This window comes from Rhamphochromis sp. 'chilingali' (genome assembly GCF_963969265.1).
Source record: "Rhamphochromis sp. 'chilingali' genome assembly, chromosome: 3".
Taxonomy (NCBI): Eukaryota; Metazoa; Chordata; class Actinopteri; order Cichliformes; family Cichlidae; genus Rhamphochromis; species Rhamphochromis sp. 'chilingali'.
The window spans coordinates 27,271,167-27,557,339 of NC_137931.1; the positions used below are offsets into that span (position 1 = coordinate 27,271,167).

Below are 286,173 nucleotides of genomic sequence, written 5' to 3' on the forward strand. Positions count from 1 at the left end.
CATTTTCAGGGTTTATCTCAGCTGTCTCAGCAGCTTCGATGGTCTTCCCTATTGTGGATAGGGCCTCCCGCAACACTTCTTCGAAATCCTTCCCACTTAACTTGGCTAAACCCTTCAGGTTGCTAATGTAAGCTTCAGTAAAACCGCCCCCTACGGTCTTAGTATAGATGTCAGTTAAGGCTCGAATGCGGTAACTGACATCTGGATTGTCAGTAGACTGTAAGAGGTAAGGCAGCTTAGTTGCTAATATTTCAACGGCTGCACCAGACTCGAACTCTACAATCTGACTTTTGTGGAATGCAGAAGAGTCATCATCGACAGCGAGCACTCTACGAATAGTACCATGTTGCTCCAGAAACTCAAATACCTCTTTGTCTTTATCTCTATCTGTAACACCGCTAACAATAATGGCATTTGGTACTTTAACGGCATACTTCTCGACAAAATCCATTTTCACAGTATGTGAGCGTTTGATCAAAGGTCAGAGAGGATTCCAATGTTGTCACACAACACTCTAGGCTCCTGGCTGGCTCGCCACTTTTTTACTTATGTAACACTGGTGGTGCAATACTAGGCCTGTTAGTGCTACTTCTTGCCTTCTTTGCCTGTAGTACGCCAGTATAGTTACCTTTAACCACAGTATGGGGACAGAAGGGAAATATGGACCAGATCAGACAGGTTCTAGATTCGTAGGAGCCAAGGGTGTATGACAACAGAGGACTTGTACACAGTAGGTGTAGAAAACACAATTGCATTTATTAACAATTATTAAACTTGTGCACATTTAACAAAAGTAGAGCGCGCTTCTTGAAAACAAAATAAAATAAACCCCACAAATGGTCGACCTAAGGATATATTGTCTTTTGTGTCTTTTTTAAAGTCAATTTCAGTCTTTCAATGTTCAATAGTCACTCAGTGTGTGTGTAACCAGTCGGGTTACAATCTACCAGTTCATCCGGCTCTTTGGGCTGGGCTCGCCATCCAGTACTGGAAAAGGGATCCTCGATTCTTCTCAGGTCCTCAAAACCAATCCAATCCAAATAAGCAAAGGGAAAAACCTGACCATGCGAAGCAACAAATGCTACACGGGGCTTCACAGTGCTCACGTTGGCTCACGGCCTCTGGAATACAGTATCACTCTTATTATTCTCGCCGAAAAAAGGACTTTCACTATCCAGCTAGCTTCTTCGCCGCACGGGTAAACTGATCTTTCACCGTCTGTGTCTCTGGCGTATCTGACTGGCACACGAAGGCACACACAGGTGTCTGAGCAGCGCACAGACTGGGGGAGGGTCAGACCGGCCAATGATTGGTCGCTCAGTGGATCTGACAAACACACTCTAAAGGACTAAGTCCTGCCCCCACACCATTTATACATTACATATACATATGTACATATTAATTAAACTTATGTTTACATGCTTTTTATCAGTATTTATTATAATTAACTTTGTTTTTATCAATATTTATTCCCATCGTGAGAGTATGAATATTTATACTTTTAATCCCGTTTTTAACACTGGGTTACAAACAGGCAAAGCTTTTTGCTTTAAAATCCTCCTAATATGGCTGCTGCTTTATCTTTAGGTGTAGGACTAAATAGTAATGGCAGTGTGTGAGGACTGTCTAGGTATCACTCTGTCCTTCTAGAGAGTGTCGCCTGATTTCCTCATCCACATTCAGGCCATGAGTATCACAATAGCTGAGCCTCATTAGTTTGGTTTTAGAAATAAGAACCACGCCTCAGTGTATTCAAAAGATTTTAACATGTTTTTAATGGATGGATCAACTGTGAGTGCCAGCATATCCAATGAACAGTACTCGCTTTTTGTTATGTCCTTGCTGTGTTTATTCATTTATTTGTTTATTTATAAGGAACCCCATTAACTTCAACAACAGTGGTTGCTAGTCTCCCTTGGGCCCAAGCCATCAAATACAATCAAATAAAATATTATCCAATAAAGTGGAAGCAAAACACCCACATAATATGGCTCTTACATCCAGAGTGAGGTTTTACAATTGTAAAATGTAAGCATATAAATATCAATAACACTGAGACAAAATACACAAATTTCCATTACAAATCACATTGCCCTTTTACAATATTTACAATAATTAAAATCGTTTTTTGAAATTATGAATAGATGATAATTCTCTAATTGCATAAGGAAATTTATTCCACTTAGAAGATGCTCTAAATATAACAGAGTTTTTCAATAATTTGCTTTGAACTTGAGGAATTACTACACTGCTGTTTGTTGAAAATCGTGTAGGAAAAAATGTGATTGTATTTATGAAGAAAGTATTGCTTTCTTCATAAATACAAGTAAGCCATAGTATAATTTAGCTTGTACAGGAAGCCAAGAAAGTTTATTGTGCATTTTTTCAATATTTCTATAGTATGAACACCTTAACACTAATCTTGCTGCCTTATTCTGGACTAACTGCAGCCTGTTAAGATCTGTGTTATTAGCTGCTTAGCAAATGATTGAACAATACTCTGGATAAGACGAGTGCATTAATGACATCTTTCATAATTGAAGAAGTAATATATATCCCGTGTCCAATTTTCTTAATAACAGAGTCTATGTGCTGAGACCATGAAAGGTGGTGATTTATGGTAACTCCAAGTAATTTAATCTGGGTGACCTGTTCTAATACCAGCTTTAGAAAGATTCAGTTGTGGGCTTTTGAATAAGCATAATCTCCTTGCAATTAACATAGATTTGGATTTAGATATGTTTAAAATCATGTGGTTTTTACTTATCCAGTCAAAAATCTTGTTGTAATACGCTGGTCAATTCAGAGTTGTCTCTGGCTGAATAAAACATGGTGGAATCATCAGCATACATTACAAGACGAGATTTATCCAAAACATACAGCAGATCATTTGTGAAAACTGAATAGAGAAGTGGACTGAGGCAGCTGCCTTGGGGCAGACCACAGTTCATTTTGCAGCCCTCGGAAAATTACCATTATAATAAACCTTTTGCCTTCTTCCAGACAAATAACTTTTCATCCAGCACAAAGCAGCTGGTGAAAATCCATAACGTTTTAGTTTATCGATCAAAAGATCATAATTTATATATCAAATGCAGGACTAAAGTCCAAGAATACCACCCCAACCAAATCCCTATTATCTAGATGTTTATACCAGTTATCTGTCATGTTAATGAGAGTTGAGCTAAAGTAAAAAGACAACCAGCGCCTTTATTGTTGACCAATAATTTTAGAGCTGTTTTATAATGAAAGTCAGTTGTTGGTATTTTTTAAAAATACATGAAGGAATGTGTTCATTCATTCAGTAAAAGGACTAGATGTTACAATCTCTGCTAATGCATTGCCTCAAATGGAGAAAGCCTTGAGGGATGGCTGTTACAAGGAAAGGCAGAAACTTTACCAGCGGGACACATCGTTGTGTGCCTCAACTTCACAGGGTGTTTCGGACTTTTATCCCAACCTAATCTGCCATTTTGTTTTTACCTTTCTTGCCTTTGAGATTTGATCTAGATTATCATATTAAAATTTGGGACATATTTGGATTCATCGGGTGTTTCAGCCGTTATCACTAGACACCCTCATTAAGGAGGCCCTGCCAGGGTTGATCAGACCCCAGACTAGTTTTTTAGAATTTATTTTCTTCTATCAGTTCACTACAACTGAGAAGTAATACTTACCTCTTTAATATTTAAGGAGCCTCACTTCTTCAAAGGGATAGAAAAGGTGATACCGAGAAGTAAGACCTCGGCTTGTCCCCCTCCCGGACAAATGCTGATCAATACTGAGACTCCTCTTGGTTCGTGAAAGGTTGAGCACTGATGGATTTTCTCTTTCACTCAACTTTCTCAGCTAGACAGCTGAGGACCTGGTTGTGTTTCCATGGCTGTATCCCAATTCAGGGTCTGCAGCCTTAAAGGCCGCATTTTAAGGCCGATTACGTCACAGCGACGCGACGAAGGCTGTCCCAATTCGAAGGCTGCTCGAAATGCGGCCCTCAAATGCATCCTTTATTTCCCTGAATTTTAAGGACGTGGCAGTGTAGACTTCGTGGTCCAACATATCCCAGAATGCATAGTGGGTGGTGGGTGTGGATAATTTTGCCGATGGTTAGCACTGTTGCCGCACAGCAAGAAGGTCGTGAGTTCAATTCCACCATCAGGCTGGGGTCTTTCTGTGTGGAGTTTGCATGTTCTCCCCGTGTTTGTGTGGGTTCCCTCCGGGTACTCCGGCTTCCTCCCACCGTCCAAAGACATGCAGCTTGTGAGGATAGGTTAATTGGATAATCCAAATTGTGAGTGTGAATGGTTGTCTGTCCCTGTGTGTTGGCCCTGCGACAGACTGGCGACCTGTCCAGGGTGTACCCCGCCTCTTACCCTATGACAGCTGGGATAGGCTCCAGCGCCCCCCGCGACCCTGAAAAGGATAAGCGGAAGCGAATGGATGGATTAAAACATTACTGTTGGCCACATGTTGGCAAAGATATGTGACATTACAGGGAGTGCAGAATTATTAGGCAAGTTGTATTTTTGAGGAATAACTTTATTATTGAACAACAACCATGTTCTCAATGAACCCAAAAAAACTCATTAATATCAAAGCTGAATGTTTTTGGAAGTAGTTTTTAGTTTGTTTTTAGTTTTAGATATTTTAGGGGGATATCTGTGTGTGCAGGTGACTATTACTGTGCATAATTATTAGGCAACTTAACAAAAAACAAATATATACCCATTTCAATTATTTAGTTTTTCCAGTGACACCAATATAACATCTCCACATTCACAAATATACATTTCTGACATTCAAAAACAAAACAAAAACAAATCAGCGACCAATATAGCCACCTTTCTTTGCAAGGACACTCAAAAGCCTGCCATCCATGGATTCTGTCAGTGTTTTGATCTGTTCACCATCAACATTGCGTGCAGCAGCAACCACAGCCTCCCAGACACTGTTCAGAGAGGTGTACTGTTTTCCCTGCTTGTAAATCTCACATTTGATGATGGACCACAGGTTCTCAATGGAGTTCAGATCAGGTGAACAAGGAGGCCATGTCATTAGTTTTTCTTCTTTTATACCCTTTCTTGCCAGCCACGCTGTGGAGTGTGATGGAGCATTGTCCTGCATGAAAATCATGTTTTTCTTGAAGGATGCAGACTTCTTCCTGTACCACTGCTTGAAGAAGGTGTCTTCCAGAAACTGGCAGTAGGACTGGGAATTGAGCTTGACTCCATCCTCAACCCGAAAAGGCCCCACAAGCTCATCTTTGATGATACCAGCCCAAACCAGTACTCCACCTCCACCTTGCTGGCGTCTGAGTCGGACTGGAGCTCTCTGCCCTTTATGCTTCCAAGATGGCGCAGCCACGCCCAGACGCCTTCCTGACCACTCCGCTCCGACTATCTACTTTTCTTGTTTTTTACCAATTTTTTGCTCTGGTTTTCATCCCAAAATCCTCTAGTCTTATAGTTTACGACAGTGGATCACTTATAAACATCGGTGCCAAGGTTGCACATCTAATCTTGGACACTTTTAAACCCGACCCTTCCTGGCCGCCAGAGATTCTACGCGGCGCGGAGAACAACAAAGAACGGGCCGCTCATCCGAGGCGCAGAACAAAGAAGCGCCGGGGGAAACGCGCTGGTATTAGGAACAGACTGAGACAGCAGGCGCATCACGCACCACTGCCCAGTATCCTACTGGCCAATGTACAATCCATGGAGAACAAGCTCGACGACCTAAGAGTAAGGGTCACCTTCCAACGTGACATGAGGGACTGCAACATTCTGTGCTTCACGGAGACATGGCTGACCCCCACCGTGCCGGACCAGGCCGTAACTCCGTCGGATTCATTCTTTATGCTCCGCGCGGACAGAACGGCAGAGTCAAACAAAACCAAAGGTGGGGGAGTGTGTTTCATGGTAAACAGAAAGTGGTGTGATGCCAGGAGCATTTCTACTCTCTCCAGCCGCTGCTCGCCACATCTGGAGTTCCTGAGCATTAAGTGCCGCCCTTTCTATCTGCCCCGTGAGTTCACCTCGGTCATCGCCACGGCGGTCTACATCCCACCCCAAGCGGACACAGGTATGGCTTTGTCCGAATTACATGATGTGCTGAGCTCGCTTCAAAACAAGGACCCGGGCGCAGCCCTCATTGTAGCAGGAGACTTTAACAAAGCGAACCTCAGACAAGTCATGCCAAACTTTTACCAGCATGTCTCGTGTCCAACGAGAGAGGATCGAATTTTGGATCACTGCTACACGCCATACAAGCAGGGCTACAAAGCTGTCTCACACCCGGCTTTTGGGAAGTCTGACCACAACGGCATCTTCCTCATCCCCCAGTATAAACAAAGCATACGGAGGGAAGAAGTAACCACGAGGGAGGTAAAACGGTGGACTGCCCAATCAGAAGCTACGCTACAGGACGCACTCAACGACGTCGACTGGGACATGTTCAGAGCATGCACAGTCGACATCAACAAGTTTACGGAAGTAGCAGTATGCTTCGTCAATATGCTAGCGGAGGAGATTATCCCCACTGCGAGAGTCACCACATTCCCAAACCAGAAACCGTGGATGGACAGATCGATCCGCACTGCAGTAAACGCCAGGACCGCCTCCTACAACGCGGGTCTCGCCACTGGCGATATGAGCGCCTACAAAGCGGCCTCATACGGCGTGCGGCGCGCGGTGAGAGATGCCAAACGCCGGTACCGGGAACGTGTGGAGTCCCACTTCCACCAGGGGGACACACGGAGTATGTGGCACGGACTACGCACCATTACGGACTACAAAGCCAGGGACACTGCGCTGATCAACGCTGACTCTGCATTCACCAACGAGCTGAATCAGTTCTACGCCCGTTTCGAGGTTAGCCAGGCGGCTAATGCTATCTACCGCCTGACTACCGAGGACAGTGACGTCATCAGCGAGAGACCGGTGACCAGCATCGCGGAGCATGACGTCCGAGCGGCACTGAGGAGAGTGAACACAAGGAAAGGGGCGGGGCCAGACAGCATCACCGGCCGTCTGCTGCGCTGCTGTGCTGACCAGCTAGCAGGTGTGTTCACTTACATCTTCAACGAGTCCCTGGCGAAGTCTGTGGTCCCCACATGCTTCAAAAGATCCACCATCATCCCTGTGCCCAAGAACAGAAAACCCTCATCCCTGAACGATTACCGGCCAGTTGCACTGACCTCGGTAGTAATGGTAAATGGACTAGTTCTTATATAGCGCTTTTCTACTCTTCTGAGCACTCAAAGCGCTTTACACAACTTGTGCATTCACCCATTCACACCCATTCGCACAAGCACAACTGACATTCACACACATTCATACTCCGATGAATGCATCGGAGAGCAATTTCGGGTTAGTATCTTGCCCAAGGATATTTGGCATGCAGACTAGGGGGAAGCCGGGAATCGAACCACCAACCTTCCGATCAGTAGATGACCTGCTCTACCCCCTGAGCTACAGCCACCCATGAAGGTGTTTGAGAGGCTGCTGAAGAACATCATCTCCTCCTCCATCCCAGACACCACAGATCCGCTGCAGTTCGCCTACAGATCCAACAGATCCACAGAGGATGCCATCGCCCACGTCCTACACACCACTCTCAGCCATGTGGACAAGAAACAGGGTAACTATGTGCGAATGCTGTTTGTTGATTACAGTTCAGCGTTTAACACAATAGTGCCCTGCAGACTGTTCACAAAGCTGAGGGATCTGGGACTTAACAGCCATCTGTGTGCATGGGTGTTGGACTTCCTCACTGGCAGAACTCAGGTGGTGAGGGTGGGCAGGTGCTTCTCCAACAGCATCACCATCAACACAGGAGCACCTCAGGGATGTGTCCTCTCGCCACTGCTCTACTCCCTCTACACTTCAGACTGTGTGGCCACCCATGGCTCCAACACCATTGTGAAGTTTGCTGACGACACAGTGGTGTTGGGTGCCATCTCCAACAACGATGAGACGGCCTACATGGATGAAGTGAAGAATCTGGCATCGTGGTGCCAGGACAACCACCTCCAGCTGAACGTCAGCAAGACCAAGGAGCTGGTGGTGGACTTCAGAAGGGGTCAGCACAGAGACTACAAGCCCATTATCATCAATGGAGCTCCAGTGGAGAGGGTGCAGTCCTTCAAGTATCTTGGTGTCCACATCTCCTCAGACCTGACATGGGCTGCCCACATTCAGGTCCAGACCAAAAAGGCTAGGCAGCGCCTGTATCACCTACGACAACTGAGGAAGTTCAGGGTCTCTCCAAAGATCCTCAGGATTTTCTATACAGGCGCTGTGGAGAGCATCCTCACACAGAACATGACATCGTGGTTTGGGAACAGCTGTGTGAAGGACCAAAAAGCTCTCCAGAGAGTGATCCGTACAGCAGAACGCTGCTGCAGGATTGCTCTCCCCCCGCTTCAGGACACCTACACCGGGAGATGCCGGACTAGAGCAGCGCAGATACTGAAGGACCCGTCCCATCCTGGCAACAAACTGTTCCAACTTCTGCAATCTGGTAGAAGGTTCTGCATCATCCGGGCAAGGACAGAGAGACTCAAGAGGAGCTTCTATCCCCAAGCCATCCGTGCCCTAAACACACACACCCGCCCTCTCACATCATCTATAATTGACTGAGTCAGGACTCTTCCAGACACTAAACCAAGGCACAATGTACATTTCAATTCATTTAATTTTAAATATGTTTATATTGTCTATCCTGTAAAATAGTCAGATGTCTATTCATATTAATGTACAGAATTCACCTGCTTGCTGCTACTACTGCACATTCACCCAATGTATATACTACATATATATATATATATATATATATATATATATATATATATATATATATATATATATATATATATATATATATATATATATACCCATCAAGACTCACTCTCATTTCATCAGTCCATAAAACCTTTGAAAAACCAGTGTGGAGATATTTCTTGGCCCAGTCTTGACGTTTCAGCTTGTGGGTCTTGTTCAGTGGTGGTCGTCTTTCAGCCTTTCTTACCTTGGCCATGTCTCTGAGTATTGCACACCTTGTGCTTTTGGGCACTCCAGTGATGTTGCAGCTCTGAAATATGGCCAAACTGGTGGCAAGTGGCATCTTGGCAGCTGCACGCTTGACTTTTCTCAGTTCATGGGCAGTTATTTTGCGCCTTGGTTTTTCCACACGCTTCTTGCGACCCCGTTGACTATTTTGAATGAAACGCTTGATTGTTCGATGATCACGCTTCAGAAGCTTTGCAATTTTGAGACTGCTGCATCCCTCTGCAAGATATCTCACTATTTTTTGACTTTTCTGAGCCTGTCAAGTCCTTCTTTTGACCCATTTTGCCAAAGGAAAGGACGTTGCCTAATAATTATGCACACCTGATATAGGGTGTTGATGTCATTAGACCACACCCCTTCTCATTACAGAGATGCACATCACCTAATATGCTTAATTGGTAGTAGGCTTTCGAGTCTATACAGCTTGGAGTAAGACAACATGCATGAAGAGGATGATGTGGACAAAATACTCATTTGCCTAATAATTCTGCACTCCCTGCAGTGACGTTTGTACTAACTTGGTTTTAAAGCCTTTACTTTAAAATATACGCCGTTCAATAGCTGACCTTAATCTTACAGAGAATGATCAAAGCTCATGTAGAAACAAACAAACAAATGAACAAAAGATTTTCTCCTTCATTTCTGTCAAACAAAGCTGTATGACATGTTTCCAGCTGTTAGTATCATGGTTGCTAGGCAACCTGGGCAGCGCAACGGAGGCTATACCGTCCCATTTCACAAGCCTCGCACTTCCGGCCTTAGCGGTCTTTAAATACGCGGCCCTTGAGGATCGTTGAGGCTGCGTACTTTAAGGCTGCAGACCCTGAATTGGGATACAGCCCATGTGTCCATGTGCCCGAAGTAAGGCTCGTCCTGCGACCAACCAAGATGTGCTTGAGTGTTGCTGGGACTGTACACAGGGGGCAAGATGGGTACTTTTCTAAACCACACCTGCAGATTTCTTGGGGAAAGCAGCACATCATATGTTGCTCGGATGATGAAACATAGCTATTAGACTCCATTCCCCAGATTTCACTCCATGAGAGTTTCCTCTTTTCAACACTCTTGCAATTCATCCAGCGACCCTGCTTGGCAAGCGCTACAGCTCTGGCATGTCTTACTGTTTTCTCCTGTCGACGCGCCTCCTCCACCATCATTTTCAATGTTCAGATACAGATGCCTGTTGCCATTGAGGTGTTACTGCTCCAAGACCAAATCCTCCTCTGCCCTGTTGGACGTGACCCACCACGTCATGATTGCGAAGATCAGATGCAGATGCCAACAGACTTAATAAACTGATCTGTAAGGCCAGCAATGTTGTGGGGATGGAGCTGGACTCCCTCAAGGTGGTGTCGGAGAGGCGGATGCTGTCCAAGATAAAGACAATGTTGGATAACACCTCCCACCCACTCCATGACATGTTGGTCAGTCACAGGAGCTCGTTCAGTGAGAGACTGAGATTACCGAAAAGCACCACTGAACGACACAGGAAATCATTCCTGCCTGTGGCCATCTCCCTGTACAACGCATCCACTTAACACACTGTTTGCTGCTACAGCTACACATGTTTCTTTTCCAAATATTTATTTATAAGTGACTTATGTATGTATGTATGTATGTATATATATGTATATATTGTACTATTCTTAGTTAGCGTATTGTCTGTCTTGTCTTAATGTTGGTTTAAAATGGAGCACTGTAACAAAAAATAATTTCCCCCAGGGATCAATAAAGTATTCTGATTCTGATTCTGATTCTGATTTGGCCTGTAGCACAGATGTGGCTTGGGTACACTTTCTCCCCGTTGCTAGGGTGGGAGCAGTGCCAATCACTATGGGTCCCTGGAGTCTGTGAGTGACATCTCAAGCCTCACTTTTGCACATTTAAACTCCTCTACCAGGCTAGGGATAGGCACACCAGTATCCCGTTGCAGTAGAGTCCAACGCTACTGAGGCATTTGGGAAGTCCGAGCCACTTCTCAACATAGGAGCTCACTAGCCTCTGTGGTTGATTGGCATGATTGAGCGAGACCTCGTACATTGTCAACGGCCACAGTAGTCTGGGTAACAACACAAACTGGAAGCACGAGAACTTCAGTTTCCCTGGGAGTGCAATGTTGTTAATCCGCCTGAGGTCAATAGCCAAGATCTGCCTTAGTTGTACATAAATTGTCAAAGCATGGGACAAAAACAAGTTTCAACTGATTTTTTTATTTTTATTTTAGTGGTGAAAACAGAGTACATCACACCATCTGACTCATCAGAAAATGGAGAGGAACTTAAAACCCATTTAATTTTTCAGATACGGTTACTTAAAAACTCGCCAAAGCAACAGTGAACCAGTGTCTGATGAAGTTTGGAACTCTAAATTTACTCAAAAATAAATAAATTCCAGTTTATTAACCAAAATTCACAGAAACTCAGTGGATGAAGTTCTGAAACAATCGAGCTGCACTAGTTCGCCTAAGCAAAATATCCCAGATTTGTTAGAATAAAAATGAAGTATAGTAAACTGTACCTTTCAATGGCTGAATCATGGGTCACTCTGGTGTAACGCCACAAAAAGCTCATTTTTGTCTTAAAGACTTGTATCATATCTTGCAGTAATAAATGTTAATTATTTCCAATATGCTGCTTGCTATATGAGTTCATGACATGCTCAGTGAGACAAGGTAAAGTATCAGATTCGGTACATAACTTCTGACCTCAGTAGTGGCCTTTATTTACACAAATGACATATGTCTGACAGGCTTAGTAACAGTAAAAGTGCACCTGACTTCACCGACCTCTGAGTCAAATAAATAAATAAATAAATAAATAACTGGTGCAAACCACAAATGTAATATTGTTGAGTTTAGTACCAACAGCAGACAGAAATCGTGTAGTGAACAAATAACATTTTGAGCTGAACGTCAAAGATGATTAGAGCATGACATTTACTTACAGTTCAACTTTTCATTTCCACACATTATCTGGACAACAGTGATATATACTAATAATGTAAAATATCAAAAACTACAAAAAGTAGTTCATGTCAAATTTGTTTGCATATGTTTTTGTTCATGTTTTAAAAGTTTCTTTATAAACTCCAAGCTGTAGTTTCACACAGAATATAAGAGCAAATCTTTGACAGCAGTAAAACTGCACCCTCTGATTGGATCATGGAATTACACGAATTCCTTCTAAATCACTGTTACTGCAAACTGAACGTCCAGCCATTTTCTTAACTGCTTGACATATTGAGGTTCTGAGAAGGGTTGGAGACTGTCCCTGTTGGTGAGAGATATGCCCTTCGACTGATCTCCAGTCACAAATCATCAGACGTTGAAAACAATTGATTGTGGTCTTTTCTTGATGTCCTGCTATGGTTGAAAAATTGACTTACTGGAGGTGAAAGAGCTAAGGACCATATTCACACCCAAATGAAAGTCTGATGTCAAAATTTGAGTATTTATTTAAAATGTAACATCTAGTTTCTGGAGCATTGCTTATTGAGCACATGGCCAAAACAAAAACCCATTGAAGCCCTAACACATTGGTGCATATTAACTGTGGGTGGTGATGCCTAACTCCATACTTGTATTTTAGAGAAAACCAAAACAGCCCATAGGGGTAGGGTTGGTGTCATCTCCAATAATGAACTTGACCTAACATTTAAAATTTTTTTATTTTAAATGTTGAATCATTTTTGTGTATAATGGGTTTGGACAGAACGATGGATCGTTTTGCTGACTTCAGGAACCCAAGACTATGATAACTGAATCTATCTACTGCCAGGTGATAGCTTTCACCTGTAATGAAAGACCAGAACAACTGGTTTTATTATTACTTTCAAAAACACTGCAGGTGTTCGAATGTAAGAAATGTCCCAAAGATGATACAGGCCAAATCAAGACATTTTAAGATTTTTTAGGGACTTGTTATTTTGTAAATTGTGACTTGTCATATGAATCTCATATGTTTTAATACCAAACAATAATTCATGTATAGTTTCAGAGCCGTTGTGTTAAACTACAGCAGTATTAACTCACAGTAGGACTCGAGTTCTTGAGAAAAAGTAAACATGTAGGTTTAAACATAACTGACTTATCAGTCTGGCTCAAACTTTGACCCTTTGGTCAATAATCCCCCCCCTCCAGAGGACAGGCAGAGAGACATAGACGGACAAACAAAGAAGGACACACTGAGTACTGCTGGATCTGGTTCTGAGGTTCTGCTCAGAGTTCTGGATCATGGTGGAACCAACATCAAAACCTGCTGCTGTTCTGCTGCTGTTTCTCCTGCACAGCTGTGTGGCAGACCATGGTAATGAACTCCTTTCCTCTTTAAAGTAGGATCAAGGGTATTTGCAATGTGTACAATAACAGTAATATGAATAATCTAGATCAAAATTGTACTTTGGTTTGAATATATGTATGTATGTAGCAATGCATATTGTGTCATTTGAATATGATAAAATCTTCACTGATACTAGAAAGAAAAAAAAAGTAGAAAAATGCATTTTGTAGGACCACATAATGCATTTTTGTGTAAATCCAATCCCAAAAAGTTTATATTAATCATTTTATATTAATCATCCGTGGTCCGGTGGTGTGGCCCAAGTGATGGATATTGTTGGTCACCTGGTCAGCCCAGGCAACCCAGCCACGCGGGCTTACCTGCATTTCCAAAAAGATGCCTGGCTGACAAGTGTATAAAACAAAAACTACACATAATATTCGAAGCACATAGTGCACACTGTGGGAATTTACGACTGTGCGTAAATCTCCCCTAATATTGGTATGATCCGAGCTCAGACACTAAGTGGGGCGGGGCAGCTGCTGCCTGCCAGTGCGCTGTTAGAGAAACGCAGCCAGGCAGACAGAGGAGAACTGAAGTTTGACCAGGTACCAAAGAAAATCATTCGTACTGTACAAATAATGTCAATATGACGGTGTATCACGAAAGATTGATATCAAATTGATCACTTGACCCATATTACGTTATTTGCTCTTCGAGTGAATCAACAAATGGCGAAATGAAAAGCCGAACAACAACAATGCTGTTTCTTTAGAGAGTCTTAGCTTACATGTGTGTTTTTTTCATATTTTCAGTTGTTACCCTCCACGGCTAAATAAATCGGTTTCAGTAATGTACTGAAATACAAGAATGGACATAAGGGGCTTCTTTCAAAGAAAACACTCTGGTAGATGTTATTTTATATATTATGCTTTGTATGTTGTTCAGTATATTTCTGTGCAAAACAAGAGGAATTTCAATACACAGCAGTATATTCACAGTTGAAACCAGATATTTACACTTTATGGAAAACACAAGAACAGTTTTTTACTGTACAACATCAATTTAGAGTAAACTTGTTTTGTTTTGGTTAAATAAATATTGAAATATCTTTTGAATTAGTTAAATGTCAGAATAAAGAGAGACGGAGCTGTCTATTTTTTATCACTTTCATCAAATTTAGGGCCACATATACACTAAGTTTATTGTTAATTAATAAGAAAACTCCAGACGATTCCATTCTGAGCTGAAGAAGCTTCTGATAGGTTAGTAGAGTCCATGTGAGTAAATTGGTGGCACAGCTGTGGATGCATATAAGGCAAAACACAGAGCCTGTTTTTTTGACATGGGAAAATCAAGAGATATCAACCAAAACACCAGAAAAAGAATTGTGGAGCTCCATAAGTGTGGCTCAGTTTGAATACAATTTGGTGCCATTTGCAATTAAGAAATACAGACAGTTTCTCTCTTTACTCTTAAAGTTAACAAATATGTTTTTTATATTTATCAATCTAAAAAAAAATAAACATTTAGTCTGATTTGATGTTACAATTAAAAAAGTGTTTGTGTTTTGATCTGAAGAGTTTGTAAATATCTGGTTTCAACTGTATATTTGATGATTGTCAGCACAAAGAGGGAGAGAGAGGAGCAGAGAGGGCGAGAGAGGACAGAACAGAGAGGGAACAAGAGCAGGTGAGACACACATGTTAGTCAAATGGTTGTTTACCAAAAGTATCACCGTATCATAGGTCCTCATGTATCTCGTACCTAGTGTTTCTTTTTAGGTTTGTTATTTTTCAAATTATTAAGTTATGCAGGCTTCAAATTCAAATTCAAATTTTATTTGTCACGTACACAGTCATACACAGTACAATATGTAGTGAAATGCTTGGACAACTGCTCGTGACCTAAAGAAAACAAAAAAAGGAAAAGGCTATGAATAAGATAGGAAATAAATATGAAAAATTAAAAAGGGTAAATTTAACTAGGAAGGAATAAAATATAAATTAAGGTTAAAAATGAAATAACTGTACAACACAAATTAGAATGAAGGGTAAATTTAACTGGGAAGAATAAGATAAAATATATAATATATAAATTAAAGTTGGCTTGTTTGCACAACAAGGTTAAATATTTATATAAACTTTTCTCAATCTAAATAGTGGACTTTGGTAGAATTAAAAAATAAGTGTAGTGCAGGTCTATGATGATTTTTAGTGCTACTATCATCTAGTTCTGATTCTGGTTCTGTCTTGGTTAAGTCCTAAGTAGTCCTGATTTTGAACTGTTGTAGTCCTGTTTTAATTCCAGATCAGTTCTGGGTCTGGTTGAATTGGGGTTTAGTCCGTGTGTCTTGATGCAGCCCCGACTTTGTTCTGCCTTGCTGCTTAATTAAAAAACTAGTTTAAGGTGTCCTGCATATGTGATATATTTTTTTCCTATATGAAGTCATTCTTTTTTGAACGAAACTCAAAACAGAGCCTATTAATCTTTCAGTCATTTCTACATCCCCCCCCCCCCCCCCCCCCCCCCCCCAAAAAAAAATAAATAAAATAAAATAAAAATCCCACGTGCATACTACTCTTTAGGGCTAGTCCCAGGTGTTTCAAATGTCTGGCTCCGCCTCTGGTTTGAACGTATTCGTATAGACCTCATCAGGCCATTTTACCGGAGTGCATGCGGCTATCAATTCGTATCTGTCCTGGTGGATTATTTGACGTGATACCCGGAAGCGCTGCTGCTGTGTACCATCTCCGTGAGGAGCGTGGCACAAGCACTGTTTCAGGTCATCTCCCTAGTCGGTATTCCTAAGGAAATACTGACTGACCAGGGCAGATTGTTCATGTCTCGCACACTAAAGGAACTATACGGATTCCCCAAAAGTTGACTCTGTTCATCTGGATGTAGCGTTTTCTTTTTTTCTTTTTTTCTTTTTTTTTCTTTTTTTTTTTTTCTAAATGACATCAGAAACAGCAGTATGCGACATTACGTGATGGCAGAGCTTCAGTTCATCCTTTGTCCTTTTTTTTTTTTTTTTTTTTTTTTTTAATAAATAGGACAGGGGGAATGAATGAGAGAAAGAGGGGGAGAGAAAGAAAGAAAACCAAAGGGGAGAAGAGACGGTGAGAAGGGGGGGGAAGAGAGAGAAAAAAAAAAAAGAACTCCTGGGTCACCTGTATGGAGAAAAAAAAACAAACAAACAAAAAAAACAAACAGAGGAGACAGCAAACAACAAAGAGCAACATAATAATAGAGAAAACAAAGCACCATCACAATAAACTAGCTAGTCATAGATATCAATATTTACTAAATAGTAAACGATATTGTGCAGCACGCAAGATAGACAGCGCACAGTGTGCTTTGAGGTAGCAGCCAAGAAAGCTTTAGTCCGCGTCTGTGAATACCCATGTGTGCATACCTGTGTGGATCAGCATGCTTGCATTCCAAAGGTTTCTCCATGTAATGATCTGCTAGGGAGTGTGGGGGGGCCACAGCCCCGTCCTCCAGGGTGTGAAGCGGGTATGGAGGAGATCAAAACTCCAGACATCCAGAGGCCCCCAGAACACAAGAGACCATGGAAGACCAACAGAGGGGCAGCCGCGCCACTGTTCCAGTAAGAGCTGAGGAGAGTCCCAGATGAGGGCTCGCCCAGCAGCCGCGGAGCAGAAGTCAGGGGGAGTTGCAGTGACGCGCCCGTGAGCTCCGCCGGCCCCCAGCTGTGCCTGAGTGACCGAGCCCCAGGCCGAGAGGCCGGGGGCACCCCACCTCCAAAGGATGTAGCGTTTTCTGTGGAAGAAGTGTTTCTTCACTCATCCAAGTGACTGCTTCAGTCTCAGCTGAAGAAACTACATGGATTATTGGGCAAATCTATTCGCATTAGCATCTACCACCCTGGGGCGATCGTGGCTCAAAAGTTGGCAGTTCATCTTGTAATTGGAAGGTTGCCAGTTCGAGCCCCGGCTCCGAGAGTCTCAGTCGTTGTGTCCTTGGGCAAGACGCTTCACCCGTTGCCTACTGGTGGTGGTCAGAGGGCCTGGTGGTGCCAGTGTCTGGCAGCCTCACCTCTGTCAGTGCGCCCCAGGGTGGCTGTGGCTACAATGTAGCTTGTGAATGTGTATGTGGATGGGTGGATGACTGAACGTCTAAAGCGCTTTGGGGTCCTTAGGGACTAAGTAAAGTGCTATACAAATACAGGCCATTTACCATTTACCCTCAGAGTGATGGGTTGGTGGATCAGCTGAATAAGACGTTAAAATCGTTAAAAACGTTAAAATCCATGATATGATCCATAAGTTAATTCACAAGGATAAATGCAATTGGGATTGCTGGTTAGACCCTCTGTTGTTCACAGTGCTGGAGGTGTGCCAGGCCACCACGGGATTTTCTCCCTTTGAGTTGCTGTGGCACCCCCCGTGGCAGGTAGCCACGGCAGGCAACCACAGGGAGTGCTCGACGTGATTAAAGAAAACTGGCAGGAAGATCCGAGCCCTGCAAAAAATGAAACTCAATACATGCTGGACCTGAGATTAAAGCTTTACTCTTTGGGGTGGCTCTCACGAGAAAATTTACTCCAGACCCAGCAGCATCAACAGAGCTTGTACAACAGAGCGGCTAGACTCAGGCAATTTTCATCGGGGGGATAAGTGCTTGTATTGCTCCCTTCTTCCAGCTCCTATTTTAAGTTGAATGAAGTGTCACGGTTTGATGTGCATCCAATGCCCCGGGTCAACGAACTCTTTGTTGGGCATTGCCCAATTTTTTACACTGGCACTGGAGAAACTTAAGAACTGGCAGATTCACGTGTCTGTCCTGGGAAAAAAAACTGCCTTCTTCACTTTGTACGGTTTGTACCAATTCGTGGGTTGTACCAATCCGTTTGGCTTGTTCAGAGCCCTGGCCACATTCTAGTGCCTCATTGACCGGGTATTGCGGCCACACACTGAATATTCCGACGCCTTCCTGGATGATGTTATCATCTATAGTGACACCTGGGCGGAGCATGTGCAGCGGGTGGCCGCTCTCCTGGAGTCCCTGAGGCAGGCGGGGCTCACGGCCAACCCGAAGAAGTGTGCGGTTGGGCGGAGAGAGGTACAGTATCTGGGGTACCACTTGGGGGGCCAGCAGATGCGCCCTCAGGTAGAGAAGACAGCGACGATAACATCATGCCCGTGCCCCAAGACCAAAAAGGAGGTGCGATGGTTTCTGGTTTCAGTGAGCTCGTAGGGCGGCACAGAGGCGGGAAGAACAGGTGTACCTCGCAGGTTAATTGACTGTGTGTCTGCTCTTTTTGATAGTGACAGTCTGGCAGGAGAGGAGTGTGTGGCAACAAGTAAGGAGTGTCTGTGTCCTGAGCTGATCAAGGCTAAAAACCACAGTTGCATTGCCACAAATAAAATGATTGTTAATCCACCCTTGTTAATCCAACCAGGCGGATCGGCACGCTGTGGTGCTGGAGCAGCTGATAGGGGCTGCGGAGGAGTTGGCGCCATGGTTGTTGCATTGCCACAAATAAAAAGGACTGTTAATCCAACCTGACGCCAGTGCGTGCATATGTATGTTCACGGGGTCCTGTGTCACAAATGATAATAATTAATATTCTTGCACCATTTTAGGCTAGTTGACACTCTTGTGCTAGTAATGTTGGAAAGCCATGTCAACACCTAAAATGAGCTGCTCACAAGTCACTGAATTTCTTCCACAGTCTCTGGTTTCCACATCACTGCTGAACTCTTCTTACATCCTGGAGTGTTTCAGGGCTCATATACAATCTAGGATTAAATTTCTCTGCAATATGCACTCCTTGTTCTGCCAGCTGATCTGTCTTTTTTTATTTATTTATTTATTTTTGTTGAAGGTGAAGACTTTGTCCCACCCACTGTGGCAACGAAACCACACAAACCTATAGTGTGCTTGCCCAATTATGGTATAGAATATAATGGGGACCTAAGTGTTACCATAGGAGGTCACACCTGCCTGCCATGGTCATTACCGGAGGTAAAAACCCTCAGTCGGGACAAAGAGTTCATCCCTGAAGTTCAGCTACAGACCAACAAGTGCCGAAATCCTGACGGTGACTCTGAGGGCCCCTGGTGCTATGTCAGGATTGCTGGAAATATAACAATGGACTACTGTGATCTGCAGCTATGTGGTAGAGTACAAACCTACAATCCACTATTAAATAAATCCTCCTGTTTACCTGCCCCTTACCTTTTCAATTGTCCACCTGTTTCCTGCAGATGACCCACTATTAGGGCCTGAGCAAACAACTGTGACCGAAGGCAGGGAGCGCTCCGTCTTAGGTCAGGCCAGGAAAAACCTTTTCAGTCCTCGCACGTTTGGACAAGGAGAGGATGGTGAGTGCACTTAATGGGCAGTGACAGCAAGCATCAGGTATTCACTGTACCCCAAAAAGCTGAAAGAGAACAATTCAAGAAGCAGGTGATCCATCTAGCCTGTTAATAGTTTTGTTGTGTTTGACCATCTATCAAAGTTTTTATTTACTTCTTGTGCTGTAGATTGTGGACAGCGTCCCCTGTTTGAAAAGAAGAACAAAACAGATGCAAACGAAGCATGCATGCTTTTCAGCAGATGGTGTCGTATCGTTGGGGGTGATGACGCTGAAGTGGGCTCAGCTCCATGGTAATGACACTAGATAAACATGACTTTAAGGATGATTGACAAAATTGTTCTGGATGTCTGTCAAAACAGACCAGACTCCCATCAGGAGATTATCAAAGTAACATAAGATATACTTAATTTATCCCAAAATTCAGGAGACTGCAGTGCTATAGCACCTAAAACATAAAAACAGTAACATATGCTAGGGGCTCACACACACAGTGTATCCATGCCCAGTATACTGCTAGCCAATCGTCAGTCCATCAAGAACAAGGGTGATGACCTCAGGGCCAGAGTCAAGTTTCAGAGAGACATTCGGGACTGCATCATCCTCTGCTTCACCGAGCAGTGTTGGGGAGTAATGGAATACATGTACCGCCGTTACATATTTAAAATACAAAATATGAGTAACTGTATTCCGTTACAGTTACCGTTTAAAAAGGTGGTATTCAGAATACAGTTACTTTGCTGAAATAAAGGGATTACACAGCGGTATTTTCCTGTTTCATATGTTCGGCTATGCCCTCTCTATTCTAATGCCTGTGTTTCAATCTCGCGGCCCATGTCACCTCTACTTGCGGCCCGCATAATGACGTGAAGAAATATTTTAAAAAAATATTCACAAAAATGATTTAATATGAAGGCAATTGTCACGGCGGGGCGCGCCGGCGTGAGGAATGAGGTAGACCCAAGAGCAGACACGGTGGAGACAGAACTAGGTTTCCAAAATAAGGCAAGCCTTTATTGTGGCTGCAGGCATAACAAAAACACTAGGGGACACTGAAACTGGGAAAACTAAGAAGACAGAGAACACTGTGTAAACTAAGAAGGCTAAGGCACTCTGTGAAGGAACTATGGAAAAAACTATAAACACAGAGTAACTAAGCAGGCTATGAACACAGTGTCACAATAAGGGAAAATACGAGGTGAGGATAACAGACGATCTGACACTGACACAATGACACACTGGGCTTAAATACACTGAGGCAGTCATCAAGAAATTAGAGACAGAAGGGGAACACAGCTGGGAGGAATAAGACCTGATAAGACAGAAGGAACAAAGCTAGAAACACTGACATAAGACGGGAACATGAGCCTTCAGAGTAAAACAGGAAACAAGACACCACTAAACAAACACGCAGACACGACACAGAGAGATAGACTAGACACTGAACTAAACCTGCAATAAACATGAGAACACAAAAACCTACGAACTAATCCTTAAACAAGAATAACCGAAACATAGAATCATAATCATCATTATCATCATAATAAGAAAAGAATCCAAAATGCAAAACACACCAAAAGCATAACTCAAAATACTGGGTCAAACTGACCCAGAACCGTGACAGCAATAGGCAGAGTGTTACAGGCATCGCCCTAAAGATTGTAGCCTCATGGGCAGTGTAGTCCGTGCTGCTGGGAGAATGGACTGCCATATACGTTATGTGTCTGTGAGCGAGGGAGGGAGAAAAAGGAAAAGTACGAGCTGTCATTGAGCAGAAACGGGAGCTGGAACCATGCAAATATAATAATAACCACTGCAGCCAAAAAGAGTGCCTGACGAGCCCAGTTGTAATTAAGCTATTAAGACTGGACTGTACGCTGTGTTCGTGTTTTTCTCCGAAACAATAAGCTCCGTTGGAGCAGCCTTTCGACGCCTTTCTCTGTCTCTCGCTAGCAAAGTTGACCCACACAACAAAGTAAAGCTATTTTTCGGCTATGAGCCCGACACGAACCCGACACATTAGCCAGAGGTCCCTTTACTACGGTTTAGAGCCGCGGACCTGTTTTATATACGTGCAGAATAGTTTTCTATACGAGATCGCTGCAAAATGTGCAGCCTTACCTAATGTCCACGCTACTGTTACTCATTTTATATTAAGATTTAAAAATCTAGTCGGTATTGGTATGGCGAGTAACCTTCAGTAAAAGTAATAAATCACACAGTAATAGTACATTCATGTAGTTGTAAAAAGCACGATAATATAATAGGTAATCCAAAGTATTCAGAATACGTTACTGTCATTGAGTAACGTAACGGAATATGTTACAAAATACATTTTGGGGCATGTATTCTGTAATCTGTAGTGGAATACATTTTAAAAGTAACCTTCCCAACACTGTCACCGAGACATTGCTGAACCTAGCGATACTTTCTCGGTCTACCGAAGAAAAGAAATAAACAAAACAATGGCACCGAGGAAGAAAAGAGATGATGCGATAGCACAAGCATTTTTCCACTCACAAGCTCTTGCTCACCCAATCTGGAACTTTTGATCGTTAAATGTCACCCTTTCTGTCTTCCTCAGGAATTCACTGCGGTCATTGCCTGCACTGTTTATATTCTGTCACACACGGACTCAGACTCTGCCTTATGTGAACTACATGAGGCTCTCACACAAAAACAAACACTTCACTAGGATGCTGCTCTCATAGTTATGGGAGCTATTAACAGAGTAAATCTCAAATGCACATTTCATAACCTTCACCAACACATCCCCTTCCCCACCAGGGGCACAAGGACATTAGACCAATCCATTCAAAGACTGCTACAAAGCACAGTCTCTGCCGGCATTTGGAAAAGTGGACCACACCATCATCTTCCTCGTGTCTGTTTACAAAGACTAAAGCAGGAAGCACCAATCAGGAGAGAGATCGCACGCTGGATGGATGCACTGGATGACGCAGACTGGAACATGTTTCGGTGCAGCTCTGATGGCATCAACATGTTTACGTAAGTGGTTGTGGGATATATCAGGAAACTAGTGGATGAAGCCGTGGGTGGATAAAAACATCCACGACGCTCTGAGATCGCACACCACTGCCTACAAAGCGGGTCGCGTCTCCAGTAATATGGACCAATACAAGGCTGCTTACAATGTGCGCAGCGTGGTTGCAAAGGCAAAGCGGAGCTACGGGGAAAAACTAGAGTCACAGCTACAACAGTGCGACTCTAGGAGCCAATGGAAGGGACTGCAGACAATAACAGACTATAAACAGACAGCTTCTTCAGTGATGAATGCCAACGCTTCACTGGCTGATAAGCTGAACACATTTTATATTCGCTTTGACGCTGCAGCAAATAACACAACAAATGGCTGCATGTGTGTGGAGAGGACCAGTAAGGAACAATGCTTTCAACGCTGTTCAGGAGAGTGAACAGCAGCAGGAGAAGATGCAATCCCTGGTTGGGTCCTGAAAGCCTGCACTGACCAGCTAGTACCGGTGTTCACAGTGATCTTAAACCTCTCCCTGGCCCAAGCAGTGGTTCCCATGTACTTCAAACAGTCCATCGTTGTCCCTGTTTTTATGAAACAACAGCCCGCTTGCCACAATGATTATCGTCCAGTAGCACTTAGGGCTGTTCGATTGTCAAGGACCAAGCAGTAAAGCATAAAGGACACAGGTGGTTTTAATTCAAAAAAGGGGTTTTATTGACCCAAAAATATGAAAATATATTTAACAAAGCCAAAACTTAAACAGGCAGACCAATAAAAGAGGTCAACTCAATAGACTAAACTCAAGATAATAATTAACAAAAACCTCAAACAAACATATGATAAACTGACCTGCTGAAATGACACATGGGGAAACTTAAATACTGACTTAGCTAAACCAAATGACACACACGGGGGAAAACAAGATGGCTGCCATATAACCAACTAATACAAAACAATTAAACAAACATGAAACACCCCCCAGGCAATGAAGCATGTGGTGCTATCCAATTAGGCTGTCTCCCAGCCCTTTGCCACACCTTTTACCAGACAGGAGGAGAAGCCAAACCCCAGGTAACTCAAACAAAGAAAGATGTATTAATATAACATAAAACAGAACTTTGACCTTGCAAGGTTAATATGTGTGCACGCCATATAAACATTGGAAGGTGTGATTGAAAAATAAATACATTTAATAAAGAAACAATATTGAACAATAAGTAGAATATATTAAAGTAGTGACTGTAAATTAAACTAACGTGAATCAACTGGTGGTGAGGTGTGGAGCTTACCATGTGTGGCATGCCATCACATCAATATAACAATATATATCAGATGACGATATAAAAACATCTATTGTTTCATTTATCGTTTGTTTCGTGGTGTCGCAAAATAAACTGTTTACAGCAATATTTTTTCATAGTTTGGATGGTCACTGTAGTGGCTATATTACATTCCTTAAAGTTCTCTCTTTCTCTTATATTTAATATAACCACACTACGGACAGACAAGCGCCTGTTTTTATGTGTTGTCATTAGCAACAACGACGGTAAAATCAACGCATGTCCGCTTGTTTATTTTCTACATAAACCTTTCACAATAAAGCTCAAGATCCTGTTGAGGCTTTTCAAAATAAACTGAATCAAGTATGCTTTTATGGATGAGAAGCAAAAAGAGCCGTCAGGTGCTAAAAAATAAACCTTAGACTCAAATGTTAGAACAGGCTTTTCTCCACAGCACGCTGTGTAATAAATACTTACAAAGTAAACGGCGGCTGTTACAACTTATGTCTAAAAATGTAAAGTTTCTTACATCGGTTAAAACACTCGACTCCAGGTAAATGACGCCCAGCTGGAAACAATTCACGCAAATCGAGCTGTCCGAGATTCACAGAATCTACAGAAAATGTGACATTTCTGTAATTTATATTGTTATCGGGACGATAGATGTCTTATATCGGGATATGAGATTTCGGTCATATCGCACAGCCACAGTAGCACTGATATCAACAGTGATGAAGTGTTTTGAGGGACTGGTAAGAGACCACATCACTTCTTCACTTTCTGCCACCATTGACCCACTTAAGTTTGCATACCAGACTAATCTTCCACAGACAATGCCATATCACACCTGCTTCACACATCCCTGAGTCACCTGGACACTGGCAGAGGGAATTATGTTAGGATGCTGTTCATGGACTACAGTTCTGCATTCAAGACAATAATTCCCTTAAAGCTTTTCACCAAGTTGAAGGATCTAGGACTCAGCTCATCACTGTGCCAGTGGATCCTCAAATTCCTTACAGACAGACCAAATCAGTGAGGATGGGAAAACAAGTCTCTCCCTACATCTCATTCAGTACGTGCCTTAAGGCTGTGTTTTAAGCCACCTGCTGTACTCACTGTATACTTACGACCGTGTAGCCACATCAGATACCACCTCCATTGTCAAGTTTGCAGATGACACTGTTGTGTTGGGCCTGATCTCTGACAATATCGAGAAGGCCTACCTGGAGGAGATTATGGACCTGGAGAAGTGGTATCAGGAGAACAACCTCCTGCTTAACCTCAGCAAGACTAAGGAGCTGATTATGGACTTCAGTACAAAGCAGGCAAGGAATTACGAGCCCCTGATCATCAGTGATGCGCCAGTGGAGAGAGTGGACAGCTTCCGGTACCTGGGTGTCTGCATCACTTAGGACCTGTCATGGTCATGTCACATCAACACCCTGTTCAAGAAAGCTCGCCAGCATCTCTTCTTCCCCAGAAGACTTAGAAACTTCCATCTGCTGCTGAGGGTGCTTAACTTCTACTCCTGCACCATCAAGAGCATCCTGATGGGAAACATCTGCACCTGGTATGGGAACAGCACCAAGCAGGACAGACAAGATCTTGAAAGAGTGGTGCGCTCAGCCAAAAGCAAGTGATAAATAAAGCTTTTTCATCATCATCCTCATCATTTGCTCTGAGCTTCCTGACCTGCTGTCTGTCTACACTAAACGTTGCAAGACCAAAGCCAGAAAGATCATGATAGACCTCTCCGATCCCAACAATGAACTTTTCTCACTGTTGAGGTCAATCCTTTAAGGTCAAAACAGAAAGAATGAGGAGGAGCTTCTTCCCCCAGTCTATTTGGGCCCTGAACCAGGGGTAGTCTGGGCTCTTATACATCAAATCGCCGCAGACACTCTGTTTATTTGCACGATTCTTATACTTTCTTTTTTAAATTGTCTATTTGTACATTCTACTTTTTTTATCTTATAATTTACCTTTAACTCTTAGTTTACTCTTTACCTGTTAGGTTAAATTCTTAATTTATTCTTTAAATCTGTTAGATCTTTTTTATGGAACTCTTATTGCCTCTTTTTATGTACATTTTTCAAAGTGTAATTTTTTTTACTGTAAACTACTAAAACATAAAATTTGTAAATTTTGCAAATTTCTTTACTATAGGCATTGCATAACAATAAGCATTTCACTACATGTTGTACTGTGTATGATTGTGAGCGTGACAAATAAAATTGGAATTTGAAAATCAAGTAGCTTCAAAGGTAAATAAAATACCCAAAAGAAAGAGCTGAGGTAGCAAGGAAATAGAAAAAGTGAAGGGCTCTGTTAGGTCTGTGCTTGCAGGCTTCGCTGATTCAAAGACTTACAGTAAGTAACATCAAGCAAATAAATAAAAGTATGAAACAGGGAAGGTTTTCGGTATCTTTTCTTTGTTGTAAAAAAGCTGAGACAGATTTGAAAGTCATGCTGCCGGCCCAGGTTATGATGCAAAGGGTGGACCAGGTCTTCCAGTTATTATGCATAGCCATACGCCACAACCATACTCATTTGGGTGACCTCTGTGTCAGCTGATGGAGGAATCTAAACAGTGGTAAGTGACAAATTAGTAATATGTATACATTCCACAGTGAGCAGTTAAATATTGAGGCCAAAGAAATGTTCTGTTTGCAGGAATATATCTGTGATTACATTCTTCCCCTCACAAATGGTGCATTCCTGACACATTTGTTCTTCCCACGCAAGTTTTTTACACTGTAGATCCAACAGAATCTACAGGCCTCACTCTGCCCATTAGAACTGTAAGAGCAAACATCCAATGAAGATTCTCCTTTGCCAAGAATATACCGAAAAGAAGAAACATCAATAGCTTTTAAATCTTGACAATGTCCTTAGAAAACACACCAAGAAAGAAAAATTGACTCACTACAATTAATAAATAAAAGAAAAAAGGTTGTGGGATCCTGCCAATCAGAAATAAATAAAAGAACCATTAAGATACAAACTGTTTTTGACTCAACTTATATTTCTAACTTAATAAATAATTTTGTTGTTTGCAGGCAGGTGATGCTGTACAGGCGTAGCCCACAGGAGTTTTTGTGTGGAGCCAGTCTGATCAGTGATCAGTGGATCCTCACTGCAGCTCACTGCATCCTTTACCCACCCTGGAACAAGAACTTCACTGTCAGCGATATACTGGGCCGCCTGGGAAAACACAGAAGCACCATGTAAAAAGGCGTGTCTGTCTTAATTATCATTAGTTTCATTTGAAGGCCTGTTGGAATTATGTCATTTTTTTCTAGGTTTGAGCGTGGCATTGAGAAGGTTGTGGTAATTGATGAAATCATTGTCCACCCCAAGTACAACTGGAAGGAAAACCTGAACTGTGACATCGCTCTGCTGCACATGAGAAGGCCGGTCACGTTCACTGATAAGATCCATCCTATCTGCCTGCCCAGCAAGCCCGTCGCCAAGTTGTAAGACAAACATTTGCAACCAATTAAAAGTTGACAAGTTCAGACCAAATTCTTTAATTATATTTCCCACCAAATGAAAGGAAACAAGTGAAAATGTGTCTTGAATGGAGAATTGAATTTCAAGTTCTGTCAAGTGATCTGGAGCGTTTTTATGTGGGGGAGACTCTGGGTCCGACATAGAGCTTGCTGGAGAGATTATTTTGTTCATATGGTGTTGAATACTGCTAGAAATATTAATCGGGGAGGTATCAACACAGTTTATTATTGTGCCAAGGACTTTGCTTAAAGTCCTCAGTAAACAACAATTTGATTAAATCAAGTCAGGTCCTCAAACTTGGTCACATAGCTATTTCTCCATAGATATCGATTTTCCTTTCTCCAGTTATCCTGCAGGGGGTTAAAAGATTCTTCAGATCCCACAGATTCCTTCTGTCTTCTTGGAAAGTCTAAAGTAATGCAAAGACTGCGCCAGTAGAGGGTGCTATTAAGAACTGTGCTCAGAGACACTTTGGTTCAGTGAGGTTTATACTATGGATGGTGACAGGCCTTGTGATATATCTGACTGGTATTTTTTCCGGCAGTCTGATGTCTGAAGGCTTTAAGGGCCGAGTTACCGGGTGGGGGAGCCTGAAGAAAAGCTGGAACCCTGCAGTGAGAAATTTAACATCAGTCCTTCAGCAAATCCACCTACCGATAGTGGACCAGAACATCTGCCGCAGCTCCACTTCAGTCAAGATCACAGACAACATGTTCTGTGCTGGTAAAACAAAACAAAAGATTTTCCACATTTGTTCAAGAAAATGCTTGTTTATATTTTATCTTTGGCTTATTTTTGGTCCAACTGTTTGATCCTGAATAAACCCCTGGTGTGCTGAGTGATGCTGCCGTCTCATTGGCTGCACTGAATGGAATTTGGCTGTTTCTCTCAGGATGATCCTGCATCTCCTGAAGGTGTCATAGTTTCTCTATAATTACAGTCTCTGGTTGTTTCAGGTTATAAACCAGACGATAACCATCGTGGAGACGCCTGTGAGGGAGACAGCGGCGGACCTTTTGTGATGAAGGTGAGAATCACAATGAAAGAAGAACAAATGATAGATTAAGTCTCCTCTTTACCATTTCTTATCATTAGATAACGTCTGGTTTATATCTCAAGCAGCTGTTTAATAAAATATTTGTTAAATAAATTATAAGACCGACGGCACGAGAACACACAGAAGTGAAGGCAGTGTAAGACAGTTGCAGAAGGATACAGTAGCACAGTAAAACACAGTATATTAACACTTAAACAGATTTTCATATGTTCTGTTCAGTGCTTTGTAACATTTAATGTAAATATCACACATATACATTAATTTAATCTGCTAAAAATTCAGGACATTGTTTTAATTAACGCATAGTAATAAAATATGTACACAGTGTGTTAACTGTTACATATAGAATCAAATTAACATTTATATCCAAAATTAATGCTTTCTTGTTTATAAGTTGAACAACAGTGTAATTATCCAAAAAGTTGATTCTGTTCATCTGGATGTAGCGTTTTGTGGGAGAAACGTTTCGTCACTCATCTAAGTGACGTCTTCAGTCTCAGCTGACTGCAGCTTTCCCCAAACTTATAAACAGTACATTTGCATAATGACTGAAACCAGCCCACTGAAGGAACAATGGGCTGGGAGGTCAGTTCCTTAATCTTAATTATGCAAATTCTTATGACCATTGATCAATAACCACTGACCAAAACCCACTGATCAATGGCCATGAGTACCATTCACAGAGAGTTGGGGAATGGCTGCAATCACGATGGTGAAAGATGTACCCTTAGGCCCCCTCTTTCCCTTTTCACGTAAATGGCCTCCTTGACTCCTCGTCTTGATGCATTCTCAATCATCAAGAAGAACAATGTAATTAGACTGTTGTTCCTGACACGTTAAAAATGTTAAACATTTCCTGAAAATATATCTGGACATTAACAGTATTTTAACAGTATTTTATGGCTTTAATATGTTTTACCACAACCCAAATATATAAAATTACTGAAAATGCAAAATGTTTTTATTAGGAATTACCAATGCTTCGTTTGTGCCAAAGTCATACAGCCATGCTTTCTCCAACTAAATTCAGAGTCACACAGGCCTAGAGACCAGTTTAACTCCATGTCAAAGGTTTCTAGGGGAAAATGTGTGTTCTCTGGGACACCAATGATGATTTGATTCACACAGTTTGTTCAGGATTTATGTGATTTTATTTATCGCTTTAACTCCGTATTCTTTCATGTAGTTGATTATAAATTATTTTTGTGGTCTTTAAAATCACTAGGTTTTGAAAAGTGCCACACAGCACTTTAACATAGTGTTAAAACATATACACTGCACAATCATACACCAGTATTTCACTGGATTGCCTTTAGCTTCGATGACGGCCGACATTCTCTCTGGCATTGTTTCAGTAACGTTATGCAGTTCACGTTCAGGTCACCTACCAAATACCCTTTGGCACCAGAAACCTTCACCCAAAAGGTAGGAACTGAAACTCACTATTCACTAGTGAGGATTCCCAGTTAGTGAGGTTTATTGGGCAAATTTCTTAAAGCTACACAGCTGTTTAGTCCCATATGAAACATACTTGTGTTTTTCTTTGGAATGGCCTTTTTTCTGGCAGGATCTTTAAACATAGGGTTCCCAAACCGTTTCGTCAACATCGGCCCAAAACTTCATCAATTTTAATGCCCAAAGTTGAGTTTAAAACTTAAAGACAGATTTGAAGATTCTTCTCATAACAACAATATAACATATTAAAAAGCAGGGTTTTTTGCAAACTCTAGACAGGGGGGATAGTAACAAGAAGTTGAATAACTACGTAATCTTCAGATATGCCTAACTGGCAGCCTAAATCTTCATTTATTTTCTTACAATATAAAGCAATACATACTCACAGTTAAGTGTTATTTGGCATTTTTGCTTAAAAACTGAAAAAGGAGTTAAAATATTTATAGAGTTTTTCGTTCTTTCAGCTCTGAAAAGACTTTTCTACCATTTACAAAAGGTTCAATCTGAGAATTTAGAATAGCTGCCTTTGCAAACAATGAGCCTTATTTTGAAACTGTCTTCCTGTGCAGTACCCGGCAGAGAACCGCTGGTATCAGATCGGCATTGTGTCATGGAGCGAGGGCTGCGATCGCGACGGGAAGTACGGCTTCTACACTCACCTGTTCAGGATGACCAAGTGGATAGGCAAAGTTATCGAAAAGATGCGAGGAAGCGATGATGAGTAGACACAAACCATCGACGTCAATCACTTCACATTCAAGCCTGTTAAGCAACATGGCCCCAATAAAGATTGTCGACGTATTGTACCCTGGCCTCTGGTGTTATTCAAGCCTTGGTTTGCAGCAATAAGAGTCAGAGAGTTAAAGTGCCATCAGAGCAGCTTTTATATGAACAAAGATAGAAAATCAAACCGGCAGAAGGAGGTCAAAGTTCGCGCTCAGATACAAACAAGATAGCACAAACAGCAGCAGTCACTACAGTGGCAGGCATGGCCTCATAGTCCATTACTATTCTGATAAACAACATATCCTAAACCAGGATTTACTACACAGACAACACATGTGGGATGTGTTGATAATTTTCAGGTTGGGCAGGATTTCCCTGCTCAAAATGGATCTTAATGTGTTGACTATAAATGTAAATTGAACAGGTCTACATATACTGTAATTTATTAAGGCAATGATGCTGTGTAAACTGAGCACAACTCTATGAATTTCCCATTCTGACCATTTAATAACCAAAAAGCCAACGTGGTCTTAGGAGTTCTCTGGGAATTTTTCCAGAGGTTTGTAGCAACCAGTCAACAGATTGTTAACATAAACAGAGGTTATAGCTGCACTGTACACCCCTTTACTGTTTATTCATACATGACAGAGGCTCTAAAATGTTCTCATTATGTTTGTTTACTCCTGAATCATCTTCATCTGTTGAGCTATTTTCATGATCTCTTTGACTTCAACAAGTTTCTCCAGCAGTGCTACTCTAGATCTGTTAACCAAAGTTCAGTTTAAAGCATTGCAGTTACAGCAGTGATACAAACTAACCACCAAATCCAAGCCCAGAGATGACCTCAACTTTTCCTGAGCACCAGTGGGCTATTAACTATTAACGAACTCTTAAGAGGTAGAGTGATAAGCTTGTGTTTCCTTCCAACATTTGCCAAATAAAGGCCAAAAGCTCTCCTTAGTCTGCAGCTGGATGGACTAAAACTCCAACATCTGGGAATGCAGTTGAAGATCAGAGCCTGACAGAGGTGGAGAAGCTCTTCACGGACCTGCATCGCAAGCTGCAGTCCAAGATGGTAGTTAAAATCTGTTGGCAGGATAAGGGACCCATTGAAGATGCTCTGTTATTTAGACTCAGATTTGGTGTTTCAGATTGTGTGTGTGTATTCCTGCCTTAGAGGCTAAGTGTTTTGGGTGAGAAGACAAGATTTTGGTTGTTTAATTTCCCCGATTTAGTTATCTCCATTCTTTATAATTTAACAAAGTAGAGCACAATTGCTGAAAAGTGCCACAAGGTGGAGCCCCGTTCCTTGCTGTGCTCAACTAGTTATGGCACAATACAGAACAGATGATTTTTTTGTATAAATATGAAAAACTGAACTTACCAAGAAGACTGTTGGAGGACTGATAAATGAAGGCTGAGTTCAGACAGCTGAAAACTTTAAAAACTTGTTTGGGTTGATCTTGTTATACCACATAATAATACCAACTACAGATAGACAAACAAAGAGGTTTGTAGTTTGGTGTATATTTCAGATTAAGGACAAAGGCTGGAACAATTTTTGTACATGTAAACAGAGTCAGTGACACAAATTGATTAAACACTTTGTTTAACAGCAGAGTAAACATTAACGTGCTCCAGTCGACCTCAGGGTCTGCAATGTTCACGTTTAAGATCACCAAAAATAAGAATTTAACATCTTTTTAAGTCAAAATCATGAAAAAAATGGCCTTTTATTATCCTATTAGTGTAAGCGCTTCCCACCAATGTGAAACTAACAGATTAGTGATGTAGTAATGTAACGTGTCACTGTACAAGAAAACAGTCATTCATTATATTTACTACCAACAGCACCTGAAGCAACGGACCCTGGACTTACTCCACTAACAGGACAGCGTATTCAGCTCCGCTGCTCATCAGTAAAGCTTGCGGTGATGCAGCTGTGAACTGAGCGGCAAATATTTGAATTTTCTTTGTAAAACTTTAGAAAAATCTGACGTTTTTTGACCAACAGCTGGAAACTGAGTGAAATTTAGTTTCAATACAAAATGAGAGACCAGAAATTTACTTTATCAATACTGAATTTGAATGAATCAAGTTTTTACCTGCAATGTTAAAAATTTACTATGTTCCATGTTTTATATTTACCTTTTTAAACATTAAAAAAATTTATACTCCATTATTTATTTATACATTACTGACATTTTTGCTAACTTAGTCGAGACTTAAGAGTGAAACATTTACTTTTATATTTCATGTCATTCACAAAATATTAAAAATAAATGTCATGTAAAATATTTATTATGCTCATTGTTATTAATTAGTATTTATTTATTATTATTTCTATAAATCTTGAGCATGATTACCTAATTACTGTTTTTTAATAATTAATTAATACTTTTATGAAATAATACTTATGTGTTTTCAACTTGATTGATTTTTGACCTTGTGTATTCAGGTGAGCAGTCGATTGTGTTGTCATTTACATTTTTCATACATTTGAAGATTTTTTCCATTTATAGTAAAATAAAAATGTTTGAATGTAAGAAAAACGTAAATGAGAGCATGTCAATAAAAACACATCAGTAAAATATGTTTTAAGTATTAAAAAAATACAAATAAAATATTAATAAACATTCAAAATAAAGTTTCTTTGATTCGTGAATGAATGATCAAACTCGCTTCATCAGCTGAAGTTGCAGAACTGCTTTCTGTTGTTTCCAGCTGTTAGTTTTGCCTGTAAATCAGATCCACGCAGATCACCCGCTCCCACCTCAAACTGCATCACCACAAGTCGACTCAGACTCGGGAATCTGCGATCGATTCACTCACTGCAGGAATGAACGCATGAAACTCGTACAACGCGCACAGTTCTGATTTAAGCACATCCTCAGGGTTCCTCGACCACCTGCACCGCCACCACCTCGCTGTCGGCAGTCCGGTGTGTGAGCAGGTGTCTGTTCAGGTGAGTTTTTCGGGTGTAGCTCTTGGTGCAGAAGGTGCAGGCGTAGGGACGGATGTTGCTGTGGGACAACATGTGTTTCTTCAGGTCAAACTTCCTCCGTAAACATTTCCCACACTCCGGACACGAGAACGGCTTCTCTCCTGGAAAACAGACCGAGAGGCGCGGGTTCAGAACCGGCACCAAACCATCTGGAGTTACGACAGCATATCTTTGTGTACCGTGATCATGTGACCAGCTTCCTGTCTTACCTGTGTGTATCCTCCGGTGTTCAGTTAGGTGACAGGAAATGGAGAAGGCCTTCCCGCAGTCCTGGCAGACATAGGGCCGCTCGCCCGTGTGCGTCCTCATGTGTTTCTGCAGGTCACCGCCGGACGGCCAGCCTTTACCGCACACCGTGCACACGTACGGCCGCTCCCCGGTGTGCCGCCGCACGTGCACGTTGAGGCCAGCGAGCGCGGTGAAGTCTTTGGAGCAGTAGGGGCAGCGGTAGGGCCGCTCCCCAGTGTGTGTCCTCAGGTGGCCCTCCAGACCATCGCGGGTCTTGAAGCGCTTGCCGCACTGCGAGCACAGGAAGCGGCTCTCAGCGGTGTGGGTCGCCCGGTGGGACTGCAGGCCGGTGAGCGAGCCGTACGTCTTGCTGCACAGGTCGCACTGGTACGTGCGGAAGGTGTGTGTGCGCTGGTGGATACGAAGCTGGGTCACCCCTGGAGACACAAACATTTAAACACATGTTTAACGTCCTCTGGGAAAAGGAGACTCACATCATGGATGTGTGCCAGTATGGATCAGGATCTCCAAGGAATGTTTTCATCACCTCTGTTCAATCTGCGCAACACAGAAATAAGAAACAAGGACTGGACGCAGGACTGATAAGGTGTATCTAATAAAATGACAGTGAGTATAAATGCCATTTTGTTCATTAAGCTTGTGTTGTTTCCTTTTTGCGTAAAAATCAGATGTGCATCGAGAGCTGCCACCACACTGGATGTAATGAAACCCTTTCCTAAATCCTGCAGCTGCTTTTACAATGTGAATTATGATCTGAAAATGTTTTACTTTCCCAAGATGAGCTCTACAAATTCTCTATAGGCTCTGTTCACGTGTTTGTTTTACAGCAGCTGGCAGCAAAGTGCTAGTGACCAAAACACTGACGACTCGCTGTGTAATACCTCTTTGAGATGGTTTTCATGTTTTTTCCCTAGCACACGGTTACCAGGGGGAGGGAAGAAAACAGCGGGCAGGTTAACAGTACATGGTTAACAATCATGTGACTGCAAAACCTGAGCAGGTGTGAGGAAAAGTAAAAAAATAAAAAGTATAGCGCTCGATTATTTCGCCAAGTATTTTTGTCGCTTCAGGGTTAATAGGATGAAAAATAATTATTCTTTCTTTGAAAATAAATTTTCAGATGATGACGGTTGTTGATGAGCAGGCTTTTTGTTTTTTAACATTGTGTTGTAGCTCTGAAATGGAAAATAATTATAAAGGAAAATAATGAAAGCATCAGACTCTTGACTGTTTTAGAGCAGCAGCTCAACAGCAATGTTTTGTTCCACCGTCATCCTTTTTCCCAGAAACATCTTTAACAGAGGGCTGACTCAGATGAACTTGATGTGAACCTGCTGTTTGCTGCTCACCGAGTGAGTCAAACACACACAGCCGCCTCGCTGAGCTTTTAAAACCAGATCTGCTGCTAAGCTGCAGAGGTCAATGAGCCCGTGGAAAGTGCTCTGAGTTAGTGGGGTTCACCGCTTTCAGTGGTCTACCTGAGAAGGTCTGGTCACAGAAGCGGCAGTTGTAGCGGAGCTTCGCCCCCTCCACCGAGTGCGTCTGCAGGTGTCGCAGCAGCCGCGTCTGTGAGCTGAACGTCTGGTCACACATCGTGCAGGTGAGGTCGGGCAGCCGGTGCTGCAGCCGATGGGCGTCCCTGTCCTTGGCCGACTCGAACACCTTGTTACACCGGCTGCAGGTGAAACCTCCCTTGTCCAGGTGTGTCTGCTTGTGATTGGTCAGGCTGGATAGATGGTGGAACTCCTTGTCGCACTGGACGCAGTGGTAGATGGGGCGGGCCCGGTGTGTGCGCTGGTGCGACAGCAGCTCGGCTTTGGTCTTGAACATGGCGTTGCACTGGAAGCAGGACAGAGACCTGACGGGTCGGGGAGGGGGCCTATTCTGAGGGAGGCAGGGCTCTTTGTCAGCGCCGCCAGGTTGAGTCTGTTCGAGCACGGATGTCGTTAAGGCCGAACCGCAGGACCTGTTAGTGCGTAGGTGTCGGATCACCTGCAGACAGTCAGACAAACATCTAAGGGAGTGATGCATATATGATGTATATATATATATTTTTTTAAATTTAAAATAAATAAATGTGTTTTCATTTTTATGTGTGGTCTTATTGATTTATTTTAAGATACTTTTTTTGCTCAAACAGACAAAAAAGTGACCATATAGTTACTGTCATGCCACACTGAGACACTGACACAGTACCTGTGAGCGGTAGATGAAACATTTGCCACACTGAGGACACTTGTGAGCCACACGCTGGGAATTGTGGGAAATGCTGTGCAGAGCATTAGCTGTGACCTCTGAGCAGGAGAGATCTGATTGAAGAAAGACAGGAAGCTTTAATGACTAGTTCAGTTTCTATAGCTTTGTCACAATTCTTAGGCCGCATCCTTTGAAGGACCCGGCCTTCGTGGTCTACGTGGGCCGGGTCCTGTGAAATAGGACGGTCTAGCCTTCAGATTTGCGTCACCAGCTTTCTCAGTGGAGTTCAATAAACTCCTTGCTATCTAAATTATAACAGGACATTAGAGTACATTCTCGACCATCTCACGCTTCTGTTTAATCAGTTTTCTGTTTGACATTTATTCAGCTGTGTGAAAACTATAACTAATGTCAGCCAAACCGATTTACTCAGGAACAAATAAAATACTGAAAAAAGCCAAACAATAACTTTTTAAAGTTATTTAATAACTTATATATCATGTTTAACCTGAGTAGCGAAAGACCGTGCAGGGTCTAGAAACAATGTGCCGGAGTCCACTGTTCTCACCGGCTCTAGTGAGCCTTGACCTCCCGGTCAGCTATCGAGTTGGTGGATAACAGACGTCTCAGAAAACGTCGGAGCATATTTGCAAATATGTGATGTCTCGATAAACCAAGCAAATATTTGAAGTTTACACAGCTACATTCTCACCTGAAAATACCTTAAAAGTTTATTTTCTAACCCAGAAAGAGTCATATTAAAACTAAGTAGCTGCCGCCATTGTTGGAAATGGGAATTGGCTGGGCCGCGCTATGAATTCTGGGATAGGTTGGGCTACGAATGATACACCCGACCCAACTTTCAAGTCTGGCTGTGATGTAAACGGCCTACAAATGTGGCTGCCAAAGGATGTGGCCTAGGAATTGGGACACAGCTTATATCTACGCGCGTGTGTGTGTGTGTGTTACCTGTGTCTTCTGATTGGTTGACAATGTCTCCACATGAGTCCCTCAACCTGACAAGCAAAAGCTGGTTATATTTTCAAGCTCTGAGGACTCTGAGGGATCCAGGATTATTTAAAAAACAAACAAACAAAAAAAGGTCTCACCTGTCCACCTCCACAACCACAGGTGTGACTACACATTCATTGCCGACTGCTGCCGAGCTCTCATTGGACGCCTCCAGCTCTGAACCAATCACAGTCTCCTCGATCTCTTCCTGCTCGTCCTCTGTTATCACCACCACCTCCACCTTCACCAGCTCCACATCCAGCTGCAAGGGGCTACTAACCTCAGGTAGCACATCTGATTGGATCTCCGTTTCAGGTGGAGGAGGGTTGGGATTGATCAGTTTAGTGAAAAGGGGGTGGGACCACACAGACAGGAGGGTCTCCTCTGTATCACAACCCACTAAGAAATAACCCCCCGCCAAAACATTAAAGATCAGCAAAACTGAGTCCGATTCTCATTTAATTTGATTAGTTCTTGATTACTTATTTACCTGTCGCCAGTGACTGTCCCTGTAAACAGGTCTGATTGGTCAGCAGCTCCCTCAGATCATCCTTGTCCGCCTTCTGCAGACAGTCCTCCAGCCCAGAGGGGGCAGCATCGAACCAGGAGGCAGCCTGAGATGGATGAATGGCCACATAAATGAAAATGAAATACAGCAGAATTACTAGATTGACTGTTCAAGGTTTTACTGATCACCTGTTTGAAGTCGGGAACAGGAAAGAGCTGCTCGATCCTGGACAGGAAGTCAGATATGAGGGACTGGAGGGCGGAGTCAAACCTCTGGTCAAACACCTCCTGGAAGACAAGCACAGAGGTGAACGATGGACGGATTGAATGATGAAGCTTTGTGTGAAGCTGATAATTCAAGGTGGCAGCTCTGACCTGTAGGAGGCGTTGAGAATTGTCTGGACTCTTTATCAATTTGTCGGTGAGCATCAACAAAGCAGACCAGCATTCGCTTACGTCTTCATCCAGCTGCTGAGAGAACAGACGAGACACAAAAAGAAACTTTTATTTTCAGCAACAACTGAGGACATCAGCCAATAGTTACTATTATTTTTCTAGTTATAATTTTATGGGTGGTCGTATCATTAATGATGCTAGTTTTTATTAGTCTCCAAGAATTTTTCTGCTTAATAATTTTTCTAATAATAATTTTTCTGCTTATTTCTTGTCATTTTCTAAGACTCGTTTCCATTGTTGATTCTAGCTGTTAATTCTTGGCCAAATGAGCACAGGAAGAAACCATTAAATATTTTTTCCTAAAATAATGTCTCGGTATATGGTATGCATTACCATACGTTTTCTTATGGTAATGCTAATACAGTCATGTGAGAAAATTAGGACACCCTATGAAAGCCTGTATATTTTAAAATATATTTGGACATATGGAGATTTAATATGAATTTTAATGATACTGAGGGATCCAAATAATATAACTAAACAATTAAAAATAAGAAAAGCCTTTTTAAAACTTTATGTGAAATGTAATTTAAAAAACAATTTCTGGTGTGGAATAAATTAGGACACCCCACCCGTTATCCCACTTAAAATGGTTAAAATCACACACAGGTGTATCACATCAGGTGCACATGATCAGTAAATCTTTAACCATCATTTTAAAGGAGCCTTGCCTATTTAAACCTCAGATTTAGTTTGGTGGTCTCCTGACTGTTGAAGTGTTGAAGTGAGCACCATGGTGAGATCTAAGAGCCGTCTGATGCCCTCAGAAAGAAAATTGTGTCCGCTTATGAGTCTGGTAAGGGATTCAAAAAGATCTCAAAAGAATTTGACATCAGCCATTCCACCATCTGGAAAATTGTTTACAAGTGGAGGACATTCAAAACAACTGCCACCATGCCCAGGTCTGGCCGTCCAAGCATATTCACCCGCGGAGCAGACGCCCAAAGAAGTCATCAAAAATCCCAAAAATGTCATCATAGGAACTACAGCAGGCTCTGGCTACTGTCAACGTGAAAGTGGATGACTCTACTATCAGAAAGAGACTACACAAGTTTGACTTTCATGGGAAGTGTGCAAGGAGGAAACCTTTGCTCACTAAGAGAAACATTAAGGGCAGACTGAAGTTTGCCAGAGTGAATGTAGACAAAGACCATGACTTCTGGAATAATATTCTTTGGACAGATGGGTCTAAAACTGAATCATTTAGACACCAGAACAGTAGACATGTTTGGCATAAACCAAACACAGTCTTCCAAGAAAAGAACGTCATACCAACTGTGAAGCATGGAGGTGGCAGTATTGTAGTTTGGGGATGCTTTGCTGCAGCAGCACCTGGCCAGCTCACCATCATAGAATCCATCATGAATTGTGTGTATCAGAGGGTGCTTGAAGAACATGTGAAACCATCTGTAAAAAAACATTAAAGCTGAAGCGGAACTGGACACTGCAACATGACGTTGCATGTCACGTGGGGTGACTTAAAACAGACTGTACATGCCAGAAAACCCCCAAACATCTCACAGCTGAAAGAATTCTGCATTGAGGAGTGAACCAAACTTGCTTTTGATCGATGTCAGAGACTGGTAAAAGGCGTCTCACTGAAGTTATATCAGCCAAACGGGGCAACACTAGTTATTAGGGGGTAGGGTGTCCTAACTTTGTCCTCCATTAAAATACACATTTTTGTTCACATTTGTTTTTTAAATGTGTAATTTTTTGTTGTTGTTGTTTAATTGCAACTAAGTCACTTTCTTTTCCAGTAATACATGAAAACATGATTGGACATTGTTATATGAACATTACTTAATAAAGAGCAGATTATTTAATGGGGTGTCCTAATTTTCTCACATGACTGCATGAAAGGCAGCAGAAGTTCAACTGATAATGGAGAACAACGACATGGTTGATGTCATGAAGACCAATTGTACAATCAAAGTTTAGATATGGACGACTGAAAGCACGAAAACGTCATAGCAATTCATTTAAAGGAGGAAATATTGAAATGTGCTGCATTAATGATTCACTGCTTTTTAACATATTAAAAAAAATTATTAGCTTAAACTGTTTGTAATTTAATATTACAATTAATGTTTAAAAAAATGTAAAATAAATACTGATATGAGGCATTTTCAGTTATTTAAAATATATATTTAAATACATTTTAGTGCACTGATAAAGGTGCAGGATGTTCCATCTTAAATATTTGTTATAAAATATTATATTGTTAATTAGATTTGATTTGATTTTTTTTAAAAGCCAAAATAAAACACACAGGGCTGGTGTTGGTTTCCAACATTTATCAGATTGATTACACCATTAATCAATAAAGAGCTGGGGTGCAGTGAAGTGACACAGATCCTGTAAGCCTGTCCAGTAATCTCCCTGCTCTCTCTCCTGGGCTTCAGTAGCTGGGTTAACAGGCTTCAGGCCAGAGCAGCACAGAGAGCAAAGAGATGCTTTTGGTATTAAATGAGAGAATTTCAAGTCATTATTTTTTTTGAGAAAGGTCCCGATTTAGTGCTGCTCAAACATTTAACAAGCTGAAGAGCTGTAGACACACACTCACTATTAACATGGTTTTCTTTTGATTTTGTCATGAAATAAAGGATTTAATCAATTGCTTCCAGTTAAGTGACTTTTCATGTTGAATCCTTTACTGAAATCACAGGAAACAGTTTGAATAAAAATAATTTTTAGACACAGTCATAGTCTGAATTACTTGTGGTCTCACCGTTGCCTCAGAGTGGATCCTGTCTAGGTGGGAATGGATGGCAGCTGATTTTGGTTCTGACAACGTGACCTAAAGAAAAAAAACAACAACAAACAACAACATAATCTGACATGTCCCTTCAATGTTAAAAAGGAAAAGTAACACACTCTATTTTGTTTAAAGTTTAGATTTTAACATTTGTTGATATACCTAACTATAAAATAACTCAAATGAAATTCAAATGAACCAAGAACAGAACCCTGAGGAACACCACGGAGAACCCCCCCTATTTATTACATTTACATTGCTTATCTAACACTTGTGCATGAACTTTCCTGAGTTCCTGTAACTGTTTCGTCCTCTAAACACTGTGGAAACTAGGAATTATCAATGTTAATATAAAACCATTCTGGGGACTTTGGGGGTTTTCTACTACAGAACAGGCACTCTGCAGCACAAGAGGAACCTTTAAGTAAAGTCTAGCCAGTATGCAACCATCTTGATAAAGACTTCCGACACTTACTATATTTCATCACTTGTTCAGAAGCTTTATTTATTTTTAATATCGAAGGTCACTTGGAGATGAAAATTGCATCAGTATCTTTGTTGCTATTATACTAATACCCAGGCACACAGATTATAGGCTCCTCTCTCAGATGTTGTACAGCATGCATGACATATACATCATTTACACCAGGTGTGGTAAAGATTTAATTAACACTTAAAGTTGTTATTCCTTATCCAGCCAACATAATGTGTTAAAAACAGGTGGGAAAAGGGAACTATTGGATAGTGCATGAAACCTTCAAATTCAGGTGTTACATTCTCTCCTTGCAAAACACCAACCTTTGCCCTCAGAGCCAGCAGCAGCAGACACCTCTGTCTGTCCGTCAGCAGTTGCGGGACGGCCTCAGTCACCAGGGAAACAAAGTCCTCCAGCATCCCATAATGCCTCACCATTTCGTGCCGTGCGACCTGCCACATCGCCGCTGTTAGCAGGCGGAGAGGCGGGACGAGGAGACGCAGGGAGGAGAGGGAGAGGAGGGAAGCTGCCGGAGAGGACAGGTTGACATGTCAGAGCAGGAAGCATCACTTATCTGGGTCAGTGTCAGGAGCTGCTGCACCCACACCAACCAGGACTCTAATGTTATTCTTACTTACAGTGACTTAATGTGTGTGTGAATGGGTGGATGACTGGATATGTAAAGCGCTTTGGGGTCCTTAGGGACTAGTAAAGCGCTATATAAATACAGGTCATTTACCATTTACTTAATGCAACTGTAACAATATGTAGGAAACTCAGAATGTAACATACTTTAGTTTGTCAGGGGAGGTAAATTAGAGATGTGCCCATATAAAATTTAAAAAAAAAAGGCTCATTAAGGTGTGCCAATTTGGCCACACCCTAATCATATTGATAATTATTACAATTTATAAACAGACAAACTGTTATCAGTAAACAAATGAGGTGGAAATATTTCAGGATGTTGAAGATCTTCTGATTAAACCAGAGAATTCAGAAGTTTGAAAAATGTAACTTGGGAGTTTGCCTGACAAAAGAAGCTACCAAACTCTGTTTAAAAAAAAAGTCTCAGCATTTTAAAAGTCAATGCTTATGATCGACTGAATGCATTTAATAAAACCGCACTAAATACATCTAAATAATTACAATATATAGTTTTAAATCGGCACAGTTTGATATAATATAGCTTTATTTAGACCTTGGAGTGTCATGTTTACCTTTAGTCACATTAGTGATCGTTAAATGATTGGTGTGTTGGTGAATTACAGCTTATTCTACTATTGTGAATGCACTGTTGGCAATACAGGGATTAGTGACTTACATGACAGCCAAACTGCTGCTAATTAACAGTTTAAATACCGTTAAAATACAAGCAGCCATCTGCTATCAGTGATATATACGACTTTTATCATAAGCAATCCACGCTTGATGCGTTACAAATACGCCGAATTAAAATGTAGCTACAATCGACTTATTATCAGCTGGTAGAGGCTAATCAATAAAGATTAACGTTTCAAAAACTAAGAACATATTTAAAAAGCAAATTTTTTGCATAGAGTTTGGTTAGTATGGGTGCATGCGCACAAGTTGGTGCTAGCTGGCTAAATCCTGATTTATTTTTAAAGAGCACCAAAATAACCGATAAGAGAACAGAGTAGTAAGCACATACCCATTCCGCGTGCAAACCCACTCACTGTAAGCCCAATTTTTTCCAAAATGTTAGCTACAGAGGCTAACGGTTAACTGTTTACACTACAGCTACCGACGGCTCCGCCCCCTTTATACCGGAACCTTTTTTGAAAAACCAAAGAAACACATCCGGTGCACGCGTGCGTAGAAGTGGGGTTTATTTTCGTCGGTGATCCAGGTGAGTGGAACAGGTGTGGCTCAAAGGTCATTATTTGTGCTTAAGAATAGAGTTTATCCTCGTTTTACCTCCTCAGCAGGTTCACTCCTGAACAAGTTGAGAAACTTTATTTATTTAATATGATTGTATTTAATTCTATAAAGAGTTAGAGAGCAAAAATCATGATTAGGACAAAATTGTATCAATTAACTAAAATCCAAAATCTGATATTGATAATTACTTTAAAGAAAAAATGTTAACAATTAAAAAAAATTATTAGCTTAAACTGTTTGTAATTTAATATTACAATTAATGTTTAAATACTGATATGAATACTGATATGAGGCATTTTCAGTTATTTAAAATATATATTTAAATACATTTTAGTACATTGATAAAGGTGCAGGATGTTCCATCTTAAATATTTGTTATAAAATATTATATTGTTAATTAGAATTTTTTTTAAGCCAAAATAAAACACACAGGGCTGGTGTTGGTTTCCAACATTTATCAGATTGATTACACCATTAATCAATAAAGAGCTGGGGTGCAGTGAAGTGACACAGATCCTGTAAGCCTGTCCAGTAATCTCCCTGCTCTCTCTCCTGGATTTCAGTAGCTGGATTAACAGGCTTCAGGCCAGAGCAGCACAGAGAGCAAAGAGACGCTCGAAATACAGAAAACACAAACAATACCAGCAGTGAATGTGGAAGAGCTGGAGGCCGGACTTTGTGTGGACTTCGGATGGATCTGCGGGGGGTGGAGAAAGGTCGACAGTCAGGCCTGTTCCTTGGAGGCTCCTCGGCTCCTGCTGGCCTCCTCTATGGCCGTCTGGTTGCCAAATGCTGGAAATGAGCCGCTGTGTTTCTTGTTTCTTCATTGAAATAATTTATTGTAGCTTTTAACAAAGTGTGCTTGTAGCTTTTTCACGATTTACACCACAGTTTTATCAGGAAACAGTCTGTTTGTTGCTGCTGTAGTGTTCTGCACCACAAGGGTAAACATACATATCCTCGTAATGGATCCTGACAGAGAAGAAGCTGAAGTATTTTCGGACCCCGAGGACCCATTTGCTCTAACAGCAGAGGATAAGGAACAGGAGGAGGATGAGGAGGAAGAGGATGATGATGAGGAAGATGCCAGGATTTTCAACGCTTGGATGCAGCGGTACCGGGGAGGGGAACAGCAGAGTAAAGTAGGAGAGGAAGAAGATGAAGATGACGAGTCAGAGGGAGGAAGACTTAAAAGCAGAAGCAGCCCAGAGCCTCCGGCAGCGGTAAAGTCGGGCCGCCGAGCATCACTGCCATGTCCGGTAAGAACACCAGTAACTGTACAACTCCAGACCAACTGTAAAATGCAGTAGTGTGTGGTCAAAGGGAGGGGTAGTCATTAATGCTTGCCTTCTTTGATATGCTGAGCCATAATCAAGATTCAAATGTTGTTGTGGACAAGTCGTCAATCACAGGAACTTAAGCACAAGAAGTTCTTCAAATACTTAAAAATTGGAAACATTCCTTAGTGATACAGTCCTAAGCTCAAGAGCAGACAGTAATAGGTTGTTTGTTGAGATTTTGTTCATTTTGTCAAGTGCTGTCTTCAAGGTCAAGAAAAAGTTCATTTCCTTTATCATTCAGGAAGAGTCATTTAGTCCAGACGGTCATGGCCATCTGGCTGTGTGGATACTCGGTCTAATTGGGATACAGTGGTCAGTCGCTCCTTTTAACTTGTGCATGACCTGCTTCCCGTCTTGCCATGATGGGGAAGGTAATGAGAATTGAATTCATGCATTGCAATATCTTGTCCACAGGCATTTGGGAATTTGGGAAATTCTTGGAGCCAAAGAGTTTTTTTGATGCAGTCTTTGGTCTTGCTTTCAAAGATAAGATATAGTGCTCAGGCTACCAGAAGAAGTTCAGTCTGAAAACTGGTGTGGGCATCTGATGCTCCTGGTGGCAGTCCCAGAGCACACTGGGTAAGAACAACTTGGGATGATATCTGGCAAACATTACTTAAGCCTTAGCTTCCCAGCTGAGGTCTATTTTTTGATGTATTCAGACTGTATCCAGAATCCATAGAGCTACTATCAGAGTACCTGGCAGGAACCTAATAATTAATCTAATTTGCCTCCAACTTGAACAAATCCTTAGCCTGCTACCAGAAAAACCCAACAGACAAGCATGGAGACCTTTCATGTCCATCCCACAAGGTAAACACAGCCATTTACTTTTCTGCACCACTATATAATTTACCCTGAAAAATACAACAATCACATATCACAAGAAAAATAACTGGAAGAGAGCATCATAGGACTCTGGAATTGAAAATGTGCCGGGCTTGCTCTTAGATTCCAGTGGATGGCAACCGATGATGCATTAAGAATGTCTGCCCTTTAACCAGTGTGGTAATTTAACTGTGGTTACATTGTCTGTGCTTTTTTTGGGTTAATGTCACAAACAACTTCTAGAAATTTGTAATCCAGTGCAAGATAACCCTACTCATGTTGTTGGAATATCGTGAAACGTGTGTCTTGATGTATCATCATGTATCTCAATAATTTTTAGAGAGATAAATTTTGCCAGTAATCAAAGTGACTTCATCCTTCTCTTGGAGGGACCGTGAGTTCACAATAATGTGTTGTAATGGGTTCCGACTATGGATTGGGTGTGAGCTGCTGCCCAAAGTGAAGGAGTTTATATCAGGGTTTGTTTACAAGTCAGGGAAGAGAGGAGCACGTGATTGACAGTCAGATTGGTGCAGTGTCTGCACTGAGGTGGCACTGTATTTGTCTGTTGCAGTTAAAAAAGAGTTAAAAGAATCAGATCTCACATAGAAGCAGAAGATACGAGTTCCCTTTGATGGCTGTGGTCTCCCTTTGAGACAGGGGATCAGAGCAGAGCTGCTACTCCTGCACACTGAAAGAAGCCAGTTGAGGTAGTTTGGACATCGAGTTATGATGCATCCTGGACGCCTCATAGGTGAGGGGATTCAGGTATTTGCAACCAGAAGAAAGAAGTTGGAGATGGTCTGTCCTCGAGTTGTCTTGGATTCACCTTGCTCCCCCCTCAGAGGTCCTGGAGGAGGTGGCTAGCGAGTAGGAGACTGATGGATATCTTGTTTCAAGACTTTATCATCTAGCTCTTTCCTTTTTTCATAACATTGTAGTGAAGGATGATCAGGAGAAAATGGTGCCCGTTTTAATGCAGTTACCATTACAAACCAGTTGTATCAGTTTATATCAGTCATACTTTCAGTCTTCAGGGTGTTCACAGCTCATGAACACTCTGTCATCCATAAACCAATGTCTTGTTTACTGTTTTCTAAGCTTCAGCCTTGCAGTTTGGTTATAGGGGAAGTAAAGACTCCCAGAGGTGCTAATGGAGCTTTTAGGTACATGTTCTTGTTTGTTTTTTGTTAATGGGATAACTGGATCAGTGAGTCTTTTGTTTGTTCAAGACTTTTTTTAACGGCAGAAAAAAATTAGAAACAAAGAAATAAACTGTGTGAAAGAAGGAAGGCAAATATTTACAGAGAGTAATGAGTTAAATGTTTATTATAAGCAGTCCACTGACATTTCAGTTTTTTAAATCATCCTTCAGTTTTGTATAGTGAGTATTGACTTTAATGTGTACTTTTTAACTTTATTAGTCATATTTTTCTCCTTAATTTGCTTTATGATCTTATATACTATATTTGCAGTTCGTATTCAGCATTTTGTGCCTGTAAATTACTTTGAATTGCATTTAGCGTTTATGCTCCCTGCATCAAGTTTGATTGATTAATTGATCTTTTGTCTTCAGTCCACTCTGTCGGCCATGCAGCTGTCTCGTCTCCACTCGTCCACTCAGGCTCCGGTGACGGCGAGGGTTTTGTTGCGTCGCTCTTCCTCCCGCCGCCTTCTTCCATCACCTATGGAGGCCGCTGTGCCCACCTCAGAGCGCAGGCAATCTCTCATAACCACAATCCCCGAGGTTGTGCCACCTGAGAGGCGGGGACAGTTCAGAAGACGTAACGTCATGTCGCTGGTGTGTAGACGCACTTCCCGATTTTTATAAGACAAAATTAAATTGTGTTTTTAGGCTCTTTGTGACTTTAATTGTTTGTGTGTTCCAGAGCGATGCTTATAGTGTGTGTCTGATCTGTCATAACGACTTAAATAACGGCGCTGGCGGCACCAGAGAGCTACAGTGCACACACACCTTCCACAAAGAGGTAGCACATACCAGCAACAACATCAACACATAAACCTTTTCTTGTGTTAAAAGTTGGGCAACTATAGACGGGTCACAAGTAAACTCAGCACAGACAGATGGACCCTGGAGGGTTATAGAGGTCCAATGAAGGCCCTGTCTAAGGTGGATGACACTGAAGAGGTCAAGTAGATGACTGCAGACACTCATACAATGACAGAGTCACTAAAATAGGTTTAAAACAAGTTTGATTTCCCCCTTTTTAAGATTTTGTAAGAAATGAAAGACATGTTAGTCCAGTCTTCCTCTGAGACATTTTAGGCCATTCATTAGTGAGAAAAAGATGCAACCACTACAAAGACATCTTTTTGACTCAATGGTCTTGTTCCTCTACATGCTGGTGCTCCAGGACTCCATGATGGTAACGTACTCTCTCATGCCTTCTCTCTCCTCAGTGTATCGAGGAGTGGTTGTGGAGGAAACAGTGCTGTCCAACATGTCACGTTCAGGTGTCCATGCCACAGCCATCTTACTGGAGCTCCAGCAGGGTCATAATCCCCTAACATCACCAAGAAAAATGTCAGTTAAACTGGACTTTATTGGATAACCGCTTTATTAGAGCCCAGTGAATTTATCATTGTCTTTCAGAATATTATCAGAAGAGGAGCCTGACTTTTGACGCAAAACGTTATTTAATAGATTAAAAGACAAAAAGATTAGCACTCAGTATTTATATAAGGAAACATCCTCTGTCTTTTATTTGTCTCCATTTTGAGCCACACTGGCTTCAACAACCAGGTTATCCTGAGAATAAGGGAGTGTATTCCCTGTTTTAACACCCATATCGTCTCAGTGTGATACAAATAAGTCATATAGTAAAGGACCAGCGCTGAAGCTGGAGAACAACCAAAATAACTTCATGTATGTTTTTTTCTTTTTGTCTTCTTTTTATGGCAACTTTAACAGTAATCAGTAATGACTTTAAAATAAAATGTAATTGTGTCCGAGGAGAAAAATATGGTGCAGACATAACAAATTCTCAGTCTTAGAAAAAGTTTGGGTTTTTTTTATTTCTAAAATTAATTATAGTTTCTTCTGCTAGTCTGTTATGCTCTGTTTTTATTTGTTTTTTTCTTGTTCTATATTTTATCATTTCATTTGTCTTTTGGTGTGAATATTCCTATATTTTATTTGCGGATAATCACTCAGTTATCTCTGTAATCAATTTTGAACGAGCTCTACCAATAAATGAACTGAAGGAAACAGCGCCTCCTTTGTGTGCATTGTGGCCAGGGGCGGTACTGCAGGCGGAAGTGCTGCACCTGTTGATGTGCTCTTCTCTTCGGTGTAACTTCACCGCCCCAAAACACCTGAAACTTCCAGCGCTTGGGAAGCTTCTGGAAATTTTAGAAGCGTTTTATCGCCTTTATTGAAGAACAAAAGGAGTTCATGGATAAATTGAAGAAGGTTTTGAGCGGGCAGGATGATGGGAACGCAGATGGGAGCGGCATACTGGAGGTGATGTTGTTTTTAGCCGGTTAGCTGGTTTCGCTAAATTAACCTGTTAAAACGGACGTAGTGCCAGAATCTGCAGATATAACTCAGCCAGGTGTGAACTCACAGACTTCAAAATGGTACTTTTAGATCCAGTGTGACTTGGACCTCCAGGGGAAAACATTATGTGTGATGTTCATCCAGAGTAAACCTTCGTAAAAGCGCTTTTAGAAAGTAACACGCTGCAGAACATGGCTGAGAAGTGAACCGATTTTAATTTTCCTTCAATGTCCCGGTTATTCTCAGATAGATATCATTACATGGATAATATATATAACGAAGAGGAACCTATAGTGTTTAATTCGGCATACTTGGTGTTATAAGATAAAAGCAAATGTTCATGTAAAGTATAGTTAATTCAGGCGAAACTACTGCTTCTTTCTGTTTAACCTCTGCACAAATCATAAAACTGCACTAGAAGTAAGGCAATAAAGTTACTTTTGATAGTTAATAACTTTGACAGTTGTAACTTAAGGAAGTCAATGCATTAATAACTTCCACATTTGAAATACTTAGAGGCTCGCAAATGTGCATTTCGGGGCGGGATTGTGTTTTTATTATCATCAAATTGACATCTGTTGGATAGACTACCACTGCTGTCATGAACCAGGGCTGTCACACTCATTTTAACTGTTAGGCCACATAAGCTCAAATACAACAGACCTCCCTCATTAAAGAGTATATGGAAGTTTCTGCTCACGCTCACATGAACCATAACCAGGATTTAAAAAATCTCTAACCTTAAATTAGAGTAAAACACCTGTCACCTCATCCACCTGACGGCCTGAGAATTAAAACAGCTCAGTTTCCCACACTCTATTGTCTATTGTCAATATATGCAGCTGTTTAAAGTGTCACATTTTCCCACACCCTCCCCACTTAATCATCTTTTAAATTAATAGTTGAAAGGATTAGTGAAGAGTCACTTTCCCTTTTCAGACTCAGCAAAGGTGGAAAAACTGAGATTTTAAACCCAGGTACTAAAGGTGGGAATCAACAGGAATCCTGCGATACAATATTATTGCAATTTTTTTAAGATTTGTGATTCGCTGAATAATTAAGTAACAGGTAAAATTTGTCTGTTTTATCCAATAAGGCAATGTTATTTTACCTCAGTTGTTTTTTTTAGTGGTGGTTTTGTGGTTTGAACTTGCCAAACATTTCCATCAAGCATCGCCACAAAATGAACAAAAGTGCTTTTTATTGAAAAGCTGGAGTGATGAATGAGCGTCCAGTGGGTCGAATCGGACGCTTTGGTGCCGTGTTAGACTCGCCTGCACTAAACAAGTGCTAAAACCGTTTAAATTTGGTTAACTGAAGAAGAGTAAATGTTAGTTGAACAATGTTTCTGAGATATTACACTTTAATGTCACAATAGTAACAGCTGTTATTAGTCTTCATTCACTTTAAAGCTTTTAGTTACTTGCCTTTGACACAAAGAAGAATAACCTAAAGACTCTTAATGTCAATTTCATGAATTCTGAGTCAATATACAATCTTCAATTTAAACTCCTTTAATACTAAAGTCACCAACTAAAAAATAAACATCAATAGCAAACATTTAGTCTGTGAGATCATCATGATGCTAATGACGACAAATTCTGTGCAGAGAGCCAATCAGGCATCGACGCTGTCCTGGGGGACACGGGTGAAGGGTTTCCTGATCTGCTTCGTTTTAGGAGTCGTGTGCTCCATCCTGGTGAGTAAAAGACACTCCTGGACTGTGTTTACTGTTTCTATGACAAAAGATTTGCTGTGGTGACTTCCTGTTTTCCTTTATCAGGGTACCTGCTTGTTGTGGGTCCCTGGCTTTGGTCTCGCTGTGTTCGCTGTCCTCTACAGTCTGGGAAACATCTGCGCTCTGTCCAGGTAATAAGCAGACCTAACCTGATACTACATTACCCATCATCACTGAGGGCCGGTATTGACTTCAGTGTTTTTATGAAGGGAAACGTCGTCCTCTAGTGGTAGAAATCAGAGCTTTGACTGACGAAATCTTTTTCTTTTTCAGCACCATGTTCCTGATGGGTCCGTGCCGGCAGCTGAAGACCATGTGGGCTAAAGAGCGAGTGCTCGCCACCGTCATCATGCTGGTGAGAACAAATAACTTTTCATTATTGTCTGTAAGTTTCTCAGTCATCCAGATCAAGGTAGTCTAAGGAGCTTGAAAAGAAAGCTACTGGACTCACTTAAGCTTCATGTAGATTTCACCTCTCATCCAAGAAGCTTCTTCAGCTCTTGGATGAAAGTTGAGACATCTTCACGAAGCTTAAAGAAGTCCAGATGTTCATTATTCTGTCCTCATGTTGATTTAATTAGAGCAATTTCTCAAATACACAGTGATGGAAGAAACTGAACACACAAACAGCAGGGGTCCAGCTAGGATTGTCACGATGGTAGGATTTCAAGCCCGATACTGATTCTTGGCGCTATAGATGAACTGGTCCCCAGTCAGTGCCGAGGTTGTGGGAAGTCCAGTCTAGTTTTTGTTCAGGAGTATTTTAGAACACAGTGAAATCAGTCAACAAAACCAATCAAAAATAAACGCCATTAAAACAATGATAAATAAAAACCTGACCAGTGTGACTAATGTGAGAGGTAGAGGGCATAAAAACAGGTTTCCTATTTAAAAAATAAAATAAAATAATCCTCTCTGTATAACTTTTACATTTCAGTCATTTTTTTTTTATCCACATTTGCATTTACCTTATTTATGTGTGTCTAAGGTTTCTAGTGGGTCTGTAGTGTAGTAGTTTACATATACAGGTAGTTCAATTGTGGGCTGAGAGGCATATCCCATAAGGTTTATTCAGTAAATCAAACATGTGGATCTACCTGCTGTGAATCTGGGAGCAGCTTAAAGTAGCTTTCATCTGTTTTTTGTTTTTTTTGGGGGTTTTTTGCATTTGTGTTGCGTTGGCAAATTTAACTGTGGATGAAATCTAGTTTAAAGTGTCTAATCTCTGTATCCAGGTTAAGGCTGAAGATGAAGTTACAGCTGAAGATGATGAAGATCAATTCAATCTTTTAATCACGGAGTGAATCATTTTTGCTTTGTCAATGTTAATAAAGCGGATTTCTCTCATAATTTGTCCAAACATGCTCCAAAAACTGAGTTTACAGGAATTTACAGGAAAAGCCACGTGACGTCCTGATGAACGACAGGTAGCTGAAACTCACCTGTAAGCTCCACCTGAGTGAAACTGTCTCTCTCTGCAGGTGTGTCTGGTGCTGACGCTCTGTGCTGCGTTCTGGGTGAGAAACAAACTGCGATGAAACGTTTGGATGCAGCGAGTCGTGTTGTGTTGTTTTTGTGTTTGATTCGTGTTGTTGTGTCTCTGCAGTGGAAGAACAACGGCCTCGCTCTGCTCTTCTGTATCCTGCAGTTTCTGGCCTTCACCTGGTAGAAAACACACACACACACACACACACACACACACACACGTGTTACTGTTTGTTACCTCTCTGACTGCTGCTGCTGTATCCCACAGGTACGGCCTCTCATACATCCCATTCGCCAGGTAAGACAAACACACCTGATCTCACTAGTGTGCGTTTCCTCGGGAGATAAAAACATGATGGCGACGGGCGGTTTGGTTTTAGTCTTGCTTGTTCGAAGGCATAAAAAAAGTATTAACCTTTAAAGTGAATAACTTGTACTACATACACATGTGCTGCTGTGAAATTTCTGATTGTAGAAATGTTTCCTAGCAAGTTTTTTACAGTAGCTGACCTTTCTGCGGAAAGATCTTTGATATATAGACGCTTTGTTAACGTGATAGGCTTTGATTTGACTGTAATTTCCCATCATAAGCACGAGGTTGGTTAAAAGATAGTTTTTAATTTAACTTTCTGCTCTTACTGAGCATTCAAAGCACCGGACACTTATATGTTGATAATAGCCATGATAATATTTCAGGTTCAGATTACTGTGTTTGTGCCTGCACATACACTTTGTCTGCAGTAGGTGAGTCATCCATTTTCAAACGACAGATAAGCATAACATAATGAAGAAGAATGAATAATAAATAATCCACACTCTATCATGAAGTGTATAAAAGCTGTAATTTGTTCCTCTGATTCACGGCTACCGAAACAAAGTTGTTTTTATGCCGTGTTACTCTGAACTTTATAAACCTTATGAAACTCCATGTACAAAGTCATACAGTGAAGCAGAAGTAGTGAAACGAGAGAACTGCGATGCAAACTCAAAATGGAGACCATTCCCCTTAAAAGTAAAAGTTGCAATTAAGACATTTGGAAAAGTACAACTTTTGCTTTGAAACTGAAGATGTAGATGGCTCACTTTCAATCTTTCATTTGCACTGGCGCTGGCATGCAAGGTAGAGCTACCACTTGGAAGGTTGGTAGTTCGATTTCTGGCTGCTCCAGTCTGCATGCCAAAGGATCCTTGGGCAAGATACTGTGTATAAATGTGTGTCTCAATGGGTAATTTATACAAGTTGTATAAAATGATTTCAAAGCTCAAGCAGATTAGAAAAGCGATTTATAAGAACCAGTCCATTTACCATGCAAGCTGTGGGCAATTGCAGCAATATGCTAGCAATCAAAGCAACCATATTGAGGTTTTTAATGCCAGAAATGTCTGCATGTCAGACATTTCAAGCCTGCTTGGCTGAGGCCTTAGTTTAAAAACTCAAGACCTGCACACAATATTTCTATTCATGTCAAATTATTCTAAAAAAATATCTGATTAAAATATGTTGCTGAAGTCAAACACGAACCCATTTTTCCTCCAACTGTTAGAAAGTTAAGTTCTGTCACAGAGGCAGGATATTACTCTTGTATGTGGTGTATAAGCAAACTGCATGGTGTCAAACACATGTTCAGTTTGCCTGAAAATTCAGGACTTCACCAGATTTTCAAGGAATTTTGTAAGTGCAGGTCCATGAGATTTGTTTTTTCTCATGGAGCAAAAGACCTTTTCCATAAAGTTCTGATCAACGTTAAAATCCTGATCCAGGGTGAAGCGAGGTTGTTTGCAACCATTTGGTTCTGTATGTCAGGTTCGTATTTAAAATTTCAGTTTTCATGCTCGCTATTAAGTAAATGCAGGTCATATTTATGTGCAGCCTGTACCCTGTTTAAAAACAATGTTTCCTTTCTGTATACTCGACTTAACAGTGGTAATTACCCATGTTTTTTTTTTTTTTTTGTTAAGCTAGATTTAAACCCACTTGCAATTATCATGTCTCTAACAAAATGCAGCATGGGGCAAATTGAATTAGCAAGGTTAATCCAAACCGTTTCTACAAGCCTCTTTAATGCTTTCCTCCCCTCTACCCTTAAATATGCATTTTGATATACTGCATCTCAGTATATCTCAAAGATGTGGTTTGATAACTGTTCTGGCTTTTTCCAAACACAGCTTCATAGATAGTTAAGCTTCTCTATGCATCACTAATGTCTGATGCACACACAGTCATTTTGTTTTGTACGCAAGGCTGAAATGCGGGGTTATGGCAGAAACTACTTAGTTCAGAAAACTGCATCGAGGGTTAATTACCCCTATTCAGCCTTTTTAACCATAAGCCTGGTGGCGGGCCATTTTACATAAATAAGTAGTTGTAAGTGGAAACACAGCAAAATAAGATTTTGTAGTCATCTGTAATTTGATCTACAAGGAAGCATGTGTGGAGGGAAAAAGTAGTGTCCCCTGGATAGAGCTTTGTGGAACTCCAGATTTGTTTTCACAGCCAGTACCATTCATGTTAGATCATGTTACCATTTCTGTTATAGATAAAAGAAACACTACAGCTATGACTAACACTAATGGAGCCATAAAGTATTCCTGTGTGAAACTCTGTCATTATAGCTGCTGACAGAACCTGATCATTTAAGCACTGAAGCAAAATAAAGTGGAGTTTTTCTGGACTTTTTTCAGCGTAGTTTTGTTCATTTGTGTTTATCTGCAATGCTTTTATGTGTCATTTTTTTTCTCCTTCTTTCATTTTCAGAGATGCCATCATAAAATTATTCTCACTATGCATCTAGGAAGCCCCGCCCTGTTCTCCCACCCCTCTGAGTCACTACCTGTCTGACCAATCAGGACACAGGATACTTAATGGTGGTAGTGGTGCGTTTATGTTAGGCTTTTGTTAACAGTTTATAATGCAGCTGGAGAGTTCATAGTGCCTGAATTCCTTTAATTGGTTTCTATTTATTTTCAGCAGTAAAGAAACAGTTTATTTCAGCATCTGATGCAGCTGTATGCAGATCTAAGTGTTCACTCACTGAACTATTCTCTTAAGTGAATAATTATCAAACTGTTTTGGTAGAGCTGGACGTCTGGGTTTGAGATCAAAATGTGACAGTTTAACTTTGTTTAGTAAATTAGTCAACAGAAATCAATGATTTTAATCATCAGCAAAATATTTGAGTAAATCTTTTTAAGCTGAAATATGAGAAAAATCACCTAAACATGATTAAAACTTTAATAATCTTTGCTTTTGGGGGGATATTATGTAGATAATCATATTACTAATAATTCAAACAATCAAAACAGGCAGTAAACCCCTTATAAATCTTTTATTCTAATATAGAGTAAAGGACGTATACCAAATGCAGAGGCCAGGGTTTGAGTCTGACCTGCTCTCCTGGCAATAAAGACTTGAAGACAAAAATAAATGTTTATTTAAAAAATAAAAACTCAAGAAGAAACACTCAGTATTTTCTTACATGAGTTTAAAATTCAGTGAAGCAGCTGCATTAGCATGTGAGATAAACCAGGTCCCACGAGTTTCTCTTCTCATTTTAATATTGATTTGAAGTGTTACTGATGTTCGCATCTTCCTGTTTTGTTTTTTGTCCTAAAATTTCAATTTTCCTGAAGTTGTTATCACAGCACTTTCCAACTCAGTATCTGTGGCAAGAAGTCATTACATACATTTGAACAAATTAACATTTCAGGTGCAGTATGGGTTTGTTGATTCAGCTCATCTGATTCCCATCTTAAGTTTTCCATTCACAAAAAGACCATTGCCAGATATTTAGTTTGACTTTCTACTGCCAAGTCTCCAGGGGGCGATGCAGATTTGATTTTTTTTTTGTTTTGATTGTTTTTGGCTTCTGTTGCAAGACAGAAACAAACTCTGGTCTGTGGAAGCTCGTTTTCATAACTGCAAAAAAAAAAGAACCCATCACAGGCAGCTCTAAGTTATTATTTCAAAATCTAGAATTGCATATTTTTAAATTTCAACTTCTTAATGAGCTGAAATTTTGACTTGCAATTAATTTTCAATTCATTAATAAAGTCTTTTTCAGTGGTGAAAACAAGCTTCCATAGTGGCCACAACTGCGTTCAGGAGCATCAAATGTTAGGTACTCGTTGCTGTTTCCAGCACAGCTGCACATAAACGGATCAGCGTTCTGTCGCCACACGGTGTGCGCTCACTTTTTCTTTTGATCATTTTACTTTTTAAATGGATGTTTTGCCTTAAAAGTCAAAGTGTTTTCTTCTTTACTGTAATTTGTATATTTAATTTTTTGCAGGATTACATGATTTTAATACCAAATCTTGGTCATAGAGTTTCACGTGTTAGAACAAACTTTTTCTCAGGTGAAAAAAACCCATAATCTCTTTTGTTTCGTCTCACTTTGAACTTGGTTATCTGCTTCTTTTTAAATTGGTTTGCACATTTTTCCTCATCCAAGAGTCAATGTTTTCATATTTATCCTCTAGACTTTATTTAAGGAGCTGCTTTCTTCGTCTGGGCCCGGAGTTCGCAGATATTTAACTGAAACAGTCTATAAACAGCAGTCCAACATTTCATTTTATTTCAGTATGGACGAGTAAACAATGCTTTCATTGAAAAAGAGTTAAAATGACTTAAATCCACTCTCCATTAAGTTTTTCCAGATGTGTTTTAGTTTCATTGAGATTTGGAACAGCTGTTTTTGGGTTTATCAACCCTTCAGAATTTAGTTTTCCTCATTTGCGTTGCCTTACAGACGGTCATTTAGTACTTTTAACCACACTACAGAGCTGTGACTGAAATTTAGATGCTGGACGCTGCTTTTAAAACTGGTCATGGATTTCATGGTCCTCTCCTGCTTTCCTTTATTTTCTGTTCCATGACAGCGTCAGACCCTCATAATAAATATGGCTGAGGTTTCAAATAATAACATAGACCTATGTAAAAGTAAAGACTTTGACAGCTATGAATACTTTGTTTTCTAACAGTACAGCTGTGGATGTTTCCTCTTCAGGTTTGGTTTGAACTGAATCATGCAGATCTACTTAAGTAGAGTCCCCGATTAAATATAGGAATAGAGCAGAACAGGTCACCTTTATTTAACTTGCATTTTCACTTTTAAAGGTTGTGAGGTTAAAATATTTTTAGCCAAAATGTTTTAGTGCAACTTTAACTCTTTTAAAACTGTATTTGTTTTGTCTGTCTGCAGTGTTAAACTGTGAAATTGTTACTGATTTTATTTCAATAAATGCTTCTGTATTTAAGAAACTGCTTACGTGAATATCATTCAGCTCAACACAAAAACTTCCCTTCATGAACTTGCGCGTGTGCGTGCATGTGCGTTCTCTCCTTACCTGCCTCCCTGTTTTATGCCAGTTAAGTCTCTAAAGCCTGTAATCTCCACCCGTCACTGCCTGCTGATTAAAACACGCACACACTCCCTTTTTAAGGCTCCATGCACTGTCCAGATATCGGATGTCTTTCCAGATGTTCCCCACTTGGATCTGACCTATTCTCCATTACATGCTGCTCTCAACAGCTTCTGGTGTTTTTCTTCAACACTGTCATATGACATTTAAACGTGCGCCAGGGAGGCGATTGGTCCAGTGACGCCTGTTTCGTTTTAGGTGATTAATTGGTTGATTAAATGGACGGCTGATGTCACGTTCAGGAAACTGTTCAGAGAATATTCCAACCCCCTTTTCTGTGCATTTCATGATGAATAAATAAAGTTAACGTTCTTCTCAAATGGCTTCTTTCAACACAAAGGAGTAGCTGCTTTACTACCAGCATTTTTCAATTAATCCTGTGATAAAAGTACCAGCCCTCATAAGTTATTCAGCAGTGTTGTTCATGCCAGTTGGCACTGTGCTCACCTCAAAGTTGTTACTGCATCGTAAGTGGACTAGTTCTTGTATCTACCTGAGCAAAAAGTGCCTTTAACAACCTCACATTGTCTAATTAACACAAGCACTTTACCATATGTCTCAACTATGTTCTCTATCTAACAATAACAGTCCAATGAACACATCAGGAGCATTCATGCCACAGGATACTTTGGCTACTAGACTGGAGCAGCCATGCTAATACTAGATTATCAAGATCATCAATTAACCAAGTATCAAACCAAAGTTTCACCAATCTAGGAGCCCATCAGCTGTATTCACCTGTAGAAGCCACAGGTGAATACAAACCACGGGTGGTTTAGCTAGCAGCTATCTGAGTCCTTGCTTTTTATTCAACATCCATTGTTAATGAATGTATGTAAATGAAATCAAGCCAGTAGAAACTTTTGCTTTCTACATAAGCAGAATAAAATGTGACTTGTTAATAGAACTCCAACTCCAAACAGAAACCAGAGCTTCCAGTATCAGAGCTCACGTTCTGGACATGCAGAGACATCATTTTCATAAAGAGCGATCTGTTTGCAAGGTTCATGAATGGACTTCAGACAGCTTCTAGATAAGTAAGTAGCTACATTTTTTAGTCTGAATATTTTTGTGAGTGAGAGATTTCTGTTTTCCGTAAATGTGCAAAGAAATCAGTCAAGGCCTAGACATAAAGGCCTATAGATTGGAAGGTGATTGCCTGTTAACTATACTGTGTATACTCTGATCGACGAGAAAGTGGTTTTTGGCTGTCGTTAAGTGAAAATGGTTGCAGAAAACATGTATGGTGTTGCAGCACAGACCTTGTGATTGCTTTGGTCACAGTTTGCCACAGTTCCCCGTGGAAGATGCCAATTTGTCTGCAAACACTAACGAACCACAGAGCCATAGATCAAAAACAGCAAGTTTGCCTGTCAAAATAAAAGTTGCCTGTTTTGAAATGTGTTGCTTGTCAGCAGTAAGACACAGTGTTGAAGATAAACAGTCTCCATTTTCAGTTTGTTACACTTTTTTTTTTATGTTTTCCTACCGCACGGCTAGTAGTCGGCTGGTGTTTGCAGATAAATCGACATCATCCATGCAAACTGTTTCAACCTCCAGCAACCACTCACTAACCAGTCAGGTAATATGCATGTTTAACTGGGGAATGGTGGTTGCAAGGGGGTCAGCCACTGGTCTCTGACTGAGGCCTTAAATGGAGATGTATGAAAAAAACATGCATATGCCTGCTGTGGTGAGCCCGTGGGGCAACCAGCCAACAGTAACTTTTATTAACACTGTAAATAAGACAAGGCTGAACTTTAGACCGTTGAAAACCCAAACAGCCAAACATTCCTATATGGTCCGTACTTGGTGATGGTGGGAAGGCAGAACTCCCTTATAAAAGGAAGAGACCTCTACGGGAACCAGGCTGAGAGAGGGGCAACCATATAATTTATTCACGCTTGATTTGTTCTCCTCAAACTTCAAATCTGCTCTAAAGTTGCTCTAAATAAAGGTGCTGCTCTCACAGCTTCAACAAACTACAAGGCCGGTGTTTCAACTTTATTCACTTTCTCCTGCTTTGCTGTTGTTTTCTGCTCTTTCTCATCCACTTCTAGGTGTTTATAAAAATCGTAACATGGAGGTTGGTTGCCATTTTACATCCACCTGTTCCTGCATTAGTTTGCAGATTAGATTAAAGATTTGTGCTCGTTTTTAGATTCGTCATTGTGCTCGTCCCTTTTATGTTTGCTATTTTTTAACACTCCCTCTTCCTCACTTTTACTGAAAGCAGTTTTTATAATTCAAAGGACAGTTAAACACTCTGTGGATTAAGTGTGAGTGGCCGAGTGAGGTAAATCGTCCGTGTGTTTGAAAGGAAAAGAGACGGAGAGCGTGTGTGAGTGTGTGACGGGGAGAGAGAGAGAGATGCAGAGCGAGGTGTAGTCAGACTGAAGCCCTCTGATTGACTGTGATGTTCAGTCAGATGCTGAGCGGCTTCACATCACAGTCAAACCTCCATCCTTTCGTCTCCCTGTTCATCGGAAACATCTCGTTAGGATAAATTCAACTGTTCGGCTCGGTGCCCGGTGTCACAGGTAAGTTTATATGCAGCTTTTTATGCACCTGTAGTTTCACCTATTATTGACCTACAGAGATGTCCATTATAGTTAAGCTCACGTAGAAATGTTGTTAGACAATTCCAAGATTTTTGTTCCAGGAATTTCAAGGAATTTCTGGATAAATTTGCAACTGATGGAATTAAAATGTATTAAACAAAAAGTAAGTTTTTACTTTTTGTGTGTTTTGCACATGGGCAGTAAACTGTGTCAGCTGTCATTCATGTGCTTTTTATTTTAGGATTTTAAATGTATTTGTCATCTGTTTTTACCCTTTTTTGTTAACAGTGTTTACTTTGAAATCACCAAGAATTAACAATTCATTATCTGAATATTACATAATGATTTACATATACATTTAATATATGAAGTAGACTGAATACTTCCTTTCAGTAATAAAAAAAAATATTTTTAGGAGTTTTTTCATCAAATTTAAATACAGGGATGTGTGTATCATTAAAAAAGTCTGCTTTACACTGGATTATATTTTTTACTCACTGGAGATAAATAGTCTGAAGCTGTTTGAATTTTGTTTCTTGAAATTATTTTTAATATTAAAACATTCAAACCTTTAAAACATTCAAATCTTTAAATAAATCATACAAATTCTTTGACGTGATTGTGTATCACATAGAAATTTTTACCATAAGTGAAAATGTGAATGTGAAGAGATGTATATATGCTTTCTGTCAAATTCAGTAATTGCACCTATGTAAAATAATTTTCTTAAAATGTTTGGGTTGTAATTTCTATTAAACGTGCATTTAAATGAGCCAAAAAATATTAATATTATATATATATATATTTATATATTTACTAACTATTGAAGGTTCTAATCTAATAACAATAATGCATTTTTTTTAAAGAGAGCTAAAGAATAAACGGGGGATTTCATGTCTTAAAAACCTGAAATCAGACCACAGAGTGTTTGAAAAGGTCCTGGATGTTTCTTTGACCTGGTGTAAACTGACACAAATAGGAAAGTCTTTTCCCCCCCAAACATTTTCAAACAAATCTTAGGTTAATTTGGTCAATTTTCTAATTATCATTATTAACTAGAACTGGGAAATTATGACAATATTGATTTTGTTTTTCCTATTTCTGATCATGAGGCAGGTATTAAATCACCCTCAGTGGGGTTTAAAAGGTCCTGTGGTTAAAGTGGTTACTAACAACAGCAGCAGTGTTAACAGACAGAAAATAAACTAACAGAAAAATTATACTCCATTAAATGTCTGTTAACTTCTGCTTATTATCCCCACTTTTATCCTGTGTGTGTTTTCTCTGCTGGAGGGTCTGCTGTCTGAGAGGACAAAGAAAAGCTAGAAAAGGAAGCTTTTGAATAAAAAAAGAAAAGAAACCAGCTGAAATCCACAGATCTCAGAGGTGATTTTTGGTAGACTCTGCACGCTAATAATCTATATTTTAATTGTTTGCAGAGTAAATTCTTTCTGGTAGGTTTTCAAAGTTTCGTATCCAAATATCTGACATTTTCTTACAGCCAATTTTACCTTCTTATTCACAATCTTGGGTTTTGTTGTTGGTAAAATTTTGATCAAACGTCCTGTTTTTGAAACAGAGTTCATTCAAGCCATCAGCCCAAAGTGTACAGATGGCATGTTATGCACTAAATACACTGCTATGCTGTGAACTATGTAGCAATTTGAGGCAAACAAATTCATAACCCTAAAAAAGAAAACATTAGTTCAGTTTGCCCAATTTGCATGTGATAACTGTGCATAAATGGACATGACAATACAATAAATCAATCTACTGATGGTGTTTAAAGGTATGTGTTTTAAGTTTTTATCCTTTATTTTCATTCTTGTTTCAGGCATCGTTTCCTTCCAGGTCCATACTAGAAGCCAAGTAAGAGTCTCATTGAAAGACAAATGGTGTCGGGTGTGCAGATGCTTCTGACTGACAAAGTAAAAGACTTTACAATTTTGTTGACCCCTTTGTGTCACTTTCAGTCTGTGAACCCACTGTAAATTAAATGATGCAGTTAAAGAAGGTTTCTATTCAAGAGCAACTTGGAAAAATAAATAAACCTTTTATTTCATTCAGATTCATTTAAACTGAACAATCAAACATCAGATTATAGCACATTTCATTTGCTCCTTTCATATCAAACAATGTTGATTGTTTAAAAGCTTCAAAAATAAACAACAGATAAACTGCTTCCTGAAACGAGCTTATTTTTTGCGTTTCTTTGGTCCAGAAATTCCCCACCTGCATTCAGCCTATTATTTTCAAATGCAGAAATTTTCAGGAACAATATGGGTTTATCGGGTAGCTGACACCGTCCTCCAGCTAACTACAACAATGACAATAACGTCAGCTCATTTTTTATTTTTATTTTCATTCAGTTAAACTGATTATGTGGCTTAGAAAAAAACTGAAACCTGTAGCATGAATTCAAAGTGGACTGGACTGAAAATTTTGTTTTCAGTGGGATTTACTAATCACCTGTTAAATGCAGCAGTGAAGCGTAATCTGATCGTTAGAGGGCTGGTGTAATTTAAAGAGGTGTTATTAAGAAATTATATAAAACCATGGTTATATGATTTGGTCCTGATCATTTTCAATGATCAATTGTATTTAGGATGTAGTTTGAAATGTCAAAAGGTGTTTTAAAAATTGAGAAACTCATCAAGAATGTGTGAGGTCTTCAACATTCAGTGAAACCTGATCTATGATTATAGCAAATAAAACATAATTTATACCATGTGTGAGATTCAGTGCGGTCAACAAAACAGACTCTAAGAGACGATATGAAAAAATACAGCCTGTGTTCTTTTACCCATTATTTGAAGTACTGCTGTGTTCTTCAGTCTATTGAGACAAGAATCATACTTTGTGGTAAAATTTACGATTAGTGGACTAAATTAGTAAAATAAAAATATTCAGGTGGATCAGATTGCATTGTCAAGTTTCTAAAGACTAAAAAATAATCCAAACATCTTTACTCAAGTGAAATTAATGTTATAAAAACTGTAAAACTCATCACGATTGAATCTGTCTTTGTTTGGGTTTGCAGATGAAGGTGGAGGGGTTACAGGAAGATGGAGGGTCTGGTTCAGTGTCATCTGTAGATCAGAGTGCCACTGGTGCTGGTGGGTCGATGTGCAGTCCCGGTTCGGCTGAACGCTGCATGTCGCGGCTGCTGAGCGCCGTGGAGAGCGAGCTGCAGGCCGGCCGGGAGAAGGGTGACCCAACAGAGCGGGAACTGAGGGTGACGTTAGAGGATGCCGAGCTGTGGAGGAAATTCCAGCACATCACTAACGAGATGATCGTCACCAAGAATGGACGGTAACTGCTCTCAGATTTTTGCTACAAATTAACAAACTTCCATGAACAAACTTCACTCCTTCAATGCAACTGTTAGTTATTCAGGAAGCACCTGGTAGTGGAAACAAAAGTTTATTTACAGCTTCAGAATACTTTAGAAAATTGAAAGAAAAGGTGAACAAATTACAATATAAATGAAGTTTCTTAAATAAACAAAAATATCTGGATATAAACACCTGAATTAGAGATTCTCAGGATGCATTTCAATTAGAGACTTTGCGTTAAGTAATGTTTACTTTTTTGAGTCTTACTGCTGATCAACATGTGAATCTCAAGGGCGTTTGGGTAAATGGTAAATAAATTGATTCTTCTGCAGCACCTTACAACTCTACTGCAGAGCTCAAAGTGCTTTATAGAACATCTCATTTATACTGACTAATTCATGAAAGCACATTTTCTACGATTAAGCGTTTTCTCTGTAACATTCAGACACTGATAGTTGCATCAAAGAGCAACTTGGGGTGCAGTATCTCCTCCAAGGATACTTTGGCATGTAGACTGGAGCAGGCAGGGATCAAACCACCAATCTTTCAGTTAGTAGATGACCTACATTTCCTCCTGAGCTGCAGCCACCTCACCCACTTTTCTACATTGATAGAAAAAACACGTTAACATGTTCTCTCCTAAACAAAGCCTTCATAATTAGCCAGCTGAGATACTGGGTGTCTCTTTGTTTTGGGTTTTAGAGGTGTTCACAAGAGGAGGTTTTGATAGCCATTGTTGAGATTGTAGAGGTCTCAAAGACGTTTTTGAGTTAGTTCAGGAGATTTTTTTTTAGGTCTTTAGAGGAGATTCTTTAGATTTTGAAGGTATTGAAGAGATTTCCACAAAAAAAAAAAAAATCAATAAGTTACTCCAAAAAGTATTCCACAAATACTTTTGGATGTTTCAGAAGCCTACAAGAAGCTCTGGAGGCTATTAGGGAGACTGACATCTGATATTTGTAGTCCTTGTTGATTCTGAGGATCTCCTGGAGAAGTTATGGATGCAATTAGTAACGTTTTCTAATTGTGTTGTAAGACTTTTCGGAAGAAAATCAGAAGAGTTTGGCTCATTTAGAAGTGATAAATAGCTTTGAGAGTGTCCAGATATAATTTAGGAGTTGTGAGAAGTTTTTTCTGAAGTTATAGAGGTAATAAGGACAGTACTTATGGTCTTTAATACATTCTAGATATAGAATGTGTTAAACGTAATATCAGTAAAGTACTTTTCTGAAAGTACATTGTCAACAGCCATCAGATTGACAGCCAACAGGAAACAGATCATTATATCAGGTAACTTTTGTCTTTACAGTCAGTATTCAGTAACGAACATGTTAGAAAATCATAAAAAGGCAATTTTCAGTCTTTTCCTAAACTGACAGAATTGATTTTTCTTGTCAGGAAAGTCTGCAAATGAAAAATGTAATTTAGCAAACACAGATACAGTTCTTTGCAACTTTCAACTAGTCAGTGTGAAAATAAAAATAAAAAACTGAGCCTTTCAGATACAACCGGCCCTATAAATAGCTATGATCCATATAATGCTGCTAAGTTTACTCGGGCAGTTTTAGTTTGGCATTTCTGTCACTCCCTGTGAAGGTAACATTAGGAGGACTTTCTAGTGCTTCAACTTGTGACTTTGCAATAATAAGTTAATGACTTCATTGGCATCAGCAGTCAATGAATGATACAGTAGCATGCCAACATTTTATGTGAGAGTTAATCAACTTTTGTTCCTAGTCAGCCAGTTTAGAAACAGAAAAATCAGACATTAAAAGATCATTATGTTCAATTCAGTGGCATGAAGATACACCATATTCTTCCTGAGCATGAATATACAATTCAGGCTTTATGAGAGAAACAAGCTTGAAGAAGAAAATATTTGAAAAATTGTGTTGTTGTTTTTTCTAAATTGAGTTTTGTTGGTGGTTCTTCTGAGCAGATGTGGCAACTTGTACTTTGTTTGCCAGAGATTTGTTATTTTGTTGTGATGCTAAAAACATAATCTTACCCATTTTTCTACAAATAATGGCTCGTTTTAGAAGATACTTGATTTCTGAATATTTTTGCAAAAATGACCACAGAGATGGAGAAACATTAACACAGAGTGTCCCTGTTTTAAGCTGACTCCCGATCAGTGCTGCTGTTAACCGGGGTTATTCATTAGTCTCGATAGCAGCTGTTATCATCGCCTCTGTGTGTTTCATTTTGTGGTTTTTTTGTGCCAAGCCGAGGCGTGTTGACCAGTCGCGCCCTGCGGTGGGCAAACACTCCATTTACACCTGCAGGACGCCACTTCAACTGCTGTTACTGCTGGAGAGCCGACTGTTTGTCTGAAAGCAGCTTTAGAAGGATGGAAACTTTGGTATTTTTAACATACGGTGATAAATTTATATTCACATGCAGAGATGGTTGGTTATCATAATCTGTCATAGTTTATGCTGCCTGTAACAAATTTTAGCTCTGGTAAGGATTTTTCTAATCAGTCATCAGTTGTTATTGATGGTTATCGAAGAAATGCATTTGTTGGCTGTACCGCTGTCAACCAGTCAGAATGAAAAATAAAGAATAAGGTATATTCAGAGAATAAAATGGGGGTGGAATCGTAGTGTCAGGAGGCTCTTTGGAGAAAAACTAGTCTGGAAATTATAGACATTTTCTCTAAAGCCCTTAAAATCTGGTATTGTTAAAATGCCTTTATACAGCCTTCAGCTGTTTGGCACAATTGTCAAAAAACTGCAGTACCAGACTTTTTTGGATTCTGTTTACTTTTAAAACTCCATCCAACAATTATTTGTGTTATATATAAATCATTATCTCTAATTTGACAGAAATTTCTGAAAATTGGCTCTTACATGTTTTCTTTGACCAACTCTCAAAGCTGAACTATTTTCCTAGAAAAGCTCAAGAAAGTCCTCACTCCTGAGAAACTACAAGGAACAACTATCTGTATATCAGTGCAGCTGAAAATTCTGTCAGTTTAAAAATTAATCTGTTAACTAAATGTGTGACTGTGATAAATTATCACAGACGTTTTATAGAACTATTCAAATTTACTGTTGGCTTCTGGAATGTTTTTAACAGATCCACAAATTCCCAATATTTGAGTTTGATCTGTATGTAGTTTAATAGTTGCAATAATTTTGTATTTGTTTGTAAATGTATTCATTATATGAAACGTTATATTGTGTATATATTTAATTTCATCTAAAGTCCAAAACATAAAGCAAAACAAAATGCTGTGGATCCTTTGGCAGCTTAAAACCTGGATATTTATCTGAGGTGCCGGTGGTGACCAAAAATGGAGCTAAAAGAGAAAAAAAGTCGGACAATCTTCAGGTTGATATAAATAACTTTATCATTATAGTTGGTTATACTTAAAAAAAACTGAACCAAAGAATGAAACTGAAACTGTAAATTCAGATTTGCAATCACATAATAGCAGAACAGCTCCCACAGCTGAGCAGGTGGTGAGCAAAGTCAAAACATATCTTTATAATAAGCTGCTGACTAATTTGTTGATTAAATGTTCAGCAATGTATGTTACAGTAACTTCAGCTTCAATAAAACTTTCATAGAGATACATTCATATGTATAGGCAATGTGTGTAATCTATGTATAAACTTATAATATAATGTAAGAAAAAATGCATTAAAATTGGTATTAGCCCCATAATTCTGTTATTATTTTGGGTTCTGTGAGTGAACATAAACTTTCCCCTTTAATCAAGCTGTGTGTCTCTCTTCAGTCGCATGTTCCCAGTGCTGAAAGTGAGCGTCTCTGGCCTGGACCCCAGCTCCATGTACTCCTTCCTGCTGGACTTCGTCCCGGCTGACAGCTGCCGCTGGAAGTTTGTAAACGGGGAGTGGGTGGCGGCCGGCCGGGCGGAAAGCCGCAGCGAAGGCCGGGGCCACGGTGGCATCTACATCCACCCTGACTCGCCAAACTTCGGCGCTCACTGGATGAAAGCGGCCGTGTCCTTCAACAAGGTCAAACTCACCAACAAGGTGAACGGAGGAGGACAGGTGGGTGGAACAGAGCCTGAAAATCTGCATGTCTTCATTCATTGATTTCTTTGTGTGTTTACTTGTTCTTTCTGCAGTCATTCATACTTTGATTTTTATCCAGTCTGTTCATATATTTTTGAGATTTTCAGTTTTTATTTAATTGTTGTTTTTTTTCTTTCCTGTGATTTCTTATTCGTTTTCTTTCTCTCCTTTGTTCTCTTTTTTGTTTCTGTTCTGCTGATTTTTGCTTTCTTTGTTTTGTTTGTAGTTCCTTTTTTCTTCAGTACTTTATTCCTCTCTTTAATCTAGTGTTTTCTTTTTTCAATCTTTCTTTTTTGTTCTCGTAATTTTCTACTATTCATTCTTGTCTTTCTTCTCCCTTTCCCTCTTTCACTTTTACCACACTTTTTCCTGTATTTCTTCTGCATCTCCGTCTTCTTCTTCTTCTTGAGTCCATTATCCTGCTGTTCATGTCAAGAGTCTCCGTCTCTTTCCCTCTCTCTCTCTCCTTCCCTCTGTATTGTATTCAAGTGGGCGAGAGACTACCGCCTCTAATTAGCCACTTCAGTCCCTCTCTCCGCTCACTTCACCTGCTCGCCCCCTCGTAACCACGGGAACGGGATAAACAGCTCTTAATTGGCCAGCAGCAGTTTAATGCACTTCCTGTCGAGAGCTGTTCAGCACTCTTAGAGGCCTCCATGCGCACACACGCACACACAAACACAAACACACGTGCACAGCACTACAAAATTGGCAATAATGTTGTTTATATTTACCTCATTATCCCTGTCCAAACATGACACGCACACACCGGGCAGTAATGCAGAGTTGGAACAGAGAGCTCGGCCATAATGAAATAATTGCTCAGCTTATTTGTACATTATGGTAATTATGTTTTTTACTGGGAAATCAATTTACCCATCATGCTTCAGATGGACGAGGGAGAGAGAGGTAAACTATATTCAAAAAGAGCCCACACACACTCCAGCTAATGTGGGCACTGCCAGCACACACACAGCGCCGGGGTCAGATCTGAAGCCAGCCTCTCAATCTGAATAGAAAACAGTTTGTTTTTGTGTGTCCGCCCGGAGAACTCGGATTGGTTAATTGGGCCTCATTAGCGAGGGGGGGGGGGGGTTGATGGGGAGATGGACGAGATAGAAAAGACAGATGGATAAAAGAGTGTTTTGGCCAAAAGACAAAGATGGCTCCACTCCATAAACTCTCCTGCAGTCAGACAAACTGACTGACTGACAAAACTACACTTACCTTTGTTTTCTGTTAATTGATTCAAAAGTACAGAGCTGTTTGGACTTTTTCAAACTTTTAGAGCCGAGTTTTTACCGTGAGGCTTGTGATCTCTTCAGAGAGGATGGACTTCAGTAAAAAAGTACTGAAATGAACTAAACAGGTCAGATAGGAAATGTTGAAGTATGGATAGAATGAGGTAGGCAGTTACAACCAGATATAGATGGTTACATTTATGAATGGGCAATAATATACATGGACACAAGCAGGTATCGGAGGAATGGAAACATTATAGATGACGGGGGATCTATTATTGTACGATCATCTATTATTGTACGATCTACTGTACAATATAAAGCGCCTTGAGGCGACTGCTGTTGTGATTTGGCGCTATATAAATAGAATTGAATTGAATTGAATTGAAATGGAAACATTATAGATGAGTACAAACTGGTGTTAATGAATATAGATAATTGGGCGAAAGCATATAAAAATATTATAGATGACTGAAAACCTCTAAAAAGGTGGATAGATAGTAGCAGATAGAGGTAGCTTCAGACAATTACAACTGGATATAGAGAGATACGAACAGGTACAAATTGAGAAAGACATATAAAAATGTTTAGATGTGTGTATGTAAATGGGTAAAGATGGAAAAATGAATATACAGCTTAAAAGAATTAAAGGGACACTTGAAATTCCAGTACCAGTATGTATATATATATACAGTGGTTTGCAAAAGTATTCGGCCCCCTTGAACTTTCCCACATTTTGTCACATTACAGCCACAAACATGAATCAATTTTATTGGAATTCCACATGAAAGACCAACACAAAGTGGTTGGTACACGTGAGAAGTGGAACGGAAATCAATACAATAAATAACTGCAAAGTGGGGTGTGCGTAATTATTCAGCCCCCTGAGTCACTACTTTGTAGAACCACCTTTTGCTGCAATTACAGCTGCCAGTCTTTTAGGGTATGTCTCTACCAGCTTTGCACATCTACAGACTGAAATCTTTGCCCATTCTTCTTTGCAAAACAGCTCCAGCTCAGTCAGATTAGATGGACAGCGTTTGTGAACAGCAGTTTTCAGATCTTGCCACAGATTCTCGATTGGATTTAGATCTGGACTTTGACTGGGCCATTCTAACACATGGATGTGTTTTGTTTTAAACCTTTCCATTGTTGCCCTGGCTTTATGTTTAGGGTCGTTGTCCTGCTGGAAGGTGAACCTCCGCCCCAGTCTCAAGTCTTCTGCAGACTCCAAGAGGTTTCCTTCCAAGATTGCCCTGTATTTGGCTCCATCCATCTTCCCATCAACTCTGACCAGCTTCCCTGTCCCTGCTGAAGAAGCACCCCCAGAGCATGATGCTGCCACCACATTTGACAGTGGGGATGGTGTGTTCAGAGTGATGTGCAGTGTTAGTTTTCCGCCACACATAGCGTTTTGCATTTTAGCCAAAAAGTTCCATTTTGGTCTCATCTGACCAGAGCACCTTCTTCCACATGTTTGCTGTGTCCCCCCCACATGGCTTGTGGCAAACTACAAACGGGACTTCTTATGGTTTTCTGTTGACAATGACTTTCTTCTTGCCACTCTTCCATAAAGGCCAACTTTGTGCAGTGCACGACTAATCGTTGTCCTATGGACAGATTCCCCCACCTGAGCTGTAGATCTCTGCAGCTCGTCCAGAGTCACCATGGGCCTCTTGGCTGCATTTCTGATCAGCGCTCTCCTTGTTCGGCCTGTGAGTTTAGGGTGACGGCCTTGTCGTGGTAGGTTTACAGTTGTGCCATACTCCTTCCATTTCTGAATGATCGCTTGAACAGTGCTCCTTGGGATGTTCAAGGATTGGGAAATCTTTTTGTACCCTCAGCCTGCTTTAAATTTCTCAATAACTTTATCCCTGACCTGTCTGGTGTCTAAATCCAATCAAGAATCTGTGGCAAGATCTGAAAACTGCTGTTCACAAACGCTGTCCATCTAATCTGACTGAGCTGGAGCTGTTTTGCAAAGAAGAATGGGCAAGGATTTCAGTCTCTAGATGTGCAACGCTGGTAGAGACATAGCCTAAAAGACTGGCAACTGTAACTGCAGCAAAAGGTGGTTCTACAAAGTATTGACTCAGGGGGCTGAATAATTACACACACCCCACTTTTCAGTAATTGTATTGTGTTGGTCTTTCACGGGGAATTCCAATAAAATTGATTCATGTTTGTGGCTGTAATGTGACAAAATGTGGAAAAGTTCAAGGGGGCCGAATACTTTTAGATAAAAGCATTTAGGTGCAGAAAAAATGTACAATAATCTTGGTCTAAATAATTATAAATGATGGGAAAATGTAGAAATAATTGTCTTCATTTTCCCAGATTATGTTGAATTCTCTCCATAAGTATGAACCTCAGCTCCACATCGTGTGTGTTGGCTCTCGCCATCGACTGGTTTCTAACGTTTCCTTCAAAGAAACGCAGTTCATCGCCGTCACTGCCTACCAGAATGAAGAGGTACAAAAGATGTTCTATTTTCAATATCATTTGGTGTTTGGGTGTGAACTAGAACTAGTTTCACAGCTATACTTGTTCTAATTCTTGAAAAATTGAAGCTGATTTTGATATATCAAAGTTAAAGCTAACACCAGCAAGCTAAAATTGCTCAAATATTCCAATTAACCAGATTTAATGCTGGTTAAGTGTCATGAAATATTGGACAGTGTTTCTTTTTTCAATTACCTTTTTAATAAATATGGATTTGTGGGACACAGACTCGGAATTAGAAACACAACACAACATCTTTTAATCGGAAAAAAACATTTGAATACAAATGTATGAAATTTTTTATAAAGGTAAAGCTCAGACGTCTGATTTAGTTTAAAAAAAAGGTAAAGCTCAGAGTTTTTTTTTACCAGCTGAATCTGTTTAATTTAATGAGATGAATCAGTTTTTAAGGGTATAATATATTCCATTTTTAATGTTACAACAGCAAACCCTTACTTAGTTGGTCACGTTCAGGTTATTAATAATCTATTCTCTCATTTTATTGAGATCACAGTTAATAAAAACAGATTGGGAACACACACTAATTATTCAAATCAAAACAGAGGAAGAATTTATTAAACAGAACTGTGAAATAATACAATAAGTGGACATGAAAATGGATATTCATCTAGAAGCCTGATTGAGAAATTACTTGCAAATGAACAGATCAATGAAAGATGAAGCCTCTGTCCAATAAATGGACTGTTATGCATAAAAGTCATTTAACATTTCACAGCTGAGGTGCTCTGTTCTTCTCGAGTGTAAAATAACGTAACAGGATGTGGATGTTTCTGTGTTTTTCTGTGCAGATCACAGCCCTAAAGATCAAATACAACCCGTTCGCTAAAGCCTTTCTGGATGCCAAAGAGAGGTAACACTGCACAGCAACACAACAACAGCATCCAAACACTTTAATCTGACTTTTAAACTGGATATACCCTTTAAGAGACCCAGTAGCCATATAGTGTATTTCTATGTTCTTTTGTGATACTTTAAATTATAAAAACATAAATCTAGCCTCCAAAACTTTTCATAGATTTTTACAGGATTTTCCACATTAATGTGCCACGGAGAATGGAAAGCTGTGAAATATGAACATTTTTAACACAATGGGCTTTGATTTATTAGCCCTTTTTCTGGTATATATTCAATAATTAGGTATCTCATTATGACAGTGTTTAGATATTTCAGTAATCTAAATGTTTTGTGCATTTCTACACAAAATCTTTGAAATATTACGCTTCTGCCAACCAGATTTTTTTTTTCAGATTGAGTTAGAAACAACGGATGACTATGATGACTTCACTGTAATTTTGCTTTTTAGTTGCAAAGATAGCTGGATTGCACAAGGGTTAAAAATGTCCTGTTTCTCATATTAGGTTTTCAGAGCATTTAAAGTAATTATCATGAAGAAAGCAAGAGTTATTTGTACGGCAATTTTCACATTAAAAGCACCAGATAACTTCTACAGAAGTAGAACAGCTCTGTTTGATCAAAGTTCCTGCATGCTGGTAACACACGGCAGAAGACTTTCACTGCACTACAGATAACATTAAAAATAGATCCAACTATAGCTCATCCATCATGGTCGGGTTTTGTCTTCACTAGCAGGGAGTTAAAACTGGATTGGACCAGCAGGGCACCTGTTTATTTGGTTGGTGGTGCAGGGTGGTCTTTAAAAGAGAACAAAAATGTGCTCTCACCTCTGCAAAGTCAACTAGCTTTCAGCATAGCTCTGAGACATATGTAAAGTATATGGTCATTCAGAGTAAGTTTCTGGTTAGACTCCATAACGTTTTTAGGCCCAGGTGCATCAACCTCAGTTTGGGGTGCATTTAAAGGTTATCCAGGCCTTTATATCCTTAAGTCGTGGCTCTAGTTTAACTAATAATTTCGGCACCATAGATAAATAAAGTTGGATATCATCTGCATAGAAAATAAAATGTAGGTATTATTTATGACAAGAGAGGTAATGCACCATCTCAAATGTTCTGTGCCTTTTAGTTTTCAGTACCAAGAAAAGGTTGCGGGAGAACTGATGGAAGGATTGTTAGCAAGACTAAAAGGGCATTTGACTACCGAAGAGCTTCAGGGTGGTTCAGCTGACTTTGGAGTGGTGATAAACACACCTCAGTATCCAAAGTGGTTGACTTCAAGAGGTCAGGCTCTCAGCTCCCAAACTAAACATCATGATAAATCTTTAGACAGTTCTTTTTATTTTTTGTTATTTTGAATAAGTAAAAGGTGGAGATAAAGACATACTTCACTTTAAGCTTATATTTTACTCACTGAGATAGAAAACTGTGATCAGGGGACCCAAACATCACTGCAAAATCTCCACATAAACAAATGATGTTGTAAAATCAACTTGTGATTAAATGCAATAGCTGTGAGATCTAGTATGTCATATATAATGAGTGTGCAGTTGTGGATGAGTCAGATTTCTGTCCCATCCAGAGATATTTTACACCACAGCCATGTGCCTGCAATGACTGCTGACACTTTACACTTAACGCTTAGCATTTCTCACCAGGATAACAGAGGAAGTTAGCGTTAGCAGGCGATTAGAGAGTCATTATGAACTCCACCGTCTCACTCATTTGGAGAGAGGGTGTCAAGTGAGAGACTCTATACAATATAAACCACACACACATCTGAACACAGACACACAAACTCACATTGTCTTGATGGCTGTGTTTGATTTATCCTCCTCAGGATCCCAGGTGGGCGGAGTTTGCCTGAGCCATCAGAGGGCCGTGTTGGGATTCAGTCCTGTGAGTTCACAGCTTTATATAGCCTCATGAAAGAGACAATTACATTTTTTCGTAGTTTATATCGAAATAAAAACATTGGACTTTTATGCTTTTTGAAATTTAATTTGAAGATTAAAATAAAAATCAGATTTTGTGGGAAAAATTTAAAATCTTATTTCCATGGTATGAAATTTATGAATCTATGAAAGTGTTTGATTTTAACAGCATATTTTATTCCTTTTTTATAAACAGTTTTTCTGAGCATTTACTTTTCTTGTGCTTTTATTTTTTGTGTAAGTATATATTTCTTGCTATTCTTGACACAAAAAAACAAACTATCGATACATTTTAGGTAAACAGATATTTGCGTGTGTGCTTTGGTGTGTAAGGTTGGTCGCTGTGCTCAGCTGGAGGAGGAGGTGCTTTTCCTTATGGCAGCAGCCTCCCGCTGACATCACATCATCACCATGGTTATAAACACCATGGATACCCTGGGAGACACACGCCTTACCCCACTGCCTACCTGCCCCACCGCCCGCACTCCTCAGGTAACAGTGTTTTTGTGAATGTTTGTAGAAAGTCCAAAAATAAAGTTTTGTACTTCTTATCATGTTCAACATTACAGAGGGATTTCATATTTGCTACAATTATCACAGATATTTGTTTTTACTTTTTTCAATTTTAATGTAAAACTGTGCAGCAGAACATTTTCACTATATTGAAATAATCATGACATTTTACACTGGCATTATACTACATTATACATTATACTATATGTATAAACATGTGCTGTATAAACATGTAGTTTCATGTTCATTTATAACTATATAAAAAATCACGATTTATTTATTTACTAAATGTTTACAATATAAAGCATTTACAATTTTTATATACATACATTTGCATGCAGACATCTCTTTTTGTCATTAATATACAAATTTTCTTCATGTCTATTATGATTTAAAAACAAAATTCTTATATATGTGACATAAAAACAATGATTAATGAACTGTATATTAAACAGATAAACAAATAAGCATTTACGTAAATATTTTATATGGGTTTTTTTCTGAATATTCAGTGAACATTTACTTTCTATAACTACTTATATACATATATACCTTTATATACACTAGTACACAATGTAAATTATGTTGATTTACTTATATGCTAATTTTAAATATTTATATACAAACTTTTGCCTGCAGACATCTACATGAATATAGAAATATGCACACACACACACACACACACACACACACACACACACACACACACACACACGTGTGTGTGTATATATAAATATATAAATATAAATATAAATATATATATATATATATATATATATATATATATATATATATATATATATATATATATATATATATATATATATATACATACATATATATTTACTCTTATTTAGCAAAAAAGTACATTTTACAGATTTTTGTTTTGTGTTCAAAATCCTATCTTTTGTTTAAGTCTTTTGGTTTTTATTCAATATTTTACTCAATATTGAATGAACACAGCAGTTTCTAAATTCTGGATTCTTTGTGTGCTCTCAGTGTGTCTCTCTGAAGGTGTTCAGGTGATATCTGATGGCTGGAGCACCTCCTCCCCTCGTCCCACCTCATCTTCTTCCTCACCCTCCTCTGCCTCCATTCCCTTGAGTAGCAGCGCCCCTTCATCACAGCCTCCTCCTCCTCACAGCTCCAGGTGAAACCCATCCCACAGCTTTAAATGGTAAATGTACTGGTTTTTCAGATTAAATGAACTATCTGTGTGTGTTTTCAGTCAGTACCCTTGTCTGTGGACAGTTGGATGCAGCGAGCTGAGCCCCTCCCACTCACCCTGCGCTGGGCTCCACCATGGACCAATCAGCAGCGAGGGACTCATGCAGCCTCCTGGTCACACTCGGATGGGCGGGGCTGGATGGCCGCCTGGTCCCACACACTCTTTCTGAAATGTGATGTGATTGGCCAAATTAATCAGTGATAACCCACTACACACTAGTAACCTGGTGGTAACCGTTCAGTGAGATTATTTGATAGTAACCAGCTGCTGGTTATTTGTACATAGAGTACTGTAAGCTTTCATGGCTACTCATATCATGCAGTTGATAAAAAATATATATATTTTAAACACTATTTGTAACTATTTATGACTATTTGTATAGATATCATTTCAAAAGGAATGGTTACTTGTATCTGCTTGTGGCTACAATCACATAGGGACAGAGATCCCCAACCCCAACCCCAAAAATATGTAGTCTTCAACCAGTTGGCGAGCAGTTTCTGGCAGTTGCTTTGTGAAATTAATCACAAAGAGGGTGCTGCACAAAACACCTCCTAAAAGTTGCTTTGGTGGGTACCAGATTACCGCAGTGACTCACAGTTTTCAGGTAATAAGCCAACTTATCTGCAAATACTCATCAAGAGTTCATAACCCACTAGTGAAATTGGAAACAGAGACCGGTCACCTACTAGTAAAAGTTGGAGCCTCTTATACACGTTGGGTCCAGCAGTAAGACAAAGCATTTATCTGATGGTAAACTGTGAACTATGTATGCAAACTCTTGGCTAACATAGAAGTCTGTTAGTGACCAAAAGAGTCTTATGGAGGTTTTCTGGTGCAGCACCTTCTTTATGACAGACTTTGTGACCTAACAGCCAACAAGCACTCACCAACCATTCAGGAAATACACACTTTTTTTCCCTAGCGACCATAGGTTGACTGGGGTTGATGGACTAGTTTCTATGACTTTTAGACTGAGGCCACAGGAAGTGGCCAGTTGGCTGCTTGTACCACAGCTATTGGTGGCTAGTATTTCATTTAGCAGCTGTGACTACTTATAGATAACAGTGACAACTCCTACATGGGAACTTCTAGTGGCTGTTAACGTCTGCTAGTGGCTGCTATTAGTAGATAAAGGTAATCACTGCTGGCCTTTGTTGCATGTAAGTAGCAGATACTGGTTAGCAACTGGTAGCTACATATGAGTGACGGTGTTATTTGAGTTAGTGGCAACCGTTTTAGTTAGCAGCTAACCAGTAAATACCTGTAAATAAAATGGTTACATGTACCTGCTGGTTGTTGATGCAATCTAATGAGCACTGGGGGCCATAGGTAAATATTTGCTAATGTCTTATAGTAAGCATCTACTGACAGCCAAATATTCTTTTGGTTACTTAAACTAAACCAATACTGTTGGGTCCCCCCCCCCCATATTTATTGGTAATAAAAATGTAAAACAGTGAGATGAACATATGTAAATCTAATGTTAGCCAACAGCCTGGGCTTCAGATTCCTCTTTATACTCAATTTATAATTTATGAAATTTCAAATTTTCTGCAGGCTTCCAGAAGTTCACCAATCAAAAGTGAACTGATGGGCTGAATAAGATAAGTATAAGATAAATGTGGTTTATTTTCAAAAGCAAATCATGCTAAGACTTTAAATGAGATGTATTATGCTTTTCATGATTTGTTGTCATGTATTTAATGTCACAGTGTCAGATATTCATATTAAACCTGTCTAAAGTTAAAAATAATGAAGCAAACTTATGTAAAAGTATTTCTTTTGAGACTTCACACTGCTCTGAATCCTCTGTCTCCAGCATCACGGCTCATTGGGTTTCATGGCTGGCTTTGAGATGTTGGCCAGTCAGATTTTTAGGGAGGAGGGCCTTGATGAGCTACATTTAGAAACATAATAGATTCATAATTTGCTATGATATATCGTCATATATTTGATGTTACCATCTCAGATGTTCATTTAAACCTGTCCAGAGTTAATAATGTTAAATTATGTACACTGCTCTGAATTTTCTGTTTCCAACATCACAGCTCACAGGATCTAGGTGTTGCCCCTCAGCTCTCTTCCAGATTTTGGGAAATCAAACAGAAGTGAGCTTTCATATGGAGAAGAGCCTTAAAGAGCTGGAGCATTATTTAGGACTTTTGAAGAGTTGCAGTATATAATATAGAGAATGGAATTAAAATTATTCCCCTTTACCTGACAGTAAATTTGGCTCCCTTTTCTTGCAGATATTAAAGGTCTCTAGCAGGGACTTTTAGTGGTTGCCACTTGCTCATCAAGTCACATGTAAATCAACATTATATCATTTGCTGAATCAAAGTGTTAAAATAAATCAAATCAATGTTAGGTCTTGCAAACTCTGTGGTGTTATGGTGCCCTCTGGAGTCAGAGGTAAAAGATTCATGTCTTTGTTGTTGATGATGTTGCTTTCTCATTGTTGTTTCTCCGGATCTATTGCTGCTAAGCAGAAACAAAAGATAATTTGAAGATTAAATTAATAAAATTAAAACATGTAGTCAGCAAAAACACCAAATAATTGTTCTGCTCTCGTTGTTGCTTTTTGTTTGTTTTCTGCTGCAGAAAGAGAGGTTGTGATTCAGCTGTGTGTCAATAAAGACTTAAGAGAGAGTGTGTTCATGTCAAAATGTTTGTAAAATGCATGTCAAAATATATGTAAAAACATATATTTAGATAAAATATATGTAAAAACATATATTTAGTTGTTTTTGACCATTCGTCGTGATAGCTGGTATAGTGTAATGCTTTTATTTTGAATTATAGCCTCTTATTGTGGAAATGTAGCGGAAGTATGACCCCCCTCCCCAAAGACCCGGACGTTGTTGTGGTGTGCATCAGTTGAATGGACGCAAATAGTGGATTTGGGACTTATTTTCAGATTAAATTTTTGTTTTGAAGGTAGGTAGTTGTCTGTTGTTCGTTTTTATGTTTGTGTTGTTACTTGTTGTCTGTTATCAACCGGAAACTGCGATTAAACGTAGGATTTTAACCGGAAACGAAGGAATTAAAGCGAAAAGAGAGCTGCTGCCTGGTTGGAGTCAGTTTCACAGAGAAACCCGGCGAGAAATCCGCTTTTATTTAATTTATTAAGATCTTAATAAAATAAGATCGTAGACTTTCTGTTTCTGTGTCTTCATTTTTCTTTTTTAAATATAAAAATCAGCCTCCGATATTAAATTTAAGAGTGTTTGTGGATGCAGGTTGTAAAGAGGAGTTATCATAAGCTAATATGAAGTAAAAGAAAATAGTGACCATATAATGGTCACAAATCAAGGCGAGTGTTGTTGTGATTTGGCGCTATATAAATAAAATTGAATTGAATTGAAAATTTAATTGAATATTCTTATGTGCTCTATATTTAAACTGATTTAGACCCACCTGAACGTAAAACACGTGTTATAAAATAAATAAATCAAACAATTATTTATAAAAATATAAAAAAAAATAATGCTTGCGTTTATTTATCAAACGATTCTACAGAAAAAAATAAAACTGAATTATTCCTGATTTACATTAATGCAAACAAAGTAATTCAAGTCACTAGTGCTGGTCCCAGGCACTAGGAGTAAAAATCTTGACCAGCAAACATCATAAAGATAATAAGGAATGAGATTCTCATAACAGATTAGTGCAGGTAAAGGGAGAGATCTGAGAGAAGGAAGTTAGATACAATGTGTGTGCAAGTGAATAAGTGGAAAGGATACCAGGAGCGCCAGAGGTCAATCATGATGGGAATATATTAGGAAAGATTGTTGAATATGAAGAAGAGGAAGACCTCAGAGGAGAGTCTTGGATGTAGTGAAGGAGGATGCAGAGGGCTGGTGCGACAAAGGACGATGATCTGCTGTGGTGACTCTTACTGTGCTGAAGTTGAGGTTCACCCTTCAAGCAGCCAAACTGTGCAGCAATAATGTTTCTTTTGTGCTGGAGCTTTGAGATCATCACGTTTGTTTGTTTCATAACATGAATACATGAGTAACAGGAAAACTGAAGTGAAGTTAAACTGGTTTTTCTCTTCAGGTCCAGACAGCTGCTGGGTCAGCAGGCCTTCATGGCTCACATCACCATCAACCAGTACCTGCAGCAGGTAACCTCTGACCTTTAACTGTGTCTGAAATGTACATTTTTTATGTAATTTGGTTGGAATCTGTCTCATTTTCCTCCTGAAGGTTTACGAGGCCATCGACAACCGCGAGGGCTCCTTCTGTGCTGAGCTGCTGTCCTTCAAACACCCGCATGTTGCCAACCCCCGTCTCCAGGTTAGCCACTGCTGCCTCGCATAAACTCTGAATGTTGCTAGGACACAGCCTCACCTGTGTGTGTGTGTGTGTGTGTGTGTGTGTGTGTGTGTGTGTGTGTGTGTGTGTGTGTGTGTGTGTGTGTGTGTGTTACAGCTGGCGAGTCCAGAGGATAAGTGTCAGCAGGTTCTGGAGCCGCCGTACGATGAGATGGTCGCAGCTCACCTCAGGTGGGACCGACGGATCAGACGGTGATGCTTTAGTGGTGTTGTGAGGACATAAAGGTGAAAGAAAATGGCTGTGTGTGTGTTTCAGGTGTACCTACGCTGTAGCCAACCATGACTTTGTTGAAGCCTACAAGTTCCAGACGCTCGTTGTTCAATATCCTTCATAAAGTGACTTTTTGGTCTCTTAATCACACAATCTGACCTTCAGTAAATAATCACTAATCAGTCTGATCAGCTCCTTGACTCCTCACGTCCTTCTTGAAGGCCTTTCAGTCCCACAAAGAGGAGAACTGGTGAGTTCAGTTTCAAAGTAGCAGACTGAAGCTGATTCTAACGTGCTGCCTTTGAACGCACCATCACTGCCCTCTGTTTCAGGGCTCTGCCAGTGATGTTTGCTGTCACTCTGGACCTCCGGATATTCGCCAACAACGTAATGGCTTTTCTTTTATCTGTTCAGCAGTCAAATTCATCCATATATGTGTATTTATTTACAGTCCTGCACAAAAGTCTTGAGCCTCAACTCATTTCTTTAGATTTTGCAAATATTGACTTTCAGCCTTGTTAGATTTGTAACAACCCTGTGATTGCCTTATATGCTATATTTCCATGTATGCTTGCACTGGTTTCCCATTTTCCTAGCAAAATATATAAAGAAATGAGGAGTAGTCAGTATTGTATTTATATTTATAGTAAGAAAACTAAAAAATGTAACCATTTTCCTCTATAAATGCAAATAAAACAGCTGACGTAAAGAAATTTGTATAGAGACAGGACCAGGAAATTACAGGTGAAAACCTTCAGGTGTGATTGAAAGTTATTGAAAGTGGGTTTTAATTTTATTGTGTCCAGGCGGAGCAGCAGCTACAGAAGAAGGGTAAAGGTCAGCCTAGCGAGATGTTGGAGAAAGCAGCAGAGCAGCTGATGAGCTGCTTCAGAGTTTGTGCCAGTGACAAGTCAGTAAATATACACGTCCTCTGTGTATGCGTTGATTATAATTCCCATTTTATGCACTATTATATTTCATGTTTAATGGACGTCCTTGTTAATATTGACATTTTCAATGTTGGTAGTCGTGCAGGTATTGAGGACTCAAAGAAGTGGGGGATGATGTTTCTGAGCAACCAGCTCTTCAAGATTTATTTCAAGGTCTAAACTCAATAATTAGTGACTGAAACACCCAGTTTATGAATCATCGATGGAGATTTGGTGATTGGTTATAGCTGCAGGTTTATGTGTTGCAGATCAATAAGCTGCACCTGTGCAAACCTCTGATTAGAGCCATTGATAGTTCCAACCTGAAGAATGACTACAGTCCAGCTCAGAAGGTCACCTACAAATACTACGTGGGCCGCAAAGCCATGTTCGACAGTGACTTCAAACTGGGTAACACTGCTACAGATATGGCGCAGTGTCGGCTTAAACATTATTTGAAATTGTTAAACGATTCAGGTTTGGAGTACAGTTAAAATCATTTTTTGTTTCTGTAGCCGAGGAGTTCTTGTCATACGCCTTTGATCACTGTCATCGATCCAGCCAGAAGAACAAGAGGATGATCCTCATTTACCTGCTGCCTGTCAAGATGTTGCTGGTAAGAAACTTTAGAACCTTTTTGGATTTGGTAAAATGGGTTTACACCAGTTTAGATCCTGATTAGAAAGTCCAGACCAGTTTACACTCAGGACTGTTGCATCATGGGAGCAGTGTAATGGTTCCCAGGGTAACTGGTTGTTGTTGGTGTTTCAGGGTCACATGCCAACTCATCAACTCCTTAGGAAGTATGACCTCATGCAGTTTTCTGATGTTACCAAAGCTGTGAGGTAAGGAGAGGGGCAGTGGCATTATCACAGGAAGTGACATCACGTCATGTGGGCTCACAGGTAAATGTTTGTGTCAGTGAAGGGAACTTACTGTTGCTGAATGAGGCTTTGTCCAAACACGAGACCTTCTTCATCCGCTGCGGGATCTTCCTCATCCTGGAGAAGCTGAAGATCATCACCTACAGGAACCTCTTCAAGAAAGTGTGAGTGGTTCAGTAGCTGTTTTACCAACACACACACAAACTGAAATGTAATCAAATTCTTTTTACATATTACTTTTTTTAATGTTTTTTTGTTTATGAAGATTGGTCCCTTCATTTTTGAGAGCATTTGGACCTCAAATTTAGCGCCTTGTTTAGGTGTTTTCCCTTGTTTGTGGATATTATTCAGATTTTATAGTTTTATTCTGTAATCTCAATCAAAAAAATGACTAACAGCAAATAATTTTCTCTGTAATCTCCGAAAACATGAACCGTACCCTGACTGATTTCTGTCTGCAGGTATCTGCTGCTGAGGACTCACCAGCTGCCTCTGGAGGCCTTCCTGGTGGCTCTGAGGATGATGAAGGTGGAGGATGTCGACATCGACGAGGTGCAATGTATCCTGGCCAACCTCATTTACATGGTGAGGAAACTGGAACATAAAAAGCCACTTAGATTCAGGTGAACTGGCAAATAAACGCTGAGCTCTTCTTCTGTGTTTCCTGTCGTCTTCCAGGGTCACATCAAAGGCTACATCTCCCACCAGCACCAGAAGCTCGTGGTCAGCAAACAGAATCCCTTCCCTCCTCTGTCCTCTGTCTCATAGTCTATGAGACAATTCTACAGGGCTGCTTTCCTGGAAACCTTTTTCACTCAATTCATATTTCCTTTATTTTTTACTTTAAAAACATGTCGAATAAAACAGATGTTGGTTTGTAGAGCTTGTATCTGGTTATTACATTTGTTGCTATGAATTGTGGGTGTCAAAGGTTTTATTTTGAGCAGAACTGAACTTTTATCATCGCGAGATTAAGAGACTGGAATTTGTTTTTTCAAAAGCATTTTAATTTACACATTTCAAATACAAATATTATTCATGACTTAACGTTTGTGAAGTTCAGCAGCAGAAAGTTTCAATTTTGTGTTTTTGTTGTGACCATTTGGAAAAAAGAAACTGAAAGTAGGACAAGAGACTCATCGCAAAACTGATTTATGTTCAAAGTTTTCAGTCTTTAGGGAGGGCAGCTGTTAATAAGAAGAAAACAAAAAACGTTACAAGTGAACAAGAACAGGTGAATCGGTTTCAGATGGTGGCGATCTGTTAGCGAGCTTCTGGATATTGTCTCACTTGGGGAGTCATGGCTAACTTCTCGATCACCTCCAGCCTCATTCGGATCCAGCTCAGGTAACGAGACAGTTTGCTGAACACCAAACCACCGCCGCTGGCCTCACACTCAGACGGTGATGAGATTAGCAGCCCAGTCAGGAACACTGTGCCTTGCTCTACTGTGGCTACAGGCGACCCTGGCATCAGCCCGCCACATGGCCTGTTGCTGGTTTCTAAATTTGACCTGCTGACCCCATGCGAGGACTCAAAATTCAGAGCTTTTGAAGTGTGGTTGTAGCTTGCTGTTTTATTCAGCAGCCTGAGGTTAGTGTTTTTGTTTTGGGTTTGATTCTGGAGCCTATTCACCGTGCGCCCTTGAAGCCTTCCCTGGACTCCAATCTGGTTCCCTAAAGGTCTGTTTTGATGCCTGTGGCCTCTCTTTGGAATCTCAAGGTGTACATTAGGGTGTCTCTGAGCTCCTGGGCTCTCTTGTGTTTCATTTTGGTACTTTAATGGTTCATTTTGCTTCCTCATGCAGAACATTTTGTTGCTTAGTGGATGTGGGATGTTCAGCTCACGGCGACAATCGTCCAGCGTCATATAGACCAGTTTCTGGTTCTTGCTGATTTCCCAACTCTCTGTAATCCCAGTCCTCCCAGAATGCATCAGGACATTCTCGCTGAAGTCTTTGGTGGGCAAACAGAGGTGGATGAGGCTGGGGCTAAAGGTCATGGAGTCAGCTAGCTCGAGGAGGACGAGGTCATTTTCATGGTGACCTTTATGATAACCGTTGTGAAGGTACATCGCTTTGACGGTGAAGAGCATCCTCTGTTTCTCTGGGAGACAAAGGAAATTAGTTAAGAAATGAATTGATCCACACTGTGGGAAATCAATATTTGGTCCCCTGCTGAATTTGTAACTTTGCTCACTTATCAAGAAAATAATAATTTTGCAATAACTTAATTTTAATGGATAGAGAAAGAACTGCATGATGTAAATGAAAAGTGTAGTGCACACCAGTGCCTTTTACTCAGCAGTGTGCACACAGCGCTCTGCAGCTCAAAAAATGAATTAATAACAGATAAACGTCTCAAAGTACAGCCACAGCCAAAGATTTTTATATGAATGAATGCAGCGGGTATGATGGTTAGAACTTTTGCATCACAGCAAAAAAGTCCTGAGTTCAACTGGCCGGGCCTCTCTGTGTGGAGTTTGTGTGGGGTCTCTCCAAGTACTCCGGGCTCCTCCCACAGACCAAAGACATGCAGCTAGTGGGGTTATGTTAACTGATTATTCAAAATTGCCCACAGGTGTGAATGTTAGTGTGAATGCTTGTGTGGCTCACTGTGTTAGCCCTGCGACAGACTGGCGACCTGTCCAGAGTGTACCCTGCCTTTCGCCCTATGGTAGCTGGGATAGCTGGTAGTCAACCATCAATTTCTGATGGACAGCTTTGGCTTTTGAAACCTTTTGAATCAATTTGTCTTCATCTGATCTGAAATATAGTTTCTAGAGTGAAACAAAGATGTAAAACCTGTCCATACACTGCATTAATTTGTCAGTATGTCAATGGCTTATTCAGGGTTTAATGTGTGTAAGGGCTAGTTCTTCCACTTTTTGGTTTGGGTTTAATATTGTCTTCAGTGATTTGAACATTTGATAGAACTGAATCCATGTTTTTTGTTTTTTTTTTAATTGGGCAAATTGTCTGTGAGCACATCCTGTTTGCAGCCTGAAATATATATACAGTACAAATACTTCCAATACGTTTTTCTGACAATTTTTTACTTTCACTCCCTACAATTTTAACGTCCAACTGATGTGTCAGGAGTTAAAGTGCGATTCTTTTCCCCACACTGAGCCAATTACAACTGATTTTAGGTTTCCCCACCTGGTTAATCTGAGTTTAATCCCTGACCATACTTTCCTTTTAAAGCCACCCTCTGCAATACATGCAACAGAAAATAGAAACATGTATTTTTACATTTTCCTCTGCTGATGTTGCACTTACATTTATTAGAATAAAAATTTAGACTAAAATAAAGTTTTTCTGGCCCTACTGACAATATTTTATTAATACTTTATTAAAGCACATGGTTCAGTGAGCTTTGCACAAAAGAACGCCCTCCAAAAAGCTACTTTTACTTTTTTTCTTAGAGTACATTTCAGAGCCGCCCCTTTTTCACTTTTACTTGATTAAAGAAGCTGAATCAATACTTCTACTTTTACATGAGTATTTTTCAACACTAGTGTTTGTACTTCTACTTAAGTACAGGATGTCTGTTCTTTTGCAAACTCTGACTAACAGAAGCTAATTTAAAAACAGTAAAATTTAAAATGTAATGACGTGACTTTTTTTAGATTTTTATTCTGAATGGATGAGAAATTGATGTCTATACGTCATCCTTTCTATATTTTAATTTAGTAGTAGTTATTATAGTGTTATCATGGTGTGATAACAATAATTGTGATAGCATTTTCTTACCAGCAAGCACATAGAGGTTGGAGGGTTTTGGTTCTGAGTCCTGATAGAGGCAGCGGGCAGAGGTAAGGATGGACCGCTGACCCAGCACCACACCACTGCACAACTTCTGCAGTGTGCTGTTCAGCAGAGACACCTGGTGGCAGTATACAGACAATTTATTTATTATTCTGGTTTTATTTAGACTGACACCACAGTACCAGAGGATCTTACCTGCCAGGGACAGTTACCATGGTGACACGTGGAAAGAGTTTCCTCAGGAAGTCTTCCACAGGGAAACTCGACTGTGGAAACAAAGACAACAATAAAACTTCATCTCACCAGTTTGAACTGGTCTCATAAAGTCTAGTGTTTTTTCGGAGCATCCAACCTTCTGGCAGACAGCTCCGTCCGTCACTGTGCAGCTTGAATCCAGACATGCAGGAGCATCGGAAGGACTCGTAGGTCACTGTGCATAGCTGATGACAAGCAGTCGGACTCTCAGTCGGACACTTAGATATCTCTAAGATAGATTTGGAAAACAAATCATTTTTTTATACGTGATGGTCTGATATTTCTTAATTCCCATTAGTGCATCATGAGGTTTGATCTCCCGTCCTTTTACGGAGGTGTGGCCAGACCTGCTGTTTTGGTTTGCTGTGCTGTGGACGACCTTATAGTCTGTAATGGCTCATCCTGTACTTTCAATTCACAGACTGGACCGTAGTAAGGGGCGTTGCAGGAGCAGGTAAACCCCCGCACATTGTGAGTGCAGTTCCCTCCATTCAGACAGGGACTCTGCAAGCAGTGGTTTCCACCTCCAAAGACCAAAAACAGAAACTGCTAGTGTTTAGTAAACTAATAAATGTTTATATTTTTGCTGTGAAACTATTAAATCAAATATTTACATTTAAAATAATACATTTGATGACAGTAAATCAACAAAAATATTATTAAAATACATTCTAAACACATTTTAATTATCAAACTGCAGTTTCTAGTTGGAAAATAAATGTTTTTTTTTATTTATTTTATTTCATTAATTAATCAAATGTAGTTTAGCTGAAAGTAGATACTCACCAGAGTAAACAGCCCAGAATGTGATCTACACACAAACAAAAAACATTAGAATCCGAGAGGAATTAAGCAATGCTCTTTTTGTTTTGTTTTTTCTCCTTTTTCTATGTATGTTTAAAGATGATCATTAAACTAAATTTTCAAATATGACATAAACAGGCTCTGGATTAAGACGGCAGCTCTGGGTGCATCCCAAGGAGCAATTAAAAAGAAACAGAGAACATCAAATGTAACACAGACATAAAAAAAAATGCAAATCAAAAATGAGTAGGTGGTCTTTTAATGAGCCAGAACCCTAAAGAATCAGAACCTAAAACATATTGTTTTAGTCTGTGTTTACTGGAATCTAAAAGTAAAAACACAGGTGTAGAAATGAGTGCAAAAGCTCCCTTTTTTAATTTAACTAACCGTCCTTCGGGTGTCTTCAAAGTACTCGCGAGCCTCTTCAAAGTTGCACTGCTCCTCGTAGCACTCCCGCTCCAAGTTGCCCTGTAGGATCTCCTCTAAAATGAACGAGTTGGCCCGTTTAGGGCGCAGGAACACGGCGTGAGCCTCAGGAGCTGAACGAAACACTGAAAACACAAGAGCACTGAAAAGGCTGGAGGCTCCGATATGTTAGGTTACCGTGTCATAAATAATAAGGTGTCTGTTGCTGAAACAAAAAACAGTAACATTAAGAGGAAAACAAATAAATGATTTAGAAACTACGTGATGATTATGGATGTCATAGTTAATTTGCCCAATTTTGTCAGTTATTATGTGTTGGTATTCTTCTGTATTATGATTTATGTTCTGATTCTTTAGTTGTGCCGTTTTGACTATTATTATAGGTGTTGTTCAGTGTCAAGTTTGCATCTTGGTGATTTGTTTCTTGTTTCCTGTTTTACTTTGAAGGTCCACGTCTTATGTGCAGTGAGTCTAGTTGTGCTTCCCCCTGTCTCGTTAGGCCTAATTTCTCCCAGCTGTGTCTCCCTCCTGTTTCCTGTTTTGTGATTACTCCTCTGTGTATATAGGTCCTGTGTTTTCCTTTGCTCTCTGTTGTGCTGTACCCTCAGATTTGCCTGTGTTCTAGTTATAGCTTTCACGGTTTGGCTTCTGTTTCATGCCAGCAACAAAGCTGAGGTTTTTGTGTTTGCCATTTTGTTTCCACGAGTCCTGCTCTTGGGTCCTCATCCCTGCCTGCCGCACACAGAGCCCTGGCAGTCTCAGCTTCTTTAGCTGAGGGTAAAACAGTTTGATGAGCATAAAAGTTGATGGAAATGTGATTTCCAAAGGCTATTACATGTAGACTTCAGCTAATAACTAATAGAGTTTCAGGGGAGAACAAAAAATAAGAAAATCGTCAGGTCATGTCCGTAAGAAATAGGAAAAACGTCATGCATCTGAATATGAATAGTGTGCCAGAATCAGTCAGGGTTTGGCCTTCCCAGAGCCCGGACCTCAACATTATTGAAGCAGTGTGGGACCATGTTGACAGAGAACAGAGCAAAAGGCAGAAACATCCAAAGTAGAGCTTTTAATGTCCTTTGAGAAAACTGGAGAACTATTCCTGAAGATGACTTAAAGGAAAGACAAGAAAGCTGCCGAAGAGAGTTCAGACTGTGCTGAAGAATGAATGTTCTTGTTATAATTGTAAAAGTCACAATATTAATGGATTCTTTTATATTATTTAAGGTAGTACCTATATTCTATATTTTTAACCATTAAGTAACCAAAGTTATAATAATAATGTAGCAAGCTGTCATTGTGACACGATTAGAGCTAATTGTGTCATGACTGTACTGACAGTAAAAATGTTGTTAAATTCTGTGCCAACTTGGAGTATTTTTATACCACTTGAATGTTTTTGTCAATCAACTAAGGAACAACAATAACACAGCAACAGGTCAAAGGTCACTCTCTTACCTTTTCCTTGACTGGAGACCTGAAGGAAACATTGAAGAAGGCAGAACAGGAGGAGAGACGCTGACATGATGCTGACCGCCATGACACTGACTGCACTGCTGACACACACACACACACAAACACACACGTCTGCACACACATATATACACACTCACAACAGCAGTACAAACCTCACAGAAATTGTATCATGTTTTTAACAGTCTGTTAAACGGAGTTCATTTATATCTGTCCTGAAATAAACTAAGATGTCAGTCTGGTCCCAGGTCATTTTACTGGTGTGCTTTTTTATGTACAGATAAATATCCAGTCATTATAAAACTATTTGTTTTTTTTATTCACATGATTCTCTAAAGAGTTAAAAGACAGCACAAGTTTCACTAAACGCTCTGTTCTTGACGTGGACTCTGGCCTTTCTGTTCAAACCACACAAAACAAACTAAAGGTCCGACCTCTGAACGATCAACAGGTCTGTTTGCCTGAGGTAAACGAGGATAGATTTCATCACAAATGTTTATCATCTAGTATATCTGGTACATCTGGTAATAAGTTTATAAGGGTTACAACTTAAAATTTTATTCAAGAAAATAACAGTTTTCCTCAGCAAAAACACCAATGTTATCGAAAATAAACTAGCTTTTTATGACATTTGCAACTTCATTTTCCTCCAGCAGAGTCACTGGAGAGATCTTTAAATTTCTATTTAGGACATAACAGTTAAGTTTAAGCAATTTGATCTTGTTACTTACCATCTAGTAATGCTTGTTTTGTTAGAGTAGTGATTACTTGAAACGTAAAAACATGTATCAGTTCAATTCTGTTTATCTTTATAGTGCAAAATCCCAACAGTTATCGCAAGGCACTAGTAAGGTAAAGACCAGACCCTACAATAACACAGAGAAAACCCAACATTTCAAAAGCCTCCTTTAAGCAAACACTTGGCAACAGTGGAAAGGAAAAACTCTCTTTTAACAGGAGGAAAACATCTGTTTAACCAGTTGGGCATGAGAGGAGGGAGACAGAACAAAAAGAAACACTAAGGTAGAAAGCCAGAGTTTAAGAATAACTAATGATTAAATGCAAAGTGTATAATGTGCAAAATGAGTGAAAATGATGAGTGAAGAAAAAATAGTGCATCATAGGAAGCCCCCAGCTCACTCAGGGTCACCCGATCCAACCATAACCTTCGTCAAATACTAAAGTTTTAAGCCTAATCTTTAAAATAGAGATAGTGTCTGTCTCCTGAATCCAAACTGGAAGCTGTTCCACGGAAGAGGGGCCTAAAAACTGAAGACCCTGCCTCCATTTATATTTTTAAATATCCCAGGGACCACAAGTAAGCATGCAGTCTGCTATCTAGGTGCTTTAATGGAGTGATAGGGTGCTATGAGGTAATTAAGATAAGATGGGGCCTGAACTGATGAGCTAGTTCTCCAAAAGTTGATTCTGGTCATCTGGATGTATTTTCAGTGGAAAAACCATTTCATCACTCATCCAAGTGACTTCTTCAGTCTCAGCTGACTGCAGGCTGAAATCACAGCATTGTAAGATGGCAAAAGATGTACCCTTAGGCCCCCTCCTCGATTCAGAGATAGTCTTTCCCTTTTCTTTCGCCATCTTACAATGCTGTGATTGCAGCCATTCCCCAACTCTCTGTGAATGGTACTCATGGCCATTGATCAGTGGGCTTTGATCAGTGGTTGTTGATCAATGGTCATGAGAATTTGTATAATTATGATGAAGGAACTAACCTCCCAGCTCATTGTTCTCTCACTGGTTCTCTCATTATGCAAATGTACTGTTTATAAGATTTGGGGAAACCTGTAGTCAGCTGAGACTGAAGAAGTCACTTGGATGAGTGACAAAACGTTTCTCCTACTGAAAACACTACATCCAGATCAACAGAATCAACTTTTGGAAATTTACTTACCTGGATGATTGAGCATGGATCAAGATGATCAGCTAGTTTTTCAGCATTACTCTGAGACACGATGTTTTTAATTTTAGAGATGTTGCGCAAATGAAAGAAAGCAGCCCGACATTTTTGTTCAATATGCGCTTTTAAGAACATATTCTGATCAAAAACAACTCCAAGATTCCTCACAGTGTAACTGGAGGCCAAGGTAATTCCATTCAGAGTAAGTATCTGAGGACATATCATATTTCTAATATTTATACAGTTACCTCAGTTTCATTTGAATTTAGAAGCAGAAAAATGAGGTCATTCAGTAACTAATTTTTGTGTGTTATCTGGCTTCGTGGATAGTTGAGTATCATCTGCATAACAGTGAAAATGTATGCTATGCCTTCTAATGATATTTCCTAAGAGGGAGCATGTATAATGTGAAAAGAACTGGTTCTACCACGGAACCCTGTGGAACTCCATAATTATCCTCAGTGTGTTAAGAGGACTCTTCATTTACATGAAAAAAAAATGAATGAGATGAGTCCACTGTCAGAGGCCATAGAGTTTTGTAACAAGTCACCAAAGCTGTTTCTTTACTCTGAAACCTGACCGAAACTCTTCAGATAAACTCTTTCTCTACAGAAGATTTTTTGTGCTGTTTTATAACAAGTCTTTCAAGATGTTTGGAGATGAAAGGAAGGTTGGAAAATAGCCCATAATTATGTAGGACAGCCAGATCTTTTTTGTTTGCTTTACTCAGAAAAACAAAAAGAAACAAAAAGTGTGATTTTAAGAGGACATCACACTTCAAACTATTGCTATATTATTGTTACATTGCTGGAAGTTTTTTCAAATTCAGCTCAAAAGCTCATTTCTGTCAGCAACTCATAAAGAATACATGGACACAGACATGCTTTCCATTCTCACTTTAATCATACTGACCAACAAAATTATTAAATCAAGTTTCAGTGGATATGGCATGTTAGTGACAGTTTGTCCCTTTAATGGAATCAGTCTGAACAGAAAGAGTTAAACAGGAATCTGTGAAAAAACTGGAACATCAAACGGAGATCAAGACCATACAAAGCCAAAAGTGAGGGAAGGTTGGACAGAAATTCATCTCAAGTCATGAATTTGAAACAAAAACAAAATATTGATGATACATAAACCAAATTAAAAATATAAAAGTTCCAGGAGTAGTACCCTGAGGAACCTCATAAACAATTATTGACTCTAATTCTCTCTGTCACAGGTGGGACTTGTAGCTCTTTTCTTACAAGGATAAACATTGTTTCTCTGAAGGGATTACATGAGAGGCATAACTGTGAGTGTTGGTGGATGTTTACACATGTTTTACAGATAAAGCCTTTTTATTGCAAGATGCTGACTGCTGCCATTTGTGCCACTGTGCACCAGCTTCTTGATACCCTCATGGATCCATCGAATGTACCTGGACACCTGGGTGTAGAAGTTATACTTGCCCTTGCGTTCGCAGCCTTCGCCCCAACTCACAATGCCAGTGATGAAGTGGGTGTCATTATAACGTGTGATGTGTGGCCCACCACCATCACCTTGGCAAGCATCCCTAGATTTGTAGCCAGCACAGAACATGCCATTAGTGACTAGAAACCGAGTGGAATTGATGCAGGTTTGACGGTCCACATGGGTTACAATGAGGCGCTTCATGATCATGGATGGAATCTGAGCCTCCCCAAGACGTCCAAAACCACTGACCACAGCTACTGGCTCCCGCATCAGGACCTGAGATTAAAGGTAACAAATTTATCCAGAGTGGCAGCTGTCTGTTTCTGATCCTGCATTTCTTTTATTTTGTCGTGTAAACATGGCATAACTACAGCTATGTAGTAACTACAGGTCTTCAACTGGAGTAGACACCCAGATAATTAAATGTTTAAGCTTAATTTGTGGAAAACACAAAGGCCTTCTTTTAAGGTAGATAAAATAGAGCGACTGCTCTAGCTTGTGGGAAAGTCAACCCTCAAAGTATTTGACCATTGGCCAAGAAGAAATCAGATTTAGGAACCAACTACTTACAGATGTGGGATTTGCACTGTAGCATTTAAAGATTCTGTGGTGTTTCAAAGGTGCAACATACAATAAATGACATGTTTATATTCAACTGTTTGCCCGTCCCTGATTTTTTTTTTTTATTGTTGGATCTTGTGTAGCACTTCTTGTGAGGGTGATATATAAACTAAATTTTACTTACTGACTTTTTTTTTAAAACCTTCTTGCACATTTGTCACATTCACATGTTTTAGATCATCAAGCAAATGTTAATATTAGTCAGATAGTTTTTAAATGATGATTTCATTTAAGAGAGTAGAAAAAAGCTATCCCAACCAATCTGACTCCCAAATGAATAACTGGATGTTCCATCCTTGGCAGCAAGAACTGTGAACAAACATTTGTGAAAAATGACAAAGGAGTTTTTCATATCACTGTGGAGAAATATTGTGTCACTCTTCTTTGCAGAATGGTTTTCAATCGCAAAGACTCAATTTATCTCAGATCTGGTGTCCACAATTACCCACAAGAATTAAAAAAAAAAAAAAAAGGTTTTTAACCCTTTCATGCATAGTGGTCACTACAGCGGACAACTATTCAAAGGCTGTTTTCTTGCATTTGTGTCAGTGTTCATGGTATACTTGCACTTAAAACATTACATTGGACACTGATGTGTCACTCCATACCCTGCCACCCACTGGTCCCTTAATGTTACTATAGATGTATGACGTGTTTCACTGAAATCATTGTTATTTAACCCTGTCATGCATGAATTATGACAACTTTGATCAGGATTTTTTTCTCAAGTGTTTTTATTCATCTTTTCATGGCTAAAGATAAATACTTAAGAAAAAAAAATCCAGATTGCGCTTGTCATAATTAATGCATGAAAGGTTAATCATGTTATCAGTCCATGTATAATGCTGGAGCAGTACCTGCACTAAGTATGTGTGATGATTTTGGGGGCATTTTTTACTGACAAAGTTTCAGCCATTAAGTCTTGTCTTGTTATCTATTGCCTCAGACCACGTTGTTCCTCTGACAAACTTTGATAAATTAACATTAGAAGCAATCTGAGCACTCCACCCTTTACATTGATGGGAAGGAGGTAGAAAGGGTAGAAAGGTTTACCCAATTACCCCAGAGACTGCTAGTAAACTACTACCGCTCCACCATCTAGAGCCTTCTGACCTACTGCTGTACACGCTGGTTTAACTGCTGTACTGTGGGGGACAAGAGGAAACTGCAGCGGCCGGCGGGTGGTGAGGGCAGCAGAGCAGGCAATTGGCACTTCACTAACCCCCCTCAGGGAAAATTATACTGGCAGATTTCAGTAGAAATCCAGTATCATCATCAAGGACTCCTCGCACCCTGGACACAGTGTTACTGTGCAGATACTTACGTTATTGCGTATTACACACATTCACTGAGTAGGTGCCCTTAAACTTACGTCTATTTATATCTTCTTCTCATATCCTAAAACAATCTCAATGTAAATCTACATGATGCAGAGATAACACAAACTGTGTTTCATCGTCTTGTAACAGCAGAGGTGTGGACTCGAGTCACATGACTTGGACTCGAGTCAGACTCGAGTCATTAATTTTATGACTTTAGACTTGACTTGAAAAAATGTTCTAAGACTTGTGACTTGACTTGGACTTTTACACCAATGACCTGGGACTTGAATTGGACTTGAACCGGTTTACTTGAAAAGACTTGATATTTTACCCCAAATATAAAATTTAACATGCATATTATATAGAGATTGAAAATGTGACGTCATTCAGGGGTAGAACCGCAAAGGATTCTGGGAACTCGTGGCAAGCGGTACTAGCGCACGCAGGCTTTCAATTAAAATCAGTTATACAGCGATAAAAAGAAACACAAAAATGGCAAGAAGCTGTTGTATTATTAACTGCAATAGCCGGTCGCATGACAGCCACGGGAAGCCGACGGGTAAAGAGATCGGTTGTTATCGGATTACGTCGTTGAAGAGAAATTGTTCGAGCCATGTTTCCGAAGTAACAAAGAGGCGACGGGTGGCCTGGATTGCAGCCATTCAAAGATCAAATATAACGTCCCAGAACACTCCAGCTCACAGGTTAGTCTGCTCCAAGCATTTACACAAAGGTCAGTGTTTTTTAGTAGTTAATACGTCATTTTCACAACATAATTGGTGATATAGGTTACAAGCAAGTCTGGCGCTGAACAAAAATTGTCGCGCTATGCTCCTTTATTTATTGTGCATAAATAGTGAATTGTCCTGACACAATATTGCGTTTCGCTTCTGTTATTATGGTACATTGACAAAAACATATACTTTTATTCACAGGATAAAACAGGTTTTTTGTATCACTAATTGCCCAGTACGATTACAGCATACAGTATTATTGTCACTGCTACATTTCTGTGATGCTACCAGAAATTATTTCCACTACTAATTAATTACCGTTGAGCTCAAAGGTCCTATTAATAAACGGTTAAGGAATGTATATTTATGACGACGATTTGTGAGACTGGTAAACTTATGATACGTACGATGGTCTTTCGTTCGACACGGTGCGTTTCAAGGTCCTGTACCCATCCGGCGGTAAACTGTACCTGGGCTTGTTGCAGTGACCGGAAGTTACTAAACTTCATGAGTGTATGCACTCACTCCAAGAACCGTATGATTATAAATATGCATATAAATATGCTAAGATGAGATAGCTGACTTCATCTAACTAGCAAATGTTGTCCAGGCTATGTTGGTGATACAGTTTTTTTTTAATGTGTATGATATTTTTGTCATGCGATTTTAAAGCCGGTCCTATAACCGCATCCAAGAATAACATGCAGCTTATCTCAGAACTGTCGGTGAAAATTATTCTTGGAGCTAGGTTTAATTGAGCTGCATTTTAAAGAGGTGCAATTTCACAATTTGTGTATATTTTCTAAGTTCACTATTTTGTCATGTGTTGAGAAAAACACAGATTTTAAAATTACATGGTCTAATATTTACATTTAGCATAACTGCAACATTATTTTTTCGTTTGTTTTTTTTAAAGACTCGAAAGGACTTGAAATTCAAAGTTTCAGACTTGTGACTTGACTCGGACTTTTACACCAGTGACTTGAGACTCGACTCTGACTTGCCTGACATTACTTGAGACTTGACTTGAGACTTGAGGATAAAGACTTGAGACTTACTTGAGACTTGCAAAACAATGACTTGGTCCCACCTCTGTGTAACAGTGACAATAAAGATCTATTCTATTGACACTAGCTTAAAGTTTCACCTTTTTGGCAAAGTCTTGCTCAGGAATGCAGACTGGCAGGATGAACCTCGTGAACTTGATAGGTGTAGCCAGTTTGATGAGTGCAATGTCATTATCGTAGGTTTGCTCATTGTAGTTTCTGTGGGCGAGGACTGCTTCCACTTTGTGGTCAACTTCAGTACCTTCATTCACTGACCTGTCAAACTCACCTGAGTGCAGAGAAACAAACAAAACACTTTAATTACAACAGTCAAAACAAAAATGAATACATATATGACACCTACAAATCTGTGGTCACATCTGTAATCTGTTTTTCCGAATTTACTGATGTAATAGGACTTGTTTTATTGCAGTCTGGCACTGATTTTTAGTTGGGGCTATGGAGCTGTTATTGCATGATTTTGCCAGAAGGGGGACGTAGCATTGAGTGCGATAGGCTGCTGCAATGCTCCCATACTTCAGACAAGGAAAATTCTCCAGACAGAAAAGCCGATATCATAAAGCATGTAATAGACGCGCCAGTCCATCGTGTCCAGCCTGGTTCTGCCAGAAGTTTCTTCCTGTTAAAAGGGAGTTTTTCCTTCTCAGTGTCGCCAAAGTGCTTGCTCAGGGGGTCATATGATTGTTGGGTTTTTCTATGTATGCATTATTGTAGGGTCTGCCTTACAATATAAAGCGTCTTGAGGTGACTGTTGTTGTGATTTGGCGCTGCATAAATAAACTTGAATTGAATTGGACCTGTGCCAAAGAAATTACAGAAAATATTTATATAAAAGATTTATAAATTCTTATTAGGCAGACAGTCATCATTAAAATAAAACTTAAGCAGGTATTTTTGAATCTGAATGTGATGACCTAGAATTGTATGTGAAGGTTTGTAATTGGCTCATCAGACCTACCGAGCCTGACGTTGAAGTCATCTGACTGGTTTACACAGCTGGCAGCTGTCAGGATGATGTTTTCATTGAGTATTGTTCCTCCACAAAGAACTATTTCATTTTCATTGAAAAGGAGGGCCTAAGATATGAAAACAAACCATGCAAAATGAGACTGTTAAACCTGTCCAGAGTTGGAAGATGTGTGAGGATGACAAGCAATTCTATGAACTCTGTTAAAAAACAAAAAACTCACTTGAGAGTGATAGTCTGTATCTGATCAATGTTTTTAATGCAGCTTCATGTTGTGGGTATGTTCATGTGTGTCTCTACCTGCCATGGACATTCTCCTGGTGGGCAATACCCTGACTGGCGATATGACTCATCTTCTATTTCAGACTCAATCAGACTTTCCAAAGTTGTCCAGGTCTTTGCTGGAATTTGGGTTCTGTTTTCAGCCACTAAATCGGACATTAAATCAGCATCCTGGATCGGCTCTGTGGAGTTTACACTGGTGTTAAGTGCAGTTATATTCCCCTCCATTGTTTTTGTCTGATGGTCCCTCAAAACTGTCTGCAGCCCTTTGGGGAGGATGAAACCACATCTGATGGTCTCTGCAAGAGTTTTATATAAATTAGACGTTGGATTTTGTCACCAGAAAGTTTAGTTTCACTTTTTATAGTTTCTAATGTCTGATCTGTGATGTATTTCACTGCTCTGCTATCAGAGTAAAAGACCAGGTAGATTCTTAAGACTCTCACCATTGAAATGGCAGGATTTTTTATCAGATGCCAGGAAGTACCCATCAGCACAGGAGCACTGAACACTTCCCTGGATCACATTGCAGAAATGTTCACAGCCGCCATTTTTGTTCTTACAGAGCTGAGGAAGAACTGCAAATACACAGACACTGTTAGGATTCTGCACTCCTCCTTGTGTGTGGCAGTTAAAGTGTTAACAATTCAGAGAGACTGTAGTTATGCTTAGCATCTGAACAAGCACCACATCACCAGTATCCCAGCTAGGATTAATCCTAGATACATATCTCTTTTCATGTACAATTTTCACCTATTTGAAAAACGTTACTGTGATTTCTGTCCAGTTTTGAAGACAGTTGGAGAAACTATACCAGAGCAAGGCTCTAGGCCCAGATAACATCAGCCCCAGTATTCTGAGGACCTGTGGTAGCTAAGTGTGTTACCGAGTCAAATTTATAACCTGAGACTGAAGCAGCAGGAAACAAATCCCATGTGATTCCTGTACTGAAGGAGCTTGTACTCTTTGTTATTGTGGGTCCTTTACCTTACAATATAAAGTGCATTGAGGCAACTGATGTTGCTATTTGGTACTATATGAATTGAAAGAAAAAAAGAAAAATTGGTACTGTCAGAGCTATCATGAAGGTAAGACTAGTCTAAACATCTGTTGACCCTCTGCAGTTTGTATACAGATCCAGTCAGATTGTCTGTCTGGTTGACGCTATCTACGCAAGTATTAATTGTATAAATGATGACTGTTACATGCGTATATTTGTTGTTTAAAATCCACGTTTTATAATTTAGTAATTAAATTACTTGGAACAAACAAAACTCTGGAGTTTACCACTTGGAAAGCCTATCGTTTTAGTTTAGTTTTAGGTTTGTTTTTCTTCATTTCTTTTCATTTGGCTTCTTATTTTTCTTTTCATTAATTAAGCAGATGTAGCTGAACATATAGTAGCTAATGTGAAATAAAACTCACCAGAGTAAACAGCCCAGAAGGTTTTCTACACACAAAAAAACAACAGTTAGAATTCAGGAGTCATTAAACAGGACTCTTTATTGTTTTTTCTGGGGTTTTTTCTAACATTTAAATGTAAAAAAAAAAAAAAACTAATCTAATAACAAACATAAAAGCTCAGACTTGAGTCTGCAACTGAATTTCTAACTGTGTATCACGCACTCTAGTGGAATCTAAGAATGAAAATGCAGGTGTAGAAATGAGCTGAGTAGCTCCTTTTTAAATTTAACCAACTGTCTTCTGGGTGTCTTCAAAGTACTCGCGAGCCTCTTCAAAGTCGCACTGTTCCTCGTAGCACTCCCGCTCCAGGTTCCCCTGTCTGAACTCTTCCATAAATGTATTGGCCCGTTTGGGCCGCAGGAACACGGTGTTGGCCTCGGGAGCTGAACGAAACACTAAAAACACAAAAGTGTGAATTTACAGGTTGTTTCCTGTGGCACATTTAGTCACAACTGGAAGAACTGAGCAACTGAAAAACTGGAGGCTCTGCCATGTTAGGTTAACACATAATGAATAACTAAAACTAACTGAAGTGTTAAAAAGTTAACAGAGGATAAAAAAATTAAATAATCAGTCATTTAATTTCTACTGGTGCTTTGACAGCTTTGATTATAGCTGTTATATATTCATTTTTGTCTACAGTACTTTTTCAAAAATCTTAAGCCACGCCTCTGCTTACCCACCAATGGCTCTGTCCTCCACTGCAAGATAACAATCTGCAACTCACCTTGACCTGTGCGGTCCCCAGTCATCCTCCTAGCCTCCCCATGGTATCATACAAACTCTAATAAAAGACTTAAAGCAAACCATTCCCTTTGGTCCAAGTTTGGCTTTTGCTCTTGAGACAGTTTATCAACAGTTGCACTGTTTAGTGGCATGACATGATCTATAGAAAATGCCAAAGATAACACAGTTTGACAGACATAAAATAGTATTATAGCACCAATGAGGTGATTCCCAAACAGCTATTAGCTCTTCAAATGTATTCTTAAAAAATGAAGACTGAACAGTGAAGGCCCAAATAAGATGTGGCAAATTTTAAAGAAATTACAAGAAAGCTGCCCAAGAGAGTTCAGACTGTGCTGAAGAATTTTACAATTCATAAAACGTGTGTTTGCACATGTAAATAAATTTGCTTACAAAGTGTAAAGAAATGAGCGGAAGTCTTTTTTGCACATTAGTGTACAAATTCATGAAGTCACTGTTTAAATGTGATTTGAATTAAGAAGATTAGACGTCATGATGTTAATGGATTAATTTATACTTTTAGTATAATTTAAATAAAATTTAATAATTGAATTTAATAACTATTTAATCATTATGTTTAAGGCTGCATTGGAGGTTACAATTTTTGTGTGTAATATTTTACTTAGCCATCCCCATTGTTTGTTTGTTTTTAACCACTAAGTTACTATAGAGATAATGATGCTATTTTGACACTGACTAAATATTGTCTGTTTGTTATAACCTATAACATTGGACACACAGCAATTTTTCTAATTATCACTACTGTAGTAACAGTAGCTGTAGTAACAGCAGGTTTTTATGCCACTTGAATATTTTTGTCAGTCAACTAAGGAACAACAATAACACAGCAACAGGTCAAAGGTCACTCTCTTACCTTTTCCTTGACTGAAGACCTGAAGGAAACATTGAAGAAGGCAGAACAGGAGAAGAGACGCAGACATGATGCTGACCGCCATGACACTGACTGCACTGCTGACACACACACGTCTGCACACACACACATACACACTAGTGACTCACAACAGCAGTATAAACCTCAGATATTGTATCATGTTTTTAACAGTCTGTTAAATGGAGTTCATTTATAACTGGCCTGAAATAAAGATGTCAGTCTGGTCCCAGGTTATTTTACTGGTGTGCATTTTTGTGTACATATAAACATCCAGTCCTTATAAAATTATTTGTTTTTTGACATTTTATTCACATGATTCTCTAAAGAGTTAAAAGACCACGCAGTTTCCCGTAAACGCTCTGTTCTTGAAGTGGACTCTGGCCTTTCCTTTAAAAACAAGCAAAACAAGCAGAAGGTCTCCATGTTTGTTTGTTTGAGGTAAACAAGGATAGATTTCATCACTGACATTTTTACATAACATTGAGTTTATCCAGATCAAGTAATAAGATGGTTCTTTAAAACCATTGTGCCACAAATTTTACATTTTCTTGAGCAAAAACACAATTTTGTAAAACAACTTTTTTCCAAACTGTCACTGGAGATTCTTCCACCTTTTGAATTACTATTATAAATACAAGCTATACTTATCATTAAATGACATCAGGCTTCAACATGTTCTTATAGTTTGCTTTTATTTGCTTCATGTTCAGTTTAAAAGCTTGTTTCTATCAGTGACTCATGAAGCATACATGGAACAAAACATTGAATTGCTGAGATTATGAAATGCATTCTGTTTAAAAAAAATGTAATTATACTAAAAAAAATGTATTCAATCAAATTTCAGAGGATGTATCCTGTTTGAGATAGTATACATCTTTGATGGAAACAATCTCATGAGAAAGACTTACAGAAGAATCAGTGAACCAACCAGAACACGAAACATCTAAAGTGGAAATTAAGACCAAAATCAGAGCCCAGAGGAAATGATGGACTTGAATTGTTCAGAAATATGATGTCAGATGATTGCCCTGGAAAAATAAACATTAATACAAAATTAATGTTACATAAAATAAAATTAAAAATATAAAGGACCAAGAGTAGTACCCTGAGGAACCCCCAAATAATTACTGACTCTAATTCTGTTCGTCACAGGTAGGATTTGCAGCTCTTTGCAGCACTAGGATGAATAGGTTTCTCTGACTGTTCATTAGTGATTACATGAGTGGTGCAAAGTCTGGCCGATCTCTGCTCAGTGGATGTTGACAGATGTTTTACAGATAAAGCCTTGTTATTTGGGCATGGTTCCTCTTCATCCTGCTGCCGGTCTTGTTTTTTTGGATCAGCGTCTTCATACCATCACGGATCCATTGAATGTACTTGGACACCTGGGTGTAAACACCATACTTGCCCTTGCGTGCACAGCCTTCACCCCAGCTCACGACGCCAGTGACAAAGTAGGTGTCACGGTAACGTGTGACATGAGGCCCGCCACTGTCACCTTGGCAGGCATCCTTGGCTATTGTGTCATAACCAGCACAAAACATACGCTGCGAGATACGTAAAGGAGTGGATTCGATGCAGGTTCGACGGTCCACATAAGGTACAGATAGGCGCTGCAAGATGCTGGATGGCTCCCGACCCTCGCCGAGACGTCCAAAACCGCTAACCATGCCATCCGGCTGCTGCATCAGGACCTGACAATAGAGGTAATCCATGTATGATTGTCATATAAACGTCACATAATCAAACAAATTTGGTAAATTCCTTTTTGGTTGTTTTTTCTTTTCTTTATGTTTCTTTCTTTCTTTTTTCTTTCTTTTTAAAAAAAATATGAACTAAAGATTAAGGCTGCATACACAAATGTTTTGCTCAACCAAACCTTTTTATAAGCTTCTCTGTTCAAGTATAAAATCTAGTTGTTTATCAATCGTCTGAAGTAATAGGAAAAAGTTTATTAAGCAAGATAAAACTTTTTGCTTTTACTAATTGCACCGTCACCTCAAAATTAGATTTTCCATTACATTTTGCATTATTGACATCAGGGGATTCTCAGAATTTTAGTGAGAAACAAAATAAAACTCATGTGGCACCAGCAGCAGTATCTGCATCCTCTTTGGCCTCATATGAGAAATCTATTATTAATCTAGGTGTGATGGATTCTCTAAAGCTCAATTCTCATGTGAACAGAGTGGTAAAACCCTGTTTTTTCCAGTTCTAGCTGTGGTTAAAAATTAAGCCTCCTTTGTCCAAACGTAACTTTGCTTTTATAACACCTTGTCTTAATCACCCAGGACTCGTTGCTCACCTACAGCTGATGCAAAATGCTGCAGCTCGCTTTTTATCTGCTGCAAGCAACATTATGTCAGTCCAATTTCACCTTCAGTTCACGGACTTCCAGTTCATTTACAAATCCAAGTCTCTTAATGATTGCACCCCCATTTTATCTATATCAGCTGCTACATCCATCTGTCCCACCTTGTTGTCTACGTCTCTATGCTCTCTTTTATGTTTGGTGTTACAACACTTTGGTCAGGCCTGTTATGTATAAATAAAAGTGATATGTAATGGTATAGTATGATATGATTTTAAAAATTCACCTTTTCAGCAAATTCTTGCTCAGGAATGCAGGCTGGCACAATGAACCTGCTGAATTTGATGGGTGTGGTTAATTTGATGAGTGCAATGTCATTGTGGTAGGTGTCTGCCTTGTACCCTCTGTGGGTGAGGATCGTGTCCACAATATGGTCAGCTTCAGTGCCCTCATTTACCAACCTGTCAAATTCACCTGAGTGCAGAGAAAAAGCAAAGATGTTCAGCGATGTTTTAATGAAAAATCATATTAATTAAATTTTTTTACAGCATACAAAGCGCTTTGAAAACAGAACACTGTTAATCACGTCCCGATAAGGGACATGGCCTAAAACCTGTGCGTAACCAACAAAAAGTTCTAAACTGCACTATTTCTACCAACTTAAAAAATGCACATAATAACCTCAGCATTGGTAATGTTCTATATTAAAAAATTGTAAGTGATCATTATTTCTTTTTTACAGAAGTTGACAAAAGGGTATATCTGTACCATATCTCATACTTTGAAAAAAATACCCACATTAAAATCTGTTATAAAATTTATCATATTAAATATACAATTGAAAAATATGTCATATGGACCATAAAGTTAAGTTAAAGATCATAAATTAGATTTATTACTTCTTAATAGGCATAAAGACATTATTACCTTAATGTGATGAACTAGAATTATATACGCAGGTTTACAATTGGTTCATCAAACCTACCGAGCCTCACGTTGAAGTAACGTGACTGGTTCATGCAGTGGGCAGCAGTCAGGATGATGTATTGATTGAGTATTGTTCCTCCACAAAACCCAATATTATCTTCATTCACAAGGAGAGCCTATGAGGACAAAAACAGCCACCCACCCCCCCAAAAATGAAAAAAACATTTGAATTGACGATATAAAACCTGTGCAGAGGTCAAAGACATGTGAAAATGAAGTTTAATGCTATGAACTCTTAGGTGTCAGCTGAGTATTGATAATGCCTTCTAGATGTTTACCCTGAGGGAATCATGTGATCGATTGAAGGTGATAGTATGGGTTAGGGTTACTTTTTACTGAAACAGAAACTGTATCTGGCAGGTAAGTTCTTAAATTATAATCCCAAAACGTTTTGTGAAAGAGTCTCTACCTGCCATGGGCATTGTCCTGGTGGACAGTCCTCCCCGTTGACAATACGAGTCATTTTCGCCATTTCAGACTGAATCATCTTTTCCAAATTAGGATAATGTGCCACGTTTTGGCTTTTGTTCTCAGACACTGAGGACATTGGACCAGCATCCTGGACATAAGGCTGTGTTGTTAAGTTGATGTTGCCGGTGCTGTTAAACTTAGTTATGTTCCCCTCTGTTATGTTTTTCCTCTCATACCAGAAAACAGTCCGAACGGCTTTGCTGCTGATGGCACCACATTTGTACGTTTCTGAAAGAGTTTGTATGGTAATGAGAGGTTGAGTTTTGGGACCAGAAGATTTCAACATTATGGTTTCCAAAGTCTGATCTGTGATCTAGGTGCTCTTTTACTGTTCTGCCATCTGAGTAAAAGACTATTCACATTCTTAAGCCTCTCTCACCGTTGGAGTGGCAGGATTTGTCATCTGATGCCAGGAAGTATCCATCAGCACAGAAGCAATGAATTCTTCTCTGTATCACATCGCAGAAATGTTCACAACCACCATTTTTGTCCTCACAGAGCTGAGGAATAACTGCAAAGACACAGACACAGTTAAGATAGATGGTGCCACTGTTAAAAAAACAAAGTAGGTTTCTGAAAAAACTTTTACATCGTCACAGATGTGCATGGTTTACAATTTGGAATGGTTGAGATTATGCTTAACATCTGAACAATTGCCAAACTGCCAGTATCCTGGTTATATTCATATCTATCCCTTCATACAGAATGTTCATCTACCCAAAGTCTGTGATCCTATGTAAGGGTAGGAACATAGAATGACCATGAAATCGAGAGTTTGGCTTTTATGATCTTCACCAAAATAGAAAAGTATGGCATCCGCATCACTGTTGACGCTGCCTAAATCTGTGTCAGTTTCTCACTCCCCTCACTTGTGAACAAGAAGATACTTGAAATCCTCCACTTAGGGCAGTAACTTATCCCTTACCCAGAGTGGGTGTTCCTCCCTTTTTCAGCACCTCCTTTCATCAGCCAGAACACAGAAAAGTTGTTATGGATGGGTCCACAATAACAATGACCCAAAACATGCTGACAATGCAGAAAGTGGCCACAGGAACCCTGCGTCCATGAAACAGCTCATGTTGTAACAGGGTCTTTGGTTCCTTTTCTTCTGCAGATTTTTACTATTGTTTACCATCCTACCTCAAGAAAGGTCAGGCTATCCCAGGAAAACTAGCGAGAGGAGGCTCAGCCAGCCATGTTTTTGTCCCCACTGCTATCTATACTGAAGTAATATAACCTCCAGAAAGGTTAGAAAACTCCTTCTGAAATGAGCAGTTTTCCCTTTTTGTGGCAATAGTTTTTTTCAGATAAGATACTGAAAATGGATGGGAGCTTTCAAACATTAGCAAAACTTGACCAAAACTTAACCATTACTAACCTTACAGTATATCTACAAGATTGTATTATTGACCAGAATAAGTTAATATGTTTTTCTGAAAGGCAGTAAGTGAAATTTGAAGTTCTTCACCAATTTCACAGTTGAAGCCCTTGTACCCTTCTTGGCAGTAGCAAGCGTAGCTGCCAATTCCATCTTTGCATTGGCCGCCATTAACACAGGGTGATGATATACATGCATCTCCATCTGTGGGACATGAACAGCAGATTGAAGCAAGTGTTTGACTGTAGTGGTCAAAGTACAAGGTTACATTTTAGCAGCTGTCCTCTTTCAGTTGGTAATTGTACATATATTCTAATGTCCTTTCAGGGTATTATTTGTAAAGTTTCAGCATTTCTAAGATTTTAATACAAAAACTTACCAATATACTTGGCCCAGAATTCATCCTGAAAAAACACAAAAGAAAATTAAATTGCTCAAAAGATCTAAAAGCCAGATTTTCCATCACTAAATAATAGTTAATAATGGAAAATACCATAATTTAGACATATGATTCCTAATATTTACAATAATCTTTTCTAATATTTCCTAAAATTTTGTAATGTTTGAGTGCAAATTTAAATGTATTAAAATAAAGGTTAATACAGTTTTTTCTTTGTCTTCAAATATCTCTCGCGCCTCTTCCCAGCTACAGCGCTCCTCCACACATTCTCTTTCCATGTTGCCTTTTTTCCACTCCTCAAAAATGCTGTTAGCTCGTATCCTTCGATTCAGCACTTGATTGGCCACTTGGCTGTCTAAGAAGACTGAGAAAAAAATGTAAAACATTAAATTAAACATCGGTATTTAATTTAATGATTTCGTTTTAGTGCATTTTGAAAAAGTCATGAAGCAACACTTGAAGTGCCAGAAACACTTCTTCTAATGTCCACTTGAGGCTGGCTCCTAAAGTGAATGAGTCCCCATAGACACCCATGTTAAAATGTCCATCTTTACAGTTAAAATAACATATTTACAGTCTGATACAAATAACTCCTTTCTATAGCTAATTTTGCCCTTCATAACAGCTGCACACTTCCTTAAGTTTAACATGTTAACATAAAAAAGACACTGACAGTCTGTTGCAGGGCAAACACAGAGAGACAGACAACCATTCGCACTCACATTCATGTCTATGGGCAGCCCGCCCCTTCTGGAATATTCTTAATGTAATTACCTAACACAGTGGTTCCCAACCTCTTTTTGTTCGGCCCCCCTTTGTTTTACAAAAACAATGTTCGCGCCCCCCCCTCGCACGCGCACACACATGCACGCGCGCACACACAAGCATGCACAAACACATCCTCCAACCACACACACACCCATACTTTGCTCCATTGCGGTTTATTTCACAGCTCAAACATTTAGTAAACAATTAAGCAAATACAAGTAATCTGCAATAAATTGCAGGTAGTAATAAAATAAACTACTCTCTTTTACGCTATGTCCGCAGCTGCACGAGTATTTTTGAAAACGCAGTTGTTTCGTCAACGGCGTTTCAAATCACCGAAAACTGAGATTTTTTTAAAACTCCTTGGAATACAGAGTTCGTTGCAACGTCAAAGGTATGTGCCTTTTTTCACGTCATGCTGTGCGCCACGTTATTGTTTACATGGGATGAATTGCAGAATGACAGATAGAGACAAAATACTGTTAATCTGACTAGGTCTGACCTAACAGATAATATGACTTGCTGTGTCTTAATGGTTCTTATACCATTTCCATTGTCTATTTTCTACGGATTATCTATAGCTGAAGCTATATAGCTATCTATCTAAATAGCTGAAACTCTGGAAACTCTGGAGCACAAAGGCATTCATAGGCATTCATGTACTGTTTCCCAGTAGAACACACCCAGAACACCTCACCCTCAGCTGACTCCTTCTGATGTGGAGGATTACCATCTGTAATTTGAGACCTGCCAAATGACTGAATTTCTTACCCTATGGCTAAGGCTGAGCACAGCCACTCTTTGGAGAAAACTAATTTCTGCAACTGTGATCTGTTGGCCATTACCCAGTGCTAGTGGCCATAGATGAGGTTGGGAAGTAGGCTGCTGGTAAATTGCTCTCTCTCACTGATGGACCAGTGTGGTGCAGGGTCAATGTCTCCTCCCCTCACATGTGACACTCCAACCTTTCATTGCAGAGGACTATGGCTTCAGATGTGGAAGTGCTGATTCTCATACTGTCACGGTTCTGGGTCCGTTGGACCCAGCAATTGAGTTTATTATGTTTTGGTTTACTTTTGCATCATGGATTATTCTTTGTTTCTCTGGTACTTTGTGTTTCAGTTATCTTGGTGTTTTGGATTGTTTTCTCATTCTCTTGTTGTGATGATGTTTATTATTAGAGTTTCATGTTTCTGTTTATCCATGTTTTAGGAATTGTGGTTTTGTGGAGGTAAGCATCAACGACACAGAGCTCTCAGTTCTCACTCCTTCTTTATTCGCCTCCAACATCAACTGCGCATATCGCGCCACAAAACACAGGAACACACTTCCTATACACTGGGTGTGAGTGGAGCCCTCTAGTGGTCCACCACACATGCCCCCCCGAACACCCAGCAGAACTAGTCCAGGACCCGGGGCTTAAGCAAACGGCCGGAACGGCTGAACTGGGGGGGGTGGGGAACTGACAGAGGGCAACCCAGCCCGGGAGCGAGGCTGGCACTGGCGGTCAGAAAAACCTGCAGACGACTCGGACTCCGTTGATTTTGGGTCGCTCCTGGGGAAAAAAACAGAATCCATCAGCCCGGTGGCAGGTGGGCGGCCGCGGCGAGGGGCCTGGGCCGGGACCACCTGATCCTCTTGCAAAACGTGCAAGCTTAAGTCTGTCAACAGAGACAACTTCCTGCCGACCGCCAAAGTCCAAAATGAAATGTTTGTTGCCTGGTTTAAGAACCCTGTATGGCCCGTCATATGGTGGACGCAGCGGAGTCCTATGGGCATCGTGCCCGACGAAAACGAAACGAGCAGAGTCCAATGAACTCGGAACAAAAGTGTCAGGCAGGCAGTGGTGCACAGGACCAGGAACAGGAAATGAGTCTCTTGGGGGGCGAAAAGGCAACAAAGAGGTATCGAAACATGGGGGGGGGGGGGGCTCTCAGGTAAGAATTCCCCGGGGACCCGGAGAGGCTGGCCGAGGACCAGTTCAGCTGGGGAAGCCCCGAGTTCTTCTTTAACGCAATCCCAGCAAAACCCAGCAAAACCCACGGAAGATGGTCGACCCAGTCGCCACTTGTTAAGGAAGCACGGAGCGCGGCCTTAAGTGACCGGTGAAACCGTTCGCACATCCCATTAGCTTGAGGGTGGTATGCTGTGGTGCGGTGGACCTTGACTCCCAGGCTGTCAGCCATAGCAGACCAAAGCTCGGAAACAAACTGGGGGCCCCTGTCAGCAGGGGGGCCGAAACGTGAAACCCACGTTGACAAAAATGCCCTGGCCACCGTCGCCGCTGCCGTGGACGCCAGGGGTACCACCTCCGGCCACCTGGTTGTGCGGTCCACCACAGTCAAAAGGTGCGTGAAACCCTGTAACTGCGGCAAGGGACCAACCAGGTCCACATGAACGTGATCGAAACGCCTCCCCGGGACACGGAAAGGTTCGAGGGGTGCCTGTGTGTGCCGGTGGATTTTTGAGCGTTGGCATGGGACACAAACCGCCGCCCATCCTTTCACCGTCTTGCGAAGGCCCGGCCAAACAAACCTGGCGCTGACCAGCTTGACCGAGGCCCGGACGCCGGGATGAGAGAGGGCATGCACCGAGTCAAAACCACGACGACGCCACGAAAGGGGAACCACCGGGCGGGGGCGGCCGACATACCGATGCCGACATACACCGGAGAAACCAACATGTGTGAGAGACAGTCAGCGACGTGATTGGACTTACCAGCCACATGCTGAATGTCTGTGGTAAACTCAGAAATGGCCGCCAACTGGCGCTGCTGGCGTGCGCTTCATGGGTCAGAGACCTTGGGCATCGCAAACGTCAAAGGTTTGTGGTCAACGTACGCAGTAAAGTTGCGACCCTCGAGGAAAAAACGAAAATGTCGTGTCGCGAGGTGCAGGGCCAGCAACTCCCTGTCAAAAACACTGTACTTGCGTTCAGCATCCCGGAGCGTACGACTGAAAAAGGCAAGCGGTTGCCAGAGACCTGAAACCCGCTGTTCCAACACCCCACCCACTGCCACGTCAGAGGCGTCGGTGGTCAACGCGATTTCCGCCGACGGAAGCGGGTGGGCCAGCAGGGCGGCGTCAGCCAGCGCAGACTTGGCTGCGGAAAACGCACGGACGCGTTCTGGCAGCCAGTCAACCGGATCTTTGGCTGTTTTACCTTTTAAGGCAGCATAGAGTGGCTGTAGCAGGTGGGCAGCTCTGGGGAGAAAGCGGTTGTAAAAATTTATCATCCCCAAGAACTCCTGCAACGCTTTAACCGACGTGGGACGCGGGAAAGCCGAAACGGCCTGGACTCTGTCGGGCAACGGAACCACACCTTCAGCGGAAATGCGGTGCCCGAGGAAATCCAGAACAGGCAACCCAAACTGGCACTTGGAAGGGTTGATGATCAGGCCGTGCGCTGCCAAACGCTGGAAAACCTGGCGCAGATGGGACTCGTGCTGGCTCGCTGAGCAGCTGGCCACCAATATATCGTCCAGATAAACAAAAACGAACAGCAGCCCACGCAAAACGGAGTCCATCAGCCGCTGAAAGGTCTGGGCGGCACCTTTCAGGCCAAACGGCATGCGCAAAAACTCGAACAAGCCGAACGGGAACCTGGTGATACCCCCGCACCAAGTCAATTTTAGAAAAAATCGACGTTCCGGCGAGAATGGCAAAAAAATCCTGAATGTGGGGGATGGGATAACGGTCATTCTCCGTGGCATTAATTAAACGGCGGAAATCTCCGCATGGCCGCCAACGACCGTCCGATTTGGGCACCATGTGAAGCGGAGAGGCCCATGCACTGTTCGAACGCTGTACAATGCCAAGGCGCTCCATGGCTGCAAACTCTTCCCGAGCGACGGACAGTTTCGCGGGGTTGAGGCGGCGCGCGCGCGAACACCGGGGGCCCGACCGTGGGAATATAATGCTCAACCCCATGCTTCGTTACCGTGCTAGAGAAATTAGAGACAGACAGCGATGGGAACTCTAAAAGCAAACGCTGAAAAGCATCCCTGGAGGTCACTACATTAGCCCGAATCAGGGGCTCAGCGGCCCGAGTAAAACAGGGTAGCAAAGAAAACGAGAGAGCATCGATTAAACGCCTGTTAGCAACATCGACAAGTAGTCCATGAGCACACAGGAAATCAGCACCCCAAATAGGTACAGAGCTAGCGGCAACAACAAAGTTCCACTGGAAATCCCGGCCATGAAAACAAACAGTCACCAACCTTTCCCCAAACGTTTTGATGGGAGAGCCATTAGCTGCAATGAGCTGCGGCCCACAGTTCGCTGCTAGTCCGTCGGCAGCGGTAGGGGGAAGGAGGCTCTTCTGGGAGCCGGAGTCCACGAGAAAACGTCTCCTGGAGCGCGAGTCCTCTATGAAGAGCAGCCTTTCTGTATTGCCAGCGGTCGCGGCTGCTACGGCGCGCTGGCGGGTCCATTTCCCTGGGCCCTGAAAGCGCAAGGCGGCAGGCAGCGACGCGCTCTGTCGCCAAAACGCTGATGGTAGAAACAGATGCTCTTTCCGCGGTGCCGGCGTGTAGCAATCCCTGCCGTCAGCAAGGGGGCGGATGCTCCGGGGGAGGCAGGTGGAGGCGTGGAAGGTGCCGCTGGCGTGTCCGTAGCCAGGGCGTGAACGTCGAAAGTGCGGCTAGCCAGGAGAATGCGATCCGCTTCTTCAGCCAGGGAGCGATAATCCTTCACAGGCAGAAGCGGAGAGTTCGTGAGGACAGCTCTCACGGCGGCCGGTAGTTGGCGGAGGAAGAGGTGCACGAAGAGGAAACCACTGTCATCCGGCCCGAGCAACGATAGCATGTTCTCCATGAGCTCGAGCGCGGTAACACCATCCAAGCCTGACAGGTTGAGGAGCTTTTCGGCTCGTTCGGCGTCGGAGAGGGCATAGCGCCGAAGAAGCAGGTCTTTGAGGGCGGCGTATTTCCCTTGGGCGGGTGGGTCCCGGAGGAGCGCCATCGCGCGATGGGTGGCCAGCGGGTCGAGCGAGGCCACCACATGGTGATACTTCGTGTCGTCAGCCGAGATGCCGCGAAGGGCGAACTGAGCCTCCACGTGTACAAACCATGACGGGGGGTCATGGAGCCAAAAGTCCGGCAGTTTCAGCGCCACAGCGAACGTAGCTGCAACAGGAGGCGGAGGTCCGGCGGCCGCTGATGCATCCATAGCGGAGTCTGCGTTATCTACGGCCCGTTGCATGCTCGAGTCAGGGGTCACCAATGTGGAGGTAAGCATCAACCCAGCTGTGTCTCCCTCCTGTTGCCCATTCCCTCATTACTACCCTGTGTACATAAGCCCTGTGTTTTCCCATGCTCTGTGTCGTTTTGTACCCTCAGACCCTGCCTGTGTGTTCCAGTTAGTGTTTTCATGTTTGATTTCTGTTTTGTTGGTGCCAGCAATAAAGCTGTGGTTTTCAGTTATATTTCCGTCTCAGAGTCCTGCACTTGGATCCACATCTCCACCTCCCCGCACACAGAGCCCTGACACATACCCGCTGCTTCACAATCAACTGAAAACCACCTGATGAAGCCAACATAGGCTGCAAAAGCAGAGATGAGATTCTGAGACCAACAAAATGGAAGTTTACCGCCACCCGACTAAACCCACAAATTCTTTCCATTAAAACTACAAATATAATCATTGACAAAGGGTTTGCCTGGCAGAGTCCTACATGCGACGGGAATGAGTTTAAAGAGGCATTTTGGACTAAACTGCTGCAATGGTTATGCAGGGAACTGCTTTGTACCTCCTGTTGACAAACACACATTCACCAGCTGGGCTCACGTCCTCATTTTAGGTTTGACAGCGTTTTAGTAGATAAAGGTGAACTGCCTGGATGTGAATTGTGCTGTAGTTTGGGGAAGGCCTCGAAAGGGAATGGCAGCAGCTCCTAGCAGATCCCATCTTTCAAACCATCTGTCTTCTCTGTCCAAAATGTGAACATTGGCATCCTCAAATGAGCGACCTTTGTCTTTTAGATGCAGATGGACCGCTAAGTGAACAAAGCCATCTATGTCCACTGTGAAAGACCATCTTTGAACAGAGGTGGTGGCTTACGACACCAACTGTCTGCCATTTATAATCCAGTCTTGAGATCCCTTCCCAGACGCCTTAACGCCCACTCACAGCCTGGGTCATCTGACCTCAGGAAATCACATCATAGGGTGGGGCCAGGTTTCCCAATGAGCTCACCTGAAATCTTGGCTGATTGTGACCCACACCCGTTTTCACACCTTGGCTCGTGTGATTAGGATCATTAGGAGGTCCATTGTCCCTCTTGGGGGACACTGCGAAAGGGCTTAAATCTGGGATTCTCCACCATTTGACCCTAGAACTGAAGAAGCTTCTTCAGGATGAGAGGCGAAACGTCTTGTAGCAACTTAAAGAAGTCCAGACACTTTTCTTTCCAGGCTCCTTAGACCATAATACCAAAAAGTCAAAACTTTAAAAGTGAACTTCAATCCATTTATGTGATAGAAGCTATATTTATCTTTTATATACAGCTAGTCTTCAAAACCCTAAAGACCAGATAAACACATATCTTAAATGTGGTGTAAAGAAGCAGTAAAATGGTACAAATATGGTAATTAACCATACTAGCATAACAACAAACTAGCATAACAGCTAAAATGCTTGTGCTGCAGCAAAATGTCCAGAAACCAATAAGTGATGTCATAGTGGCTATGTGCAGGTTCCGTATAGGCATCTTCTTACCCTTTCTTTTTTGTTTTTGCTTTATTTAGTATTTTCACAAATAAATCAGAAGTTTTTATATTGTTATTTATACAATTATTGTTCAAAAGTCCATTTTCAATGATAAAGAAAATTATGATGATTTAGTAGAGTATTTCCCGTGTGGCATGCATGCTGCTGTCATGCTGACATCACACACAACACACCAAACACACGGGGTGGGGTCACGTGTCACCTGCCATCTGTCAATCACCCTCACCCACAACACCCCCTCTAAAAAACCCAATGCATTCAACATAGTGGTATTTCTTTCTCTCTCAGCTTAAACACCATATTCTTCCCCACTTCTATGATGTGTCATTGTTAAAAGCTAAACATACAGTTTTATAAACATACCATGAGCAGCAGCCAGATGAAAGAACAGGAGTCCCAGGGACAGACGTATACACCAGAACATGGTCCTAGATGTTTATGAGATCAGCCTGGAAAACCCTCTGTGTTGAGTGGAGTAATGGAGTCTGAATGTAGAGATAAGATAGCCGAGAGGAGGGGAGGTGTAGAGGGTAACGACCTCTATGGAGAGGGAGGGGGACGGAGTGTTTAAACTGACTGATTGGGCTAGTTGGGTTTTAACTGAGTCATCAAAACTTCAAGGGAGAACTGCAAGTCCCAGATAGCACTGCTGAAAGTAAAATCCTCCAATCATGGAGGTTGCCCCTCTGGCAACCACGCCAAAGAATGTTTAGTATGACTTCCAGCATGAAATTTATCATGACACAGCCAATCAGATTTTAAAGAGCTCCTGTTATGCTTATGCCCAGTTTTGTATGTTTTTTTATGGGACTAGATAATACATAATGGATAACACAAAACTATCATTATCCTCACTACATGTGCGCTTTCCTCTAATTGGCTAACTACTGGAAGCAAATAGATGGGCAGGAAGGAGTCATTGTCAGCTGCATAGTCTGTAGTAAGTGGAGTTGCTGTGCCTATAATAAATAAACATATAAGGAGCACCAAAGTTTCACATGTGAGTACTTTATAATTTAGTGCTTTGGTTTGTGGCTTGATCTCCAAACTGTATGTCAACACATCCTTAGCAAGATACTTAACCCCAGTTGGCCCCAGATCCATCAGACCCCATCCATCAGAGTGTGAATGCATGAATTTCAGTCCTTAGGCATAGTAAAAAGCAATTGTGTGAATGTAGCAGTAACAAAGTGCTTTGAGTACTCAAATTGAGCAAAAAAAAAAAAAGTACCAGTCAAGTCAAGCACCAACATGGTTGAAAAAGACTTTGCTGTGAACAGGATCAGGCCAGGTCAAAGGTTTTAGTCTGTTGAACCTTAACCGTCTGTGAAGGTTCTCATTCATCCAGGTCATCATAGTCTAAGGAGCTTGCAAAGAAAAGTGTCTGGACTTCTTTAAGTTGCTTGAAGACATTTCACCTCTCATCCTGAAGAAGCTTCTCGGATGAGAGGTGAGATGTCTTCAAGCAACTTAAAGTCCAGACACTTTTCTTTGCAAGCTCCTTAGACTTGAACCTTAACCCTTGCTGTACTGACCGTCATGGATATATGAAATACAGAAAAAGGCAATGGCATCATCAGAACAGCTGCTCGGGTGGTGCTGTCTACATCCAAAGGTCTTCCAAAATCCAGTATTAAAAAGTTGAAGCTTTTTTGACAACATAAAAGACTGGATCAGTGCACGTCATAGAGGACACAACAGGAGGTCTCATAAAGACCCAGCTTTAAGACTATATCCACATCTGTACACCAACACCAAAATGCTGTTTCTTTGGAGTAAGCCAAAAAAATTTTGGAGTATTGTGTGGACTCCTGTCCCAATGGGTGAAGTGGTTGTTTATCTATTGCAAAATGAGACAGTCAAGCTGCACGTGCTGCTTTTCATGAAACACAGAAAGGAGAGAAGACAAGAGAACCAACAGATTGTCAGAGATAAAAACAAGAGAAGCTGGTGAACTGTGAGCTGTCATGCTAATCATTATACTCTGGAAGTAAAGTAGTATCTGTTGCAGCTGTTGAGCTCTGTTCCCCTACTATGTGTAGTTACATTTCTGGTAAGAGCAAGTATAAGCAACTACGTGAGGTGTAAAACTATGTTGTAGATTTAACCAAGGATTTATAAAACATAAGGGGATTCATAGGGAAGCAAGTTGTCAGCCACAAGGTAGCCATGCTGGTAAATCCTTCATTCAGAAAGTCACGAAACTAGAGACCAATACCATAAACTCAACAGGAAAGTGCACACTGAGCTCAGAAGATAAGTGATCCGCAGGCTCGTGTTCTTGTGTTCTTATAGACTTCCATACTGTCAGAACCTGAGGGGTTGTTTACTGCTGGTCATTAGAAAAAATGCAGGTTTATTTTGTCGTAATCATCAACAGTCTGGATCATTAAATTCCTTGCAGTCAACAGGGAACACTGAATAGTATGAAAGACAAAATTTTAATAAAAGGCACAAAATATCTTGTCTGTATTTGCACAACTCATCTGCCCAGTTCACTATGATTAACCTTTAATAAGCAATTGTCAGCAAGTAAGGTTGGTAGCTTAGTCTGGTTTTGAGTGTTTGAGAAGTTAAAGATATTTTCCAAAGGATGAGCTCAAAGCTGCATTATTGGCTTCTCTGGATATCTTTAATATCTAGCTCACATGTGAACCACATTTATAAACAAGGTTTGACTCTAATAGGAACTCGGAGGGCACCGTGTCTATGGTCAGAGCCTAGTAGAAAACCCATCAACAGATAAATCCAGAACCTGGCAGCAGTATGCAAGGAAATTAAGTTTTAGACATTAAATCATGAAAAACAAGACACTTATTACACTTTTGTAAAAGTTTGTGCAGCTTCCTCACACACTCAGGCCTGAAGAATTTGTTTCACCTCACTTTTAGATGGGGTACAGTAAATGAGGAGATTTCTTTTAAAACTCTGACTCAGTGCGGAGGTTGTTGAATGGCAGCCAATCAGCTCAGCGCTCTTAGTGGGGCGAGTATTGGATGTCCACAGTCCAAACTAACGTGTATTGACTCTGCAGCTTAGAAAAACAAATGTTCAGTTATTACTGGGATTAAAGGGCTTTTAAAACACAATACCATGATCATCTGGAATGCAGCTGGAGAAGGTGGACACATGATAACAGAAAGGCATGTTAAGAGTTTATATTACCCACAAAGATGAGCCACAGAGTTCTTTGACAGTAACATTTATTCTGCTTCTCTCCATTTTTTAACATTTTCAAGAAAACCATATGGAAATACTTCACTTTTAACATTTCAGCCAAACAAACCAGACAAGACCAGGAAGATCAATGAAAGCATTTTAGTGATAACGTTTCAAATTTTTCAGAAAAGAAATAAACAACAAAGAAAAATAAATCTCCTAATTTCTTTTCTGTTCCACCATTATGAGAGAATGTGACGGTGACGATGGTGGATTTTTCATGGTCTTCTCCACCCACTCCACAAAATTGGCCATGTTGGTATACACCGCAAAATACCCAGCCCCACAACCACGTCCCCAGCCAACCACACCAGTCAGAAAGTGGGTGGAGCCAAACAGCGACACCAGTGGGCTGCCATCATCTCCACGGCAACTCTCCTGGCGTCCTTCCAGATATCCGGCGCACAGCATGTTTTCAGTGAGGTTGAACTTGGCTCTCAGGGAGCACATGGAGTTCTGGAGGATGGGGACTGGCATCATGCGGAGGACAGGGGAAACCAGGGCACCTAGAGTCTTACCATTGCCCCCTGTTGTCCTCTTGCCCCAGCCAGACACAGTGTGGTAACGTTGTAGCAACAGCTCCCGCGTTGCAAAATCTTTAGTGGGCAGGCAGATAGGGATGATGTGTTGGCTCAAGTTGACAGCATGGCTCAACTGCAGCAAGGCAATGTCACTGTCACCTGTCGCTGAGACGTAACTATCATGGGCAATTGCCAAAGAAACAGGTATCTCCTGTTCTGTGCCTTCTTCCACATCCAAATTATATTCCCCTGGTGACACAGACCAGAGTTAGAGAAAGCCAAGTTTTACAAAATAACCAATAAATAAATAAATAAATAAATCCTATAATTAAAAAAATATTAGGAAAAAAAAGGATCAAAAAACAACTTTACAAAAACCCATACCAAATAATTTCCACAAAACTTAATGATGGGAAACACATTGTAAAAACTAAATGAGTGCAAACCCCTTTAGAAAATAATTGATAGTGAAATTATGAACTAACGTACAAGATTTATTAGATCAAATCATTTTTAAAATAATTAACAAAAGTACACAATAAAAAACTCTAAAAACTACAAACAACTAAAAAAATATATTTTTCAAGACAGTAACCAATATTTTCATCTCAATTCAACAAATTAATGAAAGTAAAAGCTAACTTTAAAAGAATAACATTTAGATGTTAAATTAATGTATCAAAATACTCCATATGGAAAAGATATATATAAATCGTACAAAGTTTGTATCTGTTGTGTGAAACTTGTATGAAAAGCATACAAGAGTGAAAACAGATATAAGATCCCTTGAAAAATTATATAATGAAACTTGTATGTTTTGGATACTTACTAAAACAATATAAGAAAGTAAAGAGAAAGTGACCACTTTCATGAGTACATCACGTAAGCCTTATATGATTCACTATATGAAGCAAGCTAAAGCTGATGCAAGTCTTTGCATCAAGTTTTTCCTATTTCTTCCCCAATAGGGGCAAAATAGTTTTATAAGTATGTTTTGCAAAGTAGCACATTAACGCCATTGCAATATCAATTTTTACTTTTAGAAATAATGTCACAGGCAATTAAAGGCAGTGACAAATAACTTTAAAAGCCAATTTGATAACTTAAAACAAGTTAATGATATTTAAATTTTACATTTTATTAGAAACTGGTCTGATATGTTAGTGATGCAAATGAGTTTACCTGCTACCACAGTCAGGTTTTGGGGGTCATGGCCATGGATGCAATGTGCAGCAGTGATGACCCACTTTGGATGGATGAGAACACCTCCACAGTGAGCTTTTGCATTTAACTGAACCAGAACCTAATAAAAAAACAAGGTTACATTAACTATAAGATAGAAACTATTTCCCAGGATAAAAATCAAACCTGAGACTAAAAACAATATTTATTTTCATATATCATTTGTGTATTATTGTAATTTATTGCATTAATGTATCATTTAAACTATGTTATGCTTTTCTACCATACCCACTTGACTGTGGTTCAAAAATTTGGTTAGTCTCTACTGAACATGTAAATTTGTCCAGGTTTACAGCAGAAATAAACAGAGGAAATGTTTACAGCATTTACATATTTTCTTCTCAAAAACTGTACAGGGTGTTTTTAAAGATAAGCAGTGTTGGGACTAACGCGTTATTAAGTAACGCGTTACAGTAACTACGTTATTATTGTGGTAACGAGCACGGTAACTAGTTATTATGCCAAAACCAGGAACGCGTTACTCGTTACTGGGATTTAAATAGGCTCGTTATTCGTTACTTCGTGTGGTGGCTATCGCGGAGCTTCCACAGATTCAATAACATTAGCAAGTGGTGGAAGCCAGCAGGTGGATGAAGGAAAAGGGAGGCAAGAGGAGAGACCCGAAGCAGCCGCCGGTCCGAGAGTGTCAGGTGAACTGAACTTCAGGTAAGAAGTTATGACCTGCAGTCTCTCTGGGTCAGATATAAACCAAGTTTAGGTGGAGTTTATTTTCGTTATGCGGACTTTTTCGTACTGCATGCTAGCTAGCATGATGGAGTTTCTATACAGCTGGGTGGTGCTATGTTACTGATGTTGAACTTTATTTTGTTCATAAAGTTAATTATTAGAGTTGCCAACCGTCCTGTAAAAAACAGAATCATCTCGTATTCAGAGAAAATATTACGCGTTTCTTATTGAGGTGGAAAGGAACAGTTTGTCCCGGACTTCAGCTACAATGAAAAAGACACAAAGCTGGAGTTACTCTGTGTTTACGCTGCACAGCTGCCTCTTCTTCTCTCATTCTCTCACCCTCCCTCTCCTGTTTCTACTTCAATCATGAAACTGATCAATGATCAGCTGATCGGCTTTTCTCTCTTGTTTATTTATCGCCCACTTTGCGCCAGAAAGAGGAAACCAGCGGATGTCGCGCTAAACAACAGCAGCACGTTTAAGCTTGATCAGCTGTTGTTAGAATTTATTTAATATTAATTTCTACTATCAGCTGATGTTTGCTGGAGCCACAGCTGTAAAGTTGCTAGTCATGATGTCGGTTTGGATATGTGGTGAGAGGGAAACATGAAGATGAAACCAGGAGATGTCCTTACTGAATCATCAGAGCTGAACAGGTGATGGAGAAACAGGTTTACCTTTTAGGTGACATGAATGAGTTGAAGGGAAGTTATGAACTGTTTCTGAGAGACAAATAACACCAGGATCCTTTTTCTACGTAGCTGACAGCTGGTAACTGTGCAGGGGCGGGTCTAGCAAAATTTTGCCAGGGGGGCATGTAGGGCATTAACGGGGAAAGGGGGGCACAAAGAAATACTTTCTTATTCTCATTTACAATGTCTCACTTTTAAAAAAATAATTATCTGAATCTTACAACAAACGATTGATAGATTGATGCATATATACCATCAGAACAGTGTACATCACTGTCACAACAGTGTTTGTTTTCATTCAAAGGCTTTATGATTTTTCCTATAATAGTCAAATTCCCCGGGATGATTTTTTTGTCCCAGTCCAGCCCTGTATGCAGCTCATCTGCAGTCTGGTGTTACCTGCATCTTCCTATTCAGAAGGCAGAATTTCCGAGTTCTGAGTACAATCGAAAGCACCACGACTGCAGTTTTTGTGTTGGATGTAAAAAGCAGGCTAGAATCATGCGGCGGTCAACGACGGTCCAGGTGTGGGATTTCTCTCATGGAAGTGTGCACATTATTTTTTTCCTTTCTATTGGTAGGTGGCACAGTGCACTTGTGGCAAGTAAGCAAGCTAGAAGACTGGCAGTCTGGCTGGGTATCCAGTTACGGAAGCAACACATTAACAAGAGAATTCTGAGTAAAACCAAAGTTACTTTCCCTAGTAACTAGTTACTCTGAAAGTAACGAGTAACTTGAAGTAACTGAGTTACTTTTGATAGAAGTAACTAGTAATGGAACTAAGTTACTAATTTAAAGTAACTTACCCAACACTGAAGATAAGTCGCCTACTTAAGTTGTATAAAGCTTGAATTATGCATTAACATAGTCATCAAAAGTTCAAACTGTCCACTGTCAAGTTGACATTTCCACTTTAACACAAGATGTTTGAATTGTTGACAAATTTTGGCAATGTTACTGCTACGTAGAAGACAATCCCTCTAGGACAGGGGTGTCAAACTCCAGGCCTCGAGTGCCGGTGTCCTGCAGGTTTTAGATCTCACCCTGGGTTAACACACCTGAATCAAATGATTAGTTCATTACCAGGCCTCTAGAGAACTTCAAGAAATGCTGAGGAGTCATTTAGCCCTTTAAATCAGCTGTGTTGGATCATGGACACATCTAAAACCTCCAGGACATCGGCCCTCGAGGCCTGGAGTTGCCTACCCCTGCTCTAGGACATGGGTGTCAAACTCCAGTCCTCGAGGGCCGATGTCCCAACTGTAACACATCTGAACACAATTAGTAGGTCATTAGCAAGACTCTGTAGGCTTGATTGCATCAAGTAAACTCATGCAGCTCATGAGTGAATGGTGCAATGAAAACACCCATGATGAAACAATCAGTTTGATCACTCATATAAAGCAGTGTTTACCTGCCAAGGACAGTTTCCTTTGGGACAGTGGTAAGTCCCCACCATCCTTGGAGTAATCACTGCAGTCTGGTTTTGTCCAATTTCTGGTGGAGCCACCCGACCACATGGATACTCCACTGTAACACAAATGCAACCGCACAACTACTTAATCCTCTGAGATGTAAAGTAACTGATAATCAACTTAACGTCTTCCCCAAGAAATTCAGAAGCAATCAATCAGTCATTCCCGTAATGAGACATCATGTGACTACCTTTAAATGAGACGATTAAATTGACAGACATTAAGTTTGGGGTCGAATAGTTTTGATCATATCAGTCAAGTGTATCTATTATAAAAGGATTTGATGGCTGCTCAATAAAGGATTTCACATCGTGATCAGGGTAAAAATAATGAAGCTGAAGCTCTTAATGGAGGTAGTCCTGCAACATTTCTACCATTGGGGACACAGTGTCGTCCATCGTCTCCCAGCACGTATCCATCAGCACAGTAACATCGACGTCTAGATCCTGAGCCATCACAGAACTGCTCACAGCGCCCGTTTAGGTAAAGGCACTTCAGGGTATCTTCAAAGACTGAGAAAATCAAAATCATTTGTTTAAAGCTTTAAAGTTTTTTTATTTAGGGATAAATACCAGGGAAATAAAAGTATATGGGTTTAAATTCAGCAATTTTCTGTAAATCTTCATATAAAATTAATTTTAACCAACTTATTTCTTACCTGTCTGACAGTATCGTCCTTCAAACCCATCGAGACACTGACATTTTTGGCTATTTCCCAGATTAATGCATGTCCCATTATTATGACATGGGTTGATTAGGCAGGGGTCACGACCTTACAGAAGAGTTGTAATGATAATGTCAGATTTATCAAAGTGATTAAATGAAAGCAAGAAAATTTGATTTACTTTTGTGGAAAGAAAAATTCCCTGCACTACGTCCACTGGCTTGGAGATGTGCTTGGGATCATTGTCCTATTTCATGACCCTGTGAGACAGCTAGCCTCACACTCAACCCTTGAATACTTTGGATTTCGAAGGAGTTCACGATCGACTCAATGACTCCAATGTGTCCAAATCATCAGTCGTCTATCACTGGCTTGAAATCTGATGTGTTTGTGCTGATATGTTGTTTTTGATTTTTGGCCAACCATCTCTACTTTGGTCTCACCTGTCATATGTGCGTACGTAACACAAACAAATTTAAAATCAAAATGTTACTTACCATCATATGACTGCCAAAACCGCATCTAAAGAAAGAAATATTAAATAACTTTCATATTTATTTATTTATTTATTTTGATCGGTAAATTAGTGATAAACATTGTAGTGTATTAAACAACAGTTTGAGTTTTTTTAGGTTTCTGTAGCGTCTGTGCTCATTTTGACTAAGTATCAGCAGGCGGATCATTTCCATTCTGAAAAAGAGTGTTGTATAAAGTTGGAGCAAAAGATTTGTTTAATATGCAACACATGCCAGAGGTCTAATTTAATAATCATCTTTAATCATCATTGACAGTTTGGTCAGTTTACCTGTAGAATTTTGTTGTCACTTATGTTTTCAAACTAAGGCAAAATTATAAGGCTGAATAATTTAGTTTCTAAAATTTTATGTTTTATAAATTCAAAATGATTTTAGCCTGTATCCTGTTAGCAGAAGGCCAGAAAATGACATGCTGATTAACATTATGGGATAATGGTCCACTTGACAGTCATATCTTATTAGAATTTATTTTGGGTTAATGCAACCACAAGGGACAGGACTGGGGGATAGAAAAGGGGGAAAAAGAAAAAAGCTGGGGAGAAAGTTAACAGAAGAAGACGGAAAGAAAAGAAAAGTATGACAGCCTAAGGAGGTCCACCACAGGGACTTTTTACTTCTATTTCTTCTTCTAGTTTTACTTCTTTTAAACATCAGTGTGTCTGACCGTCTGATCTTCATCCTCAAACACCTCCCGAGCATTCCCTCTCCAGATTTCCCTGTTTTACCTCCTCAAACAAGCTATTTGCTCGTCGCCAGCGCTGCAGGACTAAGTTGGCCTCATGCTTCTCCACAAACACTGGAAGGGCGGGTTGCAAAGATTGAGGGGTTTTTTTTCAATAAAATCATTTAAATGTACAAAGTGGAGTGTCATGTATGAACAATTACATACTTGCATGTGTGAGAATATAAGTTTATAGCACGAAATGTAAGAATTAATAATAAAGTATTCAATTTTTGAAAGAAATAATAATGAGCTAACAGTGATCATTTAACCAGTAAAAATTGAAAAAGCTTAACCCTTAAATGAAAATAACTAAACCAGCAAAACAGTTGTTTTCTGTCAATCAATTAAAGAAACATTAGACACATCTGCTTTGCATTTTTCTAAAAACACAAAAAATACACATAAAAATATATTACCTGCCAGTCTGTGACATTTCTTCAACCATCCACAAAGTTCAGATTTTATCATAAGTTAAGCTTTTCATTTTAGGTTTCTCGATGGAATTAGAAGATGTGTAAAACTGCTCCCAATTGAGGTTATTTTTGATTGTTATTTTCTCTAAAGGAACCAACCGGCAGCAGCAGCGGTGCCCCACAGTAGAGTCCAGATGATGCAGCAGCCCTTCAGCAGCATGTTGACCAGATTCAGAGTGTTTGCCAGAAAACAGGGGTTTTCAAGATGAGGGGGCAGGGAATATTTATATAGTCCACGCCCACTGATCATGTGCTCTGCTTTAACGGTCGGTAAATAAAACCTAGGAGGAAATCTCATTCCCTCTATACAATCATTTCCATTAAGGCTACAGTATTCATGAATCTCACACACTGACAATTTTAAAAATATAAATGTGGAGATAACTCAGAGTCAAAGAGTCTCAGTAATTGTGATATTCTGACACTTGAATATTCTTTTGGAATCCACCAAATTTAACACTGTGTTTTCTACACATTATTTATTTCAGGTCCCGTGTTCTGGTTTCCGGTGCGCCTCCTACCAAACAAACCTCTTGAGTTGTCCCTGGTTTTCAGGGGTCATTTAAGTCTTTCCCCAATAAAGAATATTTGCTTAAAGATGTGTTTTGATTCTTATGTATTGGCATGGTGTGGCGACTAGAATAGATCTCAGGGCTTCCCAAAGATAGCCATAGTAAGGTGTAAGGCAGAGATTTCCCTCACTAACCTCTGACACACACCCAATCATTGGGCCGGAAATATGATTGAAATTATTTATCAGAAAAAAAGACAAACAATGGTTACCCTAGCAGGTGTCCTCAGGATGGGAAAGGGAAGGGTTAAAATTGTGAATAGCTCAACATGGCAATTCTAAGTGTTAATTGTCATTCTGTCTACAAAATGCAATGAAAAATACATTCACAAGGCTCGTTTTAATTAAAAAAAAATCCAATACATTGTTCTATCATCTGTTCAGAGAAAAGCAGTAAAGCATCACATTTGTAAAAGAATGTTTTGTGTTTTTAACGATTTGATGAACTTTCTTAAATATGCAGAACTGATCAATTGAAATCAAACCACCAAAATTTGTAAGCGAAATACTTTCTGCAAAGTTTTTAATGAGAATCTTAGCAGTCAATCAGAAAAGTGAAAACGCAGTATTTGGTTATATGAGCTATGCTAAGCTAAGTTAATCGGGTCTTTCAGGTGGTAAGGTTGTGCATCAAAGTCTTGCTGCTGTTCCTCGGTTGATCTGGTGTTGCCGTCCGGTTGTGGATCCACTCAAGGTAGTTGGACACTCGGGTGTAGATGCCATAGTTCCCCGGTCGGGCGCAGCCCTTCCCCCAGCTGACGATCCCCAGCAGGAAAGTTGTCGTCTTATACTGGGTCACCAGGGGTCCACCGCTGTCACCTTTACACGAGTCCTGACGACCCTCAATATATCCGGCGCAAAACATGTTCTGAGTGAGCACTACGCCACTCTCATCGACACAGTCCTGCGTGCGGATTCGCGGCACCTTCAGGCGTCGAAGGATCTGTGCGGTAGGCCCATTTTCGCTCCGCCTCCCCCAGCCACTCACTGTGTGCAGCCGGATCATCCAGAGCACACGGGTGGATAGATTCCATGTAGGTAGGCAGACTGGGACAGCATACTGGGTATAGATGATGGGAGAAGCCAGGCGGAGGAGAGCGATATCATTGTCTGCAGTGCTTGATACGTAGTTTTCATGCATGATAATCTCAGCCACCTGGATGAGCTGCTCGGTGCCTTCATTCACCGTAATGTCATGCTCACCTGACAGAAAGAAATATAAGGCAGCTCAGATTTAATCCTTTGAGCACAATTCAAAGTTAAATTGAGATTAATTAACAGTGATTTGAAGTATGCTTGTGTATTTTCATTGTCTAATGAAAAGATTTATAGACAGGTAGCCTCCTATTTTTTTAGGGTTGTCATCATTTTAAGAGGTTTAGACTCCTGTCACTCTCCTGTTCTGCTTCATAAGTCAGGCTTGCTTGAACAGACGGCATATTTAACTATGAGAGTCATACCTGCAATGACTTTCAGGAACTGGACCACGATGTCTTCCATGCAATGAGAAGCTGTGATGATCCATGTAGGTTTATAAATCACTCCTCCACAGAAACCTTTTCCTTTATACATCAGCAATACCTTCACACAACACAAGAGCACATTTTGTCTGAGCCTTCAAAAAGGATAAAACACACAAAACTAAATTAATATTTGTTGTTCAGAACCAAAAACTGGTTTCGATAGAATCTAAGAGATTAGATACCCTTTTATGTTAGTGGACTCTCTGCTACCCTGGACGCTTAGTTAATAAAAAATCAGACATATTTAAACCGATGAACTCTTCCTTTATCTTGGGCCTACCTGCCAGGGGCATTCACCTTTAGGACATACAGTTCCTCCAACGATTCGGAGATGCTCCTCCTTTTCTTCACCCCGCAGTATGGGGACCATGCCACATGCTATCGGCTCTGAAACAATAACAAATTATTCATTATTAATTTCATTTTGCAAATAATATCAAACTGCAGCTCTGGTTTAACTTTTACTAGTTAAAGGTTTTACTGGTGCACTAGAACTACTTAAGTGTTCTAAGCAATTGTTTATACACTGATGACACACACATGTGGTGGTGGGGAGGTTGGGGGTATAGAGGGCTGGTTTAAAGTAAAACAGGAATTTCATAACTGTTTAGTGCAGCAGGGAGTCCAAAGGTTGATTAGTGAGGCCTGTATGAACAGACAGGATTTTCCTGTAAATATATAAACTTCAGCGCTATGATGTTCGTCAAACTGAAATACCTGAACAAATATTTACACACACACACACACACACACACACACACACACACACACACACACACACACACACACACACACACACACACACACATTTTCTGCAGCCCTGAAAAATGTTAAAAAGTGATTGAAATTCTTTAATTCTTCAATCCTCTGATTGTTTACTAGAATCAAATGATTATTTTCCTTAATTAAAAAAATTTACATTTAAAGAATCATATACACACAGTTATGTAAAATATTGGTGTGATGGATAAACTAAGACAAAATAATTACCATTACCAGCATCTAAATGTTTTTACATATTCTAACCTATGTTTTTGTCTTTCATAACAAATATGGGTTTTTAAAGAAAACTGTCATAAACTTTGTTATTGCAAATATGAAAACAATTGTGTTGAGAATCTACAAAACATTTTTCACATTTTGTTCTTTACAAATCACTGTCCAACCTTTTGCTATGCAACTCCGTCCATCAACATGGAGAAAGTAGCCGTCTGCACACGAGCAGTTCTGTTTTTTTTGGAACTCGTCTTCTTCACAGAAGTGCTCACATTCTCCGTTCTCCACCCAGCAGGTATCGATCTCAGCTTTCACCTCTAAAGAAATGTTCATAATTAAATTATGTAATTTGTTCATTTAATCACAAAAAAGTAAAAAGAAATTAAATTATACAAAAAGCAAATAACAGTTATTTCAATTACTTTTCAAGTAGTTTTTCATAAACTGGCGGGAGGAATAATTAATTTTGATAAAGTACATGTTAAATATTATATATAGCTTAAAAATAAGCCAAACACTTTGACTATTGTTTGATAACAATTTTGTAAGTCATATACTTAAATTTTATTCAGCATATGATTAAGTAAAATATTATAAATGATAATTTTTATTTATAATTATAATTATAAATAATATTGTAAAAATATTATTTTATATATAACTTTATAATAATAATAATAATTTAAATAATCACAGTTTTTCACCATCATGAATTGTGAATGTAATTTTAGTTTGCTGAGTTTATGAGATTTTGTGCCTTTATAATTGAGTGTTTCTTTTTCTGTCTAACAAAATAAAATTCCCTTCTGAAAACATAAACATGTTTTGCTGTTATTAACTGAGTGACGTTCATAGTTTAATTTTAATGAAGGCAAACTGCTAGCTAAGCTAATTTAAATAGAAAATACTTCACATTACAGCAGCCAAGTGATGTGAAAATGATCATATTCTTTGCTCACCAAGCTCACAGGTGACTCCATGGAACTCTGGCAGACAAAAGCAGATGTAGGATGAAGCATGAGTGGAGCAACTGCCTCCATTCTGACAGGGATTGGAAATACAGGGGTTTGGTACTATAAGACAACACAGAACACAATGATTTAACATGACTGTATCATATTACATGGTGTTATTGATGATCTCTATTTGGGAAAGCTGCTCTTAAAATCGACATTATAGTTTATATTTTACGTTAAATGTATTAAATCTAAACACAATTCACAAGTTGACTTGCTGGAGTTTCTGAAGGTGGACGTAAAATTGGTCTTCAAGATGTATGTGGTGCTGCGCTAAAAAAACATTTTATTCCAGCTACTTTTAACATGGGAAATTGCTTACCGTTGTATGTTTTCCAGAACTCATTCTGAGGAGACAACAATTACAGCAATGTGAAAAAAATAAACCAGCTATCAGACAGAAACATCGGGTCTCCAACAAAGATATGTAAAAGGCAGCAAATCTACAAGAAAAACACTTTAGCTGTGAATCCTGCAGATGTTTAGCTTCACATTAAGTTCTCTATAGCTTTGTTGTGTGTCATTTGCTTAGATTTGATCTGCATCTGCTTGCATCTGTGTTTTATCTTTGCGTAGTGCTTTAGTCTCTGCGTTATGTTTGTCTCTTCTTGGACAGCTTCTGTTTGTTTGTGGTAAGCCCGAATGTCTGTGTGGTTGTTTTGAATGTCTTTTAGCCTGTTTGTGATTATTTAGTGTTTTATAAGATTCCTTTGGCCCCTGACTTAAAATGTTCTTGGTTATCTGATTGGTTGCGGCCTACAGCTATTCACTAAAAAACGAAACTGCGATTTTAGGTTCAGATCAACTGCAAAGCTTTGACATGAACATAGTTTCTTAAGTATTTCTAGAAAATTTTACAAACTATAAATCACTGCCCCTAACAGCCAATGGGATGGCTTCTTCCCTCAAGTTATAACTGAAAGCCAACATTAGTAAAAACATTAAGTTTTGTTTAAGTAAGTGAGAAATTGAATAATGCCCTCTCTATTCCTACAAATGACTATGATACGCTTGTCCTCAATTTCTAAGCATTGGCAGCATCCCAAGTATGTTGGAAAGTTAGTATAAAGCACATTTTCACCTCATGAGTTCATGTGGCCAAGTATTTGCCTCTGTTTGTGTTGCTAATTATGAATTGCTATCAATTTGCATGTTTACATGAATGATTGTCTTAAAACTAGTCAGTAATTTACTGAAATAACATGGCTTCAGTATTTAACAGCATTTAATTTAAGTATCAGTAATTTAAATCTATTCTTAGTTCACACATGACAAGTCCCAATACCATTTTTTTCCACCTGCTGTTTTCTCCTGTCATGTAAAACTCTTTTATAGAAAACATGTTCAGTGAAGTGAAAATTTAATTTGATTTTACCGTGAGCTCGGTGTGCTCAAACACCTCCCTGGCCTCCTCGTAGGTGCACTTCTCCTCTATACACTCCCTCCTCAGGTCTCCCATCTGCAGCTCCTCAAACCAGCCTGAGTTATACCTCCGAGTCCGAACTAGAACGCCATTGGCTCGATCTTTATCCAGAAAGACTGCCCAACATTTGAAGAAGGGGAGAGTTCATCAGAATAGTTCTGTCTCAATCAGAGTTGGTCATCCAATTCAATTCAGTTTTATTTATATAGCACCAAATCACAACAAGAGTTACCTGAAGGCGCTTTATATTGTAAAGTAAATGTCCTACAAGACTGAAATCTCTACATGTCTATTGCATTGTTTTTAAATTTGATTCTGATCAAAGTTCATCTGAAGCCTTTGTAAAGTCACTGATCACGTATGTTATGTATAATTATTTTTACAATAAACTGCTTGGTTTCCATATCTCTGACATGTTTATTTATACGGGACAATGCATTTTAATTACCATGAGCACCTTAATAAACAGAGTAAATGTGACGTAACCATAAAGTCTAATTTGCATTTGTGGCTCTTTGCAAAATTGATGGTTTTCATAAATAATTATTTGAAAAACAAAAAACAAATCTATAGAAAACTGAACATAGATGAATAACATAAACAAAAATATACTGATATGACAAATAAATGTTAGACATTAAACATTAAATCATTTATAAAACCTAACACATTAGAAATTACTAAAACAAACCGTAGAGTAAAAATCTCAAACTTTACTGCAATAAAGTAAAGTGCTACATGTAAGAAATAAGAGGCAGCAAATGATGACGCTTTTCTTTAAAAAGGTTCACTGATTATTATCTTAGTTGTCAAATAATAATTTGTTAAAAACTGATTAAATAATCACTGTGGTTGTTTATTTTTACCCACATCCAGTCTCATAACGATAAATATTTGCAATTTTTTCATGATATTTTTGGTTTTCTGTGGTTTCCATTTTCTTTCTGTTTGTTTTTTAAATATAATTTTATTTACTTACTTACTCACTTATTTATGTATTGATTGGTTTATTGTACAGGTGACTTAAACTTTTTGCCTCCCCCCCTTTTGGGGTGGGGCAGATGAAACCTTGTGTTTCTAAACACACTTGTTTTTAAGCATATACTGTCCACCTTACACTGCTTTAGAAGCTCCACCTTACAATCAGTGTTTTTATTTGACTCTGCTGTTCCATACTGTGCATCAGATGTCACTGTTAACATGTTAATATTAGCTCAAAATGATGGTCATTCTCGTCCCTCTCACGACAAAAACAGACCTATGATTAAGTGGTTTCACCTCCATGTCACTGCTTAATCCCTGAGCTAACTAATCAATCAATCAGTGATCGATACGCGTAAACGTGTTAGCTCACCTGAAGCCAGCTGGCAGCTGTGGAAGCTGAAGACGAAGATGATGAAGACTTTCAGCCACATAGTTGATTTCATCAGAAAGTTGCTGTGCTGTGTCTTTGTGGGGCTTCGGGTCCAAAGTCCGTCCCTCCTCCTGCTGGTGGTCACATGATCAGTGGAGAAACCTGAATGATGAAACTCTGACCCAAAATCACTGAAAGTTTCTGCCTCCAGATTCCTGATTATCACTGTTTCATTGGTGAATTGGAGAAATTACGCAAACGCAGAGTTTCTTTTGTGTATTTCTGATATAGACGTAGACTTCAAACACCAAGCAGTCAAGCAGCCTACACGAGTTCAATATTATTCTATTTATTATAACGTGAGGCTGTGTATGTATGTATTATACTTACACATTGTTTTGTCTTGCGTTTAGAAGGTTATTAGACTAAAATCATTCAGTCAAAAGAAGGATTTGACTGACTTGGCTTAATTTGTTAAACTCAACAATAAACAGATATTTGCAGCCAATATTCCACAGTCAGTGTAAACAGAAAGTAACCACTGTTTCAGTTCTAAGATTTTATTTATCAGAACGTAGTGAAAAGTAGACCTTTGCAGGTCTTAGAATTAGATAAATACAACAAAACAAATTACAATGTCATTGTATATTCAACAAGTATTAAGACAAAATGCAGAAGCAGTGCGTGAAAAACTAAGTACACTATTACTTCTTGTATAGGAATTACGAAAGTAAGTAGAAATTAGGTGCTCATAATCAAATGCACTTGATTATTAATTATTATTATTAACCCTCACATGGCAGCACATGTTTGGATTCACAAAGTTTCACATGAACATACTACAACACTTCTGGAACAGTGGTTCATTTGTTTGTACACACGGTCTGAGGCAATTTCAAATTTGTTTATAAAGAACAAACAAATTCACGTAAGAAAATATTGATAAATCACTGATTTGTGTGCATGAAGGACCCACTGTTACTAAATGAGGCCTACTGGTCCTACGAACAGAAGCACATCTACAACAAAATGGCTGAAAAGTGAGTGAGGGGCATGAAAAGAAACGAAAAACACTGAACTTCATCTTTATTGTCAAAAAACAACATTTCAACATGTCGAGTGAACTGATGTCTTTGCATCTTTTAGATTAAACTGATTGTTGGTTGATGGTTTACATTTACCATCACTATAGAAAACTTCAAAGTTTCTAGCAGATTAATTTATATCTAAAAATACAGGCCATTAATTTACTTGAAAAACAAATAATTTTTTAGTTTGTTGATTTTGGATTTTTCTCAGGACCAATTTTATTGTGATGAAATTCCTCCAGCTGACAGTCAAAAATTCTTTTTTTGTTCAAAAAGCTTCTGAAACTACATCTCTGGCATTTTTTAGGTACATGAAGGTGTGGAAGTTAAAGCTATTTGAGCACAGCATCAGAAAATGAATATTATTTTTATACATTTGTGGCTCCTTCACAGTGATTACTGATCTAATGTTTCTAACACTGGATTCTTACTCTCTTTAACTCTTGAACTGCGTTGACACAGTGACTAAAACCAATTTTAGCCAGTTGCCATGATATTCTCAATCCAGTCCAGGAAGTTTGTGACCTTCGTGTAGACGCCGTACATGTTTTCTTGGCCGCAGCCTTTCCCCCAGCTCACCACACCTGTAAGGAACCAGGTTTTCTTGTAGCGTGTCACCAGTGGGCCCCCGCTGTCACCCTTGCAAGCATCCTGGCCACCACGCTTGAAGCCAGCACATATCATGTTCTTGGTGATGTTGAGCCCGGTGTGGAGGCGGCACTCCTGCACCGGGACCCTCGGCAGCTGCAGACGCTGCAGGTATCTTGAGGTAGAGCCAAACTCTGCCAGACGACCCCAACCAGACACAGTCGAGTGGCGGATGCTTGCCAGCGTCCGGGTGAAGGTGCTATTGCGGGCAGGAAGGCAGATGGGCACGACGTGGCGGCCCAGTTTTACTGGGCGGTGAAGTTTCAACAAAGCCAGGTCGCTGTCGGAGCTAGTCACGTTGTAGTCTTCATGGCACACAACTTTGAGCACCCGCCGCCACTGTTCTGTTTTTTCCTCTTCCCTTATGTCATGCTCACCTTGAAAGCGACATTACTTTTAAATGCTACATTGAATTTGGAGCCAGAAGAAAAGTGAGCAAACTGAAAAAAAAACTTGAACGACAATTAAGTTGACCTAACATACATAACATACAGTTGACTCACAATATCCACTATGTTAGCAAAACCCATATACTGTTAGATACATTTTCAGAAGCTAGAAAATGACACCTTTCAAATTAAATCAAATATTTTACATTGCATACAATGCTTCAAACAGACAAAACAGCCTATAAAGAGGTATGGACATTAAATAAAATGCTATCTGTAACCCTAAAATGAGTCAACATTGACCTGGTGAATGTTATGTGATTGAAGGAAGTAAGAGAGGCCAGACTAGAAGCCAGAATTTGAAGTTACCATTTTTCTAATTGTCTTACCAACAACGATGTGGAGCACGGTGCTAGGTTTTTGATAAACACAGTGAGCTGCAGTTAAAAGCCATCGATCCGACAAGACGATGGCACCGCAGAAGAATTGGTTATTTTCAGCCAGAAGAGCCTGAAAAAAGAGATAAAATACATACAAATCTGGATTCATCTCCCTGTTTACACTGATTTTCAGTTCAGTCCTTGTGTAATTTGGCATATACTGACAGGCACCCTTCCACTGAGACCATTTCTGATGAAGCTTCAGTGATCATCTCCTGTGTCAGCTCTTTTTTTTAATTTTCCTATTTCTTAAGTTTTAGGGATATGATACCCTTCATCAGCTGTAGATTTTTTTATTTATTTATTTATTTTTTTGCCTTCCACTTCCCCTTCTGGCCATTATTTGTCGATTATCCTCAAATTTGTTTGATGCGCTGCACAGCATGCTGAAGTATGTCAACTCTTTTGGCTAATAGCTATTTGCTAGTGGAAAAATACTATTTCATGCCAATCAAACTGTGTTATTTTGTGACCACTTTTATGACAGTGTTGTTTCTACAAAACTTTTGCACAATACTATATGTGTCTCTTTATGTATTCTAGTGGAAGATTGTGTATCTTAGCTCATTTTACTGGAGATGGGGCTCTATTCAAAGACTTACCTGCCACGGACAATGTCCTTTGGGACACATTATCCCATTAACAACCCTGGGGGCAAAATGTACCTGAGGCCTTCCGCAGACCACAGCATCTGGACCAGACAGTTAAGAAAGAAACCAAAAGTCAGCCTTTTGCTTCTGACACCCTGAATGATGCTCAAAGACACACAGGAATTAAAATCAGTCCAAACTTGTGATATCTAAGAAACTTAAAAGCAGTTTTTTGGGTGTAAATATCTGCTAAGAGGTTAATATACCATTCCCGAACCCTCTGTGAATGGCCCTTATGGCCATTGATCAACGGTATTTCATCAATGGGCTGTGATCAGTGGTTATTGATCAATAGTAATGACAATTTGCATATTAATGGTCAAGGAACTGACCTCACAGCCCATTGTTCATTCAGTGCTAGTTTCAGTCATTGTGCAAATGTACTGTTTATAAGATTGGGGAAACCTGCAGTCAGGTGAGATTGAAGAAGTTACTTGAATGAGTGACGAAACGTTTCTCCCACTGAAAATGTTACGTCCAGATGAACAGAATCAACTGTTTGGGATTTCATTACCTGGATGATTGAGCATGCATCAAGACTAGGTCAAGATGTTGTAGGTAAAGGTGTTGCTTAGCACGTGAAACAAATCAATCAAATCAAGGTGCTGTGATGTCCCTGCTCACAGGTAACCTGTACAAATCTAAGAATGTTTTTTTTTTTTACTGTCTTCAATCAAGGGCGACTTTAAATTCATCCATGAGCATAAAGCAAGCCGATTAGAACTTGTAAAGCCTGTATTTTTAAAGTATTTGTGTTGGGTCTGCGCTTCCACAGGCCCTGCTAGTTTAGAGACTTATTCTCGTTAACGGCTCTGGGAGCTGAACGCTCCTCACCTGTTCCCTAACCAGCGTCAACCAACCAGTCTTCCTCGCAGCCTTTTATTTCCCCGACACACAGTTTACACAACAGTCACAGTACACACAAGCACCTCCCATTGTAAAACCACCCTATGGTTCTAAAAGATAAGACACTGTGTGTGTGTGTGTGTGTGTGTGTGTGTGTGTGTGTGTGTGTGTGTGTGTGTGTGTGTGTGTGTGTGTGTGTGTGTGTGTGGCTGGAGAGGTGGTCAGAGACACAGGAATGTCTTTGATTCCATAGTTTGAACTAAGACCTACAAATTTAAGTAACACAATGACAACATTTAACAATTTGACTCCAACAATTTGTACATGTGATTTGCACTGTACTTCATAAGTGTGTTACTGGCTCAGACCTTCAGGCATGCAGGTACTGTTGTCCAGTTCAAGTCTGTATCCCGGAGCACAAAAGCATATGGGAGAGCCATCCTGAAGCGCTCTACAGAAATGTTCACATCCTCCATTTCTGTAGCGACAGCTGGGGGTGTTTGAACGCACTGCAAGGGAACAATGATAACACTGACTTCCTCTGCACCAATTGAAAACATCAACAGACTTTTTGGACTTCCAACCTTTTTCGCAGTTGTATCCATGGAAACCTGGTGGACATTTGCAGATATAGGTGTCGATGTTTCGAGTGCACGTCGCTCTATTCTTACAGGGAGAGGACAAACATTTGTCCACAGCTGCAAACAGGAAGTAGCAAAGATTTTTATCAAGCATTTCAACAAATGTTTGGAAAACTGAGCAATGTCTTGGTTACAAGTGCGTAAAGAATTCTAGCACTACTTTATTTGCAATGTGTTTATAATGTTCGAAATGTCAAAGCTCAGACTGAGTACCTGTGTATGTCCTCCAGAAGTTCTCCTGAGTAGACAGAGGACCCAAATTCAGTAATAGTTAACAAAACAAATATAAATAAAATAAAAACCATCAAATTCTGTCTTTCAACTACCACCAGCACCATCCATTCTTATGTCACTACCTTGACTTCAGTAATAAAATTTGGTACCAAGTGTTGTGGCATTTTCAATGCTTTTGTTGGTATCTTGAAACTGACCAGCTGTTGTGGGTGGGCAAAAATCTCCCTGGCCTCCTCATAGGAACATTTCTCCTCGATGCACTCACGCTCCAGATTGCCTGTCTTGATTTCCTCCAGGAAAAAGTTTGCTCGACGAGTTCGATGGAGGAAACCGCTGGCCTCAGACTTTTCCAAACCCACGCCTTTGTGTAGAAATTAAACAGAACGACACATGTCAAACTCCAGTTGTGTAGACATAAGAGACATTAATAATGGTGTTTGCATAAGTTTCCTGTATGTTTACTGATATAGTTATTCAGGGTAATCCTGTATTTTTCTGTGATGAAAATCAGTCTCAATTCCATATTAACTTTTAAATCAGCATGAATAATGTATTTGTTTTTGCTTTGGAACAGTTTAGCTGGGGTGGATACTGATAGACTTAGATAAGTAAAACAGTGAGTAAGTACTATTAGTTCTGGTTATAAAAAAAAAGATGAGAAAAATAAAATAACAAATTGCTTAACCATTTCACTCAAATAATTATTTAAAAAACATCTTTATAGATAAAAAAAAAAATGAAAAGGAAGACATTAAAGATTTTATTTTCAAATATTTTGCTAAATTATTTTTCATTAAACTATATTTTTAAGTTAATAAGAATAATAAAATACACACATAATGTGCTTTTTACACATAATTACACAGTTAATAGTGGTATACAGTTGAAAGATGTTTGCATTTTATTCTTGTTAATTTGACTGTTAGCATGACTTGGGACCGAATTAATATTGTTTTGCTATTTAAATGCAAACCAGGTTTAAAAACGATAATATATTTTACATTTTATCTACAGCATAAGTTTTATCACAAAAAACATTGCTGTTAATATAATATTGGCAAACAGGAAAAGCCAACACATTTAGAGACTTTTTATGTGTTTTTCCCTTGTTTGTTTTGTAACTGATTTGACTTCTGTAAACTGTCACAAATGTCCTCATATTTCTATATTTATAATGCTTTGTTTGCATAGTTAAACACTTCTTAAAATATTGTAAAATATAATCTTTCATCATTTTACTTTTATGCGTTGTACTTTTATTCTTTTTTTTTAATTTTTTAATTTTTAATCATAGTCATTTTTTAGGTAATATAAATATATATTATACAATATTTTGGCAGTTGGTCTTTGGCTATAATAATACCAATATCACTGTTTCACCTGCTACAACAAAAGACTTAAGACCTAAATGTACATAAATACATGGCTGAATAAATATAAATAAATAATGTTCATGTTTTATGTTATTTATTCTGAGCTAGAAATTAGTTTCATTCCTGTTTTTTCTAACTGTTTTTTCTTTTTTGTGAAAGAATAATATGCCCTCTCATATTTGAATGAAATAAAATAATCTTGAGTCTAAGTTTATTCAGTGTTCAGATTTATCTTCCTGAAATTTATCTGTAGTGTTTATCGCTTCCCAGTTCATTACAAACCAACATGCTAGCATGACTTTAGCCTCCCGATGTTGTGGAGAGCTGCTCAGAGCTGTGGATGCCTGTGTGCCATCCCTAACAGGTGGAAACAAGTACAGAAAAAGACAAAGAAAATTTCCAAGATAGAGAAGACATAAAACTGACCTTCAGGGATCCCAGTGCATGATGGGATAGAAGCGATGATGAGCAGTAGTAAGACGAAGAGATGCTTCGTGTCTCTGCTAATGGACTCCATGTTTGTTCTAAACTTATCAAAGGATCAAAGGTTGAGAACAAACAAACTACAAACCAGCCCCCCGCTAAACCCCCAACAGTACAGCAGCAGGCTTTCCCTATCAGGCTGATGAATGTGTTTTCCTCACAGTTTAATAACAGGTAAATAACAATAAAGAGGAGGTTTAAACTACTGACTTTACAGATTCTGACTAGGTGATAAACTCATGACTTCTAAATGTACTGCAACTCCAAGTCTGGGGCACACTTTAAACATACCATGATATTTATCACTGATTGGTTGGTGAAGTTGTGAAATGAAGACATGGCGTTAACCAATGAGCACTCCCTGGTTAATCCTCCTTTCAGACTTTTAGCAAGACCAGAATTCACAAACTGATTTCCTGCAGATTTTATAGGATTGAAATTCCTTTTGGAACCAACTCACCAAAATGGAGTTCAGACTTTTCAGATAATCTGTTAGTATTATTGATTATTGATTAGATCATTTTATTAAAATGGGGTGGCTGTAGCACAGAGGGTAGAGTCGATCATCAGCAGGTTGGTGGTTCGATCTCTGGCTGCTCCAGTCTGCCAATAGCCTGTGTCAAGATGCTAAGCCAGAGTTCTCCCTGATGCATCCATTGGAGTATGAATGTTAGAAAGCACTTATGGTGACTCATGATAGATGAACGTAGTTGTATGTTCAGTGTCAACAATACAAGTTGTATAAAGTGCTTTGAGTGCACTGTAGAGTAGGTACAGCCATTTACAAAAAGGCCGGAGGTTCAGTTCAGAAATGCTGAGATGAAGCTTAGCAGACAGCTAACCACCATTAGCCTGATATCTCGGACTAATACAAACTCTGAGCCTCAATACAATTTAAACAGGTCAGTTATTAGAAAATTCAACCGCATCCACCTGTTAGGAAGGGACGAAATATTTTTGTAACGTGTTTATCTTTGCTGTAAAATTGGACATTCAGTGCATGTCTGCCTGGAGGCTGATGCTTGATTTTACCAAATATCTCCACTATGAACATCTTACATCGATATTATTTTTACATTTGATTTAAAGCATAAACCCATATCTAAGCCTGATATTAATTAATAAAACTGTTAACTATCAGTTATATTTACTTACTTTTCTTACTGAGGATAAAATTTTAAAAAGGTCCATAGAGTTATTATACAAGCCAGTACATATATTACATTCTTTTATTAAATCAAAAATCACACTCATTGAATCATTTAGTTTATTTTTTCCATGTGAGCAAAAACACATATTTTTTGATTTGATCATTTAAAGGCTGCAGGTGAAATGATGGCAAGGCAAATAATAAATATGTAACGTAAACAGTTCATTGCTACATTTCAAGTTCAAGTTTGCTCTTTTTTTCCCATAAAAATAAAACACGTGATAAAGAGTTTATTCTTTAAAAATAAAAAGTTTGAATGTGGAGTCATCAAGTTTGTAAACAGGAAGCGGTGGAGTTTTTAAAGTTACAGTGCTGTGCGATTTCTGTTCCTCTTCTTTCCTCCAGGGGTCAATGATCTTCTTAAACAATGTCCTTCAGGATGTCAGGGATAAATTCCTGAGCATCTCTTAGGTCATCCTTCCACTCCTGTAGGATGCAATTTCCTGTGTGGGCGCCTCCGGCCCCCAGCAAGGCCCCGAGCGCCGCTCCACGGTTACAGTTCTCACCTGAAGTCAGAACCAAACAAAACGAAAATAAGAACAAACACAGCACTGATGTCATACATGCAAGTCATCAAGCAGACCATGAAATTAAAAAATGAAATTATTAAAAGTCAAAATTAGCCCATCGCTCAGCTATCAGCAGGAGGTTTCTACTGAGTTAGTCTGACTGACACCGAGTGTGATGGAAGGATAGACTTTTGTTAACAGCTTGTATGGACACTGCTTTTATATTAATGAAAGAGAAATAATAATAATAATAATAATAATAATAATAATAATAATAATAATAATAATAATAATAGTATAAAGACTCACAGAAACCACATACTGCACTAATTACTTTTCAGTTTTTTATTTAGATTTGTATATTTATAGACTTTAATTCGCTAAAAACAAAAGTTTGAATGTGGACTCATCAAGTTTGCAAACAGGAAGCAGTGGAGTTTTTGATCCTCTTTTAAGTTGCAATACATTGCTGTTTCATACCTACATAAAGACTCTGAATAATTTAATTAATATTAATATTCTATTCATTTTTTTTATATAGCACTCATCACAGGATAAAAACACAAAGTGTTTCACAGTAATATAAAAACAGAAATACATAAAAAAAACCAAACACTTGTTGTGTGGCTTCTGCTTGACCGCATAAGCCACACCTGGGCAAAGATTTAACCAACAGGAGCCTGAGTGCAAACCAGCATGTTTAAATTTTACCTCCACAGTTGGTGTTTGCCAGGATTCCTCCTTTGGGGTCATCATGAAACTCGTGGGCCAGGTAGAACAGGCTGGACAGAGCACCTGTTTGTGCAACACAAGCAGGAAAGACAAGCATCTAAAAACAATGATCTTAAGTTTTACCAGCCAGTGAGGTAAAAGAAAGGTTATTGGTCGGATTCTGACCTTTGTTGTAGCAGGCCATACCAAGGTAGTTCACAGCGCTCTGATGGACCTTCAGTCTCTCCTCAGAGGACACAGAAAACCTAAAAAACATTACGGATAACCTTTTACACACAGACGCTGCTTCCTAACCAAGCATTTAGTCTAAAGGAAGTCTGCAGAAAGTGTTGGACAGCTAATAAAAAAGGGCTTTTTACTGTAGACTTTTGTTGTGAATGAACTGCAGGAAGTGTGATTATGAGTGTCATAAAGAATACACTTGTTGTAGGCTTTTAATGTGAACGCCTGCACAGGAAGCATTACTTAATTCTCAACATTTTAGCAAATCCTGAAATACAGGAAAAATGTTAAAGTACTCCTTTAAAGCTGTTCCGGGTCTCAAAGAGCTCAAATCCCTGTTTATTCTGAAAGACTTTTACTTCTAAATGCATACAGGAAGCGGTCTCTGGCAGCCAACCTAAAATTCTAATAAATATTTTAATAAGAAATTGTCAAAAACCAAATGCTGCTCAGATGCTTCAAAGTAAAAGTTTTCCAGGGGCCAAAAGAAAGTACCGAGTGGTTAGACTCAACTCTTATTCTGAAACATCTAAAGGAAGTGTTAGATATGTTTACAAAATCTCACTTGGCCGCCTTGCGACTGAAGCTCTGGCAGGCGTCCCAGGCATCCAGTCTCCTCAGAGCTTGCTCAGCCTGCTCACGGACACTGGCCCCGCCCAGTACCGCGTGCAGTGCCCGGCTGTAGATCGTCACGTACTCGGGCACGTTGGGGTGAGGATGGGTGAGCTTTACGAACTCCACCGCTGCTGAAACCTGAGGACAGAGTAGGTTAAAGGTCACATGTTGCTATCTGAGACTGTTTCTTATGTTGTTGATTTGTGTTCGCTTACGGCTCGCTCCTCATTGGCTGAGGCAGACAGAAGGATGAAAGGAAGGATCATGGGAAGGCAGCCAATGGCATCTAGCTGGCAGTCAGGGAACGGAGAGCTCGTTTTCATCCCGGAGCGTTCCTCTGCAAACTTCAGAACCTGGAAAACAGCAAGTAAATTGGTGAAACACTCCAGATGTGGCATGTTACAGCATAGGGGTCAACTGCTTCTGTCCTACTTCATGTGGCGAGGTCGGTTTGCTCTCCTGCCAGTCAGCAAAGAATGAGCGGTGGAAGGATTCAGCGTAGGTGTCCTTGTGTGAACCGGGTGTGGTCAGGAAGTGGACGTAGTCTGACAGAACAGCAGCTCGAGCATCCGGCTGAGAGACGTCCACAAAACCTCTGGAGACAAGTGTCCGAGCCACTCGAAGGGAGCAGAGGATGTTCAGCGTGTTGTCACCTGCCTGAAGACCTTGAAGACCACAGAGAAAGAACATGGACACAACAAAAATAGAAACAAACAACAAAACGAAGGAAAAACAGTGAACTGTAGTATAGGGCGGCAGTACCTCGGTGATAGTGGATCGATCCACTTGAGGAGTTCCACAACTCCAGCTTATCATGGAGAATGACGCTGCCGACCACATTGGCTCGCTTCGCACCAGAAGACCAGTTGGTGCGACCACTGCCAGCTGCAAAATGACAGAGAGGTTAAAAACAGCAGGATTAATCAGGATGGAGCTCCTCAAGGCTGTGTCCTTGGTCCTCTTCTGTTTGTCTGTCTCAACACCGGTTCATCCGATCTTCTTCATATTTGGGAGGTGTATTTCTAGGGATTTGAGTTGAGTGCCAAATCTGAGTTCATTTGGATGAGCAGTTCTCATCTTCAGGTTCAGAGTTCTTTTAAAAGTATTTTTCCCACACTGAGTGATGCTTTGCCAGCATCAGTAGGAGGGAGGTTTCTGCTTTTTTAGTTTAAACTAGAGATGGACCGATCCCATATTATGTATCGGTCTGATACTGACCTAAATTACTGGATCGGATATCGGAGAGAAATAAAAAATGTAATCCGATCCATTAATTATCACAAAAGCACTTCACAAAACTTGCGACATGGCGTAACTCAGCTCATAACTTTAGCACGTCGGAGCAGTGTGCGTCACGTGATAGAGTGGCTGTGGCATGTGAGACCTGTCGGTGGTCTGGCTGAGCATTTGGAGCCTCGTTACCAAATCGGTATTTTATCTCTGAGAAAGTTATCCCAGAGGAGTAAAGCAAGTGTGTAAGTTCATCTCTGAATGTTTGTAAAGCATTCCCACGATAAGCTTAACAACCGATATATGGAGCGACTGCCTCTTCTTCTCTCCCTCCCTCTCCTGTTGCTACTTCAATCATGAAACTGATCAATGATCAGCTGATCGGTTTTTCTGTCGCAAGTCCCGTTTCTCCAGTTTGTTTGTTCGCCCACTTTGCACCAGAAAGAGGAAACCAGTGGATAAACAACAGCAGCACATTTAAGCTTGATAAGCTGTTGTTAGAATTTACTTTCTACACCAGCATCCTTTTTTACGTAGCTGACAGCTGGTAACTGTGCAGGGGCGGGTCTAGCAAAGTTTTGCCAGGGGGCCAAGTAGGGCATTAACAGGTAAAGGGGGGCACAAAGAAATACTTTTCTTTCTTATTCTCATGTCTAGCTTTTAATAAATAATTATCTGAATCTTACAATTAAAGTTTTCATCTGACGTAAAATGTATAGAAATCCACTATTGTATATAGTAACTATTAACTCTAATTTACCCCTGCTAAGCTATAGTACCTTTTCCTTTGGGAAGATACCATCTGTGCAGTCTGCACATCTTTCTGTTGAAGAAAGTTGTTGAATCTATTTAAATATTGTAGAAAAATAATTTATTTCTATGCATTTGTTTTACACGTGCATTGAATTAAAGCAGATTACGCTGATTAAGCATCATTAGGCAGAGGGTGGGGGGTGGTTTCCTATTAGTTTTGCTAGGAGTTTGGAACCCTATTAGTTAGGTTGTTTAATATTTCTGCTACGTACTGTTTAGAATACGAGAATAGGGAGGATGGTGTAGGTTTAAGTAAATTAGATTGATCAGTATTGCTGAACTATGAAATGTTTTGGCTGTAGTGCATATAACAGAATAGCTTTAGTGTTTTGTTTTTTAAAACAAATGCAGCAGGATATTTAAAAAAAACAGTTTTGTTGATTTTGTTGATAAAATGAACTACATCGGATTCATATCGGCAGATACACATCGACAGATAAGAAACACATGGACCAGTTGCTGGGTAAAAAATGTACCAAAAATATTTTTACATTTCTTTTACTATACTACATATTTTTAGATTAACTTAAGTGTAATAAAGATTATGTTATATAATATAAACATGCTAATTGGAAAATAGCATAATAAAAAAATCTGCCTTAAATTCATTTTCACTGGCAACCCATTTTTATTTATAAATGTAACATCTTTTTAGGATATTCTTTTATTTAACTTCTACATTTAAACCAACACTCAGACTGTAAACTCAGCAATTTTTTTCATAGACGTATAGAGTTAGACTTCTTGCAGGAGTCTCCCCCTGCTGGTCATTACAAACAATGCAGGTCAAAAGCACCTCTCCAATGACTTCTTACCTGTGTTGGAGAGGGTGAGGATACTGGACGGGTGACGCTCAGGAGGCGAGTTGAAGCCTGATATCCAGCCACCGAAGTCCCTCCTGATGTCGTTGATGTCATAGTACCAGTGGACCGGCATAGACATGGAGTCTGCTGCACACATCGCCCAGAATGCTTCGCTCACTGACCGCCGCATCGCAGACATCTTGGCTCAGGGGAGATGACCTGTGACCTTAATGTGAGGAGAGTTTACAGTCAGTGTACAGATATCTTATGGACAACAGAAAACAACAGTAAACGAAACAACATGAACTCAACATGTACAACAAAAACAAGCCAAAAGAAATTCAGTAATACTAATAATAACAAGCAAAATTCCCAAATGTTAAAGAAAATCTAATAATTAAACAGTAAACTAATAAATAGATTATTTACTTCTGTTAAAAAAAAACAGCTGCTGTGGTTAGTTGATCAATCCTTCATTCAAATTTACATTTAAAGATTTCTTAAATAAACGATTAATAAATAATTTTCTGGACATTTACAAAGACTCGAACATTTCAGGATAAAAACTGTTTAAAAATTGTTTTCTTTCCCATTAATCTCCCTCCAGTGATTGCTCAGTGTGAGCTGACATCAATGCGTTACACTCAGCTTCCAGATGAAGCTTTATACACCTGTCCTTACCTGTCGAGTCATCACCCTCAGACACGGATTATTTTTAATCAGGCTGAACGCATTAAACATGATGTTGTGTTAAAGTGGATCAGTAAAGACTGAAGCTGCTCACCTCTGCGCTCTTTGCTCCAATTGATTCTCACGCTGAACTTGCATAAGTTGTTATCACATCGTTACAAAACTGAACAGGAAGTGTGGGACAGCAGCGGTAGATATAAAATAAATAAATAAATCAAATATTTCTTTTAAAACAGCTCCAATTAGCCTGCGTTTATCCTGACACCTCAAATAAAACTGACGGGTTTTATAAAAATGTCCTTTTGGACGATTTGGGATTTGTTTATATTGACATTTTATAACTGCTTGCTCAGTACGGAGGCCGGTGGAGGTCAATACATAAAAACCGCTCTACGTATCTGCTGCCCTGAATTAGGACTTGCAGGCAGTCTGAAAACAGGCAAAAGCCCGGTAAATACATGTGTAGTCTGATCACTAACCCCGTAAAAACCTAAAATTTGATTTATTGAACTATTACATCATGACTTTATCAGAAGAACCAACACAGAAGTTTAAAAACGCCTAGGACAAACCATTTACAAATACCTCCTGGCACTTATCTGGGCTGTTAATGACAGGCATTGTCTAAAATAACTTATCAGTCGAATCTGATGGAAATAGCTCAAGGGTTTGTTGATTTTTTTTTATCCAAAATAACGCTTTAAAGTATTTTCCCATCTGCAAATCTGCTGTTCCTGAATTCTAACAGGTTATATTCAGGGCTGTCTGTCTCTGATAACAGCATGAGTGTTTATATATGTTTAATATTTAATTTCTATGTCATTCTACATTTGGAGAACAATTTGGGCTTGATTTTTTTAAATAAATAAACAGCTTGTTTGATTTTTTTTTAATGTATGCAATAAAAACAAATAATACACCATCAAACAATTAGATCGGTTCTCCTCGAGAATGAAAGGTACTTTATAAGATATGTTATTACTGGGGCCACCCTGTTACCAATATTCCTAAAGCTGAAAAAGCAGGTTTTAAACATATTGTTTGAACTGCTAAATGAGGGTGACCATCTTTAACTTAATGTTCAAGGATGTAATAAAGTGTTACAAAGGCAACAGATAAAGCCTTGTGCACAGTCAGCAAAGACTGGAAAAATACAAAATATATGAAAGAGGACTGACCTCTGGTCCACCCATGGTGCTTTCACGTGACTCAATTGTGTCACTTCCCCTTTGTTTTGTATGTTTTGTGTGTGTGTGTGTGTGTGTGTGTGTGTGTGTGTGTGTGTGTGTGTGTGTGTGTGTGTGTGTGTGTGTGTGTGTGTGTGTGTGTGTGTGTTTCCCAGAATCAATGGGTTGGGGTTGCATGGGACTCTGAAATAAAAGAAACGTGTGAACAAAATCAGTTCAAGCTAGTGGATTTACAACTTTTCTTTACCTGCTACATCTGGCACTTGCAGTTTGGTTGTCAGGAAGCTGGAACAAGCGAAAAATTTCATTTTTGTGGGCTTTTCAGGAGCTGTTTTATTTAAATAATACAACAGCTCAGTTTACATTTTGTCCCAGTGCAGGTGTGATCTACACAGCAGATGTACAGCATGTTTTAGTATTTTGTGCATGGATTATTGTCAGGTTCATGGGTAGGATCTATGTGTAGATTGTAATTGCAGAATGGAGCTTCTGTTGCTGCTTTGCAGGTATATGAGAGTCTTTTGCGGCAGTGCAAATGTAACTAGTTTTACCACTCTGAGTATTTAGTGACTGAAATCATGTACTTTTGTAAGTATACAAGGACCACTGCTAACATGCTAATAATGGCTGTTATAGTCACATATTCATGTGCTCTGTGTGTTTATATGTGAGTGACCTTCTGTCTGCTGTTACTTAAACTTAAATAACGTCTACATAAGGGCTTTCGAAATTCCTGCCAGACATAAAACAGGGAGCTGAAACCCTGAAGTCTTAGTACGGTGGCCGATAGGGGGCACGTAAGCTCAAAAACTTTAAACGGTTAAGACAGGAGTGTTTATACTGCGTGATGCCAGGGTTGTGTGGTCTTGTTGAACTATAAATACCTCTTGCAATGCTTTAAGAAGTGTTAACAGAAGGTTCAATGTATTGTCTGCTGTTAGTCACAGTCGTTAGCAAAAAGCAACGACCGGACTAGCCGCTTACATGAATGAATAAACCTACTGGGTTCACATGGAGCTGGCTGGTGTTCGGGTTTAATTTGAACTGCTGCTTTTGACTTATTTGGTAGTCAAACTGCAGGTCCGTCTGCACCCGCGGTCACCTGTTACCTAGAAGTTAGCGGTGAGCTCGCGAGCTTATTTATTGTTAGCTTAGTGCTAGCAGGCTAATGTGCAATGGAAACGGGGGAGCCGCTAGATCCGGAATATGTCGGTAAGAACTGAAGTACAAACGGAACCGAAGCGGATAACGGGGGTTCAGAGGTGCAGAGCACTGCACAGACAGCTAACCCAGGTTTAACCGGGCTAATGCTACATTAGCCTCAGAGCTTTCCTGTTAGACACACACAAGGAAATGCGAGAGTGTGGTTTAGGTACAATACAACGGCTGAAAGCTAGTTTCAAATCAGCAAGAGTCTGTTTACACTGTCCTAGTCCACATCCAACAAACCCGGGTTATCTGGATTTAATCTAGACACCTTTGTATGGGGGGGGGGAGTTAAAACTATAATTTCCCCCCCTTTGTTAGTAGGTTTATACAGTCTGTGGGGTCTAGGCCAGATTTAAGGGGTCCAGGTTATGGGGTTTGTTTTCTTGTCTTTTCTTTTTTGTAATGGATAACTGCTCTGATGAGGTTTAGATGAAATATCACATTTTCCCTGTTTTTACGTGCTGAGAGTTAGGTTAAATGTGCATACAGAGACATTTATTGGTTATTTTATCAGTTAATCTGGTCCAGGTTCAGTAGTTGGGGGTCCAGATTATTTATTTACACATTTTTTATGCTTCTGATACGATCATTTGTCCCGATTTATTTTTTCCAGAGAAGGCCAAGGCATTCTGGAACAATGAGGATGTGGATCAGGTCTTCGATGTGGTTTTCAAGTACCTGGAGCACCTGAAGGCAGTTCTGAAGAGGAGTGGAACCACAGATAAAGGTTCTGATCCATGTCTGATGCGAGCGAGCGGGACTCTGGCAATCTTCCTATCCTGATCTTTACTCTCTGTCTTCTCTCAGAGTATGTCCAGGCCTTCAAGCTGCTAGAGCATCTGGACTGCTCCTCCTCCTTGGCCTCCCTCCAGGACCAGGACAGCTCGGTGGTTCAGGTGGTCATTGGCTCAGGTAAACCCCGGTAAATCTCAAGGCTTCGCTGTTGTGTTTGAGTCCGACTATTGCTGAGTGTTTATTCCTCCCCAGAAGAGCTGCTGCCAGCTGACATCCTCCAACACAGCCCTTCATCCTCTTGCTCCTCCTCTTCATCCTTCTTGCCTCCTTTTAATGGGTTATCCAGTCCAACAGCGTCTCCTGCTGGCAGAGAGGAGCTGCTGCCTCCCCTCGTGCCTGTCCAGCTGCAGTACCACCTCCACACCTGCTCCAAGGTAAACACACATTGATGTCATTCAGAATCAGCCCGAGAATTTATTTTGCCTAATTTGATCTCAAAAAGTTTCTTTCATTTATATGGTGCTTTTATTCTGAATCTTGATAATCTAACAGCCTGAAAACACGTTGATCCCTTTTAGTTTTTACCCAGAATCTTGAATATGTTGAAAACCTGATCCTTGTAATTATCTGAAATCTATCAAATAGTTTTTTTAATTTAGAAATCTGATATACTTCAGAACTTCAGAGCATCCTTATACGTTCCTGTAAGTAACTTGGGGCTTTTATCCTGAGAAGAAGCATTAACCTCCTAAGACCCAAACTCTTAATTTCTTTTAATTAATAAACTTTTAATTTCTCTTTGATATCTGGGCATATTGGGACCTAATGAATGTAAAAACAAAGAATTACCAGATTTTTTTTTACCTGGTTTTTGTTTCTAAGAAAAATGAGAGCCACATATGAGGATATTTGCTTAAAATTTCGATAGAACAGTAGCAGTATAATGTCCTCGTAAGTGGATATCAGGCCATTGTTGAGCAAAATTTAGTATTTTGGTCTAAATAACCCAAAATGTGACGTCCACATATGTGGACGGCAGGTCCTAGGAGGTTAAAGCAACTTGATAATGTCCAGTATCTAATTCATGACTTTTTTTAAAAAAAAGAAGAAACTGTCATAGTCAGTCCCTATACCAGACTGGGGGCATTTAATTTAACAGTGATCATTTACAGTTCGTAGCCAAAGGCTTTTTTTAAAATTCCTGAATATTTGAATATTTAAAATCCTGATAACGTGAGCTGTTTTTCGCTTTACAGTCCTGCCTGCCCTGTTTGCCGAGCATGACTCAGTCCACGCCGCTATTCTGGGGCCAGAACCCGCTGAAGATCCCGTTGCTCTGCGGCTTCAAGAGGCTGACCGCCATGCCACTGATTTCACCCGCCAAAGAGGGCGTGCTTTGGGACCACGGGGACCAGGAGCAGGAAGACGTAGGAAACTGGGACGTCATCTACAAGGCACCATGTGGGCTGAGCCTCCGTAACCATGACAACGTAATGCTTTTTCTGGAGGCTACAGAGAGCTATGACATCCTGCAGGTCAATAGATGATTTTTTTTTGCTGTGTTCAGTGTCTCTCTGTATATTCCTCCTTCAGGTCTTTAAAGTGGGTCAGTTTTCCTCCTGCAGGTTGATTTCTTCACCTTTAACCCCTCTGTGCGGTTGGACCCTCCTTCACCAGGGGGCCTTCGGCAGCCTGAACAGGACCTGAGCCGAGGGGCGGAGCCAATACCGGTGGAGCTGTGCGTCGGGGACGGTGGCTCCCGGCCTGCTGAATTCCGCTACAGGAAGGACCGCTGGCCACATGGCTGCTTCCTGAGCCGCGGCCCAAAGCTGTTCAAGGCCTGCTGTGACTGCACAGATGGCTGCAGTGATGCAAAGCGCTGCGCCTGCATGGCCTTGACTTCTGGAGAGCGCCACTATCGCCATCACAGGCTGTTACAGGCCAACCCATCAGGGTGAGGTGAACAAGTAGAGGTTTTTCAAAAGGAGCTAAAGCAGGAGCTTTAGGTTTCCCAGTGGAAGTATTGATCATTAACTGATTCACTGATTTGCTGACAAAGTGTTACCATGGTGATCAATCTTCAGGCTCTTTGAGTGTGGCCCGTGGTGCGGCTGTGACCGATCTCTCTGCCAGAACCGTCTCGTCCAGAGAGGCATCAGAGTCCGACTCCAGGTCTTCCAGACTGAGAACCGTGGCTGGGGGGTGCGTTGCCGTGACGACCTGGACCGTGGGACCTTTGTGTGCATTTACGCAGGTGAGTGTGGCTCAGCGTTCAGTTGCTCCGTCCAAGCCACGGTCTGTAAACTCGTCCTCTCATCTGTGTCCAGGTGTGGTGCTGCAGAGGGTCCTGAATCCCACTGAACCACCGCCGCCAAAGTTGACGAGGTCCGACCTGCCGTCTGACGATGAGGTGGAGGTCGTCACGGAGTGGCTGGCCCCACCTGTGCTGGAGGGCCGACGCAATGTGTTGGAAACGCCCCCGCCTATGTCTCCGCCTACCTCACCTCTTTTGCATGTCCCTGTGATTCAGAGACCCTCCGACAGCGGCTCCAGCACCACAGACCAAGAAGAGGTTTGTTAGGCTCGTTTACTTTACTGTAAAGTTTTTTTTATTTTCAGAATAATTTTTTACATATTCTAATTCCAATATTTCTATACACATTTTATTATATTGTAAATATTTTTCATTTGTATTTGTATGGACATTACAGGTTTTCAATTTACATATTTTTATTTTTTCCTTTGAATATTTTGTGACCTGATTTTTAAAAGAATTATTGTTTATTTTAAATCATTTGTGTGTCCTGCATTCCTTTGAATATTTCCTCTAATTATTTGATTAAAATGTATTTTTGTGCCATCGTGATCTTTAGTTCAAAGTAAAAGGCTTCTATTTTCTTCTGTCAGATTCAGGCGGTGCTGGTTGGAGGTCTGCAGCCGACGTCTCCTTCATCAGGTCAGTAATGACTCACACAAAACACACAAATGATACATTAACACATCTGGTAAACAATTGGCTACTGTGTGTCAGGTGATCAAGAGCAAGACGAGAAGGTGGCATCAATGTCGGAGAGCGCTGGTGTGAATGGTACAAAGGCGAGCATGAGCTTAAAGAGAGCAGCGAAGGTGGACGAAGTTTGTTTTGTGGACGCAAGCAAGGAGGGAAACGTGAGCCGCTTCATCAACGTGAGTCCAGCTGATCAGGAACATGATGCTGAAGTTGGACTAGCTAGTATGTAATGATGTGCTACATGATCACTAGGGACACAGCTATGTTAGCATAACATAAACACAGTGAACCTGGAGGATGAACGCTAACTTTTTTTCACTTGATGAAAGTTAACATGAGGGTTCCCGATGGTTAGAGACAAATGCAATCGCATGGCAGGATGCTGTAAACAGAACAAACTTCAGTCAGGAGAACAACTGAGATAATCCATCCACAATACGAGGTTAGTCATTAATATACTGCAACAACATGGGAATAGAGCAGCTGCCAGAGAATTCAACATTAATGAATCAATGGTACAGAAGTGGAGGAAGCAAGAAGAATGAGTTAAGTTTGACATATCTGACGTTTTATAACTGTATTTTATAAACGGTTTCACAAGATTTCTTTAGACAATTTAAAACTTTTAAACAAAACATTTTTTTAATTTCATTAGTAATTTCAAAATGTTATATATATGTGTGTGATTGTGTGTGTGTGTGTGTGTGTGTTTCTAATATTTTCTTTATACTTTTCATTGTGTTAATCTTGTTCACAAGATTTTTTTGCATCTTTAAAACTTTCTAAAGAATTAAAAAAATGTGTCTTTTGTTTTTGCTTGTACATTTTTCTCCAAAGCATTTTTGGACATTTCCTTTATAGTTTGTAGTTATTTTCAAAATATTAACTGCTTAGTTTAAATTGTGGAATTTTCCCCCTTTTAGTTCATAGTTTATATATTTTTTATGCTAATGAAGAAGAAATCTTCTTCTTGTTTATTATTATTATTATTATTATTGTTATTATTATTGATATCATGTGATCTCTAACCCCGCCCACAGCACAGCTGCCAGCCGAACCTTTTCATCCAGAATGTCTTCATCGACTCCCACGACCCCGCCTTCCCCGTCGTTGCCTTCTTCACCAGCAGGTGAGGAAGAGAACTGAGAGGACGTTAATGTGGGTTATTATTAGTGGTCATTTTAATAATTGTCCTCTTTGTTTTCTTGCTGTAGGGCCGTAGTGGCTGGCACTGAGCTCACCTGGGACTACTCTGCCAACGTCCAGATCGATTCACTGCAAAAACAGGAAGTGTCTTGTCTCTGCGAAAGCGACAATTGTCATGGGAGATTCACCATCGAGGAGAACCTATGTGAAGTTTGTGAGGTTGAAGGTCACATAGCAATGGAGGCCAAGTGATCCTCCATACAGTTTGTTAGTAACAGTTTTGGTATTTAGAGGGTTTTTTTCCTAAAAAGAAAATAAAAGTTCAGCTATTTTACTCTGAAAGTTTTTCAAGTCTTTATTATTGGGAAGGCTTTAATTTTGAGAACCCTTTTTCTGTGTTTGAGCTTTTATTTTTTGTATCTCTACTTTGGTCATTTTATTTTGACACTACCATGGATTTAATGTTCAAACAGCCAGTACAACTTTTCTCCTGAAACTGGTGCCCAAAGTGTCAAAGTTCTGTGTTCATTTTTAAGCAATAATAAACGTTGCTTTGAAAACCTTCAACATGAGTAAATGGTTTACTATTGGTGCAGCTCTTTGGGGGATTTGAAATTGTATATAAATGTCGGAATGTATTTATTACAGCCTTTATTTAAAAAAATATGTATATATGCAACTGAATTTATCATTTATGGCAGTTTTTTTTTTTTTTTTTACATTTGTTTGTAATTTATTCCTAATATTTCCATTATTTCTGAAAAGTCACTTGGACACTCCAGCTTTTGGTTGCGGACTTTCGGTTGTAGCCCAGCAATGCTTTTATTATGAAATTTCAGACCGGATATTCGGTATTGTTTATATCGCCTCTCTCGGTCTTCACCGACTCTCCACCATACACTCGAGCCAAAGATGAGATCTCTGTGGCGGGCTGTGCGTGTCTTCCTCCTCGGCCTCTCCTTGGCCTCCCTTTCCCTGTCCGGTGCGTCCCGGTTCCACATCCCGCCTCATGACCAGGTGGCCCGGGTCGCGCGCTTCGTTGCGCACCAGGTGGACTGGGCCTCCATGGCCACCATCTCCACCCACAAACCGGTGGTGGGCCAGCCGTTCTCTAATGTCTTCTCGGTGAGCGACGGGCCAAGGGGCTCGGGTTCCGGGGTGCCTTACATGTACCTGACCCGCATGGAGATCTCCGTGCAGGACCTGGAGGTGAGCCTGACCCAGGATATCAGTGTTAAAACAGGAACTGAGCCTTCCTGTTCAGAAGTCAGTTTACAAACTAGAATTTAGTGTACTCGACACTCTCTGTATCTGCGCTGTGTTGCTGTAAAAGGCACTGCTTCTCGTTCAGAACTCCATTAAGAAAACCTTTGATTTTACCGTGAAAGCCATTAAAGTTCAATGTTACAGGTTCTGGAGCGATAAAGCGTAAAATTAAATAACATTTGACTTTAGTGATCTTCTGCTTTAAAAAGCCATCAGCTGTCAGTAACTTATTCTATACAAAACAAAAGTGTGGAACTTGGTAAACACAATATTTACTAACAACACGCTTATGTAAATGTTTGTAGTGATTAGCACTGTTTTTAAAATGCTACTGCAGAATTATTGCAAACACATCAAGAATATTTATTTTAATACTCCTGACATATAGAAGAGCAAAACTGCCAAGGTCTAAAATGCATTTACAAAAACGGAAAGATAAAAAATAGATAAAAATATTTAGAATTTTATTGATTTTTAAAAAATGAAATAAAAAGGTATAAATAGCCTGATTTAATGTTCTTTAATTTGTTTTGGGGTTTTTTGTATCTTCTTTATCTTTTCTATTTTACTAAAATATATAGTTTTTTTTTAATTGAAATTTTTAGTTCACAAAATAATGTTAATGATGATTTTCTTTCCCATGGGGAAGAAATGTATCATTAACATTATTTTGTGCATTTAAGGTAATTTTTTTTTTTTTTAACATTTTAATATTCAGACTTTCATTTTAAAGGTTATTTGAAGTTATGTGAAATAATGTGAAGTTATGCTGAGATATAAAATCATGAATAGTTGAGTTTATAAAACTGCATTTTACATAAACTGTGATGTAAGTGCAGCATGACTCAGCATATTTTCCTGACAGTGACTCAGCAGTTGTCAGTCACATGTCAAAGCAGAAGTTGAGACCACAGAAGAAGAAACGAGTGCTTGAAATCTGCTGAAACGACACAGAAAACAGGTTTAAATGAAGTTCAGCTTTGTTAAAGTTTGCTTTATTACAGGAAGTTATCAAAATTAAACAGAGCAGCAGCTTTTTATTGTCTTGCAGAAGGTTATAAAGTTTGTTTGAGCTAAAAAGTCATTTTCTCAGGATTAAATATTTATTTTTAGTACCTCCAGTTTTAATGACCTCAGTTTCTTTCTCACTTCTTCAAGATAAGATAAGATAAGATAACTCTTTATTGTCATTGCACAGTCATACATAGTACAATAGTACAATGAAATTGGAAAACTGTCCTACACATACATTCTACATACACTACATATAACACAACACGACCCGATACGAAACATCACAACACAACACAAACAACACAACATAGTATAATAACTTAGTAATAAAAAAGAAGAATAAGTGTATTTGTATTGCACACTGTTATTAATGCACATTAATTGTTATTGCACCTTCTTATAAATATAAATATTATTATTGTTACTGTTGTTACCTCCCCCCCCCAAAAAAAGTCCAGGTAGCCAGTCAGGTCAGCTATTTGCATTGATCAGGGCTATTGCCCTGTTGTAAAAGCTGTCCTTGAGTCTATTTGTTCGGGACCTCAGCAGCCTGAACCTCCTGCCAGACGGCAGCAGCTTAAACACCCGGTGTCCTGGGCGTGTACCGTCCCGTAGGATGCTGCGTGCCCTCTTGAGACAGCGAGTGCTGTACAGGTCCTTCAGGGAAGGAAGAGGATGTCCAATGATTTTTTGGGACATATTCAAGCAGGTTTTAATGGTTCAAATTGCAGATTTTTGTCCCAGACATATAAAATGATTAATGATTCTCATATTTAGATATTATTTGTCTGTATATGGAGGATGAAATGCCTAAATTAAAAAAAGATAAACAAATAAATAAATAAATATTTTAATTTTAAGAAAAATATAGCATTAAATAAGAATTGGACACAACTAATTAATTAAAAGTATACGTTTTAATAATGCTATAAGATGTGTGTATGCGTGTGTTACCTGTGCTGTGTGTATTGATGCAGGTGAGCCCTGTGGCGTCTCTGTCCATGTCTCTGGCTCAGACTGATTACTGCAGGCAGCAGAGCTTTGACCCTCAGAGTCCGCTCTGTGCTCACATCATCCTGTCTGGATCTGTACAGGAGGTATGTACACACACCTGTGTTTCACACATGATCAGTTCGGACCCGTCACATGATCACCTCCTCCTGCTGTGGTTCAGGTGAACGGGACAGAGGCGGAGTTTGCAAAGAAAGCGCTGTTCACTCGTCACCCCGAGATGATCGAGTGGCCGAGCGACCACAACTGGTTCTTCGCCAAGTTCAACATCACACAGGTACTACTGCAAATACTACAACCTAATACCACAGTACTACTGCAAATACTACAACCTAATACCACAGTAGTACGGCAAATACTACAACATAATACCACAGTACTACTGCAAATACTACAACCTAATACCACAGTACTACTGCAAATACTACAACCTAATACCACTGTAGTACAGCAAATACTACAACATAATACCACTGTAGTACTGCAAATACTACAACCTAATACCACAGTACTACTGCAAATACTACAACATAATACCACAGTACTACTGCAAATACTACAACCTAATACCACTGTAGTACGGCAAATACTACAACATAATACCACAGTACTACTGCAAATACTACAACATAATACCACAGTACTACTGCAAATACTACAACCTAATACCACTGTAGTACAGCAAATACTACAACATAATACCACTGTAGTACTGCAAATACTACAACCTAATACCACAGTACTACTGCAAATACTACAACCTAATACCACAGTAGTACGGCAAATACTACAACATAATACCACAGTACTACTGCAAATACTACAACCTAATACCACAGTAGTACGGCAAATACTACAACATAATACCACAGTAGTACGGCAAATACTACAACATAATACCACAGTAGTACTGCAAATACTACAACATAATACCACTGTAGTACTGCAAATACTACAACATAATACCACTGTAGTACAGCAAATACTACAACATAATACCACTGTAGTACTGCAAATACTACAACATAATACCACTGTAGTACTGTAAATACTACAACATAATACCACTGTAGTACTGCAAATAGTACAACATAATACCACTGTAGGACAGCAAATACTACAACATAATACCACTGTAGTACAGCAAATACTACAACATAATACCACTGTAGTACAGCAAATACTACAACATAATACCACTGTAGTACTGCAAATACTACAACATAATACCACAGTAGTACTGCAAATACTACAACATAATACCACTGTAGTACTGCAAATACTACAACATAATACCACTGTAGTACAGCAAATACTACAACATAATACCACTGTAGTACTGCAAATACTACAACATAATACCACTGTAGTACAGCAAATACTACAACATAATACCACTGTAGTACTGCAAATACTACAACATAATACCACTGTAGTACTGCAAATAGTACAACATAATACCACTGTAGGACAGCAAATACTACAACATAATACCACTGTAGTACAGCAAATACTACAACATAATAGCACAGTAGTACTGCAAATACTACAACATAATACCACTGTAGTACTGCAAATACTACAACATAATACCACTGTAGTACAGCAAATACTACAACATAATACCACTGTAGTACAGCAAATACTACAACATAATACCACAGTAGTACTGCAAATACTACAACATAATACCACTGTAGTACAGCAAATACTACAACATAATACCACTGTAGTACTGCAAATACTACAACATAATACCACTGTAGTACAGCAAATACTACAACATAATACCACTGTAGTACTGCAAATACTACAACATAATAGCACAGTAGTACTGCAAATACTACAACATAATACCACTGTAGTACTGCAAATACTACAACATAATACCACTGTAGTACTGCAAATACTACAACATAATACCACTGTAGTACAGCAAATACTACAACATAATACCACTGTAGTACTGCAAATACTACAACATAATACCACTGTAGTACTGCAAATACTACAACATAATACCACTGTAGTACAGCAAATACTACAACATAATACCACTGTAGTACTGCAAATACTACAACATAATAGCACAGTAGTACTGCAAATACTACAACATAATACCACTGTAGTACTGCAAATACTACAACATAATACCACTGTAGTACAGCAAATACTACAACATAATACCACTGTAGTACAGCAAATACTACAACATAATACCACAGTACTACTGCAAATACTACAACATAATACCACAGTAGTACGGCAAATACTACAACATAATACCACAGTAGTACTGCAAATACTACAACATAATACCACAGTAGTACTGCAAATACTACAACATAATACCACAGTAGTACTGCAAATACTACAACATAATACCACAGTACTACTGCAAATACTACAACCTAATACCACAGTAGTACGGCAAATACTACAACATAATACCACAGTAGTACTGCAAATACTACAACATAATACCACTGTAGTACAGCAAATACTACAACCTAATACCACAGTAGTACTGCAAATAGTACAACATAATACCACTGTAGTACAGCAAATACTACAACATAATACCACAGTAGTACTGCAAATACTACAACATAATACCACAGTAGTACTGCAAATACTACAACATAATACCACAGTAGTACTGCAAATACTACAACATAATACCACTGTAGTACAGCAAATACTACAACATAATACCACAGTAGTACTGCAAATACTACAACCTAATACCACAGTAGTACGGCAAATACTACAACATAATACCACTGTAGTACTGCAAATACTACAACATAATACCACTGTAGTACGGCAAATACTACAACATAATACCACAGTAGTACGGCAAATACTACAACATAATACCACAGTAGTACTGCAAATACTACAACATAATACCACAGTAGTACTGCAAATACTACAACATAATACCACTGTAGTACTGCAAATACTACAACATAATACCACTGTAGTACTGCAAATACTACAACATAATACCACTGTAGTACTGCAAATACTACAACATAATACCACTGTAGTACTGTAAATACTACAACATAATACCACTGTAGTACTGCAAATAGTACAACATAATACCACTGTAGGACAGCAAATACTACAACATAATACCACTGTAGTACTGCAAATACTACAACATAATACCACAGTAGTACTGCAAATACTACAACATAATACCACTGTAGTACAGCAAATACTACAACATAATACCACTGTAGTACTGCAAATACTACAACATAATACCACTGTAGTACAGCAAATACTACAACATAATACCACTGTAGTACAGCAAATACTATAACATAATACCACTGTAGTACAGCAAATACTACAACATAATACCACTGTAGTACTGCAAATACTACAACATAATACCACAGTAGTACTGCAAATACTACAACATAATACCACTGTAGTACAGCAAATACTACAACATAATACCACTGTAGTACTGCAAATACTACAACATAATACCACTGTAGTACAGCAAATACTACAACCTAATACCACAGTAGTACTGCAAATACTACAACATAATACCACTGTAGTACTGCAAATACTACAACATAATACCACAGTAGTACTGCAAATACTACAACATAATACCACTGTAGTACAGCAAATACTGCAACATAATACCACAGTAGTACTGCAAATACTACAACATAATACCACAGTAGTACTGCAAATACTACAACATAATACCACAGTAGTACTGCAAATACTACAACATAATACCACTGTAGTACTGCAAATACTACAACATAATACCACAGTAGTACTGCAAAGTATCCTGCGGGACCAACATCACCCTGCGCGCCACCTTTTCCATCTGCTGCCCTCAGGGAGAAGGTACAGGTCTATACAGGCCAGAACATCCAGACTGGCCAACAGCCTGTATCCACAGGCTGTGAGGCTCCTGAACTCTCTGCCCCCCTCTCACGGACAATAACCATATCCAACTTCTTAATAGCAATGAACTGGTCTGCATTGGTGCATCATATCTTTATTCTCTTCCCCCTCCTGCCCCCCCCCCCTCTTTCTTAAATAGATAACTATCATATCTGATATCATATCTCACAGTACAATAATATTGAATGGGTTGCATTGTTGTATTTTGTCATGTTTCTCAGGTCTTTGTCTGAATTTCTACGAACATTATTGCTAAGGATTGTCTTATTGCATTGGAGTCACACTGGGTTAAATATGTACACTTGGGTTTTAAGGGGTATTTATTATTTTCTTCTTTTTTTTGGGTTGTATGGAAGCCCCAAACGCAATTTCATTGTTCTTGACAATGACAATAAATAAATAAATACTAAATACTACAACATAATACATAATACTAAAACATAATAGTTCAAGTCAGTTCAAGTTCAGATAATTACTGAACTTGACCTGCTATGAATGCTTTGAAACAATCCCACAGTACTACTACATGTTCATTGTTAGAGATATAATAAGTATAAGTACTACTAATATTTCTAATAATACTATAAATACTGTTGAATGTTTCCACTATAATAATACAAGTTAAATGTGAACGTGCAGTACACTCATGCTTCTGTTATGCTGTTGTCATTTTAAAACATGACACAAATATCAGTACTGATATAATAATCCACTTTAAATCCATGATACTACTTGTTTAAAACAACTCAATATATATTATAAGTATATATTATAATACTACACTATCATAATGATGGTATAATAATGATGGATAATACTACTAACACTAAAACACCACACAGATACAGGTAGTACACAATACTTCTAATAATAGAAGTACTACCACCTGCCACTAGCAGTAACTCAGTAGTAATTCAACCTATAAATACTGTCACACAAACTATAAATATCAACTTGACTTCAATTCTCTTAAATTTTCTGTTATTTTCTTCTTAATTTAACACACACATTTAACTCACACTTCTGCGCACTTCTGTATGCTCATGTAAAGCTGAGGACACGAGCCAAAGAATTTCATTATGGCTAAATGTGGCTACTCGGTTTATCTGTACTTGACATTAAAACTTGAAACTAGTAATACCAGAAAATTTACAGTAATAATATTACTGATACAAAAGCATAACTGAGCTATTTATAATACTAGAAAGACACTGCCATAGTACTATTATTAAAAATTATAATAATACCACTAATACTACAGGTACTCCAGCATCACACACCTTGTAATACTAGCTCTATCATTACTGTAGCACTTGTAGTCCTGAGTGCACACCTGTGCTGCTCTCAGCCAATCATGTGACATGAAGTCAGCAGGCTGGTCCTCCTTCCTTGTGTTTCAGGTGTGGGTGTTGGATTACTTTGGCGGGGTGAAGACCGTCACTCCTGATGAGTATTTCCAGGCAACGCCGTACAGGAAGCACCACTGATGGTTTGTAGTCCTACTGTTCTGTTTGTAGTCCATCACTTCCTGCTGGAGCTGACACCACGCCTCCGTTTAAAGATGTGCAGTTAAACCATCGTCTTGTTAATTTTTCTGCTCATTTTGTTTTTTATTCTGTTCAGGATTCGAACCTGCGAACCCCGCAACCAGAATGTACGAGATGCAAAATCCTCCTCAGGAGTTACACGCCGATTAATCTGCTACGAATCCATGAATTTATCCAACCGCTGAATCCACGTCATTTACATCATGCCTGCTTTATTCTTAATTTTAGATTTGAAAGCTTCTGTTTCTGAAAACAGGCAAACAAAATCAGATGAAGTGTCCTAAACACAGAAGTTGTCTTTAACTCAGACTTAAATTGTTGCGTTTGGAGCTTTTCTTTCCTGCAGCTGAAACACTCGATGACATTCAGGCATCAGAAGTCAGTGTTACATTTTAATCTCCTCTTTCCTTTGATTCACTTAAAAAGATTTCAAATGACTCTGTGAATGTGTGTGTGCTCAGGTGTTTGAAAAGACTATTGTTGTTTTGCAGATTTAAACATTATTAAAAAGCCAAGTGTGTTGGTGGAGTTTGACCAGCAGAGGGAGACGTCACGCTGAAAAGTTAAAGCTGCCAGTCCAGAGGAGGATTAAATCGATAAATACTTGTATAGGAAAATTTTTAATGGAATATATGTTTGTAGGCAAACTTTAGCACCACTTTAAAACAGAACAAATCTTTTTCTGAGCATCAACTTTTGTATTTGACCTTTGACCTGGATGCTGTTTAACTAACCGATTTAAATGTGCAGTTTGAAAAGAATTGCACATAATGTACTTTGTAAATCCACAAATAGCACTTTATGGAACACAAATCATTTTTAATGAAACAGCAGGAGACATCAGTAACCACACTAACTACATTTCCCTTGAGTCTTTGCCAGTAACAGGCTGTTTATTACTTGTGGGTGATGTAGTAGAGTTTTTTTATATGCTAAAAGAAAATCTTTATTTTGTTTTTAGATATTAGTGAATCAAATAACCCCAGATCCTCCTTCATGCTTCTTGTTTAGAATAATAATAACTAGGCTCCTTATAGGCGGGACTTTCCTTTGTTGCAAACATAGCTTATTTAGGCATTGCTGAAAGGGGAGGAGCTTTGATTATTTGCCTTAAACATAACTTTATTAATAACATTATGACCTGCTGTTTCTTCAAGCTGAATAACAGCTGTAAGTGTTTGCTGTGAAATTTTATTTTTTTGAAAGAAAAATAAAGATTTGTATTAAAGCCTCCTCATCTGTTTTGTGTTTTATTTGTTTTTGTTTTTTAACACATTTAGACTTACTTCACCAACTTATTGTCAGCTGTATGTATTTATTTTATTTATCTTCATTCATTTTCAATGCATAATTAGTTTTTTTTATTTTATTTTGAATGGTTGTGGTTTGATGTTTATTTGCATTATTTTATCCACATAACCCAATTTAATCGCTTAATATTTTTAAACAATAAATGAGAAGTAAATAAAATGGAAAGTAAATGACAGTAAGAGCATCTTAATCTCTGACTCTTTAATGAGTTTGTGGTCTCTGAATGAAACATGAGCTTCACTGAGTTAATTATGTTAACATGAAAGTCAGAATGGAGCAAAAACCAGGATTTTTGGCCACATCTACCACTTACCTATCACTCATGGTTTTAACACCATCACCAAGATGTATATTTTTAAAAATATTCAGCATTCAGAGGACAACAGATCCTCTTAGATCTCTTATATCCACTATATAGATTATAATTATCCTATGAACTGGCGAGAATGGTGGGTTATGTTGCTCAGTTCTTGACAGCAGCTGTAACTCATAAGCTATGGATGATAGGTAAGAGTTGAAACTGTTGCTGAGGGCCACTGTTGACCTACTGGTCATACTTTAAGAACCCTGGGCCTACTCTGCGTTGACCTGAACACGATGGATGCTTAATAGTCACCTCTATAAAAGATATTTGGCTCAACTACTGACAATGATGTCCCAGATATATTCTTTCGCTGATTCGTGACATCCTCTTTTGAAAGTAAATTGGGCAGTTCTGACTTCAAGTTTTCAGTTTTGATCTGTCATGACTGGACAAATAATTCTGAGCTGACACCATCAAGTTTTTTATTTGAAATTTACAAAACTAAATAAAGTAATCGAAGGAAACAACCATGAGCTGTGTCAGTCCATGAGTCAGTCATATTGGCATGTTTGCTGGCGTAGTGAGTGAAATGTTGTTTGGGTAGACATGAAAATAAGCTGTTTTTCAGAATGTCCTTTTATGGGAATACAGGCCTTCTTGACTACACCCATTATGCACCTGCAACAGGAAACAGAAAGACAATTGCCAACCCGACAGCCCAAACAGGTGGAGTCATCAGATGGAAGTGATGAAAGCAACTACTAATTTGATAGATCCAGCCAAAAAACACTGGCCACTAGGGTTGACATCTCCAATAATGAGATGTACTTTGGCATTGCTTTCCTGACCATAGACCATACATATCCACATGCAGTGTTGTACAAAAGTGTTTGCCCCCTTCCTGGTTTCCTATTAGACAAAGATAACACAAGTTAACACAAAATGCAGTTTCTAAATTAAGGTATTTATTATTGGGGGGGCAGGATGTCCACAAACACATGTAGCACTGTAAGAAAAAGTGATTGCCCCCTAAACCTAATAGCAATAAATGCAATCAAGTGTTTGGGATACTTTTCAATTAGTCTTTTACAGCGCTGTGGAGGAATTTTGGCCCACTCATCTTTGCAGAATTGTTGCAATTCAGCCACATTGGAGCATTTTCAAGCATGGATGCATCACCACCAGCACATGAAAGGTCATGCGACAGCATCTCAATCAGACTGAGGTCAGGATTTTGACTAGGCCACTACAAAGTCTTAATTTTGTTTTTTGTTTTGTTTTTTAGAAACCATTAAGCCATCCGGGGTCTTTTGTGACCTCTTGGATGAATCGTCACTGTCCTCTTGGGAAAATGTTGGTTGGCCGGCCACTCCTGGGAAAGTTCACCGCTGTTCCATGGTTTAGCCATTTGTGGATAATGGCTCTCACTATGGTTTGCTTGAGTCCCACAGCTTTATTGAGGTTTTATTCTGAGACCTCAAGTTGAGCACTTTGGCAGTCACCATTTTGATTCTTTTAACCAGATATGATGCCAAGGACGACTAGCATAAACACTGCCACCAGAGACATTTTAAATCCAGGCAAATTAACTGTTAGCATTATTGAGTGGGCAAGTCTTGAGTTGAACTTCTCTCAGCTTTGACACAAATAACAAAAATGGACTGAAATAACTACCAGTGGAAGCAAAGGATATTGGTGCTTCATATGAGCTGGGGGTAAATAAATTGGAAAGTAATCTAATCAAAACAAGCCTTGAAATTCAACTATAATCAACAATCGGCCAGACAGTTTTGTCCTTCTGTCATCCAGTCTAGTTGCCAGCTGCAAGTAAATCTCTTTATATATGGAGGGAACGTTTAAGGAAGTGATTTTGAAATACATTTCATTGGCTGTAGATGTGTCAGTTTTTCTGAACACAGTTGGTGATTGCACTAGTTGTGGTACTTGACTAAATCCTGGGTAAAAGTCCTGACAAAGTAGTGGTGGCAGAGAGACCATCAGGAAACCACAGTTTGAGTTGCTTAGTTTTTACTTTCTGTTTGATTTGGGTTGGGGACTAAAACCACTTGACTAAGATAAAGTAAAGGTCATGGTTTAGTACCCAGCACATTAAAATGTCTTGAGTTTACACTCAAAAGTGACAACCTGTAAGTGAAACTGATCTACACAGCCTCTAGCACTGAAAACCAGCCTTAAAAAGAGAAAGGGTGATATAAATAATGTAAACAAAGAGTGCTTCAGATTTATTTTAAAAGATTTACTCTCAGTTACATAACCGTGTAAACATCAAAAGCAGGAATAGCTGGCAAAAGAAGAGGCTGAATTTGTTTTTCCATGTGTGCTACAGAGTGTGTTCATGTGTGGGAGAAAAGTTGATGTAAGTGTGTCGCTGAGTGTCACCTGGCACAGCAGCTCCTCACCACTTCCTGTTCCACATCGAGGCAACAGAGAAGGAAGATACTAGTTTAGTTCAGTCATCTCACTTCATCGCCGAAACCAGTTTGAAGAAACAACGTCGTCTGGGGATATTGGTTCGGGATGGCGCTCCAGATGTGGATATCTGGCTTGCTGGTCCTCGCCTCAATGGTCTCCCCGGCTGGTAAGACCCCGAACACACTTTGAAGTTCTACACATAGATTTGAAATAGAAGAATTGCAGAGGCATCACCTCCCTTCTAAAAGCGTGACAAAAGTTAAGACAGGTTTTTAAAAATAGTTTATGATTAACAGAAACATGATACGAAATCAGACCTAAACTTGGTTTAAATCCTGCTAGCTTTATTTTTTTTAAATGCTGATTTTGCAGAAGCTAAGAAAAAAATATTTTAGTCTCAGTCATGAAGCGACTGTCAGTATGATATGGTTGAACTTTCAGAGCAGTCACAATTCAAATGCATTAAATCAGTTTTCTTAATCGACAAGCAAAGTGCTAACCCTCAAACGGATCAGAAAATTTAAAAGAAAATACCAACCGTACTTGCATAGATGTGTGTCGTCTGAATAAATAACCCCACATATCTAACAGAACAGCATCTACATAAAGCAGATTTAAAATGTTTTCAAGCAGCAGAAAGTCTTAAGCTGAATATGTCTGTAGTGGAGAATTCTGGTAGCCATGTTGGATTCTGTATCGTGTTCGTCGCGACACAACCAAACAAAATTTAGATTTCTGTCATTTTTTTAGGGGTAAAAAGAAAAATGTTATCTAATGACCAATTTTAGATTTGAAAACCACAGTGCCATTAGCTAGCTAACACTATAAATCAGAAATGTTCTGGTGTTGATGCGTCTGATTATCACACAAGCTAATCTGTGTGGATTACCTTAAAAAAAAGGCCCATCATTGCCTAAATAAATAAGATATCTGACCCCTCTGTTTTTTAAAAAACATTACTTTTTATACTCAGAAGAAAAAGTTTATTATGTAACTTGAACCTGATAGCTAAGCTATCGGCTAACATCCACATCCGGACGTTGACTAATCAGTTTGTGCATGCTGTCGAGGTGTAAAAATGACACATAATGCGTTAATCTTTCCTTCCAGTTTGTTTAAATTCTGACTTTATTATAAATATAGACTTTCATATTCATAGGCTTCTTTGGTAGAAGTTTAATCAAGTTAATCAATCTCATGTAACGACACATCTGAACTAAAGTTGGGCAAAACTCGATGTAACAAATGTACAATCTCACTCAACAATAGGTTTATTTCTTACACTGGTGAAAAAATAACCCAAAAGGAAATCCTCATCTCAGTAAACCTCAGAGTTACATACCAGAATACACAATAAAAAATCAGTTTCTAAGCAACTATAATTGAAGACATTACATAGCAGTTGAGTCCACTTTAGAGCCAGAATAAAGCAATTACATTGTCAAGCATTAAAGCCAAGTTTAGACTATTAAAAGTCCAGTTCAAGCCACCCAAACTTTAAAGTAAATTTTGGAATCAAAATATCTTCAGCGCTTAAAGTAAAACTCAAGCCCAATAAATGAATTAATATACAAATAATCGTAAAATTAAATTGAACAAGAGTTACCATAGGATTCATTTTTGGAGGCCCTGTCAAAGACTTCCAGGTCGTTTGGAGTACAAAACCTAAAAGCATTTTCTTCCAAACTCATTGCGAACTTTAGGGACCGTGTTTGTAGGGATGCAGAGGGCCAGTCAAGCACAGAAGTGATAGTTTCCCATTGAAAGTCTTATAAAATAAAATATACCGATCATCTTAAACCAAGGCCTAGAGCCATAGATTATGGTTTAGACCATCAAATGGTCAGTTTAGATCATTAACATACAAGTTTAAACTTAAAAAACGTGCGTCAAAGTTCAACTGTTTAAATACAAACTGAAACAAATAAAATGGAAAAGTTTTTCACTGGTTGTACCAGTATTGATCACAGGAAACACCGTTTAAACCAACAACAATTAAAAGCATTGCATACCAGTTGAGACCATTTCACGTAGCATTTCACAAGCGTTTGCGTAAAGTAAATGTTCATAGTTTACATAATCAAAACTCCAGTTTATTTAGGGTATTAAGTTGATTTAATATACTTTAGCTTGAATTCTCTTTGACAGCTGCAATAAAAAAAAAGGGGGGGGGGGGGGGGGCAATAAACAAAACAATACAGAAATAAATCTAGATAATGGATAATTATAAATTTAAATTCACTAAGAGTTACCAAAACATTACATTCTGGAAACACACTTTCAGGTTTTTGGAGCAGTATTTCTTCCAAACACTTTAGGGAACAAGCTTGTTGGGACTCAGAGGAGCAGTCAGGCACAGAAGGGATTTAAAATGACTCCTTTCAATGAGAGCCTTGAAAGCATTAACACTGGCCTTTCATTATCACATTCTAATGTAGGTCATCCGTGGTCTAGTGCCATAGATAACTGTCTAGACCATCAAATGACCAGTTTAGAACGCTAATGTACCAGTGGTAATACAAGTCTCAACAATTAGAAAAAGCAACTTAATCCAGCAGCGGTTTTCAGCGTCAGTACCAGTTTAGCCTATCAGAAATCCAGCTCAGACCATTCAAGATCCAAAGCCAGTCTAGACTATGAAATGACCTGTTTAGCGCTTTAATAGATCAGTTTAAAGCTGATAAGTGTGCGCCAAAGCGAAGTATTAAAAGCGGTCGCAAAGATTAAAAAAAGAAAACGGTTAAACAAAAAGCTTTTTTAAAAACTTAAGTACCAGTTTAGACCACAGGGAATCCAGTTTAAACCAACTACAATTGAAAGCATTGCATACCATTTAGACCAGTAGACCATTTCAAGATCAGTTTAAAACATTTATATTTTCAGACATTTAAAGCTAGTTTAGATTATCACAAACTTTGATTTCCCTAAATCAAAGTTTAGGGAATTCAATAACAAATTAAACAGTCAAAAACAAATTTAAGTCGTCTAAATATCGATCAAAGGATGAGCTAATCCGGTGTAGGCAGATCATGCTCGTTTAAAATAAGGGACCAATTCAATCACGTGTTTCCTGGACCCGAATAAAAGAATAGAAACAGTCGAGGGAAACTAAACGAAGTAGTTCCTCAAACTGTGGGGTGTAATTAGAAATGTGTAGATGTTTGATTCTAACAAAGACAAAGGGCTAGAAAATGGAGAGTTCCTCCATTTTACAGGTTGGTACACCACAGGCAGCAATACTTTTTCACACTTTAGAGCCATTTCAAGAATATAGTAACACAGATAAAAATCACTTTACCATCACCTTCCTCCGACGATGAAATAAAGTTGAGAATAAAAGCTAAAAGTAGGAGGAAATATTAACAGCAGAATTTGCAGAAATCAAGTTTGTCACTTTGGTTTTTATGAAAAAAATGAAGTTTGTGCAGCAGCACCATGAGACGTGTAGTTCGACACTTGTGGCTGCAGTGCTTCCTTAATAAGCGCTATATTGCGGCACGATAAAGGCACTACTTAGGTAACACATAAAATCATGCTCGTTAAACAAAGTATTTTCTTTACTAAACACAGCCTTACAGTAAGCATTAAAACTGCTCAGTTCACATGTTGTAAAGACAATTAGACTTTTGTATTTGGCCGACATGGTTATTAAATGGCTAAGTACGCCTCTGAAGTGAGAAATGAGGGCCGTTTTTGTAAGTTAGGGGACAAAAATTACATTTTAGAACTAAAATAAATGCATGGCATGTAGCTGTTTAAGACTTGCAGCTCATACTTCCTGAATAGCTGCTGTCTCTCAGCTTTAACATCAGATAAAAATCACTCTTCAAGAAAGACACACCCAGACCGCAGCACCACCTTATGCCGGCCTAGTGTCCAGTATTTTGACATTTGGAACATATCTGGCACATATTCACGCCTAACTTTGGTATAAGTGGCCAAAGTATCCCAGATTATTCCCAAATGTGTCTGTTATCATGATTTAAGTGCACTTTGTGAGAGTTACAATAAATAAACATCGTTAAGTTATAATAGCGTGACCAAGGAAGGGCTACTTTTTAATATAAGTTCAAGTCAAGAAATCAGTGTCTTCTTTGTAAGTTAGGGGCCAAAGATTACATTTAGAATTAAAATAAAGGCATGAAGTGCTGCCGTTTAAAACTTTCGGCTTCTATTTCCTGAAGAACTACTGCCTTTCAACTTTAATTTAGGTTAAATATGTATTACTCTTAAACGACAACAAACACACGCCACAGTAACACCTTATATGGCTTAATGTCCACGTTTCTATTACATTTGGGCCGCATCTGGCACACATAAGTGCCAAACTGTGCTAAAAGTGATTAGAGTATCGCAAATTAGGATTAAAATCTGTCTGCTATCATGATTTGAATGCACTTTGTGAAGTTTATCCAAACTAAACAGCATATTTAGTTTTGATGGCATGAATGAGAAAGGTTTAACTAGGACCTCAAATGTTCAAACTGAGGAATGAGGATCTTCTTTTTGATATAAGGAGCAAAACGTAAGACTTCAGCTTTTTAACACTTGCGGCTTCTGTTTCCTGAATAACTGCTGTCTAAACAGTATTAGTGGTGTTCATCACTTGCACGGCCTGTTTAAAAATAATAAAAAGGACTTTTGAGCGATTTCCTGGACCACGTGGCCCGTATGTGACATTATTTTTTGGGCTACATATGGTTTTGTCTGCCTGATGCAAGGAGCCACAGTTTTACACAATAATGGCCTAACAGTGTTGTGAAATTTAGACAACATCTGGCACACAAAATATTTTCTAGTACAGTAACTGAGCTGTAGATGCCCTGAGCAGCCAGATTTAGTAATAAAGAGCAATAAGTTATGATGACATGACTGAGAAAATACATTTGGCATCTGAAACTTTTTATTGAATGTTTAAACAGAGAAATGAAGGCCCTCTTTTCCAGATAAGGGGCAAAATCAAGATTCAGTAATGATATGAAGTGCAGCTGTGTAAAACCTGTGGTTTCTGTTTCCTGAATAACTCCTGTCTCTGAGCTTCATTTGACATTAAATGTGTAATAATACAAACTAGGATGAAAGATTTTCTGTGGGGCTTTCTGGGTATTTGGGCCACACCACAGGTCCACCTTATACAGGCCAGATGCCAGGTGTGTTGTAATGGTAGGGCAGAGCTGTAAGTACTCAGAGTTGCCCAGATTTTAATGCACTTTGTGAGCTTTACATTTAAAAAAACAAACAAAACAGCATTAAAATATAATGACCAAGAAAAGGTGCATTACATGTTACGTTAGCATCCGACGATTAGCTCATATGTGCAGTTTTCTGTGGCGATGGGGCAGTTCTTCTTGGGCTCTCAGACGGCGCTGTTTCAGAGTAAGTCTGCGTGCTGCAAAGCAGCCACATGTCTACCTTAAGTGTCAGTCGTATTGTGACAACTGGGCCTCGTCTGGCCTACAAGATATTTTCCAGTGCAGTATCAGAGCTATAAGCGCCCAGAGTAACCAATGTTATGTCCAAAGGTGTGATTTTAATACTTTGTAAGGTTTAGGCAAAAAAAAAAAAAACACCATTTAGTTACAGTGACTTCTCAAACAGCATCTCAACCCTATTAGCAAATATTTAAACAGAGACAAAAGGGTCTTTTCTGATGTAATGCATTAAATACACCAACATGATGGCAGCTCTGAAACATTAAAAGATAAAGTGTAGAGTCGACTGTATGTATCAGACGTTTTAAAAGGATTTTTTTATGTATTGTCATTTTAATGAATTAAAATTGAAAGATTTAAAATATCCATATTAGTTTGCATTGGTTGGTTAGGTGTCTTTTGGATTAGTCTTTTCCACCATGTGATTAAGACTTTTACTTCTAATGTAGGTTTAGACCATTAAAAGATGATTTAATAACAATACAAACAGGCTTCAAGCTTGAAATAGTCCTCTTTGTAAGTGTCTGAGGTCTAAAGGTGCCAGTGTAGTTGTGTTTTGTAGTTCAAGAGAAATAATTGACCACAAAAAGTAAAGACCCCCACTTCAGGAAGCAGTGTTGTGGTTTCTTTAGCTGTCAAAAGCGTGTTTCCCTAACTGAGCTGTACCTTGGCTCAATGTGGTGGCCAGAGAGCTGCACAAGGCACAACTCTCAGCCCCCGCTAAGGAAACACCCCGGTTCAACAGGAGGTTTAAAAGAAGCGCAAAAGATGACAGAAAATGCAACTCAAACAAAACGGCTATACTAAGCAGATGCTCAGCTTATTTTTACTGGTGTACTTTCTAGGCCCAAAGTGACACAATGAACACAGAGTAGAGGTGAAAAAAAAAACTCAACACACTAACATAAGAGAGAGCGGTGAGATGTCCTCGATTCGTTCAGGTGTTCGGATGCAAACTGCCAACTCTGACACCACAGCGGCATGTTTGCAAGTACATTTCAGGGTTTCTCAAGCTGTGAGCATCTAACTGCCTTGGTTTTAATTGCATTTCACAAGTAGGTCTCATTGACATCGAAATGTTCTTCACCACATAGACCTGTTGTAAATGCAACCAAAACAATGAAACAGCAGTGGCCACTAATTGGAAGGTTGGTTGCTCGATCCCTCGCTGCTCCTGTCTGTATGCCAAATGTTCTTGGGCGAGATGCATCTATTGGAGTGTGAGGCATGTTGTATAAAGCACCTTGAGTGCTCATTTAGAATAAAAAACTTCTATATAAGACCTAATGGAGTTTTAGCCTCATCATTCAAAACCTTGGGTGCATTACAATTGAGACTTCAAGATAGTAACTATCTGAGCTGAAATAGAGACAGCGACAGATGCGAGCTGGAAGTTAACCCATATTCGCTTTACAGATATTTCAGCAAGTAGTCAGTGCCGACTCACCAAAACATAATGAAGGGCTCATGTTTGTAACGAACCTTTGAAATAAATAGCACGCTTGATAAAAGCTCCTTGAAAGTGTGTATCACTATAATCAATAGCAGGCAGGAAAGTAGCTTCCACAGATTTCAACGTGGCATAAAAGGTTTAATTTATCCCTACAATAGAATCCCATCTGTACTGAAACAATGTACGCATAAAAGAAAAGCATCATAACTACTCATGTGCTTTAATGATTTTACAAGTGCACTTTTTTACACTGAACTTTGTTTGCTGGGCATTTGGAACCAGTTTTAACAGTTTTAGCCTGATTCAGCCCAAAGTTCTTGCACTTCCTACGGTTTAGAGGGAGAGTCACATGTATAAATAACAGCATTGTTAAAATAATGGTGGATTATATGCTTGAGTGTCCTTATCTAGGTTTCCAGGGTTAGGGTTTGAAGTGATTACCACTCTCAGTGAAGGTGGCAAATATGTTAAGGTGTTGTCACGCAACTGAAGCCTGTAATGTCTGTTAGTTGCCAACTATCAGTGGCAAACTGACACGTCGAGTAAATCGCCTCCTGCATTGATGTCCCTTTAAGCATTAACCAATTAGAATTTAGTTGTTGGCAGTCAAAACGCTGATCTCATAAAACATATTTTCCATAACTCACTCAGCGTTACCTATTGGAGTCGGCCCAACACTATATGATATTCAACTGTTTGATTTTTTAAAGAGCAGTTTAGATTAAAATGTCATGCAACTGAAAACTGAAAACTGTTGGGTATGATCACTTGACTGCAAAATCATTCTTGCGAGGACAAACACAGCTAACAACTAATCTTCAAGAGATTCATTTGCTCATCACAAAATCTACAGGAAGAAAGAACAAATCTTTGATCTTATTTGAATATTTTGCCTTTATATTTCTTTTTTCTTTCAAAACTGTCCCCTTTACTTTCTCTTAAGCAAACCTGCCACACCCTACAATGAACCACATAACCTGAGCCACTCGGCAGCAATGCAGAAATATGCCTTGATTTAGTGAATATACTCATTAGACTATAACTTGCTTTTAAGCGAGATTGCTGTTGTCTCAATCACATGTGTATATATTTCTTTCTTGAACTGTGTGTTACTTTAATTACAACAGGACTAGCCGTTAAGTTGTTTATGGATTATTCTTTGGTGGAGAGGGGTCGAGGGGCTCTCGCTCTATGTGACACCAGGCCATTAACATCTCTTTTTGCGGCGTTAATGTTTTGCCTTTTTCTCTTTACGCGGCGTAATGGAACAAAATTTCGGGTTACTAAATTAGAAGGAAGTTAAGGTGGGCAGAATCTGCGGCCTGCATCTACCAGTCGATGAGGTTAGCGCCTCCCATGGCAACTAACAATGATGGCTGCAAATTTGGACAGTTTTGTGCTTCTGTGCTGGTACCTGGGCTTTGTTTAATGGAAATGTGTAGAACCAGTTAGATATAGAACGATTTGTGGAAACAAGTTTTGAGAGGTGCAGGCAGGCAGTACGTCAAAATTTGTTAGGAATTCCTTGATTGATTGATTGTGTTGACTAGAGGCTCTAATTCTGTTGTCTTGGCTGGAGCTGAATGAGTCTTTTGAAAGTGGTGCCATAGCTGTTTGCTCTGATTATGTTCTTTTATCATACAAATTGGAGCCCAAACTCACAATTGAACACAAATTTTAACACCCAGAGCCAGCCAGTTTAACTGTCTTGCAGGCTAAAAACTAGACAGTGCTGCTGTACAGGAAGCTCAAAGGTGATGATTTTGATCTGTAAATGAAAATGTGATCATTTCTAAACAAACAAATGCTATCAACTCCTGAGAGTGAAGTTTCTCTGCCTGGAGACAAATACAAAATCATCTGACCGAGTTTCTCTGGTTTCATTTTTTCAGGGGAACACCTGAACACATCATTTCTAGAGGTGATAGAAATGAGTCAACAGGCATGAATGTAAACTATACACTGTGAGGAGATTTTCGGGTTTAGCCTCCTCAACTTTGCGGTAACAATGAAAAAAAAACAACAACAGTGGAAAGAGCAGCAAAGACTGGGTGACATATAAAAGGCAGTAATTGTAGTTTCTGCTTAAATTGAAATCATGTGGATGGAAACATGACTCTTATCTGGTGAAGATCATTTATTTCAGAGCATACAGGAAGCCTTAGGAAGAGACGTAATCTTACAACATGCACCTTATCTTTGATTGACAGCACCCAGGTCACGCCCTTTTCTTTGAGCATTAACTACATCTTGTCACATGCTCTTTAGGTCTCCTAGAAACGACATCCTTTTTGCTATAAGCGACAAGCTGGATTTTTAAAGGCGACCTCGGGTTCTTCATCTCTCTACTTTCATTCAGGAAACTGTCGCTGCTCTCAGAGTGTTTGAAGTCTCGCGTCTGTCAACACAACCAGCGCTTTAATATGGCTCAAACCTTTTACCCAGTCTGAAGTGTTTCACAGGCAGAGAAGCAGCCATCTGAGAATGAATGAATCCTAACAGAAGTCTGATCTGCTATCAGACATCTACACATGACACGCTGTAACGTCAGAGTAAAACTGATTTTTCCACCTCCTCACTGCTCTTTACTGTAAATGATCATTTCACATTTTAATTTCTCTTTCGGCATAAATGAAGATAAGTCTAAATTTAACATCTTCCAAATGAGTCTGTCAATGAGTCAGGAAAACCAGCCAAACATTGTGTTTCTACTTTTCTGTTAGCACTGTTAGCTCCTTGGTGTTGCATAAAAAACAAAGAAATAACTCATAAAATAACAATGTTAAAAAATTATAGGACTTTCCTGCTCAAAATTGCTTTTTGGTAAGACAAGAAATGCTAAGATTCTAAATATTGATCCCATCCCATTGCTCCATCCATCTTCTTCTGTTTGTCCTATATAGGTTGCAGGAGAGCTGGAGCCTATCTCACAGAAACCAAATATAACATGAAAAACAACTCATTATGTGGAGAAAATAAAGGGAAAAATGGAAAAAAAATAAACTGTAAAGTCAGACTTTAACACTTTCATGCATGAATTATGACAATCTCAATCAGGAGTTTTTTCTTAAGTATTTTTATTTCTATTTAGGTATGAAAAAAATATTTTTGAACTTCATTTTTAAACATGAATTTTTCAAATGGTTTTGTGTCCACTTTTGGGGTGGGTGGCAGAGTATGGACACATCAGTGCCCAATGTAGTGGTTTATGTACAAGTAAACCATCAACACTGACACAAATACAAGAAAAGCCTTTGAATAGCTGTCGACTGTAGTGACCACTATCTGTAAAGGGTCAATACAACAAAGTGGTTCTACAGAGTAGTCTAAAGAGCTCGGAAAGAAAAGCGTCACTTTTCTTTCCGAGCTCTTTAGACTACCATGACCTGGATGGCTGAGAACCTTCACAGACATATTGTATCGAGTAGAATTATGCGCTAAATTTAATAAAACAAAGTAAAACTGGATTAAATGTCTCAACCAATGGTGTAAAAACCGAACTGACGTTAATATTGAAGTGTAATGGTTCACCTTAAGGAGCCGTTTCCTGTTATTTCTGCCCATTAGATAAACAAAGATATCTTTATTGCTCAAGTTTCCCTTGGAAGAACATTTTCAAGGGACACGATTCTTTTGTGTATGCAGCAAAAACACAGTGGATGTACAGTAGAAGTAAAATGGAGGTGTACAGATTGTGTCAGTGGATTTCCTGCCCAAGAAACCGGTCTGAGGACCTGCAGGTCAAGACCTCAAGGCTGCGATATCATCTGCATCGAGCTCAGACAGTCCACACAATCCTCAGAAGTCATGACGGTGCCCCTGAACCTCTGTTCTTCTGAACACCTACACGTATCACATACCACCTTTATCACCTTTATCAGCTGACAGAGGCAAAATATATGTCACTGCAACCCTGTGATAGGTCAAGTGTGCCAGGTAATCTGAAAACTTCATCTCTGTGTGGTCATGCAGCTGTGGGAGTGCATCGAGCTGCCGAGTGTTAGGCCACAGTAATCTGCTCTGTTTTTGCTTCGCTTGGACTTTACTGTGATTTTTATTTCCAACAGTGCCGACAAAACAAACCAGCAGCAATCTCTCATTCATATCAAATGCACGGCAATCCAGTCACAAAGTTCACGCTGAAAAGACACAGCAAACAACCATTTAATGTAAAACACTGAATGGTTGGTCACAATGTACAACCATTCAAATCAAACCTGTTTATAACAAACAGTTGTTCACGTTTCCTTCGCAGTAGATCCATATGCTCTATAAAACACCCCTTAACGATCGCTATTCTTTCCGGTGGGAACTTGACGTCATTCGTCTGTTTCACTGCGTAACCTGGGGTCAAGTTTTAGTTCTATTTGTATCCCTCAGCATCCAAACCAAGTAGAAACCGCTTTAGTTTGAGTCTTATATCTTTAGAAAAATGTTTGGATGGTCCTGAACCTTTAGCCTCTCGGCATTTCTTTGATTTTCATTCTAACTACTGAACTTGGCAGAAGTCTGAGCACAAGCTGATTTCCAAACCTCTGGTCAGATTTCATTTCCCAGAACTTCAGTTAATACATTGACAATCTAATGTGCGCTCTGTAACGAGTGCAGTGGAAATAGATTAGAAACTGATATGATGCCCTTTCCTAAACCCTCTTTTATGTCATTAGCAACTATTTGTGGGCGTCTAAGATGTGAATTATGTTAATTAGCTTTCAGAAAACTTCGATCTAATGCTTGATACCTAAATAAACACGTTTTAATACGTTGTCTCAGTTCTAAAGACTCCAGTCTTTCACAGCCTTTCTATGGTTTTGTGTCTGTGTATAAATGTCCTGTAAGAGAAGAGGTGGTTTTAAAAGATAAGAATCTGTGTGTGGCCATTAAATAAATACAACATAGTCAAACTCAGCTCAGTTCGTAACTATTTATTGACCAGTCAGCTTTCAACAACATCAATGGCACGGGGCCGTTTGTCGAGCAGGTTCATTGGCAACTGCCTTGTTTGAGCCACTGACTGAAATGAACTTTCAATAGTATTTTTATTATTTTATTTGTTTTACTTCAATAAATATGACTTAAAATAAAAATGACTTTTATTACAATGAAAGTGATTTGATTGACTGTGTGGATAGAAGACGTAGCTGCTTCCATCCACCGCTGGTTTGTTTGACACAACAACCTGAAATAAGGAGCTAAAATGAAAGACAGCAGCATGCAGGTAAACTGATATTTCAGTAAGGCAGATTTCTTGTAAACCTTGAAAGCAGCCAATTCATCTTTCCAGCAGCGATACCTGCAGCCTACAGGGGTTAGTCTAAAGAAGAGCTTAGTATTTACTCCACTTCTTTTATTCTGAAGGTTTACTTATCATTGTTTTTTGGTATTTCTGCTGTTTTATAACGCCGATGATAACACTGATATTCTGTATTTTTTTTAGATGAAGTTGGCAGTAAATAAAATAATTCAACTGATTTATTTATTTTTTTTTGTGGGCCAGAAAAACATCTGATTGCTGACTGGAGAGAAAAAATGTTGTACTGAATGCTGAATGCTGCAAGAAATTTTTTAAAACATCAGTATTTAATAGACTCTTGAAATTTTAATCTGTATTGCTTTGTTGTTTTAACCACTAAGCTTTGCTACTATTTCTATTCTTGTACAGTTTTAATGTTGCAATAATTGCGTAAGAAGCTATAGGTTAAGCTGAGTAAAGCTGAGTGTTTCCATGTTGGCTCAGTGCATTACTGCAAATCAGGGCTGTGTTGTGATCCTGTGGTTGAACAGCAGATGCAGGAAACCTGCTGATGCTGCACTCACGGACACTCTGTGATGTTGGGATCCCTTACGAGAGGTTGTGATGGAAAACTCTGCAAAGCCAGTTTTGTGAATGGTGTCTGTGAATGTTTCTGATGAGTCACGAAGAATTCGTGTAAACATAAAAAATGTCACTGATCTTTCCGCTGATGTGTCAGTCAGTCAGATTAGACAGACCGGGTGTTTCTTGAACTGTTTTTAATGCAGTTTCAGTGGAAACTCCTCCGATTCTCCTCTTCTTTACTGTCATTTCCCTTTTAGGAGAAGCAAAAACAAATAACAAATGGACTAGTTATGAAGCAGTTTAATGCAACTAGTTTAAAAGCTTTATTGAACCTGTTCTTACTGACACAACAGGCATAAAAACTGTAGAAACAACCTCTAAAAATGTACTTGCAGAGGTGACAGAGGCATGTTCTGAGCAGCTGGGGGCATTTTATATGCTAAAATATGATGATTGCATGAATTATGAAGTCCTGATCTTTACTGTTCTACCACGAGGTAATCACTAACTTCAGCTAACAGAAACAAGAATTTAGACATATGAAGGAGAAGCAATTATGTCCATCAGATATTAATGCAAAGAAAAAAACCTCAAATACATCCACATTATGAAGCATATATGTTTAAATTGCTACATCTCTCAGTTGTTTTGATATACTCAATTAAAGACAGATTAAAGAGCTCAGAATATACTTGTACTTTCAGGACATAGTAAAAAAATTTCCGCTATATCAGCTTCTTCAGAAATAATATTGCTCATATGTGACGGGATTTTCATGTTTGAACTGTGGCTCGGGTTCATGTCCAGTTACAGGACTGGTATAAATATTTAAAACAATACTTAGAAAATACATCAGTTGCATTTGTATTACCAGTTTTCTGAATGTACTGAGCGCTGAATCTTAAAATGATTTGGAAAAGACCGTTTTTAATCTCTTTTTTAAAAGGTCATATTTGTCTATAATGTTATAAAGCATCTTGCTCAAAAATACATGAATGCAATTTAGTTTGTAAAAGCTGCTGAGAGTAAGTGCACGCTATGGCCAAAAACATGCATTTCCATGCCTTTCTGGTCGCAGCCTACTTTTCTTATTTGGGTCGGCTTCTGTTGGCGTAATCAAAGAAATCATCTGCATTAGTCCAAATTATATAAAATAAAACTGTAGCTCTTGATCCTGATCTTCAGTAAATTAACGTACCCCGTTATATGTATTGACTATACATTATAGTCAATACATAATTATGTATATAATGTATTACTTGTTTGACCGCCAACTTAAACAGTGCAATGTCCCAAATCCTTCAAAAACACACTGATGAAAAAAAAGGTGCAAACTTTTTAACGCAGTATTTTTTCACTATTCAGTGTATGCATGTGTACACATTTTTAATGGTTTTACTATGTTTATTATATACATACATAATGCTGACTGCGTTATATGTAATATATGTATGTATATATGTACATAAATATGTTCATTTGATTTTTTGTGACGGAGCACCAGAACAGTACTGCCAGCACCTCTTTCAGTCACTCGTGGGTCGACATAGCGAAGGTGACACTGTGTTATATTGTAATATTACACAAGCTCAACAATGTAGGTACACTTCTCAAGTAGATATCTTTAGCTAGCTTACATATCATAAATGCCTATTTTTTCATTTGAAAATAATTTCCTATTATGATGGTGACACTGACGCCTGGATTTCTTATAGGAAAGATGCTTTACAGAGTGACCAATCGTATTTGAATTATTAGAGCACTACCTGCATGCATATACTACTAAAACCTAACTTCTTCTGCTACTAGAACTACTACGCCACAAAAAATGATAAAACAACATTTGAAAAAGTACATCTAAAGTACACGGTCTCATATGAAGTATTTCTAATTGTCTGCAAGTTTTAAATTAAACCAATTTAAATATTTCTTCCAGATATTTAAGTCTGTCTGTATTTAAAACTATACCTTGCATTAAGCCACTTACAGAACTACCTGCATGTGTGTGCTTAAACTGAAGCATTTTTCAGGCAGGTGTGTGACCTACATGCACGATGGTAGTTAGTGTGACTTCATCAACACAGGTATATTACTGGTAGAGTCTACCTATTTAAAAGCAGGCCTGGCACATGTTTTTGCACCTAAATTGATGCATCTTTAAGCAGGTGTGGTGCTGAACTTTATGTGCATTTCTTCTTCAGCTATCATTTCATTAAAGCAGCCACATAATGAATATTCAAACTTCAATTTAAACTTTTGAAAAAACCAGTTGTGGTACAGAAAGTGTGACCACATTAGTGTAATATTATCGAAGCACTATTGTAAAGATCTTACAAATCTTTAGTTAGTTGTAGTAACTAGCTGACATTATGACATCTTCACGCAAGCTTACGTTAGAGCTACCTGTAAGTGTGCGCTTATACTGAGGCTTCGGTTTAAGCGCATATGTTTTTGTACCTAAATTGAGGCATCTTTTTAAAGTCATAGTGGTGCAGAACGTCATGTGCATGTGTATTTAACCTGCAAAGCATGTCCAAACTTTTATGAAAGCAGGTCTGAAACAGATATATTTGTGTGTGAGTTTAAATTGTAAATCTTTTGAAAGAATACTGGTATCGAGCTGCATGCACGACAGTAGCTGGTGTCACGTTATCAGATACATAACTGTTGGGCTTTGCTGACGCCATTCTGTATCTGAGCCTTGCGAGTCTGTATTTAAAAATGTAACCTGCATGTGTCCACTGGCATTATGACTTTATGTGCGCTCATTACAGAGCTATGTACACATGTGCACTTAGATTTCTTTTTAAAAAGCCATAGTGGTGGAGAACTTTGTGTGCATGTGTATTTATAAAAAGAATTCATAAGCCATGTTCAAACCTAAATTTTGACTTTTAGTAGATACAGATCCACTGTGCATGTGTGTGTGTGTGTGTGTGTGTGTGTGTGTGTGTGTGTGTGTGCCACCTACAGTTGCATATTTTTTGATGAAAGTCTGGTACAGAGTTGCATAAACCGTTAACCTGCGCTGACTGTAGCTAGTGTAACTTCATTACAGCAGACATACTGATATAGTTTGCCTTTTTAAAAGCAGGCCTTGTATATGAGTGTGTGAAACTGAACATGAAACTGCACTGTGCTCATCAGATTAAACCCTAACCTCGACCACACACACACACACACACACGGGCTTCCTGATGCGTATATTTTCAGTTTATCTTTGCTCTTATCTAACCAGACGTGTTGTCAGCTTAAAATGACCATGAAATGAAACGTGCAGTGAAAGGAGGCGTTGCAGCTGTGATGTGGGCTTCCTTTCAGCTTCAGATGCAGAAACTTCAGGTGGATCTTTATGAGAATGAACAGAGTGGCACTCAGTTGAAAATTGTTATCTTTATTGATTAAGAAAAAAAAAGTTTGAGCATGCGGTTTAAGCACCTCTGAGCTGATGTTTTTCATATCATCACCATCATGATGTGTGAAAGTGACTTTTCACTATTCTGTCATAGTTTCTCAACACAAAACTATAATTCTGTCTGACCATTCAGTTAGAAGTGTGAAAGCAGAGTTTCTTTATAAACGATGTTGATAGATGCTCGCTCTAAGCTCATACGATCACTGATTAAGGGCAAAAACCGTTTCCTGGAAACTGATGATAAGAAAAAGACGAGGAGAGGGCTTCAAACCACACAGATGAAGCAGTTAACCGCAGAGAAATGTGACCAAAGATAAAAATATATCTCATTTACAGGGTTAGGAAATACAAGACTGACGACACTGTTGATTCCTCACACGTCAGCATGTGTTTAGCCAAACTTTATATAAATGAATTTAAATGAATCTTGTGTATTTGCATGCGTGTGTGTGTTTTGTTATTTTTTTTGTTTTGTTTTTTGGGGGTGGTGATTGGTTGAGAGTCTAAAAACATTTACAACATTAACGGTGTTTCAGCACAGCACATTTCAGCGTTCACGATAACAAACATTTGATTACAATTACAGAGTTACGTGAGTGGAGTTTAACCTGTTTATCTATCTGAAGTTTGAAGAAAAGTCTGTCGAGTTTGGTGTAAAATTTGAAGTTTTAAACTCCATCTTCATTAATTTGAGCTGCTTGTATTGCAAAGAAAATGCACAGACTTCATTAAACTTTAACAAAAAAGAAAAAGCAACAACTTTATTTTCTCATGAACTACGTCTCTTTTTTTTCTCTCTGGAGAAAATATATTCTCATCAGAATCACATGACTGACTCACATATTTTTACTGAAACTAAACAGCCCACTCCAAACAAGAAATTAAAATAATACCACATATATACATGGAAAACAGCCTCCATACAGTTTGGGCCAAAAACAGTAATCGCCAGGCTTTTCAAACTAAACACTGCTCGCGTGTTTGTTTGTCTGTTTAGCGATACAGTTACAAGAAGAAATGACGAATTTCATCAAATTTCTAATTTACTTTGGTGGGAAAATGGTTCTTTATGGTGCGTTTTCTCATAAATCACTTCTCTTTCCTGTTGAATGCCACAAGAATCACATGACTGAGGCATGTGTCAGTTATGTGGATAGGTGCGTGGCAAAGAGATTTAAAATCGAAATGCATTTAGTGCACTTTTACTAAAACCTGTCTCTATACACATCTTTATAGAGCAAATTCAGCCAAACTTCATCACCTTTAATACATTTCTTTATATTTATATAAACAACATGAATGAAAATGAAACCCGAGGTTTATTGACAGTGAAGTATTTTCTTGTGTATTTTTTGTCTCTTAAAATGCAGTTTAAGAGCGACTCTGACCTGCTTAAATGTTTAATGAGCGTCTGTGATGTGAAAACAGGCTCTGCTGCATCTTTTGGCTATATCGACACACACCGACACAAACACACACGCCCACACTGAACCACACACGAACACACACCTGTCAGTTAATGAGCCACAGCGAGCACTCGGCAGCAGCTGAGGAAACCGCCGAGCTCCTTCACACTGACGCGCTGCACAAACAAAGACTGTCGACTGCTGTTGCTGTCAACCTTATTTTTATTCAGTTTTAGTCAAAATGATAGGAAGAAGTTTTTTCTTCTATAGCTTTATTTTAAACAGTCTTTTATCAGGGTTTATTTAACACATGGAAGCCCGAACTTTTTTCTTTACATTTTAGTGAAATGCGGAAAGTTTTACAACGTTCAAAGCTTGATTAGAAGCGTAGAAGTTGTAACAACAGTTCGTGAACTGTTACCAACATTAGAATCATTTTTGTTGTGTACTATCATTTTATTGGGGCTCTTAGTTGAACACAGAACTCAGTCAAGTTTGTGTTTCCTCTAACCTTTGAACTCTGATCTCCACAGAGGCAATGGACTTGTACGACCCTAAACTGTGTTACATCCTGGATGGCTTCCTCGGCATTTATGGCCTCATCATCACTGCCATGTTCATCAAAGAGAAGGTGGGTTTGTTTCTTTTTAATATTTACTGCTGATTGGATTCTAGTCTAGGAGTAAAAACAGATTCAAATCCAATTTTCATCTCTGAACCAAATCAGACCTGTTCAATAATGACTCTATAGCCTTCTTACTTCGCACTCCACAAAAGGCTGTTTTTGATTAACAGTCATTGATATTTTTCTGTAGTTCTTCAAATCGAAAGCGAAGATGGAGGAGGAGGGCTTATACAGTGTAAGTTACTATCACCTAACACCATAAACTGCTCGTTAGCCTGTTTTCCCCAATTTTAAGAGTGAATATTGGCACTGTACTGATCTTAGAATGGGAATAACTGTTGATGAGGAGAATGATGTGGATTAAAACGTGTTCTTGTTCAGGACCTGAAAGGTCAGGATCCAGGTACTTACGAGCCACTGAGAACGGGAGACCCCGAGATTGCACGAGGAAGAGTAAGTCTGCTATTCTCATACAACACATCTAATTAAGTACTGAAGTCAAATGTTTAAACACAAAAGACAAAAAAACAAATTTAGAATGTTTATATGTTTGATTCCACTTTTTTGATTCTGGAGGATAAGGCGCATTGTTGTCACACTGGATCGCCATCCTGCAGTAGTGACTGTTGCTGAGAGAACCTTAAAGTTTTTCCTAAACATCTCTAAAGTTATTTACAGTTTTATAATTCCGGTTCATTTAAAATTCCCAGATCTTTTAGACCTCATGGACTTGGCGTTTTAAGTGGTAGAAAGATATTGTCACTAATCCCATTTCCTTACCTGAATGATTGAGCATGCATTGAGATTTAATGTATTAGATAAGATCAACAAAATAACAGAGCCTCAAATCTTCTTCTAGAACACGTGTAGAAAGAGCAATCCTGGATTCTAAACAAAGAACATTAGAAGAATTGTGACAAACTAAAATACTGGAGACAAACTGCAAGAACTCCCAAACTGTGGACTTCTTAAAGAAACTGGGAACCACAAACCTGTGAAAAACCTAAACCACACCAAGAACCACAATAAACGCAAAATCTTGAGTTTGTTGTTGAGTACTCTAAAATAATTATTAGGAAATGTCCTCAGGAATAAATCTAAAGGACAAGAAAACAACTAATTTGCAGGAATTTTAAAAGACTCGTCAATATCTGGAAGATGTTTGAAGAACACTAAAACGCTTCTTAAAAGTTATGAATGGAATAAATGCATGGATCAAACATATCTGGGAGAAACTGTGACAAACTAAGTGGAATAGGACAAGTTTGAAAGAATTCATTAACTATGGACTTCTTAAATAAACCCTGTTCAGAGATCAGGAAGAACAAAAACCACTGAAGAACCCAAACCACTTCTGCAAGTAGTACAATTAATTGTACAATAACCGCAGCAAATGAAGTTCAGAAGAACTTAAGTAGACTATAAGAATAACTTATACCTAGCTTATACTGTATTTGGTAGTTTTTGCAAGTGGTTTGGGTTCTTCAGTGGTTTTTGTCCTTATTGGATTCATGTTTCCCTAAAAAATAAAACAGGGACCATGAACCATGACAAGGACAATTCGATAAAAATTAAGAAACAAACAAACAAACTGTTAACTACTTTTCAAAAACACTACAGGCTCCAAACCACTTGTACAAGAACTACAATAAATGTGAAGTATTCTTAAGAACTTGCAGATCATAAGTGTCAAACTCTGGCCCGCGGGCCAAATTTGGCCCTCAGCCTAATTACATTTGGCCCGCGAAGCCATACCAAATTACTATTAGAGCTGGCCTACTGGTATTATACAGCTAATAAATATATCGTTTAGTATTAAGCTTTGATTGTTCCATACTCAGTTTTTCAGCAAAACTTGTTTGAGTCCATAAGAAAAGATTCATTCTTATATCTGGAGGAAGATTTTTTTTTTCAATAAATATTAATGTTAGCCCGCGACTTTGTTCCAGTTTTGAATTTTGGCCCACTGTGTATTTGAGTTTGACACCCCTGTTGTAGATTATGTCCAAAGAAGTTTCAAAAACAACAAAAGAATGGTTTCTCAGGAATTTTAAAGACTTGAAAGTTGTTGAAGAACCCTCAATTCCTTCTTAGAGGAAGAAGGAAAAGAACCCAACATAGGTTCACTATTTTAAAGTCTGTTAGAACCTCCTGACTTAAAATTGCACTTGTGACTTCTGTTCCTTTCTACAGAACCGCAGGGTAGCTGATGACGCCACGTACACGGTAACAAACAATATCTTATTATTAATATTATTATTATTATTATTAATAAACTTTTTGTAAACACAGAACTCTTGGAAGTTTGCATACTAACACAGAAAACTCGTATCTGAACTTGTTATATTTTTAAATTCAGGGCCTGAACAAACGCACAGATGGAGAATATAAGGAGCTTCCTCTGAAGGTTTGTAATAAATGACCGAAACAAATTGGTCAGTTTCTCACTTCTTGTTTATCATCTACTTAATTAAATTCCATCAACAAAAACCTGATGTCTAATTATTTACACTGACATTTTTACAGCGTCCAAAAAAGAACGAACAGGTTTACCAGGTGAGTGTAAAAGCTTCATTAGCTTTAAAGAGATAAATCAAAATTAACCATATCACTTGAATATAATTTTGTGATTAAATTAAAAAAAACAACAACCTGATGATCGATTGATTTTGGTCATTTTTAGGGTCTGAGTTCGGCCACCAGGGACACCTACGACTCCCTCCAGATGCAATCGCTTCCACCTCGCTAAGAAGCCACCAAAGAGCTGCTGATGAGCCCCGTCCAGACGTCTGCTCCAGAGATTATTCATGGGAATTTTCACACCAACTGAGAACAGCTTGAGCATCTTTGTTTTACTTTGAAGATATTAAGGTTTGCCAAGTTTATAATAAGTCTGTAAATGGACTGAAAATTTTAGCCTTTCTCAGACTTTATATTTAACAAAACATCTGGAAGGTCTGTTTTCCATCAGACTTCAAACGTGCATTTAAAATTTGTCTTTTTAATGACTTAATGTCCAATATTTTACAAATATTTTTACACATTCAATAGTGATCAACTGAGATCCAACTTTTCATTCTTTTTTTACCTAACTTTTTTGCAGTTTTATAGCTTGACCTTTTGAAGTATATTAGTACATAACGAGTTAATATCCAATGTCTATCTGACTGTAATGCAAATTTAAGACCCATAAAGACAACATAGTAAAAACCAGTACGACATGTACTGGAATTTAAACAAATTTAAATTTGAAATAAATTTTTGTGCTTTTTTTTTAAACAAATATTCATATTATGTTGTGTAGTATTATGAAATCTTTTTAACTGTTTACAACTACATTACAGTGATTTATGAAACGTTTATTAATTAATTACTATACAGTCACTATACAGTCAACTAATACCAATTTTTATTTTTATTCATTTTACTTGTTTTATTTTATTTTATTTTATTTTTTCTTACAAAAGGTTACCCTTTGCACATTGTATTTACTTTAAATATAAAAAAAATTCATAAGAGTTTTCAAGAATTCCAGGATTCAGGAAATCAGAGTTGGAACGATTAATCATTTAATTGATTACCTGATTAAAAGAATGTTCAATTCTTTTACATTTTTAACACATTTTTAGATTTTGGATTAAATCATCGGTGCTGTCGGATGTAATAACTGGTATTAGAGGCTTGAAACTTACTCGGTGACATATCCGACCTCTATAAATTTTCACATTCACGTAGAAAAAAAAAGCTTACATGATTATTTCTGAATCCATATTGAGTATGTTATGACCTGGTTCTCAGTTTAAAACTGTAAACAAACAAACTGCAGTTTGTACCTTGTTTACATAGGTTGTTTAATTTAACACAGTTATATATCAGGGTATTTGTTGTGGATTAATAGCACAGTTCAAAGATTTTTAAGGCTGAAACACCTTTAAAACTGATCCAAAGCGAATTTATGAGAAAAAATAATGTAGAACTTATTTTATGATTTGAAATGGAGGCTTGCCTCTTTTGAAATGCTTTCAAATTTGATAAAGATCCGTAAAAAATGGATAAATGCCATTAACACCAAGTCTGTCTTAAATAATGAACATCTGTAAAATTTAAAAGCTGCACTAATGTGGTGTGGAAGACAGATGTTTCACAATATTCCTGAAAAGAGCTTGGTGCCGTTTCAGTGGACACTCGAGGAGCTATTTTTCACTGATGTATATATTAGGTTGTAAAATAAAAAGACATCAAAGAACTTCAGTCTGCACTTAGATCAACACAGAAAAGCTGCAGCTTCATTTCTGCTTTTTATATTTATCATCTAAAAATGATGAAGTCTTGAGTAACATCTGGAGAATCACAGCTGCAAAGAAAGAAAAACCTCAAGATTGAATCAATCAATATTCATTACATGAGTGATGGCAAAATATGAAACGATATGAAATATGAAATAAATGTAATATTTTTAAGTATGTATTTTGAAACATTTCTTCATTTGGTCTTTTTCACAATAAAAGACAAAAAAACTTTCAAATGAGCAATAAAACCCGTAAAATAAATAAAACAAAATTGGTTGAAAAATGTTCAAAAGCTTATTATTATTATTTTCCGGTTCAAATTTCTGCAATAATGAATGGGCTTCCACACTTTTCAGGTCTAAGATTTAGTTGTAATTTTTAAAAGAGCACTGCAGCTTTAAGTTACTATATGTTTTGCCTTGTCCTGTATAGAGTTATTTGTAGTTTTCTGTGTTCATGTATTTCATCTGATGTGTTGGATAGTTTGCATGGTAGTTTCTTTTTTTCCTGATATTTTCCTGAGAAGTTGTGCTGCAAACAGTTATTCTATTCCTGTATGAATATCATTGCTTCATTATTAAAGTTTGCAAAATTCTGAGGGTTTTTTTTCTCATTTCAAAATGTGTCATGAATAAATAAACAATGGCAAATGGCCTGTATTTGTATAACATTTACTAGTCCCTAAGGACCCCAAAGCGCTTTACACATCCAGTCATCCACCCATTCACACACTGGTGATGGCAAGCTATATTGTAGCCACAGCCACCCTTGGTCGCACTGACAGAGGCGAGGCTGCCGGACACTGGTGCCACCGGGCCCTCTGACCACCACCAGTAGGCAACGGGTGAAGTGTCTTGCCCAAGGACACAACGACCAAGACTGTCAGAGCCGGGGCTCGAACCGGCAACCTGCAAACTCTTGAGCCACGATCGCCCCTGTATAAATAAACGTGAGAGTTTTCAGAGGACTTGAAGATGAGATGCTGGATGCTTCTGCCACCTGATGGACAAACATTAAAGTACATCTCTGAACAAAAACGACTTTACAATTAGTTTTTCACTTTATGATGAAAAAGAACAACTTTTACCCTTAAAGTCCAGTTAATCTAAAATTTCATGATGAGTGATTAATGGATTAATGGGTAAATTACAGAATTTAATGGATTAATTACATGTAAACCGTTAAACGTGTTTCTTTAAAGGTCTTAATATGTTTAGAAAAAAGTTATAGCTCTTTTTTGGTAATTAAAAATAGCAAAAAAGGCTTTGTGACAATAACAGTTAAAGAACCTTTATTTTTAAATAAGTGAGGTTCAAATTTGTTGATTATCCGATGATTTTAAAACACATACATATTAAAACTGAAGAAATGAAGGGAACCTTAAGGTAACACTTAAGTATAAGTATAGAGTAGAATAGCCCCTGAGGGTGGTTTATCCTACAAGCTCAGGTCTTCTACCACAGGCCTGGGAGTTTGAGGGTCCTGTGCAGTATCTTAGCTGTTCCTGGGACTGCGCTCTTCTGGACAGAGATCTTCGATGTTGCTGTTGTAGCCACTTGCCTATAGCCCACATCTTCTCCAGCTCTTCTCTGAGCCTTTGGTATTTCTTGAGGTCCTTCATCCTGATGTTGCTCTCATTCTGTATCACTACATCTATCACTACGGCCATCTTCTTCTTCATCTTCTTCATATATCTACATTTTATTGGATTTCATGTCATGAATGCATAAATGTACAGAGCCCCGCAGGGGACATGGGAGAAAAAAAAATTAAGACGGACTTTTGTGAGATCTCGCAAAACTTTTGCGAGATCTCACAAAAGTTTGCGAGATCTCGCAAAACTAAGTCGGGATATCTCGCAAAAGTTTTAGCCGCATTCTTCGGACGCCGGCTCAAAGCCGACCGGGAGGTTGAGGCACGATGTGCCGGGAAAGCGGTGTTCCTCCCGGCTGTAGTAGGTCTCGACCTCCCGTTAGCTCGAAGCTAACGGGAGGTCGAAGGCCGAAGATTGCGGCTAAAACTTTTGCGAGATCTCGCAAAACTTTTGCAAGATCCCGAGTTAGTTTTGCGAGATCCCGAGTTAGTTTTCCGAGATCTCACAAAAGTACGTCTTAATTTATTTTTCTCCCATGTCCCCTACGGGGCTCCGTAATAAAAGTAATACAATCTTTGATGTGATGAAATTTTAAATTGTATTGTTCTTAAAATATTTCAAATTCTGAAAATTACAACTTGTTACATTTTTGAAAACTATTTTTCATAAAATGAATTAATTTAGTAATTAATATATTGTTAAATTACATTGTTTAAACTTACAGTAATAGCTTTTCAGTGGTTTTACGTTGTCCGGTATTCGTTTTTCAAAAATAAAACTGAATAGTCTTTGACTATAAAATAAAAGACCTTGATGTAAAATTAGGTTTTTGTGTATGGGCAGAAATCTGTGCCATCAGAAACTGAATTTGAATAAGTTCATTTTGAATTTGAATTGCTCAGATTGAATCTGAATTGTAACTTGAATAAATGCTTTTGAAAAACGAATTTGAATTAGTCTAATTTGAAATTGAATTTATGGTTTGAAAATGATCATCACTAAATTGAAATTGAATTTTATATTTTGAAAATGAATTGATTTGCTTTGAAACTGCATTTTATCCTTTAAAAATTCAGCTCTCGAATAATTTCAGTTTCACTTCTCACCATTCAATTTCAGTTCCAAAATTCAGTTTTTTGGAACTTACATCCGGTTCCGGTTCAAGCGCAGATTAATAGAACTACGTTTTACTAGCGGACCGAAAGTGTTACTGACGGGAATCTACAGCGTCTTGAGCTGAATTAAGACTTCAGAAGTCATTCGTCATGTCGAATGACCAGCGGATAAACTCTCAGGTTGGTAATAAATGTATTACATGTATAAGAACAAGCGTCATGTTAACAAATGATAGCCGTACGGTAACTTTTATGCTTATTGTAGCTGTTAGCTAAAAACGCTAATTTAGCGTAGTTTGCCCTGAATTCAGCTTTGACAAACAAATATGATCGACTGTTTCTAGTAGAATTCCAAAGTTGTCATCTTGGACCCTCTCAGAGTACCCCCTCTGTATGCTTGCAGAAACCCCTACAGTAGGGAAACATGCAAAACGGTGCCCAAACCTTTGTGTTTTAGCTTTATTTATGTCTTACACAGCATCCCAACTCTTTAGCTAACTTAATAACTTTAGCTAAAGTGAATAGTTAGTCTAATTCATTAGTGCAGCATTACTGGATCACCTCTGTTTGAAGTGATATAATATGATATACAACTTTCACTGTGTTTAACTACCATAATAATTCTACTTAATTAATTTTTTTTTAAAGCATACTGCTCCATTAATATGTTTGACAGGCTGAAGTTGTCGGGTCACCTCCTAAATCGACCATCTTTTACAGGTGTTTTGTGCCAGAAATGGAGTGTCCACTGAAGACTGAAGATACTGAATCTCTACGCCTTGCCATCCATCCCTCTTGTGCCTTCATCTAGACAAGAGACAAACTTAACCACTCTCATATGCTCTGTACCTACATCACCTTCCCTGACAGTCGTAGCTTGGCTCATCTGAGGGTGAAATTATAAGAATGTGTTATTTTGCAAAGTGCTCTCTAGGGTTCCTAAATAAAATATGGCATTGAGGTCTTTTGAATTAATCCCTTCTTCTGAAATATAAGAACCTCTCCTGGTTTTAATGGCACTTTGGATTTCCTTACTTTCTGTTCCACTCCCAACCCCAAATAGATGCTGACAAGCTGCCACAGTAACATGGAAGAGGGAAAGAAGTTGGAAAGGACTACTACAAATAAACCTAATGCCTAACAATGTAAAATAAGAACAATAATAAAGATAAGATGAAGTAACAAGTTTTTTGTTTATTCCAAATGATCATCCAGATGTCTGTGACATGTGATGACAAACACCATAATGGAAGGCCTTGGTCATCACATGCTTAAACTCATATATTTTTGCATATGCTGAACAGGCAGTCAGACATGCTGTAACTGTGGGGTAGAAAACAGCATAAACACCATACGGCAGTCCTCGAGGGCATGGAAAAGTTGCATGACACTGGCCCTTGAGGACTGGAGTTTGAGACCCCTGTCATATGGAATATGACAGGTGTGGTTGAAATGCATGAAGACTCTGAAGCTTCTCTTCTCTTCTGGCAGGACAGGAATGTGGCCTTGTCCTGTGAGCCACTGTAAGGATGTACTTAGAGTAGAACTGGACTGTCACCGGCCTCAGGCTCTTCACCCTTTTCAAAGACAAAGCAGTCATTTAGATAAAATATTAGATATTGTTTACCTGTAAATGCACAAAGTAAATTTAGAAATATAATTATTGTCAAGAGTGAACAAGTACTGATAGTGTAATCTACAGCTGTGGCCAAACGTTTAGAGAATGAGATGTGTTGTTTGCTTATTTACAAAGTTTGCTGTTTCAGTGATAGTTGTATATCACATTATATCACTTCAAACAGAGGTGATCCAGTAATGCTGCACTAATGAATTAGACTAACTATTCACTTTAGCTAAAGTTATTAAGTTAGCTAAAGAGTTGGGATGCTGTGTAAGACAAATAAAGCTAAAACACAAAGGTTTGGGCACCGTTTTGCATGTTTCCCTACTGTAGGGGTCTCTGCAAGCATACAGAGGGGGTACTCTGACAGGGTCCAAGATGACAACTTTGGAATTCTACTAGAAACAGTCGATCATATTTGTTGTCAAAGCTGAATTCAGGGCAAACTACGCTAAATTAGCGTTTTTAGCTAACAGCTACAATAAGCATAAAAGTTACCGTACGGCTATCATTTGTTAACATGACGCTTGTTCTTATACATGTAATACATTTATTACCAACCTGAGAGTTTATCCGCTGGTCACTCGACATGACGAATGACTTCTGAAGTCTTAATTCAGCTCAAGACGCTGTAGATTCCCGTCAGTAACACTTTCGGTCCGCTAGTAAAACGTAGTTCTATTAATCTGCGCTTGAACCGGAACCGGATGTAAGTTCCAAAAAACTGAATTTTGGAACTGAAATTGAATTGTAGAACTGAAACTGAATGGTGAGAAGTGAAACTGAAATTATTCGAGAGCTGAATTTTTAAAGGATAAAATGCAGTTTCAAAGCAAATCAATTCATTTTCAAAATATAAAATTCAATTTCAATTTAGTGATGATCATTTTCAAACCATAAATTCAATTTCAAATTAGACTAATTCAAATTCGGTTTTCAAAAGCATTTATTCAAGTTACAATTCAGATTCAATCTGAGCAATTCAAATTCGAATTTAACTTATTCAAATTCAGTTTCTGATGGCACAGATTTCTGCCCATATTTGTGTTTTTAAAATCATATACATAGCATTTTGTGTGCACATTTCTTGCTTTGGTAAGTATACGAAAAACCTCAAAGCTACAATTTTCCCTAAATGTAGTTTTATTTTGAAAACAAAGGGGGAAGTTGAGTAAGCAGCTAACTCCATGCTAGACCCAAACAGCTGATTAGCATAAAGGCTATGAGGCCAGCAGGGTCTCTGGTTGTCTGCTGCACGCAAACGTCAACATTAGAGCTGAAGTTAAACGATGCGATGAGATTAATGAATCTGGAAATAATCCCGTTTAAGGGCTGTGAGAGATACTAACCAGCGTGCTAACAACTAGTTAGCCCTGTTAGCTCCGCTCACAATAATAATATCAGCAGCGGCTGTATTCCGGCACAGTCCCGTCTCTTTAAACGCCAAAAAACTTTAGAATTTAAACAATCCAAATGGAAACAAACCCGCCGAAAAGACGAGACAACAAGAAGTCTCTTCGGGTGAAGGTGATTAGCCTCGGAAACGCCGAGGTCGGAAAGGTATGAGACCCCCTGTTTGTTTTAGCTCAAACCTAAAATAGAGTCTGGTTCATTTACTTGAGCTTGTTATAAACCACCTGTACTGTACTACTGTGAGTTTATGGCTTATAATGTCATATTTGAAACAATTGCATAAAGGTCGTGAAAGATTTTTTTTCTGTAGTCTTTATTCTGTTTTGGATGTCAGTTTTGTTGTTTTTGCGCTCTGGTTTATTTTGTTCACTCTGTCGCCAGACTTCGTTTAAAACCGATTTTAATTACATCTCACCACACGATCTCACAGATTACAGCACCCAGGTAAAATCATTTTCAATATGGTTGCATTAGGCATAATTCGGCGCAGATTTTGGTCATAAAAAGAAAGAATTTATTGTTTTATTACCTTTAATATTTGGAGCATCATGGAGCAGACAGCAACAACTAGCAGGGCACACTTAAACAACGTTTGTTTTATTGTGCTGATACAGCACAATAAAACAAACGTTGTTTGATGTGTGATATTATTGATCAGGCTAGTTTAACCCTGAGAAATCTTTGTTTGGAATTAATGTAAATTTTGACATGAATGTGCTTTTAAAGGGCAGAAGGCTAAAAAAGTTCAAGTTATTAAGGCGTAACAGCTTATTTTTGAAGCCAAATTTTCCAAAATAGGCTCAGAATTGTAGACTGATGATTATTTGAAACACAGTGTCTGCAAATGGGATTATCCAATTAAAACCTAACAAGACACAAATTATCTAAATAAAAACATTAAAAAATTAATAAATCTCAGTTTGATGGATGGTCTGGCGTGAAAGGCAGTGGAGCTCATCTTTAAATATTGTTTATTCTTCAGAGCTGTATCATCAAGCGTTACTGCGAGAAGAGGTTTGTTCCAAAGTATCTGGCAACCATTGGAATCGACTATGGCGTCACCAAGTGAGTTTACAGACTGCTTCCTGTCACTGTGTGTGTAGTGATGTTTTTTACTGAGCACTAACATGTGTTTTATCTGCCAACAGAGTTCAGGTTCGAGACAGAGAAATCAAGGTGAACATCTTTGATATGGCCGGCCACCCGTTCTTCTATGAAGTGAGTTAAAAACTAGCAATTTATGTTGTTCACATCAGAAGAAATGTATAAAACACATGTATGTTAGAGCGCCACCAAAGATGCTGTGAAAGAGAAATATGAGATAATTCAGATTTACAAGAAAAGAAAACTAGTGAGTAAAATTTACATAAAATTACATAAAATTGCATAAAAGTAAAATGTCTGGAAATTTTATGACAAAAATCCTATTAGATTAAAAAAAGACCAATATGCAACAAGAAGATTTCAAATTCTGACTTATTTTCTCTGAATTTCTTTAACATCAATGGCTGTGACAGACTGTCGTAAAACAAGATATTTTCAAAGGCCAAAAATAAGCCTTCTTGTAATGTTTGCACCCACACAGCAGGCGGCGCTCTGTGAACATGTTTCTTTCTCTATGGTGTTGGTCAGGTGCGTAACGAGTTCTACAAAGACAGCCAGGGCGTGCTGCTCGTGTATGATGTCGGCCTGAGGGAGAGCTTCGATGCCCTCGACAGCTGGCTCGGCGAGATGAAACAAGAAATGGGCTCTCAGGCCAACATGGACAGCATCGTGTTTGTCGTCTGCGCCAACAAGGTCAGACCGAGTGCAGCTTAAAGAGAGAGGAGCTGAAGCAGCTTGATTCAAACTGAGGATGTGCTGTGGAGATGTATTAAGGCCCTGAATGAGATAAAGAAGGATTATTTTGAACTGTGACTCATACTAAGCTGCTCCAGCACAGTCAGAGAACTAAAAAGTATCTGTTTTGTAAAATGTATTGTTTAAAGTGAGTAGGAAATCTTTTATTGAGGTTTATTAAACACACATGCAGCTGGAGGTAAATGTCTGCGTGTTCATACAGGTGGACCTGACAAAGCGGCGAGTGGTGGATGAGGGCGAGGGGCGCCTGTGGGCGGAGTCCAGAGGCTTTCATTACTTTGAGACATCAGCACAGAGCGGCGAGGGCATCAACGAGATGTTTCAGGTATTTCTCGCACACATGCGCAGCTTCCTGTACATGTTTTTTTATGGACCGTGTTTCAGTGAGTGCCGTGTTCTCCACAGGCGTTCTTCTCCTCCATCACTGACATGTGCGAGAACGGCGGAAAGCGCCCGGTGTCGGAGGTCAGCGTCGGCTTCACCAAAGAGCAGGCTGACACCATCCGACGTATCCGCAACAGCAAAGACTCGTGGGATATGTTGGGAGTCAAACCCGGGGCCACGCGGTGAGTCGCCAGCATACAGGCCATCTTTTCAATAAAGTTGTTTTGTTTTTTTGCCACATTGTGTCTAATGCAGTTTACTATCTTTTCATTTCTAGGGAGGAAGTGAACAAGGCGTACAGGAAGCTGGCAGTCCTGCTGCATCCAGATAAATGTGTTGCCCCCGGCAGTGAAGACGCGTTCAAGGCGGTGGTGAACGCCCGCACCTCACTGCTAAAGAACATTAAATAACACACACACACACACACACACACACACACACAACCACACACACACAGACACACACACACACAGAAACAACTGGACCTGCTGTCACTCAGACACAAACTGATGACGAACTTTATTTATTTATTTATTTATTTCTGTATTTATTCAGCGTACGTGTCATGTGTGCCATTTTGCTTGCCACAGTGCGGTATGCCAACATAAACCAGTTTTAACTTATTATATGATATTTTAAACACTACACTGGAGAGAGTATGGAAGACGATGAGTGCCACACAAATGAAAAAGATACAAACTCTGTGAAAAACATTTCAAAATTAAATTATTTCAAATTTTTACTCTTTAAAGGTACTTGTCCTGTGTGTGTCCACTTAAAGCTGTCAAAAACAAATTAAAGGCATAATCACTTAAACTGCATGCTGAATATTTAAAAAAAAGAACTTTAAATTTCAATGTAGCAAAAACCTGCCAAATCCTCATCGTCAAAAACGAATCTGAAACCAAAATGGGTTAAACTTGTAGGCACGGTGGAGTTAAACTACCAGCTTTGCTTTCTTTGTGACTGGAAATAAACCCATCAAAATGTTCTTCTCTGTAATGTCGGGGTTAGTTTAATGTACTTCTCCTGGACAAATCAGAATACTTTATTAATCCCTTAGCTAAGGAGTTTCACATAGTTTCCTATATTCATGTCAATGTCAATTAGGTCACCCACACATGCTGCCCCATTTAAATTAATTTGTTTCTGTAAGTGTTTATATGGAGCTCCTCACATTTGTTCCCTGAAAAAGCATATCTCTACTCTCACACTACTAATTTCCTCCATTAAAATCACTCACCCCAAGTAGCTGACTTGTTCCCTTAACTAGTTAATTTAACCTGTTTCTCGGTTGATTATTGGCCTAAAAGTTTAGTTTGTGTCCAAACTATTAATTTTATTTTTTTTGTACATTGTTTGTTTTATTGACTTACTCCATTATTTCTCTGATTTGTTCCCTCCTACTGTGGATAAAGTGAAAATGTTAATGCATGCCCTTAAATCACTTTTTTCTCCAAAGTGCCAACCTATTCTTTTAACTCATCGAATAGTTTGCTGAACATATTTTTAAGTCTTGTTTCTTTAAAATCAATGGAATCACTTGTGCATGTTTATATTTTCTTGGTTTGTTGCCTCAGTTCATTAATTTTTTTCCCTCAAACTGCCAAATATTGTATTGGTTCCCTAATGTTATTTGTTATTACATTTATCCCAAGTAAACTATTACCTAAAAAATATATTTAAAAAATGAATAACTGATTTATTTCTTTGGCAGTTGATAGAAATTACACATTTTGTTAAGATTCAAAATTCCTTATTGGTTTTCTTATTAAGTTATTTTCATTTGAACAAAAATGAACAAAAATATTTCTTGAAGAAAAACAAATTTAAAAAAAAGATTCAACATGGTCATCCCATCACCACATTTTAACGTGTGATTCGTCTTCCATGAGATGAGAGTCATAGTTGATGTTTACATGATGGTAATTAACACGATTGGTTGTTAAAAGAGAGACTTGTGCCCGTTTACTGACTTTGTATCACACAAAATGTCTTGTTAAAGCAGAAAAGTGTTTCATATTGTAAAGAACTCATAGGCAGCATGAATATGTTATCATAGTTTTATATTTTTACATATGTGCAACCAAACAATCCAGAAAGAGGTTCCACTTGTTGCTTTAATGTGATTTTTATGTTATGCTTTAAAGTTCAAGTCAATTGATCTTGATTAGAACATATTGCAAATGTGGCTTTTTATCAACATTTTACATCAGCCCTGTTAATACTCAGCTATATTAATATCTGTGGATGTGAATATATATATATATAATATTTTCAAAATACTAAATTGTAAAGCAACTTTAATTCAGTTTTCCACAGAAGTGATAATATTGAAAGCCAAACCAGTGAATTGAGAAAAGTAAAAAGAGAGAGTAGTGAGAAAAGATAATATTAAATTATGTGAAAAATATTACAAAAGACTATTTTCAAACAAAAAATCTGTAATGATTTATGCATTATATATTATGAAAATTTCTTAAAGGGATTTCAAATAATTTAAATCCCTTTAATAAAAAAAAAAAAGATAAATCCCCCAAATTGAAATCTGTAATGAAAACAAAACATTTTGATGAAAACACTATAAAGTCAATTTAACTTACTTTAGAAAAAATATATTAATGCATAATATAAAAGTAAAGTAAGAGGTTAAAAAATAAAAATCACACTAAACTTGAAAGTGGAAGAGGAGTTTTAATGAGCGTTGGCCAATCAGTCATGTTATTTCAACCAGTTTTCTCTCTGTATTCTTTATTTTAATCACATGATTTATGTTACAAACACTCTGAGCTAACTCCTAATGTGACTGTGTGTTTGACGGATGTGTGATTTGGCACAGTTTGAACTCTGTACCTCATGGCTCAAACATAATGAATTCCTGTTGCCTGATGTTTAATTTATACATGTGCACTGAATCTATGTAGAGCCTACGACATAGATTTAACACAAAAGTACAAATTTCCCCTTAGTTTGTGCAGTCATCAGTCACATGATGACGTGCGAGCGCTGGAGTGAGTGTGTGTTACAGTTACAGACTAAATGTTGTTCTGCTAGATTGTTTTTAATTAATAAAAAAGTCACAAAAATGAATTCTGATGTCAGCCTGTTCTGATTTTTATCTTGAGGTGTTTTACCTGCTGCCAGATCCGGGATTTCCTTTGATATCTCAAGATTTTAGGAAATCCTTAAATCATTCTGAAATATACCGTGAGTGTTTTATTTTTGTCATTTATATTAGTTTATATTTATAATTTACTATAATTTAGTATTTTATAATTAGTAATTAATAATAAACCTGGAATGATTCAGAAATTCAGATTGTGTCATGGAAATAATACAAAAAATAAATATAAAACTTTTTTCTTTTTAATTTTTTATATTTTAAACCTCTGAACACAACTTGTTATAATTGTTTGACTATTTCAGAATATTTTCAAATTGAAAGTATTTAACCTTTTTTGGGAAAATGAATTATTATTAGTTTATTTTATTGTTTTGTAACTTAGTCAGTTATTTGGGTTTTTTAATGTTCTGTAACTTTAGGTATGTTAAGGTTGAGTCATCACTGAGTTTGTTTTTTACAAATCTCCACAACTTTGTGTCTAATTTCTTGCAAAGGGTCAGTTAATCTGATTCTAATAGCTGTGGTCTACTTAATAAAGCTATAGTTTGTTTTTTTCAGTGAGAAAACTTTTTTCAGCCAAAGTCGACCTTCATGTGCTCATATAACCATTAAACTTTAAGAATTTAGTGAAACCGGACCAGCAGGATGCACCACCACAAACAAAGGACTGAATTTAATGCAGTTCTGACTTCTTGTTGTCTGTACTTCATCTTGTCTTCACTGAACCGAGTTTAATGAAGTGAGCTCAATGGCTTAGCGTGCTCTGTTGAGTTTCAAGTCAGTTTGCTGTGTCTATACCTGGCTAAATCACCACGGTAACATATGCACATAATCTGGTCAGGAGCAGGTTATGTTCAGAGTTTGGGTTTAATATCAGATAGAATTGCCCTTTGATTCTTCTATTTATTTTAAGTGCAAATATAATACGTAATATAATATTGCTTTGTGCAATATTATATTACGTATTATATTTTTTTCTATATTATGTATAATATGTAAGATGACCTGATGTGCAAAAAATTATTATTACTGTTCAAAATGGGTCAGCTGTTCAAGAGTCTGATGGCAGTGGGCAAGAAGGAGTTGTTGAGTCTCGATATTCTGGATTTCAAACTTCTGAACCTCCGCCCTGAAGGCAGAAGTGTGAACAGTCTGTGTTGGGGGTGTGTGGGGTCTTTGAGGATGGAGGCAGCTCTCCTCTGGACTCGATGATGGTAGATGCTCTGCAGAGAGGGCAGCGGTGTCCTGGTGATCTTCTCCACAGTTGTTATCACTCTCTGCAGGCGTTTGCGGTCCATAGCAGTAGTGCTGCCGTACCATGCAGTGATGCAGCTGGTCAGTGTGCTCTCCACAGTGCAGCTGTAGAAGCTGCTGAGGATCTTGGCCGACATACCAAATTTCCTCAGCCTCCTCAGGAAATACGGCCGCTGCTGAGCCTTCTTGACCAGCTGTGTGGTGTTCAGTGACCAGGTGAGGTCCTCGGTGATGTAGACGCCCAGGCACCTGAAGCTGCTCACCCTCTCCACTTCAAGGCCCCGGATAGACAGCGGTTGGTGAGGTCTCCTCTTCTTCCTCATGTCCACTATCATCTTCTTTGTCTTGTCAGTGTTGAGGGTGTCCTCACACCATGACACCAGACCGGCCACCTCTCTCCTGTAAGCCGCCTCGTCTCCTCCAGTGATGCAACCGATCACTGCAGTGTCGTCCGCGAACTTCAAAATGATGTTATCTTTCTTGGAGGTGACACAGTCGTGAGTGTACAGGGTGTAGAGGATGGGACTAAGGATGCAACCCTGTGGGACGCCAGTGTTTGTAATAATGCTGGCTAAAGTTGTGTTGCCAATCCTGACGGACTGCGGCCTGCCAGTCAAAAAGTCCTGCAACCAGTCACATAGGGTTGGGTGCAGGCCGACTGTTGCCAGCTTGTGAGTGAGTTTGTGTGCAATGTGGCTGCTGTGTGGTTAATTGTACTAACAGACCATCAAACTTCCAACTATGGTGTTGATTGATAGGAAAACATCAACTTTGTCATTAATGTTTTGTCTTGTTCACTATTTAATTTGTCTGAACACCCTGAGGTGACCTTATGAAGTTTTCTCTTGAGTTTCAGTTGTTTCTATCCTGAACTGAACCGTGCTGACTCCATCTGACCTGGTTGGAGGTCTGCCAATCCCATCAGGCACCTGAACCTCCCCACACACAGTTAATCTGTCTGATTAATGAAGGGCCATTTGTCTTTGTTTCGGGGATTTCTTTTGGGATTAACATGCTCAGTCAGACATCTGCTGCTTCACATCAGCTCATTACTCAAATCCTCATCTCCTGACTTGGCCTCGCTCTGCTCTGTTTGTCGCTTCTGGTTCTTTTTATCCTCATTTTTCTGATTTTTGGGACACTGTTAAAGCTGCAGGAATGACAAGAAACAGCCATAGTGACCTTCACTACCTCACTGGGTTCATTTTGTTCCGCTGAGGTTAACTAATGACTCGTTGTCGTTGTAATTTTGCAGTTTTCCTCTCAGAGAAAGAGTACTGCTCTTATGAAGCATAAACTCAACATCAGAGAGAAACATGATGGAGATGTTCGACAAGAGACGACAAACACAAAGCATGTTTTAAAGAAGAAACTTTGAGGCTCAAGAGCAAAAGTGAAATGAAGACAAAATATACTGGACTGAAAAGGAAAAACTGTGAATTTGAAATGTGAGAGAAACCAAAGAAAGCAGGAAGAGTGTTTGAAGGATCAAACTGCGGTCAAACCTTTATCTGGACAGGATCAAAGCAACAAGTAGGTACAACACAAACACTCAAACTTCACACTTTCCACACAGTTTAATCGAGGTGAATTCATGTTGTATATGCTGCCAACTCCTGTTGATCACAGGGGGTCAGGGGTGACTGTTGGGCTTTTCTCCATGTTCTTTGTATTACTGTAGGGTGTTTACCGTACAATATAAAGAACCTTTAGGCATCTGGTGTTGTGATTTGGTGCTGTATAAATAAAACTGAACTGAAACTGAATTGAGTCTCATATCCAGTAATCCTCTGTTTGTTCGTGACCATAAAGCACTTAAGCAGTTTTTGCTTTCTGAAGGACACTCCTAGGTTAAACTCCTTAAACTGTTAAAAACCTTAAACTGCAGAGTTACATCAATTTCTATTCAAACAAAAATAAATGTATATAAATAATAAAATTAAATAATATTAATATTAATAGATTTTAGAGAAACAAAATACATTTTTAGCTATTTCCAACAGCTTAGGAGTTGCTTTTAAAAACCTCCAGTAAAAGGTCAAACAATGACAGAATAAGTTAAAACTATAATAGTTTCCTCTTTGCTCCTCACACATATGGTTCTTGTGATGAATGTATGTTTTCATCTTGATTTAGATTGATTGTAGATGTTAATATTTTTCTTTCATTTGTAGAGGAGTCTGGAACATCTCTGATAAATGATAAAAGCTTCCCTCACATCAACAGAATCTGCATTTGACACACACTATTTAGTATCGTGGATCTAACACAGAAAGCTAACCAACAAGCATTTATTTCAGTAAAACTTGTAATATTAGCTGATAAAGTGAAAATGGCAGCTAAGTTTCCAGATCAGCTGTAGAAGTTTGGATTAATTAGTTAACCTTATCAACTAAAGATGGGATTTAGCTATGTGACACTAACCCTAACATGCTAATATTAATGATGCTAATATTACACAGAAAAAAAGAGCTCAAAATCATGATCGATCCAGAAAACCATGTAAATTGACTGGTATGAACTATCCGGTCGTTAAGTGATGTAGTGACGAATCCTACTTATGGGCCTAAAGTAGTCTGCGTTTAATATGGCTTTTGTGTTGTTAACATGTTTAATGTTTTGTATTTTCTTCTATTTAATCTCAAAAAGCTCCTAAATCATTTATTTAAGCCTAGTTTTTAAAACCTTAGGATGTAACTACAGCCCAGCCCATGCAGCAGTATATGAATGACTAACCTCGTATTGTGGATGGATTATCTCAGTTGTTCTCCTGGCTGAAGTTTGGTCCTTTTACAGCATCCTGCCATGCGATTACATTTGTTCCTGACCACCGAGAACACTCACGTTAACTTTTATCGAGTGGAAAAAAAGTTAGCTTGTTTATATTATGCTAACATAGCTGTGTCGCTAGCGATCACGTAGCACATCATTATATACCAGCTAGCCCAACTTCAGTAACCCTACAAACGTCACTGCTGTTTAGTTTTCTGTCTTCATTTATGTTGGAAGTGATAACAGAGCTGTACGTTTTAATTTGTTTCCAAAACCCCGCAGTCAGGACATGCTATATTGTATTTAGATAGAAGCTAGCGAGCTAACTTCCTGCTAACTTCTAACTCCGTTAAATGTCATAAATTCCGTTTTCATGGATGTGTGGATGTTAAACTCAATTGTTACTCCTGGTAGAGCAGAACACTGATCATTTTATTAAAGATGAAAGACTTTAGACAGTTTTTCAACTCTCAGTAATGCCATAGTGATCGTTTGATATATGGACCTGCAGCGGAGTTTAGGCCCAGACACGGCTAGTGACGTCAGACTTAACGACTGGATAGTTATCAAAAGATGGTCAAAGTTGTGTTTGTTATGGACCAGTTTAAAACTGAATTTATACTGGCTAATGTTGGCTTACCTATGCAGACAAGTTGCTTAGTACATGGCATAGTAGCTATCTGACATATTATGAGGAGAATAAGAAAAGAGAGCAATCAAATGCAATTTGAACTGAGTAAAGGTTATTTTAAAGCTCATAATTTTCCTTTTTTTCTTTTTTTATCCCATGTTCAGACATCCTGCATCTAAAGCCCAAATTTAAAGCTTCACTTGCTGAAATTTATCTTACTGTAAATATTGTTGTTTTATTAAGTGTCTGATAGCCAGTCCAGGTGAACGGATTTTAGAGTGCTGACAAGTAATTTTTCTTCCATTTACCAACCCAGACATCTGATAATAGAGATTTAATGTCCTGTCAACAGTCAGGTTAGTGTGTTGCTACCTGATTGGATTAACCCTGAAACCTGGACCTGATCTGGGCCAAGACTGCGTTCAGCCAACTGTGCCACTGAAAGGCGTCTTAGATTTTTGGCAGAGAGACCTGAAACCATTTATAGTCAGCAGCCACTTTATTAGATACACCTGAGAGGTTGAATGCAGTCCAGTACAACAACTTGGCAATGATTTATTTTATTTTTTCAATATTTCTGTTAATCATTACATTTTACATATCTATATGACATTTACAGTGTGGAGTATAAAATATTAGGAACTCATTTAGATGCAATCCAGAGCAGCCACTTCAGTAATACACACGATATCTCCCTTTTGACAGTCAAAAGAAAAATTAAAAATGTAAGTTGAATATTGAAAATCAAATAGCCTGGAGGTTTTTATCTTAGTTATTCTCCAAATATTTTTATTTATTGATTGATTTTGTTTCTTTTCTGTGCACGTGTTTCACATTTAAAGTGAGAAGTTTGTGAAAAAAAAACAGTTTATGACCTTTGTGTAACTGCAAAAAATGTAATAAAACCAATAAAATATAATAAATGATGCTCAACCAAATGGTAGAACACATTTTCAGGCTTTCACTGAAATTAACCTACCTTATTGAGTCTTTTCTAACAATTGGTTTACATCTGTAATGCCCAAAAAATCCACCAGAAGGCACTGTGAATGTAAACGGTTGGCTCTTCTTATCCCATACGGTAAAAAAATATATTTTAAAATACATTTTGAAATATATTTCAAAATATACAAAAAATGGCCAAAAAATATATGTGCTAAAATACATTTTAAAATATATTTATATATTTAATTTACTACCTGGTTGGTAGAGGGATATCCCTCTACCAACCAGGTAGTCAGAAACAAAAAAACATCAAACATATTTTGAGTGTTTTTGATGAAACTAAGGCAGGAAGATATAATTTTTTGATTTATAATAGTGTTAGAGGAATTACTAAACAGATGTATGTCACTTGACAGCATTAAAAAAGTGAAATTAAATGCTTAATAATGTTTTTTAAAAAGTGGTCAACCAAACGGTTGATTTGTCCCTTTATGGTGCTAATGCTAACATAACCTAAATGTTATTAAAATTGATTATTTGCCATAAACTCAGACCACTAGACCCATTTTGTTTATCCATTGCTGTTGATAAATCACATTAACAGTGTTGGGGAGTAACGGAATACATGTACCACCGTTACGTATTTAAAATACAAAATATGAGTAACTGTATTCCGCTACAGTTACCGTTTAAAAAGATGGTATTCAGAATACAGTTACTTTTTCCTGTTTCATATTGTCGTGGGTCAGGACTGTTTGGGTTTTGCTATGTTCTGTTATTCCAGGTGGCAGCGTTGTGGTTGCCATGGTTACAGGGTGACGCGGGCTCTCTCTGCCTGTTTCCTGGGTGAGAGAGCACCTTTTTGTTGTTGTTGTTGTTGTGCTAAGCTAATAGGCAGAATGCTACAGTCATAGCCCTAAAGAATGTAGCTTCATGGGCAGTGTAGTCCGTGCTGCAGGGAGAATGGACTGCCATACACATTATGTGTCTGTGAGCGCGAGGAGGAAGAAGAAAAAAGAGAGTGGAAAAGTACTAGTTGTCATTGAGCAGAAACGGGAGCTGGAAGCATGTAAATATAATAATAACCACTGCAGCCAAGAAGAGTGCCTGACGAGCCCAGTTGTAAGTAAGCTATTAAGACTCGACTGTGTTCGTGTTTTCTTCCGAAACAATAAGTTCTGTTGGAGCAGCCTTTCAACGCCTCTCTGTCTCAAACTTGACCCAGACAACAAAGTAAAGCTATTTTTCGGCTACTAGCCTGACAGGAAACGATGTATTAGCCAGAGGTCCATTTACTATGGTTCGGAGCCACGGACCTTCAGTAATAGTAATAAATCACACAGCAATAGTACATTCATGTAGTTGTAAAAAGCATGATAATATATTAAGTAATCCAAAGTATTCAGAATACGTTACTCTCATTGAGTAACGTAACGGAATATGTTACAAAATACATTTTGGGGCATGTATTCTGTAATCTGTAGTGGAATACATTTTAAAAGTAACCTTCCCAACACTGCACATTAAGTGTTAGCACAGCAAGAATATGCTGAAATAATTTCCTCAGTAAGTCATTTTTGTAACTTTCTGAGTTAATATTAGTAAATATTGTAAAAATCAAGAATAACATGTGGAAATCACAAATATCACAACCGATTACCTTTTAACCAAATTACAGTAGCTGGTAAATTAATATTACTAAATTGTCAAAATTATAATTTCATGTTGAACAAGTACTATATGGACGCTAAACAATTATATGGCTAAAAATCATACGTCCTGTGGCATGATACTCATGATACCATCCACCTTCAACCACAGTGTGTTTGAGGTCATGGTTTCATATGAAGCCACAAGGTCTGATGAAGGTCTGATTGCAATGAAATGGTTTGACAAGAAATGTGTCAACCTCCTAAACAATGCCTGTGGGTTCATGCCTCTTTCATTGGTCAAACGGTGGAGCAAAGAGTCCAATGCAAAGATCACCATTCCATGCCCATCACTCATCCCTGTATATAATTAGCATATGGGAGGAATTAAACTTTCTGATATGCTATTACACCTGTATAAGACAAGTTATAAGTTACAAGTTAAGGAGATGGCATATTCCACTGTTCGGATACATCTTTGACTTGAATACCTGGTCTACAAGAGGGACTGTGCCCTACTGGACCAGAAACCAATGGCTCTCAAAAGGTTTCCACCTGGCTGTGTCTGAACCAAGTTAACAAGCCAGCATCTAGATTTGGACAACCATGATTCAGCTCTCCAAGACCACAGAGTAAATGCTACACCCTAAGACCCCAACGACCAAAACTACAAGCAGATGTGATTGATTTGCACTGTCTTTAGTTTTTTGTTTTTTGTTTTTAAACAAAAATGATTTTGCACAGTAGCATTCAATCAGAAGTGGCCCGAATGTGAGTATTTTGTGCTGTTGCACATTTTTCACATTTGCAGATTTAAAAAAATATGTACTTTGTTGTTTGATATAATAGTTTCCTTTGATGGAATGAAAACCAGCAATGTTCACTGGCATGCTACTAGAAATAAATTGTATCCAATGCCCTGGATAGTTTTTGTTATTAATTTAATTATAATTTGGCCCTTTATTTGATTTTTTCAACTGTATTATCTACTGTACTTGTATTTGCATGACATTTCATACTTTTACCATGAAGTGACATCTCAACTGTTTGGTAGAGATCAATATTTTAAAAACTACAGGGTCTATTGAAAAAAAATTATTGATTGTGGTTATTACTCACCCAAGTCAATAAGAAATGCAAACAAAAAAAATTTCCATTGCTTTTTTCTTGCTGTGGATCTCAAAGGGTCAAAAGACTGATAAGTGTAAAAACTGAAAAGCTATGAAGTGGCTAGCTTGTCCAAACTGCATCCCTCCTTTTATCCCATGTTTGGGTTCAACTCCACCACACTGTAAAATTTAGTAAGTTGTCATTACAAAAAACGAAACAAAAACAAAACTGGTCTTAGAGGAAATGCAAATATGTTACATTATAATTTGGAGGGTATTTGCACTCATATATCAAATAAACACCTTATTCAGTGATTGCAACTAAAACCTGAGTGGACTTCATCACTTGGACAAACTTCATATCATCACCATCAACACCAGCTTCTATAAAAAAAATAAGTTATTTACTAGAAATTAAAATTGTCCCATGCACCGCACAAGTACAGGAAATCTGATTTTATTAACATTTTAAGCACAAGCCTGAACAAAATTAGTCAAAGTGACTTTTACACTGGAAATCTGTTACACACCCACAAAAGCCAAATCTGCACACACCCAAACTGAATGAAGGATCACAATTACTTAGTGAAGCACATTTACACAACTATACTCTTCAGTGTGCATTATTCAATGCAGTTAACAAACTTCAAAAAAAATATATACATAACGTTAAATGCACTGATGTAATTTAAGGTTGTTGTATTTACTGAGTAACACTCCTTAGGCAATTATTTTGTGTAAAATGGATTTTAATGACAAATCATCATTACTGGTGCCACTTTTTTTCTAAGTGCTTCTTCTGGTTTGTTTTCAGCCCTGTGTACGGGAGCCTGGATGTTTCCTCAACACTGAAAGACAGAACAGTTTTGCTGCTGTTATCACTGATGTAAATCTGTTTGACACCAATCAGCTCACAGAAGAGCCAGGCCTTACAACTCTGTAACCATGGGTGAAGATTGCAGCGAGCTGTTAAATGGTGACTGTGAGGCGGCGCGGCAGACTAGCGACATCACCTTTAGCACTGGGATAAGCCCCACCTCCAACCTGCGCAGGAAGCAGCTGCTGTGGCAGAACGCCGTCAGGAACATCATTGACCAGCACAACCTGTACACACTGAGGCTCGCTGGGGGTTTGGAGCGAGGCAAGCACCATATCAAAGTCACCGATGCCTACATTGCGGACATCAACAGGTAGAAAGAAACTGATTTCTGAGTTAACTGAACCTTAACTATAATAAACGTTGGTATTAAGGTTAACTTCATCCTGCTGAAATTGCAAATGATCTCAATTAAAACGTTGAAATAACATTCCTGATTACTTTTTTCTTGATCGTTAATTAACTATAAACATATTAGTTAACTCCTAAAATGTGAATTTTTCCTGATTAATGTACAAATTAATGTAATCTTAAAGTTATTTAAAGTGTTATTTTACATTCCTTCCAGAATAATTTATGTGTTTATTAAAAATACATTGATTCATAGTAATTTCATGATTGAATTGATTGAATAACCTTAATAAATGTATGAACTGTCGGCATCTTAATTATTAATACAAGTTATCCTTATCCAAAACAGTTTACAAGTTACTGAATTAAGAACATTTAACAAAAAAAAACGTTTTTCACATAATTTTTTTGTCTATTCTCTTAAATCAAACTTGAAGTATTACACAAGTTCTTCGGTCTGTGTTGTCTTGCAGGCAGATCCGCAATAAAGCGTCTCGTGGAGTATTTTGGCAGAAGCGCCGTTCGTCAGCAGCTCGCATTCACCCAACAGTCACCACAGCAACACAGAGCAAACACGACCCACTCAGTGATGCTGACTTCTTTGTGTCGTCTGGGTGGACGGTGCGAGGCGTCTTCATCCCCACACTGCAGCACAAATTCAAGTAAAGACATTCAAATGGACATTTTAACTAAAAACCATACAATTATTAGCTGTATAATAACAATTATGATACAGTCATAAAATTAATGATCTTTGTTTAAATATGCTTTGTAGCATAAACCTTGATAGTATTTAGAATTTTTTACATATTTAATCATAAATCTTTACTTGCCTATTTTATTTATTCAGGTGTCTTATTGACTATATTGTTACTTATTGTCAATGGTATAAAAATAAGTAATGCTGATGCTTATAACCTCTTCAGGTCTGCAGACTTGGAGCAGCTCTACCAGCAGTTCTCCTCGGCTCAGAGAAGAACCTCACTGGTCGTCACTGTTGTCGTTGACATCCTGACCCGCCTTCTTGTCTCATTGCTGACATGGCCGCTGGGCTGGTGGGGCATGGCCTGTGATTGGCTTACCGGTCTGTCTGTAGTCTTGTGGATAGGAATCTGCCTGGTGGTTCTGACCAGAAAGGAAGTCTTGTCATCACCTCAGTGGCTTAGGTACACTGGGATGTAGCAGACCTGCTTGCTATGTGGGAGGGCTCCTTATAAGGATCTCTGTGCCAACTTAGCGACATCCTACATGAACTAAGTTACTATGTCTTTTAATGTAATCTGTCGCTAATATTATAGTACCTTGATGTGCGAAACAATATGGATTTATTTGTTTATTTATTTGGCTGTTATTAGGAAAGAAGCACTGCACTGCAGAGGGCATGTTTAGTTTTCTTTAAGATAAATATCAAGTTATATGCAGATGACATTTCATCCTACCAGCAGAATCTAAACAGTAGCTCAAATTTTAAACCACAGATAAGTCAATGTGACTGCTTGACTGCATTTACCAACACAGAAGTGATTTTCTTTTTTTTTTTTTTTTTTTTTCTTTCTTTTTTTTTTTTTAAATGACATCAGAAACAGCAGTATGCGACATTACGTGATGGCAGAGCTTCAGTTCATCCTTTGTCATTTTTTTTTTTTTTTTTTTTTTTAATAAATAGGACAGGGGGAATGAATGAGAGAGAGAGGGGGAGAGAAAGAAAGAAAACCAAAGGGGAGAAGAGACGGTGAGAAGGGGGGGGAAGAGAGAGAGAAAAAAAAAAAAACTCCTGGGTCACCTGTATGGAGAAAAAAAACAAAAAAAAAACAAACAAACAAAAACAAACAGAGGAGACAGCAAACAACAAAGAGCAACATAATAATAGAGAAAACAAAGCACCATCACAATAAACTAGCTAGTCATAGATATCAGTATTTACTAAGTAATAAACGATATTGTGCAGCACGCAAGATAGACAGCGCACAGTGTGCTTTGAGGCAGCAGCCAAGAAAGCTTTAGTCCGCGTCTGTGAATACCCATGTGTGCATACCTGTGTGGATCAGCATGCTTGCATTCCAAAGGTTTCTCCATGTAATGATCTGCTAGGGAGTGTGGGGGGGGCCACAGCCCCGTCCTCCAGGGTGTGAAGCGGGTATGGAGGAGATCAAAACTCCAGACATCCAGAGGCCCCCAGAACACAAGAGACCATGGAAGACCAACAGAGGGGCAGCCGCGCCACTGTCCCAGTAAGAGCTGAGGAGAGTCCCAGATGAGGGCTCGCCCAGCAGCCGCGGAGCAGAAGTCAGGGGGAGTTGCAGTGACGCGCCCGTGAGCTCCGCCGGCCCCCAGCTGCGCCTGAGTGACCGAGCCCTAGGCCGAGAGGCCGGGGGCACCCCACCTCCAAAGGGGCCCGAGCGAGCCCCAGGCCCCAGGCCCCGACAAGCGGCCGCCAAGGAGTGAGCCGGTGTGCACCCGGACGCCCACCCCCAGACACAAAGAACCACCAACGCACCGACACCTGAGGGAGTCCGCCACCGGCAGGGGAAGTGGTGGTGGGTGGAGATAGGCCTCCAAACCTTGGAGGGCCTGAGGTGTCCCCAGAGAGGTGGCGTCTGATACCCAACCTGACATATAGACACAGACATACAGGCACACACAGACACAAACATCCATTCCCACCCTCATGCTCTCATATGCACTCACTCCACACTCAACCAACGTGGAGACAGACATAAAGAGACGCTGTACACACAATCACACTCCCCAAGCGTACTCTACAAACCGGGTCTAGGTACCCTTGCCCCTGGAGGGGGGAATTGCACCCAGACCCAGGTGGTGTTACCCTTTTCCCTGCGGTGGGGAGAGGCAGACCACCCCGACTCCGCAGCAGCAGGGAGGCCCCACACCCCAGACCGCAGTCGTAGAAGTGATTTTCTAAAACAAATTCCTGACATTGAAAGCTGTAAGATGTCATAAATTCTTTTGGAAGAACGTTTGTTATTCTCTCCAGAAAAGGAAAGAAGAACTACGACTTCAGAAGCTGAAGGAACCTCTAAAATTCTTCAGTTTTCCAGAGTCTTATTCTGAAAATGTTTCACTTAAAAATTTGAAGACAGTGACCTGTTCTTCCTTTAAATCTACCTCAGGTATCTGTCAGTGGTCAGCTGGCTGTCTCAGACCTTCCAAGTGCTGGTTGGTGTTTTCAGTTGGGCGGAGAGCGATCACTCTTGGTATGTCTTCTTCACGCTTTTCTCCACTTACACCCTCCTGCCCCTCCCCCTCCTCTGGTCCATCATTGCGGGGGGAACCACCTCCACTCTGCACCTCCTGGTGGATTTCTGCTGTCACTATAATGACCACAGCTTCATCAGAAAGGTAACAAAATTGCTACATTTTATTGGCTGCTTTCTGTCACTGTGCAGTTAAACTGTCTGGTTGTACACGTGCAGGTGTTGTCCAAGGCTCTGCTGTATCTGGCTATGAACACTGCGGGTCTGTTCATTCACTACCTGTCTGATTGGACTCAGAGACAGTCTTTCCTGGAGACCAGGCGCTGTATCGAAGGACGAGTCAGACTAGAGAGGGAGAACAACAGACAAGTGAGGATGATATTTAAGGGTTCCCTAATCTTTTGTGTCCCTATTGAAGTGGAAGAAGTATTAGGATCATTTGTAAATGTGGTCAACCTATTCATCTATTTATTAATGATCTCAGTTATCAGCATAAAGTCAAATCATCATTTTTCTGACCAAACGTAACAAGATGTTTAACTAAGAAACAGCTAGGTAGCAAGTCATGTGAAACAAAGTATTTGGGATATGTCTGGACCTCATATATCCTAAAGCTAATGATGTGTGCGTCTTTGTGCTGTCAGGAACGCCTGGTGATGTCAATCCTACCTCAATTTCTGGTGCTTGAGATGATTGGTGACATGGCCGTCATGGAAGATTATCTGCTGCCTCAGCAGTTGCACAAGATCTACATTCACCATTACAAGGATGTCAGGTAATACAACCCACTTCTTTATGATGACGAGCCAGCTGGACACACATGCTATAAATGTAGTTTTAAAAGAATGAAGAACTTTGAGGAGCTTCAACAGACTAACAACTCTACTATAGTTATTGTATCGACTGAAATGACTTGTTATGGCAGTCAAATGAGCAGTTAACCTTTAACCACAGAGTTTTTTATCAAAAACCTCTAACTTTAGGCTCTAGTTTAGCTTACTAATTGTGGAGCCAACCACATACCACACAGCTATAACGTAGTCCAACTCATGGACCTTTGCTGAGTTTCTTCCTCCATTGTCCCATCTTTCTATCTACTTTAAAAAAAAAAAAAAGCCCCCAAAATTGATTAACGCTTGAACATCCAGCAGGTGTGATTTTTTGTTCTGCAACAACACCAGTAATAATGCAAAGGCATAATTTCTTAAAGAAGTTTTTAGCTTTCATCTAATGTAAAATAAGACTGAACAGGTATTGTTAGTGGTTTTATAAATTATTTCGATGATTTCATTACAGATTGTAAAGTTAAAAATGTAGAGGATGAATAAAGAATATGTAAAGGTCATTTAGCCAAAAATGTATTGCAGTAGTGGTTTTACATTGGTTTCAGTGGGATTAAAATGATATTCTCATGATGAGAATTTTGCCTCTCCACAGCATCCTGTTTGCAGACATCATCGGCTTCACATCGCTGTCATTGATTCTTTCGGCTCAGGATCTCGTTAAAACCCTCAATGAACTCTTTGGTCGCTTCGACAGGCTGGCTGAGGTCAGATCACCTTGTCAACTGCATCAGCTCCTGTTTTATGTGTTTGTACCAGTTAAAGGATTGGTGTATTTGTTATTCTACTAGGGGTTCTTTTGTTAAGTTTTGTATAAAGTTTTTTCATTTGAATTTAATCTTTATTTGGCTTTTGCCATTTATTTATTTATTTAGTGTTTTTTAAATGTACAAGGCCACAGTTTTTCTTTTTTCCCCTGTGTTTGAGTACAGGACCACCAGTGTTTGCGCATTAAGATTCTGGGTGATTGTTATTACTGCGTATCAGGAGTCCCAGAGCCTCAGAGAGGACATGCCCGCTGCTGTGTGGAGATGGGCCTCAGTATGATCAACACTATACGGTACCAATCATCTGTGGCTAACACAGCCCTACAGCTGTTTCCACAAAACTTCACAGGTGTATTTCATTTTAGTTACGTTCGTCGGGAGCTCCAACAGGAGGTGGACATGCGAATAGGCGTCCACTCTGGCTCCGTTCTTTGTGGTGTTTTGGGTCTTCAGAAGTGGCAGTTTGACATCTGGAGCTGGGACGTGGACGTCGCCAACAGTTTGGAGGCTGCAGGAGTGCCTGGGTAAGACAAATTAATACATAATATATCCTTATTACTTAATTGCCAAACTGCAGTTTGCTATAGGTGTCATCCCATAAAGTTAATCTTAATGATTAAAATACAGAAGATTTTTGTGATGTGTTGTACATTTTCATCTCCTTTCAGTCAGGTTCACATCTCCAAGGCCACTCTGGACTGTCTGGGTGGGATCTATGAGACAGAGGCGGGACATGGCCAGGATCGTAGCGAGTTTCTACGGAAACACAACATCGACACATACCTGGTCCGTCCGGCATCGAAGGAAGATGTGGAGCCGCCTAAAGCAAGGCGCCCCAGTTATGACGAGATAACAACGTGGAGTGCTGAGCTGCCATTTGGAGACATCCTAGGAAAGAATTTTGTGAGTGCAGAAGACAGATTCAAAGTCCATTAGTACTTTTCTGATTGAATTTCAATAACCTTTGACCTTTTGTTGTATTCTTTGTTGGTTCACAGATCCTTGCTACTTTTACCAATGGTTCACTGACCCAGCTGCCCAATAATATAGCAGCTCAGCGCTCAGGAACACGGGAGGTGAACAAGAGGATTCGCCAGGCCATGGAGGTGCGCAGCAGTGAGCGAATGAGGAAGGAGCACATCACGACCTTTACTCAGGTGTTTAAGGACTCCCATGTGGAGGGAAAGGTAACACGAGAATCTTTTTTCTTAGTAGGTTTTTTTTTTTTGGGGGGGGGGGGTGAAACTGGCACCTTGAAAACAGTCATTAATAAAATGTTTGTCTCTCAGTATTCTCAGATGAGAGACGAACTCTTCAAATCTAACATGGTTTGCTCCTTCATTCTGCTGCTGCTTTTAATGACAGTCCAGGTGCTAATCCCAGCCCCAAGGTATAGATTTTCCTTTTGTTAAATGATGTAAATAATTGTAAATGATGTTTGTCCAATTATCCAACAATTGGAAAAACATTAAGCTTAACATGTAAAAAACAAAACCATAGAATTTGTATTTAATCTTCAGATAAAACTGAAGACACTGCTATTGGTCCTGATCATATTTCAACTAGTGTTACTTTCTACTGTAACACGTTCAAAGTCACTGAAATCACCTTTTTCCATTCTGACCTTTATCTTGACCGTGTCTACATGCCAAATACATTAAATTGCTGCCATGAGATTAGATATTTGTGTTAATGAGCAGCTGTAATTAAATATATATTGAAAATATAAGACTTTGTGATCTTTTCAGCACCAAAATGTAACAGTACAAAAACAAGCTTCTGCAAATGCTTTTTTGTTTTTTATGTTAATAGATATTATTTTAACAGCCCTCACATCTAAAAGAGAAAATCATCTGCATAGGATCAGGTACCAATTGTTTCTCTGCACTTTTTGGCTCGATATAATAATTTATCTGGTCATGCTTAGAGATAAATGAAGCTAAAGATGAAACAAATTTGTTTTCCCCTTAAAAATATTATAAATGTTATACAAGGAGAGGAAACATCTTGTTCATGCTGACCGGAACTTCTATAACAGCTGACATGTGTGTGTTTAGTAACTTTTTGTTCCCACAGATTGTGTCCAATGGTCGTTCAGTTTGTGGTCAGTGGCGGCATTTACTTCCTGCTCTTGCTGCTGACTCTGGGGGAGGAATTTAAGCATTGTCCTGCTCCCCTCCAGTCAATCTGCTGTTGGGTGCATGAAAACAAGAGTGCCCGCATGCTGCTCACACTCACTGCCATCACTGTCAACTTTGGAATCGCCTCTGCAGACATTGTAAGTCTGATATTGTTTTTATCAAATCAACAACTAAGATATGTTATAGGTCATAAATACCGAACGATCATAAGAAAAGATTTGAAAACCAAACAAGCTAACATATTAAAATCGATTAAAAAAACATCATTGTCCGCCTCAGCATCACTTCTGTAACAGTTGCTGATGTGAATGCTGAGAAATGCAAAGAATGAAGCAATTTGGGGGAAAATGAATTCTCCAAAAATATTGTTTTACATTTTAAGCAGCAATGTTGACACAACACAGTGTGAGGATTACTGTTTGATGATGAGTCTCCATCAGTATAAAAGAGTATCAAGAGTATTGATTGTAATCACCTTGAATTTCTAAAGTTTTGCAAAAATGTGTTCTCTGTAAACGAAGTGTGAAATTACATCACTTTGACAGCATTGTCGTTTCAACAACTAAAAATGTGTATTTACACATTCTTTAGTTGCACCGGAACAGTGTTAACAGCAACATAAGATAAAATTAAAAATTTTCTTACAACAATGGGAATGTTTGTTTGAAGCATTTCAAGAAGTCCCTCCATTTTTGCATTGCTAGTGTTTTCGTTTAGTTTCTTGGTATTTTGTGCCAAAAAGTAATGACTCACCTGCAATAACGTGCACATCTTATTGTCTATTATGATTTCCCATATACTGACAACCAATCTTTTATGTTAAACATTTTTAAAAACCTCAGTGGGAATAATAGCTTCTTCCAGCAACTTACTGAAAGGCTTTAGTACAAAGAATTTAGTACAAAATAACTTGTTAGAAAGCTTCTTGCTTGCTTCCACTAGCTGTGGTGTGATTCATCAGAAACTGACATCAGCAACAGGGACTCCCTGCTGGCTCCGCCTCCCACGGCTTGGACCGATATCAACATTTGCACATATCCAGAGGTGAACACTCAAACATCACATGAACTCAGAATCATGATGACATTGTTTTGATTAGTCAGTAACCATTTTTAAAATTATCACTGGCCTTTCTGTGTACAGTACATGGTTCTAAGTGGCGTGGTTGCTATGGTTACCTGTGCCGTGTTCCTCAGACTGAGCTGCGTGTTGCAGCTGGCCGTTCTACTGCTGTTTGCTGCCCTCTACACCTACATAATCAAGAATTACAGGTACAAGTTCCATTCAGGTCATGTTCCTGTGTTTTTGTGTAAAGGTGTGGAAAATAAAATGTGGTCTCCTCTGTTGTTGTCAGGTCTCATCACTTGTGCAGGAATGGAGTCTGTGTTGTTCTTATGCTGATGTTTGTGGTGGCTGTCCTCTTCAACAGCAGACAGGTGGATTCTGTTAAACACGCTACCAGCTTTTATTGCTATCAAGCAAACAATGATAACCCTGATATGAATTCAGTATGCTAATATCCACCACTTCCCTCTTCCATTTCTTCACTGGTAGCTGGAGGCGACAGCACGGCTGGACTTCCTCTGGGGCCTTCAGGCAAAGAAGGAGGTGGAGGACATGAAGGAGCAGCGGGAGCACAATGAGTGTCTGCTGCTCAATATCCTGCCCGCACATGTTGCCCAGCACTTCTTGGAGAGAGACCGCAATGATGAGGTACCTGATGCCTTTCACATAGCAGCCAACTTGATTTCCTATTGAGTTTTGGAGCTTCAGCATTAGCATTCTGGTCACTGTCATTTAGTTTTTTCTAGTCAGAAGTGACCATATCTTTATGAGAGAGGATAACGAAGTTATCAGTTAATCAAAGCTAACTTCATTATCATGCTCTGGCCATGGGAGCATCACAGGACTACTGGGACCATTACACAGACACAGATAACTGTTAATCAGAGTGTAAAAAAATCCTAGACTTCCTTCAGCAAAACAGGAGCACAGACTTCTTGGGTGATTTATGAGTGCAAGTAACCATGCAGCAGACATATTATTGGTCAGATAATTGTATTGACGTGTTCCAAAAAAAGGTCCAAAAAGAGGGTAAAATATCACTGTATACTCATGATGTGATTCTGTATATTACCAAATTACACAAATCAGTTCAAACACTGTCCTGAGGTCAGAGTTTAGATTTTCCAATTAGCTCAGATGTATAACCTCCTATGTCATCATCCACCTGTCATCCAGAGGCCACTCCTCCAGACTTTCAGCCTTGATAAAATTTAGGCACGTGATTTCTAAAAAATTAAAAACAAACAACACTCGTACAGTTACATTTATTATAAATATATAAATATATATATAAAAATTACTGTATAGAACAGCTGAGACTTTGTAAGAATTGGAAGTGGTTTAGATAATATTTTGTGGCCATTTGCACATTTTTTGAGTCTTTCGTGACTTTTTCAAGTTTTTGTATAATTGTTTCTCATCTTTAAATGCAAGGTGTGACATATGCCCTCAGACCTCATGACCAGTAGGCCTGATCAATAATCGATATTTACTTATTCTATTAGTATGAGTCATATTAACAGAGCATTAAAGTGTGTGTGTGTGCGTGCGTGCGTGTGTGTTATCAGGAGTTGTACTCACAGTCGTATGAGCGAGTGGGCGTGCTGTTTGCCTCTCTGCCCGGATTCTCCGACTTCTACGAGGAAAAGGAGGTCCTTCATCAGCATGTTGAGTGTCTCCGCCTCCTTAACCACGTCATCAGCGACTTTGATGAGGTCATAAATCACACACACACACACACAAACGAGATATGTTTTGTAAACTTTATTAAATGTAGTATTTTTTACCTTTGTGTTTGTGTGTTGTAGCTGCTGGATGAATGCTACTTTCAGCAGGTGGAGAAGATCAAAACCACTGGCAGCTGCTACATGGCAGCTTCAGGCCTCTCACCTGACAGGCAGGTGAGTCCTGCTGTTACATCACAACACTTAAATGCTCCCTCTGAGCGTCTTGTCAAAGGCTCTGATGTCCATACACTCTTCATTCAGACGTGCATGTGTGTGTTCAGGATTGTGAGGATGGCTGGAATCACCTCAGTGAGTTGGTCCTGTTCGCACTCGCTATGCAGGAAACTCTCAAACACATCAACACACAGACAGGAAACAACTTCCAGCTCCGTGTTGGTAAGTACCACACACGCACACACACACACACACACACACACACACACACACACACACACACACACACACACACACACACATATAAATACCACTTTAGTACTCAAAGAAAAAAATAAAAATCTCTACATTTTCATGAGTTAGAAAGAGTTTAGAGGGAGAATTTGAAAGTTTTAAACAAACAGTTAAACCAGTAGTTTAGGTGCAAAGGTGAAAGATTTTCATCAAGAATGGGAATCATAAAAACATCAGAAATGTAAAAATGAACAATTTCACAAATGTATTTACTTCTTTTTATTTTATCTATAAAAAATCATTCTTTAAAATTCTTTGAAATAGATTCTTTAAAAATCATTCTTCTTTATATATTTTAAATGAATCATTGGTAAACAGTAACAAATATTTTAATATGTTTTTGAATAATGAACTTTTTAAAAGAATTACAAAATTACAAACATGTCTAGAAAATAATTTTTAAACAAAGTTTAATGTAATATTATTATTTTCATTATTATTATTACATTTTTAAAAGCTTTAGCAAAAATTTTAAAAAAAAGTGTATCTTTTTCCCTTATTATTATTGTGTATTATTTAAACACTCCATGACCTTTGACCTCTAACATCACTTCGAGGTGTGGCTCACGGTCCGGTGATAGCAGGTGTGATTGGAGCCACCAAACCTCAGTACGACATCTGGGGGATGACGGTGAACATGGCGAGCAGGATGGAGAGCACCGGTGTGAGCGGGCGGATACAGGTGAGCTCACCTGTTTGCAGAAACATGAGGTCATCACTTCAACGGGTTTTTAAATGTCGTCCTTTGTGTTTAGGTCTCAGAACACACCAGCTCTATTCTGGTTGAACGAGGCTTTCTGAGGCAGCTCAGAGGGGACGTTTATCTCAAAGGGATTAGTGAACGCCACGGAAAGGTGAGCCATCATCATCATGTGACCACACACATGACCTAAAGATCTAAACTATGAGATTTAGGTGCAGGTATGAACGAATGAGTTTGAAAATAGTTACATTTAACATAAAATTAACATAACATTAAAAAAAACTGCATTTTAACTTGGAGGGTTTATATTTAAACAAAAAAGTATATATCAAGAGTATGACAAAAAATTTGGAATTTTTATCATACAAATCAAAAGAAGTCAAAATGATGAGAAAGTGCATGACACAATTGTGCAGGAAAAGTGTGTCATACATTTTTGTAAAATTTGCCTAACACAAGGAGATCATTTTTATACATTTTTACCCCAAAAATATAAACAGAACTTTTCATAAACATGAGAAAAATATTTCAGATAAGAAAAATATCATGTTTAATGTATTAGTTACATAAACTGTACACACCACTGATCAAAGTGTTTTCCCTTCAGGTTCGAACATACTTCGTGAGCAGTCGGGAGGAGCGATCCAGCTTTATAGAGCGTGGTGGGGGGCGGGGCTTCAGCCTCAATAGGAACACACTGGGAGCTGTGGTCTACAGTTTGGTTCAAGCCCAGAAAAGGGAGAAGATGAGGGAGGAGAACGGAGGCTTCCACCTGGTGGAGGCGTCGTGAGGAGGAAAAAAAGGTTTGGTTTTGAGGGTAAAAGGTAAAACTGTCAACATTTGTGAAAGCTGAAATGTTGAAGGGGGTAAGGAGTTTGAACATTCATCTGCATCGTCTTAAAGTAAAGGAAAGATTAGTAATGATGGTGATGGATTGTTGTACTTTTGCTCTGTGTTTTGGAACAAACAACTCCTGTGGTGCTTTGCAGAGCAAAGCTAACAACATGGAATCATGCATGTGCAAATTAAACATCACTAATCACTGAGACACTGAAGGAAAGTTAAAAGTAGACAGATTCTCAGGGGACCTCTCATGTGTCTGTTACTCTGGTTTCTAAGTGGATTCCTGAAGGTTTATTCTGGATATTCAAGCAGCCTTCCTTTATAAGACTCGTCATTCTGCCAAGACTTTGATGCAGAAAAACATTCATGTTTTATTTTATGTGTTTGTGTAGGTTTGATTTCCTCATATGAAACTATGGGTTTTAAGTCAATAAAAGATTATAGTTAAAATTTTAACACAACATGTAACTTTTTACAAAACATATTTGTAAAAAGATTTTATGAAAGTGTGAAGAATTTTCTTATATTTCTTATATTAAGCATTTATTTACTGTGTTTTTATTCTTGCTGTTAAAGGTTTCAAACTCTTCTAGCAATTTTTTTTAAAATTGTCATAACTTTGTCTGACCACCAGATGGAGCCGCGTGCAGGACCAAAAACATTTCAGGATCAAAGCACTTTACATTTAGATATTTTAGATTTGTGGATATATAAGAGACACATTAAGTTGTGACAGAACTTTGTTTGTCTACAGAGGACAAAGTGTGTCTATAAGAAGCGTTGATTTAAAAAATAAATAAATAAAAAGGAAAAATAAACGTGGGTTTGTCCCTTGCAGTGTTTTTTTATGGTTAAATGTTTGAGCGCTCTTATATTGTGGCTAATTTACAATAAAGATCTGCCTAATATTTGACAGCTGTTAATGATACTATTTTGTTATTCTAATAAAATAAACAGGAAAAGAGAAATTGCTAATTTCACATGTGTTTACCTTTAAACTTGAGTAGATTTTTCATTTCTAAAAACACTGAAACTTTTCTTTTAGTAAATCCAGCTCCCAGCTTAGGTGTAACTACTAACAGGGTGGTTGTTGTTCTTTTCATAACTAGATTAGGATGATGTAAATCTAATCTTATGTGAAGCCTGTATTAAATGTACCTCAGTGCTCAATCTTATGACTCTTGTGATTGCTGAAAGTAAAAGTCACAGGAAAAGGAAAGTAGATGCTGCGTTAATTCAAAGGTTAATATACCAGAAAATTATATAAGTAATCTGGACCTTACAGGGACAACTACGACTCAGGTGAATAACAACAAATGACATATTACAGTATGCCATGTATGTCCTGCAGTATGACCAACAGGTCCAAGTTTTGGACACAGAGTTACACCTGACTCTAGAATTCACTGGTACAGATTTCATGTTCAAATTCACGGTTGACTCAGCAACTGTCCGAGTCCCGTTGCAAAACCACAAGACCAATTGCTCATGGTTAGTATGAAGTGTTTGTGCTGAAACGCTGTGTTTGGTTTTGTGCATTACGACCAGACATCTCCACTTTGGTCTTGTCTGTCCCATAGACATTGTTCCAGAAGTCTTGTGGGTTGTTCAGATGCTACTTTGCAAACCTAAACTGTGTTTAAATTTTGGAAGGCAGCCCTTCCAAACCACCAGCTTTCCGTGTGTTTCACACACTACTCGTGCATTCTGGCTTAATTTTTGTTTAAAAAATAATAAAATGGTTCAGTATGTCATGTTTTGTAGTTCTGCTGAGGTTTTCTTTACCTAATTGAAAGACCTACTAAGTACATGTTCAAGTTCATGGTTGATTCATATCATGTTGTGAAAAACCTTATAATATAAAGAGAATTTAATTTGTTTTTGCCATAAGCGGACTGAGATGGAAAATGTGTTTTAGGAAACTTTCGGGTCGTACAAACACTAAATGCTTTCTGTTAGCAAATCAAACTAGAATGGCACAAATGGCATAAGAACTCATTCACTACTACTTTAAAAACGACTTTCACCGTTAATATTTGTTGGCTAACCTCATGTGAAGATTGTAGCCAGCGCCATTAAATATGATGTACCTCAGGGCTCAGTCATAGGCCCACTGTGACTGTGAATTTAAAAGTCAGTTGTTTATAGGCAAAACAGTTCTATTTGTCTCTTGTATAAACCTTAAAATCCTCCACAACAAACACATCCATGTACATGTGTAACAGAGAAGCAGAATATTTGTGTGGAGTCTGGTTGAACTTTCATTTATCAGCATCTCCTGACTATAAGCGGGGGCCTTTGAGGCTACGGAGGGCAAATCAAATGGATTCACAGCTGGAATCCAGATCACATGAGTCTGTGAGTGATCTGATGTATGTGTGAGGAGAAAGCAGTCTATTCATTGTGCTGTGTTACAAAACTGCATGTTGGCTGACAGGTCTTGTGACATGAATAAATATTTCCGCTCTACAGTCTATAAACCATATAATAATAATAATAATAATAATAATAATAATAATAATAATAATAATGATATAAAGTTTAAAATCACTGAATTAATTGTTTTACACTTTGAGCTGATGGCGATGTAGTGGATTTAAACTCTTTAAAATGAATAAACTCTTAAAAACTGGTGTTATGTTTAAAAAAAACCTTTAACTTTAAGGAAATGTTTTCACTGTATTTGTTTCATTTTATACCTTTTACTTCTTTTTATTGTTTTGTCAGTATTTATGGTTGAATTATATTCATACTACAAATTATAATTCTTTTCATTATTTATGTACATTTGAATTCTGAGTTTATTATGCATTTCATTTTTCCATTTGAGTATGTTAGTATGTTTTCATAGTCATCTGTTTTATATTTACTTTATCATCATTGTTTTATTACATAGATCTTGTTGTTACATATTTTAAATTTGAATTTCTGGTTTTGTCTCTATTTCCACCTTTATTCAATCACAGTTTGTTTTCTGGCTGTGACCTTCAGTGGGGAGGACTTTGTTGTTGTTTCCAGTCATTGTTCATTAAAGCTGCTGATAAGCTGTGATTTACCATGATTTTCATGTGTATTTGATGTCAATAGATGTAGTTTGAGGGTTCTGTCAAATGCAAAGATAAATTTTCAGTCTTTACTTCAAGGTAAATAAAAACTGAGCAGGAAGCTGACCTGACAGACTGGAACTCGTGAGCGGCTGTGTCAGCTTGAAATTCGTATAATAGTTATCCAGTAACTAGTTTACAGCTATTACACAACTATTATACAGGACTGTGACCTTTGACCTCCAGGTATGCTCATAGCTGTGAATAATTGTTCAGAACAGGAACATCTGCAATGTTAGTTCTGCAGGTCATTCACACACGTTTATTTTATTTTTTTAAGTGAGGGGAAAGAAGTTTCAGACTTTATCAGTTAATCCGCACATGACTGATCATGATTTAACGTTTGATTATTGAGCGCGATCGAAACATCTGAGGGATTGCTACGCTCCTGAACGCACCTTCAGGTTTTTGTGGGAGGAGAAGGGGGGCCGGACAGGACATGCCTCCCTCCAGATAACTGAGCCCACGAGGCCGGATCATTAAAGACCAGAAACACCAGCACCATGGAGAGGGCACAGGAGACCGGCAACATGGGGGACCGGACAGGAACCAAGACCCGGTCTGGGTCTGATGAACTCATCTTCTTTGTTAATGGGAAGAAGGTAAAAATATTCATCTTTTAGCTAATTCGTAGTGACTTTACTGTGATCTCAGTCTGCCTCTGTAACATTTATATCATGCTTAATCCATCTTAACGATAACAAAGACCATGAACACTTAATTATGTAAGAATTTAGACTGTGCTTCAAATTGCAGCTGAATCTCCTGATTTTTTTTTATTGTAATCCAAGTAAATTGATTCTATTAATGTTATATTTTTTCACAAATAAAAGAACAAATGAGCAAAAAACTAGTAAAGTAATTAGAAAAAACAGAAGTTTGTTCAGCTGAATAAAAAGTTGGGATGAAAAACTGAAGTATTTCAGAATGTGGAACAAAATGTTGGTGAAAGCAAAACATTGATGACTTACAGGCGACACGGTGCATTAAAAACACATAATAACATTCAGTTTGCTTCTGATAAGTGAGACAAACACAAAAAAGCTGGTAAAATAAATCATAGTAAGCTGTGCATGTGTAGCTGATACTCAGTGAAAGCTTTAATGTTTGTGAGAGGGAGCAAAATGAAAGATTCATTCATTAAAATACAGGATTAATTCAAAATATTCAGAATGTTACATTGGTCAGTTATACTACGCTTAAACCAGAGTCCATGCAAGTTTTAGTATATTTTTAATTACTAAAATCTAGACCAACATTTAATGTTTTATTTCTGATTCAGAATGTTTGATTAATGTAAATTAAGTTTATTTTGACTTTATAGCTGCAGCGTCCTCCTGGTAACTGACTGTTAGTTTGTTTCTGTAAATTTAAACTGGAAGGACATGAGCTGCACTCAGTTTACCTCAGCTGCCATCACTTTTCTGTCTCAGAGCAGTGAATAACTTGTTGATAATTAACTGTAAAACACTGATTTATATGTCCTGGTGTATTTTTCTGTGTATTTTTAGTCTTTTCATGTTGATTAAAATGTAACTTTTGAGCTTCTCTGTACTCTGAAAGATTGATTTGTGTTTGTGCTGCAGATTGTTGAGAAGAACCCAGACCCTGAGATGACCCTGCTGACATATCTGCGGAGAAAATGTATGATCACACATAAAAACACACACACGTCTGTACAGTGTGTAGTATAATCTATAGAGTAACACATATAGTGTAGTGGTAGATAGACTTTGTCCTCAGTCAGTGGTTTTTTCAAGTTCAAGTTCAGCCTTGTTTTTTTCACTGTGCAGACGTTCCTGTTTATCTTTTTCTGTCACTGGTCACGTTTCCACCTTCAGCCTCGCGCACACTACATGAAGAAAAAGGGGAAGAACCCAAAGTAACAACCTAACCCAATAACGCAGCTGTTGATGTCTTTAATATGAATACAGAGGTTTAAATCAGTGGTGTTTTTAAGTGCTGGTTTGGTTTATTGTTTTTCTCATGATGAGCGGCTGCGAGGTCAATGACTGTCTCTGCAATCAAACAGTCAAAGTCCAGCACTTTCCAGCATTTGGGATTTGTGCCAGAAAGCTTTCCTCTCTCATTTCCTGAGTGTTCATCTGTCATTTGTATTTCATAATTTATGAAATATTAAACTGTGACTGATGTTTCAGACTGCCCTCACAGCACAGCAGTATCTTTCGTGTCCCACTAGAGGAAACTGAATTCACAGGAACTATTAAATTGCCTTTAATAATAGTAAATAAAAGGAGCTAATTACAGGAAATGAAAGCAATCATACCAAAATTGTGCAGTATTGTTCACCATTAGATGTGTATACCACAAGTGTACCGTTTGTTACTAATGGGTATAAATATAAAAACATATTCCCAACTTTGATTTTTAGTTCAGTTTATTTAAATCTTATTTATATAGCACCAAATCAGAAGAGTCACCTAAAGCCACTTTATGTTGGCTTTAGGTGACTAACAGAGATGGGCAGTAACGCGTTACTTGTAACGCGTTACTGTAATCTGATTACTTTTCCCGAGTAACGAGTAAAGTAAGGGATTACTATTGCAAAAACGGTAATTAGATTACCGTTACTTTCCCGTAGGAATGCTGCGTTACTAAAACTGTGATTTTTTGCGAGAATGTCTCACGACAGTGACGTAAGCGAGTGCGCCGTTAGTGACAACAGCTGTGTGCAGATCAACAATGGATCACAGATCGATTGTGGGAGAGAGTATGAGTGTGCAGCGTGGAAGTACTGACCTTACTTTGAGTTCGATTCCATAAAAAGTGACAAAAACATTAGCGTCCATCGTGCGTGGGAAGAAAACTTCTTTTTACAGCGAAAAAAAACCCTAAACTTCCAAGCAAGCTCCGAGAGCGCAACGACGTAATGGGAAACTCACAGAGACACTGCCGTATCCTTCCACTGACCGCTGCACACCTGCACCAGGGTAAACCTCCGCCTACCGCAGTCCTGCTTTACAGGTGAAAATAGAGCAACAGGACCGCTGAGTCTTTGACTTTATTTATGTTCTGCTGTGTTTTACTTGCATCTATTTGAAAGAGTGAGTGTAAACAAAAAAAATATTTTATTTTATGTGCTGGAATGTGCAGAAAATAGGTTTAAATGTTAAACTAATTTATTCAACTCAGAGGATGTTGCATATAATTAAATTTTTGCTTGATGCATAAAGTTAAAAGATTAAAACTGATGAAACAAGTTAAAAAAAAGAGACTTTTCCATTTGATTACATTTTGTATGATGGATTATGTAGAAAAAGTAGAATTGGGCTGAAAGATCTATCGCTTTATCACCTCTTCAGGTTGTAAATCGTGTTTTTAAAAAGTAACTAAGTAACTAAGTAATTAATTACTTTTGAAAATAAGTAATCAGTAAAGTAACGGGATTACTTTTTTGGGGAAGTAATCAGTAATTAGTTACTGATTACTTTTTTCAAGTAACGACCAACACTGGTGACTAAAGCCACCTAAAGCCAGAGAAATTAAACAGATTCAGAGCATCACACTTTTTAGGTGTTACAAAAAAAATTCCAAGAAATATTCCATCCACAGTTCGGAAGCTTCTTCTTGCAGTTTGTTGAATTACAGCTATTCACTGAGACTGCTATCTGCAATTTTCCGTTACAACAATATTCTTGTAAATGCTGTGGTTACAAGTTTACGTTCATTATTATTCTATAAATGTTACAATGAGAGCAGCAACAACAGATTTCAGATTATTTAGAACCAAACTAAAACCTATTTTTTCATTTGTATAGCACTTAGAATAACAGGTTATCCTGGATGCAAATTACCCAATAAAGGGTCTCTAGTGCCTTTTGAAGCACCTGAACCAATTACAGAGCAGCATTTTTAGTTCTATGAGAGTGATTAGAGATTTGTAAAAAAACTGAAAACTGTTTGATCGGTCTCAAATTATTTACTGAAATGATTTCCATCATATAGTACCATAACATAATCCCAAATCAATACAAATACAAAATTCCTCAGCCCTTTCAGCCTGACCTGGCCCTGGATGAAGACGATGATGAAGAAGGCCCTGCTAGCAAGCAGATGGCTTTGAAGCAACAATTATTCTCTGTAAAAATGCTTACAAATGTATGTCAAAGGTGTCCTAAAGCTCAGGAAAATGGGATGATGCTCTTGAACACAAGGTTATCTTTGGCACTTTTTTGACAGTAATCCGTCGCCTAAAAGTAATCATTTATAGTTGTGTTGGTCTTTTCCTAAACCTCACAGAATAGTTTTTAATGTCTAACTCTAAGTGAGTTCAGTGTCTAAACCAAATAGCGTAATTTTAGTACACACCAGGATCAAAACACATTATACTCCTTATACTTGGAAGAACATCATTTTCCCTCTTATTGTGTATTTCGTTTGTATGTTCGTTCTTAAATTTCTTTAAAAGTGGTTTTAAAATGTCTTTTAAAGTCTTAAACTTGACCTGTTTATGGCTGCAGTAGCCTGCCCGTACTTGTATATATCTGTTTATATTCCACACAAAGACAAAATGAGTCGAGTATCATGTCGTATGAGAACATCTCATCTCAGTGACGTGTTCAGTAACAGTCAGAGTTGCTGATTCAGGTTTTACAGCCGGTCTCTGAGAGCATAACTGTACTCCGACACGCTTCATGACCACATCCAGTGATTTAGTGATTTCACAGTAAAAATGTCTGTGTGTGTGTGTGTGTGTGTGTGTGTGTGTGTGTGTGTGTGTGTGTGTGTGTGTGTGTGTGTGTGTGTGTGTGTGTGTTCAGTGGGTCTAACAGGAACCAAGCTGGGCTGTGCTGAGGGCGGCTGTGGAGCCTGTACTGTAATGCTGTCCAGATACCAAACACACACTAAGCAGCTGCTGTATCCTTACTCTGTGTGTGTTTATACTTGCGTGTGTTTAAAATGTATGTTGTCAATCAGCTGCACTCATGTGCTCCATCCATAACAAACTGATTTCACAGCTGCTAAATAAAACATTTGAGAGCACGTGAACAGTCTTTAACTGCATCCAGTCATTACGCCATCAACGCTTGCCTGGCCCCTCTCTGCTCCCTGCACCTGGTGGCCGTGACGACTGTGGAGGGAATCGGCAGCGTGGCGAGGAAGTTGCACCCTGTCCAGGTTAGAAAAAACAACAAAAAAACAACACATACCTGAACACAAAGGAACATAAGGAACTTGTGTTTCTGCAACTGAAACAAAATGGATTCCATAAATCAAAAATGTAGGTTATTATCTCAAAATTGTTGAAAACATTAAGAGACAATGTTAGAAACAAGTTTCCATGGTAACATATTGCCTTAATGACCTGTATTAAAGAGGCATTTGTCTATGTTTGACCACCAGGGGGAAGAAATTTTACCTACCAGCTGGAAAATGACTGCATTACCTCCTTCTAACAAAGCATTTTTACTCAAATATTTAAATGGACTTTAATATGACCTGTAGCAATGTGAAACTTTGCAGTTTTCTACTAGCTAGCTAAAACTAGTTTCCTTCCTAATGGAATTGCCGTTGAAGAAAACTGTTGAGGAACCATTACAATGTTTTCCTAAAGCTTTTTCCTGAGGCTTCAATTGCAGTAAATACTTGTACATGTATTTACTTTTGTAAATATTTCCCCTAATGGGAGTTTTTTTTCATCATTCAGGAACGAATTGCAAAGGCTCATGGCTCTCAGTGTGGTTTCTGCACACCAGGTATCGTCATGTCCATGTACGCCCTGCTGAGGAACAATCCCACACCTATGATGGCCGATATGGAAGAGGCTTTCCAAGGTCCTGCCAGAGACAGACTGACTTTTGCTGTTTATTAAATAGGGAAAGAAACTACGGAAGCAGTGATCAGACCTGATGTTTCAACACAAATTATCACATTTTCAGGAAATCTGTGTCGTTGCACTGGATACAGGCCAATACTGGAAGGATACAAGACTTTCACTGTGGTGAGAAGACACCCATGGAGAAGGTTTATTTTTGCCATTACTCTGTTGATGACAGTCCGTTTGTGTGTTTTCCACCAGGAGGGGGGATGCTGTGGAGGGAGGGGGCAGAAAAATGGCTGCTGTATGAGTAATGTGAATGGAGCACAGAATGGTTCAGAGGAGCAAATCAATGTAAGTGATCTTCATTCTTGTTGTTAAAAACTATTGAACAGCCTGTTGAAGGTGTTTGGATGTAAACTGCGTGTATGTTTTTACACAGGAAGCTACGTCTCTTTTTAACCCTGCAGAATTTGCACCCTTTGACCCGACGCAGGAAGTCATCTTTCCTCCTGAACTCATGGTAAATTCACACAAACCCAAGCACACAATCAAGCACAATCACGTTGGGGTAATTTTGGGGAAAAAAACAAAGTACCTACTCTAGGTGTAGGAGCTTCTGAAAAAAATGCTAGGAGGTCTTGACATTGATGGGTTAAACCTAAAAAAACATCAACATCTACCATTTTCCATATGGACGTCTTTTCTTCTAAAGCACCTGTGTAAATGTAAAATGACATAATGGAAACAGAACAAAATTATCAGTATACAAGCACCTTGATTTGATTTGAACATGAGGCCAAGATCCTGAGAAACAGATGGGTGCATCCAGGTGTAACAGGAAGTTAGTTCTTGAGCTCTGGCTGATTTGATCACTAAACAAAGGCAGGTGAAGCTTCAGAGGTGGCTGTGACACATCAAGCTACATTTCCATAAGCACCATGTGAGCTGTAGTTCCACAGTTTCCCTCCAGTCATTTGTTGTGCTATTGATATGTATAATGAACTGATTTCGCACATTGTGTTTGTCCCTCTCCTTCCACTTTATTCCACCCAGACTCTCTCTAAAGATCGGAAGCCACATTCGCTGTGTTTCCATGGTGAGCGAATGACATGGCTGCAGCCTGACAGTCTGGATGAGTTTCTGAATCTGAAATGGAAACATCCAGATGCCCGTGTGGTGGTGGGAAACACCGAAGTTGGTCAGTCTGGTTCACTCAGATCATTCATTCACTCCTTCATTTCACAATTAGCACTCATTTACTCAGATAAATACTAACTTACTGACTCATTCACTCTTTCATTTATGCCTTCAGGTGTTGAAGTTAAGTTTAAGAACATGGTTTACCCAGTCATCCTAGCTCCAACCTTCATTCCTGAACTGAGCGCAGTGACTCACGCTGAAGATGGTGAGTACAACTCACGTTGATACCACTGCTAATAAACGTTTCCTTCTGATTGCAAATGAATGAATTAAATAAGAAAGTGGAAAGTAAATAAGAAAGCAAACTGGTTCTTATCACTGAAGAGTAAGTGTTAAGAGAACATAGATTGTCTTCTAAATCAAAAAGGTTAAAGGTTGCTGTAGCTCAGCGATGGGAGAAGAAGCAGTGATGAGAAAATCTCTTTGTTTCAGGGATTGTGTTTGGTGCAGCATGCACTCTCAGCCACATGGCGGTGGTGCTGAGGCAGGCAGTGGAAAGTCTTCCTCCTCATAAGACTGAAGTGTTCCTCGCTGTCCTGGAGCAGCTGCGCTGGTTTGCTGGAGTGCAGATTCGTAATGTAGCGGTGAGTTACCTGGACTGACTGGTACAAAAGTTGTTTGATTCTAGGACACTAGACCTTTTCCAAGACACAAGTGGGTACTTTGGTGGGGTAAATTTAGGTTCTATGTTATAATGGACCTTTTTGAAGAGATACCCAGTGTGCCTAGGCATGAGGGGCCAATGGAGAGTGTAACATCACCAATCAATACACAGAGACAGCAGAAAATGTCAATAATTTCAAAGTTAATTGACATTTTCAATGATACTCTGGTCCAATGACAATTAAGGTTTAGCTTTGGGGATTATGGAGTGTTTCAAACAATTATATAATTTCTATGATAGTACAGGAGGTGCGTGAAAACAAGAAAGTACTTTAGGGGGCAAGAGAGTGGGAACATCCCAATATATGCAGGTTTCATGGGGGAGTTTAGGGTACATACAGAGAGGTAGTAAGAGGTTTGTGGTTGATGCCCTGTAAGACAAAACATTTCTTCTATGACATACACCAAGTTAGTGGGAAGTTTCATTCGTCTTGGATGTGGCAAAATATACAGAGCAATTTGCATTCAGTTGGATTTGGACCTTTCCAAGGAAATACCCACTGTAGCATAGTAGAAATATACCAGTAAATACACAGAGCTATTTTGTTGTTCACAAGCCCTCAATGACTGGGTATAGAGTAAATTTAGAAGCAAATTTAATCCAGTATGATTTTGAAAAAGGAGTTTTGCTCAACAATAGCTACTGAACCATGCCTATAAGTTTAAAGAACACCTTACGTCATAAAAACATTACTGTGATATAAAAAGTTGAGACTGTCTTGTTTTCTGTGACATTGTGATAAGACGTGATTGTGTCGCGTTTTTCAGGCTGTCGGTGGAAACATCATGACAGCCAGCCCCATATCGGACCTGAACCCGGTCTTTATGGCAGCCGGCTGCAAGCTCACTCTGGTGGACAAAGGTAACAGCACACACTTTTATTCTGGTTGACATAAGGTGCTGATAAAAATTCAAACTAAACTATCCATTCAAGGTAAACCTCCAGAAAAAACATCAGACAAATCTCATTCAGAGCCTGCCTGAGAATCTGCCTGATTTTAGGTTTTTCTTCAGTCTCACAGTGATCAGGTGTCTGATCATCTATCATGTGCCAGGCGCTGCTCACAGGAAATTCAGCTGTTTCCTGGTTACATTTCTCTAAGCTGTAGTTTACGTGTTCATAATAATAACTGTATAAATGTTTGAATAAGAATTACCATTGACAACCAGCTGTTCTTGTGGCTTCCATGTGTTTTGTCTTGTTGACCCTCGCTTTTGACCTCTGACTGTCCTTCAGATGGAAGCCGTGAGATTCAGATGGACGATGGGTTCTTCACAGGTTACAGGAGGACAGCTCTGCAACCTCAGCAGATCCTTCTCTCAATTCATATCCCATACAGCAAAAAGGTCGAAGCAGTTTTGTTGATGCAATTACTTCCTGTTACATTTAAACCCCTCCAACCATTTCCTGTGACCACCTCATGTGTTCTGTCAGTCAGCGACTTTGTTTTCTACCTGCAGACTCAGTTTGTGTCTGCCTACAAACAATCCCCTCGCCGTGAGGATGACATCAGTATCGTCACAGCAGCGATGAGCGTCACCTTCACCCCTGGGACCGATGTTGTTGAGAACCTGAGGCTGAGTTTTGGTGGCATGGCACCGACCACAGTACTGGCTAAGAAGACGGCAAACAGACTGATTGGAAGGTAAGAAGGAGTCAAAGGAAAGAAAGATAAAAAATAGAGAAGGGAGGAAGGAAGGAATGGAAGAAAATGGAAATAAGTATACAGGGAAAGAATCAAGAAATTGTCAAAAGAAGTGATGATTTAAGAAGAAAGAAAGGAAGGTAGCAGGAATTATGGGAGGAAGGAAAAATATGAAAGGATGTAAGCACATAGGATGAATGAAAGAAAGTCATTAAGCATTAAAGAAGGGAGGAAGTAAAAAAGGGACGAAGGTCAGGATGAACAAAAAAGGAAAGGAAAAGAAAGGAAAGTAACAAAGAAGAAAAATAAGAAGGAAGGATAGAAGGCTGTAAGAATGTTTGGTATCGTACAGGCCGTGGGGAGAGGAGCTTCTAGAGGAGGCTTGCAACTCAATGGCTGAGGAGATGAGCCTGGATCCGTCTGTGCCGGGTGGCATGGTGACATACCGAAGAACTTTAACTCTGAGCCTCTTCTACAAGTTCTACCTGACAGTGCTGCAGAAGCTCCGACTGCAGGTCTGTCTGTTTCCCATCATCAGATTTAAACAACAATTGTCATGTGATTGTTTTTAACAGCTTCTCATTGGTCCATCTCTCAGGGGCTAAAGGTGGCCGAGGTCACCTCAGATTGTCTGAGTGCGACTGAAGTGTACCATCCAGAGACGCCATCCAGCGTTCAGATCTACCAGGTACAACAAAGTGTTTTATGTTATTCTTAAATGAATGTCTACAAAATATTCTAATTTTTCAATTTTCTATGAAATTTCAGAGTTTAATTAAAGTAAATATTTATACATATATAATCTCTGGAAATGTAACAGATTGAGATTTATTGTCCATGTATGTATTTCGAATCTCCTCTTGTAGGCCGTGGCAAAGGGGCAGAACCAGGATGATGTGGTGGGCCGTCCCATAATGCACCTGTCGGCCATGAAGCAGGCAACAGGTGAGGCGGTTTACTGCGATGACGTGCCGCTGTACGAGAACGAGCTCTACCTGTCACTCATCACCAGCAGCAAGGCCCACGCTCAAATATTGTAAGACACCTGTAGAAAACACCCCTGTACTACACTCACCTGTCCAACAGATATATGTCATGTGTAACCAGTTATGTGTTACAGGTCTATAGACACGTCAGGTGCTGAGCGTTGCCCTGGTGTCGTCTGCTTCCTGTTTGCTGATGACATCCCTGGCAGTAACACCGCCGGATCTCTCAAATTTGATGAGACTGTCCTTGCTGACGGCGAGGTTTGTTTTCTTCCAACCAATCATCAGGCTTTGTAGGGTTGAGGTTGATATCTCGTCTGTCCTGTGTGCAGGTGACTTGTGTGGGTCATATCATTGGTGCTGTGGTGGCCAAAACTCAGCTTCAAGCTCAGAGAGCCGCCAAAGCCGTGAGGATCGAGTATGAAGAGCGGCAGCCTGTCATAACCATACAGGTGAGAGCTGACACACCTGAGCTGCTATTGACCAATCATTGATGATCTTTGATGGTTATGTATCCAGAGTGAATGCTGATGTAACATTTTAAACATGTCGATGTAATTTGACACAAAAATAAATCTGCTACCATCTTAATTTCTCAATGTAAATTTACATTTAAAGAAAAAATTAAATTAAATGTAACTTAAATTTACATTATAAAATAAATTTGCACTTACAGTTAACATTGTTAAATTTTTACCATTTCATTCTATTCTATGTATTTCAAGAATTTCTAGCTTCACTTTTTAAAGCATTTTCTGTTGTGTAGAATATAATCTACCTCTAGAATATGTACCTATCTTTTTTATTGCATAAAGTCCAGTAAAATGTTGTAACTTTGTGTTTTTCTAGCAGCTGAGAACCATAAAATAATATTATTTAAATTTTGACTTTTATGCTTAAAATAAAATGTTGTGTTGGTTTGATTGACAGGAGGCTATTGCTATCCAGTCCTTCTATCAGCCAATCAGAACCATACAAAAGGGGGATTTGGAGTTGGGGTTTAAACATGCTGACCACATCCTGGAGGGTAGGACTGTCTCTGTGACTCTATGTGACTCCTCACTTTTCCAGCTGGCATTAATTTTTGATTTGCTGTCTGTCAGGTGAGATGCACATCGGTGGTCAGGAGCATTTCTACTTGGAGACAAATGTTACTCTGGCTGTTCCCCGAGGAGAGGATGGAGAGATGGAGCTCTTTGTTTCCACCCAGGCACCCACCCATACACAGGTAACTCCAATGCTCCAAAACACAGGTAACAATAGCATAAAAACACACACAAAATAAGATGTAATAAATTAACCTATAAGTGTGTCTCTGATTCAGTCTCTGGTGGCAATGGCATTGGGTGTCCCTGCAAACAGGGTGGTGGTCCGCGTGAAGAGGATGGGCGGAGGTTTTGGAGGAAAAGAATCGCGGACCACTTTGCTATCCACTGTGGTTGCTGTGGCAGCAAATAAGTAAGTCCATCAATTTTTAAAACCTCAAGAATCTAACATTGGTAAGAATCTGGCTTTCTGTGCTTCAGACTGAAGAGGCCTGTCAGGTGTATGTTGGACAGAGACGAGGACATGCTAATTACTGGAGGAAGACATCCCTTCTATGGTAAATATAAGGTATGAGGAATAGTACTACTATCAGTGTTGGCAGTAGCAGCAGCTATGATACTTATGGCAGTAATTTTAATTTTTGAAGGTAATTTTACTGATCCTTTTCTCTTGCTGCAGGTTGGGTTTTTAAACAGTGGGAGAGTTGTTGCCCTGGATGTGACGTACTATGGTAATGCTGGAAACTCCATGGATCTCTCTCAGGCAGTGAGTATTATTATGAACCACAGACCTTATTCATCTAATTACATGGTATGCTGATAACGCCCTAAAGTTAGCTGTGTATTCAAAAAGATTGTGGAGCGAGCTCTGTTTCACATGGAGAACTCATATAGAGTGCCAAATATACGTGGCCGAGGTTTCCTGTGCCGCACCAACCTGCCATCCAACACCGCTTTCAGAGGCTTTGGAGGGCCACAGGGTATGATGGTGGCAGAGAACTGGATGACCGATGTGGCTCAGAGTCTGGGGAAGTCGCCTGAGGAGGTTGGTGGATAACTGAAGTTGGATAAACAACTAAGTCTAGTTAATGAATGGCAGTCCAGTCAGTGTCTCCATCCTCCTGTAGGTTCGGCGGTTGAACTTGTATATGAAAGGTGATTCAACTCCATTTAATCAAGTCCTGGACCAGATCACCTTAGACCGCTGCTGGGATGAATGCATGTCACGCTCTGGATACCAGCAACGTCGAATTGCCATTGACCTCTACAACAGGTAAGAGAAATTTATTTAGACCAAAATTTCAGTACTTTTGAGTGGATAAGAACAAGTTTCGAAGCAATTTTAGCAACGCAAGAGGTAATAATTATCCAGTCTGCATAACTTCTAAAAATGTACTTTGTGGGATGAGACGCAAAAAGGTTTGAGAAAAGAAATAAAAACATGAAACTTACTTTTTCAAAATGATCATTTTCTGTTTTCTGGGCAGACAGAACCGATGGACCAAACGGGGAATTGCTGTTGTTCCTACCAAATTTGGCATCAGCTTCACTGCACTTTTCCTAAACCAGGTCTGATACACAAACAAACAAATATTTTAAGTTTAAACAGTTCCTATTATTCTTTTATCGTGAGCAGCCTTGATTGGTTGTTTTGATTTGTCTTCAGGCTGGAGCTCTGGTTCATATCTACACAGATGGCTCAGTGTTGTTGACTCATGGAGGGACTGAAATGGGACAAGGACTTCACACCAAGATGGTTCAGGTAAAGGACTCCACTCATCTATTTAAAATCCACATATTTATTTCAAACATCACATTGGATGTTTATAGTTTTTACACTACTGCAATTTAGTGAGAAGCTGTTCAGCCATTCAGAAGCATTCAGAACTGTCTTCGCTGTGTGTTTTCAGGTTGCCAGCAGAGTTCTGGGTATCCCCTCCTCAAAGATCCACATATCAGAGACCAGCACCAACACAGTTCCCAACACCAGTGCAACCGCTGCCTCTGCATCCTCAGACCTCAATGGTGCTGCCTTGAAGAATGCCTGCGAGATCCTGCTGAAACGTCTTGAGCCATTCAAGGCCAAGAATCCTAATGGAACGTGGGAGGACTGGGTAAACAGGGCTAAATTTGTCATAGTACTTTTTTGGGGGGGGGGTTATTCCCATTAAATATTCATCTTTTAACTGTACTTGGTGCATTTGTGTCTGTTTACCAGGTGAAAGCAGCTTACTTTGACAGAGTCAGCCTCAGTGCAAATGGTTTTTATAAGTGAGTTCACCAAATGAATCATTGATTAACTTCATATTACAACAAAATGAAAGGTTTCACTGTTTCCCGCTTTCTTATCAGGACTCCAGATATTGGTTATGACTTTGAAACAAACTCAGGCAGAGCCTTCAGCTATTTCTCCTACGGAGTGGCCTGTTCAGAGGTGGAGATAGACTGTTTGACCGGATCACATAAGGTCTGCACCAAGTACAGCTACATTTATCTGAGTTCAAACTCTTGAATCAAATGTTTAAAACGTTTTAAGGAACTCTGACTGATTTTATCACCTCTGTCAATCTGATTAAGGTGTTTAACACCACATTTTTTTTCACTTTTTCAGTTTTTCAATTTTACTGGTAAATTCTGACTTGAGATATTTTCATGACGTATTTGTCTTACAGAACTTGAGTACCACCATAGTGATGGATGTTGGCAACAGTCTCAACCCAGCTATAGATATCGGGCAGGTGAGATATTCAAGTATTATTCATACATAAAGACAACTGATGGATCAATGAACCAATAAAAGAAACAAAAACCACATTTTTATGGTACTGATTCGTTCCTCATGTCTACATTTAGGTTGAGGGAGCATTCATGCAGGGTCTGGGTCTCTTCACCCTGGAAGAGCTTCATTATTCACCCCAGGGAGTCCTCCTCACTCGGGGTCCTGGTTCTTATAAAATCCCTGCCTTCGGTGACATTCCTACCCAGCTTACGGTCTCGTTGCTTCGTGATGCTCCTAATGACAAGGCCATCTTTGCCTCCAAGGTAAGAAATCTGGTAATGCTCAAGACAGTTTAAAAACTGATGATCCTGGATCTAACGGACTTATACTTTTTGTTTTTCCTTTCCCAGGCTGTAGGTGAGCCTCCTCTCTTCTTGGCATCTTCAGTTTTTTATGCCATCAAAGATGCCATCAGTGCTGCACGGGCAGAGTTAGGGATTACCGGGCCATTTAGATTGGACAGCCCTGCTTCTGCCGAGAGGATCCGCAATGCCTGCAGTGACCGCTTCACTAAACTGGTATGAAAATCTTGTGAAAGATCTGGCTTGACAAATCAGGCATAAAAGTTTACACTCAGTACATAAAAATGAGAGTAACTACATCGTCCATGTTCTCATTGCAGCATAACTCCAACTTTTAACAAAATACTTTTTGTGATGTTCAAGTTTCCATTAGCTTTTATTGTTAGCTTTTATGCCGACGACGGCATCCTGTCCCTGAAAAGGTTTAGTGAGAATCAGGTCTTGTTACAGCTCTGGATTAACAGTTTTATTTCTTTTCTGCCCAGCTGACTCAAACTGCACTGTTGTCAGATTTGAAGAGATAGAATCCAGATAAACATGCAAAGAAAAAATCAAAAAAAATCAAAAGAATTTCAGCTTTGTGGGTATAAAAAAGAACGGATGAAACAAATGACAACATTTAGGTTTTACATTGTGAGATGGTTAAATCTTTTTCATGTCTTTAAAGGAGAAATTGAAAATATGCAGAAAGGTCATTTGGATAAAAGAAACTGAGAGACCTAAAACTTTATATTTGAACTTACCAGCTGTTTTTCTATTGCAGTGTCCTCTGGCTGAAGCAGGAACCTTTATCCCCTGGTCTGTTCAGGTGTAGGACGCTCCACTGATGATCAATCAAAAAACCTCAAGAACACATTAAGCCACGTTTAGCCTTGTTACCAGAAAAGCTCCTGAAGGACCAAATATTACGCAATTATGATAGGATTAGAATATTAGGATATCCTGGTGCTACTCTAATATTTGTCTACTGATACAGCATTAATAGGAAAGAATTCAATATTTTTTGTTACACTTTCACTTTAATATTTCAGTTGTAATTTTGTAAACTCGGTATTAATCAAAGGGGACCTTTTCTGCATTTTCTGTTGCCGAGTATATATAATATTGCAGTGTTACAGAGCTAACGTTAGGTCATTATACAGACAAAGCACAGCTCATAGCCAAGAGCTGCTGCACTTCTCCAGCCTTTCATGAGCTGTCCAGTTATTAGAATGTGAGCTTTTCTGTGGGACGGTTGTTAAAAAAGGTTTAGATAACCACCGTGACCTAATTTCCTATTGATTTGGAAAGTCTTGTTGTCAAGCCTCAACATTTTGACCACTATAGTCTTTTTTTTCAAGCCAGAAGTGACCATATTTGGAACAAGAGGGAGAGCTGTACATACACAGATATCTGCTTATAGGTGCTAAATAATGCAATAAAAGTCCTGCAATTAGCAGTTAGCCAAAGAGGTCACACATTAAATAATGCAAACTTTAAGCCTCTGTTAAATTTAAACAGGCTAAAAACGTGTTTATTTCAATTATAAAGCTGGACATTTTAACATAGGAGTTTATTGGGACTGACTCACTTTTAGAGCCTCACAGGCACATTAGGGGAACTGTAGGTGTTGGCTACACTTTTCAATCCCAGCAACTACTTCTTAGTTTCGCAGATGATAAACTGGGAACTACACCAAGTCCCAGTGTGAGATAAATAAGGATAATTTTGAACAGTGATTCCTAGAATTAAAAACAAGCAGAAAAGGTCCAGTTTAAATTCTGACTGCTTTGCTCAAAGCAATTGTTGCAATATGAATGAAATAAACATATTAAACACATCTGTTGGTTTGGCTTTTCTTCCTTTGACTCATGTTGTCAAAGTTAACATTCAGTCGTCCAGAGCCACCACTAAAGTCCTGTAAATAAAATGATGCTGCATGTGGTTTAAAACTCAAGAATAAATCTTTCAGGGGATGAAATGTATTTCACAGAGCTCAAACATGTTTATCAATGTGACTGAAAGGAAGCACATTGAGTTGACATTTTGCTGACTGCATTAATGATCTGATTGATTGGTCTGAAAGCTGCAGCAGATTGACGTGAAGAGACTAAAGGATTCGTGCAGGTTTGGTTGGTGGTTAGAAAGTGATGGTACAAACACGCGAGTCTCATTCTTCACACACTGACCACACAATTAACATGGTGGTGATTATCAGTGAGTCTGAGCTGCTGTTACACCTGCCTGTGAAGGCCCAGCACACCTCACCCATTAAACAGAGCTTGGTTACTTGAAATATTTATATATGTATGTGCACTACAGACACTGTAGTATGACTAAAACTGATTCACATCTAGAGTGGAGCCGTCTGAGAGGCTCAACATGGTCTAATGGACAGATTTAGACAAAGAACTTAGACTCAAAGCAGGCTATCAGAGGGGAAAGGAGCAGCACCACACTTAACACTTACCCTGCTACACATAAATGTCCCCCATTATGAGTTTGACTTGAAGTATTGGCTTCAGAATGTGCCTAAATTAAAAGGACTTTACATGCAAAATGTCCATAAGGGTTTATGTTCAAAGATTGAATGGGGAATATTTGTGTTTGTATGAATGTTTTATTTGTTAAATCGTAATGTTGAAAATCATGTATTATACTTGTGTTTGTCTGTAATTAATGTGAGGTTAATACAGATAAACTAATAACATAAAACATGAGGAGCTTGCTCTGTTGTGCAGTTACTGGTAAAACCAGCAGAGGGGGCTGAGCGGTTGTCATCGTGAGGGAGAGGTTTCCCTCTTCCTGTGGTGATAAAAGAGAGAAAGACGAGCGGAGTTCTGGTTTTGGTCCCTCAGTCTCAGATGGATTATGGCTCCCAGGAGGATGGAAACCAAACCGGCGATCTTCTGCCTGAAGACGCTGCTGCTGCTCTACTCCTTCATCTTCTGGGTAAGAAAACCTGTTCTTCATGTCTTATTTTAACTTCAGCTAAATCCTGTCTCACAATCAGATCCAAGAGCTCAACGGGTTTGTTTAAAACATGTTTAAACTGCTGAAATGTCATTGAAATCCTCAGACTGAAATAGTTTGAATAGGTGTAAATTTGATAAATTTTAGAATAAGCTGCATTAATTAAACATGCAGGTGAGTAGATAAAAACTTCAACAATTTATCTATTTTTAAAGTGGACAAAGTCAAAGGTCATAGGATCGGTAATTATCTGGATTCTGAGGAATGAGTAGGATGAAGCCAGAGCTCTGACACCAACCTGAAAATGAAGACATGGACCTCCGGAGAGGGCACTGCTGAAACAACACCTGATAACAGGAAGCAGTCATGTCAGTAGAGCTGATCAGAATATTCTTTCTGTCTCTTTCAGGCTCAGGTCTGGTTGTCTTAGTCCAGCTCCTGTTTTGTTTCATAATCAACAGTCTGTATTTCCTAACCATCTTTAATTTGTTGTTGTTAGTTTGTCCAACTTTTCACTCAACCTTTATTTTCTAGGTCTGATCAGTTGCTCAGTCCTATTTCTTATTATTGTTCACTAGTTTGTTTGTTTGTTTTTTTCCTGGTCCCAGTTATTTCCTTTCTCAATACATTGCCCTGTTGATTAGCAGCCTAGACGTGGTTGTTTATTGTTAGTTGCTTTCCACTGTAACCCATACAGCTATATTGCCCTAGACTGATTTTTTTAAACCATTCAGGTGGCTGTGTACCATTGATTGTTACCTAATGGATTATGCTAGTTACTTTCTAGTCCTCAGTTATGTTTCTTCCCAGTTGTCCTAACAAGGCCTGAATTCTGGTGCTAATTTTAGTCCAGTCCCATTTACAGTCTAGTCTGGGCTGCTACCTGTTCCTCATTACAATCTTCTCCCAGCTGTTGTCTTTTTTTTTACACAGTCCTGTTTGCAGCCCTCTGTGTAGTTTCTATCTCAGTTTGTTGATTACTCTGAGTTGATGTTTTCTAGTTGCTTGTTGCCTAGGCCGCCTTGATGCCGATGACCTAGGTTTTTCAAAGAGTCTGGCCATATCATTGCTGCAGCAGTTGACTAACACTACTATCTAGCCAGTCCACATTGTTTCCTTTTTAGCTAACTGTTGCCTAAAAAACCCAGATTGTTGACTTGTCTGGTTTCTCGTCTTGTAATGCCTAAAGTTGCCATACCCTGTTGTTGAGGAGGATTCATTGTTTTGTATTCCTGATTGTTTACTTCACTGCTGTTTTTTATGGATTGTTGCCTTGTTTGAATTGTTTGCCCAATCCTGCAAATTGGGCTACATTTGTTTTTTGACTTTTCATTTATGCTGTTAGTTTTATAGGTGATAAACATTTTCTTGTCATTGTTGTTGCTTCCTATTTATCCTAACAAGGCCTACTTTCTGTTAAGAGTTTAGAGTATCCCTACTTGTTGCCTACAGTAGTCCTGTTTTTCCCCATTTTGTTTCCTATCCCTAATTTCTAAGCAGTCTGTCCTGTGGTTTTCTATTGCCTAAATCTGCTTAATCTACTTGTCATGAAAACAATGGTTGTGGCTGCAACAACTGATTGTTGCCTACCTCTGGCTGTATCCTAACATTGCTGGTAAGCCCCAGTTATTGACTGGTCTGTGTTGTTGTCATATAGAGTTTAAGTCACTTGGCTGTGGTTAATGCCTAGAGATTTGGGAGCCCAAATCATGATCTTGTCCAGGTTGTTGCCTTGTCCTGGTAGTTGCCTAGCCATTTTTATTGCTGTTCTTTCTATTGCAGTCCAGTTAGCTGTATTGCCCAAGATATTGCCCCAGCTTTAGCTGTTGCTTAGACTGAGTTCATTGAGTTCAGCTTCTTTTCCAGTCTTGGTTGCTATTGGATTTTTAGCATCTGATCATTGTCAGGTCCTTCCTATTGCAGTGGCCCATTTGTCCTAATGAGGACTGTGTTTTGTGTGGTCTTAGAGATCTAACCAATAGCACAGACTAACTTCCTCTTGCTCTGAATGAGATTTCAGTGTTGGAGAGACTGTTTTCTCTCGATGGACGCTGACTGTAGTTCAGTCTGTCAGAAAAATTTTACCTGCTGAGTATTAAATTAAATTTAATTATCATTAAATTAATATTTAATATTGACCTTATCTGATCTATTTCTTTTCCAGATTCAAACGTTAGTCTTTCATAACAGATTTTACAACAAAATAATCTAGTGCAGAATCATGTGAGTCACATTTTACTATAAATGCCATTGTCTTTGTTGCTGGCACAAAGTAAATGATAAAGATATCGAACATTATTTCCCGCTCCATTTATTGTTGAAGTGAATCAGATTTTTTTTTTAATCTTCCCAGACACAATCTGTTGTCTGCTGCACAAACACAAACTCCCACTTTTATCCCGAATCAAACCAACCTGACGTGACTCCAGCTGACAGACGGCTTTCTTGTCATCTGCGGAGTGTTTCAACATCCCAGCATGACTCCTTTTGAAACGCTCATACAGGCGCAGCAGGCAGCCCGGCACGACCGGGAGTCAAAATCAAATGCCTCCTTCATTTATCTCCTGCCAGCAGCCAGTGCCTTTTCTCCTCTTTCATCCTGTGTCGGTCTTACTCCCAAATCTGATCAGGCGTCCTCATAAACCACCTGAACAAGACATAGTATCCAGATAGAGAGCTGGCTCATCAGAAAAATTAGTTATAAATCATGAAACTGATATTTGCATGAGAGGTCCTCAAGAGAATTTACAGTGATTTTCAAAACAAGGGAATTTCACCTTGTTAGAACCTTTTAAACAAACCTTTTAATAAATATGTCAGGTGATTTTGTTTGTACACTGTGCTCAAATATTGTTATATTTTTAGTTTGAAAGGCTGAAATCAGATCCACGGACTCATGTAGCATAGAGAAAAATTAAGAACCAAACTGCAAGAAGAAGAAGAAGAAGAACTGCAGATTTGAATCACATTTCATATGTTTTTTGTTTTTATTTATTTATTTTTATAATTACCAGTTTTGACAAGGAGGCTGGTATTGAGAGTTGGTGATGGTGGCCCGGGTGCTTTTAAGTGCTTTGGTAATTATTTTTTATTGATTTTTATGATGTCTGTGGACAGTTGACTTCAAAATAAAGGCTGAGATTGGTGTTGGGAATGATGTGACCTATGGACGCCTACCCTCCTCCCATTATGCCCCACAATCTTTTTCTTTTAAACACAAATATATTTAAATATATTTGTATCATTATAGAAACCTGGTCTATAAACACAAACCTACCACCTACTCTAGTAATCTCAGTGTCCATCTTGTACTACATCTACTGACAACCATTCATCCAATCCACTCTGACTGGGTGGAGCACACATTTCCACAGTGGTGTTTTTTGGGAATGTTTTTGAGGACATTCCCTGACATTAGTGCACTCTGAAACCTCTTTGCTGCTAAATTTAACTGTCACAACTAAGTGCCGAACCGTAAAATGGATGCAATTATTATTGAAGACATCCGATGAGCTACCCCGGAGCACAACGAGTGAATTAAACTGGAGTGAAAACACCACTGCAGACATTATGAGTTTGTCAGAGTTACTTTTGCTCTTCTTCTGTGTGCTCTGACTGTGTCTGCAGCTGCTGAGCTAAATTCTTTCAGCTGGTTTCAGCTGTATGTAGCATCCAGTTTGTCATGGGGATGCTGGTCCAGCTTCTTTTCCCATCTGTTTGTCACTTTGTCACTTCACTGTCAGAGTCTGCAGAGACATGTGGTGCTTAATTACAGTCCCAGCTTCTGTGTGCGGTTCAACACGTCTGCTGCACAGCTTTAACTTCTTTTGCAGATTAAACTTTTGCAATAAGAATGATTTCTTTTGACTGGACAGAAAACATTTAACTTGCTTTACGTACCAACTGTATAAAACTAAAACGCCTTTATGCTTCCTTATGAATGAATGATGAGTTTATAAGGGATCTGTGGTCATATGAGGTTCATGTCTTCATCAGCTGTTTGTGAACACTAAAGTTTTTGTTGATTTTTATTTTTTATCATGGCTATGTAGTCTTTTCACTAAATTACTAAATAAATAAATAAATAAATAAATAAGAAGTCTACGTCTTTTTTTGTCTCATATTATAATAAATTATTCAATCCCCAACCAAGTAAAATGATAAAAACAGCCCAGGTCATTACCAAAATTATTTGTTACTCTTTTTCTACACTTGCACATCAGTGATTTGTCTCTAATTTGAAATTGTACTGTATAACTGTATATTTAAATGCTGCTTTTGTCCAGTTCTTCAAAATAGCCACTAAATATAGCAACAGGCATATCATCATAAAAATGATGTTAGCTAACATAACATATATATTTTAAAAAGAGAGAAATTCGCACTAATAAACCATCTACCAAAATGTTAGTGGGTTATTTTGTTTTTTTTAATAGAGCAGTTAATACAATGAACTGAAATAGATTAAAATGCAAATTACAATCAATCAATGTAGAGTTTTTAAGTTTTTCTTTTCTTTTTCTTTTACACTCATTTTTTTAAACACTCCTTCAGGTGACAGGGGTGGTCCTGCTGGTGGTGGGGTTATGGTGGAAGTTCATGTTGGGTCCCTACATGTTGCTGATCTCTAGCAGCCCTTCCAGTGCTCCCTACGTCCTCACTGGCACCGGCGCTGCCATTGCCCTGTTCGGACTGTTCGGCTGTTTTGCCACCTGTAGGGGGCGTCCTTGGATGTTAAAACTGGTGGGTCTTCCAGCTTACTCGGAATTTGTTAACAAATGTCTGACTAAACCTTTTATGAGGTTTTTTTTTATGTGACTAAAGGTTTCAAAATTAAAAAATCTCTGCTAACTAATACATCTATCAAGTTTTTAGGTTTAATGACCAGTTAACTTGCTCATTCCGTATGGTGTGACTCCTTGTCCAACCTCATGACCTTTGATCTCTCCTCAGTACGCAGTGTTTCTGTCTCTGGTCTTCATGACTGAACTCATTGCTGGGATCTCTGGATTTGTCTTTCGTCATGAGGTCAAAACACACTTGAGAGTTTTCAGAATACCTTCAAAAAACACAGCTGCTCATTCTGACCAATATCTGTCTGTGTTTGCATGTTTAGATTAAAGGGACATTCCTCACTGCCTACAGTGCAGCAGTGATGAGATACGACGGACGAGATGACAGGAGTGTGGCAGTGGATGGTGTCCAACGCAGAGTAGGTGTTTTCCATGATCCACTCATTAATGTTTCGTAAGTAGTATATTGGAAACTAAAAAGTTACCTCTAAACTTGCCAAGTATCTTAATAAAAGAAGCAACTTTTGGGTGGTCCCTTATTCACAAAGGGTCACCATGGGAGGAAGTGGCACGTTTTATGCTGGTTGCCCTTCCTGACATAACCCCAAAGGATTTTGTGTCCTCTACTGAGACCAAACCAGGGATCTTTTACTTGTCAAGTTAAAGTCCAAACTGCTAGTCTATGGAGCATTTTACCTTATTACCAACACCTACATTTGTTCTTTCTTTTGGGTGTTCCTCAGGGTCATATTGTTGGTCTCTTATAGTTTTAACTTTTAAACAACCCTCTGTGGCATTAATTTTATTTTATTTCTTTAGAGAGCAAATATTTCACTTTACTTCTTGCAAGCCTGTCGGTCCCTATTCATGGATCAGTCAACAAAGTTGTCCTCCCCTTGTTTTACTAAAGGCAATAAGGGGTACCAAAAATGTCAGTGTCACTGTTATATATACATACACACACACATATACACACTCCTGTGGTAGCAATCAAATATATTTCAAATATTGATGCACATGTTTTATTAATGCAGTTATTCAAACATATAAAAATGATATAACTACTTTTATTTTATTAAACATGTCTCATGTCATTAAAGAACTTCTGAGCCCCGCAGGGGACATGGGAGGAAAAAAAATTAAGACGGACTTTTGCGAGATCTCGCAAAACTATCTTGGGATCTCGCAAAAGTTTTAGCCGCATTCTTCCCGTTAGCTCGAAGCTAACGGGAGGTCGAGACCTACTACAGCCGGGAGGAACACTGCTTTCCCGGCACATCGTGTCTCGACCTCCCGGTCGGCTTCGAGCCGGCGTCCGAAGAATGCGGCTAAAAGTTTTGCGAGATCTCGCAAAAGTCCGTCTTAATTTTTTTTTCTCCCATGTCCCCTGCGGGGCTCCGTAAAGAATAAAGATTTTAAGGGTTGGTGTGATAACTAAATATGCAGTCTGCATGAGGACAATAACATACAATAGAGATAATTAATTTCCTAATTAAAAAAAACAAACAAAAAGAAGCAAAAGGAACAATGTCAGAGACTTCATAGGCAGAGAAACTTGCTGATATGTCCAGCGTTCTTTTATGCAGATTTTACACTGATGACGTCTTTCACACATTCAGAAACAAACATGATGAGATGTTGAAAAGTGGTGATTTGGTTGTCTCTGTTTCTTCAGTTACACTGCTGTGGAGTTTATAATTACACCAGCTGGTTCAGCAGTGTGTATTTTCCCATCAGTGGGATTCCTACCAGCTGTTGTGTTCATGTCTCTGACTGCAATGAAGCAGACCTGAAGAACACCACTCTGGCAGCACAGAAGGTCTACAAAGAGGTCAGGAAGGCACAAATAATACATGAAGAAAATTCAGTTCCCAAAAGTTTTCATTTGCATTTGCTTTTTTGTGGAGATTATTAAGATTATTATAATTATTAAGTCTAACAACCACAATTATGCTAAGTGGTCACATGATGGTGATCCATCAGTCTGTATTTACTGCAAATCACTTTACCCTGTCTCCGCAGGGTTGCTATGAGCTGGTTGTGTCCTTCATAGAGAGCAACATGGGAATCATTGCTGGAGTTACCTTTGGTATTGCCTTCTCTCAGGTACTAAACATGGCCTTTGGAATCTATAGGAGACAATAGGAGACAGTGACACTGAAGCAGAAATAAAATCCATCTCTCTGTGTTTTTTAGCTGGTCGGTGTAACTCTGGCCTGCTGCTTGTCTCACTTCATCAACAGCAACCAGTACGAGATGATCTAACAGGTAATCCACACGTCCCCGGCACTAACCTATCACTTTCTGATGGACACTAACTAACCAACCAAGGTGTAGCGTAACTAACCAAAGCTACACTTAACCCACCTGAAAGTGAGATCTAACAACAAAAGTATCCTAAACTAGAGTGTTTATGCATAGGAAAAAATATAATAGGAATGTGTGCATAAAGCATAAAACACAGCTTTGGTAAGAAAGTACTTACCAGTAGAAAAAGGCTATATAAGTCGCAAATCTAGATCTTAACCTACTTCTAACTCATATCTACCTTACTTCAAACCTACATGTAGACCTTGAACTAAACCTAACTTACATCAAACACAGAGAACCTAGCCCAAATCTACACTTAAAACTACCCCAAACCTAGAGATACACAACCAATGCAAGTCTAGATCTTGACCTAAATCAAGCCTAACTAATACAAACTGAGACCTTCACCTATACAAAACATTAACCTTTACCCAACCTATATAACCTTTCACAATCCTACATCTATCCTGACCTACCTCAATCTACCATCTACCCCAAGACTATACCTTAAACCTACTCCTAACCTAAACTACACCTTACCTGCGGGGATAGCTGGGGCCAGGGATAGCTCAGTAGGTAGAGTGGTTGCCCCATGATCGGAAGGTCGGGGGTTTGACTCCACTGAACGGCTACCCTGAGGTACCGTCCCTACACACTGCTCCCCGGGTGCTGCATTGGTGGCTGCCCACTGCTTCACTGGGTGAATGAGTTAAATGCAGAGGAGTAAATTCCCCATGGGGACTAGCACATACACATTATGACATTATTATTATTATTATTATTATTATTATTATTATTATTATTATCTCAAACCAAGCTAAAACCTAAAGCTACACCTAGCCTACCCCAAGACTCAACATTAAACTTACTCCCAACCTAACTCCAACCTCATAACTATATTTGATGTACCCCCAATATAGACCTACACCTAACTTACACTAAAGCTGAACACACCCAACTTTAATCTAAAGTTTACCTGACCACATTCTCAACTCTTTAAGTGAATGTAAAACAAGCATGTGCTGTTGTTTACCTCCATCTCCTTTGTCTGTGTTTTCTTTTGCAGGAAAGTGAATAAGATGTACATCGCCATGGAAACCTTAGGAAAAACACACACATACAAACACTGTTAGCATTCCTCTTGTATTTATTTTGTGTCTTGCTGTGAAATACTGAAAATTGACCCCTTTGTGTTCTCTCTCTTTGTGTTGTTAGGATCTTTCTTTGTATGTGTGTCAGGCTCAGGTCCTGAAAAAACCTGTTGTCAGTAACAATCATATTCAGAAAGCCCTCTTAGGGGCACCAGAACACTTGAAAGGCTTTCACATTTTTAGGTTAAAGTTGAAATTTGATTCTGTGGCAGTGTGCTGTGTTTGAAAGACGTGTTGTTCATGTTTCATATTCTGTGTACTGTGATGTGACAGATTTTATATTTCTGTTTTCTGAATGACAAACTCACTGATAACTATTTGAGACATGCAATGTTTTCAACAAAATAAAGGAGGCTGCGTGTTGTGTCGATAAATCCAACATAAGAAAACCTTACATGTAACTTTACCTTGACATAATAGCATCACACAGTTGCTGCAGCTTTGTCAGCTCCACATCCATGTGAATCCATCCACAAGAATCTCCTGTTTACCCACATCCCCAAAGGTGCTCCATTAGATTGAGGATATGGTGTCTGTGGAGGCCAGTGGAGTACAGAGAACTCACTGTCAGGTTCAAGAAATCACTTTGAGATATAGTTTCGTGACATGGTGCGTTTTCCTAATGGAAGAATTATTAGGATAGTTAACAATACATAGGTAGACTGTGGCTTTTAAACAATGCTCAGCAAGAAAATATCCATCACACCTTTACACCAGAAAAAAACTAAACCACTGATACAAAGCTGGAGAGACCCTTTCTTGCATGTCATTCATCAAATTGTAAACCCACCATCTGAATACTAAAGCTGCCATCTTCTTGAGCTATTTTGTCTTAGAGAGCAATCATATGTTCAGAGTCGCTTAAATCAACTTTCTTTTCCCTTCTCATGCTCACTTTGAACTTCAGCAGGTTGTCTTGATTATTTTATACATGCCTAAATGCATTAGTGCCATGTGATTGGCTGCTAAGATATTTGTGTTAATAAGAAGCTGACAAGTATACCTACTGCTGTTTGGCATTATTTAAAAAAAGAGCATCCTGGTAATAAACTAAAATACACAGTGAAAATAAATACTTTATGGCTGGGGAAGAATTCAGTCGTAATATAATGTGGAGCCAGACGGGGGCAATGTTTTACACATCCATCCATTAGAGACAGACCACCATAATCACACATAACACACAATTTAGGATCACCAGTTAAGCTAGCGTGCATGTTTTAGAACTGACTGTGGGGAACCAGAATTCCCTGAGTGGATCCATGCAAACACATTAGAACATGTGAAATAATCTTTAAAATAGTCATTTGTGGAAATGAAAACAACAGCATGAGATTGTGAAAACCTTCCTTATATGGAATCAGAAACTTCTAGTGAGTTTTAAAAGTTGTAATATTTTAAATTAAATTTGTAATGAACATTTAGTAACATCATCCTTGACTCCTTTGAAATATAATCTAGTCTGATTTTATAATCATTATCATTATATATATTATTTGATCTATATTTTTTGATTTATTTGAGCTACCTTACTAAGTCCTGATGTACTAAATAAAGGACATCTTGGGCTTTCCGTTGATATCTGATGTGTTTGGGTGGTCTCTGTTACCTCCAAATAGGAAGGAAATCACAAAAAACGTTTCATGGGAAGATTCTTTTTTCCTGGGTTCTCAGGAGGATATTGATGTTTATTTGTTTGTTCATACAAAAGTAACATTTATTTCTCCCCAAAGAGGGGGGACAAGGTTGCATCAGTCAAAACGTGACAAACAATATAAAATAAAACAAAGTCTTAATAATATATTTAAATTTTAATGTAACTACTGTTTTCGTTGTAAACCTTAAATGTAAATAAATATATTATTTCCAAAGCTTTATTTTTATTCAAGTCAGTTTATAAACAATGCAACACTATCCGACGTTCTCCGTGACGTCACACCCACTGTGATTGGCTGTGATCGTGATCCCATGTTTTGCTCCGCCCCGACTCTCCTGCCTCCCTAACAACCACCACCGGCCCGACCGTCTGCAAGATCCCTTTTCCGGACAGCTTTAACGGGCAGAAGCAGCGACTTGGTACCCAGGAACCACAGCCGACATACGGTAAGCTGACGTAGGCGCACTGCCGCCGGTGTTTACCCGTTTTAAAAGTAGACTTAGCGAGCTAACGGTACCCGGAATCACCCGCTGGCTGGGGTGGCGAGGCTAATAAGAGCAGCTGTGCGGTCATTTGTTCCGGTTAAAATGAAGATTCAAGCGGTGTAAGCGTCGCTAATTCACAGTTACATAGACTGGAAGGATGGTTTATTGGGCCCGCCTGTTCAAAGGTCCCCTGGTTTAGCTTTAGAATGAAGCAGGTAGAGGCCGGTGCCGTGATTCCCCTTCATTTCCGTGTTTTCTCCTGCAGACCCCCCTCCTCCTCTGCCCGGGCTGCCACCGCAGGTGTTCAAGCTGTTTTTAAAAAAACGTTGCCAGCACCTCACGTTTATTTGCATGCGAGGCTGTGGCTGTGCAGCACAGAGAGATTTAAATAATGCAAACCGATCTTCAGCAGCAACAGAGGTGGCTGAATATGAAGTGAGTAACGGCGGTGAGGCGGGGGGAATCCGATGTCCGATAATGGATGCAGGATATACTGTTAAAGCTGGCTAGTTCCCCCATCCCTAGCTTTGTAGTTAAATCATGAAGGCCTCAAATGACCCTGCAGATGTCATGGGTGTCCAGCATGTCCAGGAGATGTCCTGGATATGCTGGGTCTCCATTTGAAGCTGCTTCATCCTTCCTCCTCTTCCTTTTGTGTTTTTATATCAGGTTTATGCCTCTGGGGTCAGCTGGAGTCCTGCAGCAGAAACACGGGGCCCTCAGCTCAGGAGCTGGCCCATTTTGGAGCAGTGAGTGCCTCCGCAGTCTCTCAGTAATCCTTTAAGGAGCATTAGCGGGCTAAGTTTGGCGCTGCGACCGCTGGCCAACACGGGCCCTCACCAGCCGCCGTCATGCAGATACCTGACTCCTACAACCAGAAGAACTCGCTCTTCAACGCCATGAACCGCTTCATTGGCGCTGTCAACAACATGGACCAGACAGTGATGTTGCCCAGCCTGCTGCGGGACGTCCCGCTGGACGACAGGGATGACCTGAAGCCGACAGAGAACGGGGATGGTGGGGATGACGGTGGTGGCACAGGTAGCACCAGCCCCACTCACGACAGCGCCTACTTCCAGCCTGATACTGACATGTACAGCTCATACATCCTGCTTAAATCCATCCGCAATGACATCGAGTGGGGCGTCGTGCAAGGTGAGGAGTTGCGGAAGGAGAAGGCGGGTGTGGCCAGCATGGTGGTGGCAGAGGAGGATGACCTGGAGAAGCAGTTTCACTTCCACCTGAATGGACTCCACGCGGTTCTGTCGAAACTGACGCATAAAGCTAACACACTGACGAATCGCTACAAGGAGGAGATCGGCTGCAGAAACTGAGCGCTGAATGTCCTGACGGTTGGCGCTCTATGGGTTTTAGCTCAGTAACTACAAGCGAAGGAAGGAGCATGTGCAGACGCCAGAATTCACTTAAAAGCTTTTTCACAGCCCACAGTGGTGGATATCATTGTGTTAAATTAACTAGCCAGTCCCAAAAACGGTGGATAAAAATATCTGCAGATTGATTGTGTGACTGGAACAATTTGGGCATTTTTTGTCAAATAATGAGAACTACAATTTTAATAACAGTTATTCAGTCAACTGAGTCCTTGTAAGGGTCGTTAAATCATCTTAAATGCCACGTTTTTGTATTCACCGGCAGCTTTTTGGATCTCATTTTGGCACATGCACTGATGCTGACTTCATTCATTATAGCCGATTTATGCTTTGGTCTTTTTGAAGAGACTTGGCAGGGACATCAGTATATGTCACTAAGCACAAAGCTGATTCAAGCTTTAAAATTCTGAATTAAGTCTGGATCTGTGCTACTAAAGTCAGTACAGTAATGAATTTGTAGAGAATGTTTTCACATGAAATCAAATCACCTCAAATTAATACGTTTAAGAGATAGATGATGGGTATGCAGGAGAAGGACAAAGGATCTAAAATTGATTAATTTTGAATATTTGGGTGGTTTCATCAGAAGAAATCTGTTGCACTTCTAAACTACTGTAAACAAACATAACCTTAAAAAAACAAACAAACCCTAAACTAAACCATTTTAAATGAAATAGGATCCTGGTATAATCCCTGTGGAATGCCACTGAGCCAAAAATCTGTCTCTGATTCCAATAACTCTTTCTTTGGCATACTTTAAACACCTGAATCCACTGTTTGTCTTCTGGATATGACATCTTGTTAAGATTCGGCAGATTAGAGTGTCTCTGCTCTGACCTCCCTACAGCAGTTTGTAGTTGAAGAGCTAAAACATGTTCTTCATGGACTTCCCTTTTTTTTTTTTCTTTTTTTTTTCCCTTGAAGACTTCGTCGAGGTGGTGGGCTGCTTGCATTCTATTTTCAGGGTTGACGTCTGTCCGTTTAAAAGAAACAAAAAAAAAATCTCCTGACATCCTTCATTTCATGCTGCAAATTCCAAACTATGCAAACACACGAGAGCACAAAAGAAGCTGGCTTGACATTTCTGTACAGCTTTAGACGCACAAAAAGGAGAAAATATGAATCCTTAAATTTCCCAATCGTAATAAGAACCCAGTTCTCATGGTGCATGATCGTTCATAACCTGTTAACATCTCCTGACAATCGATTGTAACCAGACCACAAATTCTCAGTTCTTTGGTTTAACTTAAATGTGGAAGTTCTGATATTTTAAAGATGCCACAGTTTGTCCATTTATTAAAGGACTAAAGCACCTTATTTTTAAAATTTTAAGGAGTTTGGCAGAAACCCATTGTTTTTGTCTGGTTTCAGCTGAATAAAAGAGAAGGTGTAATGAATGATTATTGGCTGATTTTTGAACTGAACTTAAAGAAGCGAATGTTTTGTTTGTCGTCTCAAAGCTTTGTTAATGAATTGAACACTGTGCTTGATGGTCGATGACATGTGAAGGCGTTCTGGAGTCTGTGTGTGTGAAGAATGCTGGGTGTACATATACTGATGTTTATTGGTTTTTCTATTTCTGTCCAGTTTGACCATTAAAAGATTTTGGTGTGTATTTTTGGTCTTTTCGTTCATCAAAACTTACTGACCACATTTGGGGGAAAAAATGGTTTCCGTATTGCTGCAACCATCTACAGCTCCAGACCACGTGTTACCATGACAGCACTAGTGGCATGTCAGCATGCCGAAGAAAGGTGACACTGTGACGTTTTCTGTTCTCATTTCTGTCTCTGCGCTTGAAACAGAGCTTCTTCCTGGAGTTTTTAGAAAAGTGGCAACTGTTGTAGTTTAACCCCAACAATGATCTTTGTCCAACACTAACCCAGCAGTTTTAATGGTAATTAAAAACTGAATCTGCTAAGTTTCAGAGGTAGAGGTGGTTTCAGATGCTTTTTTAAGGGATCATTTTGCATTTCATTATGTTGTGGTTTTGCAGACATGTGACCACCAACCACATGACATTAAGTTATGGTAAATGGTCTGTATTTGTATAGCGCTTTTACTAGTCCCCAAGGACCCCAAAACGCTTTACACAACCAGTCATCCACCCATTCACACACACATTCATACACTGGTGATGGCAAGCTACATTGTAGCCACAGCCACCCTGGGGCGCACTGACAGAGGCGAGGCTGCCGGACACTGGCCCACTGACCACCACCAGTGGGCAACGGGTAAAGTGTCTTGCCCAAGGACACAATGACCGAGACTGTCCAAGCCAGGGCTCGAACCGGCAACCTTCCGATTACAAGGCGAACTCCCAAGTTATCATTTGTGATGTGTGACAATCATGGTAACTGAATGATCAAGTAAATAAGGCCCCAGTCACAGGCCCAGAAACCAGTCTGAAACCACTTGTCATGAAGGAATTCATATTATTGTTATTAAGTATTTACCAACTGTTTGCTGATGGTTGATTGCATTCAAAGGGGAAATGATAGCTAAAGCCTCTGTTACACAGTCATGTTAGTGACCACCTGGCACTAGGAACAAATGTCTATTCCCCAACCAGGTGACAAATACCTCCTTATGCTTGGTTTAGTTGTTGGCGTCTTGCAGAGGTCATATTTTGCTTTGAAGTGATGGATTTGTCCACAAACTCCATCCAGCTGCCCTCTGAGCTGTAGTGAAACAAAAAATGTAACGAACTGGAAATGGCGGCCCTTTGCCTCATGCCTTGTGGGCACGACATCACATGAGAAACCTCAGCAGAAAACCCCTTAATAAATGTTTTAGGCGGAATATCTGGGAGCATGTTTCTATGAATGTGGACTCCCAGAAGTGGAGCTCTAGGTAAAGTATTTAGATATCTGGCAGCAGATTTGCCTGTAGAAACCAGAGCTTCTCATGTACGAGGCACATATTCACAGGGCTCACCACAGCAGGTAGCGCCACATGTTTGATTTGGCATATTTATGCCAGATGCCCCGTAAGGATTTGTGTATCCTCCTGGTCTCAAACCTTCATGTGTTAAGGAACATAATATCTTTGAAATAATGCAGGTAGTTTCACAGATATCAAAACAAATGTCCAACTTCATTGTGATATTCCCCATGTATGACACCATACACCAAATCCAGATGGACTTCTTTAGACAATGGAAATTTCTAATAAATAAATAAGTGCATCTTTGCCCTGAAATGTGTTTCCAGGCAAATCTGTGATGGTCAGGTGGGAGGAATTTAATGAGCTGGCATTGAATGACTCAGTTTTATTTAAAGAGCAAGGAAGCTCCAGTAAAAAGACATGTATTTTCAAAGTTCAACAAATATATGACAGTTAAGTGAATGAATAGTTACAATTATGTTTGTTTTTGCTGAGTTTTGCCTAAATTGAGCAGCCCGACCTTCAGGTTTAGGGTTTGACATTATATTAGTCATAACCTATAAGATACAGCAAAGACTGGGGATCTTACAGATGGCTCTAGATGTATTAATAAATAAAAAAAATAACTAATAAATCTAGGTCATCCACAGCAAATTGGTACAAATTAAAGATATAAGCAACATCTCTCCAAAATCCTAACATATTAAAAATTAACCAGTGCTGATAATCTTTTTCTTCAGAATTTTTGCTTGCTCTAAACTCCAGAAAGGTTCCCATTAATGCCCTGTGTGACAAAGAAAAGCATCAAATACTGTCTTAATCTTTTTTTTTTTTTTTGATCTGTAAAAATGCTGATTAACAGGAAGTCGTCATCACCGGGTTATTCTGGGTTGTATCAGATCAGCAGGTGAATCTTGTCGATCATTAAATTCATGGAAAGACTAACAGGACATCTGCAGCCAATCACACCTCCATTCACCTGTAATCTTCCATAATCCCTCCGACCTCGGAGCTGAAATGACTAAACTCAGCTGCCAGATAGTTTCCAGCACAGAGGAGTCAGTGAACGCCCCTTCACCCGCCAGAAACCATCTGCTGCTTAGTGTTATGGAGCGATTGTGGCTCAAGAGTTGGCAGTTTGTCTTGTAATCGGAAGGTTGCTGGTTCGAGCCCCGGCTCGGACAGTCTCAGTCGTTGTGTCCTTGGGCAAGACACTTCACCCATTGCCTACTGGTGGTGGTCAGAGGGCCCGGTGGCGCCAGTGTCCGGCAGCCTCGCCTCTGTCAGTGCGCCCCAGGGCGGCTGTGGCTACAATGTAGCTTGCCATCACCAGTGTGTGAATGGGTGGATGACTGAATGTGTAAAGTGCTTTGGGGTCCTTAGGGACTAGTAAAGCGCTATACAAATACAGGCCATTTACCATTTATGTTGATTCATCAGTTATTTATACAAAAAGAAAATAATATATAAAGAAGAAAAACTAATTAAGGAACAAATATTAAGAAGAGTAGCCTTATAGAAGGTTAGAAAAGTGACCAAAAAAAATTATTTTAATGTTTTTAAGATGGACCAATTTTATTATATTTTACTATTATATTATTTAATATTATATTATTATATTTTACTATAACAGTATGACAGGTTTGGATAGGAACACTCCCCTTAATTTGTTTGTCTCAATTAGGTAAAATACCATTCAGGTGAATCAGCCATGCAATGAGCACATAATGCCCATCCAAAAGTCACTGAATAGCTCCGTGAAATCACCTGGCCTAAGATGATGTTTGGATAATGTTGGTTTCTGTTTTTACTTCTTCTGGGCCTCAAACAAAACCCATAAATATCAAAACGTTACATTCAAAATGTAGGGTTATTGTCTCAAAATTTTAGGTAATTGTCTCAACACTGTCAAAATTTGGGGTCATTATCTAAAGATTTAGGGTTATCTCAAAATTTGTGTTCACTATTCCAGATTTCAGATAGTTTACTTCAAATTTAGGGTTAGTATGTCAGGATTGTGGGTTATCTCAAAATATTGGGTCATTATCTCTTTTTTTTGTTTGTTTAGATTATCTAAAATGCTTGGTAAATGTTCTAAAAAATTGCCATTTATCTAAAAGGCCTGGGTTACCTCAAAACATGGGGTTAATATCTCAGTATTTTGGGTAAATTATATCAAATTTATAGATCATTTATCCCACATGTCTAAAATTTAGGGTTTTCTCAAGATCTTGGGTGAACATTTCAAATTTTTGAGATAGTTTACCCCAAATTTATGGTATCTCAGAATGTTTGGTTATTATTTGAAAATATTGGGTAAATAGCTCATAATTCTGGGTTATGAAAACCTTTTGGTCATCATCTCAATATTTTGAGTGAATTATCTGAAATTGTTTGGTCAATTGTCATCTCAAAATTTTGAGATTTACCCAATAGTTCTGATTAGTATCTCAAATCTCATTTTAAGATTATTGTCTCAAAATACTGGTCAATTATCTCAAAATAATAATTCACTACTGCATGTTTTTGGTTCACCAGAATTTATCAGGCTTTCTGTGAAGTGCAACCTGGTGGTGGAAAAAAAGGGATAAAGTTGTTGGGCCATTTCAACAATATAGTTAATGGAAATTTGTCTTGGTGTGCTCACACATACAGCAAAGTCAAGTTTATTTATACAGCACATTTCCAAAGTCCATGATGCAAGTGCTTAACAATGTAAAATGCCACTAAAATAAATAAAATGCACAACAACAATGCAGTAAAATATAGAAAAATTAATTAATAAATAAAATAGTCAATAAAAACAACAAAAACAACAACCACAAAAACCAAAATGTTTAGGTCAATGTGTTTTAAATGCTAGACTATAAAAATGTGTCTTTAATAAAGGTTTAAAGTGTTTGAGCATTTGTATGATCTAATATTAAGAGGAAGACTATTCCAGAGTCTGGGACCTGCCACAGAGAAGGCTCTGTCACCATGAGATTTCAGTTTAGCGCGTGGAATAGTTAAAGGGTAGTTTTGACCTGGACCTCACGGTTCTTTCTGGAGCATAATTAAATAGGAGCTCAGACAGGTAAGAAGGAGTTTGGCCGTTAAGTGATTTAAAAACAAAAAGTAAGATTTTAAATTGGATCCTGTAAGGAACAGGAAGCCAGTGTAGAGAGGCCAACACTGAGGTAATATGCAGCTGCATTTTGGACCAACTGGAGACGATACAGTAAGGCACATAACAGCACAACATGATACAAAACACAAGTGCATGCAACCCTGTCATACTACAGGGGGTGTCCCTATCTTTAAAGTGCTTTTCAGTGCAATGAGTTGCAGTCAAGATTGCAGGAGTGAAAAGCCCATACTGCAGAAGGTACAGTTAATGTTGCAAGTGCATGATGCATATGTATGAGATTCAGGGCATAATACACTCTGACTTCAAAATAAAAGCCCAGAGGGTTTTTTAAAGAAGGCTGCCAGGTAGTAAGACTTACCTATAAAGGGACTGGATTGACGCCCGAAAACAACATGCTTGATCTAAATAAAACAATGTTCTAATTTTTTTTAAATCTAAAATTGTTTTTTATACATTTTATTGAAAGTTAAAGTTTCCATTCATTTAATTTATTGCAGTTTGTCCTCTAACAGACTTCAATAAAAATGTCAGCAGGGGGCGCTGTGGTAACACCACTGTACACACACACACACACCTCATATCACTGTGCAGCAGAGTGAGTGTGTGTATGTGTCTGTGTGTGTGTGCGTGTCAGAGTGCCAATTAGTGTTTGGGAGGTTGGGCCCAGAATAATTAACACACACATACACACACCCACACACAAAAACGGTTTTCATTAGTTTGTGTGTAAATGTTTGCGTGCGGAGGAATGAAGGCAAAGTGTGAAAATTAAAGGTCAAAGGTCAGCAGCAGGAGGGGGTGGAGGAGCGTGTTTAAAGTTTTTGTGTGATTGATTGCTGATCAGTGTGTGTGTGTGTGTGTGTGTGTGTGTGTGTGTGTGTATTTGTACTTTAAACCTAATCCCAGCCCTCCTCTTTATGTGTGTGTGTGTGTGTGTGTGAGTGTGTGAGTGTGTGTTTCTTTGTGTGCGTGTCTCCGGCGTTGTCGGTGCTGTCAGGCCTCGTTTCCGTGACGGCCGGCGCTGCAGCTCTGATTATTCACCTGTCACGCCGCTCGCTCTCTCTCCCACACGATGTTTCTCGCCTGCGCGCGTGTCTCCCTCCTCCCTCTGCGGCTCACTGCTTTGACAGACAGTCTGAGGTTTCCACAGCCTGTACACACACACACACATGCACACATCCCAAATGTCTCTGTTATGACAGCTTTCACACATTTTCTAGGTAAATTTTTTTTATCACAATCCGACCACCAGGGGGCACCAAAACAAGAACTGTATTGTTACACTAAAAAACACCTTTTTTGCCAAGTTAACAGCAAATAATTTATGATAATAAAAAGTAGAAGAATAAAAATTATGTTATTTATTTTACTCAAGTATCTGACCTAACATGACCTTCATGTTTGTAGCTACTGTGGTCAATATTTTTATCATCTTTCTGCCATTATTGGATTGACTGACGGATTAAATCTTTCGGGTCAATTTCCTATTTGTTAATGGGCATCCAAATGTCCAGAGTCAAGCATTGCTTTGTCACTGGCAGATGATCGCTGGTGCCCATCGAAGGTTCTAGGTGGATAAGTAACGTTTTCATTTGTCACTTAACTGTATCCCTTACTCTTATTAGTAGTCACTTAAGTCGCTTTCCTTCAAGCTGAGAAATGTTTACTTCAATTGTTCCACTTTGCATCGCCGGAAATTTCTTCACCTGCTATCTTGTGGAGCTGCTGAACATCATAAACTTTTAATGGTTCACAATCCAGCCTTGACAACCTGGCCAGAGTGTGTCCCAACTCTTGCCCAGTGACAGCTGGGATAGGCTCCATCACCCAGGCGACACTGATAAAGAAAGGAGAAAGAAAAGCAGAAGAGAATGGATGGCCGTATGGATGGATGATCATGGATGATTCATGAGCACAACATCTCTGCTAGTCACTTCCTGTGTGGACTTCCTTTTAGATTGTGTTTCTTCAAGCTAACATTACTTTAATTGCTAAGAGGAGAATGAAACACAAATATAGCTTGACATCACCCATTGGTTAGAGAAGCCCCAATCCGAAGCCTCAAAAATGAATTTGATCACCTCTGCCTAGTTTGCAGTCAAGTGACCACTAATGACATTAATTTATCCACCTTTTTGGGCGTATGACAATGTAAAGTCAATCCAGATCTGATCCATGACTGTTTGCTATGTGGTTGCTGGAGACTGATGAGAGTTAGATAGTGACTGATCAGTGAGAACCTGGTAACCTCTGCCTCCTATGGAAAAATTTGTATTCCCCGAATGGTTGGTGAATGTCTTCTGGCAAACACTTTGGTTGTTAGCAGATTGCCGTGGTTGTCTGTGCTTTCCACTGAAGACGGCTACTTTAGTGAAACACGAAAATGGAGAACATTTGCCTTCAAAGTCTAAAGTAAGTATGTAAGTAGTGGCACAATTTTACTCTGGTTGCCAGCAGAATTATTTTAAGTTTTAGTACCATTTGGCTAATAGTCAGCAAGTGCTTGCAGACAAATCACTCTCTGCCAGACAAACTATGGGAAACTGATAACCAAAAAGGGAGTGGCAAGTGTAACCTTTGTTTTTTTAACCATGGGTAGCTTGTGTTCAAAATAGTTCACAGTCACTTTCTGTTATTTAGGCAAGAGTCTGTTTGTTGACTAACATTAGTAAACATTAGTTAATGTTCCACTTGTTTTTGGCTTGTTATTGTTTTTTTTATTTATTTATTTTTTTATTATATTTTATTTTCAGATGTTACAGACATGAGTGAGGGATAGGAAAGGGAGAAAGAAAGAGGAAGGAAAGGAAAAACAGAAGGGGAGAGGGACAGTGAGAAAGGGGGGGAGAAAAAAAATAAAAATCTCCTGGATCACCTGTTGAGACAGGAATAGAAAACAAGCAAAAAAGACAAAAAAAACAAAACAAAGCAACATACTAAACACAACACCATCGCATTAATCTAGCTAAGTGTAAACAGCAGTAAATACTAAATATTCAATGTTGTTGTGCAGCACGCAGGACAGATGTGCCTCGAAGTAGCAGCCATGAAAGGTGTAATTTGGGTCTATGAGCAGTGAACACCCGTGTGCATACCTGTGTGGATCAGCGCGCTTGTATTCCAAAGGTTTCTCCATGTAACGATCTGCTAGGGAGTGTGGGGGGGCCACAGCCCTGTCCTCCAGGGTGTGAAGCAGGTATGGAGGAGATCAAAACTCCAGACATCCAGAGGCCCCCAGAACACAAGAGACCATGGAAGACCAACAGAGGGGCAGCCGCGCCACTGTTCCAGTAAGAGCTGAGGAGAGTCCCAGATGAGGGTTCACTCAGCAGCTGCGGAGCAGAAGCCAGGGGGAGTTGCAGTGACGCGCCCATGAGCTCCGCCGGCCGCCAGCTGTTCCTGAGTGACCGAGCCCCACCTCCGAAGGGGCCCGAGCGAGCCCCAGGCTCCAGGCCCCGATAAGCGGCCGCCAAGGAGTGAGCCGGTGTGTACCTGGACGCCCATCCCCAGACACAAAGAACCACCAACGCACCGACACCTGAGGGAGTCCGCCACCGGCAGAGGAAGTGGTGGTGGGTGGAGTTAGGCCTCCAAACCTTGGAGGGCCTGAGATGTCCCCAGAGAGGTGGTGTCTGATACCCAACCTGACATATAGACACAGACATACAGGCACACACAGACACAAACATCCATTCCCCCCCTCATGCTCTCATATGTACTTACTCCACACTCAACCAACGTGGAGACAGACATAAAGAGACGCTGTACACACAATCACACTCCCCAAGCGTACTCTACAAACCGGGTCTAAGTACCCTTGCCCCTGGAGGGGGGAACTGCACCCAGACCCAGGTGGTGTTACCCTTTTCCCTGCGGTGGGGGGAGGCAGACCGCCCCGACTCCACAGCAGCAGGGAGGCCCCACACTCCAGACCGCAGTCGGACGGCCAACTCCTCCTACTAGCCCTCCCGCTCCAGCAGGCCGCAGAGAATGGGGGTGGGAGAAGACTCCAAACCTCCCTCCACCCGCTCATTGTAGTGTTGATGCATGTGTGTTCTAAAGTGCAATTAAAACCCAGGAGGGCATGGAGCTACCTGCCAAGGAGCAGCAGGTAAGCGCATAGTCCCTCCTGATAGCCCTCAATGTCTAAGTGTGTTTAAAATTGAGAGGTGGGCAACGACACCAGGGGTGAGGTGTACACCCTGATGGTAATTTGGACTCCGTGATTGTGCCCACCCCCAAGATCCTATATGTATGTGTAATGAGAGTGTGAATAATGTGAATGTCTAAGTTGTGGGATAAAATTGAGGCAGAGGCAGCCAGAAGGGGACAGAGGGGGGGTAGCCTCCTCTGCACCCTGGTGACATACCCCTACTCCAAGGCCCTGCATGTGTGGGTGGGTGGAGCGGGAAGAGGGAGGCAGCTGGAGATGGGGAGGGAAGGAAGGGAGGGGCAGGTAACCCCTCCCTGGGGCCAGCTCCCCCGCTGACCCCAGTAGGCACTCCCACACTCCGCGACCCGCCAGGGAAAGGGGGCCCAGGCCCATCCAGACCGGGGCCCAGTGCAGCAGCGCCCCCCAGCCCCACAGAGCCCGGGACAGTCCACCCAACCCCACCACAGAGAAAACTGCACCCACCCCACCATCCACTCATCTTCCAGACTACATAAGACAGTAAACGCCCAGGCTGAGATCTTCCTCCACCTCTCCTGTATCTCCCCCTCCTGCAGAGAGAGTTCCTGAAGAGAGGAAAGCTCCTGCAAGATGTGACCATCTCCCCCACCAGTTGAAGAGCCCCCCAGGTGGCTCGACACACCGGTGGCACCCTGCTCCAGGGCCGGGCCCCCATGCACCCACCCGCCCACAACCCTGGCAACACACCAACCAGGACCCAAGCCCCCGAGGCCCGGCCCGGGCCCCAGCCCAGAGACGGAGCGCCCCCAGAACCTCACGCCCATCCCGGACCCACCCAGGGCCAGCCAGGCTACCAGGTCAGTAACCCACGTCCGTCAGCACAGACCCTCCCCTAGCCCCGCTGCACGCAGCCGCGAGGACACAGTCACCTGAGAGCCAACAGAGCCCCCAACCGGACATGACCGCTACCCCGGGTTGAGCCCCCCAAGGAAGATGCCTCCGGGGAACCCCCCGACGCCCTAAGCCTGTCCCTACCCCCTCACCAATCACAACAGTGAATTGAGAGGTGGCTTGTTATTGTTGCCGCATCCATTTCTGCTCACCATTATGGATGTGGCTCATTACCGGTGGTGCAAGAGAAGAAGTCAAAACTGGAAATAATGTAATTGCATTTGAGTTTTTTTCCACAAACTGGATTTTTTTTCCAACCGTTGTAACATTTCTATCATGTATGATGTCAGATATCGACATTGTCAAAGCAACATCAGTGCGTCAAGTCGTAAAATCTGTGTACCACAAGTGTATGATTGAATCTCTTCAAGTTGGCAATTTCATGCAAACTGTGCAAACTTTTAATAGTGCAGTAGTATAGTAGCTACAGCCTTGTCTTTATACAGTAATATCACAGAAATACAAACAGCTGAGTTGAGTCCCATGTGGCAAAAAGGGATGATGAGTTGCTTTCATCTGAGTTACATTGATAAGCTGCGATCAGATTGATTGCAATGTGTTGGCATTTACAAATTAGACTGCAATTATTTGCACACCTTCAACAATCTGTCTGAGACTGAGCTGTAGTCAGTGTGAATCAGACCGTGATTGTTTGCAGACAGGTTGCCTCCTATCAAGCAACCTGTGCTAGTGTGTTACAAAAGTGGTCGCCCAGAGCTTCAGAGTGTTGCTCACTGAACTGTGGGATGAACAGGTGCAACTGGTTGCCTAATGCAGCGGTCCCCAACCCCCGGGCCTCGGACCGGTACCGGTCCGTGAGTCGTTTGGTACCGGGCTGCGAGAGTTGAGGCTCAGGTGTGAAATGTATAGTTTAAGGTTTTTATCGGTTTCCAGCGTTATTTTGTTATCGTTTTTATCGTTAACTCGGTTTTCCTGGGTCTTTTCACGTGTGTTATAAAATAAATCTTTTTTTCGGTACCGGTACTAGTTTTGTTTTGTTGTATTTATCCGTGACACCTTAAAGGCCGGTCCGTGAAAATATTGTCGGGCATAAACCGGTCCGTGGCGCAAAATGCAATGAATTTCAATGCAAAAACAAGGCATCCACCAATTTCCCCTAGTTGCAAAGAGGTTGCTGTCCTATTAGAGGGACTGAGCCATTAGAGGCAACACAGTTTGATCAGCCCCTCTTAACCTTTCCTTCAGTCTGTTTTCCATCTTCTTGTTTCAGTTCTTTCTCCTTCTATCTCTGCTGTATCCTGTTGGCTCCTCCTGAAAGCACACACACACACACTCAAACATGCACACAGTGCCTGTCAGTTGCTGCACTGGGGGAAATTTGCAGCACGGCGATCAATTTGTCACACAGAATGTGTGTGATTTATGCGACCCTGTAGACATCCATTAGCCTCCGTCTCTTTCTGTTTCCCTCCGCTCGTCCTTTCTTCTCGCCTCTTTTCCATTTCTTTCCATCACCCCCTCTCTCTCTGCTACTGTTTCTCATGCCATCATCAGCGGTGATTAGATGCAAAATGAAATGAGCAGCAGAAGATCATAAAAACATGAAAAAAGAACAGCAGATTTTCACAGTTACAGTAAAGTGAAGTTTGCATGGAGAGTCGACACTGACATCATGCCGCAGCTCGTGTAGCACATGAAATCTGATAACACGTTCATCGCACAGAGAAACCCACTCCAAACACAAATCCTTAAAAGCAGGATGTAAATGTACACAATAAACTGATGGCCACATTAGTCTCATCATATTTGTTTTAAAACACCAAGATAGTGGTGGCAATATTTGACTTGAAGCTTTGTGACGGAAGTTTACTATCCAGTTAGTGAGATCACAGTACTTACATCCACATCCAGACCACATCCTCTGGTTGCTTTGGGAAGAATGTGCATTTCGTGAGTGGTTACTTACTGTTTCTAGGTAAAATCGGTAACTGAAAGGATGCTGCATCAATCCTTGCAATTAATTTTTCTAATAGATTCCCACAATTGCTCATGGTTTGCTTGGAAGATGCCAACTTGTCTGTGTAAAGTAGTCAGACTTGAACATCAAGGAAGGTGGTAGGGAAGCAGACTATGCAGACATTTTAGGTTTCCAAGGTGAGCAATTTATTTACAGTGAACTTAATTTAATGTATAACTTAACAAAACTTCCCCCAAATCAATTCAATTAACAAAAGTCAACATACCATGACTCTGGTGACACAGTTCTCCTCTCCTCTCCTGCATCTGGTAGAGACTGGCTTTAAATAGGGCCATCAATTTCCCTCCAATTGCCCAGCCAGTACCACTCACTCAACTGAGGGATCTAAAACTCTACACAGATTATCTAAAAACACAAAACCTCTACACACTTCTAACATGCACATTTACACAACTAAATGGCAGTATTAACAAAAGGAAAAACATTCAACAAATCTCTTTAAACATTAACACAGACAAAAGGAAGCATCTCTCTGGAAAAAGAAACCCCTCCACTTGGTTTGACCTGATGATGTCATGTGTGACATGATCAGGACTTTAAAATGAGGAAATGCCAGGCGGGCGTTTCCCCACACCTGACACTCATGATGACTGAAAAGACAAACAGCGTAAGTATGAACAAATGACTTAATCTGTAACATAATAAAGTATAAAGAAACATAACTTAGTATTTGTCTTAATTTGCAGAATGTTTGATTTGCCGGCAACAAAACGCTTACACAAACAAACCCGGGATAGTGAGTGAAGCTATGTTACTTGACAAATAGCAAATCATAGCAAATACCTAGAAACAGAATAATGTGTACAATGTGCAAAAAAAAGGTAAACACATATGGGACAAATGGAGAGAATTGCAACTGCTTCTCCACTTTGTCACAGTCTGCAAATAGTTGCCAACTGAAACTGAAAAATGCAAAACGTCAGTATAAAAGTTAAGCCTCACTGATGTGGCCAACACATTTCAAAGGCACAACTTTTATTTTGAAGGTTAGTTTTTAACAGTTTGTATTACTGCCTGGCAAGTAGTTAACAAGTCAGCAGACAAGTTGGGATCTTCCATACAATCTGTGGGCAACTGCAGCAACTTGCTAATGATAAATTCAAATTCAAATTCAAATTTTATTTGTCACGTACACAGTCATACACAGTACGATATGTAGTGAAATGCTTGGACAACTGCTCGTGACCTAAAGAGAACAAAAAAGGAAAAGGCTATGAATAAGATAGGAAATAAATATGAAAAATTAAAAAGGGTAAATTTAACTAGGAAGGAATAAAATATAAATTAAGGTTAAAAATGAAATAACTGTACAACACAAATTAGAATGAAGGGTAAATTTAACTGGGAAGAATAAGATAAAGATAAATATATAAATTAAAGTTGAAAATAAAATAACTGTACAACAAAATACACAATACACAATATAGAACTATATAAGAATGTATGAAGAAATCTAAATATAAATAAATATATACACAATAACAGCAGCTGTACAAGTATTAACCGGAAATGAATAATATAGTGACCAGTGTTGTGCAAAACCAAAGTCCAGAAAGTCCAGTGTGTGTGTAAGAACTGTATGTGTGGGTCAGTACTGTGTGGTGGTGTGATTGAGAGACCGTATCGCCTGCGGGAAGAAGCTCCTCCTCAGTCTCTCTGTGTTGGTCTTCAGGGAGCGGAATCGCTTTCCTGACCTCAGCAGAGAGAACAGTCTGTTGTTGGGATGGCTGAGGTCCTTCACGATCTTCCTGGCCTTGGTCCAGCACCGCCTGCTGTAGATTGAGTGCAGGTCAGGGAGCTCGGAGCGGATGGTGCGCTCAGCTGACCGCACAACCCTCTGTAGAGCTCGTCTGTCCTGCATGGTGCTGTTCCCGAACCAGGTTAAGATATTTCCCGCCAGGATGCTCTCTATGGTGCACGAGTAAAAGTTCCTGAGCACCTTGGAGGGCAGTTGGAAGTCTCTCAAGCGTCTGAGGTGGTAGAGACGCTGTCGGGCCTTTTTCACCATGGTGTTGATGTGACAGGACCATGACAGGTCCTGCGTGATGTGAACTCCGAGGTATTTGAAGCTGTCCACTCTCTCCACTGGGCACTCGTTGATGACGGGGGTCTGGTAGTTCCTCTCCTGCTTAGTGCTGAAGTCCACTATCAGCTCCTTTGTCTTACTGACGTTTAGAAGGAGGTTGTTCCTCTGGCACCAGTTCTCCAGATTCCTAATCTCCTTCAGGTAGGCCGTCTCGTTGTTATCAGAGATCAGGCCCACCACGACGGTGTCGTCAGCAAACTTGATGATGGTGGTGGAGCTGGTAGTGGCCACACAGTCATATGTGTACAAAGAGTACAGCAGGGGGCTCAGAACACACCCCTGGGGGGCTCCAGTGCTGAGAGTGGTGGAGGCTGAGACATGTCCGCCCATCCTTACTGCCTGTGGTCTGCCAGTTAGGAAGTTGGAGATCCACTGACACATAGATGAGCTGAGTCCCAGATGCTCCAGCTTGGTGGTGAGTGTGGAGGGAATTATGGTGTTAAATGCAGAGCTGTAGTCTATGAAGAGCATTTTAACATAATTCCCCCTTCTAGTGTCCAAGTGAGTGAGTGATGTGTGGAGGAGATGAGAGATGGCATCGTCTGTGGAACGATTTGGACGGTAAGCAAACTGTAGTGGGTCCAGTGTGTCTGGTAGTGAAGAAATGATGAAGTCTCTGACCAGGCGTTCAAAGCACTTCATCACTACTGAGGTGAGGGCTACAGGGCGATAGTCATTGAGAGAAGCAGGGTGGGGTTTCTTCGGGACAGGAACAATGATGGACTCTTTGAAGCATGTGGGGATCACCGACTGAGATAAAGAGATGTTGAATATCTCAGTGAACACAGGAGCTAGCTGGTATGCGCAGTCTCTTAGGATACGACCTGGGATGCCGTCTGGTCCTGCTGCTTTCCTGGTGTTCAAAGTAATCAAAAGTTTTTTGGTCAATTTTTACAATTTCACCTGGCTCCTAGATCATTACCCAACACGATGTTCACCGACTTCAGTGTTATCGTTGGTGTCTCAAAGTGATCAGGTCTAGAATCAAACTTTTTATCATTTTTGTGGTGACAGATTGAAGCGACTGTAAGTGACAGTGAAGGATACCAGCTTACAGAGTTACCCAAGCAACATGAACCAGAGACCCCCACATGACAATGCATTGTATGCTGAGTGAATTGCTTCATGAGTGGACGCCCGAAACAAAGAAGAGTTTAACCGCCAGGCTAAAACTGGGGTCAGTGTCAGCATAGATTGTCCGTTTTTGGGGATTAAATCCAGCTGTTGGAAAACATACATTCATGTATCAGTAAAGTAACCTGATAGAGCAGGGCAGCCTGTGGATGACTCATTAATGATTTGGTCGATGCTAGCACGTACACGGAGAGCAAATATCTGATGCGGCGTCATTAATAATGATTTATGATGGTTATGCAGAGAACCTTTAAATTCTTTCTCTCCGTCTCACCAACTAGTCCAATGTGCATTTCTATAAGGAGATGGAAAAAGGTAAGAGTGTGTGTGTGTTTGTGAGTGTGTGCTTGTGCAGAGTGATGCATGGTGGGAAATCGTTTAGCGCCCTCGCCGGTCCTCGGCGACAGCCCTCGGCGACGGGATGAGAAACGAGGCGGCAACGAGGATGTAATTTGAGAAGGAGAGAACGAGGGGGAGGAAGGAGTGACAGATCGGAGGACGAGAAGGAGGAGGAGGGGAGGAGGGGTGAGGGTGATGGAGAGAGGGATGAGGGAGAGGAAGAGGAAGGAGAGGAGGGTATAGTGAGTGACAGAGGAGACGGGGGCGGGAGAGGACAAAGGGACGGTGAATGACAGAACGAGGAGACGGAGGAGGAAGGCGGGAGGAGGGAGTGACAGATCGGGGAGCTCTCGCTCTGCCTCTCTCCCCCTCTCTTTCTCTGTTGAGGCGTAAACGAGGCGAGTGCGTCGTTTCTCCTTCGAGCCAATTTGAATAATGAGGCAGTCTAATTTCCCCCTCTCTCTCTCTCTCTCTGTCTCTCTCTCACACACACACACACACACACACACACACACACACACACACACACACACACACACACTTTTAGCCTTCCATGTGACGCCCTGATTGCCTGTGTGTGTGTGTGTGTGTGTGCTAATGCGCGCACACGGATGTTTTTTTTCCTCTGCAGCTGCGGGCGAAGCTCGGCTCTATTTTTCTCTTCCAGCCAGCAGCCGGCACACAGAAAAAGAAAACCCACCAGCAGGAGCAATAAATCCTGCAGGTTTGCTTAAAATACCACCTGCGACGCCTTAATGCAGCATAGCTAGGGGGCGCTACAGCGTGAAACTGTCATGTATTTAATGTTGCATGAGAGTAGCACAGCTCATTTGAATCTAAACTGTTTACAGGGTGAATAAACAACAAAAGAAAAATGCTAACATGAGCGGAACCTTGCAAAACACAGGACATTTTTTACAAAACGTCCACTAAAACATTGTTGCACAAAGTCTGTTGTTAGCATTTTTTATGAGTACTCCAGTTGACTTCATGTTAATAAATTTGCACAAAACCTGTAGCACAGCAGAGGGCGCTGGTCCTTACTCTCTAGCTACAAATCCTTCTGCAAACATATGCCGTACCTGGCGTGCACCTCCATAGAAATGAAAGTACATGTCGTTCTGTACCTCCTACAGTGCTTGAACTGCCCATATTTCTTAAATTGACTACTAGATAACTTGGAGAGAGAAACTCCACCACCAAACTATTGTTTTGACCATGAAATCACAGAGCAACACAAGCACACTGACAGTGGCACTGGCCATGTGCACAGGCTACATCCTAGGTGCTATGATCGAGGTTTCATTAATCAGGCAACGATTATGTGTACGAACTGAAAGAAACAGTTCCCCTTTAGTTTTTCCTACAGAAAAGCTGGTTTTGACCATAAAACACTTTGTAATACATGATGATTGGCCGGTTAAAGATTTAGGACAGTCAGGACATGCTCTCTTGATTGGCGTCCATTTAGAAACGATAACTCCATAAGGCGTTCGGAGTGTTGTTAAAGCCCAGAATTAACCTCTGTCGAGTGAAACCCTGGGAATACACAAAGTAGACATCTTTGACAACAGGACTTCGGTGCAGTTTTGTTCCGTCCCTTTTCTTTTGAAAATTGCACAGATACGGCAAACTGTTCATGTGTCCAACTTCCTACTATCCTCACCTAGTCTGTGGATTGTAACATAAAAAATATACCTGCTGTTATTGTAAGTGATCTAGAGTGACAGGTGCTGCAGCATTGCATGCTGGTGATCCTGCATTGTTTTTGAGTGGGTGTGGTCAGCACTGGAGCTGGAAAGGAGGATAAGAATTCCCAGGTTGCAAAGCAGCTGGTTGGGGTGGTTAAATATTAGGCCATCAGGAGGCTCTTGCTTGCATGCCTTATACCAAAATGATGGATTGGTGGATACTATAAAGTGGCTTCAATGTAGTTCAGTATGCAAACAACATACTTGAGTTTTGCAGTGTGAATACTTACTGGAAATAATGGTGGAAAGGTGTGTCCATGATTGTCTTGCTAGAGGTCACATTTTGTAGAATTGAAGGCTTTTGGCATCTTCAAAGAGTCTTCAGTCCATCAATCCATCTTCTTCTGCTTATCCATTTCAGGGTCATAAAGGGTTGGGGGGCTGGGAGTGTGCACCTTAGTTGTCATAGAGCAAGAGGTAGGGTACGCCATGGATAGATCACCAAAACTATTGCAAGTGTAACCAGTATGTAACAAAATATATAAACAATGGGCAAATCAGAAGATTTCAGGAACGGCAGAAGCCTAGAGGATGGCTAACCACAATGAAAACACAATCACAAATGATGAAGCAATGGTTCAACTGTATTTGAAATTTGTGCACTGTATTGCATTTAACAATAATAACCAAAATTGTGTGTGCGCGCACAGATACCCAAAATAAAAGAAAAGAAAGGAATGTCAGACCAGGGTCTTTTAAAGTGTCAATAGAATCCAGTTCAGGCCTGTTTGGTGATCTGGCAGTTTATTGATGTGAGTTCAGTCCTCGATCGATGTATGTTTTGCACAGTTTTGTCCTACCACCGTTCAGGCAACCAGAAGTCAAGATTCAGTTCCATATGGGCTGTGGCTCGCCATCCATTGCAATGGAAAATTATTCCTCTTCTATGGATTTCCACAAAGTCTGTAATCCAAAGTTCTCCATGGAGTCTCAGCTCCTTTCTCCAAATCAAAAAAAAAAAAACCTTACCAGTGCAAAGCACTTCGTAGTCATAAAATTAGCTTTGGATATCCAAATCTGGTGGCTAATCAAACAGCTTCACTGTTTCAACAGCAACTACGTTTTCCCACAGGTACAGCTATGGCGCGTGTGGTCTAAGCAGCCTTAGCAGCGCAACAAAACTGGAAAACACAAGGCGGGACAAACAATCCGATTGGTTGAACCGACAAAATATAACCTTTGAGAAACAAAAATAAATAAATAACACAAATAATACAATTCCATACAAAATAATTTGGGTTTTTTCTTTAGAGTCTCTCTCCAATTATGAGTGTTTTTAACTGAACAGAATAAAACCCCTTTAATAATAATTACAATAAACAGTCTCTAATTGCATCTGTTTGCCACTGGGCTACACTCTCCCCTCCTAAAGTCATGCAAGTCCCTTTGCATGGGAGATGGCTGTGACCTCACCACTTGAGAGAGTGGCTCCTGGCAAGTTCCAAACTCTTTACTCTCTTGCAAAGCATCAGTAAAAGCTAAGTTCAAGCCTTGGAATAAGAATTGCACAACAGATATCAGTGGATTTCTCAACTGGGTATACTGCAGTCTTTCTGGCGGAACTCTACTTCTCACTGAACGATGAAGAGTGTCCATTTTATCACCTTCCACACTTTGTTGCGAATCTTTGTTGTTAATGGCCTTAGGCTCAACGTCAGAGTCTTCTCTGCTTAGAAGAACATCTCCCTGAAAAGTAGATTTGTCTGCTAAGTCACTTTCACTTTCAGGAACATCAGCAGCCGAGCGTTCTTCACTCATGGCATCCAAGGCAGTATCCTCCAAAATGATTTCTGCATTTCCATGAGACAAGTCTTCTCTGACTTCTGTATCATCAACAGCTAAGCAGTCTTCAGTTAAATTCGTCTGTGCTGCCTCACCATCATCTGCATCAGAGCATGATTTTGGAACCTCGTACACTGTGGTGAATTGAATGGTTTCTTTGGGAAGCCTCTCACGAAACCAAATGGTATCCTCCTCTGTCTCAGAAGGTTCAGTCTCATCAGACTGTTTAGCTGATTGCCGTGTTACAGGCTTGCGTGTGAAGTTTGTCATAACAGGCTTCTCCTTAGTAGGTGTGACAAAACCACAAGGAAGTAGGAGGTCTCGATGGATAGTTCGCCAAGGAGCGTCCTTGTTCTCAGGTTTTGTGGTGTAAACTGGGAGTCCCGCCTGCTGTACCACATAAACATAAACATCTGATTCCCACTTATCAGCAAGTTTATTTTTCCTCTCAGGCATACAGCACGCACTAAAACTCTGTCTCCTTCTTCCAATTTAGAAGCAGTTACACGCAAGCCAAATCTGGTCTTATTCTTGTCAGCAATTTTTGCTACATTTTGTGCCGCGATCCTGTGACTCTCTTCCAGACGTGACTTCAAACTTTGCACATATTGCGAATGTGACTTGTAGCCGTTGTCTCTGAGGGGAAGACCAAAAGCCAGGTGGGCAATCTGGGTTTACGGCCGTACATTAATTCATAAGGTGAGTATCCTGTTACGTCGTTCTTTGTACAATTGTACGCATGAACCAACGGTTTCACAAAGCTATGCCACTGTGATTTGTCCTTGTTTTCCAATGTACCAAGCATGTTCAACACCGTCCTATTACAATGCTCTACAGCAGCGGTCCCCAATCCCTGGGCCTCGGACCAGTACCGGTCCGTGAGTTGTTTGGTACCGGGCCGCGACAGTTGGGGCTCAGGTCTGAAATGTATGGTTTTCGGGGTTTTTAATCGGTTTTCAGCGTTCTTTTGTCATCGTTTTTATCATTAACTCGGTTTTCCTTGGTCTTTTCACGTGTGTTATAAATAAATCTTCTTTTTTTCGGTACCGGTACTAGTTTTATTTTGTTGTATTTATCCACGACACCTTAAAGGCCGGTCCATGCAAATATTGTCGGGCATAAACCGGCAGAGGTGGGACCAAGTCATTGTTTTGCAAGTCTCAAGTAAGTCTCAAGTCTTTATCCTCAAGTCTCAAGTCAAGTCTCAAGTAATGTCAGGCAAGTCAGAGTCGAGTCTCAAGTCACTGGTGTAAAAGTCCGAGTAAAGTCACAAGTCTGAAATTTTGAATTTCAAGTCCTTTCGAGTCTTTAAAAAAAAAAAAAAAAAAAAACGAAAAAAGAATGTTGCAGTTATGCTAAATGTAAATATTAGACCATGTAATTTTTAAATCTGTGTTTTTCTCAACACATGACAAAATAGTGAACTTAGAAAATATACACAAATTGTGAAATTGCACCTCTTTAAAATGCAGCTCAATTAAACCTAGCTCCAAGAATAATTTTCACCGACAGTTCTGAGATAAGCTGCATGTTATTCTTGGATGCAGTTTGGCACGACATAGTAACTTCAGGTCACTGCAACAAGCCCAGGTACAGTTTACCGACGGATGGGTACAGGACCTTGAAATGCACCGTGTAGAACGAAAGACCATCGTACGTATCATAAGTTTACCAGTCTCACAAATCGTCTTCATAAATACACAATCGTTAACCGTTTATTAATAGGACCTTTAAGCTCAACGGTAATTAATTAGCAGTGGAAATAATTTCTGGTACGCGTTACAGAAATGTTGCAGTGACAATAATACTGTATGCTGTAATCGTACTGGGCAATTAGTGATACAAAAAACCTGTTTTATCCTGTGAATAAAAGTATATGTTTTTGTCAGTGTACCATAATAACAGAAGCGAAACGCAATATTGTGTCAGGACAATTCACTATTTATGCACAATAAACAAAGGAGCATAGCGCGACAATTTCTGTTCAGCGCCAGACTTGCTTGTAACCTATATCACCAATTATGTTATGAAAATGACGCATTAACTACAACAGAAGATTTGCCTTTGTGTAAATGCTTGGAGCAGACTAACCTGTGAGCTGGAGTGTTCTGGGACGTTATATTTGGTCTTTGAATGGCTGCAATCCAGGCCATCCGTCGCGTCTTTGTTACTTCGGAAACATGGCTCGAACAATTTCTCTTCAACGACGTAATCCGATAACAGCCGATCTCTTTACCCGTCGGCTTTCCGTGGCTGTCATGCGACCGGCTATTGCAGTTAATAATACAACAGCTTCTTGCCATTTTTGTGTTTCTTTTTTATCGCTGTGATTTCAATTGAAAGCCTGCGTACGCTAGTACCTCTTGCCACGAGTTCCCAGAATCCTTTGCGGTTTTACCCCTGAATGACGTCACATTTTCAATCTCTATATAATATGCATGTTAAATTTTATATTTGGGGTAAAATATCAAGTCTTTTCAAGTAAACCGGTTCAAGTCCAATTCAAGTCCCAGGTCATTGGTGTAAAAGTCCAAGTCAAGTCACAAGTCTTAGAACATTTTTTCAAGTCAAGTCTAAAGTCATAAAATTAATGACTCGAGTCTGACTCGAGTCCAAGTCATGTGACTCGAGTCCACACCTCTGTAAACCGGTCCGTGGCGCAAAAAAGGTTGGAGACCGCTCCTCCACAGGGTTTCCCCTGAGATGGTAGGGTGTAGTATGGATCTTGTGAACACCCATGATGTTGCATAGTTCCTTGATGATGTTTGACTCAAAGTCAGGCCCTTGGTCACTATGCAAACGTTCAGGAATGCCATAGTGGACAATGAAATTATCCCACAGGCACTTAGCAACTGTTTGAGCTTTCTGATTGGGTGTTGGGACTGCAATGGCATACTTAGTAAAGTGGTCTGTAAGTACGAGAACATCCTTAATATTGCTCCTATCAGGCTCAGTGGACAAAAAGTCCATACAAACAAGCTCAAGAGGTCTGGTGGACTTTATTGTGACCAAAGGAGCAGCTCTTTCAGGGAGAGATTTTCTCAGAACACAGCGATCACAGGTTTGAACCTTTTTGTGAACATCTGCAGCCATCCTTGGCGAGTAAAACCTTGTTCTCACCAGGTTGAGAGTGCGTTGAATCCCTAAGTGGCCCATATCATCATGGAGGCTACGGAGGACTGTGTCTCGAAACTGCTCTGGAAGAACAAGTTGCCAGGTTACACAACCTCCATCTTGTTGTGTTCGGTACAGTATTTGATTGTGTAGCTCAAGGCGACTGAATTCCCTAATTAATAAGGGAATATCCAGCAGTTGCTTTCTAACGGTGGGTGGAACCTTGTTCCCAGTCTCAAATTGAGCAATAATTTCCCTCAAACATGGGTCAGCTCATTGTTCTGCTCTTAGATGCTCTACTGGCATATGGGGAATAACTGGTAAACCACCACACTGATCTTCATTCACAAACTCATCTGGTATAGCAGATGCAAACATGGCTAAAGAATCTACCAGGGTGAAAGCACAGTCCATCTCTTTGTTTTCACTTGGGCTACAGCCAATGAGGTGCCTCTCACAGATAGCTGGGACCACATCTGGGCCAAGAGTGACTGCTTGACCAGACAGATGTGTTTCAATGAACCGCTGTATACGTTCCTGCTTTTTTTGTGAAATGGTGTCATTGAGCAGTCCTCCATTTGGTCATCTTGAAAGACCGTTTGCATCAGAATTTAACCTCCCAGCTCTGATTCAAGTAGCTACTGAAGTCAGTGATTTTTGTATATATTTGAATAACTCAGTGTAGCTGAAATTATGTTTTGTTTTTGTTGTTTAAAAGACGGATATTTTGGTAGAACATTTTTAACATTTTGTTAAAACTTTCAGGATAAATGTTAAAGGCTGATCCTGCACTCTTATTTCTGCTCCATATGATATGTTAAACCTTCATAAACCCTCCGCCTGCATCAGTCGCAGCACTTCTAGTTGAACATCTAAAAACTGAACGTAACAAAACACCAGAAGATCTGAAAGACGAGAAGTCGGGTCCGTGCCGGATGAAATCGCCCACATCAGAAAGGACTGAAGGGGGGAGGGAGGAGGCGGGGGGAGAAGGAGGAGGTGGGGAGTCTAATTGATTTCCTCATTTTCCCTCCCTGGAAAGAGAGCGAGCAGGTCAGACGAGTGCAGCGGCGAGCGAGCGAGCAAGTGTCTGCATTTCAGCGAGAGAGAAAAGAGACCGTTGAAGGCTTTGGCAGTGAAGCATGAAAACGTGTGTGTGTGTGTGTGTGTGTGTGTGTGTGTGTCCTTGTCTGGCAGCGTGTGTATGTGCGATAGAGAGAGAGCAAGACAACGAGGGCGAGCGAGCGAATAGAAAGGGGGAGCCTTGAAACTGTCTTGATTCCCTCCTCCATTATTCTCTCTCTCTCCCACACACATGCAGACACATACTCGCTTACCCTCGTGCATTCCTCCAAACCTTTTTCCTCTCCTTCTTTTCTCTTTGTGTTTGTTTGTCTCCTGCTGTCAGCACCGCCTCGGAGGTCACCCCCACTGACCTTTGCCCTCTTGCCTTCCTGTTGACGTGTAAACATTAAACGACCTCCCTTCCTCTTTCTCTTTGAAAGATGAGAGAAGCAGCAATTATTGTGCCAGTGAAGCAAAAGCAGAGGGTGAAAGTGATGGAGGAAGTTTTTCATGACGCAAAGCCAAACTCCAGCATCCATTTCACTGAGCTGTATAGGCTGTGATTAATGGGTTTATATAATGGTTAATGCACCATTAACTTCAAATTTAGTCCCTTAATTGATGTGGAAATGCCTCCAAAAGAATGTTTTTAACTGAGCCTGATGAATCGCTATAATAAAGAAAGAGCCTACAGCTTCCACAGTAACAGTAAGTAACATTAAGATAAGTTACAGTTAAGTTACTAGCTTAGTTTAGCCAAGGGATTGTTTATAAAGATGGACGAAGCTCCTGCTTTGCAGCAACAAAACCCACATTTTTGATCACCCCTAGTGGTGGTTCTATATAGGTCATAAAACCGCATATTTAACATTCAGTTGTCAATCCCACCTCCTAAACTGGCATCTCAAGACTCGATTCAATGATTCTAACTTTATTTGCAGATTCACCCTCATGCAACTAGGCTGATTTGAAGGGATGTGTTTTTGTTGTTTGTTTGTTTGAGCTTGCTGAGCTTGTAGTAATAACTGGATGATATTGAGAAATAAAGAAAAACCCTGCAGTTTATCTAATTTCCATTTGAGGTAGACTCCTAAAGGGAGTCAGTTGCATGTTACCAGGAAATGATGGACCCGTCTTGCCTATCACCAACATCTCAGACTGCTGGTCATGTTATGGTGTGGGATATAATTTTGTGGCACTCTTTGCACTCATTAGTACCAAGGCAGCATTGTTTAACCACCAGAGCCTACCTGCTGAGTATTGTTGCTGACCATGTCCATCCCTTTATGACCACAGTCTACAACAGCTTCCAGCAGGACTCACTATTTCACAAAGCTGAAATCAAACTGGTTTCTTGATCATGTGAAGTTCACTGTACTCAAATGGCCTCCATTGTCACAAGATTTCAATTCAACAGAGTCTGTTTGGGATGGAATGTGAGACTCGCATGGATTTGCAGTTGAAGTAGCTGTCTAAGTAAGTAATCTGGGCGCTACAGCTTTAAGCAGCTGTGTGCACTCCCATGGACGGCAATCACTTTCTGGCAGACAATCACTGTTTGGCACAACACCTGGAGCTGAGGGGGCAAAACAATCGCATGAGTGCTGCTGTTTGAATGAGGAAGAATTAAAGTAATCGTGGTAAACCAATCACATGACCACTTCAAGATGACAAAGCAACAAGATGATATATACCAGTTTTTAAAATTGTGTTGATAGGCCACATAAAACCAGAGTCATGATAAACAATGTATACGCGGCGTTTTCTCCTGAATACTTTCGTCACATTTACTCTAAGGCCAGCGCTAGCAAGGACTCTCTGCTTATGACCAAAAAACAAAACAAAACAAACCTGTAATTTCTAACATTACACTGTGACAGGTTGCGGGTGGTAGTAACTATGTAATCAAGCTCTAAACCATTACATTTAATGAAGTCCAGGCTAGACATTCAGGACAACTGATTTGATGGTTGTAGGGCATTGCCCATGATGTGTAAATAGATTATAAGAAACTTGTCATGTTTTGACTCAAAATTAACAGAGAAAATAGACCTAAAATTTTTATTTATTTTGTTTTAATGCAAAAGTGGATTTACTTGGAAGAAGTTAATAGGTTGAAAGGGAGGTTTCACAGCAGGAACGTTACTGTAAGCTTTAACAGAGAAAAGCAAACCTGTTATAAGTGGCCAAGGTGACTATGAAGCGATAGCCTTGAACTTGTGACTTAATTCAAAGGTTACAGACTGGAATTAAAGTTTCAGAGGGGTTATCAGTAGGCAGGCAGGATTCTAACATGCCTGGGAATGCAATGGTAGAAGGTGGGCAGGCATGTGATTTACAGGTAAGTACTTTCCATTCCTTTGCAGGTACAGACATCAACATACCTGTTGATTAGGCTCAGGTTAGAGTGGCAGGTTTGTCCATTCAAACTGTATTCCAATGGATGACTAGAAAGATAGCACAATAAACTGCTAGTTTCAAAGATTGCTTGATTACTACCATACCAGTGACGATAATCTGGTGGAGAACAGCAGTAGCCAGCCAGCCTTAAAATAGCATTCTAATGCGTTAACTCTGAGCAGGTGCAGGAAGGAAAGTACAGAAAAGAGAAGCTCCTGTGGACCAGGCCAGGCAGACCAGTGAGAAAATGCCAACCCACAACTTCATCGTGGCTCTGAGATAGATAGGCTTCCGTGGGAAGCCTATCTCAGGCCCATAACAAACAAACAAAAAAAGGAAAACATCACAAATCTGGTGGGACCAAGAGAAAACTGGGAGATCTTCCACTTCTGGGGAAGTTCCTGGACATTCAGCTCCAAAGTTAAAGCAGTATTTACTTTTTTTAAAACTTTTTTCATGGTTAATTGAGTCATTCTTATACAATTCTTTTCTATTCCACTTGAGCACTCAAATCACAAAATATCTTATACAGCAATTTACGCGCACATTTATACAAGCACTTTTTCCCCCATGTCCAAGTGGTCTAACACATTCACACAACAATGGATTTACTGAGAGGAACTTGGGGTTCGGTATCTTGCTGAATGATACTGCAGCCTACAGACTGGAGCAGCCAGGGATGACACCACCAACCTTCCAATTAGTACCTCTAACTTCATCCAGAAAATGGAATATCATCTCCAGATGTGAACTAGCTAGCTAAATTCCTGCTAACGCTGATCTCTGTTAAACTTCATTAATTGTCTCCTTTCGTGTATGCCATGGTTGGCTGTGTGGCAGGCAGGCAAGCAGGAGTGGTGGACCCATGCGGACGGCAATGGGGAAACAGTTCTGGGGGCCGACCGTGCGGGCGGCAACGGCGGCGACGGGGAAACAGTTCTGGGGGCCGACCTCGATGGCGATGATGTCCAGCTGGTGGCCCGGAAAGTGGCCGGCGATTCCGAGGTGCAGAACGTGGCTTCGGCGGCGGCGTGGCAGCCGCAGGCGAGGCCGATGCAGAAGCAGAGGCTGGACCAGGCGAGGCCGACGCAGAAGCAGAGGCTGGACCAGGCGAGGCCGACGCAGAAGCAGAGGCAACGGCGTAGGCGCTGCAGGCCACGGCGTGGCAGCCCCAGGTGGTGGCTGGACGGGCTCCTCGGGCCCCCCAGCTGGTGTGGCATGACCAGTAGGGGCAGAGACCACTGGCTGAACAGAAGGCTGAGCAGGTGGTGGAACAAATGACTGAGCTGAACACTGGGGAGATGGCAGAGCTGCACAGTGTGCTAAGGGCTGAGCTAACGGTAACACTGGAAATTGAACTATGGACTGGGCTGCTAACAGAGCTAATGACTGAGCTATAGACTGAAGCAGAGGATGGAGTGGTGGTTGTTGTAATGAAGTTTGTGGTGGTGGTGGATAAGCATTAAGCTGTACTAGTTCTCCTAAGCCTCCAAAACATGAGGCACCTGCTGGACACTGGACGCTCCCACCTGAGGAGTAGGTACGGGTGCGGAGACGGGCTGTATCCTGGCTGACCTCACCCTGGAGACCGGCGTGGGTGCAGGGGTGGACTGGTTCACGGCCCCCCCTCACCCTGGAAGCCGGGACAGGCACCGGCAATGGCTGGGCAGCTGCTGTTCCCACCCGAGGAGCTGGTACGGGTGCAGAAACGGACAGAGCCTCAGCCGGCCTGGAAACCAGAGCAGGGACCAACTGGACCTCAGCCTCCCTCACCCGAGGAACTGGTACGGGTGCAGGGTTACGCTGGGCCCAAGCTGCCCTGGCAGCAGGAACACGAGCAGGCAAAGGAGCAGGCTCAGAAAAAACAGTCTTAGAATGGGCAGACTCAGGGTTAATATGTACCGGGTCAACAAAAACAGGCCTATCAAAAATACATTTTGCATCTTTCCCACCACATTTTACAGTCTTTGTTTTAGTAGAGTTTGAAGGTTTTGAAGTGTGTGACTTGTCCTTAATTAAACCCCCATCCCAGGGAGCTAAATGAAAGTAATTTTCCCAGTCAATTTCATCATCCAAAAAGGAGATTCCAACAGTGTCTGGGGTGAGTTTATTGTTCTTTTCAGTTATGGCTTCAGGTGAAATGTGTAAAAGGCAGTCATTATAACTCACCACTGGGAGTTGCTCAGCAGGTGAAAAGTGACGGCGGCATGAGCGCCGCTTCCTCTGAGGTGAGGAATATGACGGGGTGTACAGCTGAGCCTCTGACTTGCGGGACGGCAATGCAGAGGCTGGAGCGTGAGCATCAGAAGAAAAACGGAGCACTCCCACCTGAAGCGGCCCAGGCTTGGATGCGAGCGGGGCAACAGGCGGAGGCTTTTGGCAACTTCGGGGACCTCCAAAAGCCAGCCGAGTTCCACGGAATATGTGCTCAAAATCTGGAGCGTGCCATGGCTTCCACCGGAGCTCCTCCTCCAGCTGGGCAATGGCTGCTTCCTGGCGCTCATACAGCTCACTGTCTGCTGGGTCCATGTAATGGTCGCATCGTTCTGTCATGGTTGGCTGTGTGGCAGGCAGGCAAGCAGGAGTGGTGGACCCAAAATGCAGGACTCAGACTCAGCTTTATTTGCTGGCACGGGAAAACAAGCATACCAAGCAAGCTAAACTAAACTGGGAAACAACATAAACTCACAGGAAACACAGGGAGATCCACACAGCATGAGGGTGGACTGACGTTAACAACGCAACAACAAGAACTAACTGACAGGGACTAAAATACACTGGCAGGCACATGAGGAAACGAGGAACAGGTGGGCACACAGCTGGGACTCATTAGGCTAGTAAGGACAAGGAAGTAAAACAGAATACGCTAACATGAGACAAGACCTTCAAAGTAAAACAGGAACTCCACAGGCAGGATTCAGAGACAATACTAACACAGTACAGAGGAAACAGGAGGAACATGAGGGTAGAACTAAACCTAAGAGCTAGAAATCACAACTCAGAAGGACAAGAAATCTAGAAAAGCAAAACAGAACCCAATAAACAATAATGTAGAATCAAAACACTGGGCCACAGGCCCAGGACCGTGACAGTGTATGTCTTTTCATTAAACTTTACTGTAACACCTGGGAGAACAGCTACACTGATCGTAGTCAAAGGATCTGACTACGATCTGACTATGACCTGGATGACTGAGAACCTTCACAGACATAGCTACACTGATCATTTTATTGGAATGTAGACTGCTTTTAACTGTTTTTAACTCTTAGGAACTTTCAGTTTTAATGACTGGACAATTGAGCAATGCTAATAACCAACCAAAAGTTGTTTATTGAAACATCTGACTTTCACAAAGTTTATGTCAGCAGTGGAACACTTTTTTGATATCAGCTCCAAACTTTTGGTTGAAACTGGTGAGTCTGGATTCAAAACAATGCTCGTAACAAATTCTTAGATGATCTAAGAAACTTTTACCAAATCTTGCAAAGATCAAGAAGATTCCTGTTCTGAAGCCTCACATTCAGGCTTCTGCAGTTTCCCATACAGCCTCAGAGTCGACTTGCGCTCGGATGCCGGCTGTTTCCAGCACACACTCCTCTCCAGCGCTGTGTACACAGACAGGCTATTCATCTTTCCCTTCACCAACATCAATAAATGATGGCTGCTCTCTCTCTCTCTCTCTCTCTGTTTAAATATTCATCGGCAGCGCTGCTCGTCTCGCTCGCTAAACAGCCTCGCATGCTTGCCAGCCAGACGAACCACACACACATACACACACAGATACACACACGCACACAATCCCTGAGGCGCATTAGCAATTCAATCCGTCGTCTTCAGCATCGTGTTAGGCAGCCACACACACACACACACAGACACACACACACGGATACGTTTAGAGACACACAATCACGGTTACACACTCATTATACACACACATACACACACAGAAAACCACACACAAAAAGCCGGAGAGTAAGCGGCAGCTTTGACAGAGCTGCATGAAAGTGTGTGCCTCTGATGGGGGAGGTGAGGGTGATGAAACCCAAAGCCGCTGGAAGCCTCGTTTATCATCACTTAAAGGAACAGTCCGTCACGCTAGGAAGTTTCCCAGAATTATTAATTTTAAAAAATGTATTCATGTTTTAACTCTAAACTGAATTAGTGACACAACTGAAACTGCTGCTGGAGTCATTGTGTCCTTTGAGAGGAAAAGGTGTTTAAGGCTTTAATAAAAAACACTATGTGTTTGAGCAGCACTTTGAAGCAACGAAAAAAATGAAGCTGAAGCTGGAGTGCTGAAGGCATACAACATATTTCCACCAACATTAACGCCCAAACACACACACACACACACACACACACACACACACACACACACACACACACACACACACACACACACACACACACACAGCTGGTTCATATTCACATCACTCTGTATTCATCTCCACCTCTTTCACTTGTTCGGTCTTTAAGACTTTTTTTTCCCCCTCGCTAATTAAGCTCAGTTTGTTGCCATGGAGTTTCACAATAATGGAATATGTCTGTGTTCATTGTTGGCGGGTCAGTGAAAACCACATTTTAAAAAGCAGGAACGCACATGAAGGTTCCTTCACAAACCAGCTAGATCACTGATTAAATGCAGGAACTAATCAATATAAAATTAAACCAACACGAAATCATAGTAAGAAAGGACATAGCCATCATTACATCACTTGCTGGTTTGTGGACTTGGCTTAATGGCTATCACCATGTTAGTTGGAAGCCAGAAGTGACCTTATTTGGAAGAGAAAATGGAGTGCTAAGTTAACAGCTGTTGCTAGCAAACTTAGTACGCTGCATCCATAAACTAATAACATTTTATTTTCACTCACAAAAACTAGAGTACAGACTTCCTAGTGAGTCTGTTAGTAAATTAACCTCACAGCATCCATATTTCTTGTAGAAATGGAGCCTTTTGGAATATCCAAAAGGCTCCATTAGGACAAAATCAGTCCAGATGTTGAGTTCAGGGACTCTGGTTAGCTGAGGTGAAGCCTAGAAGATGGCTGGGGTTCAGGTGTAACCATTTTAATTACACTATTGTTTATATATTTAAATAAAAACTTGTCAGGTGCTGTAAGCTTCCCCGCCGCGAATCGCTACCTCATCGTGGTGGAGGGGTTTGTGTGTCCCAGGGATCCCAGGGGCTAGGGTTTTATCCCCTGGTAGGGTCTCTCATGGCAAATTGGTGGTCCTGGGTGAGAGACAAGACAAAGAGCGATTCAGACCATCGAGGAAACAGTTCACCCTGCCCGGGATAGGGGCCTTAGTCCATGGGGCCCAGCCGGGCACAGCCCAAAAAAGGGACATGGGCCCACCTCCTGCAGGCCCCCCACCCGCAGGAGGCACTGTAGGGGTCAGGTGCAATGTGATCCGGGCGGCGGCCAGGAGGGGAGGTCCTGGCGGACCAATCCCCAGCTACTAAGACTGGCAATTGGGGCATAGAATGTCACCTTTCTGGTGGGGAAGGCGCCTGAGCTAATAATAATAATAATGGATACTTTATTGATCCCCATGGGGAAATTACTTGTTTTTCTCTGCATTTGACCCATTCACTCAGTGAAGCAGTGGGCAGCCCACTAAGCAGGCGCCCGGGGAGCAGTGTGTAGGGACGGTACCTTGCTCAGGGGTACCTCAGGGTAGCCGTTAAGTGGATTCGAACCGCCGACCTTCCGATCATGGGGCGACCACTTTACCTACTGAGCTATCCCTGCCCCAATAATAAGCTAGTACGTGGTAGGTTGAGAGGTACCGGCTAGATATAGTCGGGCTCACCTTAAGGCCTGGGTTCTGGAACCAGCCTCCTGGAGAGGGGCTGGACTCTGTCTCAGTCTGGAGTTGCCCTTGGTGAGAGGCAGCAGGCTGGGGTGGGTATCTTGGTATCCACTTGGCTTGCTGCTGGTATGTTGGGGTTTCTCCCAGTGGATGAGAGGGTTTGTTCCCTTCACCTTAGTGTCGGGGAACGGGTCCTGACCGTCGTCTGCGCTTATGCGCCGAGTGGCAGTTCAGAGTCCCCAGCCTTCTTGGAGTCCCTGGGTGGGGCAATGGAGGGTAATCCATTATTGTAAATTTAAATGTTTTTAGGATATAACAGGACAAAAGAGGGTTTTCAGGAAACACTGTTAAATGTTCAGGTTCTATGACATATGTTAGAACAAGATCTAGAGTGTGATTAAAGTGGTGGGTGGGTTCTTTTATATGTTGAGAGAAGCCAATTGAGTCTAATAATAGATTAAATACCGTGTTGAAGCTGTCATTTTTAGTATCTACATGGATGTGAAAGTCACCCACAATATTTATTTTACCTGAGCTGAGCACTAAATCACATAAAAAGTCTGCAAAATCAGACAGAAATACTGAGTAAGGTCCAGCTGGACAATAGATAACAACAAAACCAGGCACATCTGGTCCAATCATGTGGCTAAAGGTCATATTAGGAAAAAGCTTTAGTTTTAGTATAGCCCTTGCTCTTGTTTAATCTGAGCCTCCCCTCACCCCTCTCCGAAAACCCCCCAAAACATCTGCTGCAGTAATACTAATCAATATAATACTAACGGTTATGTTTTTCAGCAGAATAAGCAGCTTTACTTTTGATAATATGTGTACAATTTGCTAACAGTACAGTTTTTATATGTAGTTCTTCACCCAGGAAGGAAGGAGTGAAGAAGAACTGTATCTGTCAGCAGTGTGGTCATCGTCTCTGCTAGTCTTTGTGTAAAAGTCATGGCTCACCACAAATGTGTAGATCTCTGTTGATCTAGACTAAAGTATCACCAACAAATTAATCTAATTAACGAGACTGACAACTTCCCAATTTATTGATCCACCAAATTAATATTTATCACAAGCAAGCCCACTAATTCATCACCCAATGCTCAACTACCATTCAACATCCAACAAAATGACATCAGTTTAATATACCAAGAGATTCACTGTCAACTGACCAACAAAATGAAGTAATTTATCACACAAAATATTTGACTCAGGAACTTTTATCTTGTAGTTTGTATGCGTTTAAAAGACTGGATATCTATAGTTTTAGTTTTATTCTGACAAGTCTATTAGTATTCTCAGGGAGAAAACCACAGATTGTGTGAGTGTTTGCTTTCTCCTTCCCACACCTTTGTATTGTGTTTTGTGAGTACACCTGTGAGGACATTGTTTTGTGAGGACATTGTGTGTGGTTTCAGACTGATCGATGGGCCTCACAAGGAGAGAAGACCAAATGCGTGTGTCTTTGAGAGAAAAGTGAATAATGTGTGAATGACTCATCTCTCTCTCTCTCTCTTTTTCTATCAGGATAAATAGGGTGTGGGCGATCAAAAGTGAAGACAGCTGAGTGAGGGAGGGCGTGCGAGGCCAGCAGACACAGAGGAGAGAAAACATCCAGGATGCATGAATGGCCTCGCTCTCTTTCATATAAGAGAAAGTAGTTTGTCCCAGTTTCTGAGAATCCAGTGAGTCACCTCGTTTGCACTTTCCGTGTCTTTGTGAGGAACATCGGTCTCTGACTATCACAGCTAAACGTTGAAGGCTGTTAATGTAAAGAATGCAGCTTTAAACTTCCTGAATAAAATGCATTCAGCATGTCTGTGAGGCTTTGAGGACACATTGAGTGAGCGCGGTCAACAACTATGGGGTAAAAACTTCACACGTGTTTACATTCTTTTCCGTCAGCAACACCACGAGGAGGTGTCTGATCATTCCTGATTTCCTGTCCAAGACAGGGCCTGACATCGAAAAACACGACAGCCACTGTTTGAAAGCCAGATTTTAAACCAGTTCAAATGCCAAAAAAACACTCCAATATAGTGTAAAACCTAGTTTGAGCCAAAGTCAAAATAGTCTGAAACAAACAAATGAACAAAAAAAGTGCATAATGAGTCTCAAACCAAGTCTAACGCTAAGTC

The 286,173-nt window shown here is 39.8% G+C and overlaps 20 protein-coding genes across 26 annotated transcripts; 13 read left to right on the forward strand and 7 right to left on the reverse strand.

Annotated features, from left to right (window-relative positions):
• Positions 1-13,270: 13,270 nt before the first annotated feature.
• LOC308394249 (prothrombin-like) lies at positions 13,271-30,784 on the forward strand. The gene is made up of 9 exons (XM_080878501.1): positions 13,271-13,372; positions 19,200-19,493; positions 19,582-19,698; positions 19,861-19,984; positions 27,029-27,196; positions 27,272-27,445; positions 28,027-28,205; positions 28,439-28,509; positions 30,564-30,784. Exons 1-9 carry the CDS (start codon positions 13,300-13,302, stop codon positions 30,717-30,719), a joined length of 1,356 nt encoding a protein of 451 aa, XP_080734627.1. The 5' UTR covers positions 13,271-13,299; the 3' UTR covers positions 30,720-30,784.
• Positions 30,785-32,162: 1,378 nt separating this feature from the next.
• LOC308394386 (uncharacterized protein) lies at positions 32,163-43,154 on the reverse strand. 3 transcript variants are annotated; one of them, XM_080878694.1, is made up of 12 exons: positions 43,046-43,154; positions 41,700-41,902; positions 40,875-40,943; positions 38,063-38,155; positions 37,877-37,975; positions 37,671-37,794; positions 37,279-37,579; positions 37,139-37,185; positions 36,170-36,282; positions 35,452-35,965; positions 33,934-34,389; positions 32,163-33,825 (listed from the first exon to the last, which is right to left on the reverse strand). In XM_080878694.1, the coding sequence occupies exons 1-12, from the start codon at positions 43,047-43,049 to the stop codon at positions 33,611-33,613; spliced, it is 2,238 nt and encodes a 745-aa protein (XP_080734820.1). In that variant the 5' UTR covers positions 43,050-43,154; the 3' UTR covers positions 32,163-33,610. The 3 variants fall into 3 exon arrangements, with proteins under 3 accessions (XP_080734820.1, XP_080734821.1, XP_080734819.1); XM_080878693.1 differs by having other exon boundaries at positions 32,164-33,825; positions 38,063-38,158; XM_080878695.1 differs by lacking the exons at positions 40,875-40,943; positions 41,700-41,902; positions 43,046-43,154 and adding an exon at positions 39,416-39,548 and having other exon boundaries at positions 38,063-38,158.
• Positions 43,155-43,202: 48 nt separating this feature from the next.
• On the forward strand, positions 43,203-48,640 carry LOC308394290 (uncharacterized protein). The gene is made up of 5 exons (XM_080878548.1): positions 43,203-43,243; positions 43,839-44,534; positions 47,020-47,244; positions 47,333-47,431; positions 47,865-48,640. Exons 2-5 carry the CDS (start codon positions 44,241-44,243, stop codon positions 47,970-47,972), a joined length of 726 nt encoding a protein of 241 aa, XP_080734674.1. The 5' UTR covers positions 43,203-43,243; positions 43,839-44,240; the 3' UTR covers positions 47,973-48,640.
• Positions 48,641-48,710: 70 nt separating this feature from the next.
• On the forward strand, positions 48,711-56,154 carry sft2d2b (SFT2 domain containing 2b). The gene is made up of 8 exons (XM_080876914.1): positions 48,711-48,927; positions 50,573-50,662; positions 50,747-50,832; positions 50,975-51,056; positions 52,183-52,218; positions 52,308-52,366; positions 52,455-52,484; positions 54,942-56,154. The coding sequence occupies exons 1-8, from the start codon at positions 48,859-48,861 to the stop codon at positions 54,976-54,978; spliced, it is 489 nt and encodes a 162-aa protein (XP_080733040.1). The 5' UTR covers positions 48,711-48,858; the 3' UTR covers positions 54,979-56,154.
• A 2,229-nt stretch (positions 56,155-58,383) lies between these two features.
• On the forward strand, positions 58,384-76,917 carry tbx19 (T-box transcription factor 19). The gene is made up of 11 exons (XM_080877883.1): positions 58,384-58,644; positions 59,668-60,147; positions 62,003-62,096; positions 63,209-63,480; positions 67,249-67,525; positions 71,128-71,262; positions 72,102-72,163; positions 74,008-74,066; positions 74,435-74,593; positions 75,614-75,764; positions 75,843-76,917. The coding sequence occupies exons 3-11, from the start codon at positions 62,061-62,063 to the stop codon at positions 76,009-76,011; spliced, it is 1,320 nt and encodes a 439-aa protein (XP_080734009.1). The 5' UTR covers positions 58,384-58,644; positions 59,668-60,147; positions 62,003-62,060; the 3' UTR covers positions 76,012-76,917.
• Positions 76,918-78,669: 1,752 nt separating this feature from the next.
• On the forward strand, positions 78,670-83,085 carry pcid2 (PCI domain containing 2). Its single transcript, XM_080878219.1, has 15 exons — positions 78,670-78,782; positions 79,905-79,971; positions 80,054-80,143; positions 80,279-80,352; positions 80,438-80,503; positions 80,601-80,642; positions 80,725-80,779; positions 81,199-81,302; positions 81,420-81,495; positions 81,591-81,732; positions 81,837-81,937; positions 82,093-82,166; positions 82,244-82,369; positions 82,667-82,790; positions 82,884-83,085. Exons 2-15 carry the CDS (start codon positions 79,936-79,938, stop codon positions 82,971-82,973), a joined length of 1,200 nt encoding a protein of 399 aa, XP_080734345.1. The 5' UTR covers positions 78,670-78,782; positions 79,905-79,935; the 3' UTR covers positions 82,974-83,085.
• A 133-nt stretch (positions 83,086-83,218) lies between these two features.
• prozb (protein Z, vitamin K-dependent plasma glycoprotein b) lies at positions 83,219-89,086 on the reverse strand. The gene is made up of 8 exons (XM_080878218.1): positions 88,918-89,086; positions 87,421-87,584; positions 87,016-87,040; positions 86,577-86,753; positions 86,327-86,458; positions 86,170-86,240; positions 85,960-86,092; positions 83,219-84,310 (listed from the first exon to the last, which is right to left on the reverse strand). Exons 1-8 carry the CDS (start codon positions 88,997-88,999, stop codon positions 83,469-83,471), a joined length of 1,626 nt encoding a protein of 541 aa, XP_080734344.1. The 5' UTR covers positions 89,000-89,086; the 3' UTR covers positions 83,219-83,468.
• Positions 89,087-91,804: 2,718 nt separating this feature from the next.
• Positions 91,805-100,488, reverse strand: LOC308394155 (coagulation factor X-like). Its single transcript, XM_080878332.1, has 8 exons — positions 100,384-100,488; positions 98,997-99,157; positions 98,724-98,748; positions 97,745-97,876; positions 97,317-97,597; positions 97,008-97,125; positions 96,130-96,317; positions 91,805-92,581 (listed from the first exon to the last, which is right to left on the reverse strand). The coding sequence occupies exons 1-8, from the start codon at positions 100,463-100,465 to the stop codon at positions 92,174-92,176; spliced, it is 1,395 nt and encodes a 464-aa protein (XP_080734458.1). The 5' UTR covers positions 100,466-100,488; the 3' UTR covers positions 91,805-92,173.
• A 5-nt stretch (positions 100,489-100,493) lies between these two features.
• Positions 100,494-113,965, reverse strand: LOC308394152 (coagulation factor X-like). Of its 2 annotated transcripts, none has more exons than XM_080878323.1 (9): positions 113,808-113,965; positions 106,152-106,312; positions 105,928-105,952; positions 105,639-105,752; positions 104,550-104,681; positions 104,109-104,398; positions 103,698-103,815; positions 102,999-103,186; positions 100,494-102,095 (listed from the first exon to the last, which is right to left on the reverse strand). In XM_080878323.1, the coding sequence occupies exons 1-9, from the start codon at positions 113,866-113,868 to the stop codon at positions 101,673-101,675; spliced, it is 1,512 nt and encodes a 503-aa protein (XP_080734449.1). In that variant the 5' UTR covers positions 113,869-113,965; the 3' UTR covers positions 100,494-101,672. The 2 variants fall into 2 exon arrangements, with proteins under 2 accessions (XP_080734449.1, XP_080734450.1); XM_080878324.1 differs by lacking the exon at positions 113,808-113,965 and adding an exon at positions 110,936-111,228 and having other exon boundaries at positions 100,495-102,095.
• Positions 113,966-114,988: 1,023 nt separating this feature from the next.
• f7i (coagulation factor VIIi) lies at positions 114,989-124,467 on the reverse strand. The gene is given in 9 exon segments (XM_080878333.1): positions 114,989-117,433; positions 118,367-118,487; positions 121,223-121,338; positions 121,658-121,795; positions 121,942-122,055; positions 122,445-122,469; positions 123,148-123,178; positions 123,180-123,279; positions 123,624-124,467. Coding segments are annotated over 9 exon segments (1,308 nt in total). The 5' UTR covers positions 123,676-124,467; the 3' UTR covers positions 114,989-116,822.
• A 105-nt stretch (positions 124,468-124,572) lies between these two features.
• On the reverse strand, positions 124,573-137,389 carry LOC308393699 (uncharacterized protein; the record flags this gene model as incomplete). Its single annotated transcript, XM_080877657.1, has 15 exons — positions 124,573-125,454; positions 125,712-125,832; positions 126,055-126,161; positions 126,941-127,087; positions 127,730-127,843; positions 128,109-128,133; positions 129,162-129,325; positions 130,564-130,788; positions 132,134-132,676; positions 133,078-133,198; positions 133,731-133,819; positions 134,993-135,322; positions 135,479-135,503; positions 135,697-135,860; positions 137,299-137,389. The coding sequence occupies 15 exons, from the start codon at positions 137,387-137,389 to the stop codon at positions 124,862-124,864; spliced, it is 2,859 nt and encodes a 952-aa protein (XP_080733783.1). The 3' UTR covers positions 124,573-124,861.
• Positions 137,390-138,614: 1,225 nt separating this feature from the next.
• LOC308394159 (uncharacterized protein) lies at positions 138,615-144,531 on the reverse strand. Of its 2 annotated transcripts, none has more exons than XM_080878336.1 (9): positions 144,274-144,531; positions 143,502-143,715; positions 141,406-141,528; positions 141,076-141,308; positions 140,859-140,996; positions 140,594-140,781; positions 139,972-140,051; positions 139,786-139,869; positions 138,615-139,071 (listed from the first exon to the last, which is right to left on the reverse strand). In XM_080878336.1, the coding sequence occupies exons 2-9, from the start codon at positions 143,686-143,688 to the stop codon at positions 138,926-138,928; spliced, it is 1,179 nt and encodes a 392-aa protein (XP_080734462.1). In that variant the 5' UTR covers positions 143,689-143,715; positions 144,274-144,531; the 3' UTR covers positions 138,615-138,925. The 2 variants fall into 2 exon arrangements, with proteins under 2 accessions (XP_080734462.1, XP_080734463.1); XM_080878337.1 differs by lacking the exon at positions 144,274-144,531 and adding an exon at positions 144,171-144,263.
• A 1,610-nt stretch (positions 144,532-146,141) lies between these two features.
• Positions 146,142-152,033, forward strand: setdb2 (SET domain bifurcated histone lysine methyltransferase 2). Of its 3 annotated transcripts, none has more exons than XM_080878321.1 (12): positions 146,142-146,578; positions 147,189-147,302; positions 147,383-147,487; positions 147,566-147,744; positions 148,567-148,845; positions 148,936-149,264; positions 149,395-149,564; positions 149,638-149,882; positions 150,218-150,266; positions 150,342-150,496; positions 151,361-151,449; positions 151,535-152,033. In XM_080878321.1, the coding sequence occupies exons 1-12, from the start codon at positions 146,542-146,544 to the stop codon at positions 151,716-151,718; spliced, it is 1,935 nt and encodes a 644-aa protein (XP_080734447.1). In that variant the 5' UTR covers positions 146,142-146,541; the 3' UTR covers positions 151,719-152,033. The 3 variants fall into 3 exon arrangements, with proteins under 3 accessions (XP_080734447.1, XP_080734448.1, XP_080734446.1); XM_080878320.1 differs by having other exon boundaries at positions 146,143-146,578; positions 147,563-147,744; XM_080878322.1 differs by lacking the exon at positions 150,342-150,496 and having other exon boundaries at positions 147,563-147,744; positions 151,535-151,696.
• A 283-nt stretch (positions 152,034-152,316) lies between these two features.
• creg1 (cellular repressor of E1A-stimulated genes 1) lies at positions 152,317-161,482 on the forward strand. Its single transcript, XM_080878353.1, has 5 exons — positions 152,317-152,675; positions 154,724-154,843; positions 154,921-155,034; positions 160,103-160,191; positions 160,326-161,482. The coding sequence occupies exons 1-4, from the start codon at positions 152,379-152,381 to the stop codon at positions 160,187-160,189; spliced, it is 618 nt and encodes a 205-aa protein (XP_080734479.1). The 5' UTR covers positions 152,317-152,378; the 3' UTR covers positions 160,190-160,191; positions 160,326-161,482.
• A 2,840-nt stretch (positions 161,483-164,322) lies between these two features.
• cd247 (CD247 molecule) lies at positions 164,323-187,275 on the forward strand. The gene is made up of 8 exons (XM_080878356.1): positions 164,323-164,463; positions 182,355-182,452; positions 182,637-182,681; positions 182,828-182,899; positions 184,640-184,672; positions 184,806-184,853; positions 184,973-185,002; positions 185,130-187,275. Exons 1-8 carry the CDS (start codon positions 164,403-164,405, stop codon positions 185,193-185,195), a joined length of 453 nt encoding a protein of 150 aa, XP_080734482.1. The 5' UTR covers positions 164,323-164,402; the 3' UTR covers positions 185,196-187,275.
• Positions 187,276-192,232: 4,957 nt separating this feature from the next.
• On the forward strand, positions 192,233-197,860 carry dnajc27 (DnaJ (Hsp40) homolog, subfamily C, member 27). Its single transcript, XM_080878338.1, has 7 exons — positions 192,233-192,625; positions 193,461-193,543; positions 193,627-193,696; positions 194,111-194,275; positions 194,541-194,663; positions 194,744-194,904; positions 195,000-197,860. Exons 1-7 carry the CDS (start codon positions 192,539-192,541, stop codon positions 195,130-195,132), a joined length of 822 nt encoding a protein of 273 aa, XP_080734464.1. The 5' UTR covers positions 192,233-192,538; the 3' UTR covers positions 195,133-197,860.
• A 9,014-nt stretch (positions 197,861-206,874) lies between these two features.
• On the forward strand, positions 206,875-219,740 carry LOC308394148 (adenylate cyclase type 8). Its single transcript, XM_080878317.1, has 23 exons — positions 206,875-207,396; positions 207,908-208,096; positions 208,361-208,600; positions 210,566-210,794; positions 210,869-211,018; positions 211,294-211,424; positions 212,087-212,198; positions 212,424-212,551; positions 212,624-212,782; positions 212,927-213,161; positions 213,257-213,445; positions 213,548-213,648; positions 214,335-214,536; positions 215,342-215,443; positions 215,543-215,670; positions 215,754-215,835; positions 215,954-216,112; positions 217,033-217,179; positions 217,273-217,365; positions 217,473-217,587; positions 218,217-218,341; positions 218,415-218,513; positions 218,970-219,740. The coding sequence occupies exons 1-23, from the start codon at positions 207,152-207,154 to the stop codon at positions 219,150-219,152; spliced, it is 3,543 nt and encodes a 1,180-aa protein (XP_080734443.1). The 5' UTR covers positions 206,875-207,151; the 3' UTR covers positions 219,153-219,740.
• Positions 219,741-222,812: 3,072 nt separating this feature from the next.
• On the forward strand, positions 222,813-237,574 carry xdh (xanthine dehydrogenase; the record flags this gene model as incomplete). The annotated part of the gene is made up of 35 exons (XM_080878316.1): positions 222,813-222,911; positions 223,896-223,953; positions 227,091-227,187; positions 227,340-227,448; positions 227,978-228,104; positions 228,210-228,271; positions 228,350-228,442; positions 228,531-228,611; positions 229,145-229,289; positions 229,404-229,496; positions 229,724-229,875; positions 230,723-230,816; positions 231,192-231,301; positions 231,416-231,600; positions 231,953-232,115; positions 232,199-232,288; positions 232,467-232,636; positions 232,721-232,847; positions 232,919-233,038; positions 233,517-233,613; positions 233,690-233,814; positions 233,911-234,044; positions 234,113-234,200; positions 234,312-234,398; positions 234,486-234,677; positions 234,760-234,905; positions 235,120-235,201; positions 235,299-235,394; positions 235,543-235,746; positions 235,851-235,903; positions 235,985-236,099; positions 236,305-236,370; positions 236,486-236,674; positions 236,762-236,929; positions 237,477-237,574. The coding sequence occupies 35 exons, from the start codon at positions 222,813-222,815 to the stop codon at positions 237,525-237,527; spliced, it is 4,068 nt and encodes a 1,355-aa protein (XP_080734442.1). The 3' UTR covers positions 237,528-237,574.
• Positions 237,575-239,513: 1,939 nt separating this feature from the next.
• LOC308394163 (tetraspanin-7-like) lies at positions 239,514-248,785 on the forward strand. Its single transcript, XM_080878346.1, has 8 exons — positions 239,514-239,644; positions 244,220-244,408; positions 244,619-244,693; positions 244,782-244,877; positions 246,134-246,289; positions 246,481-246,564; positions 246,655-246,726; positions 247,835-248,785. The coding sequence occupies exons 1-7, from the start codon at positions 239,564-239,566 to the stop codon at positions 246,721-246,723; spliced, it is 750 nt and encodes a 249-aa protein (XP_080734472.1). The 5' UTR covers positions 239,514-239,563; the 3' UTR covers positions 246,724-246,726; positions 247,835-248,785.
• Positions 248,786-249,880: 1,095 nt separating this feature from the next.
• Positions 249,881-253,067, forward strand: LOC308394168 (mid1-interacting protein 1-B-like). The gene is made up of 2 exons (XM_080878354.1): positions 249,881-250,022; positions 250,731-253,067. The coding sequence occupies exon 2, from the start codon at positions 250,913-250,915 to the stop codon at positions 251,393-251,395; it is 483 nt and encodes a 160-aa protein (XP_080734480.1). The 5' UTR covers positions 249,881-250,022; positions 250,731-250,912; the 3' UTR covers positions 251,396-253,067.
• The last annotated feature ends 33,106 nt before the right edge of the window (positions 253,068-286,173 follow it).

Bases quoted from the DNA above. Each gene is read 5' to 3' on its own strand.
- LOC308394148 (XM_080878317.1), top strand. From the start codon at position 207,152: ATGGGTGAAGATTGCAGCGAGCTGTTAAATGGTGACTGTGAGGCGGCG. The intron at 217,180-217,272 runs GTCATAAATCAC...TGTGTGTTGTAG, and splicing joins TCATCAGCGACTTTGATGAG to CTGCTGGATGAATGCTACTT. The intron at 218,342-218,414 runs GTGAGCTCACCT...CTTTGTGTTTAG, and splicing joins GTGTGAGCGGGCGGATACAG to GTCTCAGAACACACCAGCTC.
- LOC308394249 (XM_080878501.1), top strand. From the start codon at position 13,300: ATGGTGGAACCAACATCAAAACCTGCTGCTGTTCTGCTGCTGTTTCTC. The intron at 27,197-27,271 runs GTAAAAAGGCGT...ATTTTTTTCTAG, and splicing joins GGAAAACACAGAAGCACCAT to GTTTGAGCGTGGCATTGAGA. The intron at 27,446-28,026 runs GTAAGACAAACA...TTTTTCCGGCAG, and splicing joins AGCAAGCCCGTCGCCAAGTT to TCTGATGTCTGAAGGCTTTA.
- sft2d2b (XM_080876914.1), top strand. From the start codon at position 48,859: ATGGATAAATTGAAGAAGGTTTTGAGCGGGCAGGATGATGGGAACGCA. The intron at 50,663-50,746 runs GTGAGTAAAAGA...TTCCTTTATCAG, and splicing joins GAGTCGTGTGCTCCATCCTG to GGTACCTGCTTGTTGTGGGT. The intron at 52,367-52,454 runs GTAGAAAACACA...TGTATCCCACAG, and splicing joins CAGTTTCTGGCCTTCACCTG to GTACGGCCTCTCATACATCC.
- LOC308394152 (XM_080878323.1), bottom strand. From the start codon at position 113,868: ATGTTCTGGTGTATACGTCTGTCCCTGGGACTCCTGTTCTTTCATCTG. The intron at 105,953-106,151 runs GTATTAACCTTT...GTGTTTTTTCAG, and splicing joins TTGAAGACAAAGAAAAAACT to GATGAATTCTGGGCCAAGTA. The intron at 104,399-104,549 runs GTGAGAGAGGCT...AAACTCTTTCAG, and splicing joins CAAATCCTGCCACTCCAACG to AAACGTACAAATGTGGTGCC.
- tbx19 (XM_080877883.1), top strand. From the start codon at position 62,061: ATGGTGTCGGGTGTGCAGATGCTTCTGACTGACAAA. The intron at 63,481-67,248 runs GTAACTGCTCTC...GTCTCTCTTCAG, and splicing joins ATCGTCACCAAGAATGGACG to TCGCATGTTCCCAGTGCTGA. The intron at 74,594-75,613 runs GTAACAGTGTTT...GTGTGCTCTCAG, and splicing joins CCACCGCCCGCACTCCTCAG to TGTGTCTCTCTGAAGGTGTT.
- creg1 (XM_080878353.1), top strand. From the start codon at position 152,379: ATGAGATCTCTGTGGCGGGCTGTGCGTGTCTTCCTCCTCGGCCTCTCC. The intron at 154,844-154,920 runs GTATGTACACAC...GCTGTGGTTCAG, and splicing joins TGTCTGGATCTGTACAGGAG to GTGAACGGGACAGAGGCGGA. The intron at 155,035-160,102 runs GTACTACTGCAA...CTTGTGTTTCAG, and splicing joins CCAAGTTCAACATCACACAG to GTGTGGGTGTTGGATTACTT.
- LOC308394155 (XM_080878332.1), bottom strand. From the start codon at position 100,465: ATGGCGGTCAGCATCATGTCTGCGTCTCTTCTCCTGTTCTGCCTTCTT. The intron at 99,158-100,383 runs GTAAGAGAGTGA...TTGTGTTTTTAG, and splicing joins GGTCTTCAGTCAAGGAAAAG to TGTTTCGTTCAGCTCCCGAG. The intron at 97,126-97,316 runs GTAGAGACACAC...TTCATATCTTAG, and splicing joins CAGGAGAATGTCCATGGCAG to GCCCTCCTTTTCAATGAAAA.
- dnajc27 (XM_080878338.1), top strand. From the start codon at position 192,539: ATGGAAACAAACCCGCCGAAAAGACGAGACAACAAGAAGTCTCTTCGG. The intron at 192,626-193,460 runs GTATGAGACCCC...TTTATTCTTCAG, and splicing joins GAAACGCCGAGGTCGGAAAG to AGCTGTATCATCAAGCGTTA. The intron at 193,544-193,626 runs GTGAGTTTACAG...ATCTGCCAACAG, and splicing joins ATCGACTATGGCGTCACCAA to AGTTCAGGTTCGAGACAGAG.
- LOC308394168 (XM_080878354.1), top strand. From the start codon at position 250,913: ATGCAGATACCTGACTCCTACAACCAGAAGAACTCGCTCTTCAACGCC.
- prozb (XM_080878218.1), bottom strand. From the start codon at position 88,999: ATGGCGGTCAGCATCATGTCAGCGTCTCTCCTCCTGTTCTGCCTTCTT. The intron at 86,241-86,326 runs GTTGGATGCTCC...TTGTTTCCACAG, and splicing joins ACGGAGCTGTCTGCCAGAAG to TCGAGTTTCCCTGTGGAAGA. The intron at 84,311-85,959 runs GTAAGAAAATGC...TTTGTCTCCCAG, and splicing joins CAACCTCTATGTGCTTGCTG to AGAAACAGAGGATGCTCTTC.
- LOC308394386 (XM_080878693.1), bottom strand. The intron at 40,944-41,699 runs GTTGGTGTTTTG...TTTTTTCTTTAG, and splicing joins TGCTGGCTCTGAGGGCAAAG to GTCACGTTGTCAGAACCAAA. The intron at 36,283-37,138 runs GTAACACACACA...TTCTTCAATCAG, and splicing joins CAACCAATCAGAAGACACAG to ATCTCTCCTGCTCAGAGGTC.
- pcid2 (XM_080878219.1), top strand. From the start codon at position 79,936: ATGGCTCACATCACCATCAACCAGTACCTGCAGCAG. The intron at 80,780-81,198 runs GTAATGGCTTTT...TATTGTGTCCAG, and splicing joins TCCGGATATTCGCCAACAAC to GCGGAGCAGCAGCTACAGAA. The intron at 81,496-81,590 runs GTCTAAACTCAA...TATGTGTTGCAG, and splicing joins TCTTCAAGATTTATTTCAAG to ATCAATAAGCTGCACCTGTG.
- cd247 (XM_080878356.1), top strand. From the start codon at position 164,403: ATGGCGCTCCAGATGTGGATATCTGGCTTGCTGGTCCTCGCCTCAATG. The intron at 164,464-182,354 runs GTAAGACCCCGA...TGATCTCCACAG, and splicing joins CTCAATGGTCTCCCCGGCTG to AGGCAATGGACTTGTACGAC. The intron at 185,003-185,129 runs GTGAGTGTAAAA...GGTCATTTTTAG, and splicing joins AGAACGAACAGGTTTACCAG to GGTCTGAGTTCGGCCACCAG.
- LOC308394290 (XM_080878548.1), top strand. From the start codon at position 44,241: ATGGATCCTGACAGAGAAGAAGCTGAAGTATTTTCGGACCCCGAGGAC. The intron at 44,535-47,019 runs GTAAGAACACCA...TTTTGTCTTCAG, and splicing joins GAGCATCACTGCCATGTCCG to TCCACTCTGTCGGCCATGCA. The intron at 47,432-47,864 runs GTAGCACATACC...CTCTCTCCTCAG, and splicing joins CACACACCTTCCACAAAGAG to TGTATCGAGGAGTGGTTGTG.
- LOC308394159 (XM_080878336.1), bottom strand. From the start codon at position 143,688: ATGTCTGCGATGCGGCGGTCAGTGAGCGAAGCATTCTGGGCGATGTGT. The intron at 141,529-143,501 runs GTAAGAAGTCAT...GTCATTTTGCAG, and splicing joins CCTCACCCTCTCCAACACAG to CTGGCAGTGGTCGCACCAAC. The intron at 141,309-141,405 runs GTACTGCCGCCC...GTGGTCTTCAAG, and splicing joins ATCGATCCACTATCACCGAG to GTCTTCAGGCAGGTGACAAC.
- LOC308394163 (XM_080878346.1), top strand. From the start codon at position 239,564: ATGGCTCCCAGGAGGATGGAAACCAAACCGGCGATCTTCTGCCTGAAG. The intron at 244,409-244,618 runs GTGGGTCTTCCA...ATCTCTCCTCAG, and splicing joins GTCCTTGGATGTTAAAACTG to TACGCAGTGTTTCTGTCTCT. The intron at 246,565-246,654 runs GTACTAAACATG...TGTGTTTTTTAG, and splicing joins TTGGTATTGCCTTCTCTCAG to CTGGTCGGTGTAACTCTGGC.
- setdb2 (XM_080878320.1), top strand. From the start codon at position 146,542: ATGGAAACGGGGGAGCCGCTAGATCCGGAATATGTCG. The intron at 146,579-147,188 runs GTAAGAACTGAA...TATTTTTTCCAG, and splicing joins GCTAGATCCGGAATATGTCG to AGAAGGCCAAGGCATTCTGG. The intron at 147,488-147,562 runs GTAAACCCCGGT...ATTCCTCCCCAG, and splicing joins TCAGGTGGTCATTGGCTCAG to AAGAGCTGCTGCCAGCTGAC.